Genomic DNA, 288,358 nt, shown 5'->3' with positions numbered 1-288,358 from the left:
CATGTATAAAATGGGACGCTGGTATTCATTTTAATGCAGTACATTGCATGGTACTACGACTGAGTTCATGGAGTATGATACTGTTCGGTCAAAATATCAAATAAGTCAAAACAAAAATAAATGTACCTTTTCGTAGTTAGTATATTTTCATTAAATATAAATGGTTTGGCCAAACAAAGAGAGATAACTTTGTATTTTGGGTTAAAATAGGTCATTTCATAATAGAAAATAGTGGAAAACATAAACGTGAAACAAAAATTCCTTTTAAGGGGTTTTATTTAAGCATTGAATCATTATTTTTTGAAAGATATAGTCTCATAACTGCAGCGATGTGTGCATACAAATTGAGTAACGCGCGCTAGTTTAATGATTTAATGCTTACATTTACATTTTTTCAACTTGTTGCCTCGTCTGCAAATGTGATTTATACGTCAATTTTTCTGTTTTATCCTATGGTTAAGTTCAAATTAATGGAAGAGTTCAACGTTTGTGACGTCATAATAAAAGTAGTCATTCTAACCTTTGAGTACCCTCTGTGTGCTACAGTCTTATAGCTGCAGTATCTTTTCACACACTTTACATGGAAAAAATATTTGGAATATATACTTATTTAGCATATTTATACCAAAAGGTTTGTTGTTTCACGGGATGGGGGGGGGGGGGGGTAGTAATGTCTACAGACCGAAATACATTCCAAAAAAAGAATACTGTTTTGTAAATTTTTCGAAAAGAATTTTAACAGCTATGAATTAAAATGATTTTTTTTCTTTGATATCTTACGTAAACATGTGATTATTATTAGATTTGATGCTCATTTCGGCCGCGTATAATAATTTCCTCACGCATAGAGTCCGATTTAAATGAATTATTTTAAAATTTGTGGTCAAATTATTAATCTTTTTTATTAAAAAGTTTTTTTTGGCGTAAACAAAACTTTTGTTTGAAAATTAAAAATTTGACCACAGATTTTATTTTGATTTAAATCAACTAGGATTTGATCATACTTTTTAATAGATAATTTTGTTTTTGAATATCAGACGACAATTCCGAAATATTTGGATATAAAATGTAGGCGGAAAATCGGCGTTAGCGTTTACAGTTCTTACATGTTTTATTTTGCAATGTTTGTTTTGCAATAATTTCCAATGGTAAAAAGTCAGAGGAATGAATTTAATAAAACATAGAGCATTAAGATTTTCCTAAAATCATTGTATAGGACTGAAAGGTTCAGTTATTGTCAAAATTGAACATCATATTTAGATAAAACAAACAACGTTAGTAATAATCCGAAAAACGGATATAAGAAGAACAGAAAACAAAATAATATATAAATCTAGATATATTTGCTCTTAAATTTCAAAACAATATGATAAAAAAGCATCTTTTAGTGTTAACAATGCACAATAAAGAGAAAACATTCTGAAGTGTTATATTAGACTCGCTTTACTACAGAATGTTGTTTTATAAAATGACAATGAATATTCACTCAATATTGTGGTTCACTGTATTAGAGAAATTTTTTGTTCTATTCGGCAAAAGGCAGTCAATCTAGTAATCATAAGGTCTATAATAATTGCCGTGCTAAAGTAATATGCTTTTATTTTGATCAATTAAAAGAGACCCATTACAAATTAAAATCTTGACTTTTTGATATCATCGACGCTTGTTTCGTCAATAAATACAAAACTCGGTAAAATACTTACCTTGTCATTGGAAATCTAAAATATTATTTTCTTGAAAAACATTTTGATTGCGCACACAAGTAATTTGAAGTTGACATTTAAAAGATGCATGAGTTTCTAAAAGAGAAAATATATGCAATTTTATTAAACCAAGTTTTCCAACAATCGTTTGTAATTCCCATGGATACCAATTGTGCTCCGTTATTAGCAAAGCTATTTTTGTATTCTTATGAAGCAGAATTTATTAAAAACCTGTACTTAAAAAAATATTCACTTGCTGTGGCGTTTACCTCAACATGCAGGTGTATCGAAGACATATTATGAATTAACAATATTTATCCCACTGAACTTGATAAATAAGATACCACCGAGTCTGCGTCATCCGTTTCATATTTGGATATTTTACTAGAAATGACCATTGGTGGTAACCTAACAACAAAACTTGATGATAAACGTGATGACTTTTTTCTGACAATTTTTCTATAGTCAACTTTCCTTACTTATGTAGCAATACACCTTCATCACCTGCATATGGTGTTTTTGTCTATCAGTTAATTCAATACACAAGGATATGATCTTCGTATGAACAGTTTCTAAGGCGAGGCAAGCTACTGATAAAAAAAAATGAAAAAACAGAACTATTAACCGTCTCGTTTGAAGTCATCTTTCGTATGTTCTATGGTCGAAAAAACGACCCTGTCAGCAAATACTATCTTCGCACGCCGACTGACGTTTTTCATACGTATTGATAGAATATAATTGATCACATAATTGTCTTAGGTCTTTTCGTTTTTTCCTGATTACGATAAAGAACACACGGCGGGTGTGACCGGTTGGCAGAGGATGTTCACGCTCCCTTGGCACCTGATCCTACCTCTATTTTTTAAAGGTCCCTGTTGCTCTGCTCGGAATTTGCATTTCGTTTTATTGGTTTTTGAAATCGTTGACAGTTTGTTATTTTCATTTTTCATTAAAAACATTTAGTATTTACTTAAATCTGCATACTATGTTATAAGTCTAATATTTAAAACCTTGGTCACAATTAGTAATGATGAAATAATTGATTTTGATTGATTTATTAGGTCCTATAAATATATAAAACAATACCAATATCAGATAGCATATACTTTTCCTCTGTACAAAAACCTTACCATTATTCATTTTTAATTTCAATTAAAAATATCAACGTATATATTTGTAACTTTCAGAAAAATTTAGAAGGCTATGGGTTTCCAGTATTTTCAACAGAATTCTGTCCAAGAAATCAGGCAGAATGGAACAAAAGGTCATCTGCTATCAACTGCAATGAGACTAATGGATATATGTGTGTACCTAACGAGAACCTAAACCAGCTGTTAGAATTTTGTTACGAATATCCCTTAATATGGATTGAAGAAGGTAATAGAGGTGTTGAGATTTAAAACGTGTACGGGTACGCGTACGTTTTGTATAACTACAAGTACACATACACGTTTAGGTCATTTATCAGTTGAGATTTCATAAGTTTTGGGGTATAAATAGGGTACGTATATTTCGACGCAGTTTTGTAACATGAATGAACTTAATTAACTCCATAAAAATGGAGAAATTGTCATCAATTTGCATTTAGATCTCGTTTGAAAATCTTTATAATTTATCACATTAATATATTCATTCAATAATTATATTAGTTTTGTTGTAAATGCTACAAGTTTGTTCTTATGTGTAGACGACATTCTGCAAGTTTATTGAACGCATAGAAATCTTGTCGCCACAAAACCTGATGACGAAACACGCAAAGAATTTTGGAGATTCCCCTAGAGCACTAAAACAAAGAAAGAGCACAATCTTTTATTTTTCATTATATATATACCTATATATTTCTAGTAGCGAAAATAATCTCCGTTTAGACTAAAAATGTTAGCATCTTATCAAAACACGTTGCATTAATCAACCATTACATAGTGATTGTACTGAAGTACTAACTTTATTATTATTGAAATCGCTTAATTTGCAATTCCGCTTTTTTTGAAATAGAAAATTAATCATCAGTTTTAGCCTCTCATATACTTTGCATTATATAAATGGTTATAATGAAATCGTCCATTATGCAATATCGCTTATATTGAAGTCACTGATATGTCCCCAGAAGTGATATTAAGTTGTTGTCATAACGGTTATATTGAAGTACACCCCTGGTCACGGATGGTCAGACAGAAATTATGCCTGATAAACATAGGTGTGAATTAGTAAGTTCTCAACGAATGTGTTTTTATACTTCTAAAATTTTTTTTCACTGTTAGATTCTTTGTTTTACGTATACGGGCGTGTTGTGGCCAGACATAAAACGACTCGTATATTTGGACACTAATTTTGAGTTATTAAGGCTATTGATAATACGACAAAGTCTAAATTCGAAATAGCTTAGGATTTTGAGATAAACTCGAGTACACTTACGATGATAAACAAACAATGTTTAGCAGAATTTCAAGTGCTTGAGTCTGGTGATTTTTTTAAAAAACGTATAAAAATGCGATTGGGCATTTTGATATTCAAATTAAACTTTGCAGGTCTAATATTCCATGTTATCTGTTCACTGTAATAGATAAACGATGACCAAATGATTAGTTCGGGTTTGTTTTTCCATATTTTAGACCGGGATTGAACATTTAAAAATGACAACCTCACGTCAGTCGATTTCGCTGATATTGAATTATAGATATATTGAAATACTTTGCATGGTCCCCTGAATTTCAATATATCCGGAGTAGGCCGTAGAATGTATAGAATTTCGCAGATGAGCAATTAGCTGTCTCACTTACTGAAGTCTATGTTTGATTTGATACGTAAAAATTCCAAAAGAGAGGCAATAATTCCCTTTAAATTGAAAAGCACAATGAAAATGAAACGAAAATCCAAACTAGCTAAAATCACCGTCACAAGTGAAAATGTCAACGCTTTGAAATATTTAACCTCAACTTACTTATTAAAATAGTCACACATATATTTTGCGCTTTTCAAATAATCCTTTTGCAGCACGTAGATTGTTTCACAACAAGCAAATTCATCTTTGTAAGAATGACCCGTTTAACGTGCATCCAACATGGCTGCTTCAAACAAAGAACCTGCATTTTGATATATGAAATACCGAACCCGAAGTTATAAATTGACTGACTTGCCTTTTTTTCGTACATTATTCAAATTTGAAATAGAATTACCCCATAACTTTTACAATTTATATTTTCCTTTCCATAAGGATAATTCATGCTTAATTATGTTGAAGTTCTTGAGAAAAAGTTTTGTTAAAATGCACCACCCGCTTTTTTGCATTTTCGAGCTTTGATTAAAGATAATCTTTTATTTCTGCAAATTTTATTTACCATACTAAAATGATTACTTGTGCCAAATTTGATTAAAATTGGCCAAGTGATTGTAGAAAGAAGTTTTAGATGTGAAACCTTTGCGGACGGACGGGTAGACAGACGGACAGACAGACGAACGACGAACAGAATTTGATCAGAAAAGCTCACTTGACATATTTCAGCTTAGGTGAACTAAAACTCTTAAGTATCATAAAAAACTTTGAGATCACAAAATCTCACCAAAATCAATAACATCAAAACCGACGATTTTGCAACGCTTTATACAACCATTCCCCATGATATATTAAAATCTAGGCTTTTTGATATAATCAACGCTTGTTTCTTTAAAAAAAATGGAACTCGTATAAATGCTTACCTTGTCTTAAAAATCCATAAAAATTATTTGGTAAAAAAACTATTCTGATTGCTCACAAAAATAGTTGACATTAAAGAGAATATTGAGATAGACAACAATTATGTTGTTTTTGGAAATCAAGTCTTCCAACAATTTGTTGGAATTCCCATGAGTACCAATTGTGCCCCATTGTTAGCGGACCTATTTTTTGGAACAGAATTTATTAAAAAAACTTGAAAAATAGATCACTCGCTTTGGCCTTCAACTTAACATTCAGATATATCGACGACGTAATTGTTATTTATACTTAAGTCGATAACCTAACAACAAAACTTTATGATAACGTGATAACTTCACTTTTTCTCTAGTCAACTTTCCTTACTTATGTAGCTTTTTCTAGTATTTTCAGTAGCTTTATGTAGATTTTTGAGATGGTTGACAGTTTGTTATTGTCATTTTCCATTGGTTATGTCATAGAGGGAAGTTGATTTAGATTTTTTACACAAAATGTTAACGTTTGCGCAATATAGTAATATGCACGTTTTTTTCACTTGACGCATATAAATTAAGCTAAAATGAATAGCAAATGACCGAAAATATTCTTGTAGTTAAATACAACGGCGTAGTTTTGCAATTTCAATTTTTCCTAAAAAAAATTTTTAATCTTTAAAATCTTTGGAATGAATTTGAAAATCATAAGTACAATAAAAAACGATTTTTTAAAATTGGTTTAACAATTCATAAAATCATAGATACATTTGGATTGTTTTAATTTGTTTAAAAATTGTTCAAACAAATTGCGGAATTGAAAAATTAAAATTCACTTATACGCCAACGTAGATTGTAAAAGGTAAATGAAAATCTCACGAGGTAGCACTGAGCACTTTCTGATAAAATAACTTTTATGGCATATTATCAATTTTATCAGAACTGGGAATCGATGTAAGTGAAGGCTAGTGATTGTTGCTTAAATTCATGAAATGGTTTTAGGTGATAGTTATAATGAAAATAGATGCCTCATGTCGAAAATAATGTACCTAATGTAGGATCATTAATTAAAATCTGACGTAAAATCATAAAATTACACTTTGACTATGGGGCTTGCTTTTCACAGTAAAATTACAATTTACGAACGTATGAAAACGAGGTTGATAAAAAAAAATAATAATGAACTATAGATCAGCAAGTTTTTGATCTGAAAAAATGCAACGATGCACATGATACGGATTTTCAATTTAAAGCAAGGAATTATCTTGAGGACGTCTAAAAAGCCAAAATATCTGAAAAGCACACCATAAGAATATGTTTTCTGTAACCCGATAGCTGCGCTGACACATTAAAGAGTACTACATAGTGTGTTGTATTAAAGGGGAAGGAAACTAAAAATATGTTGTACAATAAATCAATTAATTATTAAGGTCTTCCGTTTCTAACGGAAGACCTTATTGTTTTCGTTCGGTTTCTTTTTCCCTATTATTATTATTTTTCTTTTTTTTTCTTACAAATTTTGTGAACGCAATTTCTCAGAAACGGCTGAACAGATTTTCATGAAACTTTTAGATATGATAGATAGTGACCTGAACCTTATAGATTTTGTATTATATTGATGACGTCACTTCCGTTTTTGAGATATTGACGTTTTAGCGATTTTTAGAGGGGTGGCGTGTTACTCTAAATTCTCCTAAACAATAAAAGATATTGAGTTCAAACTTTCAGGGATAGTAGACAAAAGATTGTAGATGTGCAATTTTATTTTCATTTTGATCTGGCTTGAAAGGCGCCGAAGCTCGCCTGGACCCGAAAATTGAGTTTTAAAAAATGTCGTATTTTTTTCTGGTTTTCTTTGTTTATCTCTTTTCTGAAAAATATTTTGTGAAGACATGTAATGTAAAAAATGTTTATATTTGCAGGACCTTTCATTTAATATCAATAAAAAAGGGGCTGGTCCCTGAATTAAGGGGACCAAAGGGCTCTAAATTCTTTTATCTAAAACTCTTTACTGAAAAATATTTTGTGAAAAGTTATAGAAGCAAATATGTTTATCTTACAGTAATGTATCCAAACTATGTAATGATTTTATCATGTGTTACGTAATTAAGGGTTTTTAGGGGCTTAAAGTCCAAAACTTTGATCACCCATATCTCAGAGAGGAAAAATATTTTGTAATGCAGTACAGAAGGAAAAAATTTTAAAATAATGTTCTTAACAATATGCAACCTTCAAAAATTTTGTCAAACAGCTCCTATAAGGAGATAAGGGATCGGCCCCTAAAACCATCTTTCTCATATATCTCCAGAAGGGTAACGAATTTTTAAACACATGTTGAACAAAATTTGTTAAGAATTAAATGACCTTTCATTTGATATCAAGAAAAAGGGGCTGGCTCCTCAAATAAGGGGACCAAAGGGTCTAAAGTCTTCAATCTGTAGCCCTTTACTGAGAGATGTTTTGTAAGAGGTTATAGAAGCAAATGTGTTTATCTTACAGTTATGTATCCCAGGTATGTAATGATTTTATCATGTGTAAAGTAATTAAGGGTTTTAGGGGCCAAAAGTCCAAAATTTTGATCACCCATATCTCAGAAAGGCAAAATAATTTGTAATGCAGTACAGAAGAAAAGTTGTTCAAAATAATGTTCTTAACAAAATGCACCCTTCAAAATTTCGTTAAACGGTCTCTTTAGGGAGATAAGGGATCGGCCCCTAAAACCTTCTTTCTCATATATCTCCAGAACGGTAACGAATTTTTAAACACGTGTTGAAGAAAATTTCTTTAGAAAAAATGACCTTTCATTTGATATCAAGAAAAAGGGGCTGGCCCCTCAAATAAGGGGACCAAAGGGCTCTAAAATCTGTTATCTATAACTCTTTACTGAGAGATATTTTGTGAAAGGTTATAGAAGCAAATGTGTTTATCTTACAGTTATGTATTCAAGCAATGTTATGATTTTATCATGTGTTTTGTAATTAGGAGATTTTAGGGGCCAAAAGTCCAAAATTTTGATCACCCATATCTCAGACAAGAAAAATATTTTAAAATGCTGTACAGAAGAAAAGTTGTTCAAAATAATGTTCTTAACAATATGCAACCTTCAAAAATTTTGTCAAACAGCTCCTATAAGGAGATTAGGGATCGGCCCCTAAAACCATCTTTCTCATATATCTCCAGAACGGTAATGCATTTCTAAACACTTGTTGACAAAATGTGTTTAGAATTAAATGACCTTTTATTTGATATCAAGAAAAAGGGGTTGGCCCTTAAATTAGGGGATCAAAGATCTCAAAAATCTTTTATCTATAGCCCTTTAATGAGAGCCATTTTTTGAAAGGCTATTAAAGCTAAATTAGGTAAAATACGTTTATATATCCCGTTACCCAATTAGGGTTTTTAGGGACCAGAGGTAAACAAGATTAATCTTTTCAATCTTAATTAGAAGAAATACAAGTATTTAAAAAAGCAATGTCAGAGAACTTATAAACAGCGATACAATAAAGCAGTAGTACTTCACTCCTTTTTTTCCACAACAATGATTTGCTGTCGACAATCAAAGTCGATGATGTCATATTTTCTTCAAAAAATCGGACGGAAGACCTCCTCGTTGCTCGCAACGAGATCGTGTCTAGTTATCTACTATAATTGTAAATCGTTTTTATTTTCATTAAAAACCCCGGAACAATGAATAAATCAAGAAAATCGATCGCTTAACTTAAATTTCCCGCCGCCATGGGGGGCTGCCATTGAACTTTAATCTATGACGTCACACCATCTATTCCGGTTTATCTGATCAACATAACATCAGTATTAGTAAAACATGATATTCGCTCTAAATGACAAGTTCTGGAAAATTTGAAACAATATTGATTTGGGACCGTTCTTTTACCTTTGCAAACTACAAACTAACGTCAAATGGAGCATGTTCGTTGAAATCTAAAAGCGGATATTAGTGTCGGAGAAATCTCCGCGTAAATGTGGAAATTGTCAACAGATGCCAAGTATCATAGAAAATGTCTGCCGTCGTTATTTCGACATGGTAATTCCGACTTTAAAGAATGAATTTTAAACATCCCGATTACAATTATAACATGTATTCAGTTAGCGAAGAACTTGACTTGGAATAAACAAATTAATCGAGGTCGTTTTCAACTTTGAATGATAGCAGATTAACAGCTGTCATTTACTTATGAAAATGCATATATTCATGCATACAATGATACATGTATTTATTCTTTAGATTGACGTGTGAACTCAAACATTATCAATTTTGTTTAGTCGATTATTTGAGTAACAGAAAGGCATAAACCGGCGTTAATTATATTCAGAGCACTGTGTACATTCATTTGTATATGTAAACCAAACCGGAATAGATGGTGTGACGTCAAAATAATTAATTTTTTTGGTTTTTAATACAAAAGAGTTCTACATCATGTCAGCCTCCAGTAAATACAATTTCTCCAACTTCAAACGTTCATTTAAGCTTAATTACGTATTTTATTTTCAAAACAGCATAACCACATGTGATAATTTACACCACTTTATTAACAGAAATAAATTATGTTTTTGACTTTCCTTCCCCTTTAAACCTTTTTATTTACTTTTTGTTGGTTTGACAAATCTGTCGCCAATTTATAAATCAAAACAATGAGACTGGAATTCCCTCATTTGTGATCAAGTCATTGACAACCTTAATAAGTACAGTATTTAAAACTCTACATTTAATCAACGCAAGTAGAATTGCATGTCGAACAAATCAAAAATATATGCGGGATGTGAAGCTAGGGCAATCTTCATAAATGTAAGTACTTTTTTCAGTACAATCGTGATAAATTTGTTTAATCCAAAGTATATTAATTACATATCGCAAATGTGTGTAACCTATTGTCAATTGATTATATTGTTGTTTAGTTACTTGCAATGTATCGTACTGGTATATATAAATTGTATTATCTAACATCATTCCTGACGCTAAAATTCGGTCCCTCCCGATCATACTAGGTAGACAGAACAAGTCAAGTCTGTTGTTTGTTACCTTACTAATATAAACCCATATTTATATTGTGGTGGGAATTTTGGGTTTAATTTGTGATTCTGATTTAACAGTTTTGACTCGGGCTTCTATTGTTACATCTAAAGGATACTCATTGGAAATAATTGCAATATTAAATAAAATTAACTTAGTCATTTCTTTTAGCAGACTAGAAGAAATGAAATAATATGTTTTAATTCTTCTTATAAATCTAATAACAAATAATTTACGTACAAACGTTAGCAATACTACTTAAACGTTTAGCATAAAGAAATTATTACCCAAACTTGTTACGCTTATTACGCTTATTTTTAAAATATTTAAAACTATTTGCTTTTATTTTTTTTTTTATTTCAAAAGTATACACTGATAAAAATGTTAGAATCTCTCAACATTCTTATTAAAAAATGTAAAAAAAAAAAAAAAAAGTAGTTCAAATGAATCTTAATTCATTCACATTTAACCTCTTTTTGTATATACGTCGAGTGCATAAATTATTTAACAAATACTATTTAATTTCTTGGAATCCATAAAACAGCTACTTTTAAATGAAATGGGATATGGATCTGCCTAACTACCAAAACAGTATAGTTACCGTCTCAAAACTGTAACTGAACATTTTGTGGATGTATTTTTTTCGATCTTTTCAATATTCCTTTTTTTTATTTATGAAATGATTGTTTTACTTGATTTTGAAAGTTTTAGTAACATCTACAAAATTTAAGACAAAAACACTGGTAGAATTGTTTTATGAACTGTTTTGTTGATATTAATGATGACAAAATGCGCACAAAAGTACAAATCTTACATATATTTACATCAGCTAAATGAATAAATTCAGATGAAATAAAATCAAGCAATATAGTTTCTTTCAGTTAAATAGAACGAATTGACAATTAAAGTCTTTTAACAAATATTTTTCTTAATAAATAACCAAATGAATGATATTGAAGATTATCGATTATATTGATATTGATTTTTTAATTAAATGTTTGGTTTTATTCGTTGTTAATTGTTTTTATCAGAATTTTTAAACCTATTATGCAATATCATTTAAGGTATTTGCCTGTATCTGTGGAAGGGGATTTCCGCCGTTTTTGCAGCATACAACTGTTCCCATTTCATTAACGGATGTCCTACAATGAATCACGGATCATCTAGAAGTTTCGAATGTAAGTCCTATGTTCTTACACATTAACGGGGCAACAACTGTCCCAAGTTATTGCTTCCATCACTTTTTGATGGTTTTTAATCATTTAAACATACCTGTGAACGAAGCACAGTTGAAATCGATGAAATGGAAAATATCGAAGATATCTTCATTGACACACTATCCCTTTTCACTCATAAAAGTTTACAGGAACGAAAACAAATTTCTTACAGAGATTTATAATGGGTAAAGTTTACATCTTTCTCCATTCGGAAATACTCGGGACACATCGCGCAATTTATCAACCAGTGGCGTCAGAACCAAATTGAAAGTGGGGGGGGGGAGGGCTTGACTGATCCTCAGATATCTTGACAAGCAAAAAAAAAAAGGTCTTGAAAAGCAAAAAAAAAACAACACCTATTTCCCAAAATCTCCCTCAGCCCCCCAGGTTCCGACGCCTATGTCCACTTTATTACTTGGGCTTATAAATGGCTGCTGCAATGCAAAATCCCCTTAGACTTTCTATTTTAGGATATGTATTGAAACCTGAAGCGGTAGAGGGGATGTGTCAAAACAGGTAATCTGGACATTTTTCATATAAGTGGATTAACGTAGTTTGAGCTCAAAGTTATTTATTATGATCGAAATAACAAGCGAAGAGTGGTTGAATCAAAAACTCGGGACAGAGTATATTCAAGTATGTATATCACTTAACAGATATAAAAACTAGAGATGAGCTCGTTGCAAGCAACAATGAGGTCTTCCGTCGTAGCTGCGTCATACGTGTGACGCAATAGAAAAAATTGATACCTGACCATGGTACAATATTAGATGTATAAACACTGAGTAAAAAAACCCCCAACAAAGTACTATACTACAAGTATATAAGCATATAAAGATCTTTAAAAGTTGTCTATAGTTTGATTCGCCGAAAGTTGTGTTTTGCATGTGCAATTTATATTGAGAAACGTTTTAATCACACTAAATGAATTAACATAGACAGAATGTGGACAACGATTATATTCACAGAGTGGGTATGCCAGGTTTAAAGGTAAAAACACATTTTACACGCAATTTTTATCGAACGCAAGCGCCAATGAATCTTCTAGTATATATGCGGAGATCCTGAAAATTTCACAGGGGTGGGAGTTTGAAAAAAAAAAAAAGTTTTTCGAGGAGGGGGAGCATGCGCGGATCAGAAAACTTTTCGGAGTGGAGGTTGATGATCTGACGGTTATCAGAGTTTGCCAGGGATGTCCGAGGCTAGTTTTTGGTAATTTTATAATGTACATGTAATTGAAAGAATTTTTGATGGGTTGGGGGTGGGTGGGGTCTGGAACCCTCCCCCTTCCCTTCTAGATCCGCGCATGGGGAAGACCGATGCCGGTAATTTTACGGTAATATTAACCATTTTATTTGATTAATTATTTTCAAAATTATCGGAATGCCAATATTACCATTAAAAGCAGTTAAAACTTAAAATACGAACCATTAAGTTTCGGTGAGTATTTGGCCAACATGCCTCCGGGTACGAAAGAAATGGCAATATTCAAGAATTTCGTATGGACGATCTGGGTCCTAGGTCGTCCATCCGACTTAGAGCTACAGACCTGCAGTTAAAGATTGTCAAACTCTTATTGATTATGTCAATTTATTTTGTATCAAAGAATCAGGTTTTTTTAATCAATAAAGTTAACTAAAGTTGACTATTCGATGCATTTTAGCATTAACTTTCATTTGTAGAAAACAGAAAAAGAAATCCCTAGGGCAGAGGTTTTTAAAAAATGTAAAAACAAATTGTGCAAAATTGATACATTTCATGCAAACTATGTAGGGTCTTATGTTAAAAATTAACAAACTTTGAAATGACCCCCTAAACAAATAATGGGGAAAATGTCTTATTTTTTCATTTTAAAATAATGATTATATTAGTAAAATTAATTTTAAAAAAATCAGAAGAACAGATTTGTCTGATTCGGGTTCTTAATTCCTCTAAAAGTATGGGATGGGTGACTACTAGATCTCTTGGGGTAGCAATCAGAATCAGTGGGTTTAGTATGGAGACTTAATATCATTCTATGTAATTGATTCTTCCATTATATAATTCAAAAAGAGTCAAAAATGATATCGCACAGTATAAATAATCAGAACAAAAGAAATAGAAAATGAACAGTTCCAAAATTTCTATTCAAGTGAAAAGACACTCGGAACTGTTTATTCTATTATATAGGTGCTATTATTTTCCTAAATGTATCCATGTTGAACAATCAAATCAACAATGAGATTGCTTTCATAACAAAAGCGATTGAATAAAACCATCTCCACACGACGTTTAAACAAACTTGGAAACTTGTCCTTACGCTTCTTACAAAACTAAGATTGGTAAACCCAGACATAGAAAACAAAGAGTACTATAAAAACAAACATAAACAAATCTTAATGTCACAGGTGGTGAAAAGTCAAGTCTCAACCGGGACTCGAACCCAGGGCCTCTGGCGTACCGTGCCAGCGCTCTAACCACTGAGGTATTGAGACCCGATATATTGACTGACAGTCACACACCTGTGAACCCGGTGACATACTCCCCCTCTTAGAGAAATTCGTCCTCGAATTTACGAGTAGAACTCTACAAGTTAAGGATGTTCCTAGGGAGTGACCGTGGGTTTTGTACGTTTGGCGCCAAATGTCACAGGTGGTGAAAAGTCAAGTCATAACCGGGACTCGAACCCAGGGCCTCTGGCGTACTGTGCCAGCGCTCTAACCACTGAGCTATTGAGACCCGATTGATTGACAGTCATACACCTGTAAACCCGGTGACATTAATAAACATGAAACACAGATCGGCTGATTAGAAAGTATCGTACGTCTGGCACCATTCTGTAACGGCAACCGACTTCTGATTAATCAAAATCAAAATTTTTGGGTTTTTCTTTTTCACTATTTGTACTTGTATGTACAAACACTTGAAAATATATACATGAATACAATACAATAACATTTTCATTGCAAAATATAAACATTGTTCGTTTATTTGGAACCCAATTCCATCACACCACCACGTCACTGCATCGTTACGTGTACATGTGACTGCGTCACTAATCAATATGATTAACTCGTTTGTGTCGCATCCTCGTCCATTCCAATATATTAGAATTACAATTTTGAATTGAAACCTCATGCGTTTTCATCTAGCTCTGGCGAAAGAGAATGTTAAGACACTCGTCCCCGCGTTTGTTAAAAACCTTCACCATAAACCTTAAGATTACGAAGGACTAAAAAAATACGAAGACTTTCGCCAGGGTGTTAATGAAGTATATTGACAATTAAGCGTCTTTTTTACTGTTATATTCAAAATCGTGAGACTGAATAACTGTTTTGAATCATATCAAAAACGTAGTACTATCCTTTAAAATAGGTGCCAATGGAATAAAATCGAATAGTACATTAGTGACACATTAGAGCATTATCACGTAACAACTATCAATAGCTTACGTATATACCTTAACATAAAATGAGTTAAAGAACACTTCTTCGCGGATTTCAAAAAATAGTAAACATACTAAGTGAAAGGAAAACATCTCATTTTGATCAAAACCGCTGCTAGAATTCTATGTTTCGATTTTTGGTTAGCAAATGATAAACTAAGACATTTAGGGTCGCTTTAAAGTGCAAAAGAAAAAACCTTATGAAATTAAGTGCTACAAAAGTGGGGTAATTCAATAAACTCTAAATATTTCGTCATGACGTTATTAGCTCACCTGAGCTGAAAGCTCAAGTGAGCTATTCTGATCACATTTTGTCCGTCGTCCGTCTGTCCGTCCGTCTGTCCGTCTGTAAACATTTTACATTTTGAACTTCTTCTCTAAAACTGCTTATCCAATTTCAACCAAATTTGGCACAAAGCATCCTTATGGGAGGGCAAATATAAATTGCAGAAATAAAAGTCCGATCTGTATTCAAACCTTGAAACTGTAGAAAAAGGGGGATGCATTTTTAAAAATCTTCTTCTCAAGAACAACCGAGTCCAATTCAAAGTAGTTTAGCATTTATCCTTATGGGAAGGAAAATATAAGTTGCAAAAATTAAGTGCTAATTCTGTTTCAAATCTGAGTTATTACGAAAATAATAATAAAGGAAAGGCGTGTTTCAATCAGTTTAATAGCTTCGGGTTCGGCATACGGAAAAATGGGTAGGCAAGACTTGGCCTGAGCAAAACAAAAGATTGGCAGGTATTAATCTGCCAATCTCATTAAAATTTCAGGATATTTGATGTACCAGTATATTTGTATTCGCTGTAAAAATTGCTGCAAAACAATGCGTATTTCGAATTGACGATTGCCGATCTGCCCCGGCTTTTATTTTGCCACGGCCCGGGTTTGCATACCCATTTTACCAAGACTCGTATTCTATACTTCTAAAACGAGGTTCTTTGTTTAGCCATGACATTATACGAAAAAGGGTAGATCTGACTACGATGAATTTGCTTGCTATGCAACAGTTCGCGTATGAAGGGAAATTTTTTAAACATGCAAAATATATTGGTGCCGATTTTGTGAAGTAAATTGAGGCTAAATATTTCAATGCGTTGACAGTTTTCACACATGACGTTGGTGTTAGCTTGTTCTGATTTTCGTTTCGTTTTCATTATTGATGCTTTGTAACCTAGGAACTATCGTCTGTATTTCGTGATTTTTACGTATCAAATCAAACAGAGACTTCGGTAAATCAAACAGTTAACTGTTTACCTGCGCAAATTAAGCAAAATCTGATGTATCAAAAAAGTACTGAAATACAATTCATTCTATCGGTAGTTCGGCATTATCTTTTGCGTAATGGTAGATTAATGCAATAGGTTTTGTTGAGATGTTCGGCATTTTCTCGAGTTTATTCAGTTTAAATAGAGTTTGATATCGCTGACGGAAATATGTAGGTATATGCATGTATATATATGATTCATTTCGAAAAAATAAATTGTGTTCTTTATTTGTTATAGTGCATGTTTCTTGTGTTTAATTGTTTACAATTTCTATTTACTAACCATATTTGAGTGTTAAGCTTCGAATTATAAGCAAGATACAGAGATTTGCTCACAATTGTATGTTTGTACACAGATCTTAAAAACTAAAGATTAAAAAAGTAAAAAATTGGTCAACATTTATTAAGAAAATTTTCAAAGTCTGTTCTTCCAGAAACCAACTTTAACAACTTATTGTATTGTAAACTTAACCTTTTTTCGTCATTATTACTCCTACTGTACATGTGATCCTTGACTGTGTTTGTGTTCATTGGTATAAACTGATTTTGAACCTCAAATACCAGTGAAATGGTCTTGAGTGAATAAAAGAATTGAAAATCTTAGGCTATTCTTTTTTTCCATTTTAAATGCTGAATAGAAAATACCAAGTTAAAAATCTTAAGCTGAATGTAATAAACCAATGTGAACAAAATATGACTCATACCTAGGCGAACTGTGAGCTCTGTATCTTGCTTATAATTCTACGATTGGCGCTGAAATTTTGGTTGAACATTAGAAATTCTATATGAATTAGAGTATGTTAAATACTTGTACAAACAAAATAAAAGAATGATATTCTGTATATACCTACTCTCTGGGGCCCCCTCTTTATACAATAAATAATGTGAAATCTACATCAATTTTGATAGTTTTTCAGACACGAGTAAATAAAAACGACATCTTTAAAACAGTTTCCATAGTTCTGACACATTTCTGTTGCGGGGATAAAGTAATTATCGCTATTCCTAAGAAAATATCACAGCGAAAAATTATCCTGGTTTGTACGCAAAGTAAATAACAGTCATTTAATTATAATGGAGAAGACATAAATTTTTTGAATGTTTTTAATCTGAGGAATCCGAGGCAGAACGAAAATATAGGGAATTTGAAGTTAACAACTTAACAGTGTACCCCTACCAAATGTTTAGTTTTATATCTTGCATAGGATTTTCTTATTCTGGTAAAAAATAGTATTTCATGATGGTTCAATGTCAAAGATTACATGTATGCAAAAATAAGTGTAAAATTCGAATACTTTACAATATTTATTTTTTGTTATTCTACCGATGGACCATATGGCACAATATCTTTTGAACGCCCATTGTTGCTCAGGTGGGCGATGTGGCCCCATGGGCCTCTTGTATTTACCCGTAACCGTGCTCCGAGTAAAAAAAACACCATGCTTTTCCAAAAATACATTTTAAACAATTGTACATGCAATAACACTTTCATAGATTTATTATATAAATGACAGTGCATAAATAAATGTTTTAGTTGTGACTTTTATAAAAACAATATGACAGACACTGACATTGTTTTTCAACTGATAAAAAACAGAGTACAGAGAGTGGTAAAATGATATATAAACCATGTATGTTTGTTTTTACTTAAAAGACCCAAGCTGTACAGCTATCGGAAATGGATGTTTTTTTGCAGAACCATCTTGTACAAGGTAATCCGCTAAGAGTTCTTCTGTCATTTTGTTTATAAGAGGTAATCATTTGACATTATAAATATTTTATGATGTAAACATTTATAATAACCAGGAATATGAAATATTATGATCTCATTTAATTATATTAGTAAACTACAATTAATATAAAAATTAATTCCATATCATTGTTTTTTTTATTATTTGAAATAAATAGCAAAATGCTTTACATGTAACTGTCTACTTTAGCGACGGGTATGATTTTCCAGTCTACCGAACGGATTCTTGTCCTAGTAATCAAAATGAATGGAACAAGAGATCATCAGCTATCAACTGTAATGATAAAAATGGATACATGTGTATGCCAAACGAACACTTCACAGAGCTTTTAGAGTTCTGTTATACAGTTCCTTTCTTAACGATTGAAGAAGGTAAATATTCATGCATGAAAAGTAGACATTAGAAGACAAAATATATTTAAGGATGACATTTAATCAGAATGAAAAAAAAATACCACTGATAATAAAAAAGAACCCTTTATTACATGTTATAGACCTTAATTAGACTGAAGTGTTATTTTTCACTTTTAAACAAGTAGGTCAATGAAGTACTTTCTGAGTTAATGGCCATTGAATATTAAACCGGGAAAACATAAAGGTTAAAATAATTTGAGCTAGTACAACCATTTAAGACTCACAGGTCGCTTTTTTTAAGTCATCTTAAATTTGAAAGAAAATAGGCGGGTAGCATTCCTTTTAATCCTCCTTTGACTTAGGCACTTCCTAGATTTAGATTCAATAAAAGTTTGAATTGCTTTTTGACATTGTCTTCCGAATTTATGATCACTTTGATATAAAAATAATTTTATTTCTTTCCAATTCATCAATTCATAGTTCTTATCTTTGACAATATCTATATAAGATTGTATCGTTAATGAATTTTGTAATGTCTCAAATGCTCTTAATTTTTGCTATAGAATTTTTCCTTTTCATTTCAGGTATTTGTTTATATTTAAGCAAGCACGTTTCTGTAGTGTATGGATACCAGTGCAAAAACTTTAGATATGGATGTCCTACTGCTAGTTACTTGTCTTCAAATATGTTTAAACGTAAGTCTTGCATATCAATATGAAAAATCATCCAACAACATCAGCACAATATTTTCATTAGATTTTAGATAATGTTTTGCCATGTCACAAAAAGAGTGTTGAAGCCAATTATCTCAAGTAACACAAGTTAGGGCATCTCACAGCCGGGTTAGTTAGGGCTTGATAATTATTTTTTCATTCCAATAATCAATACCAAAACTTAGCATAAACGTCGTATAACCAGTCTACCTCACTTTAAAACCTAAAACAGTTTTAAATTAGAAAAAAATATTGACATAAAATGGTTTTCTTTCAATTTGCTCAGCCAGGATGCACTAATTATATTATTTACAAAATTCATCAACCCTTCTGGGGATGTGATACCGACGTTATTGAAAGGTCACGGCATTGGTATACGAAAATTAATTTATGAAATAATTGATTTTTCACAAAGTTTTTTCTTTGCATTGGCACACCTTATATCTTACAACTAATAATGTCAATGAAACATGTAACGCCATCTCATGATTTGGTGAAAATAAGAAGCTGCAACACAACAGCTGTGGCAGTATTGTAAACAATGTGAAATTATGCAAAATATTAAATACAATACAAATATAACGTTACAAGTCCCTCATCTTACAAATGGTTACGTTAGAAGTTTGCACATCTTACATATGGTTACGTTAGAAGTTTGCACAGAATTGCATAAATGAAATTATATTTCATCTCTCAACTGAAGACTATTTATAAGAGATAAAAGTATCAATGTATTTGATTCTTCCATGTAGACAAGAGCTGTACCTCTGTTAGAAAGGGGTGTTTTCTTGCAGAACCACATTGTGGAAGGTAAGACTGTTTGAATCAGTTAATCTTTAATGTTATTTATTTTAAGTCACAATGAAACTGAAAATAACATAGTATCATTATACTTTTCTTTCTTTTGTCATCTTCTAATATACTCTAGTAAGCAGCCATTCACAACACGTGGGCAGACAGAGAAACAAACAGGTGTTGACATTGGAAGAAACAATGTGGAAAAGGTATGTACAGGTAGTTACCATAGATGCACTGGAGAAGAAAGGGAATCGAAAAAAGATTCTAATAGGATTAGTTTTCGAAAAAAAAAGAAATTAAAACTGTTCAACTTCTGAAGAAAACATATTAATTCTTTTGACTTTTATTGTGAATATTTACTAAACGAGTTATATTGCATCTTTTAAAGTTGAAGAAAAGGTAATATTTCTCGTTAATGACTCTTTATCTATACCGTGTAGCATTTAAACATATACTATTTTGCGTGTTTTTATTTTAAATATTTACCTACATTTAAAAAAAAAAAAATTATTTTGATTCTACATAAAATAAAGCATTAATTCAATTAAAATTTAATAAGTAAATTTTATATAAGTTGGTTATCAACCGGATGTTTGTTTGTCTCTTGTAAGCGGGAAATAAACTTTTTTTTACCCGTTAAAGCTAACAGTTGGTGCAAAGCAGAACAAAGTGAAATTGTTTGTACAAATAATATTTGTTGCTTTTCTAGCCTCAACTAGGATGTCAGGAGTTCACGAAAATATATCTAAAAAAAAATTAAAAAAAAAATCAAAAGCATATTTTTCAATCTGTTAATACCAAAATGTCGAAATTGAGACCAACATCTATAAATCTATCTAATCTCTGTTCGTGTGTTCCAAAACAAAACCGTTTTCAATTTGATGGAGAACCCTGTGTAAAGTATTTGTTTTTAGATAATTTTGCAAATGCGTACTTTCAGAAGTTAGACGGATATAAGTTTCCAGTTTACTCAACAGACTTTTGTCCTAGAAATCAATTAGAATGGGAAAAAAGATCGACTTCTATCAATTGCAATGCGACAAATGGATACATGTGTGTACCAAATGAAAACTTCACAGAACTAATTGAGTTTTGCTATATACATCCCTTTTTACTGATTCAAAAAGGTAAATAAAAATTTTGTTTTTTTTTAAAGACAACTTTTCAATGAATTTTTGCATGTGCTTTTAGCTCGATAACCAACCCATTTTAATGATTGGCTTTTAGGATTACGTTTACTCCGGCTTTGAGATTTCAAAAAATATTTTCAATTCAATTCCTGAAGTCAAAAGTTCTATTATAAACATAGAATAACAATGATATAAACAACATTCAATATTTTTTTAAATTTTAAGATTTAATAGTTTTATTTATTTGAGGAAGATGTGCTACGATAAAGGTAGATAAAGACTGAAACAGAGAAAATTTGGACTAATTTTTTTCATTTTTCATATTTTCTCTTAAAAACTTTATGTAGCAATGTATTTGCAAAAGTTAAGTTTCCACGTGTTTTTTCATATAATTTACATATTTTATTGTCGTAGTATATTGTGTATTGTTTCTTATGACTGGCTGGCACAGGATTGGAAAAATCTATAAAATACTTCAAATTAATTTCAGATAGAATTATTATAGATTTGATCATGCCCCGACCTAAATTATCACCTCATAATATTCGGAGAATGATTCCTTATTAATCATATTCATATAATTTTTTGCCATTGTACGATAAAACATTAAGATATAAATAAGCAAACCCCGCTGGCGCCTCAATTTGGCGTCATTTGTATTATGGGTTATATAGTAGAATTGTAAAACTCGATCAAAAATGGGTAGAATTTTGAATATTTGATAGAGGGAATTCAATCGAAATTAAATCTAAGATATGAGCTTAAAATAATTAGTACGGCTATTCGTATTTCATCATTTTCTAACCAACAAATTGTTTATTTTTTAAAAATTGCAAAATAAAGAAACTCTTTGAAAGGGTTGACAATTTTGATAAATTTAAGTATAAAAAGTAGGTCATTGACCTATTTATTTAAAAGTGAAAAACAGCACCACAGTGGTAGGGCTACAATGCATAATAAGTAGTTTTTCGCTCCTATTAGTGGTATTTTTCGCCCCTAAGTAAATGTAATCCTTTATTCAATAAGAATTTTCGGTATGTTGCATCAAAACAATACAAGACATGGGATTTTAGCAGCCCTTAAAGCATTTATCAAACTATCTATCAGTGTAAAAATAGTGTCGACATATACGAGGTTATGTTGCTCTAGTCGGAATTTATATAGAAAAGAATGACAGAGGAAAGCCTGGCCGAAAAATAGGAGCAAATTTTCATACCTTTAAACAAATGATTGATAAAACTTACATCTCTTCTAGTATTCATATGTTCAGTTATCAATAAATCACACCAACCACTTTAATAGAGTCCTTATTTTGAATCTCTTTACAATGCTCTCCGATCAAATTTACACGACATTCAACGTTCAGTAATGACGTTATAAATGTGTATATCTACATCTCTTCGGGAAAAAATGTCTCCAGTATTTTTTATTTGTATTTGGTCTACGCTTCGTTGCTTAAATATTTGAATTATTAATATTTGATAAACTAAGATCTGTGATTTCACGGAATTACATGTAACTCAGATTGCATGTGCTTCCTTAACACCCCCGCGTTCTACTATCAAATAATATGCAGATATTGATTTTATTAGTTCCCTTACTTGCAGATCAAAACGTTTCCTTGATTTGTGAAATATATATTGCTAAAGAGGTTGTATAATCATAATCAATATATTGTTTTGTTAATTATATAAGTAAATTAGTATTATATTAGCAATATCCTTATTTTCCTCTTGTATAGCCAAAATTGAGTTAATATAAAAATGAAAATAATGATTTTCAAATTGGTAGGAATTTTCATGATATCTGGAAATTTAGTTAAGGCCCCATTTCATGACCGTATGGTTACTTGAAAATTAGGCTGGGCCTGGAATGACCAGGGTTCGTCGAGGTGCTCACTGCTTTACACTATGACATACACAGAACGTAGAAAAAATAATGAAAGTATATTAGTTGTGGATAACCCACAGTTTAAAAAACTCAAACACAAATAAATTAAATTCCTCATATCTAAATAGTTTTCTTAATTTGACTTATAAATTATTTAAGGAAAATTATGATTTACGTCCTTTCGAATATTATCACTATGTAGAATTTTCTTATTTTCATATGATCTCTGATATCAAGTCATGTTATTCTGTCAGAGTCTGATCAAATCGTCTTTTTTGTTCTCGCAGTAATGTTAACTTTAAACTGATTGGATTTCCTTACCTTTTTAAACTTTATCATTCTAAACTTTTGATATTTTTACAGTGATTGCTCGTACGGTATTTACAACATTGTATGATAATGTTTATTCATTGTAAATTTTGTTTAAGTCAACGAGAACGCATTCGACATTTTTGAATAAATTTTGCCGGCATTTATGTCATTAAAGAATAGCTGGTACTGCTTCCAAAGAAACGTTTCTTTTTTAACCCTTGGCCAGTCTTTTTCATAATAAGCATTAAATTCTCTCATTATCATTTCCAAAAAACTAATACGTTTTTCTCTTTTCGATGCAATCATGCAGTGTTAAAGTACAGATTTTTTTCCAATTTGATGTTCATATATTCAATTGCAAAGAAATGAAAAAACTACGAAATATTTGTGGTAGATAAAAAAGGGGATGATGTTCATAATTAAATTGAACCCTTAATTGCTATCAACACACCAGGTCTCGGTGTCCAACTGACTTGCATGGTCAAACCTGTCAATCAGGGCTATGGCTATTGTTTCTTGCTTGATTGACGTACGGTATGTTATTGATCTCAATTCAGTTTAAATTTAAGGGATTTGGCATAAAATTGGGTCTTTAAGACGCAAAAATAGATATGAAAAAAGTTTTCAAATTAACAATTCTTGACCACAGAATGAATAACAATAAAATGAATATTTGAACAAAATGGCTATAGTATGTGTCAAAGTTTCTAGGGTTGCATTCGAAAATCAAGTTTGACTTAATGGTCTTTCTCAAAGACTAACTCAAAGATGTCACTTACATTCATGTACACATTTGTGACATCTTAGATATATCTACAACAACGCTGAAAAAATACAAAATAGAAAAATACAAACAGTTTATATAACTAAAGGTTTAGACGATTCAGAAATATATCAATCTGAAACTTAGAACTCCATTTTTCATTCAAACCTTTAAACACAAAAATTATACGAAAGGTTTTTTGTTTTAAAGATACTGTTTGTTATTATTTCAGGGGTTTGCTTGTATTTGGACAAGCACTACTCAAGAATAATTTTATACAGCTGTCGCCATTTTATAGATGGATGCCCTACTTCAAAATATATGTCTTCAAAAAGTTATGAAAGTAAGTGGTAGCTATTTTCAAAGGGGAATAACTAACCAATCTAAGGACTACATGCGGTATCATGCATTTCTCGCCCACAAAACTAAAGTTCAAAAGAGTACTCTAAATATTAGATTTCAAGTAGCTAAAATCATATTGAAAGTAAGAATGTATCAACCCGATGACGTCAAAATAGAAACATGACGTCTTAGATTGTCTTAGGCTGATGAATTAATGTGTTTGAGCAAAATATGAAGGTTATTCGACGGTTTTTTGACTGGGAAGCATCGATCACAGGATTGCTTAAGTACCATTTTTAACTATGATGTGTATAATTACATGAATGAAAACTTTTGGTAAAAAAAGTATTTGAGAAATCCTGCGCTATGGGTATACATCAGGCTTGGGGTAATGCTAAATGTAATGGTAATGCATTGCAATGCATTACATGTTTTCAAAGTAATGCTAGTAATGTGTAATGCCACAAAATAAGCATTACAAGTAATGGTAATGTAATTCATTACTTTCCAAAATTTAGTGTAATGCTGGCATTACTTTGCATTACTATGCTTATTTATGCATGTTCACTTTAAAAAATGTGATAAATAAATGAATAGCTGAAATTGTTTTTGATTAAAATTATTTTAAAGAAGAAAGCAATAATTCTTGAGATGAAAATGTTCTTTAGATAAAAATATTTTAGTTGTATTATAAAAAAAGATTTTTAAAAAGTTCATTTTATTACTTGATATAACAACACAATTCCATAACATTTTTAAGAGTGTTGTTATTAAGAGTTTGAAATCATTTAAACAATTTTCTCCAATTAGTTTTCACTTGAATTAAGAAGGTGTCAACAACACACAATGCCCCCAGGATAATCAAAACAATCTATTGTTATTAGAAGCACTGAACACCCCAATCCCCTTCCCTTGGCTATGTTCCAATAGAAAAAAAGGACAGACATGCACATTTAAAAACAAAATGAATGCACTGGCCATCCATGATGGAAATCAAAATCACTTTCGATATTATAACCCATTTGAAAATATTTTCTATCATTGCTCTTAATATATATCCTAATATAAAAATTGCAAAAAGACGTTCAGTCCCAGCTTCCTCTGCTCCTGTAGAAGGTTTATTTTGTATACATGTAGCTGGGAAGATTTTCAAACCTAACAGAATGCAGTTAAGAGATGAACTCTTTCAATCTTTGGTGATCATAAATTGCAACAGCAATCTTTTGTCTTAAAGTGTCCTCAGTCTAAAGAAATCCGATTAAAATATATTAAAAATTACTGGGAAAACCCTCTGTTTATAAATTAATTAAGTTTCCAAAATTATAAAGATTTGTGTAATCTGGGGAAATAACCCCATTTAGCTTAAATAACCGCAACGTTATCCCATTATTTGTTTTTTGTTATGCATGTACTTCTGTGTCTCTAGTTCATACCTGACAATGAACCATGTTAAAAGTCTATGTTTATAAATATCAATTTACTTTATGTGATATATGTTATCCATAATGCCATAAGATGATTATATATTGAGCAAATACAAAATAAATCTTGTATAACTATAAGTCATTGAATTTGAACCTGATACTGAACATGAACCTGTAAATATGTTAAAGAGTGTATTTTATTTGAAACATTTGCAAAAACTCTTTATTTAGCTTCACTTTTTTTACAACAAAGTAATGGTAATGGTAATGCATTACTTCACTCATGTAATGGTAATGGTAATGCATTACTTCAAGAAAATCAAGTAATGGTAATGGTAATTTAATGCCCAAATTCACGAAGTAATGGTAATGTAATGCAATACTTTACAATGTAATTCGCCCCAAGCCTGGTATACACGTACTTCCAAAAGAAAAATATGAAGGAATAATGACAATATTTTCATTTGTTATACCTATGTAAAACAGTTACAATATAACTCTATACGAAATAAAGTTCAGCATTTTGACTGTTGGACTGGAACTGTTGGATTGGAACTGTTAAAATCGACTGTTAAAAAAGACTGATGACCGGTGACCTCACATTCCGCGAAAAAGAGTTAATAATTAGAAGGGGTATTACAAAACAGTTGTTGACTTGAGTCGAGGGCAACAGTTGATCTGTCAGACCTGCTCGTAAACTGTTGCCCGCGGCCTTTGGCCTTTTGCGAGCCGGTCCGACAGATCAACTGTTGCCCTCAACCCCAGTCAAAGACTGTATATTATTGCGGGAATTAGCCCGGGAATAATCTTACTGACGTCATAGACAAACGGCTATCGGACTAATGAGTAAAATAACAAGATTATGGTAGTTGACATTCTCTGTCTATTGTTTTATGGAAATATGATTTTAATACAATACGTTTTCAAAATGGGGAAACAATGTTTGACCATATCAAAACTGGTACAAATATAAAAAGAAAATCTTTGTTTTTATTTTGGTTTCTGACAGACCCAAGCTGTGCATCCATTGTAAATGGCTGTTTTCGTGCGGAACCGTTGTGTGAAAGGTATGGCATATATATCTATCAGATTTAGTAGACAACAAACGTAATGGAATATTGGTGATTAAAATTTTCTTTGAAATCTTTAAATTTTTTATGTTTTAAAAGTTTTATGTTTTTTTATATTCTACTTTTCTTATATTTACATATACCGAACAATGGTTTTTTTACGTATTAAAAATCGATTGTGATTAATAACTTACAGACAAGACTGAAATAAAACGGCCCAGTTCCAACCAGTTTATCGATCGATTAAAATCTATAGCAACCTAAGAAAAATTACGCACTGCCCAAAATAACCATTATGATAAGACGAGAATTCCCACTTTACTTGGTTATTAGGTCTTTCCACCTTTCAGGTGAAAGACCTCTTGTTCTTTTTATTTAACGTATTGTTGTACATTAACAACAATTTAGTTAAAGTGTATATTTGTATTTTTCTGCAATGTCACCACCTTCATATCCTGCTTGAATCATCAAAGAATGCCTTTTATTGTTTTAATATTTGTATTATCAATGTGCGTTAAATGCATCAATGGAAGTGAAAATACCTTAAAAGAAAAACATTGTTATGAACATTTAATTACAAATAATTCCTGAAAACGTTGTGTTCACAAACCAGTTTAAATTGCGGTCAGATTAAGCAATCTCAAAATGAAGTAGGAAGAACAGACTCTTGGCTATGAAATGATAATCCAAGAGTAATATATTAAACTGGTGAAAAAAATAAGTCGCTAAAAATGAAGAATTATGACTTAATAAGTGAGTATGATATTATCATGACCTGACTTGCAGGTAGCTTAAGAAAACAAATTCATTAGTAAAAAAAAAATTAAAATAACGTGTGTACAGATTTCATTTTTAAGCCTCCAAGCTCATCATAAACATAAACTTTTATTATCTGATCGATGCGAAACAGTAAAAGAACCTTCAGTTTAACTTTATTGCATATTTATATATAAAATATTCTACTAAAAAACTACACCAGTACATCCATTACTAAGCCAGAAAAGTGCTGACATTCCCACTGTCTACAGATAAATATATACCTTTAACGGACAATTGACTGATAATACTGATAAACTTTAACAATTTCTGGCGTTTCTACTGACAGTGATGAAAAAATGTAGACATTATTGATGAATTTAACATTTTCTGACACATTTTACTGGGAAACGTTGGAAAGTACGTACTGACAAGTACTGACTAGTGCTGATCCCAACGCTTTTACCGTAATTGTTCCATAAAACGTGTAGACTCAAATAAACTGTCTTTTTTAAATTCTATTAGTATCCGTCGTTATGTTTAAACGTGGCATATGTTGTTTACAAGGGAATAACACATGAGTCCTAAAAAAACTAGGTTACTAGATTGTTTAAATTTTGTCTTAAGTAAATGGGACTCTTTTTCGCGCTAAATGACCTTCATAGTTTGCTTTTAATCTTATGCGAAGACTTTTAGGTGGAAATGTCTATTGTGAACATAGATTTAAAATGTGTAAATAATAATAATTGGTCCGTGTTGCTCTGCTTTGAATTCAAAATTTGTTTAATGTAGGACCATTTTTTTAAATGAGTGAAATAATTGCTATATTTTTTGAGTTTCGATTTATTGATATTTTCATAAAAATATATTAATTTCAGTTTAAAATGGTTCTTCAAGTGTAACTTTTTTACCTCAATAAGAATATCCGTAAAACGCAGTTCAGTACAGTATTATTTATCAAACTCATTGAAACTAATTGTAAGTTTATAAAGTGTTTACCCAAAACGGAACCAGAGGATCAATTGCATTGCTTTTTATTCTTTCCTTGAGGGTTCGCATGTCTTTAGAAGGGGGGGGGGGGTGGTGGTGGTGGGTTGTGACGTTTCACATGACGTTTGAAAATTTGAACTTTGTAAGCGCCTACAATTATCGCCATAAAATTAGAATTATGTACACATGTAAAGTTTGAATAACATATGAACCTTTTGACACAAATCTGTGAGGATGGCCAAATATGTCAAAGATTTAGCTATTTCAAGCGTCATGTTTTGTTATATATATCATCTTCTGCAAACTTGAGTTTTTATGGTAGATTTCGTAATTTACATCACTTCACATTCATGAAATGTTTATTAGGTTCCAGCATATGACTGCCCATGTAAAATGGCTATTGCATTTAGAATCTATAACTAGAGAGTTGAGTACTCCAAAAATAAAAGTGTTTCACTGATCATATTCATTTTATTTAAACCCTTCTATATAAACTTTATTTGAGAGTGTTTATTTCATTTAGATAACTCAAATGTGAATTTTTAAAAAGATAAAAGCCACTGTATTCAACTGGTCGGTTTACCAACAGTAAGTAACGAAAAGGGGAGGAACTAAGTTGATAAAGATATAAAGCCCGGAGGGAAACACACTTTTCTGTGTGTATATGTATTTTCACAGGGGTGATAAAATACACTTAACATTTTTCCGAAGATCTGAAAGCTCATTTAAACATTAGATGCGATAAAAAAGCAAACTTTTCAATGATAAAAAAGTTAGTTGATTTTATTAAATTAAATTATTAAATATTCATTTCTACCGTTTCCCCACATTCCTTTTTCATTTTTCACTTTAATCAACAACTGCATTTCTCTGCTTCCGATGTAAGCGAAATCCTACTTATCATTAATAGAATACTAGAATGCTCTTGTTTTTCCCTTAAATTTCAAAATAACATAACAAAATGAAGGATATATAAATCTTTTAAATTTAAAAATATATTAAGTTAAACTGTTTTTATTAATGCAATAATCTATTTAAACATTTCTTATTTAGCCAATTGTGAGTGGATTTTATTGCGAAATGTTAAAAACGCTCAGGATGACATTATTGTCTAAGTTTGTCAGTACTTTTCTAAGTTCACTTAGTTCTAGAGTACTTTTGTTTAAATTTTTTTTATCAGTTTTGTAGTAAATATTTATTAAATGTTAAAGTTTTCAGTACAAATTGGAAATGTAAGCACATTTCTGGCGTAGTAGTGATCGGATCTGGGATTCAAAAATTTCACCTATATTTCATCTAGTAGTGTTTTATTTGTTCATTAATGAAATTAACTCAGAATGCTTGCTAGTGCCTAGAAGTAGAGAAGGAAATTTCTGAAAGAGTTTCTTCATGTTTATTCTTGTTCATTACATGATCTATTGAACCAGGGCGTTGGTCATGAATTTCACAATTGTTGTTCTATATACAATTTGCCTGCTATATTCCTAGAGTAATAGCAAAGCAATTTTGTAATGGAGAAGTTCCTATTCGCAAGTTGACTACAAGAGGCTCAACCTAACACAAGAGCCCCTTATACCGTCGGGGCGAATAAAACAAAATCAGAATTTTTGTTCGGGTTTCCTTGTTTATTAGTACCATGTGTTTTATTGGTATAGCGATTCCTCAATTGTTACGCTAATGAACCCTTAGGAGATAGGTAAAAAATTAATGATAAAAAGGTTCTCCTCCTTATATAATTCACATCAGAACGGGTCAAAATAATCCTTATAATAGAAGAAACTAAAAAGTTCAAAAGTTAATAAGTGACACGTGCATGACACAAATCGCACGACGCACAAATATAGACGGGATTAGATAGCAATAAGTCAAGTAATTGCTTAAGTTGACATTCAAATATGCATTATACATACAATCTTAGAAACAAAAGTAATATGATTATTTTAGCATTTATATTACTCTTTGTATCAGGGAGTGGTATGACCATAAAAGTAACAGTGGTTTAAGATGGATAATTTGCAATTTTTATTTACTTTGAAGCTACAAAATAAGGTTTTGACCACTAATATATGCAAGACATTATGCAACCTTTGTTATGTTCGCATTTTTTTTAATATATAGGAAAAATGGTTGAGAAATTATTTTTTTTAGATTATTACTATATTATATAGTATTTCGTATATCATAATTCGCGTTTTGAATTTCTTATTTTGTATATTGTATGTATAATAATGTTTGGTTAAGTTACCATTCTTTCTTTGAATCTGTCTCGCGAATTAAAACTGGTATGACAAGTTGGCAAACTTTTAACTAAGATATAGATCTTAGTTGTGTATAGTAAAACTGGGACCAATCCTTCCCACCTTGATCATTAATATAAGCTTACATCACGTGTACAAATCACAAATTGCTCTTGGTTTCATGTTCCATCCAGACGCACACATTTGCATCAAAATTGTACAGTTTATCTTAGTTGTATGTTTAAGAGAATCTTTTACATAATGAACCATATACAATTATATTCCATATGATACCCTTTCATGCATCAAAGATGATGGCAAATTAGTTTGCATCCCTTAAGGTGTTCTTAATTATGATATAATTAAAAAGATTTGGATATTTAAGATTTTAAAATAAAATACCATTTCTGTCAAGTTATTTAATTCTTTTTAAGGTTTTTGTAATCCTTTCTTCTAAGAAAGCAATGCATGGGATTGTAAAATAAGGTTTAAAATTATGTTTTCTTGGTATTTGGACGTCAAAATATTATTGTTGATATTTTTATCAGGTAACGTTAAGACTTTATAAATTAAAAATAACACCGACTTAAGGTAAAGATGTGGGCAACAATGGACAATGTTGTGGGATTAAATGATTTTTTTAAATGAATATATTGCTATTAGGGAAATTAATACAAAATACGCAATTGTTTTGAATAATCGGTATCGAAAATCTTAAAATATGCAATCACGTAGTGGAGACCATGTTCGAGGAGCAAAGAATATGCAGGATTTTGACGCTATCTGCATTGATTGCAAGCAATCAACATTTTAATCATTCTTATATATTTGAGTTCTGTAATAATAATTCAATTTGTTTTAATGTCTTTATGAAATAGCACAACTCGAATAGAAACAAGAACTCCATCATCAACAATTCAATTCACAACATTACCACCATTAACTACTGAATCAGAAACAACGCAGCCCTCAAAATCCAAACCCACTATCATGCAAACATCAATTTTTCAAATCACAACAATGGACTCAACACCGTCTGAACCCACAACCATGGAACAGTCAACTAAACTAACAACGATGGAACCAACAACATCTGAAACCACAACAATAGAACCATTAACATCTGAACCCCCAACGACACTAAAATCAACCTATCAACCGTTAGTTACATCCTCACCAACACATCATCAAACAACGACTTCACTTACAACTAACCTTCAAGATTCCGAGGAAGAAGATGTAAAATACCTCACTTTTGACATCACTGAACGTACAACGAAGTCCCCTGGAGGAACTTCAAAACATTCACAAACGATTACCCCCATAACAAAAGGTCTTTATGGCAATTTTTTTTTTAAATCGGAGTTATAATCTCAAATGTTTTTGAATAAGTTGATTATTAAACTATGGTTATCATCTGCTATTCGACCGAAGGATATTTGCAGGAATTACCATTATCGTAGAATAAATGATGTTTAACATTTTTTATCGCTTATAATAAACGTTCGTTTGTTTTGACAAGCAATTTAATTTAAATCGTGTTCGGTTCATATCCAATACCTCCATGACCGAGGATGAAAATTATGAACAATTATCGTTATCGTTCGTTGGCCTAAAATGTACTTATGCAGACCAGACAGTCTGGAGATTTAAAGGTATGCTGAAATTTTAATAGGTGAAAGATTAAAATTAAGCTTAAAGGAGTTTTAAAGTAAACTGTATTCTTCAAAGATTGCTTAAAAGTAGTATTTACGCCTTATAATTTAAAAATGAAACAAAAGAAAACGTTGATGTTTGACTATCTTAAACACAGTCGTTACATATCTTATCCTTTTATTACAGTTATATATTTACTTATTTTTACATGATTAAATTTTCAATCAGAATATTTCAATTCTATTATGAATTTTTTAAGAATGATAATATACGAAGTATTTCTATTCAGTAAAATATTTATGGTTAGATTGTGTTTAACAGGTCTCTGATTCAGCATCTTTCATTTACAGTACTCAGATTCGTCCAACCTTTAATGCAATTACCAACAGTCAATATAATTCAAAAGGGTGTTTCTAGTTTAAGATTAAGCAGCCGACCCAGATCCAGACCAGCCCCCCCCCCCCCTCCCTCCGCTACCATCCTCCTGGGACTGGCAAGGGGTCAACATCGGAGAGTGTTCCTTAACCACATCCAGCTACTTCTGACTCAAAATCAGGTGAGGGGGTTTATCTCCTAAACATGGTGTCATTCACCATGTTATAACCGTTGTTATAAACTATCATTTGGCTGTTCATTAGGTGGAGTGTATAATATTTATGCCCAACGTGATTCAAGATTCTTTTACCCTCTGATAATTAGTATAAATCTTGCTTGTTTACATGATTGTATAAAAGTACATGACAAAGTAAACTAAAACAAATTAAAAGAGGTCATTTTAACATTTCCTTAGCATTTAGAATGTTATTCCTGAAACCAAATTTGATTTGATGAATCTTGATAAATTTCATAAAGTTTTTATCTTGCATTGAAAAAAATGAGGATTATTTTCAGAATGATTAATTTTATTAGAATATGTATCATGATATTTAACATTATGTTCTCTCTCTATCTTTTTTCAATCTCTCTTTTAGAAGTTTCACCTGTTTTTTACGTTTCTGACAATTTTTCATGTAGTCCCCGTTTTAACTGCTACGACGCTTGCATCACGGACAAAACAAGTTCAACATCACCACCAACAATTACAGAACCAACCAGCTAACACTGTGCTGTAACGACTTCAAATCCAGATTGTATCTATGCAACCTCTTTGAAGATAAGTCATACATTTCATCTCTCCTGTGAAAAAAAAAATTATTTAATTGTAGCTACTATAACGCATGGTGTAATCAAACAGGTTTTTGCTATTATGCCAATGTCATCTTTGGGTTGATTTAGAGATCAGGTCAAAGGAAAGGTATTTCATTGCATCACACTATGAATTACTTTTAGTGAGATTATCTAAGTTGGGGCTTCTTTAGTATATAGGTATGTTCAGGTTTCAGGATGAGTATGCTTTTTTTGCTTATTTCTGATATAAGTCTCTGCTTCTTAACCAACTAAAATCCTTCAGAAAGTAACATCAATCAACGTTCAGAACACTATGACAAAGATATTCAACTAGTCTCAAATGTTTCTCCCCAACGCCTCTACCACGAGCATCGCTGTCAAATCATCGCCGGAAACAAAAGATAATTATTTCCAAAATGGGTACATTTATTCGAGTATATCATGATATGCAAGATATTATTAATATCTCTCTCTCTCTCTCTCTCTCTCTCTCTCTCTCTCTCTCTCTCTCTCTCTCTGAAAGTTTAAATGAACTTATTTTTATGTTTCCAATCTAATTAAAATTAGATCCTTCACGCTCTCGTAGCGACATATCAAATACGAGAGCGTGAAGGATCTAATTTTAATAAGATAATTATGTTTCTGACAATTTTTCAGGGAATCCCTGTTTTAACTGCTGCCACACTTGCATCACTAACACAACAAGTTCAGCAACAGCAGCAGCAACAACAGCAGCAGCAAGTACAGCAACAGCAACAACCAGCTGCCGCTGCTGTGCTGCAACAACTTCAGCAACTTCAAAACGCTTCTACACAGCCTTTTTAGTTGAGACATACATTACATCTCTCAAGTCATTGAAATTGTACCAATTATCAAACAGGATTTGCTGTTCAAAAAAATAGAAAAATTGAAGAAAATCCTCTATCTCTAAACATGGACATTCCTGATTCCTGATTTGGTTGATTTAGAGGTCAGGGTCAAAGGGAAAGATGTTAAATTGGGTCAGACTATGATTTACTTTTAGTGAGATTATCTAAGCTGGGATTTTTTCAGTTTATATGAATGTTCAGGTTTCATTTTAAGTATATGTTTTGTTTTACTTTTAGATACAAGTCTCTGCTTCTCAACCAAATCAAATCCCTCAGACAGTGACACCCATCAAAGTTCAGAACACTATGACCAAGATATCCAACTCGTCTCAAATTGTTCTCCCCAACGCCCCTACCACAAGCGTCGCTGTCAAGTCATCGCCGGAAGAGCTGTCCTCATCAGGAATCTTGGATGAAATTCCTCCGGTAAGTTTCAAACAAAGACGCCTTAACTATATCCTTTGTAGTAAATGTTTATGGTAATATTTTACATTATTTACATTGAATTAAAGACAGGGCTTACACATCTATTTTACATTCAGTTTTTATGGATGCTTATTTCTTGATTTGTAGGAAGAAAACATAGACCTTGAAGAACTTGAACAGTTTGCAAAAACTTTCAAAAGAAGGAGAATAGAACTAGGTACTCTTCTTTGAATATTTTTTCTTTGACCTGAATTAATTTAATATGTATACTTTGTACAAATACCATGGTATTTTTTCATCTTTTACCGCTTACTTTCAGGTTTTACCCAAGGAAATGTAGGATTAGTCATGGGAAAACTGTATGGCAATGATTTCAGTCAAACCACCATCTTAAGGTTTGAAGCTTTGAACCTGAGCTTTAAGAATATGTGCAAGCTCAAACCATTGCTCGGAAATGGCTGAAAGATGCCGACACAATGTGTGCCAATCTGAACACTCCGGTAGGGGGCAGCCCTGGGGGTAATGGAAACAGTTTGTCCCCAAAGTCCGTGGCCAGGAGAAGAAAGAAGAGGACCAGCATAGAGACCAATATCAGAGTCGCTCTAGAGAAAAGTTTCCAGCAAAACCCCAAATCTTCCTCGGAAGAAATTACTTCTGTGGCTGACCAGCTCAATATGGAGAAAGAGGTTGTGAGAGTCTGGTTTTGTAACCGCAGACAAAAATAGAAGAGGATCAACCCACTCTCGAACTATAACCATCAAATGTCTTCCCCTCTGTCACCCCCTATCACACCTGTGCAGGTGGTGGCCTCACCCACTAATCAGCTTACGGTGCCCTCGTCACAGGCCACAATGACCCTCCCCACCATCATCAGCTCATCCACGGGGGCCACCCTAGTGGCTGCCTCTATCCCCTCCTCCGTGGGGACCAATCAGAACTTTATAATGGCCAAGTTAGGGTCAGTGTCTACCTCGGGCTCCAATCAGCTGATCTTAACACAGGCTTCACCGACCTCGGTGTCCACCGCCCAGGGGCTTACCCTGCAAACAACCAAACAGATTATTCCACAGAAAATAGAATTCACCACTTCTTAGACACACTTTTTCCTGCAAAAATCAGATTTATATTTTGTGAGATTTGTTAAGAAAACATTCCAAAGGAAACAAACCATCTTATTTTGGATGAACTCAATACCAAAGCAGCATGAATTATCGTGTACTACCATACATACTGATGGTCTTCCAAATTCCAACTGCCGGACATTTTATCAATGTCTTTTTATTCTTCTGCAAATTGATTCATGAATAAACATATGTAGACATTTTGTAGATGTATTTTTCATTCATGGATATACCTCATGTCACCTTACCCGTTTTCATTGTTTAAATGTAATGGATTTTCCTTATTATTGTCTTTTTGTGAAAATTTATTAACCTTGCATACTTTTTTGATAAGAGAAAAATTAAGTTATGCCTTTGAAGCCGTTTCTGAAAGTTTACAAACCCACGGGAGTGAATGGAGAAGCATTTTTCGGAATTGTCAGAATTTCATTTATTCCTTACAGGTATACTTGGTGTTTATCCGTTTGAAAATCTTTTAAATAAGCCTAAAAAGGCCTTCTACTTAAGATTGTTCTAACACTTTTAGAAGTTTGGGCAAAGGAATCATAGTGAGTTTGATTCACTTAATGTATAACGATTGTCATTCATAGAAGTACGTGGGTGTTACAAACTTTGAATAACTATCAGAGGTCACTTTGAAATCTATCTGTGGATGGAAACTCACCCCAATAACACCTCAGAACGTAGTGGATATCAAAAGGCAGGTGGAAAGCTAAAAATAAAAATGACAAAGTAGGTACAAAATATTTGGTTCATTAAAATGTATTCTTGGAAGGACTGCTTCCGGTCGATTGTTCAATCACCACCACCCCATCCCCCATTCCCACCCCTGTACACGGATAACAACTTAACCTTTGAGCCTATGGCAGAAGTCTCGGATAGGATTAGCCAAGGAAAAGCGAAAAAAGTAAAATTTCCAGCTACAACAAAAACCGTTTCAATTATAAAATGATTACCACCCCCCCCCCCCAAAAAAAAAAACCCACAAAAACTTCCAAGCCCATCAAATCAGTTTTCTAGATATACGATTTAAATGTGTAAGAAAACGGCGAGTTCATGACGACATAATGTCATAAATGAGTATATTACAGCAATATCTACAAAACACCTTATGAAATTTCACAAAACTATCCCAAAGCTCTTTTAACACCATCATAAACATTCCAATTCCGGAAGAATTAAATTCAATTATCATTTTAAACACTCGATCTGGCTAAGAGTACCACAAAAAATGAATTATTTAAAAACGTGTCAAAGAATTTTTATTCGTCATCCGGCTTTTGTAAGTTTTATGAATTTTCAATTTATTTCATTTTTTTTCAATCTCAAACGCACTTGATTGCTCTGTTGGAGCGGAATTAAAGTTTTACACTAACTAAGGTTTCCATAAAGAAAACTATAGTATATGACCCCTTCATATGGTGTCCTTTCCAAAGAATGGGGACAACAATTTACTCAATTACAATTGGATTCCTTTTGACTCTTGATAAATACATGTACGTTTGTGAAGGTAAGATTATTTCATCATGTACACAACATAATACTTATTTTCATTTAATTTATTTAACAAAACAATAGTCCATCATTTCCAAAGTCAATAATGGTATCGGTTAGTAAATACCTGAGTTTAAAACCAACCGTAATGTGATAAGGTCCAATGAGATGCAAATGAAATGTTATAATTTCCTTGATAGTGTGTTAATGGATGCTGTCTTCTATCAGCCACGATTCCAACATTCCATCAACATGTTTTACTTTCATTAATGAATTGTACTGTTATAGTCCATAGACAGAAATATGGCACTCGTAATACGAATTTTATGAACGTAAAATCTAACCCTGTTTACAGTATTGTTACACAGTTTTTGACTATGGTACTTACGCGGGGGTGTTAAGGAAGCATATGGAATCTGAGTTACATGTAATTCCGTGAAATCACAAATCTTAGTTATTATGTACATATTCAAATATATAAGCAACGAAACGTAGACAAAAACAAATAAAAAATACTCAAAGACAATTTTTGCCAGAAATTAGTTTGTATTACGTAGATTTACACATTTATGACGTCATGACTAAAAGTTGAATGTCGTGTGAATTTGATCGGAACGCATTGTAAACATATTCAAAATATAACTAATCTAAGAACTCTAATTAAGTATTATAGTGTGATTTAGTGAGAATTGAACATATGGATGCTGGGGGAGATGTTAGTTTTATCAATCATTCGCTAAAAGGTATGTAAATTTGCTTTTATTTCTCGGCCAGGCTTTCCTCTGTCGTTGTTTACGATATAAAAATCCAACTAGAACAACACTACCCCGTGTATGTTGAACTTGAAATTTTACACGTATCGTTAGTTTGATCAATGCTTAAATTGAAAAGTGCTGCTAGAATCCCATGTTGTGTGTTGTTTAAATGCAATTTGCCTTTTTCCGTGCAAACTTTATAAAAGTTGGGAAGGTTTTACGAGAACCGGATGAATAACTTTTTAATAAGGAAAACCATAGGATTCTAGCAGCGGTTTTGATTAAATTGAGATGTTTTGCATTCACGTGGTATGTTTATTTTATTTTGGAAACCGCGGGGTAGTGTTGTTCTATCTCATTTTATGTTAAGGAATATACGTAAGCTATTTATAGTTGTCACGTGATAATGCACCAATGTGGCAGTGATGTACTACCCGATTTTATTGCACTGACATCTATTTTAAAGGATAATACTAAGTTTTTGATCTTATTCAAAATAATTATTTAATTTCACGATTTTGAATACAACAGTCAAAATAAGACGGCAAATTGCCCATATGCTTCCTTAACACCCCCGCGTATTCTGTTTACTATGTGAATGATGAACGAATCCTTATTTTATTTCAAAGGAATGTCGGAAGTACTCTCATTCATTTTAGTGTGGAACTTTATTTTTTATTTAGGAAAGTACACATTCACATAATTGTCATTGCGTTTGAGGAAAATATTATTTGAAATCAAATAATGGGCCATATTATTCATGCATATTTTTTATTCAGATTATACATTGTTCAGTAACTGTTGACGTTGCAGCGGGTTTGGTACATGTAGGCTGTTCACACTATACCACGTTTAGCGACATTTATATATTTGTTATATAGAAAATTCGACAAAATGACTGCTTACCCTAATTAAATTTAAGAAACATATCTACTCCAACTGCAACATGAGCTCGGAATTTGGGTTATGTTTTGGTCCTTTCAGTTGTGAAAGAAAAAGGGATCATATATGGAGTTTATGACCCGCCAGCTTTGTTCAACTTGGCTCAAATACCCCAGACCCAGACGGATTTGAAATATACAAGTTACCCTCTGAGTGGGTATGTGAATGTTCGAAGTTTAGCAGTGGACCGAAAGCAAGGCGTCGTCTTCGTGGCCTCCCAGTCCAACATCCATGCTGTCCACAACTACAGTCTACAGCAAACCGACTCGTCTGCTTCATCCATAGTGTTCCAGGGGAAATCGGACGATACAGGGGAAATAGCCTTTGATTACCTCTCCAACAACTTGTATTGGTGCGACTCACGTCTGAACTGGGTTGCCATGAAACCGGCTTACAGCGACAATTCGTCTCTCTACAGAGTACTGGTTCAGGACAACTTGAACAAACCGGAAGGACTCGCTTTGGATCCCGTGGATGGGTAAACTAGAAAAAAAGCTTTGAGTTTCATAACCTTTTGAATACTTGACGATAATTTTGAGATACTTGATATTGTGTAGTAAGAATCTGAATGAACCCTCATTCCGTGTAATGTAAATTAAACTGCAATATACAGTTTTTGAAAATGTTTGATTAATTCAAGTTTTCTACACTTTACAGACGATTATGTGAACTTATACGTGTATATTTATTTCTTTTTAAATATACGCGGAATCTCTGTTGAACCAGGTTTATAACTGTTATGCAGAGTACAGATAATAAACCTTAATTCACAACGATACAACTTTATGTCTTAAAACAATAATCTTTACACATTAAGTACATTAATTTTGATTGTGGATTATATTTACGAGCGAGATTTTAGAACTACCGATATAACCCGACTCGGAGAATCATAGATGTTTTCTGAAAATGCTAACTTTATCTGAATTTTTGAATTATTACACTTTTTGTACAAAAACAAATTTCAACTAATTATAAATGGGTTCTTAATTAATTTATTGTACATTTGTCTGCTTACAAATATCTTCACTTTTTGTAAAGATTTACCAAGACTCTTTATAGCATACTCCTTTTCATGTAACAGGTTCATGTTCTTTTCTGACAACAACCCAAATGGCCGCATAACCAGAGCTTTACTGGATGGAAGGAACGCCACAGTGATCGTATACCGAGGACTGGTTCGCGTCTCTTCTCTTACTGTTGACCCAGACAACGACCTCCTGCTGTGGGCAGACACAGTGCGGTTCACGGTGGAGATGTGCCAGTATGACGGGTCCCAGAGGAGGGTGGTCCGAAGGGCTAACCTGGTCTCATTTGCAGGGTTACAGTTCTACCAGGTAAGATCACGTGATGTAATAATACCCAGTACTCAGTAGGACGGGTCCCAGAGGAGGGTGGTCCAAAGGACTAACCTTGTCCCATTTGCAGGGTTACAGTTCTACCAGGTAAGATCACATAATGTAATAATACCCAGTACTCAGTAGGACGGGTCCCACAGGAGGGTGGTCCGAAAGTCTAATTTCGTCTCAATGGAAGGATAGAAGTTCTACCAGGTAAGACCACGTGGTGTGATTTTACCCAATGCTCAGTGTGATGGATACTACAAGAGGGTGGTCCGAAGGTCTAATTTCGGTAGAAGTTCTTCTAGGTAAGATCAGTGATGTAATAGGGCCCAATAGTTAGTATGACGATTCTATCAAGATAGTGGACCGGAGGACTAACCTTGCTACTAAAGAAGAATTACAGTTCTACCAGGTAAGACCACGTGATGTGATTATACCCAATGACCAGTATGACAGGTCCCAGAGGAGGGTGGTCCGAAGGATTAACTTGTCACAAAGGAAGGATCACAGTTCCGCTAGGTAAGACCACGTACTGTAATAATACTCAATAAATGATTAGATTATTTACCTTTACCTTGGCTATTCATGCCAAGTCAGATTATAATACCTATTTAATTAAAAAGCAATAGTAGTCAATTCGAACAAATAATTACAGTGTTTGTGTCATATATCACAGTGTTGTATGTTTCCTTTAAAGTTTATAGATCTGTTTATATTATGAAACAAAACACTGCAAATCTCACTTCAGGTACAATATTACAAACTTAGCCTTATAAATGTTTTCTACAACTTACAAGAAAAGGAATATTCATGATGGTTTTCACAGAAACTCATAGATACATATTTGATTTATAACCAACAGAATATTTATGAATAATAGAAGTAACACATTGACTGTTCTGATTTAATGGACGTATATTATAGTTAACCAAGATGGAAGTACCGGTGACATTAATGATAATTTCAATATTATTGACTGATAGGTAGTTTTAAAAAAGTGAGAATACGATTATTTGGCTATTCTGATATAATATAATACAGTATTGTTAAGTGAGATGAAACTAACATCATTTGTTTGTTTTGTTTTTGACTGTTTTGTGACGAATGCTTTCTGATATAATAAAATAAAGTAATGCAAACAGAGATGAAAGTTTGTTATATTTTTGACTAGTCTGTAATGAATGCCTTATTTTACAAAAAATTTACACATGAATAAGTTGATGTGGACAGAACATGGGTTAATATTTTGATAAACATTATCCACACATCTAACACATCAACAAGTTAAACAGATATATACACCTCTAACTTATCTTCCCAGAATGTTCTACACGTGGTTGATCCCGGAAATAGGTTTGTTCGTGGACTCGACATGCTGTCGGGGGTATTGGTATACGATTCTTACTTTACCATGGGAACTCCTACAACTCTTGCTGTTTATGACACAGAAAATGTCCCGAGCATCCTTGGTATGTCAAATAAACATGGTATTGTATAACATTCAAACTCTATAAAAAAAAATGTAAAATTGGATTTAACCTTTCGAAGTCCTTAGAGTCCATTAAATATATCTCATACCAAAGTCGTTTCTGATTTTGCGAACACAAAAAAAAGTTGTAATTCCATTTGATTTTATATCCAAAAGATCCCTGCTCCTCAGTACAGTGTGGACAAATCTGTGTGAACACTCCATCAGGTCCGACCTGTTTATGCTACGAAGGACACGACCTGGCCGAGGACGGAAGATCTTGTTTAGGTATTGTTAATTTTTTTCTTTGAAAATAAAAGTCCCTAAACTGCATTACCATCCCAGGTAGTAGTACATAGCAAATGGTTCTAATGAAATGCAAAGAAAATATATATACAGTATTGAATTCTTAAATTTTGAAACAGCAACCAGAATAATAAATTATTTTTTCTTTTGTAGAGAGGTCTTTGTTTTATAGTAAAGGTTTTATAATAAGCCATGAAAACACTTTTGAGATGATCGAAATTTCATCAGTCAATGGAATTGTGAAAAGTTCCCCACAGCTGAAAGACACAGAAGCAATTATCCATTCATTTGTAGTCAACGCAGACAAAGACCTTATTTACTACATTGACAGTAAGAACAATGTTTTGAAAGAACTGGATATAAAAACCCAGCAAATCCAAACCCTTACAGCTATTAGTAATGGAAAAAGTAAGTCTTTTTTTCAATCATTATGTGTGAGGTAACATTTGATTTTTTAAACACAATAACATGATTCTATAATAACCGTGTATAGCAAATGATTTTTTAAAAAGTTCATATATTTTTACTTATTTTGTGAATACATAGAAATTCTAAATTTTAGTCGTAAAAATTGAAACTGTGTTACCGTGAATTAAAACTGTGTTTTCTTGAATAGTGGATGAGTTAAAATTTGTCAAAATACCACAACAACCAAAAAAAGAACGGTTTTGTAATTGATGACAGGTTTAGTTTTGGACTGGTATCGGGGTATCCTGGGTTGGGTCGATGTTGAATCCTGGGAAATTATTGCATTCAGTCTGAATTTAGAAAACATGACAACAATTTATACGGGACTTCCACCAATAGAGTCTATGGCAGTGGATCCCCATGATGGGTTGGTAAATATAATGTAATCAAAATGATAAAATAAAGAGATATACATATATATTTTTATCAAATACTGTACTTGTCAAGATGTTGTTTTCAAAATAAAGATATTAAGATGTAACTATGCATTCTATTAGAACAATGTTGCTATACCTTACAAAGAAGTAAACCTTCTCAATACAGGAAGCTGTTTTGGATATCCGGTATGTCACCGTCTACAATTATGTGCGGACAGTGGGATGGTTCGTCACCAAAGTCGCTGTTGACTTCTGCTGAAGTTTTCTCTCCAAGAGGACTCAACTTTGATGTCACGAATGACAGGTTATATACTTTAGTTTGAAAGTTTGAAAATGAAATTCTGCTAGAAAACAAATTCTGGATGGTGCTTCTTATCTGTTTAAAGATATTGAAGTTGAGAAATGTCAGCAATTAGATCAAAATAAAATATGTAACAAACAGTTTACTGAATTTCTCAATGTAATCATATCAACAGTTTTTAAATATTTTTTCTTATTGTGGAGTGAACAACGTGGATTTACATGTATTTTAAAACAAGTTTGAGAGGTAACTGATTTGTGTACAAACGATAATTAAATTCCATTTCTAAAGCATATGTTTATCTTATTATTGCTTAAAATTCTTAAACTTTTTGATTTTCGTTTTCTTTTTTTTGTTAAATATCATGACTGGACAGTGTATATATGTATGTTGATATCTGAACATCAAGTGTTCTAGACGAACAGACTATCAGCTATCTTTACTACTATATTAAAATGATAGACTCGAATATTTTCTAGCTTTAATACCGATAAATCTTTTGTTTTATATATTTCATCATTGGTACTTGAAGATTACCAATTTGTTTTTATTTTTTCTCAATCAGGCTTCTTTTATTAATAATCAACGAAAATTCCTCAAAAAATTCCGGAAATCATCTGAATGTTTTGGATTTTATAAATTTGCGCATGCGCATAACTTTTCGAGGAAAGTTATTTACAGCTTCAAAATGGTTTTTGTGAACAATTTGACTGTTATATTCAATGCAACTTAATTTTCTCCAAAATCGTTTTGGAGCGATTCAGCAATTTTCTGCTACATTACGGGTATATGGGAGGCATTTCATCGTCGGAACCCACGGGCTTTCTATTCGTTACACTGCAGTGTAACGGATAGAAAACCCGTGGGTTCCCACGATGGAGGCATTTTGACTGTGATGAAGGCATTTCTCGAGACACAGTTAGATTATTCCAACTCAGCAGAGTGTAGTGAAATTAATAGCATTATTGTAGGCTTGAAGTTTCGTTATGCAAATGACAACAATATACGGTGTTTCGATGTATATATTTTGTAAATGCCCGATATCATATGCAATGTCAACCCGTGCACGCACGGATTAAAGTCTAGTCATCTATATAAGAAATATAGATAACCAACACGTAACATTTCTATGTAAACATTTGTTTTTCTCTACAACATAGGTTGTTCTGGATTGATGGATCTTTAATAATGAGTTGTAAAAACAACGGTTTGGATCTTCAGACGCACAGTTTGGCCATTGATGCCAAAGAAGTATTCTCCTACAAGGTTTGTTTTCTAAATATCACATCATATAAAAACAACAAAACTAAACTGTATTTCAATTTCATTTAAATGTTTGATTCAAAGCTGAAAGATCTTTATTTATACTTTTTCAAAACAAAATATTGGGAAGAGTCATTTTTCACTTTCAAAAATCTTCAAAAGTGTTTTTTCAACAGAATTTGTTTGTTTGGATGAACAACAACCAGCTATATTTTGGACTTCAAAGCACCAATAGATATTACAGCTATATCAATATTTTGGGGAAGGCTACACATTTTGCAATTTATGATTCTCTTCTGCAGAGAAACCTTACAGGTACTGTTTAAAATTTACGTTCATGTACATGTTTTTATCATGTTTTTCTTTTACACTTGTATAAAGAGCCAATTTGTTGTCGTTTTTCATAGCGTTTAATCTCAATAAAAGAAATGAAGAAATGTAATTATCGATTTACAAAATATTTTGATTTTCCAATTTTTATTAATTTAAAAACCCATCAACTAGAATTAATAGCTGATTATGCTGATTTTTTTGCTTAGTTTAAAAGTATGAGCAAACAGCATTCTTTCCCCCAAAAATATTTCTTATGATTTTATAATTTTTTTCTACCTTCATTATATGGACAAATTAATTGCAGGTTCTTGTCAAATTGCGAATGGGCAATGTGAGGATATATGTGTGCCAATGGCGGACGGACGCATGTGTGACTGCGATATTGGACTTCACCTACAGAACGACTCTCAAGCATGCAAAAACGGTAGTTCTTTTTATGTTATGTAAAAATCCATACCTACAAAATTATTTACGGTTGAAAGTGTATAAAAGAGAGCTCATATTAGCATCAACGATGAAACAAATTGAACCAACTTTGCTGTAATGTTACAAGTAGTAGTGACGTTTTCCGTTTTTGGAGGAAAAGTAAAGTGAACTCTAAAGTAAAAGGAAAAAGATGCATTGACAGATCTAGACCAATGGTTATTCATTCATTTTTCACATGTCACTTAAAAAACGACGATGTTTCAAAGAAGACCCTATAATTTTCAAAACTTTTGCAGTCATAATATAATACAGCTAGTGTTTAGGCTTTGAGAGATGCATTCTAAAATATCTTTATAAATACGTGAACAAGTCGCTTGCATCTACATTTGTTTATCAATAATAATCTATATTGTGCACTTTGTCATCATTCTATCAGTGCTTTATGACGACAATTTCATTCTTGCGGCCGACCGAATCCACGACCGAATAATTCAGGTTGACCTCGAGAGCGGTAATTTGGTAAAAATACCAGTTAAGGTGGTTGGTGTCACTGGAGTTGCTTATGAAAAATCCACCGGCACCATCTTTTACACAACTTCTAAGGATTTGTTTTCTGCCAGAGTTGGTTCGATTTCCCTGCGTGGAGACAGAGACCCCGTGACTTATGCCACAGGTAACACGTTGTCACGCCTAAACCTTTGTGAACCAATATAAGGGTTGTTCAATATGTAATATGTATTGTATGGTATTTTAGAAGCATTCGTCTTAAATAGTGAAATGAATTTTAGGTGGCAGGGGACAGTTTTTTTTTATACAATTCATTGTAGCCAAGGGATGCATGTCTTTGGAACCCTGTAACTAGAATTTTCTCAGTTCCCATTCAGCACAAATACCTTTAATTCACTCTTTATAAGGCCAATCACCAATTTCTGAAGAAAATTACTAGTCAAAACCTGTAAAATTCTCTACATACTGGTTTTGATGAGATTTTGACCCTTTCATATTTTGCTAATTTTTCATGATTTTTCAGCTTTTTAGACCTCCCCCAGCTAATTCCCTGCAGAGGGTTGACCTTCCGTACCGCGTGCATGTTGCACATGTCAGAAACTTACCGCTGTATAGTTTACAATGTCCCATCCACCTACTTTTCGTGTTATTTTACCTCCCGTCTGTAACTTGCAATTTCACTGTGTAAAGTCAGCACAACAGTCATAGCCGCAGGTTTCGCATTTTACTTCTGATTCTCATGTACCTAACATAAGGGGCCTACATATTGCATATCAATTTCAACAAGAGACACCCCTCTAACTAATGATAATCATTAAAAATCATTTCATGAATTTTAGCAACACTCATAAGCCTTCAAGTACAGCAATTCTCAATTTTACAGAAATATTGACGGGTACTTTATTCGAAACTGTCCCTTGCTACCTTTAACATACACTAACATTCTCCGAAAAGTCATCCTGTCTTAAAATTAAAAAGCTTATGCTATTCTGAAAAAAAGTACACCACATTTTGCCAATTCCATTGAGGTTTAAGAAAAATATGGCCATTTAAGTGAACCCACCATTTCCACTTTCCTCTATTTAACACAGATTCACAGGGCTCTCCACAAATAAAGCATCTTTACCTAATCTTTTAGAGGTCAACTGTTGTTCAACCTCCTAAAATAAGAAACCTTATTCAATACTACATACATCTGCTTGATATTATCATGATAAAAGCATCACATCACTTAGAAATACCCTTACATGTATACCCTCCCCCTATCTTTTGATTTTCACAAGAAGTATTAGTTTGAACACTTTAACCTAATATTATGAAACTTGTGGCAGTTTCCTTGAGTCATTTCTTACACATATTTGAAAACAACCATCACTGATATTTAAAATTGATCTTTTTTTGGTAAATGGATGATTTTTAGCATTTTTATTCACAAAAAGTCATGTCGCCCTACATGTGATTTCTTGTTTTCATGAAAAACTAAGCCTATAATCATATTTAGTGGATATCTTATATATTCTGGTTTCTAGTCTCCTTTTAACTTTGCTAAATTAGTAAGACCTATGAGTGTGATGTGTGCGTTTAATTAAAATGAAATTCAAACACACCCGTGTTCCTGGGGACGGATGAGAATTCCATGAAAAATCTTCAAATTTTTCATGTTTTTCGACATTTTTGATGCATTTATACCATAAAAGGGTAAAAATATGTTGTTTTTTGTTCATTTCAAGAGTAATTATCATAGCAGATGTTATTTCAAGGTCAAATGTACATTTACATATCCTACATGTAATGGTAATGGAGTCCATTGGAAAGAGGGGGTGGCTTTTTCAATTCTGTAAATACATCTAAAATACCCTTTTTTGATAGGAAGGAGCAAAAACTTGAGTTTTTTGACATATTGTATACTTTGATAACTGCATTTGTCTACATGTAAAGTTCATTTGAAATAAAAATATGCTGTTTTAAAAATATTGGGTGATATAAGTCAGGTGGCTTAATGTTATTTCATAAAATCAGACAGCAAAATGACTGCAAAATCATAAATTTAATGATTTAATTGATAAAAACTGTTTTAAAGTATTTATTCTTATCTCAGTAATTAACTTAAGCCTATTAATTGTCATCAGGATAGGAAATACCTATTCTCTTAGCCAATTTACTCTAGTGGTGGTCATTCTACACATTTAAGAGGGAGTTACTCCCCTTGAACATTTTAGCTAATAAATCATGTAATGACATCTATAGCAAAGAAAATCATCCATTTTCACAAAATGTATTATTTATGGTACAAAATCCACTCAAAATTACACTTAAAGGAGAAATATGAAAATACCATGTAGTCTTGAAGGTGGCAGGGGACAGTTTTTTTGATACAATTCATTGTAGCCAAGGGATGCATGTCTTTGGAACCCTGTAACTAGAATTTTCTCAGTTCCCATTCAGCACAAATACCTTTAATTCACTCTTTATAAGGCCAATCACCAATTTCTGAAGAAAATTACTAGTCAAAACCTGTAAAATTCTCTACATACTGGTTTTGATGAGATTTTGACCCTTTCATATTTTGCTAATTTTTCATGATTTTTCAGCTTTTTAGACCTCCCCCAGCTAATTCCCTGCAGAGGGTTGACCTTCCGTACCGCGTGCATGTTGCACATATCACATGTCAGAAACTTACCGCTGTATAGTTTACAATGTCCCATCCACCTACTTTTCGTGTTATTTTACCTCCCGTCTGTAACTTGCAATTTCACTGTGTAAAGTCAGCACAACAGTCATAGCCGCAGGTTTCGCATTTTACTTCTGATTCTCATGTACCTAACATAAGGGGCCTACATATTGCATATCAATTTCAACAAGAGACACCCCTCTAACTAATGATAATCATTAAAAATCATTTCATGAATTTTAGCAACACTCATAAGCCTTCAAGTACAGCAATTCTCAATTTTACAGAAATATTGACGGGTACTTTATTCGAAACTGTCCCTTGCTACCTTTACATCCCTTCAACGCACTCTCCGCGGTTTAAAATACACAGCAATATATTTCTGAAGTGAGTCACGGTACGCTGATTTAGATGCAATTCTGAAGCACTGACTGATGGCTGAGCCAACGGCTTATGGGAACGACGACCAGGGATGCGTTCAAGATCGTAGCTGCTACACAGTGCTACGTAGTTGAAAGGTAAGCTAGCCTAGCCGCTACGTAGATATTCGTAGCGTAAATATTTTATGCTCAGCATCAAATTCAAGATGACCAACTTAATTACCACTTCGAACAAACATGAAATTTATTTATTTAGTGATATTTTTTTCACCCCTTAAGTTATAATGAATTTTAACATGTGTATTTCTGCTTGAAATTAACTAATTTTGTCGATGTAATTCCTCTTTAGTTGAATATTTCCAACATCAAATCTGATACCTAGCGGCTATCCTAGCGGTCCGTTTGATAGACCTAGATATCTACGACATAGCGGCTAGGTGTTCGATCTTGAACGCAGCCCAGATGAGGACTTTTTTAGTTTTAGAAAAAGAAAAAGAAACCAGTTTAAAAGGTATCGAATAGGGGTATTCAAGAGTATCATCCATGACGTCCTGCGATGTTACGCTGTGGTACAAAACACATTACATATCTAACAACCCATATATTTTTTGTTCATGGTTTGCAAACAAAAAACATTGCAAAATGTATATACATGTATACCTATTTCGAATAAGAGCACCAAAATTTCCACTTGCAAAAACCCCTACTTAAACGGTATTATATCTCCATTTTTGAGCCAGTTACGCTATACTGCCAAACTTTAGTGACTTAGATACCATTTAAAGTATATATTGACTCAGAAAAATTCAGAATGAATTTGTATGCTGTCGCCCTTGATTTTTTTTCAATTGAAACAAACAAACAAACAACTAAAAGCAAAAATCCAAAACAAAACATTGAAAAATCTATTACCTTTTAAAATTAGGCTTCCAATATTCTGAAAGTTTGGCGCTCGATCACTCCACTGGAAACGTCGTCTTTGCGGCAGTGATGACAGCAGGCCAGGTAGCGTCAACAGGCCAGGATTTCATCAGAGTTATTCACCGAAAGTTGCTTCTTCAGAAAACTTTGTTGGAAAATCTTGATAGACCTAGAAGCATTGCTCTCTTTTCGTCCAAAGGGTTTGTTTGTAAACGTGTATTTAGTCATCTGCCAATGTAGGTCGTTTTGAAGTTCTTTTTTGAATAGCGAAAAATAGTTTTTAATTATTTTGAGGTGTGGTCCCTTGGCTGGCCAGTCTATTTGTTAATAATTTCTGCGAAGTCTTGGACAATTCCAGCCCTATGTACAGGTGCATTAGCATCCTGAATTATGTAGTAATCATTTCCTTTAAATTGCTTGTTGCGTGAAAGTACAATATATCTCGTTATAAGATAAGTCCGTTTATTTATCCAAAGTCTTCATACAATGCCTCCTTGTAGTCCTCGAAAATATCCTTATCTCTCTCATCCTAAATTTCTTTTGCCGTCTTGGTAAATGTTTGTATCTATTTCGCTGAGAATACCGCTAAAGAAAGCTGTAACGGTACTTTGCTTAAAGCCCGACATTCTGGCAATGTTGATCTTTTTGTCCCCCGCCGCAACGCGGAGCGGGGACATAGAAATGCCGGGCGTCCGTCCGTGTGTCCGTGTGTCCGTCCGTCACACTTTTTTGTAAGCGCTCTCATGCCTACAAATTTTGACGGATTTTTATTAAATTTATACCAAATGTTAATACCACTATTACCTTGGTCAAGTTCGAAAATCAGCCTTGGTCGATAGACTCGATACTAGTATACTGCTTGACCGGCGGGGGACCCAGGAATTCTATTCTTGTTTGACTGGCATCATTAAGTCATAAAGAGCGAGCAGATATGCTTGATTTCCGATCGTTTGTCAACTATTTCCCTTTCGACATATCTTTCTTAACGTGGTGGTTTTCTCAAAATTTACAGACGACAACGATATGACATAAAATGACGTATACATGTAGATTCACATGAAAATTGTGAAAGAACTTGGAGATTTCAGTTTTCAGAGAGCTGATAATAAATGTTCTTGTTTAAAACAATATTGTTTTTGTTTGTATATGGCGGACATTTTCATATTTTTACGAATACTTTTAGTGGATGACTGTACCATCTACACTATCATATTTCTATTAAAATTCCCGGTGCTTGCTTGTTCAATGCATACAAATACAAAAAAACTAGAATTCTTGTGTGTTTTATCTATTCTGTGCAATTGTTAATACTTCAATTACCTTCAGATTGATTTTCTGGACAGAAGTTGAAGTGGAACGTATTGGTAAAGCTTTCATGGATGGAACATCTAAGAAATATATTATCACAAATAAAATTCGCTGGCCAAATGGTGTAGCTATAGATTTTACTGGTAAATAATCAATTATTTTTATTTCAAACCTTGAATAATTTATGAACTCTAATTTTATTTAAGTCGAATATTTTTTTCTTAAGCGGAAAGGCTGTACTGGACTGACGGTTTTAACGAAATCGTAGAGTCCTCGGATTTAAACGGTGGGGATAGGAGAGTTGTATATAACGACAAGTATGCTCATCTTAGGAGTATCGCTATAGATGAACAGTTTATATATTACACAGGATATAATCGTCAGTAAGGTTTTTTTTTTTTTCTTATCACTGTGATATCAATGTGATCTTAAAACAACGAAATTCTGCAGACTACTATGTATGATTTCTGCAATTGGTTGTCAACATCAACCGTTTGTTAAGGTTTAAATGATTTTAGAAAAATAGCAATACCTTAAAGATCCTTTAAAAAGGATTTTTTCAATTTGTTTATTGGTCTATATTCTATATGAATGTATTGTGACCTCAAGGAAAAATGTTTTAAATACAATACACACCCCAAAACGTTTATATAAAACATATGTTTTATATCTTATATAACTTTTATGTAATGTATATGAGTTTGATATTGAGCGAAATCTACGGAAAATACAAGTCATAAGGATTAATTCAGTTGTCATGTGCATATCTTGAGAGTTAAATGTGTAAATTTTATTGAAACGATTTACTCATTAGGTTCATATAAAAGATGTAGGTTGTATGACTGCATAATTATGATAATACTTTGTCACCTTTTTATACATTATTATTTTACTTTCTTTTACAGACGAATAATGAAGGTAGATAAGACCTCAGAAAGAAGAACCAAATTCATGGATAGTTATCCCGAACTCAATGTCTTAGTTGGACTTCAAGTTTATTCAAACAATTACACTATTGACGGTAATATCCCTGTTAGAATGAGCACTTTTCATATCATTTGAGATTTTTGAAATACCAGGGTACTTGGAATAAATTTGAATGGCTAATTAGGTCTTGCTAAAGCATTTTAAAGATTTATGGTTCAAAATGCTCTATTTTTTTCATTTTGATGAGCCTTAACATAATTCATAAGTACATGTATGTCATCAACTAGTTATCAAAACTCAATTTTGTTAGTAATTATCTGCTTAGAGCCGGTATATAGCTAAAAATCATTGACACAGCTTTGATAATTGATGCTTACAAGCTGAAGTCAGCGAGTGTTTTTTGACCATGGAGACAGTTTTGATCATTGTTCCCTACAAGCCGTAGACAGCGAGTGTCATTTATCATGAACACAGCTTGAATCATTGCTGCTTACAAGTTGCAGACATCGAGTAATCAATGACCGTGGACTTTTAATCATTATTGCTTAAAATCTGTAGAAAGCGAGTTATAGTTGATCATGGACACAGTTTTGACCATTTTTATTTACTAGCTTTAGGCAGCGATTAATAATTGATCATGGACACGGATTCCATCACTACTGCTTACATCAACGTTCGTCAACTTCATTTAAACGAATTAAAATGGAATTAAAAATCTCATACATTTTATATGATTAAATATGTAAATATTAAATTAAAAGAAATCATATACATTACTCAAATGATTTATTTACAATTTTGTAGTAAATCCTCTGTGTTCGAGAAATAATGGACTTTGTAGCACGTTCTGTTTTCCAACACCCACCGGAAGAACGTGTGGTTGTCAAGACAACACAGAACTTCTTTCAGATCAGAAAACTTGCGAAGGGGGTAAACAAATGTTTTTGATGAACAAGAGGAAAGCCAGTTTGTATTTTTTTTATAAATGCATACAGAAGCATCATATAAATAATATAAATATTTAATTCTCAGTTTCCGTCTGTCCAACATCCCTGACAAATTTACAGTTACTGGACTGTGGGGCATATTCCGGACAAACATGTGAATTTGAATGCAAGAACGGCCTCCATAGAACAACATATCCTTGAAATGTAACGCTTTGGGTCTATGGGAACCAGACCCCGATTCACTTTGCATAGGTAAATATGTAAGAAATGATAAGTTAGAATTCCTCTGTGTTTATTCAACATTGGACTGCTATTATCAAATTTGAATATCCGAAAACTATTACTAGTTTATCGCGTTTAATTTCAGAGCTACTATGTCCGTCTATTGTGTCGAATGCTGTCTTGGACTTTGGCTGTACTCGAAGAATCGGGGAAGCTTGTAAATTTATCTGCAAGGAAAACTATATCCCATTATTTTCAGAAAATATTGTCTGCTCTGAAAAAGGAGTATGGAGACTTCAGAATTCGACAGAATTTTGTACAAGTAAGACCTTAAGACTATAATAGGTATGTTAAGAGATTCGTTGTTGTGTATTTTGAACTAAAGTGGGAAAATTGACCGTATTATCTTTTGAAATCAAAAAGTATATTTTAGAAAACGTCAAATAAGTCAGGATTTCTTTTTAATTTTTTTAGTGTAAAGGTTATTGAGTTATATCAGCTATAAGAAACGCTTGATTATATTTTTGTTTTGCCCTAAAACATTTGCTAGTTATTTAAGTCAAATAATGCAGGTTAAAATTATCCGAAGAAGACAAAACACACTGAGCTACGTATTTACACAATTGATGCGATTACGACATGGGATTTACAGCCAATGCTGATTCAATTATAAATTTGTGGTGAATCGTGAATTACAATTATTGTATGAAATAGATATGAATTATTCACTATTTGAATGCAGCGGTCTACAACTTGTTTAGTTCATTCTAGATAAACAATGATAAACTATGTATACTTGTAGCCAAGACTCCTACCACCCAGACCTCTAATAACTCTCTGATCGCTTGGTTGGGAACAGTTGCTAGTCTTACTCTGGTCGCAGTAATTATCATCATCGTGTCCTGCATGAAAAGGAAAAAGTAAGTATTGTATTGCATCTGAAACTGTCATTTATATTGGAGCAGTATTTCCATTTACCGTATCATATCGGCGACTATCAAAATAAGGAAATCTTCTTCAAGTCGTGTTCTTGATACAGTATGTATATTTACGTCTTAGATTTATGTAGCGTATTTTTCTGTATAGAATGTATCAAATAGTTTGATGCCATTTAGTTTATTTTTTGATTTACCTGAGGTACATGTAATCCGATTTCAAATTATATTTCTATTATCAAATGTTGTATCATACTTATGTAGTGTTCAATTATGTCGAACTGCAAAAGGTTGACTTTTAGACTGCGAAAACAAAACAAAAGGAATGTCATTACAGCAGTGATTCATATAATGGTGTCATTGGATTAACACACACACACACACACACACACACATATATATAAAGCACTTAATAGAATCAACAACACTAGGCGCATCTTTAAAGTGTCGGATCTAATAAAGATACTAAGCAAGTAAACTGAATATATATAAAGCACTAAAAATGGCCAACGACAGGAACATTAGATATTGTCAAATGTTTGGGACAACTAGTCCTTTCTTTAGGAAAAAAATAACATGGCTAAAACAAAGAGAACACAATCTAGCGCTACTGCTAAAACTTCTAAAGAAACTATAAAAAAAACAACATTTACTACATTATAAACAGTTTTCGTTCACATTCTTAACGACGGTGTTGAAATGCGGCCGATCGCTCTAAAAATAAAACTCGTTTGAACCATTGTTTCGCTGTAGTTTGAGTGGGGAAGAGTCCGAGCGTCGGTCTAGAGATACAGCTTCTATCCCATCTTCGACCTACCATCAACAAAACAATGTGTACATTACCAACTCCGGGAGGTCATCAAGTGAATATGACAATTTAGATGAAATGATGCTGAGATATTTTAGTTACATGGAATTTGACGGGGAGTATTATTCGGAAATCAACAACGTGTTCAACTTTGACAGTACAAGTACTTCTTGAATCATTACTGGGCCATAATGATATTTCAATGTTGTTCATAGCAGCCTGTGACAATATGTCAAGATACTTGTATCCTTCTTTTTTATATTTTCCCATAAACCATTGATATTGTTGATTTTTTGTTGACTTTTTTTTTATCCAATTTTGTGACAATAATCGTCAAATATATAAAATCATTGACAGGGATGGGGAAATGGTAATATGGAACGGTTGACTTTAATTAATTAAACCAATGATGTACTTAAAAGTAATGTGTAATTAGCAAAATTTCCAATTACATGTAATTGTAATTCCATTCATTATTTTTTAAAGGCCAATTCCCCATCCAAAGACTCATTTGAGACAAATAATTCTGATGATTTGCTTGATATCTTTCCAAAAATTTAGATATCCCCCCATGAAAATGAATGAAGTTTCATTGATTTATAGGTAAATTGTTTTGTTATATATTTAAAGGGGCATGGTCACGATTTTGGTCAAATTTTATTTTTCTGTATTTATTATTTACAATGCTTTAGGAATGCATTTCTAATGATCAAATGAAATATAGATGCCAGTCGATGAGTTTTAAGCAATATACAGGGCTCACAATTCTTCGTCATGTAAACAAGGCTCGTGCCCTGTTTTTGTTTACATAGATTCAATATACCATTAAAAAATCTTTTTCAAGCTGATTTGTCTATCTTTTTATTCATTTTAAGCATAAATGAACAGTTACTAACGATTAACATATTCATTTGAGGTCTAAAACTGGAATGTTTTACTTCAACATTCAAAATGTAAACAATCGCCTTGTTTACATAGAGAAGAAGTGTAAGCTTTGTAACTCGCTTATAACTCAACAAATGACAATCAAATTTTGGTTGCCTATTTAAAAAGCCCTACTGAAGCATTGTAAACATTAAAATCAAAAAAATAATTTTTGACCAAAATCGTGACCATGTCCCTTTAAAGCATCTCAATCTTCTCCTTTTGTTTTTATTGTGCACATGGTCATGATATTGAAGATGAGTGTGCTTTTATTTATTTAATCAGCACAGAAATATCACTATTTTATTTGTTCTCAACATTTATGAAAAAATTAATTCAGAATTCATAATGAAGGAAACTACTTTTTCGTGCCGAAGGCCCTTTTAAAAGAAAATGATGAACATTTCAATGTTATTTTTATTTGATTGGGCTTTATCCTTTAAAGATTTATTAGGTTTTGAACATATTTTGTAGGGTCCGTTAAACGATAATTCAGATTAAACAGTCAAAATAAAACTAAGAAGCAAAAAGTATTATTCATGGAAGTACTTCAAAGTGAGCAATTATTTCAGCACAACGTCACCTCTGATAATGTTCGCATATAAAACGGAATACTTTTTTGTTTATCAGAAATGTCTGGGTTTTTTTACATTGGGAATTTTCTTTTGTGAAATTGATTAATGGGTGGGATCTAGTTATAGAAGTAAACTTCTAGTTTTGGTATTGTTGAAGGAAATTGATCATTTAGCTACCGACACATACATTTACTTATTTGCAGTATATTTTTTAGACAATTAACTACAGTATCTGCAGGTGTCATAAAAAACGAAGAACTAGCACAAGCACACGATTTAAAAAAGGTTCCTAAAGGTCTTAACGGTCACCTGAGTAGCATATAACCCATACACAAACTTGTCGAGGAGTCTCAATTATTCATTTAATTGGGTTTCATTCTCGAGTAGAAAAATTATATTTGTAATGACGACCACCTCCCTGCTTGAAATCTTTCAAAAAGAACTATGAAACCTATAATTTTGGTGATAAACTTAAAGATCTGGTTTACAAAATCATGAATTTAGTTTTCCTTTCAGGTGTGTGGGAGTAAAGAAGATAATTTTTTAACATTATATGCATCAACACTTATACATCCATTTTGGCCCTGCCCTAGAGTCAAATCTATACTCAAGGGGACATGAAATTTATAATGTTAGTAGAGGACTTCCTGGTAAACATAATTATGAAGTCAGTTTTTCATTCAGATGTGTGATAATAGAGAATATGAAGAATTTAAAACATTATATGCATTAACACTATATTGCTATATCCCCCCATGTCCTGAACCCCTGACCAAGGGGCCATGAAATCAATTTAGGTAGAGGAGTTAGTGTACATTATAACAATGTATTCAGTTTTTTGACCACATGTTTGGAAGTAAAGAAGAAGATTTTTTAAGATTTCATACATTTTGACTATATGGCCACATTGGTCCCACCCTAGAGCCCGAGCCCCTGACACAGGGGTCATGAATTATGGTAGAGGGTTTCATGGGCATCATTATCATGCAATTAGTTTTTAACAAATGTATATGGGAGCAGAGAAGAAGATTTTCTAAGATTCATTACATTTAACTATATGGCCATATTGGTCCCACCCTAGAGCCTAAACCTCTGACACAGGGGTCATGAATTTCACAATTTTGGTAGAGGGCTTCATGGACATCATTATCATGCATTTAGTTTTTAACTAATGTATATCTGAGTAGAGAAGAAGATTTTCTAAGACTCAATACATTTTTACTAAAATGGCCATATTGGCCCCACCCCAGAGCCCGAACCCCTGACCAAGGGGCCATGAATTTCACAATTTTGGTAGAGGGCTTCATGGACATCATAACCATGCAACCAGTTTTTTCCTCACATGTGTGGGATTAGAGAAAAAGGTTTTTGAAAATTTGGCTTTTTTTAATATTTGGCCCCAGCTTTTGTGCCCAGGGGGTGGTAGAGCCATGTATTTCACAATTTAGATTCCTCTTACCATAGAGATGCCTCACATGAAAAATGGTAACAATTGAACTTGTAGATTTTAAGAAGAAGTTAAAAATTTAAAATTGTTAACACACGACGGACGACGCACGACAACGGACGAAAACGGATAACAATAGTTTACTCAGGTGACCTAAAAATTGATGAGAGCGTTCTGATATTCTAAACAGGGACGGCTATCTGAAGGTTGAAAATTTGGCCGAAACAATTCTTCATTTTTCAGAAGGTGGCGTGGGGTGTTGATGCTTATATGGGCTTGTTTTCCAATAGGAAACTCTTTGTGGGAGAAAAGTGTATGTCACAGAACTGGGTTCAAAAAATTGGTTAAAGATGTTGTTAAAAATGTACTTTAGCATTTTTATAAGAATGCGGTAAATCACAGAAACTTCCATTTAACTTAATGATTTTTATTTATTTTATGATGTCTAAGTGACGCATTTGTTAAGCTCCGATAGAGCAAACCAAAAAATAAATTTAAGATATACTTTCCATTTAAGTTTATATTCTGTAAAAATAATGTGTTAATCCTTTTTAAATCCTCTTTTGAAGCGGCGATAATGATAGCTTACATTTTCTTTGCCATTCTGGAATTGTTTTTATCATTGAAGTTTTGTGAAGGCAAGTTTGTTTTTATTATAAAGCATTTTTTCTAGTTTTAAAGTTTTGATCAATTAACTAGTGTACAGATTAGGAAAGCTGTTGTCAATATTGGTCTCATTACACGACTAGCATAGCCTAATTAATTTGGACAATTTCCGATTGCCTGTGTCAATTATTAGCACAAGGTAAAATGTAACAATAATATTCTATTTGAGATATATTCATTCAACGGCATATAATTTTTATATGACGTCATTCATATGCGAGTATTTAATCGAGTTGGTACTCGGGACAAAACGTTATACTAATTTACATGATAATTTTCAAAAAAATAAAATAAAATAAATAAAAACCAGAATGTTTTAATTTTTGTTCAAATAAAACTTTTTGTTGTAAAAGATGACCATGCATAAACCAATTGAGATATCTACTACATTAATCAAATGCATGGAAGTTTAAAACATGCCATGAAATTTTGATTTCATAGTATGTCTTATCAAATTCAAAATTATTTTTATACAGCTGTTACAAAAGAAAAGGGTATCATATATGGAGTTGATAGTCCTCCATCTTTGGTAACTCTTACCAAAATAACCCAATCAAGTGATGAAGCGCTAAATTACACAATATTTTCTACTGACTTTGGTGTTCGAAGCATAGCTGTTGACCCGAAATCAGGAGTTGTTTTTCAAGCGTCTGGCAATACCATCTCTTCAATTCACAACTACAGTCTTTCAAATAGTAACAATTATCTTACATCGATCGAGTTTAATGGAAAGTCGAATGATGTAGGAGAAATAGCATTCGATTTCCTTTCGAACAACCTATTTTGGTGTGACTCGCTTTTAAATTGGATTGCTATGAAACCCGCCTACACCCATGTGCCACATATGTATAAGGTCGTGGTGCAGGACAACATACGACGACCCGAGGGGCTTATTCTGGATCCTTTAGATGGGTAGGTACTAGCACTCTTTTTACTTGCGGTTCATATAGTAATGACTTTAATAGCAAGCTAGTTAATACAATTTTAGTATATATTATATTTCGCTATATAAATGTAATGTTAAAAAAATATGTAAACTGCTCAACACAAGTTTATGTGTCATAATTATAAACTCTTTAGCCACTAAATTAATTTTGTTTTAAAATAAATTTGGACGAGGTGTCCTCTAAAATAATAAGTTTTTTTTACAAGATTTATACATAACGTCAAGCAGATTTATGTGTTCTTTTGCACAATCTATTATAACAGTATCAAGAAAGATAGCATGATGAAGTTTGGGAATGAAATAGCGTGTTTCAAATGATTTTAAAATAGATATATTTTGAATATGTTTTTATTATGTAATCGTTTTTCTCTCATCCAGATATATGTTCTTTTCGGATAAAAACCCAAATTGTCGCATCACTAGAGCTTCACTTAACGGTGATAATACAACAGTAATTGTGTACAAAGGCTTGATATATGTACCTACCTTGTCTATTGACCCTGACAACAAGATGATTTACTTTGCCGACACAGTCCGAGACACCATCGAGGTCTGTGATTACGATGGATCCAACAGAAGAGTAATACGTAGAACGAACCTCGCTACCATCAACGCTATACAATATTACGAGGTACAGGGATACTGAATTTATATTTAAATTTTTTGGTTTTAACTTTTCTTGAAATTAATTTAAGATTCCTAATTGTTTTATACAGAGTGCTATATACACAGTTGGAATTCCCAAAAAACAAGTCCGAGGATTTAACTCGTCATCAGGAAAAATGATGTACAGTATGGATTTCACTCTTGGAACACCTTGGACAGTGACTGTCTATGATTCAGAAAATCTACAAAATTTTTCTAGTAGGTGGACATAGTTTAAAATATTACGCGTTATATTGTAAATGTAAAATTTCATAATGTTTGGCTTTTGTAAAAAAGCGAGTTATATTTCTAGAAGAAACACATTGTATACATTATTGATCAGGAAAACAACAATATTTATTTCAAGAGTTTATCTTGTTATTGTTAATATGATAATTCCTTATCATTGACCAATAGATTGTTGCGTTTTATATCGATTATTTATTTTTTACTTTAATAGATCCATGTTCTTCAAAACAATGTGAACAGATCTGTGTGAACACTCCCGCCGGTCCATCCTGTTTATGTTACGAGGAATTTGATCTGGCACTGGACGGCATCTCCTGCAATAGTAATGTTTTCATATGCATTAAATCAAATAAAGCATTACATTTTTCAATCAAAACCATTTCTGAAATATTAATATTATTTTGTTTTTAAAGTTTATGCCGTTTGACGGAACATAATTGTTTTCTTCTTCTAGCCTTTTCATATTCTTCCCTTATAATAACACTTAAATTGTATATTTGTAGGCAAATCTTTAGTCTACAGTAAAGGTTTTGTTATTAGCAGCCGAAGTGCCTTTGTAATGATAGATATCTTAAATTTGAATTCGAATGACTTGGACGTAACACAAAGACTTGATGACCCATCTGCTTATATTCAATCTTTCATCGTGGATGCCACGAATGAGCGTATATACTACATAGACAGCAAAAACAGAGTCCTGAAACAATTGGATATTAAGACGAAGAAAATTCATACTCTTACAAATATTGGCACTGGAAAGGGTAGCGTTTTTATTTGATGCAACACATTCAAAAACTTTTAAAATAGTTTATATAAGTAGTTTATTAAAGTTGCAAGAGCAAAATTGTTATATGTATTTTAGTTAATTTTATGATTACATCTCTATAAAGCAACCAGATTGTTATCAGGAAATTTTTTATACATTGGAGATTAATATAACAGTTTACCAATATATTCCTTATAGAGTCACATTTTCCTACTGAAGATCTATTTATACGTCTATTCAATCAATTTTTATATAGATTTGGTTTTGGACTGGCATTTGAATCTTCTGGGATGGATCGATGTTGAATCGTTTGAATTGGTCTCATTCAACCTTAGTTCAGGAAATCTTTCCACTATTTATTCAAGTCTTTTCTCTGAAGAATCGTTTACAGTTGACCCAAACACAGGGTATGTGAGCTAGAATATCATATAATTCATTTAAAAAAACCACATGTTTACTATTTCAAAGGAAATTTATTGTAACAAACTAATAAAATAATAGCTAAGTGTAGTCCTGTATAGCGATAAATGATTTTTACTCTCAAGAAAAAAAGCAGAAAAAGTGTAAAATGAAAAACACATGACTTCTGTTTTCTTTTTATAAAGTTACCTTTTCTAATATAAAATAATATTTTGCTATAGATGCATTTTTTTCTGTATGCTTTACTAAAATTTAAAATCTGTAAACGCTCAGTGTAAAATTTCAGGACACTTTTTTGGATTTCTGGAACACCACCATCTTTGATTAAAACCGGAAGCTGGAATAAATCGTCGCCGCGAACTTTAATTACATCAGCTGAATTGGCATTCCCTAAAGCCATTTATTATGACGTAACGGACAACAGGTAAATTAAAATATTTCAATCAACTGACCCATTGAACCTGAAGCATCTTTATTTGATGGGACATAATACAATGCGTACAGCTGTTTTTTAATTATCAGATGATCAAAATATATTAAATTTTGATCTTAGAAAAAAATATATAAAATTTGAAGGGTGTATATATTAACTTAAAATGCATTAAATAATAAATTAAAACCATAACAAAACCTTATAAAAAGTTGAATTTGAAGCATTTTGATGAATACCTGTATATTGTTGTACATTGCTGTTTTAATGGCATGTTGAATTATCTTTATTGTCAACAGGTTATATTGGTTGGATGGATCATTGATTAAAAGTTGTTTAAATAATGGGTCTGATATCGTGACACACAGTCTTGCTACAGATGCCCAGAAATTAATATCCTTTAAGGTAGGTTTACATTTATCATTTAATATGTACGCGGTTTTATTTTTCTATGCATGTCGATACACTTGCTTAAACACGACCTGCAATACATACTATGTATTTTCGTTGCATTAGGAATACTTTGTTTGGATAACTGCAAAGGAACTTTACTATGGATTGAAGAGTACGAACATATTCTATAAATCGTTAGACATGTCGGAGGTTCTACAAAATATGTCCAATTTAGTGGTGTATGATCCCTATTTACAAAACTCCAGAGCAGGTATTCTTTATAAAAATTTCTTTGTGAAGGCACGTTAAAACGAACAGAATTGCAATAGAATATAATGTGGAATCACAATTGTTCGTGGGGGACCATGTTCTTGATTTTCATGAGTAATCCTTGTCCATGAATTACATCCCCAGAACGTATATGCAATCATTTGTTTGATATTCAATAAGATTATCCTGATAAAACTACCAACGAAATTACGTCTCTAGGATTAAGACAATTTTTGCTCCCCACAAACATTGACCCCCACGAATAAAAATTGAATCCACACTATTGTTGTTTGCTATATTAAATCAAAGTACTGAAGAACTGACGGGAGTTGATTTTGTCGATGTTTATTTATTTTAAAATCAATGATATGTTATTTTGCATGCCAAGTACATGTATACGTAGTTTCTAATTTGAATTACGCATATTTTTATAATATGAATTTTAGAACTTTTTCGACTAGAATGTTGAGAAACCTCCATATGAATCATGTTAAATAATATTTAAAGATAAAATTAATTCAATCAAACTATGTATCAGTGGTAGAAATATTTCTCGAAAAATGTATGGATCCAAGCAATATTGAACTCTAGTCTCGTTCAACCAAACGCTCGGCTAACACCGTAAATCTCCGACAAGGGTTTACGGAGACAGCCGAGCGTCGAGTTGAACGAGACTATATTGAACTCTGGCGTAGGAATACATACGACTACAAAAATATTTAAATTGTTCGTATCATTTAAAATCTGCCTATAATTATAAGGTATTTGTAAATAAGTTTCCTTGAAAAACAATGCTTTAGCATACATTACATCGAATTCATCAATTAATTTCAAGAACTAAGTCTTGTCAGGAGCAATGATTTGTGCTGAGGTCCAAACACTGTTTCACTTTCGGTTTGTCCGAGTGACTGCATAGGAGAGTTGATTAAAAATCAACTCTCAAAAAAGATACTTGTTTCAATTTTATTATCTTTAATAAAAAAATCATTTGTCATGCCTAGTTTATAACACTGACAATGATATAATTTTATAAAGTATGGATAGAAAGGAACGAAATCATTTGTGGCAATTTTATTATCTATCAGATCAATATTTACACGTTTCTCTTTTTAAAAGGAAAAATGTAGTACATCATGTTTCTTCTTTTCTTCGCAAAACTGTAGAATCCTGCCACGTCTTGAATGGTCAGTGTGGAGATATATGTATACCCCAGCAAGATACACACACGTGCACCTGCGACTTAGGTCTTCAACTACAAAACGACTCGACATCGTGTGATATTAGTATGTTTTATATTTACTTTGAAAAGAATAAGGAAAAATACATCATAAACAGTTGGATCGAGGTATCTTCTGCACGTATACATAAACGTTGTAAATGATTTATTACAGCCAAAAATGCCAAACAAAGTTATTTCTACGTATGTCAGATGGATATCACTTTGACATTTTGATTGATCATGATACATGTATACATTAACCATACATTAACTCTTTTCAGCTATCGTTCGCCAAATGTCACATATTAATAACTTAAATCAATGCTTCAATGTAAATTAAAAGTATTAGCTCTTTACGTCATTTACGGCTTCTTTGTACAAAACAAAATTCATTATAAAAATAGATTTTGGAAGATCAGAGAATTTGTAAAAATATTTTTATATAAACATTCAGTTTACAAATTCTATTATTCGGCTAACAATGTTTCTTTATTTGATTTTAGCTGTCTTTGACTCCAATTTCATGCTTTTGACCGACTTATCTCACGATAGAATAATCCAAGTCGACATAGATACCGGTACATTGGTCAAACTGCCATTTGCTGCCATAGGAGCAACAGGAATCGCCTATGAAAAACAGTCCGATACAATTTTCTTCACATCGACTGTGAATACGTTTACTTCTAAAATGATGTCCGTTTCTCTTCACGGAAAAAAGGGCATTGTAACATATGCAACAGGTAAACAAGTATATATGAATAACTTTTTCCAAGGCACACTCAATCATAAAAATGAAGAATAATATTGTCGCAATCTATTCGACAAAGTACAGATCGTTTGAATGATATATGTTTGAAAAACATTTTGAAGTAAACCGTTAGAAGTTAATTGTTATTTACATTTCTGAAATATAGTATAAAGATTTGATTTCATATCTTGGATTAAAATGTCTTTTTTAAACAGATAATTAAAACAAAAACCCAACAAATAAACAATCTATAGCAAACGTATGCAAAGGAATAAAAAGCGCTAAGTGTGTTAGTCGCAGAGAATAGTTAAGTTTTTATGTTACAAATTACGTACTTTATCTGAATATAATTTTCTTGAAAAGTACTTTTTGAAAAATTTTAATCAATTGTATTTTAATCAAAATACTTTCAATTTAGGGTTTCACAGCTCAGAGAGCGTTGCAATTGATTACTCGACGAGTAACCTTTATTATGCTGTTAAAATCTCCTCAACTTCCTCCGGTCAGGACATGATCAGAGTTGTTCAACATGCAACATTTCTTGAAAAAACATTGCTAACCAATCTGAAACATCCAAGAGATATTGCGCTGTATCCTTCAAAAGGGTGTGTATTAAATTTTCATACTGGCATATTTGATTCTAAAGATCTTAGTTTTAATAAATAATACTTTTAAAAATATATGTTTTATACATATTATCTATAAACTTATATTCATTACTTTGTAATTTTCCCTTTGAAGAATTTTCAATAATTTTAATAATTGAAGGAAAAATATTTTAATGAAAATGGTCATCTTAGTATTGGAAAGTTGTGGAAAATGTTTCTGTTTATTTCTTAGATTGATGTTTTGGGTTGAAGTTGAAAATCCAAAAATTGGAAAAGCAGCCATGGATGGAACTTCTATGGAGTCTATCGTAACAAGCGATATTACATGGCCAAATGGCATTGCAATAGATTATACAAGTAAGTTATCTAGTTTGTATTGCTTTTATGAATTATCGTTTGATCGCAAGATTAAAGTTTTTGAAAAATATATAATCTATTTTTATTATTTAAACGCTTCTGCAAAGTTCTTTTATAAAAACCTGCAATATTATTTTTCGAGAAAAGGAGTGCTCTTAAATCTTAAAATGATTGTAATCTTAGATGTGAGCGGTTTTAAACATGATACTGTCACAGTGTTATTCCCCACAAATATCTTTTTGTGCAGGCGAAAGACTTTACTGGACAGAAGGTTATTTTGATTGGATAGAATCTTCAGACATAAATGGTGAAGATAGAAAAAAAGTGCTGTCGGACCCTGGCGCTCACCTAAGAAGCATTTTTGTGGACAGTCAGTTTATATACTACACTGGATACAATAGGCAGTAAGTATAGAATTTTATATCATATCTTATGCCTTCTCTGACTCATTTTTATTCTGAAAGAAAAAAAAAACCCTAGATAATTAATAGCTTAAATAAGCTTTTCATTATGCGTTTATTGTTTGTAAACCAAGTGCAATGCTGCGTACAATCTATTGATATTATATGAATATTGTATATCAGATTTATGACAAGACAGCGTGTTAATCTGCTTGAAACTTATACGTAAACAATTTTGTTAGGTAGACCTATGTTTTATCAATGCGAGACATATTATTCTAAAATAAATTCTACAACAGGAGAGTCGTAAGAATCAATAAAACGTCAGAAGCAGAGGCAAGAGTGATGAAGAACTACCCAGAGCTGGGGGTTATTGGCAGTGTTAAAGTTTATACAGACAACGATATCGTAGACGGTAACTCTAATGGACATGGTCACGATTGGAAATTAAAAATGTTCTGAAGAATATATCCTTTAACATACACTCTTGATGGCTCGAAACCATTGATCCCTGGAAGTCAAACTATAGTCCCATTTTTAGCTCACCTGAGCCAAAGGCTCAAGTGAGCTTTTCTGATCACAATTTGTCCGTTGTCTGTCGTTGTCGTCGTTGTCGTTGTCGTTGTTGTCGTTAACTTTTCACATTTTCATCTTCTTCTCAAGAACCACTGGGCAGATTTCAACCAAATTTGGCACAAAGCACCACTAGGTGAAGGGGATTCAAGCTTGTTCAAATGAAGGGCCACACCCTCTTTAAAGGGGAGATAATTGAGAATTATTGAAAATTTGTTGGTATTTTTCAAAAATCTTCTTCTCAATAACAATTTGGCCTGAAAAGCTAAAACTTGTGTGGAGGCATCCTCAGGTAGTGTAGATTCAAGTTTGTTCAAATCATGGTCCCCGGGGGTAGGGAGGGGCCACAATTGGGGGATCAAGTTTTACATAGGATTATATAGAGAAATTTTTTAAAAATCTTCTCCTCAAAAACTATTAGGCCAGGAAAGCTCAAATTTCAGTGGAAGCATCCTCAGATAGTGTAGATTCAAGTTCGTTCAAATCATGGTCCCCGGGGGTAGGGTGGGGCCACAATAGGGGGATGAATTTTTACATAGGAATATATAGAGAAAATCTTAAAAAATCTTCTTCTCAAAAAGTATTAAACGTGAAAAGCTCAAATTATAATGGAATCATCTTCAGGCTGTGTAGATTCAAGCTTGTACAAATCATGGTCCCCGGGGATAGGGTGGGGCCAAAATGGGGGGATCAAGTTTTACATAGGAATATTTAGAGAAAATCTATAAAAATCTTCTTCTCAAAAACTATTTGGCCAGAAAAGATCAAATTAAAATGGAAGCATCCTCAGGTAGTGTAGATTCAAGTTTGTTCAAATCATGGTCCCTGGGGGTAGGGCGGGGCCACAATGGGGGATACATTTTTATACATAGAGAAAATCTCTAAAAAATCTTCTTCTCAAAACTATTAGGCCAGGAAAGCCCAAATCTGAGTTTGATGAAACCATGATACCCTAGAAAAAAGTGGGGCCACAAAAGGGGGGGGGGTATATAGGAATAGAGAAAAATCTTCTTACAGGTACAACAACAAAAGGGGCTTGGTATTTACCACAAGAAAGAGGTGGATAAAAATTGGCAGATTTTCAATTTTTTTTTAGCAAGATCTACTGTACTTAGTTGTCAAGATATTTTGATACTGTAATGCTAATTTGATCAGAATTAAGGCAATTGTTGCTCAGGTGAGCGATGTGGCCCCTGGGCCTCTTGTTTTATAATATATTATTTTTTACTCTCGAAACCCCATTACGTAATTAACACCTGTTTTTTAAAAATTTGAATTGCCAAGGTGCTAGATGCATGATTCTTGTACCGAGTTGTTTATTCAGGCGACAATAGTCACAAAAATTTCACAAGTTAGCGATTAGTCGTTGAAAATACAATTGATATTACATTTATTCGCATATGGAAATGTTAATATATCAATAGTGCCTGTTTGGGAGGGTAACTGTTGAAATTGACACACCGAGAAAACCATTGTCAACTGACGCTAAGCGGAGGTTGACAATGCTTTTCGAGGGGTGTCATTTTCAACAGTTACCCTCACAAACAGGCACCATTTATTTTATTATACTGAATGTTTTAGTTTCAAATAAAATTTTACTGCTTTTATAAAGAAATGAATTGAATTCTACGGCGAACCGTACGCGCATAATTTACGCGCATGTAACAATTCGTTGTGTTACTCGTTACCAAGTATGTTGCTAAAGCTGAGGGTAGTAGAGCGGAATACGAACTGCGTCTAAACCAATCAGATTTAGTATTTAACATAAAAGTATGATGATGTATGATTGAGTTTAGGGTCGTATTTTACATGGTCCTTTTTTCATTTTTATGATAGCGATGCTTTATTGCGAATTTGCCAGTGGTCAACAAACATTTTTTTTAATGTTAGCCAGCCATCGGGTTTTAAGTATAAATAAAATATTAATTTGAAGGTTAACTCTAATCGTGAACAAATTTACAGTTCAAATCGTGACCAAGTGAAATATATCATAATTTGTAACTTGCGTAATTTGAGATACGGTCAGAGATGACTAAAGTACATCATTTTAATTCTTTTGTCCTAGTGAACCCACTCTGTGCTCAAAACAATGGACTTTGCAGTACCTTCTGTTTTCCTACTCCTTCTGGACGAACATGTGGTTGTCAAGACAATGTAAAGCTTTTATCAGACCAGAGAACTTGTGAAGGAGGTAAGTGGCAATCTCATTTTTACCGACAATAAATATGATAAAAACTTGTGAGTAGATATCAACTAAAATATTAACATGTTTTTGTGTACTTGCTAGTCCCTGTGTGCCCTACTTCTCTGCCTAGTTTACAGCTCTTGAATTGTGTTCCATATCCAGGAGAGTCATGCGAGTTCAAATGCATGGAAGGATTTAAACGAATTTTAGAAGTTAATGTTACTTGTGATTCACTGGGACTATGGAATCCAGAAACGGAAACACTATGTTCAGGTGAGGGTAATGTGTTTTCTTACCTATTAATTAGCTCCATACATTTGAATATTGTTGTATTAAGAACAAGAGACAGAATGAAGAATATATCTGAAAAGAGAGAATCAAGATAAAGAATGTCAAGAGAAAGCAAAGAAAGAAATTGAATGACAGATATATGATGAGGTCGTTGAATTATTGGTAGAAATTCTCTGCTCATCTTCATTGCCTAACGCCGCACTGACATCAGGCTGTTCACGTAGGATTGGTGAATCCTGTGGAATAACATGCAAGGAATACTATTCACCATTACTCAGCGATGACATAATTTGCTCTGAAAATGGAGAGTGGCAGGCAAAAAATATTTCAAACTCCACGGAATTTTGCGAACGTAAGCTGTAAAATTAATATTAAAAAATTTAACACACTAAATAGTGAGAGAGATAAACTTTGCGATGTCAACTTTGAATAATAGAATTATCACAATACGAAAAATGTATGTTTTAGTTAAAACAACAGTTTTGTTAAAAGCTTTGTTGTCTAAGCTTTGCTTTGTGTTTCATAAAGTTAAACATGAATAAAATATAGAGTTAATTGTAGCCAAGGAGTTTATTAACGAATCTGATGGAGACCAGTTGACCGTAGGATTGAGTACAGGTGTTGGCGGTTTGGTACTCATCATCATCATCATCGTCATTGTCATTTGTCTGAAAAGGATGAAGACTAGAAAAAGGTTAGTGTTGTCTAAATCTATACAATAATCGTTACATGGTGATTTATTTATTGCACATAACATTTTGTACATGTGCAATAAATACACTGAGCAGATGCAGGGTGCATGTGATACAACGATCTTTCTTCTTTCAAATTATTAATATGTTCCTACTAGAACGTTTTTATAAAATAATTCTTGAAATTGAATAATAAACAGTTCACAGTTTTTTTGTTATTTAAATAGGATGCAGAGAGAAGCGGAGGATACAATTAAAGCATACGGAAAAAACCAATACATTACCCACCAAGAAAATGCACCCGAAGAAGATACATATGCCACACTAGATGAAATGAACTTCAAAGATTTGGGTTATATGGAGTTCGATAAACATTATGATCCTGATGTGTATGGTGGATTTGTGTTGGACGCAGCAGATGAATATCTCAAGCCTTCTGTCGAGAGAAAAGTAGTGGATAATGACATTGATGAAGTGTCCGAAATCTAACTATTCTGCATGTCTAATAATTGATTATTAAAAACAATTTGTCAACAAAATATTAATCAATATAGTTCCTATTTTGTCTATATCTTTTCAAAAACTATTTTTTTTAATCTTGGGGTTTTTATATAGTACTTACGTAATAAGAAAATTTAAAAAAAGTCTTCTCAGAAAACATTTGGCAAGAAAAGTTGAAACTTGTATGAAAACAATCTCAGGTACGGTGAATTTATGTTTGTTTCAATCATGATCCCGGAAGTAGAGTTAAGCAACAATGGGGATGAGTGGGTCAAATTTTAACATTGGAAAATATAGAGAAAACATATTTAACTTTTCTTTACAAACCCATTTAATTTGTTTGTAAGCAGCTTTATGTAGTAGTGGATTTAATGTATTCAAATTACGATTGGATTTTTACATAGGAAATTATAGAGAAAAAATCTTGTAAACTGGGGTTAAGAACAATTTGCCTAAGCAGCTATATCTTTATTGAAAGCAACCTCAAATATGGTTGATTTAAGTTTGTCAAAATCATGGTCTACGTGGCTCATTGAACTGAAGACCAAAATCTGACCAGTTGAACCGACTCTAACTAGAAAATTCCCGACCAATTGACACTCTACGAATTGGACATTTAAATGTGTGTGGATGGACTAGTGGTAATCATGCAGAATCTTGTTATGCAATTTCATGGATGTTGTAATTTTATAAAGAAATCGTGAAACTTGATAGTAAAAGATGTTTAACATTTATCACATACCATTGGTTCTCGTGGGGAAAATATCAGCAAAAACACTTTTCTGAAAGCCGTGTTATAATGTTTGTTACACGTTTCAAGTTTAAAACAATATTCAGAGAGGTATTGTCTAGTACTTTGTAGAAAATGAATAAATTGTAAAAAGCACGATTTGAAATAATAAAGCTCATTTTCTGCAGGTATCTGTTAGACAATGGTTTGGTTAACTGTTGACCAACTGTTTAATGTTATAATATTCCAAAGAAAAACAGTTTTTAAAACTAAAAATTTCAGAAACTCAAACAGACTGTTTGTCTGTTAAGAAAAGTTTTTGATTTGATCCTGTACCACCTGATCACCGTCCTTTTTGGCATGAATCAAACGGAAAACCATTAGTAAACGTCGACATTTAAATAGTTCCATATTTCAAACCTTAGATGTCGTTTCAAAAATCTTTATTTCCGTGACAAACCACACCCATATCAGTTAATCAAAATGATTCTTCAAGTTGTACGTAACTCAGGAAAACACATAAATTGTCCTTTAATGAAACAGGACCCACTTATATTGTAATTGAAAGATCCATCGATAGAGCCTTCATCACGTCTTTGCAATCTGATATCCCCATTTTAAGTGATGTTGTTACCTAATCACATAACAAATCAAATGACAGAACTTGTTCATAACGTAAAATTAGAATAACGTACACGGAAAACATTTTTCTTCATTTTAACATGTATTTCCAACACTCGACTGCGTTTCTTGCTAAATGCACTGGTACATGTTTTTGCTGTATTCTAATCAGAGGAAAGGATTTTCATTTTGATATTCAACAATCACTCTGTGGGGCCCAATTGATGTAAATTCTTATTTTTTGTCATGGCTCTTTGATAGTCATACCCTCAGCACTACCCTACTGATTGTCTCTTTAGTTAACAATTTTGAAACTTTATCATCTTTTTTTTTTACCTCAGACATAGGATAGAAAATCGCTGATACAAAATCAAGGTTATTTGTCGTCAAATGTAGTTTCTAGCTATAGATAAACTGGATATTTACAATTCTAATGCTAGCATATTAACACACATTACGATTGGTGTTTGATAAATGACGCAACAATGAATTTGGAAATCGTTAAATTGTAATAAAATCTGAAATATCATTTCAGCATCGACCACAAAGAGGAAGGTTCAGTTTAATTCAATGTTTGTCCTGAAAAGGTTGCTTAAATCTCATAAAAATGCACATATACCATTTTGAATACGTGTGTATATAGAGTATCAGGTTATATACTTTTATCTTGTTTCAAAAAATAATTATGACTTCAACATTTTGGTTTATTTCTAAGATTTAATAAAAATAATGATTTAAAAAAACACATTTTGTTATAAATCTTTTTAAAGAAGGAAAAGGTGTCTGCAACTGTCGCCCACAACAAAATTAATATATTTTATTTGATATCACATGAAAACGTTTAAATGTGCGTTGCAGATCCATGCCACCATACTTTACAAAAAGCTTACCAATAATATGACCTTGACACAATTTTAGATGAACATTTTACATTAATTTTCTAATGGTTTTTTCTCGATTGGTTAAGTTGATTATTTCAAATGTTCGACCAAATGATAAAGCAATTAGCTGACTAACAAACGGAATATGAAAGAACACTCATTTTGTTGTGTAAGCAATGCTTGTATATTACAGAAATATTATCTTGAGAAAATTTCCATCCAAATCTTTTTTTATTAAAAAAAAAATATAAACACGATGAATAATATATTATATGTAGTAATTCCGTTATTTAACATTATCTGTAAACCGACTCGAGTTTTGTATAAATAACTTAGAATTTCATGTTCCTTATTCCGCTTAAAACTTGATAAATTACATTCAAATCTTGAAGACAAATGTTGTAGACGTTGCTGTGAGAAAATATAATTTAATAATTTTGCGATCAAATTCTACCATAGTCCCTTTAATTAATTCTTACTGGTACGCTGCTTCAAAGGTATTGTTTAATGTAAATATTTTGCTATTTTTATTATCAATTCCTTGTCATGTAGTTGGAGTAATTTGTAAATCAATCAAAATGATAGATATTTTCTCAAATGGTTGAACATTAATGGTATATGCATTCATCAAACAAGCGATAAATTTAGTAATCCCTCTAACGAGCCATACCCATCTATAAAGCCATCCAACCAGTTAGGTGGGTCAGTGATACGAAACGAGGAGCATGGTTGTTAAAAACGAAATGTTCTCTAAATAAAAGCATAATCTGGTTTAATCTTTTAAATCCATCCGGTTTATGAATAAGATGTACATTTTTGTTATCTTAATGTCATATTAACGGAAAAGTTAATGGAAAATGGATGAAAAAATATTGTCAATTTCACATCTTGCATTGTACATTTATGCAAGATTTTTAGATGCCAAACAGCCAAGAATAGTAATTGCTTTCACTTTATGTGCCAATGTTTTTTAATGCTTTGCTAAATCCATTATAAAAATTTGAAAACTCCTTAAAATGAAATATTTATCAAAGAAAGTGGCCATTCTTATTGAGTAAAATGAAGTTTGAAGTCCTAAGCACTGTTCTACATGTCGTATTGTTTTTTGACCAGATATTCGAAGGTATGTTTGCAATAGAATTGTTCCTTTTTTTCAATCATCGTTGTTTATTTTATAAAGTTTAGTATAAAACTAAGAATAATTATGTACACGTGTATTACATATATTATCAATGCAATCAACTTGCATCTAAGATAAGGGGCAAGACTATCCATGTGATGATAACAATTTTTACGATTGGTCTATTTTGGACAAATCATGTTTTGATAATTAGTAATCGGTACAAACTATATTCTTTTAATATACCCTTAATAATTAGCATAAACAGTAGAAGTTTATGCAATAATCTTTGGGATCGGAAAATGTTCAATTTGTTAGCTTAATCATATAGCACAATAGAGATTGGTTGTGTGTTTTCATGATTGTGTTTTAGGATATAACATATTACATTCAGAACAGTAAAACAATTTAGTATATATGTATTTTTGCCTTCCTTTAGCCTATACGTTTGAGAAAGGTATCATTTATGGGGTTCGGAACCCATCTTCATTGTCAAATCTTCCGAAAATACCCGAAAATGGTAACGGATTTAATTACCTGACATATTATCTAAATGGAAATATTCGAAGCATTGCGACTGATCCTAAGAGAAAAGTGGCCTTTATAGCTTCTTCGTTCCAAATCCAGGCTGTTCATAACTACAGTCTTCTCAAAAGCGACTCGTATGAGTTATCAACAGAGTTTTATGGAAAATCAGACGATACGGGGCAGATTGCATTTGATTACCTATCCAACAACTTGTATTGGTGCGACTCACGTTTGAACTGGGTTGCAATGAAGCCGGCATACAATGGAAATACATCAATTTATAAGGTCGTCGTACAGGACAACTTGAACAGACCCGAAGGACTTGCATTGGATCCCGTGAATGGGTAAATATATTTTAAAGCTAATCTTGATTTGTTTCTTATGATAATTTCTTATATACTATATGAACTTGGCTTTTTATTGTTGATAGACTTGACTGAACAATTATAACAGACTCTGTTTGTATAGAGATTATTTAAAGATTTAAATCAATTTCTACCTCATGTTCAACAAACTACTGTCCCCTCACTCTCTCTCTCTCTCTCTCTCTCTCTCTCTCTCTCTCTCTCTCTCTCTCTCTCTTCCAGTAAATAATTTTGTTTTAAAGTAAATGTACTTAAAGCTGTAGTAATCAATTTGTTGTATACAAATGATTGTTCAAATTCAAATAAAAAAGTTCTAATATACTACTTTTATTGACTTTTCTTTGTAGAATTATGTTCTTTTCTGATAACCACCCTAATGGTCGCATCAGGAAAGCGTCGCTGAACGGAGAGAATTCAACGGATATTGTGTTCAATGGCATAGTACACGTTCCATCCCTTGCTATTGACACAGAAAATAAGCAATTGTATTGGGTAGACATTGTAAAGGATACTGCCGAGGTCTGTGATTACGATGGTTCTAACAGAAGAGTGATAGTAAGATCTAATATGAACCCTATGAGTGGAATTCAATTCTACAAGGTAGTTTATTGTGTTCGTTTATTTTATTTTGTTTTTTTTTAATTAAAATAATAATTTCCCTTCTACAAATTCAAATTACAACGTAAAGGTAGGAAAGAAAATAGTTTTATTACGCCTTATGGTGGGTTACTTTAATTGTATCCTATCAATCTTCAAAATATATAACAATTATTAAACTATTTTATCTTTTATTCCTTGTATGCAGTTTGTGCATTTTTGAATATGACATGATATATATTTCAGGAAAACTAATACTATTTTATAGAATGTCCTACATTTAGTGAGCGAGGAGAAAGGTCTTGTAAGAGGAATCGATGCTTTTTCTGGTGTATACAGTTATAATGTAAATTTTAACCCAGGAATCCCGACTGCTCTAGCTATTTTTGACACAGAAAATCTTCCAAATCTTCCAGGTAAGAACTCTCTTAATCAAAGTACTGAAGTACTGACGGGAGTTGATTTTATAGATTATTATTTATCTTAAAATCAACGATATGTTATTTTGCTTGGCAAGTAGTTTATAATCTCTATTTGAATTACGCACCTTTTCATAATATGGAGTCTCTGACTTTTTCGAGAATCATTTCGAGAAAACCTCTGATGAATTATGTTGTGTATATATTGAAAAATAGAATTGATTTCATCAAACTATGTATCGGTATTCGAAATTTTTCAAAAAATGTATGGATCCAACCAATAATGAACTCCAGTCTCGTTCAACCAGATGCTCGGCTGTCTCCGTTAATCTCCGACAAGTAAAAGATACCACGTAATAGCTTGATGATGCGACCTCTAGATATAGACTGACTCTCTGCTTATCGGAGATGTACAGAGACATCCGATGGTTGAACGAGACTATATTGAACTCTGGCGAGGGAATACATACGACTGCAAAAAACTTCTAAATTGTTCGTACTATTTAAAATCTGACTATTTCTTAGGTATTTATAAATAAGTTTCCGTTAAAAAAATGCTTCAGCGTACATTACATCGAATTTATCGATTATTTTCAAGAACTAACTATTGTCAGCGGTGATGGTTTGTGCTTAGGTCCAAACACTGTATCAGTTTTGGTTTGCCAGAGTAACTGCATAGGAGAGTTGATTAAAATCATCTCCCAAAAATGACACTCAATTTGATAAACTTGTTTTTATTTCAGATGTAATATAATTGAAATACCATGTACAATTACTTTTTTAATATTATAATTATGATATTATATATATATATATATATATATATATATATATATATATATATATATATATATATATATATATATATATATATATATATATATATTATTTTTTGAAATATGTTTCCCGTTATTTGCATTGCTTAAGAGACTTTTTAAAGTACTTCATCTCGTTTTTATTGTCTGAATATTTATGTATATAGATCCCTGCTTCTCAAAACAGTGTGGACAAATCTGTGTGAACACTCCATCAGGTCCGACCTGTATATGCTACGAAGGATACGACCTGACAGAGGATGAAAGATCTTGCAAAGGTGTACCTAATGTTGCTTATGAAATTCACATGTTTCGTTATATTAATTATTTCTTGCTACTTTAAACCTAATCTTGTAACAGGGCATATCCTAAGATGTTTGAAATGTTGCACCGTTTGAGATATGTAGTGCCGGTTTAGTTATGGTGATGATATTTTTAACTAATCTAAGATGCCTATAAAATCGTCCTTTTTTATAGAAAAGCAAGGACCAACATAAGTCAGAAAATTTTAATCTGTATAAAATATTATTTAAAAAAAAAACACGAAATGGATAAAGAAGTTTATTAAAGTTAAATAGTGCTAATACTTAATATTTGAATGACAAAATTTCAATAGGTGTGGAATTTTTTTTTTGCATAGGAATTCTAAATCGATGTCAGTTTTTTTTTAAAGAAATAAAACATTATAAAAACACTCGACACTGTAAATTGAAGTCGTATCGAATGTTTAAAAAGTACCAACATGTCTATTAACAACTGTTACCCCAATGAAAAAAAAGTTAAAATAATACTATTGTTAACATATTTAAATTTAAGAAAAGTATGTATTCAAAATAAAAAACAAAGTGTCATAGTGTGTATAAACATAAATCTGTTCAGATGGTTGTTTTTAAGATAACAAAGATATAACATTAATTTTATTTTGTTTCTATAGAACGACCCCTGATGTACAGAAAAGGAATTTTGATTAGTACTCACAATGAGTTTGAATTTGTCAACATTGCCTCCATCAACAACATTTCCACCGCCTCACAAAGCTTCAAAGACTCAACAGCAAACATAACATCGTTTGCCGTTGATGCTGTCAAAGCAAAGATATACTATATTGACAAGAACAGCGGTGCGTTAAAACAAATAGACATGAGAACTCAGCAAAAAAGTGTGTTGACTAACATGCGGAGCGGAAAAGGTATATCTGCCTACCAAACAAAAAATGATGTATTTTTTTAACGAAAAACCAAATATGATTTTATAATGCATGTGTATTGATCACAACAATAAAAACCTAATGATTATTTTTGCAGATTTGATTATAGACTGGAACCAACATTTGTTGGGCTGGATAAATGATGGTTCCAGCGAGATTCTCTCATTTAGTCTTGAATTGGGAAATACGTCGTCTATATATTCAGAACTTGAGTATGCAGAGTCTTTAACAATTAATCCAGAAGAAGGGTTCGTTGCGGTACATTTTGAATATGTTTGAATTTTTTCCACTTCTTTCATTGTTTTGTAATTTTTATGAACAAAAATATTTTAGAAAGTTGTATTGGATATCTGGATCGCCTTATTTGATTATGAGCGGAAACTGGAATGGCGAATCACCGAAATCTTTGGAGACCTCAGAAGAGTTGACCTTTCCGAGAACTTTAAACTATGATGTCACGAGCAATAGGTCTTGTTTTTTTTTTAAACCACCAACATTAAATTATTTTATGTCAACTTACAATTATCAAGCAAACTTCAATGAAAACTACAATGAAATGGAGTATTTACTGATATAAGAATGTGATATTGGAATGCATACCTAAGATAACCTGTTTATGTGTATATATAAGGATATGACATAAGAACACATGCAATATCAATTCAAATATAAAGGCTGCTATTGTTTCTGAAAGTCATGATTATTGCTGCAGTGGGTTACATAGAATTTCAATAGGATGTTACAGTTTACATTCGCAAAATTACTCGGGAATCTTTTTTCACTGGTAGTTCATAATTGATATGTTATTGTCACTTAATAAATTTCATTATCTTTAGAATTTAAAACTTTGCAACACAGGTTATATTGGTCCGATGGTGTGTTAATAAAGAGTTGTTTGAGTGATGGATTGGATGTCCAAACACACAACTTAGTCATTGAGGCCGCCTATGGATTTTCATATAAGGTATCATAATTTACATGATATAAGAAATTGATTCGAGCAAAAAGTGCAATTTTGGAAAAAAATCTGTTTACTATCTTTAAAAGGATTTCTATGTATGGGTGTTAAAAGAACACCTATATTTTGGGCTGAAGGATATGAAGACTCATCAAACTTTGTTACCTATCCAAGAAAATACAACTGGCGTGGTAATATATGATCCTTACCTACAGAGGAATTTAACAGGTACACATGTAAATGTAAGTTATTGAATTTAAAACACTCAACAAAAAGAATACTTTTAAATTTACTCTATTCGATAATATTTAAAGGAACCTGTCAGCGCTTTAATGGTGGGTGCGAGGGGATATGTGTTCCTCAACAAGAAGGTTGTAGGTGCGAGTGTGACGTGGGTCTTCAATTACAAAATGATTCACGAACGTGTAACAGCAGTAAGTCTACTTTTTCATTCTGAAAAATAAGACCAAAAGTGAAGTTTGGTACACAAATCCTAATAATTCACTTATTTAGTCATTAAAATATCAAGAATACATAAAAAATATTCTTAAAACAACAATACAAAAATAACATTTTTAGAACATGTATATATAAAAGTGTATGTTAATCATTGATTTTCACGATTTAACCTTTCATATATATATTGTATTTTAGGCGTCTTTGAAAGCAATTTTGTACTTGTGACCGATAGCACACACGACAGAATCCTTCAAGTTAGCCTTGACACTGGGGAGCTAAACAAAATACCTATCAATGCAACTGGGGCCTCTGGAATAGCCTTTGACAAATCAACACAGACAGTCTTTTTCACATCCTCGAAATATCGATTTTCCTCAAAAGTGATGTCTGTTCCACTTCACGGAGAACGTAAAATAAAGACATATGCTGCAGGTAAAACAAATAAACTGATACATGATATATTCTTATTCATGATTGATTCGTAGCTATGTCTTAATTTCAATTTTTACAATATTTAAATTTGTGTGTTTTATAAAAATATTATTATTTTATTTACCTTTAAAAAGACAATTTAAAGTAGCAATTGATTGTTGCACCGGTGTGTTTTCGTACTATTTTCCCTCAACATATTTGCTGACCTATGTTTTTTTTTTATACATACTAGACTTTGACCCACGCATGTACGGGTTGACATATAACATATGATATCGAACATTTACGAAATAGATACATGTACATCGACACGCCGTATTGTTGACCATTACATAACCAAGCTTTAAGCCTACAATAATGCTAGTAATTTCACTACACTCTGCATAGAAAAATCTAACTGAAAAACCTTGGGACGGGCCTTCACCACAGTTAAAACGCCTCCGATATGTACACCCGTATTAACGCATCAAAAAGTTGCAGAATCGCTCCGAAACGATTTTGGGAAAATTAATGAAGCCGCATTTTAAATAATTAACAGTCAAATTATTCACCAAAAAACATTTTGAGACTGTAAATATTTTAATTCATACTAAAGAAGAATTCAACACTTTTCACCAACTTTTTTTCTCGCTTTGAATTTACACACAATGTTGACATTCGGAACTCTCGGGATTTTTCATATTAAATGCACTGAGTCAGGGTTATCTCCCGTATTTCCTTTGATGAATATAAAACAAATTTTCGGTTTCATTGAAAATTTATACGTATTTTTAATATCGTTTCTGAGTTTATCCATACAAATGTCATATTTTGGAAACATAAATTAAAGAGCCTTTCGTGATTTAACGTGAATGTAATGCGCATGCGCAAAATTGTAAAATCTAGTACTCTTTCGATTTCTCGGTATTAAAGCTCAAAGAATAGACTGTATTATTTTAATATAGTAGTATAGATTTTTCTAGAGATATAAAATGCTAATTCAGCTAAGTGTCAAAAAATGTAGCTATTCATTAAAGGATCCTCTTTTTGGCTACAGGGTTTCGATATTCGGAAAGTGTTGCTCTCGACCATTCAACAGGAAACATCTACTTTGCGGCAGTGACATCACCGGAACCAGATTCAATTAGAGTTTTAAATCAAGAGACGTTAGAACAGAAAACATTGCTCACCGGTGTCCAGGGCCCAAGAAGTATCGCGCTTTATTCTTCAAAAGGGTAAGTGATTGAAAAGTCAGATTATATGTTTAAACATATCGGAATATGTGAAAAGGTAACGAGAAAGAGGTATTGGGCGAAAGTTTTCTCCTTTGTTTCTGATATTTAAAGAATGAATAGTACATGTATGCGGTGTGTAATACGTCATCATCATATTTAAAAAACGATTATTTTTATTTATTATTTATTTTACTATTTAACGTTTATTGCTAGTAAAACGTTTCTGTGATTGCCATGTGATGCTGCCCGGGCAAATCATAAAATGTATAATAAAAACAAGTTTCTCATTAGTTGATTTTAATTAGAAATATGTACAATTGTTAGCTATTGATTCTCTGTAAAACAACTACTTTGAAGTAGTTATATGTCTTCGTTATTGTGGTACATAATCTTTTAATTTCTCTTGCCCCCTCCCCCTTACCAGAAATGTTGATAAAAGTATAGGAAAAAATCTATTAGTTGAACTATATGAGGTGCTTAACAAATAATGCTTTCTTTAGTGCTTTATGTAAGCATAAAGATAGCACGCAAAGTCAACAAAATGCATCAGGTGGTAATGTTTTTTCTGTGAGGATTGTTACCTTTTTGGTCTGTTTATAATACTTAAGAGAGTATTTTAATCTTTACCTATCTCCTAAATTCTACAAATAGTAATTCGAGAAAAAAATATGTTTAAATATATTCCTTAATTCTACAAAGTGTTCCGCGATAATAATTATTATATTCACATTCCATTATCGGGAATATGTTTTCATTAATTTCTTCGTAGAAAGTTTTTCAAGTAGCAAATGTAAATATGTTTCATTTTCAATATGATAATTTTGTTACTGCTTGATTACTGAAGCTGTTGATTCATTAAAACATTAATCAAAAATTCAGTAGGCATGGCATTATCAGTCACATGGTTAATAATTAACCTAAAATTGTAAATACGTGGTCAGTTAATTTCATATGGGGTGAAAGCAGAGCTCGAGCTTCGTATGGAATGTTCTGACCACGTATAAAATTTATCATGATAAATAATGAAAATTAGGTCTTTTATTATAACAATTTTATATTTTTTGATATGGGTAAAAAACCTGATGTCATATTACTTTAAGAATGACGAAATTATGGCAAAAAGTAGGTACATGTACATTTTGTTCTTGTGGTTTTAAATTATACATGGTCCCTGCGAAAATGCTGTTAAACAATAATTTTCATACAAATAAAAAGAAGACAAGCTACCATAATTATTTATACATATCTTGTTTCGATTGAACAGGTTTATCTTTTGGACGGAACTAGGAACTCAACGTATTGGCAGAGCTCATATGGACGGAACATCGATCCAATATATTGTTACAGTTCATGCATATTGGCCCAACGGCGTAGCCATAGATTTTACAGGTACTCCTATTAAAGCTGTCCTTATGTAATTGGTTTCCTTTGATGATCTCTGCTAAGTAATCGTCCATTATATTCATAAATTCTTTGTCCTACTAATTCTTTTTTTACTCATGATTTAGCCGAAAGATTATATTGGATTGAAGGTTTCCTTGACTACATAGAAACGTCCGATTTGAATGGTGGAGACCGGAAGAATATAGCAGTCGACTCGTTTTCTCACATGAGGAGTATTTTTGTGCACGGGGACTATGTTTATTACTCAGGTTTCAAACGTCAGTAAGTGTAACTATTTCCTTTTAAGTTAAAACAATAAAATCTAGAGAAAGGACATAGCAATATCCACACGGCATTTTGCTTCATGATGATCATAACAATATACAGTATTTTAAAGTGGCGCTTTAAAAAAAGTATATTTTGTAAATTTGTTTTTTTTAAATGTAAGATACTTGAAAAACTGAGAATACAGTTTTAACAACGGATGTATAAATTTAGTTAATAATATATAAGATTTATGTATCACATGCATTTGATCAATGATAAATCATGCCAATATTTAAGTAGTGCCTGTTTGGATGGGTAACAGTTGAAATTGACACCCCGAGAAACCATTGTCAACCGACGCTAAGCGACGGTTGACAATGGTTTCTCGGGGTGTCAATGTCAACTGTTACCCATCCCAACAGGCACTATTTATTTTTTTATACTCAATGTCTTAATTTTAAAGAGAACTTATTTGCTTTTATGTAGAAATGACTTGAATTCTTCGTCGCACCGTACGTGCATACTTTACGCACATATAACAATTCGTTGTGTTTCCCGTTGGAAAGTCTGTCGCTTTCGCTGGGGGTAATAGAACGGATTATCAATTGCGTCTAAACCAATCAGTTTTCAGTATTTAACATGACATTGTAACAATACTAATTGTCGTCTTTAAATTCAAAAGGCGAGTATTGAAGATCCATAAAACTACAGGAGCTAGAGTACCATTCATGGAGAACTATCCAGAGGTCGGAATACTAAGTGGCATATTTGTATCCATGGACAACGATACAACGGACGGTAACTCTAACATATTTTCTGAAAAAAAAATGACTCAAACCAAACGAATACAATAAAAGTATTGTGTCCCTTTCCTATTCAATAACATATTCCACATTAATAACAATGCTTTTAAACAGTTACCTTCTCATTCATTATTATCAAATCAATATCAAACACAAAATGAAAACAAAACAAAATTTTTAGTTCATTCACTCTGTGCGGAAAATAACGGATTATGCAGCACATTCTGCCTTCCAACACCAACAGGAAAAACTTGTGGCTGTCCAGACAACGTAGAACTTCTACCTGACCAGAAAACCTGCAAAGGAGGTAGATAAACGACCTTATTTATTTGGACAAATATGCCTTTTTTAACATACATAGCCATTTGCTTATCATCTTTTTTTTTCTTCAAATACTCCTTAACTTCTTAACTGCCCATCGTATTCGGGTTGATCCTTTAAATTGGATGTGACTAAGTATTACTGAATTCAATATGAATTTTCAGTTGAAATGTACCGTTTTTACGTTACATCAAGCTATATATTCTTTCAACAGTTCAGGTTTGTCCGTCCTCATTTTCCAAACTACATCTCCTTAACTGTCCACCATATTTGGGTGAATCTTGTGAATTTGAATGTAATCCCGGATTCAAGAAAGTGTCTAACTCATCTGTAAGGTGCAATGCACTTGGTCAGTGGGAACCAGACATCGAAACACTATGTATAGGTAAACGGATCATCACTTTTATACTTTTTTATAACAAATCCCAATGCACGTCCTGAATGGGCACAATTAGCAACGGTTCTTAATATTTAAAAAAAATAATAATCATATTATACATACAAATCATCTTGAAGATAAACTTCAAAAATGTTTCTGGTTTCAGATATTTTATGTCCAATTTTTGAGTCAAATGCTGTTTTAAAACCTGACTGCACTCGAAAAGTGGGTTTATCGTGTGGGTTTAATTGCAAAGAACACTACGTTAAATCCTACAATGGTGATATAGTTTGTGATGAGGATGGTACATGGAATCTACCAATGGAAAATCTGTGCACAAGTAAGAAAACAATTAATATTAGTATTTATTTTACAGTCGTCTTAAAGGACATATCGCATGTTTCTAAAGTATACGACATTTTACATTTTTTGGCTTCCTTGTGTATCTAATAATTACTCCTAACGGTTTGTTAACGGTATAAAAGCGGCCATAATATCAATTTAAATTATAGCCCCGATCGTTTAAAAACTCGTTAATTAGATAGCGTGTCACGTGGTACAGTGACGTCAAATGCCACCTTTTTCGAACGGCTGATTGTAAATAAATTGTAGGATTAGCATTATCTTCTTTAATTTTGACATTCATTCACCATGTAAGTTGTTTTTTTTTACATGCTGTCTAAATTAAAAGAATCTTATTATTCAGTCGTACATGTTTGAGCCACTAGTACGGATAAAAAAAGATGATATTGCCGAAAAAGCGACGATGAAGTCGGCAATTACGATCAAATTGATCGACGTGTAAACATTGTAAACACAACTTAGTAAGGATTTTAGCTCAAATAAATCTGTTAAAGGTGTTTATTTATTCGACTCAGAATGTTCATTATTGTAAAACTGTGGTGCACAAGAAGTTTGTTTCTTCGGCAGTAACTGATCACAACTTTCTAAGGTTGTTTACTCTATATTACACTAGATTATAAAAGCAGGCAAGAACGTTTTCCTTAATTATTGTTAATTTCTGTAAGATCCCATCTCCGTATTTTTTTTATCCATTTACGTATAAATGTATATCAACAAACTTTGTCTACTTCTCGCGTAAACAATTAATATCGACAACTCGATCCATGACTTCTCCCACAAAAAAATAAAACTCACAGAAATCTCACCTTCCGTACTAAAATTATGATTTCTGCAGAGGTGAGCTACATGTATGAATGAAGAAATCATGTATACAAAACCGATGCATAAATGAACGTATAGTTTAACAATAAGAAAAAGAAAACAGCTAATGAAGCAAGGCGGTATCCAAAATGGCGTCCCCTCTCGTTAATTTTTTCTCCGATGAACTTGCGTTTTGTACACAGGCCCCTGTGCATAAAACTTCTATTTTCTTCTTTGTGAGAAATGAATACGATTTATTTATGAAACTGTAATTACAAAAATGTACCATTTAGTTAATAATATATGAATTGAATGTTTATTTATAAATCCTCTCGTCGACAGATAGACCCCTATTGGTCACAAGATTTTCGCATACTTTCGTAAGGGAAACTTAAAAAAACAACAGTCCAAATCCCCATTTTCGGTGGCTAAATCACCCGCAGGAGGCACAGAACACCATCATGTCCCGTTATCGGCAATTTAATAGGTGATAATTAGTTTAATTGTCGTTTAAATCGAATCCAATTACAAAGATGGCTAACAGCATCTTCTCGCTCGAGGTCGCATATGACGTCACACATCATGGCGGGTAGATCGAAAGAGAAAATATGCATATCGCGACATTTGAATTTCATCGCTTTCAAACTCATGAATTAGGCAGAATATTTTATGAAAACGTTAATAAACTTCATTTTTAATGAGTATAGAATGGTTTTATTTAAAAAATTCCGAAAATTGAAAAACATGCGATATGTCCTTTAAGTGTTTTAAGTTTTATGTTCGTTTTACACAATCATGGGTAAATGATTTTTTTCTACTTTATTGTATGGCTAGAATAAAGATTCTATAATGGATTGAAACAAAATATTATGTTTCTTTTTTCACAATTAACAGGTAATAAGAATCATGAAGCTTTAGATATGTTGATTGTTGGTCTGAGCGCCGGTGTAGGAGTTGTTGTTTTGGTTACAACACTAAGCTGCGTTTTCTGCTTGTATTGGAGGAATAAAAAGAATCAGTAAGATATTTTTTTGAATAAAACTTTTTACCAACCTCAAACTTTAGGATTTTTTTTTATAAAAATATTTATATTTATATCAAGTTTTTGGTTCATTTATTTCCATTTCCAAAATCTATGACAACGATTTATTCATTGAACAGAAAAACACAAGAAATCCAGAAAATTCAACAAATAAATACAGTCAGACCTGCAAATATGGACACAGAAACTGATATTATTGCCGATCGAGAGGGGAAAAGACCGGTGTCAGAAGGATATTCCAGTTTGTACGAGGGATCGGATTACGGCTACACGTGGTTCGAAGACGTGTTCGATCCAGTAAACATAAGCAATGGCTCAATGGGCGGCGATGTGGTTTCAGGAGGATACATAGATCCCACTTCAAGGGGAGAAAATATGATGGAGTCTGGCGGCAATAATCATATTAGGGATAGAGTGACGAACACGTATACAAGTCAAGTATCACCGATACTCAAAACAGTTGATAGAAATTTAGAGATGTGAAAGGGAAAAGGAAACCAAAATGAAAACTCATCCAAGCAAAATCTACCGACTCAAGGGATAATTAAAGCGATATGATCAAAACAATAAGTTATCGAACAGATGTGATGATATATCATGGAAATAGAAACAGCGTATAGATACTCGTAGAATTGTTTATCATATGAATAGTGATGAATACTAGTATTTGTATTATTTACAATGCTATTTACAATGCTGGAGAGAAAGCAAAATAAAATTATGATAGCTTTTAGGATCGCTTTTTCACGGGTTTAAATTTCTTTGTATTATTCAAGGTTTTTCAAATTTTTCAATAAAAATGATTATAGTTTACGCCTACAATTTTGAAAATTGTTGTAAAATATACATTTTTTTAACCAAAGGTTGCCAGTGTGAAATATATGAAAATTGTACAGTTTATTTTTATAAATGGGGTAAAATGATAAACGATTTTAATACTCTATGAAGTTTCCATTCATTTTTTCAGGTAAATACAGTATGGAATACCAGTATTACACATAAAAAAATATAACGGATAAAACAGACATTATCTCAGCACTTTGATGTGCCTTTTTGTTTTTCATTTATTTTACAGAACCAGAGAGAAACCAGTTTTACTGTTAAACATAGTTAAATATAAACAGTTAAACATACTTTGTATGTTTAAGCAATATATTTTTACAGTGTGTACCAAGTTACTTTTTCGTAAATACCCTTTGGCGATTTTAAAAAAAATAAATACAAATACCTGTCATTAATTAGTTCAATTGAAATTGAACAATGGTAAAATCTCAAGATTGCTCTCAATACATATTAACTTTTGTACACCGACAAAAACAGAGGAAGTAAATCAGGTTTCTTAAGGAAATTATCAATAGGACACCCTTACATCTAAAAGTGGAAGGCTCAATCTTACTGGGCCGCATGCTGACTGACGTTTTTTTTATACTAATTGTTAGACCATTATTAATCACATAATCTTCTAGGGACTTTTCCGGGTTTTTTCCCGCGATTACTACAAAGAGCACACGGCGGGTAAGACCGGTCTGCAGAGGATCATCACTCCTCCTACCTTCAATTTAATGGAAGTCTGTGTTGGCGCAAGGTTTTTATTTTGACCTTCAAAAACAAACCATTTCATCAACGTTTTGTGTTTCCACAACAATGACATTTTCCCGATTTCGACATTTACCTCGATTATGACATGCCCAATTGTGACAAGGAGCACAGGGCGCGTACGGCCGGTCAGCAGAGGATACTCACTCCTCCTAGGCATCTGATTCTACCTCTATCTTTTTGGAGGTCCGTGTTGCTCTGCTTTGAATTTGTATTTCGTTTTATGGATGTTTGAGATGGTTGACGGTTTGTTATTGTCATGTTTTCATCGTCACAACATGCCTGACATCCGTTTGAAAGCCATTTTGTTCCTGATTGATAAAATTATGTCGTGGTACAAAATAGTTATACACCATTTAAATGAACTCCTCTAACGAGGGAGATGAGATAGGAATGAAGACACCAAAACCCTAAGAATTTTTTTTAAAGGACTATATATGATATGGGCCTAAAATGGCCCCCTAAAATGAACATCATCATTTTACTGTAATTCTTTGATTTTTAGATTCAAGTGCTCACAATATAGAAATATGACATCGTAAAAACAACCTTTTCCCGCCATGTTTGCATTTTAAGCATAAAACAGCTTATTTCAAGCAGTTTTTCTTTCAGAAAACATAGAGCGCATGCTTGAACAAACAAAATATTTTAATCAGAGATGTATCTAGCCAAAACTAATAAGTGACAAAAAAATTGATCTTGTTCAAGCATGCGCTCTATGTTTCCCAATCGTAAAAAGATAAGAAAAATGTCAATTTTTGACTGATTTTGATTGAATTCTAAAAATAGCGTCACTTCTGACGTCATATACTGCCAGTGAGTGCAAATAAATCAAATAAATATATGAAAAATATATTCTTTATCAACTCTTCTAAAAAATTAGTTAACTTTTTATTGTACCCGAAACACTTAAAAAATTATAGGGGCCAAATTTAACTCATATCATATATAGTTCTTTTCTTTGTGGTTAAATTTTTCAACTAACATTTATTATCAGCTGTTTTGTACTGAAAACGTGAAATCTAAATAATTTCTGTTTCTGTCTGCAACAGACGATCATACATATGTGACAGATTATCGATAAGGTAAGTACGATCTCTTGAATTGATCCTAACTTCCCAAATGGGAAACATTTGCAGTAAAAGTCTTGCATTAAAAGTTCGACATTAAACTAATGTATTTTAATTAAAATATATATAGCTAGGTAGCAATAACAGCAGCTGCAGGTCAGAAGGTCCCGGTCTGAAAAATTTTGGATGGACTACCTGGGAGCTACAGGGCCTTTTGTTTTAAAATCTGCAATTTACGGCGCAAAAAATGCGATAGTTTTTAATACGTGATTAAAGAAGAGACAAAAAATTATTGAAGAAATAAGCTGTATTTATCCATTAAGATGGTTTAAAAAATGATATGTAAAAAACAATATCAAGATTCATCAGTTTTTCAAACAATGGATGAACTTACCAGTCTGTGTATCTGGTCGACAACATTTTTAAAGTAAGCTAAATAGTGATAAGACCAGTGACAGGAAATATGATGTGTGAATAAATACCAGCCACTTAATATAAATATTAGCTTAATGCGTCATCTTTTAAACATGTCTGGAATATGAGCTACAGATAATATAATGACATATTTTAAAGAGTTGTGATGTTCAACAGATGATAAAATAAATCCTTTTCTAAGTTAGCTATGTACTTTGAATGTAGCATACTGAAGCCACCATGTTTTAAATATTGAAGGTTACTTTCTTGCTCCGTTAACTGAATAATTAAAATTTTAAATAATGTGAATGTTTCTTTTAAAAGACAAATCATCAAAGAAATCAGTCAGTATGCCAGTGAAAAATGAAGATGAAAGCCTTTATCACATTCATTCAAATCCTTTTGGTTTTTGTTCAGACCATTAAAGATATGCTTGTAAATGTTTGTCGACGTTTTACGACCACTATTATTTATTTTTTTTATAAATCATCACTAACACTAACAGGTGTCTTTAAAAATCTATAAGGTTCGTATTTTATGTAGATATACCATGTTTTTTCTAAATATATCATTTTTCTATTGACTATGGTTCAAACATCAACTACTGAATCGTTTGATCGACATGACATTAATTTAATAAAAAAATTAATGGGTATATTTACTGATGAGAGAAAAGAGAAAAAATGACTAAGATATTTATTTTTTTAGTACATGGACTCCTAACATAAGATTTAAATTGGCATGCTGTTCTAAAGTTTTAAATAATTGATCAATATAACATGTGCCATATTATAAACATTTTATGTCTGAAAGATATCATATTTTTTTCTGAATTATTTTGTTATGTAATCTGATAATTTCGGAGGAAAAAACCCTACTCGTTTTAGAAATAAAACTGCAACATTTCAGATTAAAAAGTTTGTTTTTGTGTTTTTGCGTTTCATTTTAAAACCAGACGTGTTTTGATACAACTAATATATTAATGAAAATAATAACGTTTCCTGGTAAACTGTTCAGTTAAAAATGAAAAATACAATGCAAAAAACAATTTAATGAATATGAATAATATTTTAGAGATCGGAAAATTCACTTAGTTATCGTTATTTCAGTTCATACTAAATAGAATATTTATTTTATACAGCTGTGGTATTGTTAAGATTTTTCTGTTTTTTTAGCTTCAACTATTGCAAAAGGTATCATTTAAATCCAAGCTATTCATAACTACAGTATCTTCAAAAATGACCCGTATGATATATCAACCGAGTTTATATCGAAAATCGGACGATACACGGAAGATAGTTTTTGATTACCTATCCAACAACTTGTATTGGTGCAACTTACGTTTCAATTGGGTTGCTATGAAACCCGCGTACTATGGAAACGCGTTATTTTATAGGGTCGTCGTACAGGACAACTTGAACAGATCCAACTGACTTGCATTGGATCCTGTGGTTGGATAATGTTTTTAAAGCTTAAGTAAGAAGTTGGATTTGTTTTTTTATGTTTAAGTTCTTCGATACTAAATTGATTAATTTTTCTTTGTAGAATCATGTTCTTTTCTGATAATAACCCAAATAGGTGCATCAGCAAGGTGTCAATAGACAGATATAATTTAGCAGTTATTTTGTTAAATGGCCTTATACATGTGCCTTCACTTTCTATTGACATAGAAAATGATAATTTGTATTTGACGGATGCAGTTTGAAGTACTTTTGAGGTTTGTGATTATAATGGATTCAACAGGAGGGTGATAGATAGAAGCAATATGAATCAAATTAGTGGACGTCAATTCTATAAGGTAAGTAAGGGTTGTTACACGGCTTGACAAGGGCGCGCTTTACGCGACCGAGGTAACCGTGTAACAACCATTTTGTCGCTTGGTCTTTGTTTCTAGATTGAATGATTAAAGTTATCAGGGTTTGATGGAAAGGACAAATTAGATAATTAGTCAAAAGAGTTTTGAGATATATTTATTCTGGTAAAATCTTAAAGTGGCAGATAAAATGGCAGAGGAAAGGTTTCGTTCTGTGGACAGACACAAAATAGATAATGTTTTAAATATTGAAACTCAAAAACGAAATACATCCTATAAAAAAGCTATCTTGTAGCTGATCTGAGTGATGGCTCCAATGATTAATCAATTAAGATTTTCTATTCAAATGACCCGTGAATGCATCAGTTATATACCACGGGCAATTAAATGGAAATTTGTGGTCATAAGAGTGGAACTATAAAACAATGCATTATGTTCTTAAACTTTTTTATGTGAAGAACCTCGGTCAATTTGCGTAGATACAACGATATTTCTTTCTATTACTTTAATTACAGTTTCAAAGCATAGTTAAATGGAACGTTGTATTACTCTTTTTAATATGAGTATCTAATGTGGCAAATAATATTACTAAACAAAAATTAGACTTTTTTTACAGAATGACCTTCATTTAGAAAGAAAAAGGAGTTGATGCTTTATCTGGGGTATATAGTTATGATGTTAATTTCTGGAATTCCGGAGGCTGTACCTATTCTTGATACAGAAATATAAATATTACATAATTTTGTTTAGTTCAAATGGTTATCTATCATTTAAACAATAAAATGCTTTCTTTGGTGATTCATTCGAGATAGAAACAGCCAAATCTCTCCAGTGATTCTGACATCATCATCGGGCAGTCCTTGAGTTTTCGAAGGTCGTTTTAGGTGTCGACCAATCGATAAACAGGGCGTGTCAATTTTAGTCCTGTTGGTTTCTTGTCAGTTTCAGCCGCCGCTGTAGATTTCGACCAATTGATAAATGTGGCGTGTAGATTTTTGTGGGGCTGTTTCTATTAAGCCATGAATTAACTATAACTTTCCGTAAGAAATAGAGGAAATAATTCTTGGTAGATGTAAATATATACTTTTTAGCAATCCCACAATCAAGATTTGATTACTTTTTTTATTGAATCTAGTATTCTATATTTTTCATATTCGTTTGGAAAGACCGCTGATGTACAAGAGAGGAATTGTAATCAGTACTCACAAGGAGTTCGCAATCGTCAACAATGCCTCCGTAAACAACATTTCCACCGCCTCACAAAGCTTCAAAGACCCTACAGCAAACATAAAATCGTTTGCCGTCGATGCTGTAAACGCAAAGATATACTATTTGACAAGAAAAACGATCTTTTAAAACAGACAATTACCTTGCCAGTTTTTGTGTTGACAAACATTCCGAATAGGAAAGGTACCAATGTTCAATTGACAAATTGTTCGTCTAAATTGATATAAACATAAAACAAATACAATGGAAAGAGATATCAGATGTATGAACTATCAATTTGTAACATTCAAAACATAATTAAAAACCTAAAAATGAAAAATTCCCAAATTTGTATTGGATTGGAAACAGCAGTGGTTGGGCTGGAAAGAAGATAATTGCACAGAGATTCCCTCGTTTAGACTTGAAATGCTACATCTAATTATTCTAAGCTTGACTTTGCAAAATCGATAACAATTTATTCAGAGGAAGGGTTCGTTTATATACATTAGGAAATGTGACTGCTTTCAAATGTATGATTCAACCTAAAGTTTTGAATTTTTCATGAATAAAAACAAATTCCAGAGACTTGTTTTGGATATCCGGATCGCCTCCTTTAATTAAGAGCGGAAATTGAAACAGTTCAAAAGGGTAAGTGACTGACAGATGAAAGAAACCCCAGAATATTTAGTCGAGATTCGAGGTTCAAAATTCGAGATTCGCTAGGATACAGGTTCCATATCCATGATTTAATATCTTACATACATGTACATTAAGTATAAGCAGGGAGGAAATAAAAAAACCCTTGTTTTTCTAGATGTCTGGAGTCGCCCATGTCGTACATATTGTAATTGTCATCTTAGAAACGTATATAATTATACAAACAGAAATTTATGTCATTACAATTTGACCAATCTGTAGTGTTTAACTAAGTATCACCGATGGGCTCGAGAGAAAGAATGTGTGATCAGGAAATTCTAACATTATGGTAAAAAGGTTGAGTATGGAACATGAATAATGCTTAAGCGTGTGCATATATTTACAATTCGTGTTGTGTTTTTACTCCATGGGAAAAATTTCCCTAAGATGACATCGTGATTGTTTACCAGTCAGTATTAAATTGAACCGGTTCATCTTCATGATCCTGTCCTCAACACTGTCTTATTCCTATGGTCGCGCGTCTGAATCGTATTTGCATTAAGAACAGGTTCAAACTGATACCCCTGGACAACAAATGGGTCCTCGTCCGAAAACGCCTCCATCATCAATTAATTTTTGTCGGTTTTCTATCTTCTGTTTTGATTCTGTGTTACACAAATTGAAACGTCACAAATTCGGAAAATCAAGAACGATAATCACAATGCGAGTTTCTCTAGCTGACAACTTTGGACTTTTATTTCGTTAAGTAAATGCTCAAAATAATTTTGTTCAATATATATATATATTTTTTTTTTTTTTTTTTTTTTTTACAAATACTCTTTGGTACATAGTTGACATTTACTGTAAAAATCCGTCTCCTATGACCTTTAAATATAATTGAAAATGTGTAGCAGTTCATAAAAAGGAAAACCACGCACTGGTTCAATAAAATCAAACGAAATTTGATCAAGTAAATTCGGGGATAAGGACTCAAATTACGACTGCTTAAATTGGCAGTTTGTAATTTCCTACCGCATCCAACATGTCATCAGACTTAAGGAACACCTATCAAAATATTAAATCGTAATTAGTTGTTTTTTTTATTTCGTAAGTTTTAATAAAAATCTAGTTTTTTATGTTCGTGTACATTCGTCGCCGATGAAAACAAGCCACCATTTTGTGACCGAATACGTGACGTTAGAGTTAACGTTGAAATTGTTTACGTCTTGTGTAGCCTGGCTAATTAAAAACTTCCACCAAGAACAATGCACTCTTTTAATAACCTTTTGAAGGCATATTGAAATATCTATTCCTTGGTTCTCAACGTTATTAAAAAGAGTAAGTTTTGGTTTGATTTTTACAAGTACATGATATGGAAGCTAATGCAATTTGCTGGAGTTTCGGGGCAAAAAATGACAAAACTTTTATCGGAGCATTGTGCAAACAATATTACGTTAATCGATTATAATTAGATTCTGGTTGTAACGCGCTTTCTGATTGGCTAAAAAATTATTTTATATCGATAAAGAATGTTGCATACGTCATAGTAAGACTAACGTCAAAACTGTATCAATACGTCTGATCGCTTCGCTGTTTATAAATCGTAAACTGACCAAACCATTTTATATCGTAATATGTTTTACGGTGCTACCGTTCTGGCGAGCGCAGCAAGAATTACACATACCTTGCATCATTGTCAACTTATAGTTTTATTTAGGTATCAATGAACATCAAAGAATTTTTGAGAGAGTATTGCTCTACAAAGTATACCAAAGGTACTAATTTTAAAGGTTATGATACATATAGCGCAACCCCCTTCCCAGAGAGAGAGAGAGAGAGAGAGAGAGAGAGAGAGAGAGAGAGAGAGAGAGAGAGAGAGAGAGAGAGAGAGAGAGCCCGGTACCTGATTGTAGGTGTGTAATTTCCCACCTTCAAATTTAATGGTCTGACTATATGCAATATCTACATAATTTTTTTAACTGTTTATTTTTTCATTTTATTCCTTTTTATTTATTTCAAAATGTCCTATTGTTTATTATTATTAGAACCATATTGACTTTACAGGGAAGTGTGTGTCTGATAAAATGACGCCATTGGATCGATGAGCACTGATCTAAATTTTCGCTTTGCACAGGTTTTGCGGGTAGAAGTCGCTTCTTTGCACTGATAAAACTTTGCTCATTATTACTCAAATATATATTATTTTTCACTGTTAAATAGCTATTTGAAAGTAAAGGAAAGCATACAAAAGTAGGTTAATGTTTCGAAACAATTAGATTACAATTTACACTTTATATTTTTATTGAATTTGTCGAATATTTCACCTCTGAATAAAGTCTTTAATTGCATATATGTATGTATACGATATGTAATTTTATAAGTTTAGGTTAATGAATACGAGGTTATCATGCAAAATATTTTAAAAAAATAAAAATATACAAATGAAAGCATAAAAACATTATTGCAAGAATGTTTCGAAACATTTTCTTTCGGCCTTAGATATACTATATCATCTCTTGTTCGACCTTTACACTAACCTGTACACAGCCAGTATTAAATATTTTACAATCTTTTATTCCTCTTCCTTTCAATACCAGCGCGATCAATTTTGACATATTTGTATGTCATATGTACATGACCCCATGTTAATTATCAAGATTCTCTAGTTTCGATGTTCAATAACCTGTTAATTTGGAAAGTAGAGTTTCATCAATTCACCCCTCAACCATAATTTAGTTGTATCGCTAATAAGTAATTGACTGTTCAATTGTTCATTATTTATGTTGTTCTGAGCCTAGTGGTACATGTAGTATTGGACATCAGTCGATATCAGTGTGGATAAAAGTACACCGGTTTTGAATTTTCAGATTTTACAATGTTCGACCAAAAACTATGTTTTAATTTTTTTTGAAAAGGTACAAATTAATATAGCCCTTGTGGGATTCACATTCATGACTTAGATTCGTAGTCAACTTTCTGATACATTGCGCTATGCTATTACGAAACAATATTGGGAAAGAAAACATTTTTATAACACCTGATTTATTATTCATTTCAGAAAAAATACGTTTCAAGATGGAGCTGTCCTAAAAATAAAAATAAAACAGTATTTAAAAAAAAAATATGATGTGCTGAGAAATAAAATAGTTGTAAACATTTTAAGTTTTTCATTAACATCAACCTTTAATTGATATAATCAGACATTAAACACTGTAGCTAACATTTACATACTCCGTAGTCTAATTTAAGTTTTAACTGTGCACATAAGAGAAAGCACATCCTGGCACAGGGATATTAAAATTGTATATCTGAACGAAAAACAAAACATACCACTTGAAATGCAATTTGAAATAATTAATGTACTTGTATATGATATCGCATAAACCTCATTAGTATAGAGAACAAAATCAATATTGGCAAAACGGAAGTACTATAACCACTAATTGATTATATGATTGTAACGGCCAAGTAGAGTCATATCCGCTTTATAATGATAATATCCATGATTTAACACTCAATGCTCACAAGTTATACATAAATAAAATGCTTTATTAACTTCAACAACTTAAATCAAAAACAGTACAGCATGAAGACGAGATATTAGAACCTCTTTACAAAAATATTTTGTTAAAAAGATGACGAAACTATACTCAATACCGTGTTTTATTTTTTTAGGGACATTGTTTTCCTGTTTTTATCTGTATCAATGTGTAAGTATAACGTTTTGTAAATTTAAGCAGCATACGCTTTTTCAGAAAATTGATTTTAAGATATACAATACATTCTGCATTTACAAAGTATTGTTCCTAATGTAATGAAAAATAATGCATACGCCAATTTTGATATTTATATATGGTCTTTTAGAATGTATTTTTTTTTCAAGTGATAAACCTGCAAATTGTTTTTGGATTTTTTTATAAAACGATACTGAAAAGTGAGAACTGAAAATGAAAAAAAAATCTTACCATTTAATTTTCTATATAAAGTTTCTATTATTCTTGTTTCCAATGGTACAATATTAACTGTATATGAGCATAATATAAAAATATGTCCCAAAAGATTGCAGAACAGATTTTTTTTCAGATATATTTAACTCAAAATCGCATATTTGTTCAATTTGAATTTGTTGGCTACAATTGAACTTAAAAGAGGTTGTTGATATCGTGTTACATTTAATAAAAATCAATAAAAAACCCCAATAATTTATATTTAGGTTATAATTTTAAAGAATTTACATACTAACCACAGCTTATTGTTGTATTTTATGGCTATCCATACACATTAGAATTTTTTTAAGAATAATTAAATATTGCAGAAACATTTGAAAAAAAAATCATCTTACTAAGCAAAGCAGTCTATATTTATATCTAATATCTAAATCTTTTTCTTTCTTTATCAAATTAAAGGTAGTCCTATACAAAATGGGACGCTGGTATTGATTTCTTTGCAGAACATCGCATGGTACTTCGACTGATTTCATGGAATATGATACTGTTCGGTCAAAATATCAAATAAGTCAATATAAAAATAAATGTTTCTTTTGTGGATCTTATTATGTAAAATTACATATGTTATCTTACAATGTTTGTTTTGTAATAATTGTCAATGTTAAAAATTCAGAGAAATTAATCTAATAAACATAGAGCATTAAAATTTTCCTAAAATCATTGTATATGGCTAAAAGGTTCAGTTGTCGTCTAAATTGATCATCATATCTTAGATAGAACAAACAACGTTTGCAATTCAGGGAAAACGTATAAAAGGTCACAAAAACAAAATGACTACATAAATCTAGAGACATTCGCTCTTAAATTTAAAAAGAATATGATAAAAAAGTATTTAACAGTTTCTACAAAACTCATTAACGAGAACACATATTGGAGTGTTCTATTAGACTCGCTGTACAATAGAATGTTTTTGTTAAAAAGACTATGAATCTTCTCTAAAAATTGTGGTTCATTGTATTAGAGACATTTTTTTCTTGTACTACTCGGCGCAAATCTGTAAATGTAGCAATCATAAAGTATATGATATATGCTTTGCTAAAGTAGTATACTTTTATTTTGATCAATTAAAAAATAACTAATTGGAAAGCTTTTAGTATTTACTAAAATCTGCATAGTATGTTTTATAAGCCTAGTAGTTAAAACCCTTGTCCCGCTTAGTATTTCTAAACTAATGGATATGGTTTGATCTATAAAACAAATACCAATATCAGATATTATATACTGTTCCCTTTTCCATAAACCTTAGCATTATCGATTCATTATTTCAATGAAAAATATCAACGTATATATTTTTAACTTTCAGAAAAAAATAGAAGGCTATAGGTTCCCAGTATATTCAACAGAATTCTGTCCAAGAAATCAGGTAGAATGGAACGGGAGGTCATCTTCTATCAACTGCAATGTGACTAATGGATATATGTGTGTACCTAACGAGAACCTAAACCAGCTGTTAGAATTGTGTTACGAAGGTCCTTCTATATGGTTTCCAGAAGGTAATTGAGGGGTTGAGATTTAATTAAAACGTGTACTTGTACTTGTATAACTACAAGTTTTCATTCCTTTGACAAATTGCGATTGTAATTTCAAGAACTCTTTGTTAAGATTTCGATCCATAAACATTATTCTGTTAACAGGCTTACGCGTAGCCTAATAAAATACATATACTTTTTTTATGCCTAGATTATGTTTTCCCTACGATGTTTAATAGGTGTGTTCTAGCCTAGCCTACCATAAGTTGGTTAGTTTAAGTACATAGAAGAAGTCGTGACCTATAGATCATGCGCTACTTTGACCTCTTGACCCATAATAATGTGAATTCATATGACTTTTCATTGAACGCCACACTTGTCTGATGAATAAACTAAACTGAAAAATATTGTAACATGATATGTTAAAGAGCTAAAATTCTAATAAATGTATTGACAGGCATAGCGCTCTATTGTATGAAGGCCAACTCTTATTTTCATCTTTATTAAAAACAAAAAATGGTTACAAACAAAGATAATTGTTCGCTGCAATAATTTTTAAAGAACAATGATATTGCTTTTATTATCATAAAATTATAATTTGTCAGAACTATGGAAATGGTTAAAAAGACATTTTTTTTTTTTTTTATAATTTATTGTTTTTGATTCATATATACTAATACTAATGTTGACATCAATAAATTCAGTTTTTATAAATTTTATACACATGCATACTCACTCACACACAAGTATATTTACATACATTTTTCAATATTAGTGGTAAATGGTTACTTTGCTTCACTAGTTGTTTTATAACAAATTTTAAAGACATCTTGCACTGATATTGTGTCTACTCCATATGGCATACGCTCTGCCTCCCATTTGTTGATTGAGGTTGGAATAGCCTCATTTTTATTCAAAAAATTATAAAAGATTTTTGAACATTTTTCAGAAGATATGAGAGGTTCAAAAAATAAAGGTACATATGGATTAGGAAGTCTTTTGAAAGAAGACCTATCTATTAACAATGATTTCAAATATTTTGAAATAGCTGTAACAATACTATTGTATTGCATCACACAACTGTCAGATAGGTTGTATGTGTTTTTAAGAACTCCAAAGTCTAAAAGATTACAATCATCATCAAAAAAATCTTTCACAACCTTTAGTCCCTTTTCATACGAGGATTTAAAAAATTGGTTTGTTGTTAACTTTTATATTAAAGTTATACCACACTGGAATAAAATGAAATTTGTTTTTAAAATGCGGAGAGTAAGTAAAAGATTTCATATAACAAAAAGACATTTTGTTCATTTACTTGTGTTTGGAAGCTATTAAAATTCGTGAAGATTTAATGTAATTCATAGTATGAAAAGAGGCACCAGAAAGTAGTTTACAATATATCATCCTTTTAATTTTTCTGTACTTAAGGAATGAAATCAATATTTATTAGTTTTATACGATATAAAATGGTTCGGGACCTTTGAATCGTAAAATGTTTCAAACCATTTTATATCGTATAAAACTAATAAATATTGAATTCATTGCTAATAATTTAATTTGTTTACTCTTCATTGTAAACAAAAACGGTCATTTGCTCTTTAAAATGACATAAAATTGAACAAAATTCAAACGTAACGTCGGGCGTATTGATACTTTTTTGACGTTAGTCTTACTATGACGTACATGTATGCGTCATTCTTTATACGATATAAACTAATTTTTTTTCAGAAAGCGCGTTGCAACCAGAATTAAATTATAACTATATAACGAGACATTTCTAATAATAATCAAACATTAAGCGTCTGACAATCGTATTTTTATAAACAGGATACAAACAGGATACAAAGCTTTATTTGCGTCATGTTTTTGTTCATATTTGTTCACACTTTCAGATTTTAAAACTTGGTTTTTTCTTTTCAGCATTTGAAATATAAGCAAACTAATGCATGACCTCAGCTCTATACACTGTACCTTGCTTTTAACTCGAAGCTTGACTCTCAGATACAGTTAGTAAATAGAACATTTTAAACGATTAAAACAAAAGAAAAATGCACTAAAACAAAGAAAGAGCACAATTTATTTTTCATCTTTTATGTACCTATGTATTTCTAGCAGCGAAAATAATCTCCGTTTAGACTGAAAATTCTGAGCATTTTAACAAAACACGTTGCATTATTCAAACATTACATAGAGATTGTACCGAATTACTAATATAGCTTACTCCATTTATATTTAAATCGCTTATTTTGAGATTCCGCGTTTTTTGAAATAGAAATAAATCAGCAGTTTTAGCCTCTTATATTCTTTGTATTATATTAATGGTTATAATGAAATCGTCCATTTTGAAATATCGCTTATATAAGTCACTGGTAGGTCCCGAGAAATGATACTGAGTTGTTTTCATAACGGTTATATTTAAGAACTCCCCTCGTCACGGATGGTCAGACAGTAAATATGCCTGACTGACCGGTTGATAAACATAGGTGTGAAATTAATCAGTTTTCACTGTATGTGTTTTTATACTTCTTTTAATTTTTTTTCACTGTTAAATTCTTTGTTTTTACGTATACGGGCCTGTTGTGGCTAGACGTAAAAAAACCGAATATTTAGACACTAATTTTGAGCTATAGTCTGTCCCATGATATTTTTGCCGCATATTTTCTTGAATTATTCGACATTTATAAATACCTCTTGGTTCAGACGATGTTCATTCAATAGTATGAACAAATCTTAAGATTTCCCCTTTGAAACGCTTCCTCTAGCTTGTCGGGTATCAATACACGGCTAAAAATAAAAAAAAGTCTACAGGGGTTTTCGATTGCCAAGTAGATGAAGACGCCCGAATGATAACGTTGAAAAATTGCGCGAGGTGTCCAAAGTACTTCCTAATAGAGAAAAGATGTCAACGTTCCCCATTATAAATCTCCGTAGAAAATCTGTTTTCGTCCCCGTGAATTTTTATGAGGCAAAATGATAATATGTGAATAAAGTTATCTTGGAAACTTTCCCTTTCATCGATTTCAATTGCACGTCTGTCACAAGTATGCGTATTTTTATCAAAAATTGTTTAAACATGCAGCATAAATATCTTGGGACAGACAATATGGAGGCTATTGATAATAAGTCAAAACCTAAATTCGAAATAGCTGAGGATTTTGAGATTTGATGATAAACAAGCAGTAATTCAGCAGTAATTCAAGTGTTTGCGATTGGGCATTTTGATGAGGTTCAATGAAACTCACAAAACTTCCCGATATTTATTTTAAACTTTTAAGGTCTAATATTTCATGTTATCTGTTCACTGTAATAGATAAACGGTGACCAAATAATTTGTTGGGGTTTGTTTTTTTATATTTTAGACCGGGTTTGAACTTTTAAAGTTTCACGTCAGTCGATTTCTTTTATACTGAGTTATGGATATATTGAAATAATTTGCTTGGTCCCCTGAATTTCAATATATCCGGAGAAGGTTGTAGAATGTATATCACTTTATAATATGTTATAAATGCATCATATTTTGCTATTTTGCGAAGGTGAGCAATCGGCTGTCTCATTTACGAAAGTCTATGTTTGATTTGATACGTAAAATTCCAAAATACAAGCAATAGTTCCCCTTAAGTTAAAAAGCAAAATGAAAATAAAACGAAAATGCAAACAAGCTAAACTCACCGTCACAAGTAAAAATGTCAACGCTTTGAAATATTTAACTTTAGCATACTTATCAAAATAGTCACAAATATATTTTGCACGCTTCAAATAATTCCTTTGCAGCACGTAAACTGTTTCACAACTAGCAAATTCACCTTTGTAAGATAGAACCATTTATCGTGGTGCGTCCAACATGGCTGCTTCAAACAAAGAACCTAGTTTTCCATATATGAAAAACCGAACCTGAAGTTATAAACTGATTGACTTCTCTTTTTTTTCCGTACATTATTCAAATTTGAAACAGAATTAGCCCATGGTTTTTGCAATTTATATTTTCCTTTCTATAAGGATAATTTTTGCTAAATTACGTTGTAGTTCTTGAGAAAAAGTTTTGTAAAAATGTACCGCCCCTTTTTTGCATTTTCGAGGTTTTCTCTGCTCTGATTAAAGATCGGTCTTTTATTTCTGCAAATTTTATTCACCATACCAAAAGGATGCCTTGTGGTAAATTTGATTAAAATTAGCAAAGTGATTTTAGAGAAGAAGTTCAAGATGTAAAAACTTTACGGACGGACGGACGGACGGACAGACGGACGACGGAACAAAATGTAATCAGAAAAGCTCAATTGAGCTTTAAGCTTAGTTGAGCGAAAAACTCTTTAGGATAATCAGAAACCTTAAGGATACAAAATTTTACCAAAATCAATAACATCAAAACCTAAGATTTTGAAACGCTTTATACAACCATTCCCCATGACAAATTAAAATATAGGCTTTTTGATATAATCGACGCTTGTTTCTTCAAGAAAAATGGAACTCATAAAAATGCTCATCTTGTCATTAAACACCTGAGAAATTATTTTTGTAAAACCATTCTGATTGCACACAAAAGTACTCTAAAGTTGACATTAAAAAGATGATTGAGTTTCTTATTGACAACAGTTATGTAGTTTTTGGAAATCAAGTCTCCAAAAAATCTATTGGAATTTCCATGGGTACCAATTCTTCCCCATTGTTAACGGAACTATTTTTAAGAAGCACAATTTATTAAAAACTTGTACATGAAAAAAAAAATCACTCGCTGTGGCCTTCAACTCAACATTCAGATATATCGACGACGTATTATCAATTAACAATTGTTATTTCCACACTTAAGTCGACAACCCAACAACAAAACTTTATGATAAAGTGATGACTTCAATTTTTCTCTGGTCAACTTTCCTTTCTTATGTAGCAATATACCTTCATCACCCGCATATGGTGTTTTTGTCTCTCAGTTAATTTGATACGCAAGGACATGCTCTTTGTATGAACAGTGTCTAAGGCGAGGGAAGCTACTGACAAACAAGTTGATAAAACAGGACTATCAACAGTCTCGCTTGAAGTCATGTTTTATACGTTCTATGCTCGATACAACGACCATGTCAGCAAATACAATCCTTCACTAGGTCGAATGATGACTGACGTTTTTCATACTAATTGTTAGACCATTATTAATCACATAATTGTCTCCAGACGTTTCCGGCTTTTTCTCGATTACGACAAAGAGCACACGGCGGGTGCGACCGGTCAGCAGAGGATGCTCACTCCTCCTAGGCACCTGATCCTACCTCTTTCTTTTTTGGGGTCCGTGTTGCACTGCTTTGAATTTGTATTTCGTCTATGGATTAGTGAGATGTTGACAGTTTGTCATTGTCATTTTTCATTGGGTCTGTCTTAAAAGAAGGTCGATTTTGATTTCTTTGCACACAATGTTAACGTTTGCGCAATATAGTAATATGCACGTTTTTTCACTTTACGCATATTTTAAAATATAATTTAAGCTTAAATGAATAGCAAATGACAGAAAAAAATCTTGTAGTTAAATACAATGGTGTAGAATTGCAATTTCAATTTTTCCTTTAAAAGATTCTAAATTTTTAAAAAAATTTGAATAAATTTGAAAATCATAACAATAAAAAAATTCGTTAAAACAATTTTTTAAATTGTTTTAACAATTCAGAAAATTATAGATACATTGGGATTATTTTAATTTGTTCAGAGTTTAAAAATTGTTCAAACAAATTGAGGAATTGAAAAACCAAAAGAGCACTTATACGCCAACGTAGATTATAAAATGTAAAAGAAAAAATCATGAGGTAGCACTCAGCACTTTTGGATAAAATAACTTTTATGGCATATTATCAATTTTATCAGAACTGGGAATTGATGTAAGTAAAGGCTAGTGTTTGTTGCTTAAATCCATGAAATGATTTTAGATAATAGTTAGAATAAAAAGAGATGTCTCAAGTTCAAAATAATGTACCTAATGTAGGATCATTAATTAAACTCGGACGTAAATCCTCAATTTACGACTTTGACTATGGAGCTTGCTTTACACAGTTAAATTACAAGTTACGGACGAATGAAAACTATGTTGATAAAAAACTAATAAGTTATAGATCAGCAAGTTTCTGATCTGAAAAGAAGCAATATGCACATGATACGAATTATCAATCTAAAGCAAGGAAATATCTTGAGGACGTCTTAAAAGCTGAAAAATCGTAAAAAAGACACAAATTAAAGGGCAAGATATTAGAAAAAGCACAACCTAAGGATATGTTTTCTATGACCAGATAGCTGCGCTGACACATTGAAGTGTACTATATAGTGTGCTGTATCAAACCTTTTCATTTACTTGTTGGTTTGACAAATCTGTCACCAATTTATAAATCAAAGCGATGAGACTGGAACTCTCTCACTTGTGATCAAGTCATTGACAACCTTAATAAGTACAGTATTTAAAACGTTATATTTAATCAACGCAAGTAGATTTGCATTTCTAACAGATCAAAAATATATGCGGGGTCTGATGCTAGGGCAATCTTTATAAATGTCAGTAATTTTTTCAGTACAATTGTGATGATTTTTTTTAATCCAAAGTATATTAATTACATATTGCATATGTGTGTAACCTATTTTCAATTGATGATATTGTTGTTTAGTAACTTGCAATGTATCGTACTTGTATATATAAACTGTATTATTTAACATCATTTTGGACGCTGGAATTCGGTTTCTTCCGATCTCCAGGTAGACAGAACAAATCAAAACTGTTTGTTTGTAACCTTAACGCATATAAACACATATTTATGTTGTGGTGGGACTTTAAGGTTTCATTTGTGATCATGGTTTAAAGTTTTGACTCGGACTTTTATCATTTCAACTAAAGAATACACGATGGAACTAATGTCATCATTAATGTCTTCCGTTTCCAACGGAAGACCTTATAGTGATTGTAATGTTTCTTATTATTATTTTTTTTTTCCTTTTTTTGTCCACAAGATTTCTCAAAGATGGCTGGATGGATTTTCTTGAAATTTTCAGGACTAATAGAAAATGATAATATCTCTAGGCTTTTTTTTTATTTTTTCAAAATTCACTTCCTGTCGTCCGTTTCCTGTCCCGCGACAAAAAACTACGGACAATGAGATCTCAGAAACGATCAAGACTTGAACATCCAAACTTTGAGGGATGATAGACCTATAGTTGTAGATATGTTTAAACTATTTTGTTTTGTTCGTCGTAACTTCCGGTCGTCACCGGAAGCACTTCAAAAATAACTACTTTTTTGCATAAAATTCCTTTTCCATAAAATAAATATAAACGTATAAATCTATGCAAAGGTTATCTATGCGATCTTAACTCAACAAAAAAATTCTACTTCCGGTGAGATATCTCAAATATCTCAGGTTGCTTTTTTGAAACACATTTTGTACAAACGAGATCTCAAAAACTATAAGAGATCAAAGCACAAAACTTTCATGGATGATAGACATAAGATTGAAGATGTGTTTAAACAGTTTCATTTTGTCTTCCGTCACTTCCGGTCAACACAGGAAGAGTTTAAACAAATCGAGCTTTTTATCAGTTTAACTGTTTTTCTTTGATATTTGTAGTGAGCTTGATGAACAATAATGTACAAAAGGGAAGTATACAAGAAATATTTAATATAATTTACATTGAGCTCTTCCGTTTGTCCGTTTCCTGTCCCGAGAAAAAAAATCTTATTTCGATGAGATCTCAAAAACGGTGATGACTTAAACAATAAAACTTTGTGGGATGATAGACCTATAGTTGTACATGTGTTTACACTATTCTGTTTTGTTCGGCAACACTTCCGGTCATCACCGGAAGCACTTAAAAAATAACTACTTTTACGCATTAAATTTTTATGCCATATAGTGGATAGATAAGTATAAATCTATACATAGGTTATCAATGCAATGTTATATCAACAAAAAAATTCTACTTCCGGTGAGATATCTCAAATATCTCAGGTAGCTTTTTTGAAACACAATTTGTACAAACGAGTTCTCAGAAACTATAAGTGATCAGAGCACAAAACGTTCATGGATGATAGACATTTAATTGAAGATATGTTTAACCGGTTTCATTTTGTTGTCCGTCACTTCCGGTCCACACAAGAAGAGTTCAAACAAATTGAACTTTTTATCAGTTTAACTGTTTTTCTTTGATATTTGTAGTGAGCTTGATGAACAATAATGTACAAAAGGGAAGTATACAAGAAATATTTAATATAATTTACATTGAGCTCTTCCGTTTGCCCGTTTCCTGTCCCGAGACAAAAAACCTTTTTTCGACGAGATCTCATAAACGGTGTCGACTTTAACAATCAAACTTTGTGGGATGATAGACCTATATATGTACATGTTTTTAAACTATTTTGTTTTTTTCGGCGTAACTTCCGATCGTCACCGGAAGTACTACAAAAATTACGTTTTTTCTTTATTTATTTCTTTTACATGGAATGAATATATCAGTAAACAATCTTAGATGTGTCATCTTTATAATGTTAAATTTTCAAATAAGTGTTACTTCCGGTGAGATATCTCAAATACCTCTATGTAGCTTTCCTTTTTACAAATTTGATGCCCGCAAGATTTTTGTCACTGTAAATGATTGAGACACAAAGCTTTCATGAGTGATAGACATTTGATTGATGATATGTTTAGCGGGTTTTTTATTTGTCAACTGTCACTTCCAGTTTTCACCGGAAGGATTCAAATAAATCATATTTTTAACAAGTTTAACTGAATTTCTTGGGTGTTTCATGTAGCCTGATAAACAGTGATATACGCTAAGCAAATGTACGAAAAATACCTGCTTTTTTATTAATCACTTCCGTTCGTCCGTTTCCCGTCTCCAGACAAAAACTATTGTTTCAAAGAGATTATAGACTTGGCAGAAATGTTAATAATCAAACTTTGAGGAAAGATTGACTTATGGTTGTAAACATTTTTGTTTAGTTCGGCATTACTTCCGGTCGTCACAGAGAGTGTTTCAAAAATTGATTTCTTTTTCAATCTCGTTGTTTTACATGGAAGTAACGTCTTGATATATCATTCACAATAATTATCATATCAACTATTTTCTCTATTTGAGAGAAGCAATGTCTACGGTTTAATTGATTCATGTATATCAAAACGGAAGACCTTTTTGTTGCTTTTGCAACAAGAGTCTAGTTAAAAAACTAATTTAAACTTAGCCATCTTTAAGCAGACTAGAAGAAATGAGATAATATGTTTACATTCTTCTTATAAATTTAAAAAATAATAATTTACGTACAAACGTTAACAATACTACTTAAACGTTTAACATTAAGAAATTAATACCACAAACTTGTTACGCTTATTACGCTTGTTTTAAAAATATTTGAACTATTTGCTTTTATTATTTTTATTTAAAAAGTATATACTGACAAAAATGTTAGAATAATAATTCCATTTTGAAGAAATGACAATTTTTTTCTCTACTGAATCTTTCAATATTCTTATCAAAAAATATAAAAAAGGGTTAATTTTCAATATGTTTAGCTTACTGCAATATATCTTTCTTGTCTCCATGTTCAATTTGGTTAATATTCACACATTTAACATTAAACAGAATTTTAATTCATTCACATAAAACCTCTTTTTATTTAAACGCCGAGTGCATAAATCATTTAACAAATAGTATTCAATTTTTTGGAATCCAGAAAACAGCTACTTTTAAATAAAATATGATAGGGACTCTGCCTAACTAGAAAAACAGTTACCAACACAAAACTGCAATTGAAAACTTTGTGGATGTATTTTATCGATCGTTTCAATGATCTTTTTTTTTGATTTATGAAATCGTTTTACTTTATTTTGAAAGTTTTAGTAGTATCTACAAAAATTTAAAACAAAACAGTGGTAGAATTGTTTTACAAACTGTTTTGTTGATATGAATCATTAAAAAATGCACACAAAAGTACAAATTTTACATATATTTACATCAGATAAATGGATAAATTCATATGAAATAAAATATAGCAATATTTTTTTTTTCAGTTAAATATAACGAAATGACAATTAAAGTATTTTCAACAAATATTTTTCCTAATCAATAATCAAATGAATGATATTGTTGTCTTTTTTATATTAAATGTTACCTTTTATTCGTTTTTTAATTGTTTAAACTATATAATATAATTTAAGGTTTTTGCCCGTTACTACTGAAGATCACCAGCCATATTTATGGATACAGCTGTTCCAGTTTCACTAACGGATGTCCTACGACGGTTTACCGGTCATCTAATAGTTTCGAATGTAAGTCCTATATTCTTACACATTAATGGGGCAAAAACTGTTATTGCTTCCATAACTTTTTGGTAATATTTAATAATTTACACATATCTGTAAAAGTAGCACAGTTGATACTTATCCCTTTTCACTCATAAAAGTTTACAGGAACGAAAACAAATTTCTTACAAAGATTTATAATGGGAAAAGTTAACATCTTTTCTTCATTCGGAAATACTCGGGACACCTCGTGCAATTTATCAACATTGTCAATCGGGCTTATAAACGGCTGATGCAATGCAAAATCCCCGTAGACTTTCTATTTTAGAATATGTATTGAAACCTGAAGCGGCAGGGAAGACGTTTCAAAACAGGTAATCTGGAACTTTTTATGTTAGTGGATGAACTTAGTTTGAGCTCAAAGTTATTTATTATTATAGAAATATCAAGTAGAAAGTGTTGGAAAGGGGACAAAACTCGGGACAGAGTATAATCAAGTATGTGTATTAATAAACGGATATAAAAAATAGATAACAAATACAAACATTTTAGGGATTGCAATCGGTTAAACAATTTATAATCGGTTAATCGCCGACCGATAAACCAGTGAATCGTATAAAAATTACTCTTCAGACATAAATATTTTTTCTATTTCATTCTCAAATAAACTTTATTAATACCTGCATCAAGACTCGACTCGAAAAAAAATTATTTGCATAGTCCAGTTTGAATAGAACACATCATTTAAAACAAGAGGCCCATAGGGCCATATCGCTCACCGGAGCAACAAAGACTTTAAATGGGCGTTTAAAGGATATTGTGCCATATGGCCCCTCCGTAAAATAACAAAAAATAGATATTGTAAAGTGTTCGAATTTTAATCTTTTTTGCATAGACGTAATCTTTGACATTGTACCTTTATGGAATGCTATTTTTACCGAGAATAAGAAAATCCTACGCAAGATATAAAACTAAACATTCGGTAGAGGTAAACTGTTAACTTCCAATTCCCTATATTTCCGTTCTGTCCTCTCTTTCCCCACCACTTTATACTTTAAAAAGCGATCATATTATACGAGAGCATATAGGTACATTTTCTTCCTCAACTACATACTAGTTGTTGTATTTTTTATACAAAAATATGTTATGATAGATATTGTATTTGATTAAAAAAATTTCAATTGATATGACGAAGAAAATTGTTCCTCAATACACCGAATTCCTCAAATTAAAAACATTCAAAATTTTAATTTTTTCCCCATTATAATTAAACGACTGACGTTTCCCTGGCGTACACTCGTCTGACTTTTATAACCTTACTCATACTTGATTGATGAATGCACTGGAATGGAAAATGTTGTCACGTGACATATTAAAGAGCTATAAAAATCAATGTGTTGACAGGCATATTACACTATTTTACTAAGGCCAATTTATTATTTTCATCTTTATTCAAAATTGCCAAATGGCTACAAACCAGGATAATATCCCGCTGTAATATTTTCTAAGAAACAGAGATAATGCCTTTATCCCTTAACCGAAATGTGTCAGAACTATGAAACTGTTTATAAAGTGTCGTTTTAATTAACTTGTGTCTGAAAATATATCAAAATTGATGTAGATTTTATTTAAATCGCTGTATAAAGAGCGGTCCCCAAAAAGTAGTAACAGCATATCATACTTTAAATTTTTGTACAAGTATTTAACGTTTAGCGAGACAATTCTAATGATCAACCAAAATTTCAGCGTCAAACGTATAATTATAAGCAAGCTACAGAGCTCACAATTCTGCTAGGTTTAGGTCATATTTTGTTCACACGATTTAATTACATTCAGCTTAAGATTTTTAACTTGGTATTTCCTATTCAGCATTTAAAATGGAAACAAAACATAAATGGCCTTAGATCTGTGTACAAACATAGAATTGTGAGCAAAGCTCTGTATCTTGCTTATAATTCTAGCTAAACACTCAGAAATGGTAAATAAATAGGAACTGTAAACGATTAAACAGAAAAAAACCCATTCATTATAACAAGTAAAGAGCACAATTTATTTTTCAAAATGAAACATATATATACCTTCATATTTCCGTCAGCGATTTTAAACTCTAATAAACTTGAAAAAATGCTGAGCATCTCAACAAAACACATTGCATTAATCAGTGGTCAACTGTCTGATTTACCGAAGTCTCTGTTTGATTTGATACGTAAAAATTACAAAATACAGGCGATAGTTTCCAGGTTACAAAGCATAAATAGTGAAAAAGAAACGAAAATCAAAACAAGCTAACACCACCGTCATATTGGAAAACTTTGAACGCATAGAATATTTAACCTCCATTTACTTCATAAAATCGGCATCAATGTATTTTGCATGTTTCAAAGATTCCCTTCGCACGCGAAATGTTGCACAACAAACAAATTCATCTTTGTCAGATCGACTCGTTCATCATACGTCATGGCTGCTTATTTTGCTTATTTTACCAACTTGGAAATCAACAATTGTCAATGAATTCCAAAATACGCATTGTTGTCCATCAATGTTTACAGCGAATACAAATATACTGGTCTGTAAAATATCCTGAAAATATGTCAATGTATGAAATCTAACATATGTACATGTACTATATATCTCACTGATATCTATCTGATATTCATGTTCTTATCTAATGTTTGCATATTTGATTAAACGGCCATGACAACTACGGCAAACAAACAAAAAGTCTATTTAGTTTTTTATATACATGAGGGTAAATATCTGAATTATAATTGTCAGTTGTTTTGATATCGGTACTAGATAGAAATATGAAAAGTACATTTATTTGGGCTAAGGTCATAAAATACATGTGTAACTCAGATTTGAAACAGAATTGGTTCAAAAATGATTATTTACGCTATGCTAAAATACGTTGAATTTGACTCTTGAGAAGAAAATTTTTAAAAATGCACACCCTTTGTTTTATATTTTCACGGTTTTCGCTGCTTTGAATAAAGATAGGTCTTTCATTTCTGCAATTTATATTTGCCTTCCCATAAGGATGTTTTGTGCCAAATTTGGTTGAAATTGGCCAAGCAGTTTTAGAGAAGATCAAAATGTAAAAAATTAGCAGGATGACAGATGGACAAACGGACGACGGACAAAATGTGATCAGAATAGCCCAATTGAGCTTTCAGCTCAGGTGAGATAAAAAACAAGAGAAACAAATTCTACACATAAAAAATGAGGTTACGTGAGTCGTGCAACATTGTCACCCTCACCATTATCATCACTTTCATTGCATTTTGTGTTCAAAAGTATTATCTGATTTATATCTATAGATGATACCAATGATACCTGCTGATGAGATTATCCTTTCAGATAGCGCTGAATACCTGGTAGAATGATGATTGTTGATTTTTCTGCGAAGGTCACTTGTTTCTCAATGTATTGCTTAAAGCAAACTTTGCAGTTGATACGATAGTCTGTGCGACAAGATAGGTAGTAAGCTGATAGGTAGTAACAAGTTAAACCCTGTTTTAGCCTGTTTACTCTTTGTATTGCAAGAGGGTTTTCCTGTTTCTTGTAACTATCCCTAACTGACTACTTATTTAAATATAATTTTCGCCATTAAACATGAAATTCTTCAACTAAGGAAAATGTTCAAGGAGCTTGAATAGGGATTCAGTTGATGCAAGCCTAATCGTTCTACTGTCCCAAAACTTCCAGCAGGTCTCAAAACCTTCATAGTGTAGGATATTCGTGTACAAGGAAGTGACAACCACAGTAACAAGATGTTATGTTCTGGAAGATGTCACAGTAATGCGTTGTATTGAAGTATTATGCAGTGACCTAGTAGAATGAAGGCAAATCTTCTACCTGTGGACAGAAGTGAAGGTTTATAGTTAAGTACTGATTCTGATGGTTGTTCTTCATTATTAGTGTATTCCGTTTTCAACGGAAGACCCTCTTGTTATTCTTCGGTTCCTTTTTTCATTAGGGTCTTCCGTTTCCAACGGAAGACCCTCTTGTTATTAGGGTCTTCCGTTTCCAACGGAAGACCCTCTTGCTATTCTACGGTTTCTTTTTCTTTATTAGGGTCTACTGTTTCCAACGGAAGACCCTCTTGTTATTCTACGGTTTCTTTTTATTATTATTAAGGTCTTCCGTTTTCCTCTTGTTTTTCTTCGGTTTCTTTTTATTATTATTTTATTTTTTATTTTTTTTCTGACTCCTTCTCGGCTTTATATCTCAAAAAGTTTTTATCCGATTTCAATGAAATTTTCAGAACTTTTGTGAAGTTACCTTGCCTAAAAGATGTTAAAGTTTCAGCATTTATGTCACTTCCGTTCAAATTTGGCGGCCATTTTTAAATTTAAAAAAAGTGATTTTGTCCGGAAGAAATCTCCGTGAACTTTAAAGATAACGCTTTGAAATTTTTCCTGATGATAGATGTATCAATTCTATAATGTACTGGGGGGTTAAAATTTTGTTCATCAATTTTGCTCAAAACCGGAAGCAGTTCCAATTTTTGGAAATTTTTATTTTTTTGAACAAAATAAGTGTTTGAAAATCGGACGATGCATTACAGAGATATCGGGGTTTAAAAAATGATTTTTCCGGAAATTTTGATTCCGCGTCCTTGGTTTAAAAAATAGCCAAAAATAATTGTTAAGTCGTACTTGAACACATTGGGATTTTTTTTGGTCAACTCGTTCTTGAAATCAGAAAGGTTTTTGTTAATTCGTACTTAAAATCATTCGGATTTTGTTAAGTCGTACCAGGAATAATTCGATTTTTTCATCTTTTTATTTTAGTTTCTCTTGTTGTTGGTTTAAGAGCTCTGCTTGTTACAGGAACTTCCGGCTTTACTTCCGACATTAACGGAAGACCCACTCGTTGCTTTGCAACGAGATTTGCTCTAGTTCCCTATTATTATTTTTTTTCTTACAAAATTTGTGCAGGCGATATCTCGGAAATGGCTGAACCGATTTTCGTGAAACTTTCAGATCTAATTGATATTATTTTGATGATGTCGTTTCTGTTCTTGAGAAAATGACGTTTTAGTGATTTTCAGAGGGTCGGCTTGTCCAGGGATCTCCTCCTAAACGGTAAAAGATATTGAGTTCAAACTTTCAGGGATTGTAGACAAGAGATTGTAGATTTGCAATTTGGCATTCAAATTTGTCATGCTCAGAAGGCGTTAAAGCTCGCCTGGTCCCGAAAATTGAGACTAAAACAACGTCGTAAGTTTTCATGGTTTTCTTGGTTTATCACTTTTCTGAAAAATGTTTTGTTAACACATGTAATGCAAAAAAATATGCATTTGATATCGAGAAAAAGTGGCTGGCCCCTAAACTTAGGGGTCCAAAGGGCTCTAAAGTCTTTCATCTGTAGTTCTTTACTGAGGGATATTTTGTAAACAGTTATAGAAGCAAATATGTTTATTTTACAGTTATGTATCCAAGCAATGTAATGATTTTATCGTGTTACGTAATTAGGGGTTTTTAGGGGCCAAAAGTCCAGAATTTTGATTACATATATCTCAGAAAGGAAAAATATTTTGAAGTGCAGTATAGAAGAAAAGATGCTCAGAATGATGTATTAAATCATATGCAATTTTCAAAATTTCGTTAAACAGCCCCTATTAGGAGTTTAGGGATCGGCCCCTAAAATGTTCTTTCCCATATATCTCAAGAACGGTAACGAATTTCAAAAAGTTGTTGAACAAAATGTGTTCAGATTTGAATGACCTTTTATTTGATATCAAGAAAAAGGGTCTGGCCCCTAAACTTTGGGTCCAAAAGGCTCTAAAGTCTTTTATTTGTAGCCCTTTACTGAGGGATATTTTGTGAACGGTTATAAAAGCAAATATGTTTATCTCACAGTTATGTATCCAAGCAATGTAATGATTTTATCATGTGTTACGTAATTAGGGTTTTTTAGGGGCCAAAAGTCCAGAATTTTGATCACATATATCTCAGAGAGGAAAAATATTTTTAAATGCAGTATAGAAGAAAAGATGTTCAGAATGATTATTAAATCATATACAATTTTCAAAATTTCGTTAAACGGTCCCTATAAGAGGTTAAGGGATCAGCCCCTAAAATGTTCTTTCCCACATATCTTAAGAACGGTAACGAATTTCTAAACAGTTATTGAACAAAATGTGTTTAGATTTAAATGACCTTTTATTTGATATCAAAAAGGGGGCTGGCCCCTCAAATTAGGGAACTTAAAGGCTCTAAAATCTTTCATTTGTAGCTCTTTACTGAGGGAAATTTAATGAAAGGCTATAAAAGCAAATATGTTTATTTTACAGTTCTGTATCCAAGTAATGTAATGATTTATTCAGATGTTATGTAATAATAATATTTAAGGGTCAAGAGTCCATAAACTATGACCAGCTATATCTCAAAAAGTAATTTTTTTTTAAATGCAGTATATAGAAGAAAAGTACTCAAAATGATGTACTTTATAAAATGCAACCTTCAAAATTTGGTTCAGCGGCTCCAATAAGATATAAGGTATTGGCCCCTAAAACTTTTTTTCAGATATCTGAAGAACGGTGACGAATTTCAAAACATTTGTTGAATAAAGCTCTTATCCCTGAAACAAAATAGTATCTGGCCCTTAGAATGTAGACCCTGGTTTTCTATTATAAATCATGTTTAGCTGTTAAATAGCAAAATCAAGATCGAACATATATCTCAAATTCTAAAGTCAGACGGAAGACCGCCTCGTTGCTCGCAACGAGATCGTGTCTAGTTTTATATTATTTTTCCTCTGACATTTTTCGAGAGCTATAATTCAAAAACTAATTGGTCGATTTTTACCAAATTTACAGGACTGAAAGAACATAAAACGTGCTAGCGATTGTAAAATTTTGAGCTGATGACGTCACTTCCGGTTTGAGATTTTGAAGATTTTGTGATTTTTTAAGGACCATTTTGTCCACGTAACTCCTCCGAAAGTAAAGGGTATAGAAACGTGAAACTTTCAGAAATATGTAGATGGATGTCTGTAGATGATCCTCTGTATTTGACATTGTGGAAAATGCGCAAGGCGCCGAAGCTCGCCCGAGGTCGAAAATTAGCATCAAAATTTTTGGCACAATTTTAAAACGTTTTGTAAAATATCGTTTAACCTGTAAATAATTTGGTAAATCATGTAATGCAAAAGTTGTTTAAATTGCCAAGGGCTTTCCTTTGATATCAAGAAAAAGGGGCTGGCCCCTCAAACTAGGGGCCAAGAGGGCTTTAATGTCTGTTTGCAATAACTCTTTATTGAACAATAATTTGTTATCATTATTAGAAGCAAAAATGTTTATTGTACAGCTGTTTATCTATACAGTACCACACCTTAATCATATGTTACGTAATAAGGGGTTTCAAGGGGCCAGAAGTCCAAAACTTTGATCATTAATATCTAGAAAAGGAAAATATTTTAAAAAGCATTGTAGAACAAAAAATGATTACAATAATGTTTTCAACAATATGCTGCCTAAAAAAAAATTGTTGGTGGCCCCAGTAAGGATTTTAAGGGTCAGCCCCAAAAACACATTAGTTCAGATATCTTTAAAACGGTTAACAATTCGTGAACAATTGTTGAACAAAGTGTGTTTTTATTACGAGACCTTTTATTTGATATCAAGAAAAAAGGCTGACCCCTTAAATTAGGGGCCAAGAGGGCTCTTAAGTCTATTTATAATAACTTTTTACTGAAAAATAATTTGTTATATATTATAGATGCAAAAATATTTTTTGTACAGCTATTTATCTATACAGTACCATACCTTGTTCATATGATACGTAATTAGGGGTTTCAAGGGCCAGAAGTCCAAAACTTTGATCATTAATATCTAGAAAAGGAGAACTATTTTAAAAAGTATTGTAGAACATAAGTTGCTCAAAATAATGTTCTTAACAATATGGTACCTAAAAAAAAATTGTTTGTGGCCCCGGTAAGGAGTTTAAGGGTCGGCCCCAAAAGCAGAGTTGTTCAGATATCTCTAGAACGGTTCACAATTCGTGAACACTTGTTGAACAAAATATGTTTATATGTTTATATTTGCAAGACCTTTCAGATTACAGACTTTACAGAGATATTTTGGTTCAAAAATTGATTTTTCCGGTAAATTTGATTCCACAATCTTGATGAAGAAAATAGTGTTATGTTCAAGGCGAAATTAACTCGTACCTAAAATTATTCGATAATTGTTAAATCATACTTAAACACATTCGGATTTGTTTAAGTAAAGTCGTTCTTAAAATCAATAAGGTTTTTATGAATTAGTACTAAGAATCATTCGGATTTTGTTAACTCGTACCAAGAATAATTCGATTTTTTTCTTATTGTGTTAGTTACTCATGTTTATTTGTTTAAGAACCCTGCTTCTTAGCGGAACTTCTAGCTTTACTATCGACATTAACGGAAGACACACTCGTTGCTTTGCAACGAGCTTTGCTCTAGTTAGGGTCTTCCGTTTCAAACGGAAGACCCTTTTGTTTTTCTTCGGATTCTTTTTCATTATTATTATTCTTCCTCTGACTTTTTTTGTGGCTTATATCTCAAAAACTATTCAACCGATTTCCACAAAATTTTCAGAACTTGTTTGGTATTGTAAATACTCGAGGTTATTAAAATTTGAACATATGACGTCACTTCCGCTTTCTGAAATTGACAATTTTGTAAATTTTTAAGGGTCATTTTGTCCACGCATCTCCTCCGAAGCTAATTAAGATCAAAGCTTGAAATTTTCAGGGATTGTAGATAAAAGTATGTAGATGTACCCTATTGCCTTCACTTATGAAAATTGTGCAAGGCTTTGAAGCTCGCCTGAACCTGAAAAAAAGCACCAAATTTTTCCACGAAATTTTTGAACATTTTCTTAAATATCTTTTAATCTATACATATTTTGTTAAATAATGTAATGCAAAAGATGTTTATTTTTGCAAGACCTTTAATGTGATATCAAGAAAAAGGGGATGACCCCTCAAATTAGGGGCCAAAAGGGCTCTAAAGTCTTCTTACAATAACCTTTTACAGAACAATAATTTGTTATTAATCATAGAAGCAAAAATGTTCATTGTACAACTGTTTATCTATTCAGTACCCTAGCTGAATAGTTAAACCCCATAGATGGCCCCATTAAGGAGTTTAAGGGTCGGCCCCTAAAACACATTTGTACAGATATCTCGAGAACGGTTAACACTTTGTGAACACTTGGTGAACAAAATATTTCTTTATTTGCAAAACTTAATTTGATATCAAGAAAAAGGGGCTAGTCCCTAAAATTAGGGGCCAAGAGGGCTCTAAAATCTTCTTACAATAACTCTTTACTGAACAAAAATTTGTTATTAATTAGTGAAGCAAAAATGTTCACTGTACAGCTGTTTATCTTTACAGTACCATACCTAAGTCATATATTACGTAATTAGGGGTTTCAAGGGGCCATGAGTTCAAAATTTTGATCATTAATATCTGAAAAAGGAGAAATATTTTGAAAAGCAATGTAGAACAAGAATAATGTTCTTAACAATATGGCCACTAAAGTTTTTTTGTTAGTGGCCCCGATAAGGAGTTAAATGGTCGGCCCCTAAAACACAGCTGTTCAGATATCTCGAAAACGTTTAACAATTCGTGAATACATGTGAACAAAATATGTTTACATTTGCGAGGCCTTTAAAAGTAAAAAGGGTGGCCTCTCAAATTAAGGGGGTAAAAGGGCTAGTAAGTCTTTTTATGATAACTTTTTTCTAGGCGATTACTTGATATTTTTCATTTAGCAAAAACAAAGAACTTTTTTAGCTTAATCTAACGCTGAAATTTGTTTTAAAATCGGACCATGCGCTATAGAGAAATTGGGGTTTAAAATTTGATTTTTCCGGAAATTTTGATTCCGTGTTGTTGGTTTAAAAAATAGCGTGAAGTTAAATGTAAAATTAATTCGTACCAAAAATAATCGTGTCAAGTCGTACATGAACACATTCGGGTTTATTTTGTTAAGGTATTCTTGAAATCGGAAAAGGTTTTTGTTAAGTCGTACTTAAAATCATTCGGATTTTGTTAAGTCGTACCAGGAATTATTCGTTTTTTTCTTATTGTTTTAGTTACTAGCTTAAGAACTCTTCTTACAGGTACTTCTAGCTTTTCTCTCGACATTAACGGAAGACCCACTCGTTGCTTTGCAACGAGCTTTGCTCTAGTTATTAGGGTCTTCCGTTTCCAACGGAAGACCCTCTTGTTATTCTTCGGTTTCTTTTTAGGGTCTTCCGTTTTCAACGGAAGACCCTCTTGTTATTCTTCGGTTTCTTTTTAGGGTCTTCCGTTTCCAACGGAAGACCCTCTTGTTATTCTACGGTTTCTTTTTCTTTATTAGGGTCTTCCGTTTTCAACGGAAGACCCTCTTGTTATTCTATTGTTTTTTTTTATTATTATTATTCTTCTTGTTTTTCCTTCTGACTTCTTTTTTGCTTTATATCTCAAAAACTATTCAACCAATTTGCAAGAAATTTTCAGGGATTATTTTAATTTCTTGTCCCTTGAAGCCTTCAAACTTTTAGTCATTAAGTCACTTCCAGTTTCTAGTTACGTCATTTTAAAAATTTTCAAAAAGTGATTTTGTCCAGCACTTTTCTCGTAAACGGTTGTTTATAAAGACTTGAAATTTTCTGTGATTGTAAATCTGCGTATTGACTTATGGCAAATGTACAGAAAAAATTATTTTGTCACTCCCGGTCGAAACCGGAAGTGAAATAAATTTTTCGAAAAAATAAATTTTCTGATCAAATCAAAAACGAATATGTGTTTTGTAGAGCTTATTAAGCTGAATCTAACACTGAAAGCCGTTTTAAAATCGGACGATGCATAACAGAGATATCGGGGTTTAAAAATTGATTTTTCCGGAAATTTTGATTCCGCTTCCTTGGTTTAAAAAATAGCGTAATATTCAAAGTAAAATTAACTCGTACCAAAAAATAATTGTTAAGTCGTACTTGAACACATTCGGATTTTTTTTGTTAAGTCGTTCTTGAAATCGGAAATGTTTTTGTTATGTCGTACTTAAAATCATTCGTATTTTGTTAAGTCGTACCAGGAATAATTCGATTTTTTCATCTTTTTCTTTTCGTTACTCTTGTTGTTGGTTTAAGAGCTCTGCTTATGACAGGAACTTCCAGCTTTACTTCTGACATTAACGGAAGACCCACTCGTTGCTTTGCAACGAGCTTTGCTCTAGTTATTCTTTTTTTTCTTTTTCTGACTTTTTTGAAGCGCTATTTCTCAAAAACTATCCAACCGATTCGCACAAAATTTTCAGGACAGATAGAACATGATCGGTGCTACATATTATAAAATTTTTAAATGATGACGTCACTTTCGGTTTCAGATATTGACGATTTTGTAAATTTTTAAGGGTCATTTTGTCCACGCATCTCCTCCGAAACTAATCAAGATAGAAGCTTGAAATTTTCAGGGATTTTAGATGACTGTATGTAGATGTACCCCCATGCTTCCAATGATGGAAATTGCTAAAGGCCTCAAAGCTCGCCTGAACCTGAAAATTGGCACCAAATTTTTTCACGAAATTTTTGCACATTTTCTGTGATATCTTTGAATGTATAAATATTTTGTTAAAACTTGTAACGCAAAAGTTGTTTCAAATTACACGGGCTTTCGTTTAATATCAAGAAAAAGGGGCTGGCCCCTCAAATTAGGGGCCAAGAGGGCTGTTCTTACAATAACTCTTTACTGAATAATAATTTGTTATTAATTATAGAAGCAAAAATGTTCATTGTTGGGCTGTTTATCTATACAGAACCATACTTAAGTCATATGTTACGTAATAAGGGGTTTCAAGGGGCCAGAATTTAAAATTTCGATCATTAATATATGAAAAAGGAGAAATATTTTTAAAAGCATTGTAGAACAAAAGTTGCTTGAAATAATGTTCTGTACAATATGCCACCTTTAATTTTTTTGTTCATGACCCCATTTTGGAGATAAAGGGCCGGCCCCTAAAACACATTTGTAAAGATATCCTAAGAACAGTTAACATTTTGTGAAGCCTTGTTGAACAAAATATGTTTATATTTGCAAGACCTTTCATTTGATATCAAGAAAAAGGGGCTGGCCCCTCCAATTAGGGGTCAAGAGGGGTCTTAAATCTTCTTACAAGAACTCTTAATTGAACTATAATTTGTTATTAATTATAGAAGCAAAAATGTCCATTGTACAGCTGTTTATCTATACAGTATCATACCTAAATCATATATTACGTAATTAGGGGTTTCAATGGGCCAGAATTTAAAACTTTGATCATTAATATCTGAAAAAGGAGAAATATTTTTAAAGGCAATGTAGAACAAAAGTTGTTCAAAATAATGTTCTGAACAATATGATACCATAAATTTTGTTGTTTGTGGCCCCGGTAAAGAGTTAAAAGGTCGGCCCCTAAAATACAGTTGTTTAGATATCTCGATAACGGTTAACCATTCGTGAACATTTGTAGAACAAAATATGTTTATATTAGCGAGACCTTTTATTTGATATCAAGAAAAAGGGGCTGACCCCTCAAACTAGGGGCCAGAAGGGCTATGAAGTCTTTTTATTTTAACTCTTTTCTGAGCAAAAATTTGATATAAATCATAAAACAGCAAAGGAGCTTTTATTAAGCTTAATTTAAAACTAAAATCCGTTTTAAAATCGGACGATGCATTTAAAAAATATTGGGATTTAAGAATTGAGTTTTCCGGAAATTTTGATTCCACGTTTATGGTTAAGAAAATAGTGTTATGTTAAAAGTTAAATTAACTCGTACCTAAAATAATTCGGAAAGTGTTAATTCGTACTTGAAGACATTCGGGACATTTTTTTATTAAGTCGTTCTAGAAATTGTAAGGGTTTTTATTAATTCGTTCTTGAAATCATTCAGACATTGTTAAGCCGTACTAAGAATTATTCGATTTTTAAAAAATATTTTGTTTATTTTCTTTGTGGTTGGTTTTAGAACTCTACTTTTTACAGTAACTTCTATCTTCACTCTCGACACCACCGGAAGACCCACTCGTTGCTTTGCAACGAGCTTTGCTCTAGTTATTAGGGTCTTCCGTTTTCAACGGAAGACCCTCTTGTTATTCTTCGGTTTCTTTTTATTATTATTATACTTTTTCTTTTTTTTCTGACTCCTTCTCGGCTTTATAACTCAAAAAGTTTCCAACCGATTTTAATGAAACTTTCAGAGATAATGTGAAACTAATATCCCTCAAAGATGTTAAAGTTTTATTGACAACGTCACTTCCGTTTTTACGTTACGTCATTTTTAAAATTTTCAAAAAGTCATTTTGTCCGCGGCGTTTCTCAAAAGCGCTTTAAGATATAGGCTTGAAATTTTCAATGGTTATGATTTAATCGATTTACCTCTGTAATAAGGCTCGAAATGAAAATATGTCACTTCCGCTCGAAACCGGAAGGGGATCAAATTTTTCAAAAAAATGAATTTTCTGATCAAATCAAAAATGAATATGTGTTTTATAGAGCTTTTTAAGCTGAATCTAACACTGAAAGCCGTTTTAAAATCGGACGATGCATTACAGAGATATACGAGTTCAAAAAATGATTTTTCCGGAAATTTTGATTCCGCGTTTTTGGTTAAGAAATTGGTATCAAGTTCTTGGTTAAATTAACTTGTACCTTAAAATTAAATGTTAAGTCGTACTGTAACACATTCGGATTTTTTTTTGTTAAGTCGTTCTTGAAATCGGAAAGGTTTTTGTTAAGTCGTACGTAAAATTATTCGGTTTTTGTTAAGTCGTACCAGGAATAATTCCATTTTTTCATCTTTTTATTTAAGGTATTCTTGTTATTGGTTTAAGAGCTCTGCTTCTTACAGGAACTTCCAGCTTTACATCCGACATTAACAGAAGACCCACTCGTTGCTGTGCAACGAGCTTTGCTCTCGTTATTATTATTTTTTTTCTTTTTCTTTATTTTTCTGACTTTTTCAAAGCTTAATATCTCAAAAAGTTTTCAACGTATTTACATGAAACTTTCAGGGATGATGTAGCATTATTGTGCCCCAAAGATGTTAAATTTACAACTACAACGTCACGTTCCTTTTTACGTTACGTCAATTTGTAAATTTTAAAAAAGTGATTTTGTCCAGGGCTTTTTTCAAAAACGCTTTAAGATACAGACTTGGAATTTTCTGTGTTGAAGCATTGATCGTTTTTATTTGGACATAAGACTGGATTTTAGTTTCCGTCACTTCCGGTCCAAACCGGAAGTGTTTTAAAATTTTCGATTTTTCGAATTTTTCGTTTCAATTTCAAATGTTTACGAAGTTTGTAGAGTTGGTCATGCTGAATACGAAACTGAAATCCGTTTGAAAATCGGACGATGCATTACAGAGATATCGGAGTTTAAAAATTGATTTTTCCGGAAACTTTGATTCCGCGTCCTTGGTTTAAGAAATAGCGTAATGTTCAAAGTAAAGTTAACTCGTATCAAAAATAATTGGTAAGTCGTACTTGAACACATTCGGATTTTTTTTGTTAAGTCGTTCTTAAAATCGAAAAGGTTTTTGTTAAGTCGTACCTAAAATCATTCGTATTTTGTTAAGTCGTACCAGGAATATTCGATTTTTTCATCTATTTATTTTAGTTACTCTTGTTAATGGTTTAAGAGCTCTGCTTCTTACAGGAACTTCCAGCTTTACTTCCGACATTAACGGAAGACCCACTCGTTGCTTTGCAACGAGCTTTGCTCTAGTTATTATTATACTTTTTCTTTTTTTTTCTGACTCCTTCTCGGCTTTATAACTCAAAAAGTTTCCAACCGATTTTAATGAAACTTTCAGAGATAATGTGAAACTATTATCCCTCAAAGATGTTAAAGTTTTCTTGACAACGTCAATTCCGTTTTGACGAAACGTCATTTTTAAAATTTTCAAAAAGTCATTTTGTCCGCGGCGTTTCTCAAAAACGTTTTGAGATAGAGGCTTGAAATTTTCAATGGTTATGATTTAATCGATTTACCTCTGTAATAAGGCTCAAAATAAAAATCTGTCACTTCCGCTCGAAACCGGAAGTGAAACAAATTTTTCGAAAAAATGAATTTTCTGATCAAATCAAAAACGAATATCTGTTTTGTAGAGCTTATTAAACTGAATCTAACACTGAAAGCCGTTTTTAAATCGGATGATGCATTACAGAGATATTGGGATTTAAAAATCGATTTTTCCGGAAATTTTGATTCCGCGTCCTTGGTTTAAAAAATAGCATAACGTTAATAGTAAAGTTAACTCGTACCAAAAATAATTGTTAATTCGTACTTAAACACATTCGGATTTTTTTTGGTTAAGTCGTTCTTAAAATCAAAAAGGTTTTTGTTAATTCGTACTTAAAATCATTCGGATTTTGTTAAGTCGTACCAGGAATAATTCGATTTTTTTTCATCTTTTTATTTTAGTTACTCTTGTTATTGGTTTAAGAGCTCTACTTCTTACAGGAGTTTCCAGCTTTACTTCCGGTATTAACGGAAGACCCACTCGTTGCTGTGCAACGAGCTTTGCTCTCGTTATTATTATTTTTTTTCTTTTTCTTTATTTTTCTGACTTTTTCAAAGCTTAATATCTCAAAAAGTTTTCAACGTATTTACATGAAACTTTCAGGGATGATGTAGCATTATTGTGCCCCAAAGATGTTAAATTTACAACTACAACGTCACGTTCCTTTTTACGTTACGTCAATTTGTAAATTTTTAAAAAGTGATTTTGTCCAGGGCTTTTTTCAAAAACGCTTTAAGATACAGACTTGGAATTTTCTGTGTTGAAGCATTGATCGTTTTTATTTGGACATAAGGCTGGATTTTAGTTTCCGTCACTTCCGGTCCAAACCGGAAGTGTTTTAAAATTTTCGATTTTTCGAATTTTTCGTTTCAATTTCAAATGTTTACGAAGTTTGTAGAGTTGGTCATGCTGAATACGAAACTGAAATCCGTTTGAAAATCGGACGATGCATTACAGAGATATCGGAGTTTAAAAATTGATTTTTCCGGAAACTTTGATTCCGCGTCCTTGGTTTAAGAAATAGCGTAATGTTCAAAGTAAAGTTAACTCGTATCAAAAATAATTGGTAAGTCGTACTTGAACACATTCGGATTTTTTTTGTTAAGTCGTTCTTAAAATCGAAAAGGTTTTTGTTAAGTCGTACCTAAAATCATTCGTATTTTGTTAAGTCGTACCAGGAATATTCGATTTTTTCATCTATTTATTTTAGTTACTCTTGTTAATGGTTTAAGAGCTCTGCTTCTTACAGGAACTTCCAGCTTTACTTCCGACATTAACGGAAGACCCACTCGTTGCTTTGCAACGAGCTTTGCTCTAGTTATTATTATACTTTTTCTTTTTTTTTCTGACTCCTTCTCGGCTTTATAACTCAAAAAGTTTCCAACCGATTTTAATGAAACTTTCAGAGATAATGTGAAACTATTATCCCTCAAAGATGTTAAAGTTTTCTTGACAACGTCAATTCCGTTTTGACGAAACGTCATTTTTAAAATTTTCAAAAAGTCATTTTGTCCGCGGCGTTTCTCAAAAACGTTTTGAGATAGAGGCTTGAAATTTTCAATGGTTATGATTTAATCGATTTACCTCTGTAATAAGGCTCGAAATAAAAATCTGTCACTTCCGCTCGAAACCGGAAGTGAAACAAATTTTTCGAAAAAATGAATTTTCTGATCAAATCAAAAACGAATATCTGTTTTGTAGAGCTTATTAAACTGAATCTAACACTGAAAGCCGTTTTTAAATCGGATGATGCATTACAGAGATATTGGGATTTAAAAATCGATTTTTCCGGAAATTTTGATTCCGCGTCCTTGGTTTAAAAAATAGCATAACGTTAATAGTAAAGTTAACTCGTACCAAAAATAATTGTTAATTCGTACTTAAACACATTCGGATTTTTTTTGGTTAAGTCGTTCTTAAAATCAAAAAGGTTTTTGTTAATTCGTACTTAAAATCATTCGGATTTTGTTAAGTCGTACCAGGAATAATTCGATTTTTTTTCATCTTTTTATTTTAGTTACTCTTGTTATTGGTTTAAGAGCTCTACTTCTTACAGGAGTTTCCAGCTTTACTTCCGGTATTAACGGAAGACCCACTCGTTGCTTTGCAACGAGCTTTGCTCTAGTTATTATTATTTTTTTTCTTTTTCTTTTTTTTCTGACTCCTTTTCGGCTTTCGGTTGATTTCAACCAGCTCTGTAGACCGACTAGTTGTAGCCTCATAAAAACAATTGCTCACAATTAAATGTTCAAAGAAAAATCAGTTCTCCTAATTAAAACACAAAGGAAAAAGGTACTCATAATTAAGATTGTATGATTCTTCACATCGCACGGGTTTTATTCAGTTTTAAACTAAGTGTTGCCCTGAAAGATACAGTGTATATACACGTATATTCTGTGATTTTCATAAAACAATGGCTAGGCGTTCTGGTGTGCGTGAAGATAGACATTTCTTTACAAGAAATGGAATGAGGTTGTTACATCACAAAACAATGGGAAGTTGTACATGGTATTAAATGCATACATCTCGAGTTACTTTTAAAAAAACTCAAATACCAACTATTTTTGTACACATTTCCTTCATTGTGTATATTAATTATAAGTCGCGATCATTTCCTGTGTATAGTGATTAACAAACCTAGGGTAGAAAGCCACATGCTCAAGGGGTTTTCACACCTATTCAAGACAAAAGAAAATCTCCAAATTGCGTACGGCTTCGTCTAACCGTACACCTATCTTACAGAGGAGGCTTCTTGATCATGTTGATTGAGTGTCGCCGATCTTGATTTTATCTACGATCTTTATGTGTGTGAGTGAGAGAGAGACTGAGACAGAGAGAGAGAGAGGGTAATGCTCTTTAGCCCCCCCCCCCCCACGACGCGACTGCATTAAATTGAAATATACTAATATAAAATTTTTCTAAGTTTGGTATTCATAAAAGACATTGTGATTGAATCCAATATGCAGTTTCAGTCTGAGTCCACGTGCTTCACCTGTCAATCAAATCAGCCCGCGAGCAGCACCACGTGCTTCTTCCTTGATAAAGGAAAACAGCTTCGTTCTATTAGTCTTCGGGGAAAAAAGAAGTTTGTCTTACAATAAAGTAGTTAACACTGTTTATGGTGTTTAGTTTAATGCTTGTCACTGTGTTTGTGAAGTTTAGTTCGTATACAACGTTATTTAAACACTGTTAAAAAGAAAACTAATTCTCTCTCTCTCTCTCTTTTCGGGGGAAGAGACATGTTAAACACCTTTTACAGTTTAAGAAGGCAGTAAAATGAAACAATTATTTATTGTCACTGTTAAATAAATTGTTTGATATACGGGTAGAATTCCTGGATGTCACTTGTTGCAAGGAATATCCACCTGCCTCATACCCGTGTATTCTGTGCGTTCAAGCGAAGAGTGATTTCCTGTCAGTGCGATGGTTTCACACCTTTGTGTAAAACAATTGAGACAAATACAGTTAACTTTGACAGTCATTAAACGTTGGAAAGGGGGTACAAAAAACGTTATAATTCGCTACAGATACGACATATGTGTAGTAGCTTCATATTCAACACACATCAAATGATATCAATATCTTTTTATATTTTAAAGGTAAAGTAAAATTTTTCATATTTTGCCGTTGATCGTATGGTATACGTACACCGCGTAGCGTGTGCTTGTCAAGGACTAGGTTAATTGTCTTGAGTATCGACAGCCTCTCTCTCTCTCTCTCTCTCTCTCTCTCTCTCTCTCTCTCTCTCTCTCTCTCTTGTTATTACTGTTAGTAAAATTGTTTGAAAAACAAATGAAATTCCTGATGGTCACTCGTTACACGGATTATCCACCTGTCTCATATGTACATGTACCAGTGTATTCTGTGCATATAAGCGTAGAGTGATTTCCCGTCAATGCGATGGTTTCACACCTTTATGTTAAACAATTGGGACTAAAGTCAAGTACAATTTACATGTACTTTCACAGTCATTAAAACGTTGAAGAGGTGGAGGGGCGGTTACGAAAAACGGTATTCGCAGCTGATACTACATGTACATTTGTGTTGTAGCTTCATATTGAACTCACATAAAATTATGTCAATATAATTTAGTATTTTTAGGGTTGAGTAAAATTTTCATATCATGCCGTTGACCGTAGGTAAACGTTCTCCGTGTAGCATGTGCCTGTCACGGACTAGATTAATTGTCTTGAGCATCGAGAGAGTGCCGTACAACGAGCTACAAACTGATATGGATTAAAACATTTTTGTAGTCGGAAATGTTTAAAATCATTAAAAAATCGAAAAATAATGTTTTATAGTTCTAACCCTCTCCGTCCTGTAGATTACATTATAAAAATGACTAAATATTTTTGAAATAATAGGTATATCAACAGTTACATGAAAATTATTACGGGTGCAGATGATTCTTTAATTAAATATCTCTAAAATAATCGATAAGGAGTTTTGAAAACGTGCATTTAAAATACGTAATCATTTTAATGTGTGAAATGAAAACAATACATCAGACATGGCTAGTATAGAATGACTCTCAGTGTTAGGTGGCCGTCTAATTGTCTAATAGCATACAGGTAAAAATCTCCGATCACCTTGTACAACGGTAGGCCACACCGCCGCGGTTTAAACATGGCTGCAGCGAGGACCGCGATGAATTAACCGCGATGGTGTAACGCGGAAAGGATTAAATAACCGCGGGGGGAGCGCGGTCAAATACGGGATCCGCGTTGACGGTACTGTAACTCAAAAAGTTTTCAACTTATTTAAAGGAAACTTTCAGGGATTATGTGCAATTATACTGCCTCAAAGATGTTAAAGTTTCCATAACAACGTCACTTCCGTTTTGACGTTACGTCATTTTTAAATTTTAAAAAAAGTCATTTTGTCCGCGACATTTCTCAAAAACGCTTCAAGATAGAATCTTGAAATTTTTTGAGGTTATGAATTTGGCAATTGACATGTGCAATAAGGCTGGAAATAAAAATCCGTCACTTCTGGTCGAAACCGGAAGTGAAACAAATTTTTCGAAAAAAATAATTTTCTGATCAAATCAAAAATGAATATGTGTTTTATAAAGCTTATCAAGCTGAATCTAACACTGAAATCCGTTTTTAAATCGGACATTGCATTAAAGAGATATCGGGGTTTAAAAATTGATTTTTTCGGAAATTTTGTTTCCGCGTCCTTGGTTTAAAAAATAGCGTAATGTTCAAAGTAAAGTTAACTCGTACCAAAAATAAATGTTAAGTCGTACTTGAACACATTCGGATTTTTTTTGTTTAGTCGTTCTTGAAATCAGGAAGGTTTTTGTTAAGTCGTGCTTAAAATCATTCGGATTTTGTTAAGTCGTACCAGGAATAATTCGATTTTTTTCATCTTTTTTGTTTTAGTTACTCTTGTTTTTGGTTCAAGAGCTCTGCTTCTTACAAGAACTTCCAGCTTTACTTCCGACATTAACGGAAGACCCACTCGTTGCTTTGCAACGAGCTTTGCTGTAGTTCTTTTTTTTCTTTTTCTGACTATTTTGGAGCGCTATTTCTCAAAAACTATCCAACCGATTCGCACAAAATTTTCAGGACGGATAAAGCATGATCGGTGCTACATATTGTTAAATTTTTTATTGATGACGTCACTTCTGGTTTCAGATATTGACGATTTTGTAAATTTTTAAGGGTCATTTTGTCCACGCATCTACTCCAAAACTAATTAAGATAGAAGCTTGAAATTTTCAGGGATTGTAGATGAATGTATGTAGATGTACCCCCATGCTTCCAATGATGAAAATTTGTAAAGGCCTCAAAGCTCGCCTGAACCTGAAAATTGGCATCAAATTTTTGCACGAAATTTTTGCACATTTTCTGTGAGATCTTTAGATGTATAAATATTTTGTTAAGACATGTAATGCAAAAGTTGTTTCAATTTGCACGGGCTTTCGTTTGATATCAGCAAAAATGGGCTGGCCCCTCTAATTAGGGGCCCAGAGGGCTGTAAAGTCTTCTTACAATAACTCTTTACTGAATAATACTTTGTTATCAATTATAATAGCAGAAATGTTCATTGTTGGGCTGTTTATCTATACAGTACCATACCTAAGTCATATGTTACGTAATTAGGGGTTTCTAGGGGCCAGAAGTTCAAAACTTTGATCATTAATATCTGAAAAAGGAGAAATATTTTTAAAAGCTATGTAGAACAAAACTTGCTCAAAATAATGTTTTGTACAGTATGCTACCTTAAATGTTTATGTTTTTGACCCCATTTAGGATTTAAAGGGTCGGCCCCTAAAACTCATTTGTACATATATCTCCAGAACGGTTAACATTTCGTGAATACTTGTAGAACAAAATATGTTTATATTTGTAAGACCTTTAATTTGATATCAATAAAAAAGGGTTGGCCCCTCAAATTAGGGGCAAAGAGGGCTCTAATGTTTTCTTACAATAACTCTTTACTGAACAATAATTTGTTAATAATAATAGAAGCAAAAATATTCATTGTACAGCTGTTCATCTATAAATTATCATACATAAGTCATATATTACGTAATTAGGGGTTTTAAGGGGCCAGAATTCAAAATTTTGATCATTAATATCTGAAAAAGGAGAAATATTTTGAAAAGCAATGTATAAAAGAAGTTGTAAAAAATAATGTTCTTAACAATATGATACCAAACATTTTGTTGTTAGTGGCCCCGGTAAGGGGTTAAAGGGTCAGCCCCTAAAACACAGTTGTAAAGATATCTCGAGAAAGGTTTACGATTCGTGAACACTTGTACAACAAAATTTGTTTATTTTAGCAGTACCTTTTATTTGATAACAAGAAAAAGGGGCTGACCCCTCAAATTAGGGGCCAGAAGGGCTACTAAGTGTTTTTATAATAACTCTTTTCTGACCAATAATTTGATATTAATCATAAAGCTACAAAGGAGCTTTTATTAAGCTTAATTTAAAACTGAAATCCGTTTTAAGATCGGACGATGCATTATAGAGATATCGGGGTTTAAAAATTGATTTTTCCGGAAATTTCGTTTCCGTGTCCCTGGTTTGAACATTACGCTATTTTTTAAACCAAGGACACGGAATTTTGTTTCCGTGTCCTTGGTTTAAAAAATAGCGTAATGTTCAAAGTAAAATTAACTCGTACCAAAAAGTCGTACTTGAACACATTCCAATTTTTTTTGTTAAGTCGTTCTTGAAATCTAAAAGGTTTTTGTTAATTCGTACTTAAAATCATTCGGATTTTGTTAAGTCGTACCAGGAATAATTCGATTTTTTCATCTTTTTATTTTAGTTACTGTGTTAATGGTTTAAGAGCTCTGCTTCTTACAGGACCCCCAGCTTTACTTCCGACATTAATGGAAGACCCACTCGTTACTTTGCAACGAGCTTTGCTCTAGTTATTATTCTTCTTTTTCTTTTTCTTTTTCTGACTCCTTCTCGGCTCTATAACTCAAAAGGTGTCCAACCGATTTTAATGAAACTTTCAGAGATAATGAAAACTATTATCCCTCAAAGAAGATAAAGTTTTATTGACAACGTCACATCTATTTTGACGTAATGTCATTTTTAAAAATTTAAAAAAGTCATTTTATCCGCGGCGTTTCTCAAAAACGTTTTAAGATAGAGGCTTGAAATGTTCAAGGGTTTTGATTTGGTCGATTTACCTCTGTAATAAGGCTCGAAATGAAAATCTGTCACTTCCGGTCGAAACCGGAAGTGAAACAAATTTTTCTAAAAAATGAATTTTCTGATCAAATTTTGTAGAACTTATTCAACTGAATCTTACACTGAAATCCGTTTTAAAATCAGACGATGCATTACAGAGATATCGGGGTTTAAAAATTGATTTTTCCGGAAATATTGATTCCGCGTCCTTGGTTTAAAAAATAGCGTAATGTTCAAAGTAAAATTAACTCGTACCGAAAACAATTGTTGAGTCGTACCGGAACACATTCGGATCTGTTTTGTTAAGTCGTTCTTGAAATCGGAAAGATTTTTGTTAATTCGTACATTAAGTCATTCGGATTTTGTTAAGTCGTACCAGGAATAATTCGATTTTTTTTTCATCTTTTCATTTTAGCTACTCTTGTTATTGGTTTAAGAGCTCTGCTTCTTACAGGAACTTCCAGCTTTACTTCTGACGTTAACGGAAGACCCACTCGTTGCTTTGCAACGAGCTTTGCTCTAGTTATTATTATATACTTTTTATTTATGACTCTTTTTTTGCTTCATAACTCAAAAAGTTTATAACCGAATTTGATGAAATCTTCAGATATTTTAGCACGTTAGCGTCCCTCAAAGATGTTAAAGTCTTAAATAGAAAGTCAACTCTGTTTTCACGTAAAGTCATTTTTAAAAATTTAGTCCGGGACTTTTCTCAAAAATGCTTTAAGATACGGGTTTGAAATTTCAAACGGCAGTAATTTTGTCATTTTACCTCTGTAATAAGGCTGGAAATGAAAAATCCGTTTCTTCCGGTCGAAACCCGCAGTGATTCAAATTTTTCGAAAAATTATATTTTTTGATCAAATTAAAAACGCATATGTAATTTATATAGCTTAATAAGCTGAACCTATCGCCGAAAACCGTTTGAAAATCAGACGATGCATTACAGAGTTATTAGGGTTTAAAAATTAATTTTTCCATAATATTGATTAATATTGATTCCGCGTCCTTGGTTTAAAAAATAGCGTAATGTTCAAAGTAAAATTAACTCGTACCAAAAATGATTGTTAAGTCGTACTTGAACATATTCGGATTTTTTTTTGTTAAGTCGTTCTTGAAATCGGAAAGGTTATTGTTAAGTCGTACTTAAAATCTTTCGGATTTTGTTAAGTCGTACCAGGAATGATTTGATTTTTTCATCTTTTTATTTTAGTTACTCTTGTTGTTGCTTTAAGAGCTCTGCGTCTTACGGGAACTTCCAGCTTTACTTCCGACATTAACGAAAGACCCACTCGTTGCTTTGCAACGAGCTTTGCTCTAGTTTTAGCTACTGTTGTTATTGGTTTAAGAGATCTGCTTCTTACAGGAACTTCCAGCTTTACTTCCGACATAAACGGAAGACCCACTCGTTGCTTTGCAATGAGCTTTGCTCTAGTTATTTTTTGTTTTTTGTTTTTCTTTTTTTCTGACTCCTTTTCGGCTTCATAACTCAAAAAAAAAATTAACCGATTTTAATGAAACTTTCAGAGATTATGTGCAACTATTTTCCCTCAAAGATGTTATAGTTTTGATGACAACGTCATTTCCGTTTTTACGTAACGTCGTTTTTACAATTTTAAAAAAGTCATTTTCTCCGCTACATTTCTGAAAACCGCTCTCAGATAGAGGCTTAAAATTTTCCGTGGATATGTTTAATCTTTTAATCTGAATCTAATGCTGAAAACCGTTTGAAAATCGGAGGATGCATTACGGAGATATCGGGGTTTAAAAACTGGTTTTTCCGGAAATTTTGATTTCGTGTTTTTGGTTTTAAAAAAAGTGCAAAATCACACTGAAAGTAATTTCTACTGAAACAATTCGTACTGATCATAAATCTATATAAAAAACACAAAATTATATGCGTGTTGTAGAGTTTGCAAAGCTAAATACAAAACTGAAACTCGTTTTAAAATCGAATGATGCATTGCAAAGATATCGGGGTTTAAATATTGATTTTTCCGGAAATTTTGATTCCGTGTTCTTGGTTTAAAAAAAGTGCAAAATTCACACTGAAAGTAACTCCTGCTGAAAACAATTCGTGCAGATCATAAAACCGAACTCTGTTTTGTTTAACAGTTAATTAGAGTGTTTATTGAAACGATTTCGTTAATTCGATTGATAATTACGCTGAATGTTTAAACTTTATTTGGAAAAAGAGAAAATGTTATCAATAGGAGTCAGCTGGAATTGAATACACAGATCCCGATTCTATTAGCGAAAAGCGATCGAAAGTCTTCTGAAATTTGGTAAACCGCAATATTTAAGCCTAGTCTAATTGTCGCAGATCTTTCAGTTGTTGAATAATAGAACAACACGTACAGTCTAGATTGGATAACTGAATATAGAGTTCGTAAATATTTCAAATATGAATATATATTTATTGTGATTCTTTACTTGAAAATAAATGCATTAATGTAATGCATGTTAATCTGTGCTCTACATATTAAAACACAAACTTATTAGTTTTAATCGAAATAATTATCGTACGATTCACCATGTCAACTCGCCATGTTTTGACTCCAAACAACAGCTGATAGCGGTGTGTAAACATTTTTAAAAGAAGCATGGCCTGCAAGACGTCGATAGTGGAAAATTCAGCTCAACTAACGTATGACAGATTATAAAGGTATGTTTCAATACAGGATATGTCGTGTTGACTTTTTCTTTTCAAAGTATATGCACTTTTCAATCTAATCCGAAATTCCTCTGGCTCTAACTTCTGCTTTTGACGTGCGCCACAATATGAAAGCGGGCGTTCAAAAGTCAGAGAAATCTCGGAGTATAATATCTGTCCAGTGTATTTTCACGTGTATGTTTTGCACATCACTCTTTTGAATTTCTATTTTAATATTATGTATATGTATGTATTATTGTGTATTAAACATGTAGAACAACACACCACACACTGTAAAACAGTGCTATTAAAAGGGGTGGGGGTCCCAAGGTACACAAGAGTAGAATGTTGTAATTAGAGTGCATGTTTGCATGATGATAACTTAACCCTAAATATTTCAATATAGCAAATCTTTTCCATATCGCCCTTCACTTATTTATAGTTAAAAAACTCAGACGGGCTTGTGCCTAATTAAATGAATATATTTGACATGGTAAATATTCAATCTAATTAAAATTAGACCTTTCGCCTGGCTCTCTGTTATATGTGGTTATCGCTCGTGAAAGAGCATGTAAAACAGAGTGCAAGATGAAAAGAACTTCATATTATATCAAGATTTTAGGTGTTCCCTGATATCTATTAAACATTCTTCTCAAGATTTAATTATTTCACAGAACCATTGTAATTTTTTTTAGATTCGTTTATCTTTTATATATATTGATCCATTTTAGGTAAATTGTATATGCTCTCTCTCTCTCTCTCTCTCTCTCTCTCTCTCTCTCTCTCTCTCTCTCTCACATATGCTTCTAATCTTGGCAAATCGTCACAGAGCAACGTCATTATCTAAATATCTCTTTCTAGTAAAAGAAATCAACAATGCGTTAAATTTCAAAATGAGCATGTATTATCAATCCGTCATTTGTTCAATGTGCAACCAAAAGCTTTGTAAATTTGTTCATGGAATTTTATGCGCACTATACATAGTATTGTTTGAAAACATGTAATTTATAAGAAAAGAAAGAAAAAAAAACCTCGCTAAATTTATTTGCCAAAAAACCCCAGTAGAATTCATTTGATAAGAAATGGTATAGCAACAGATTATACTTTGACACTGTTTGGATGGCTGATATATTCTCATTCTCTCTCTCTCTCTCTCTCTCTCTCTCTCTCTCTCTCTCTCTCTCTCTCTCTCTCTCTCTCTCTCTCCTTACTTTATTATGTGTCTATGCCAAAGACAATTTTGAAATGCTATATTATGACTTGATATGCAATATTTCTTTTGTACTGCCTAAATGTTAATGTCATGTATTGGGATATGTCATACTAATTACACTGCATGGTCAGTGCATTTTTCCTGAAATACTATGCATATGTTAATGTAAACATAGCTATTATTAGTACATGTATGTTTACACAGCTAATTAATTTTTTTTTTATTTTAGCTATTGGCGGCCACATGGTTTTTACCTGTTGATTCTTGTGGTTTCAGCTTTTGAAGTTAATCTGTCATCTCTACCCACATGCAAATATATTCCTTGTGTTCTACAGACTATTTACCGGTAATTCAAATTAAATTGGATAATTCATGAACAGTTACTGTGATGGAACTTTAAGAAAGCATCATGCCTTGATCGGGTTTGTGTTTGATAAGAAATTATGACAAACAAAATTAAGGCTGTTTAAAGAAATTTACAATTGTTAGCCGTGAAAATTTGTTTTTCAATAAAAGTATGCTATTATGTTTCCTTTATTTTGTATTTTATAATTTTATATTAAGATGTGTTTACATAATTGAAAAATCGCTCCAATTGTCACCATTAAGATTACATGTAGGATATGTAAATGTACTTTTGAAAAACATCTGCTATCATGATATTTACTCTTGAAATGAACAAGTAACGACATATTTTTTACCTTTTAATGTATATATGTACAAAAATGTAAAAAAAAAAACGTGTAAAATTTGAACATTTGTCATGGAATTTTCCTTTGTCTCCAGCTACCCAGGTTTGTTTGAATATAATTTTAATTTAAGGCAAATGTCAAACATGTAGGTCTTACTGTTTTAGCATGGTTAAAAGGAGACAAGAAACCAGAATGGATAATTAAGATATTCACTAAATATGATATTAGCTTCCTTTTTTCATAAAAAAAGAAATCACATGCTGGAATACTTGTCTATTTGTTAATTAAAATGCTACAAATTATTCAATAAACAATAAAAAATTAAAATCTAGTAATTGATTTCAAATATGTGTGAAAAATGACTCTAAGAAATTGCCACAAGTTTCATAAAATTAGGTAAAAGATTTCAAACCATTACTTTTTATGAAAATTAAAAGATTTGGTGTGTGTGTATGGGGGAGGGGGGGGGTATACAATGTACATGTAGGGGTATTTCTAAGCGATGTGATGCTTTTATCATGGTAATATCATGTAGATGTATGTTGTATTGAAAAAGGTTTCTTACTGAAGGAGGTTGAACAACAACTGACCTCTAGAAGGTTAGGTAAAGATGTTTTGCTATGGAGAACCTAAAGCTGTGTTGAATAGAGGAAAGTTGAAATGGTGGGTTCACTTAAGTGGCCATATTTTTCTTAAACCTTGATGGAATTGGCGATATATGGTATACTTTTTCTCAGAATTGCATTAGCTTTCTAAGTCAAAGACAAAACTTCTTTTCATAAGATGTTAGTGTACTAATTTAAAGGTAGCATGGGACATTTTCGAATAAAGTACCTGCTAATATTTTTGTAAAATTGAGAGTTGCTGTACTTGAAGGCTTCTAAATGTTGTAATGATTCATGAAATGAATTTTAATGATTATCTTTAGTTAGAGTGATGTCTTTTGTTTGAATTGGTATGCAATATGAAAGCTTTTTTTACTTCTTCTTCCAATGCACTTATCATTAGGAGCTTTCATATTGCAAAACTCTTGAAACTTGCAGCTATGACTGTTGTGTTGATCAAACGGAGACAATGGGAGGTTATATAACTCTGAATGTAGGTGAATGGGACATTATATACCTTTTTACTGGCTATGAAGATGTAGCAAGTTTATTTTCCACCGAGACAGCAACTAGCAGTATATCATGAGGCGCAGCTGAGGAAAATAGTTGCTGTCGAGTCAGTAAATATGCATAATATTATCCGAAAAAAATTTTATTTGTTGGCAATGCAGAAGTTTTCTATGATAAACAAATCAGAGTTATCAGACTTAGAATCTAATGTAGTGATCGGATTATATAAAAGGTTTTCCGAGTTTGAAAAGGAGGGAAATCGAATGCTGCTGGTGAATGGTTTTGATGACTATTCATCATGGACAGACAGCATGGAAACTATTATCCAGTCAGATAGAAAAGCATATTTATGCAGTGCCCGATAATGATTAGTTTGTCCGCTATTTCTCAATCAAGTACCGAAGAACTGACGGGAGTTGATTTTATCGATGCATATAGTTATCACTAGTGAAATGACTTCCATTTCACTTTTGATAACTTTTAGCATATATTTTCATAGTCTACATTATTTTTACTTAATTCTTATCTTATATGTTCCCATACTTAGCAATTCCTTATTGACATCTAAAGCATTCCTCATTATTTATTTCTAAAGGTTGTCCAAGCTGTTGTTTACTTCTTAATCCCCTAGAATATTTAGTGATTTCACAGTAATTGTTAATCTTTATTGTCAGTGACACTGCTCATGACACTGGGCACTCATAGGTGTTAGTTAGGGTAAACAAAACCACTTTGACTTCTTCTCATCAAAGGGATGACACTGATAACTTAATTATTTGACAACTTTACCTTAGGCAATTCATAGAGAAAATAATTCTTGTACATCAGTTCTTTTAGAGAGAGAGAGTTAGCTTTGAGACTTCGGACTGAAAGGATGTAAGGCGAAGCTAGGAAATCATGTAGAGTGTTAGGAGACAACTTTCTAATTCATCTGTTTTGGCCCCTTTCTCTAAATTACAGTTAGGAACAAGACTTGCTCATTAATGTTGTTACCTGCGTGTGTAGATTGGATTATTTAACATTCAATCTTTAATAAACATTTCTCATATCCTGTCATTTGGACTTTGTGCATTCTTGATGTACTTATTCCCCTTGAGCTTAATTCCCCAAATGAACGTGCACCAGCGCCTAGTTATGTACCAGACATCCGGGCGTGGTCACATGGTTATTCATTTCAAAATCAATTTGATATGCTATTTTGCATGACAAGTATAGGTAGTTTCTAATCTGTATTTGAATTACGCACATTTTTAAAATATGAATTTTCGGACTTTTTCGACACCAGAATGTTGATAAAACCCTATATGAATCATGTTAAGTAATGTTTAAAGATAGAATAAATTCAATCAAACTATGTATCAGTGGTAGACATATTTCTGGAAAATTTCTGGATCCAAGCAATATTGAACTCTCGTCTCGTTTAACCAAACGCTCGGCTCTCGCCGTTAATCTCTGACAAGCAAGAGAGACTCTCTGCTTGTCGGAGATTACTTAGACAGCCGAGCGTCGAGTTGAACGTACGAGACTATATTGAACTCTGGCGTAAGAATACATACAACCACAAAAAAAAAAAATACAAATTGTTCGTAGCATTTAAAATCTGACTATTTTCAAGGTATTTATAATATGTTTCCTTGAAAAACAATGCTTTAGCCTAAAATATTTCGGTTTAATCAATTATTCTCAAGAACTTATTCTTGTCAGCGGCAATGATTTGTGCTTTGGTCCAAACACTGTTTCACTTTCAGTTTGTCAGAGTAACTGCATAGGTGAGTTGATTAAAATCAACTCCCAAAAACTATCTAACGGATTCGCATAAAATATTTAGTACTGATAAAGTATGATCGGCGCTACATATTATAAACTTTTTAGATGAAGACGTCATTTCCGGTTTCAGATATTGACGATTTTGTACATTTTTAAGGGTCATTTTGTCTACGCATCTCCTCCAAAACTAATTGAGATAGAAGCTTAAATTGTTCAGTGATTGTAGATGAATGTATGTAGATGTACACCCATGCTTCCAATGATGAAAATTGCTAAAGGCCTCGAAGCTCGCCTGAATCTGAACATTGGCACCAAATTTTTTCATGAAATTTTCGCACATTTTCTGTAATATCTTTTGATGTATGAATATTTTGTTCAAACATGTACTGCAAAAGTTGTTTCAAATTTCACGTGCTTTCGTTTGATATCAAGAAAAAGGGCATGACCCCTCAAATTAGGGGCCAAGAGGGCTCTAAAGTTTTTTTTACAATAACTCTTTACTGAACAATAATTTGTTATCAATTATAGAAGCAAAGGTGTTTATTGTAGAGCTGTTTATCTATAAAGTACCATACTTAAGTTAATATTCCGTAATTAGGGGTTTCAAGGGGCCAGAAGTTAAAAAATTTGATCATTTATATCTGAAAAAGGAGAAATATTTTGAAAAGCAATATAGAGCAGAAGTTGCTCAAAATAATGTTCTGTACAATATGTTTTTTTTTTTTAAAATTTTGATGGCCCCATTAAGGATTTGAAGGGTCGGCCCCTAAAACACATTTGTTCAGATATCCCGAGAACGGTTCACAATTCGTGAACACTGTTGAACAAAATGTGTTTATATTAGCAAGACCTTTAATTTGATATCAAGAAAAAGGGGCTGGTCCCTCAAATTAGGGGCCAAGAAGGCTCTAAAGTCTTTCTATAAAAACTCTTTGCTGAAAAATAATTTGTTATCAAGTATAGAAGCAAAAGTGTTCATTGTATATCTGTTTATCTATATTGTACCATACCTAAGTCATATGTTACGTAATTAGGGATTTCAAGGGGCCAGATGTACAAAACTCTGATCATTAATATCTAGAAAAGGAGAAATATTTTGAAAGCATTGCAGAAGAAAAGTTGCTCAAAATAATGTTCTTAACAACATGTGATTTAAAAATATTTTGTTGGTGGCCACGGTAAGAAGTTTAAGGGTAGGCCCCTTAAACACAGTTGCACATATATCTCTAGAACGGTTAACAATTCGTGAATACATGTTGAACAAAATATGTTTATTTTTTGATATCAAGAAAAAGTGGCTGACCCCTCAAATTAGGGGCCGGGAGGGCTACACAGTCTTTTAATAATACCTTAATTTTTAGCGATAATTTGTTATTAATCATAAAGGTAACAAATAAGAGCTTATTATTCATAATTTAAAATTGAAATCAGTTTTAAAATCAGATAATGCATAATAGAAATAAAGGGGTTTAAAAATAGATTTTTTTGGAAATTTTGATTCCACATTCTTGGTTAAGAAAATAATTTTACGCTTAAAGTTAAATTCACTCGTACCTAAAATTATTTGATAATTGTTAAGTCGTAGTTTTACGCATTCGGATTTGTATTTGATAAGTCGTTCTTGAAATTGATAAGGCTTCTTTCTTAATTCGTACTAAGAATCATTCGGATTTTGTTCACTCGTACCAAGAATAAATCGATTTTTTTCTTTTTGTCCTAGTTACTCATGTTTATTGGTTGAAGAACTCTGCTTCTTACAGGAACTTCTAGCTTTACTGTCGTCGACATTAACGGAAGACCCACTTGTTTCTTTGCAACGAGCTTTGCTCTAGTTATTATTCTTCTTCTATACGTTTTTAAATCCTCAATAACTTCTTTGTTTGTCATCCGATTTCGTTCAAACTTTCACGGTATATTGTAAATTGAATTAGGTTTCTAAAGCACAAAAAGAATTGAAATCACAACTTCCAGTTTTGAGTTATTTCCCTTTTTCTAAAATTTAAGGGGCATTAGTTTCCAGACAAAGGCTCTGAAATGGTCCGTAGCAAATAATTTATACAGTAAAACACGGTTATAGCGAACACGCTTATGAAGAATTGACGCTTACAGCGAAGTGATTTTCATTCCCGGTGACTATATTACATGTTGTGAACTTGACGGATATAACGAATTACGCTTTTAACGAAGCAATATTGCCCATCCCTGGCGCTTCGTTATAACCGTGTTTTACTGTAGTTAAAAATCTTTATTATTGACACTTTGAATATTGTCCTCTGATTTTTGGATTTTAGTTTTTTCCAATTATTCCACTCGAATTAATCAACCAAAATCTATGTTCTAAAAATAGCAAAATTTTTCTCATGTTTTAGCTTCGTAACTTTTTACTTTGAAATATTTCATAAATACATATAGAACAAAAGTTGTGCATAATGTTAAGGGCTTTCATTTGACACCAATAAAAAAGGGCTGGATCTTTAAATGAAGGGCAAGTAGCCCTTAAAAGATTTTGCTTAATAACTCAAAAACGGTTAGGATTTCGATATGGCTGTTGCTGGAATAGTTGTTTGTTGGGATCTCATAAAGGTCGTTACAATGTTATTTTGTAAGTAATTTGTGTAGTATGAATGTAAAAAGCTTTACATCTTAACATGTACCTGTTTTCATTTGGCAAGTTAACGAAAGTCTTTGTGCGTAAAACTGGCATAAAGTGACCACAGAAAGTATGATGGTTTATACAGGAGGCTTTATTTCATGAGAAAAAAAATTAGAACACATGCTTCTTATTTTAAAGAAGTTTATGTCATTGTTGTTTAGTTCTTATAGTGCACAGTCCTTAACGATGAGACTCGGAAAACAAAATATTTTTTTTCTTTTCTAGTAAAACACAAAATACGTATTGGAAAAAAAATTATATGCATTACATTTCAGTTATTATACTGCATGTATTTAAAATCCACCTTGAATCGGGGCTGTTATATTCAAAATTGTGAAAATGAATAACTGTTTTAAATCAGATCGAAAACTTAGTATTATCATTTAAAATAGGTGTCAATAGATTTAAATCGAGTAGTACATTAGTGCCACATCACATGACAGCTATAGATAGCTTATGTATATATATCTTAACATAAAATGAGTTAAAAAAAAATTCTCGCCGATTTCAAAATACAATAAACATACTAAGTAAAAGCAAAACATCTCAGATTGATCAAAACTGCTGCTAGAATTCTATGTTCTTCTTAATTAGATATTTGTTCATCTGGTTCTTTAAAAACCTTTTCAACTTTTATAGAGTAAGCACGGAAAACCGTATGTTACATTAAAACAACACAAACCATAGAATTCCAGCAGCATTTTCAACTTAAGCATTGAAGTGTAAAACTTAAAGTTCATTATCTACGGGGCAGTATTGTTTTAGTCGGATTTTTTTTTATCTTAAACAACGACAGAGACATAAAAAGCAAATTTGCATACCTTTAAGCGAATGATTGATTAAACAAATAGCTTTTCCAGTATGTTCAGTATAGCTTTTTAACTTAACTTTATATTATCATAAAACGTGGTAAACATAATAAGGGAATACTTTTCAATTAATTGAGCTACGAAAATTAAAAAGACCCCTTCATATCTAAGTTCATTTCAACATTCAACACTGCCAAAATAATAAGCTATAAAAATTCGAAAGTCTTATCTCAAAAATTGGACCTAAAACAAAATAATATTTAAATATGAAATTGAATGTTGTAATGATATGCTATGTACCGAATAATGTGAGGATATATTGTAAACTTAAACATATTTTTTTTTTAATTGAAGACAGGTAGTCCTCACTAAATTTGACTTAAAAGATGACGTCGCCGGTGTAATGAAGTATAATGACCCCCGTAGAATAATGACCGGGGGTCACTATACCTGAAGAATAGTTGGATTTTTCTGAAGAAAAAAGACCCAGGGGTTATTTTTCTTCATGTTAAACATGAAGAAAAATGACCCCCATAAAAAAATGCCCCCCCCCCCTAAACATGAATATAAATTTGTTACCCCGTATCCAAGATATGTCTTTGAAATTACTTTATTTTTCACTCTTTTCAACTGATTTTGAAGTTATAAACACCGAACTTGTAAATAAATCGCTGTATATAGTTTTTCCTATCCGTAGCAAGCACACGCAAAACACTCTTACATTGCCACAAATTGATTGTTAATAGTTACGTTACTTCTCTCGTCGACAAACGGCGGGAAATGACGCATATAAAGAAAAAAATCATACACGATGAGGATATTGTGTGATAATTAACGAAAAATAATCATGAAAGAATAATTGTTGTAATAATATAAGCAATATTCAATGGTGAATGAATTGTCAATCGAAGAATGATACATGTATATATCTTTATGGAAAAAGACTAAGGGGGCAGGTAACGTAGGAATATGAATACTTCTTATTTACATTTCTTGGGGAAAGTGATTTTTAAAAAAAAACATTCTGCGTTAGTTTTGTTTTCTTCTACGTAATAAATGAACATTAATATTCTAAACATTTGTTGTAATGTTGTATTTGTGATCATGAATATACTTTATTCTTTTAGAGCAAATTTGTGAAGAGTACCCGACTATAGTAAATCTTAATAGATAATAAACACTGATCGATTATAATAAGAAAAGATTGTTTCTAAAAGCGTTGATAAGAGGTTAGGGCCCATGTTAGGGGTTTATATCCCGCTTGATTTTGATCACACGATCTTTATTGTATCCAAAGTTACCAATGCTCATACAAACTATTGATGCATAAATCATCTTGATATTAAGTAAACTTACTACAGTATGCCGAGGATAAAGTAAAATATATTCTCTGTACGAGTACTCTCAGTACTCTGACGATTTTCCTTAATGGCCGTTAACCTCTACTGGCGTAATGGCTCTAACTTCAGCTTGGTTATAATGCCTAACAGTGGAGTAAATTTTTTATAATTGTGGTTTCATCATTAATTCTGGGTGATACACTTGTATACCCAGCAGTTTGTATTGTGGAAATCCTCAATGCAAGTATAATTCATGAACAATATGAAGAATATAGAAGATGCGACGGCAAAGCGCGAAGATGGGAAGACGAAAGTGATAAGTTGCGAAGGTTAAGGTTTTTGGAGCTGGTTAAAGTTTTTTTTCAGGTGCCCTCTAATGATAATATCTTAGTTACTACTGGTCCTAACTTCATTAAACTTGTATGGATGGTGCGTCTTATTATACTGTACTGATGCACCTGACAGGTTTAAATGCTGAATCTGAGCCACAGGTTTCGGATGCTGGAGGAGGTTAAGATTTTAAGAGCTGGTTAAAGTTTTTGAAACAGGTGCCATCTGATGACGATATCTTAGTTATAACTGGTCCTAACTTCACCAATCTTGCATGGATGGTGCGTCTTATGATACTGATGCACATGACAGGCTTGAATCAGAGCCATATGTTTATGATTCTTGATGAGGTTTAGTTTTTTGGAACAGGTCACATGTTTTATAGATGATAGCTTGCATAGTTGATTTAACTATATTATAATTGAAAGGCAGAGGTTGCTTCAGATGCAGAGCCTGATCTCCATAATCAAATATGCTAAAGAAATCTCCTACCTCACTACCTCACTCAAACCTGCTTGATAGATAGATGTAGTTGTTGCTGAATGGTGTAACATGATCCCTATGTTATAGTATTGTATGATATGAAACACCATTGTTTAATAGGATACAATATAATACCATACGTTATATTGTAAAACGTTATATGATACAATAAAAAATTGTATAATTTTTTTTATATTTCATGATATGATATTGTATCATGATATTGTTATGTATAGTATTGTATATTATGATACAATATTGTATAATATTATATTAGTATTATTTAATCACATGATACTATTACATATGATATTGCAATTTATTACATACTTAGTAATAAATACAGGTTTTTTGCACATGTGATACAGATGACATCACAAAATCCGTATCGGCCTCCGGGGCTGATACAGGTTATCAGCCCTCCAGGGCTGATACGGATCCTTGCGGAACTCCTCTGCCTTTTTTCGCTTCGGCATTTTTGCATGTTTACAGACGAAAAATAAAACATTTTCAGTTACAGTCGACATTTTTAAGTGCAGTTGAAAACTTTAAATGCTAGCAAAACTTTTAAAACCTGATGAAATTCCGTTCTGTAGCTTCATGTTTGTTAAAACAAGAAGAACTCATATTTTAATAAATACATGTACATGTCCAGACTTTTTTCAAATGATATGAATAATCAATTTGTTCAAGTTGATGGGTTTTCTTTTTAAATTTATTACTAAGTATGTAAGAAATATAATAATAGATACCCTTTTCCATATCACAGATTGTATCAGCCCTCGACCAATATCAACCCTCGGGCTGATATTGGAGTCTCGGGCTGATACAAGCTGTGATATGGAAAAGGGTATGTATTATTCTCTATATATAATATTGCATCCTATGATATAATATTGAATATTCTATGATATTGTATCATACAGTATGGTACAATATGATATTGGTTCTGTAATATAGAATTATATAACATAAAATTGTATATATGATATTGTAATATAATAAAATATCATATCATACGATATTGTAAAATATGATTTTGGTTTATATGATATATTATCATATCACTTGAAATTGTATTTAAGATGTTTTAATATATATTATTGTATCATATAATACAATGTGTATAGTATGATTGTATTATATAATATTTTACTGTATCCCATGATATTGTATCATTTGATATGATACAATGTTTATTAAATAATATTGTATTATATGATACAATATCATATTTATATAATAGTGTTGTGTTGTGCATGTACTATGCCGAAATAGTAGTCAGGTTTTGATACATAGTGCACGAGCCGGAGGCGAGTGCACTATGTATCAAACCCTGACTACTATTTAGGCATAGTACATGCTCAACACAACACTATTGTTATTATTATGCCGACTGTTGAATATACTGACGTGCTTTGCTAGTAGCTGTGACGTTCGAGTGTTGACAAGTCCCTAAAAAAAATCATCGGGAAAAGCAAGCGTTTGTTTTTTTTTGTCAAATTAATCAATTGATTTGATTGTTTATTTAATCAACAAGCTGTTGTACAATGAAAAGTCAACAAAGGTTTTTGTTATACTTTCATGTTAAATACTGAAATCTGATTGGTTAAGACGCAGTTAATAATATTTACTATTACCCTCAGCGTTAGCAACGCACTTGGCAACGGGTAACATTAAAAAATGTTACATGCGCGAAAATTATGCGCGTACGGTTCGCTGTAGAATTCACGTTATTCCTATATAAAAGCAGTAAAATTTTCTTAAAAATTTTAAAAAAGACATTCAGTATAACAAAATAAATAGTGCCTGTTTGGGAGGATAACAGCTGAAATTGACACCCCCTCGAAAACCATTGTCAACCTCCGCTTCGCATCGGTTGACAATGGTTTTCTCGGGGTGTCAATTTCAACTGTTACCCTCCCAAACAGGCACTATTTATATAATGTTCTTTTCAAGAAATGAGAGACGTTTTACGAATTTACCTTACCGAGAAAACTCGAAATGTTTAGCAGACGAAATCTCATTGAATTTTTTTCTTGTACATTCTTTATCAAGCGTCATTTAAAAAAGCGTTTTTGTGATTCTCATGTAGAATTTCTTTGTAAAATGTTCAATTAATTTGTTCAAAAGTTTATAAAAAAACTGTTAACTTTAAAATCACCGTCAAAAATGAATAATTTTAATTGCTTGATGTCAGTCGTACATATCTACGTTTTATATATATAAATACCATTATTTGTAATGACGGCTACTTTAGCGTAGCGGTAACGCGTTGGGCTGGTATGATTTTAGCGTCGTGAGTTCGAATCCCGCTGTCGGCGCTTGAAAGATATTCGTCGAAAACATTTGCCGTGTTCTATTTCGGCATAGTATGCTTACGCTATATAAATCCTTTGATACTATGCGAAATTAGAAGAGTATTGAATATATAGTGACAAACTGACAGAAGGCATAATAATATGTATCAACTATGATACAGCATCATACAATACAATATCATACTATAATATTTATATTCACTTTTTTTCCCTCTATTAAATTGCATTAGTTAATTTGTGTGATATTTACACACAACACAGAAGACCCAATCATCAAATCTGGTGCGTATGAATACATTTAGTATTTCTTCAGTATTTCTCGAAGGACAAGATCTGACTCTTCTCGCGACTTCAAACCGGATAACGACCTGATATTATACTTATGCTGATAAATATTGTATTGATGTAAATATATATTGACAGTTAAATGAATTCAATTGATTAATTTCTTAGTATACCAAGAGTAAATTCATTAAATTACAGAAAGAAACATAAAATTGTGTTATTAGAATTGAAAACGCTGCGTACTATTTTTGTCAGCATATTTCGGCTGTTCCAGTGGCCATTCCGTTAATTTCGCATTACTCGTTGAATAAGACAGAGCCTTTTAAAAACATCATATTTGCGGGGAGGAAATACATGTTTGAAAAAAACGTAAATATAAGCATTGAATCATTATTTTTTTTTTAAATGTGGTCTCATAACTGCAACAATGAGTGCAAACAAATTTTCATAACGCGCTAGCGCGCTTATACAATTTCTATGCACACATCGTTGCAGTTATGAGACCACATCTTTCAAAATATAATGATTCAATGCTTAATTATACAATATAATATCATATGCTTCAATGTTATGATGTTTTATTGCAGTATGATATTGTTTCATATAATACTATTATATAAAACAATATCATACTGCAATAATACATCATTACATTGAAACATATGATATTATATTGTATAATTAATTATTAATTATAATAATACTATATTGTAATATGTTTTATGATATTGTATTGTTTGATCAAATACAATAATGTATAACACAATACAATGTCATCTCATACGTTACAATATCATATCTCACAAATATTTACGGTATTTTATGGTATTATATGATATATATTGTAAATATGATAGGATGCAATTTTAATTTTATATTCTTGTATTGATTAACATATGAACATATGATTATTATACAATTTTTTAACAGATGATATACGATATTGTTTCAAAACAGAATCCATTAATATCCAAGATCATAAAGGATGGTTTTCATATAATATGATAAAGGTGGTCTCATTAAAGTGATGCCTCATAAAGGTGATGCCTCGTCTCGGTGAGCTTTTTAATCTGTGATTACCTGTGTTTTATAATTGTGGAGCTTTCCATCGTTTAAAGGGTTCCGAGGCATATTTTGGAAATTTTAATTCTTTTAAATTAATAAATATAAAATTATCCGGGGGGATGGGGTCCGGACTCCCTATCCCCTTTTACTGCGTGAACTGATTAAAATTGAATTTTCCGTTGGGGGGGGGGGGGGCGGACCCCCTCTCCCCCTCTAGATCCTTGCATGAGCAAGGAGTGTCGCATGATGAAATTAGATTGTTACTGTGTTTGGTCTACGGTAAACAGACGGCTGGTAAGTGACAGGAGTCTAGAAGTGCATATGTGCACATTATGGCGGACATTAAATTTTGTGTGAAGTATATAATGATTAGGCATAGCCAACACTGGTAAACATATATGTTACATGTACACATTAAAATATTTACAAACATTCATAGTAAGCGCGATGGCCTAGCGCATGCGTACCAATAATAGCATGGATTAATTGGAAAACCTTGGCGAGTACGGTGCCTGTATTAAATTATATGTAATCGACCGAGACTTGCTGAATGCAATCAAAAAGGCGAAGGCGAAAGTGCGAAGATGCGAAGGCCAGAGTGCAAAATTTGGAAGCTTAAGGCATTACATCTTCGCGCTTCGTCGTGGCATCTTCGCACTTTTGCTCCTTCGCCTTCGCACTATCGCCTTTGCAATTTCGCATCTTCACCCTAAGGTCAAAGTGGCCCTATCGGAACACCATAGATATATGTAAATGTAATTGTTAAGATGACAACCATACCCCGATGCAATACGTCAATATTTTGTTATAACGGAAGGATTTTTATTTTCTAAGATATACCCCTTCTTTCACTTTAAGTTTATTTGAATATGAATTATAATTTCCGTTACTTTCTGTTAACTGCAGCAGTAAACATTACAATAGTGTAAAGACTGTTTCACAAATAATAAAAAAATATACTGAAAAACTTTAATCTACAAGGGGGTCATTATTCTTCAGGGGACACTTTTCTTCATGTGGAGTGTGCTCATTTTTATGAAAATGACACTTATTCTTCAGGCAAAGGGGTCATTTTTCTACGTAGAATAATGACCGGGGGGGGGGGGGGCATTTTTCTGCGTAGAATAATGACTGGGGGGTCATTATTCTACGTAGAAAAATGACCCCCGGTCATTATTCTACGGGGGTCATTATTCTTCATTACACCGGACGTCACGGAGCAGCCAAAAGTAATCAAAGTATGGAAAACCTCCAATGCGAGCTACAGCTGTATAAGACTGCATGTTGATGCAAACGATATATCAAAACTTATTTGCGCATTTGTGCGTTTGTTTTTTTTAATGTTATACAATTAAATGGGTGGAAACTGTGATTGCGAAGTCACAGGAGCTCGAAAGAAATTAGATTATCAGTAAATATTTTGTCAAATATTTAATTACGTCATCTTACGTTCAAGGTTTTCCTCCACTGTTAACGAAAAAAAAAACACAGCCAAAAGTAAACAAAGTATGGAAAAACACCAATGGGAGTAATTGCTATATAAGAATGCATTTTGATGCAAACAATATATCAAAAGTTATTTGTGCATTTGTTTTTTTAATGTTATACAATTAAATTGATGGATACTGTAATTTGAAGTCCCAGGAGCTCGAAAGAAATTAGATTATCAGTAAATATTTTGTCAAATATTTAATTACGTCATCCTACCTCCAAGGTTTTCCTCTACTGTGAACGAAAAAAAGAAAAACACAGTTACAAAAATAAAAACATCAGAAAAATGACTTCTGATTCTCAAATTTGTGTAAGCAAATGATAAACTAAGTCGTATAGAGTCGCTTTAAAACGCAATAGGAAAGACCTTAGAAATTAGGTGGGACAAAAATGGGGTAATTCAATAAACTCATACTATTTAGTCACGACGGCATGTTTACCCGTAACTGTGCTCCAAGTGAAAAAAAAACACCATGCCTTTAAATTAGGTAACAAAAATACATTTCAAACATATGTACATGTAATAAAACTTTTATATATTATTTAAATAAATGTCAATTCATAATAAAATGTGTTAGTTGTGACTTTTATAAAACTATATGACAGACACCGACATTGTTTTCAAACTGATAATAAACAGAGTACAGAGAGTGATAAAATGATATAAAACCACGTATGTTTGTTTCTACTTAAAAGACCCAAGCTGTACAGCTATCGGAAATGGATGTTTTCTTGCAGACCCAACTTGTAAAAGGTACTCCGCTGATCATTTTGTTTATGAGAGGTAATTATTTGATATTATAAATATGTTATAATGTAAACATTTATAATAACCAGGAACATGAAATAAGATAATTATGATCTCATTTAGAATATTGGTAAACTACAATTAAAATGAAAATTAATTACCTATCATTGTTCGGATTTTATTTGAAATAAATAGCACTATATTTTTACATGTAACTGTGTACTTTAGAGACGGGTATGATTTTCCAGTCTACCTAACGGATTCTTGTCCTAGTAATCAAGCTGAATGGAACAAGAGATCATTTGCTATGAACTGTAATGATAAAAATGGATACATGTGTATGCCAAACCAACACTTCACAGAGCTTATAGAGTTCTGTTATACATTTCCTCCCTTATTGATTCAAAAAGGTAAATATAAATACATAAAAAATAGACATTAGAAGACAAAATATATTTAAGGATGACGTTTATTCAGAATGATAAAACATTCCATTGATGATAGAAAAGATCCCTTTTTTGCATGTTATAGACCTTATTTGACTGGAGTGTTATTTTTCACTTTTAAACAAGTAGGTCAATGACTTACTTTCTGAGTTAATGGCCATTGAGTATTGAACCGGGAAAAAACACAAAGGTTAAAATAATTTGAGCTAGTACAACCATTTAAGACTCATAGGTCGTTCGTTTTTTTTTTAAGTCATCTTATATTTGAAACAAAATAGACGGGTAGCATTCCTTTTAATCCGCCTTAGACTTAGGCACTCTCCTAGATTTAGATTCAATAAAATTTTGAATTGCTATTCGACATTGTCTTCCTAATTCATGTTCACTTTGATATAAAAATAATTTTATTTCTTTTAAATTCATAGTTCTTATCTTTAACTATATCTATATAAGATTGTATCGTTAATGGATTTGGTAATGTCTCAAATGCTCTTTATCTTTGCTATAGATTTTTTCTTTTTCATTTCAGGTCATTGTTTATATTTGGCCAAGCACGTTTCTTTAGTGATTGTATACCAGTGCAAGAACTTTAGAAATGGATGTCCAACTTCTCATTACTTGTCTTCACGTATGTTTAAACGTAAGTCTTACATATCAATATGAAAAATAATACAACAACATCAGCACAATATTTTCTTTAGATTTCAGATAACGTTTTAGCCAGTTATCTCAAGTAACACAAGTTAGGGCATCTCACAGCCGGGTTAGTTAGGGCTTGATAATGAATTTTTCATTCCAATAATAAATGCCAAAACTTAGCATAAACGTCGTCTAGCCAGTCTACCTTATCATAAAACCTAATACAGTTTCAAATAAGAAATTATATTGACAAAAAATGGTTTTCTTTCAATTTGCTAAGCCAAGATGCACTGGTAATATTATTTACTAAATTCATCAACCCTTCATCAACCGTTATTGAAAGGTCACGGCAATGGTATACGAAAATTCAAAGGTCCCGAACCTTCCTGCAGGCCTCGATACCTTCATCGTGTAGATATTCGTGTACAAGGAAGTGACAACCATAGTAACGAGAAGGTTATGGCCTGGAAGAGGTCAAAGGAAGGCGTTTTATTGAAACAATATGCAATGTCCTTAAAGTATGATGGCAAATCGCCTACCTCTGGACAAAAGTGTAGGTTTATAAATTAAGATATTTTTCCGTTAGATGTCCAATGACACTAACTATAGTACGTCCTGGCATTGTTTTCTTCAGAATTTTGGGGAACAGATAAAATTGACCTGGTTTAAAATTGATAAAGCAGAAATTAGTGTCAATAAAGAATGAAACTAATTTCATCATTATTATATATTTTGTCTAAAGTGTCGGTGATTAGAGCTGGAAGCTTTTTGGTGGAATCAGATTCCATTTTTGTCTGGTCGTCTATCAGTTGTCAAGTGGCTTTAGCGATATACGCTTGTTTGTTTGTCTTAAAGAACCACTGTAGATCCTGTAGGAGGAGATTTGCACCGATAAAATATGCTAGTGAATATAAAAATACAGTTTATCAAGGATAGTAAAAAGAACACTTATTAAAATCAACAACACTAGGCATCTTAAAAGTGTCGGATATCTATCTATCTATCTATCTATCTATCTATCTATCTATCTATCTATCTATCTATCTATCTATCTATCTATCTATCTATCTATCTATATATAGATACTAAGCCAGTAAACTGAATATATAAAGCATTGAAAATTGCTAACGACACTGTTTTGTCAAATTGTCAGAACAGCCAGTCCCTTCGTTAGGACATAAAATATATCACATAGAATAAAAAAGCAAGGAAAACAATATCAAGCACTACAACTAATACTACCAATTATAGGAATTATAAAGAAATAGGAACTATAGTTTGTACAGTTTTGTATTTCAGTGATAAAGGACGAAAGCCAATTTGAGCTCTCTTTTGTTTGTAAAAACAATAATTCTTTCGCGAATAAACGCATAACTTTTGCAAAGGAACGCAGAACTTTTTGCGAATAAGCGCAAAACATTCATGCGAATAAACGCGTCACTTTCACGATATAACGCAAAAGCTTTTTGAAAAAAATGCGTTACTTTTGCGAATAAAGGCGGAACTTTAATATAAATAATGTTTTTCGTACAAACTAGAACCCTAATTAAAAATAATGATTGAAAACTAACACATTTTTTAAAAAATAAATGCTAAGTAAGATGGAATGTTTTATGTTGATATCAAAATATTACTTTTTATACTCATTTTTATGTATACAAATTATATATTATGTCAAATTAATTTATTTATATCACGTAAAAATGTTCAAAGGGAACAAGGATGTAAGGCAAAATTTTTCATTTGTTCGCCGACCTTGTGTTCGAGCAGGCTTTCAATATGCTTTTAATACAAATTCAAGCGAGGGAAATCTCCAAAACTTTACTCCTGATTTTTGAACGACATAATTATGCGATTTATCTAAAGGACGAAATTCCGTTATCCAAATTTGAACAATAGCTAGAAACTATTTTTGTTTGTTTATGTACAATAATGTTCTATTATTTTTACAATCATATCTGATAAAACTATTAATTCGAATTAAATTGTTATATGCAAATTTTGATGCCCCATTTTCTATGATAGATAGCTCATGAGAATATGAGAAGAGCAATGCATTATGTGAAATTATTTACTTCTAGATCACAGATTTAGTTTGATATTCTTGTGAAATTATAATTTACATGTATATAAATTACAGCTAGTATAATCATTGCTGTCCGAAAACACAGTCAAAATTTGTTTTGTTATATGAAGAAACAAACCAAAATTCAAGAAAGTATTTGAAAACAGATCGCTGTAATAATCTCAGCTCAACATAGAATTCACGAATTGAAATTTGCGCAAAGACCATTTCCAAAATATCGTCGGCATCAAACGTTCACTGGTGATATTCCACCGCCCGTAGGAATTAAGTGACAGATGTTCAACCTGACTTTACCTCATAGTAATTCACGAATCCTTATATCCGTTTTGATAGCAAAATGTCGCATTGCGCGTCAGTTGTTTACTTGCCTTGACTGATTGCCTATTATGACGTCATCTTTTTTATGTAGCGAAGTCACTGTCGTGTATCCGCGCCGGTAGTGACGTGTTTGGATAAAGTGAAAATGGCGGCTCCGTTTGTTCCTTGATAAGTTTTCGTGTTATTTAAGGCTTACATTGTTTATTTTTACATTAGAAAGATCGTCAAATCTATTTAAAAGCATATTAAATCTTTAAATTTCTACGAAGTTTATGTTAAAATTATGTGAATAAGCAGTTTATGTCAATTAATTGTGAACAACGGAACACGTTTGGATGACCTTGTTTTTCAAAATAGGAACGGTTTGGATGTGGTTAATATATGAGTTTATACAGTTCTTTTAATTATCCCCTCGCGAAAGCGATATAGCATCGATACTGTGCGACGTACATGCCCTCACTGCAAAGCATGCTTTCAATATTATAAGGATCGTCATGTGATAGACACTTGAAGTCATATTGTTTAGATAAACGTACACGTTGAAAGACTTGTGAATCTAAGTCAACAAAATTTTATATACCGTAATTTGAATTTCAATACACAATACAAGCTACAAATAACTTGGCTTATAAAAATTGCATACAGAGTGTTTCACAGATATGTTAAATCTGTTGTATAATAATTCCATCGATATTAATTTAGAAAGATTCAGTCTTACCAACATTTTTACCGACACAAAAATAAACGTGTTTACGACAGTTTCAATTAAGTTATGATTGCATAACGTTATCGGCTTTAAACGATGTCGGTGAAAAAAAAAGTCAAAAGAGATCGTTCAAATACAAAATTATACCAACTTTTAAAAGTTTAAAGTCTGTAAATTCATCTAATGGTACAACTATTTTTTTCTCTGTTAAAATTAAAACGGTATTAATAATAATAGATACATTTAGATACACTGCACAGAACAAACCGTGATAACGTGGGTATTTTTATTGGTATCCTGGTATGGGTTTTATGAACATGAAAAAAAAATATTCACCTTTGATACAGATTATTTAAAACTTTCCAAACGTCATACTTGTCTAATTTTCTAAATTAAAAATTGAAACGTTCCCAAACAACTTTTTAGATTTGCAACAGCAACCGCGCTTTGGCAAATTTTTAACTATGAAGTTTATATTATACTTTCATGTTAAATACTAACGCGGGTTTGTACTTTTTCTGCGTGTCGCCACCTTCTTTTCCCGCATGAGTCAGCAAAACTTCTTGATATACATAGATACATAATATTTCTGGTGAGAATAATGATTGAATAAATGTACATATTAAATAGCGACGTTTACTCAGGGATCGTCATCACTTGAATTTTTTTTACCGACTATTTCTAACAACAGAGTAAATATGACTTAGCAGACATCTATGGTACTTTGTATTATATCATTGGGAATGAAATATATTGTATTCGTAAAATTTTCTTTGTTTAGCGATGTGCAGGCTTTGTATTAAATGTAAACAAGGCTCACTTTCATAATATTATTACCAAGCACATTCGCCGTTCAACTTACTTCACGATTATATCATTTCAGAATAGCTAAAACAACCCACATCACATAGTTGCTACGTATCAATTTTGTACTATATTCAGTCCAATAAATGCAAATGACGTATAATTGGGGTGCAAGTGGGGTTTGCTTATTAATATTCAAATATTTGATCGTACAATTGCTGAAAATTAAATTAATTTAAGTAATAAGGAATCTTTGGATATTGTGAGGCTATAATATAACTTCGGGCTTTATTGGATTTGACCACGCCCCGACCAAAATTATATCATCTCAAAATACTCAAAGAACGATTCCTTATTCGTTAAATAATCAATTTCTTATCAATTATATACTACATGTAAATATACCATTTTATCAGAGAAAAAAAAACATGCTTGTCTACAGAAATGAACTTAGTCATCAAGTTATAGTCCCCTTCGAACATGTGGAAGTATTTTGGTTTCATCACGTTTATGAAACTGTCGGACAGGAAAGAAAAATTCACCGTCTGTATATTAAGGTCTTTTGATCTGACTTCAAATACATCCTTTGCATGCTGTGTAATTGAATGGTCCACTATTTTTAAAAAAAAAAGATGTATCTTCGGTTGCACACCGATAAAATGCAAACTGCTCCATTTATGTCTAAAATATCAAAAATGCAATATCTAATGCAATATCTTTATATCATTGAAACCGTACCATTTGCACAATTTATATTTTAGCATCCAAACCGGAATAAATTATTCATCCAAACCATACTACTTATTAAGCAGGTGCAAGAAGTTACTGCTATTTTACTACATATTAATGTAGTAAAAAGATATTGAAATGATTTCATTTTGTTAGTGTAATGTTTCAAATTAATTTTGGCTGCTTCAGATTTATAGTATGTGTTTTATTATCTACGTAATCTCGAAATAGTTCTTGGTATTTGCGTTTAAATGACACGTTAACGATTGATATTCTTACAAATAAGTCGTTTTTATTTACGATGAACAAAAATAACACTATTTTTTTTCAACTGCAAAATCTTTAGAAAAGTATGAATGACTATTCGGATATTTTAATTAATATTTTCCGCATTGTCGATAGAAAAAAAGGACACAACACTCATTGTTTTTGCAATGGATAAGCCATTTTCACGTTATCCAAACATGTCACTACCGGCGCGGATACACGACAGTGGAAGTCTTTATACGTCACCGTTACGAATCAACAGATCAGAAACGATTATTTTAAATAGAGGGAGTATTCTCTGGATATTATACCTGGCTGGTCAATATTTTTCGGACGAACCGATGTTACAATTATTGACTATTCGTCTATATAGTGCTATATAGTGAGAACATACTACTGAATAGAACAAACATATATGTATGCAGAAGATATCATATTATTATTAGATAATTTGCAATGTTAGGATACGACGGTCACGTGACAACTAAAAACATACGACGTCAGAAAAATGCACCAAAAGTAATGTTGACATTGCTGTCAATATATGTTATTAAGATTATAAGAAATACCCCGGTCAAGGTATTTTTGTTGATTAGATAAATATCGTTTCTCAGTCGTTTTTTTGCTACGGGACACCTTAAAGGGACTCAGACACGATTTGACTTAAAATTTTCAAAATTTATTTTTCCGTTTTCAATGTTTATAATGATAAATATAGAAGTTTATAATGCTATGCCAAAATTTGGAAGTAAAACATCAAGTTATGAGCAAGATACAGCGTTCATAATTCTTTGTTTTGTAAACAAAGCTCGAATATTGTCATTTTTACATATGTATAGTATTGGTGCAAGTTTCAATTAAATGTATCTTTCTTTTGTTGATAATAGTACTTAAGAAAATGCTGAATTTGTTTATATTGTCTTTTATGTGTCATTTTGTCTAAAAAATGGTAATTCTCTACATTACATTTTTTGTAAACAACTATAAAACTCGAGCTTTGTTTACATAACAATCGATTTTTACCTCTGTATCTCGCTTGTAACTTGACTTAAACATCATATATTTTGGTCAATCATTTAAAATGCACCAGTTAGCCATATTATACATAAAAAATAAAAAGATATTTTTTTTAATCTCAAATTGTGTCCAAGTCCCTTTAATATTGCTGGTTGTTTAATCTCGCTATGACTACCAAGTCTTTTGATGAAGCCAAGTACAGTTCGTGTACGAACGCTTTCGCGCAGCGTTTCATATGCATTGTGACGTCATCTTTTTGCTTGTTTTACGCTATTGCGTATCGATTTAAAATGAAGATATTCATCGAAATTTGTCAAATCAGCTCTTTTGATGGGTAAAATTAATATTAAATTTTAGAATAAACATAAATGTCCTGAAATGTAACTATTTTTGGGCTTGGATGGGTTTCGCAAGCCTAGTCCTCTATCACGTTTTCCTAACCCGCCTAAATTAAACTTGATACAGGTGTTTCAAGACAGTAACCACGTATTTAATGTCCCTTAATATGTGATGTTATATATATAGGATCTCTCATGATTTGCGATGGTATATAATTTGTATCCAACGAGTTGTGTGTTTTCAGGCGAGGGGATAGAAAAGACACAACGAGTTGGATAAAAATCATATACCATCGCAAATCATGAAAGATTCATTTTATCACATGTTTACCACAAGTCAAACCTCAATCGTTCTTTAATCATTATAAATTCTGCAAATATTATAATTCTGAGCCACACAACACATTCACCACAAGACGTCAACAACTTTACGTATGGAAGAAGTTCCTTGGAGATTAACAAACAAACATTTCACTTTCTGGATTATTTTTATCAATTAAAAAAAAACTGAGACAGCATTAAATGCTGCACATTTATAACTCTACGCTTTTCAACTGAATTATTTTGTTACATTTTCATTCTACGTCAATAATTTGCCCAAAGCTACGTAATGTTTAATTATGAAGTCACGTGGCGTACGAATATAAAAAATTATCCCATGAGTGATATCCACCGTGTATTGAGATAAACATGTGGTAAATGTATATATATATATATATATATATATATATATATATATATATATATATATATATATATATATATATATATATATATATATATATATATATATATATATATATATATATATATATATATATATATATATATATATATATATATAAATAACATTTTTGAATAAGTTTTTTCTCGTTATGTCACAAATGAGATAATTTTATTACTTTGCCCTGTAAATTGCTGAATCACACCAGAAATAGTTAGATTGCCCTACCGGAAAAAAGTTATATTTCACAGGAAATGGTTATATCGCCCTCCCGAAACTGTTATATCACCCTCGCGTGCAATAATTCTGCATATTAATAACGTCGCGTTCGAAATTTAGCTAAGCAAACGTAAACAGTTCCCGAACGATAAAAATGGCATAACAGTGTCTGCTGTTCAGAGAAACTTCCTTTAATTTGAAAAATGATCTTCTTTTTGAAAGCATCGATCGGTATTTTACAAGAAAATTGATTCGTAAGATATGAAGATGCATTAATAATTAAAATACACCTGTTAATAAGGTAAATATATTCTTAAACAGATTTTTATTTTTATAAATGTTATATAACATATATTACATGTCTTCTCGGGCGACAATACCAGAATATTTGTCCCTCGGTGACAGGAAAGCCCTATTGTGTTATGTCGCCCTCTGCCTTCGGGGCAAATATTCTGGTATGTCGCCCTCGAAGTCATCTAATATATGTATATTATTACTTAATTATGTCTTAATTTTTTGATAATACTATAACGATCACCATTTCCGCCTATGTCAAAAAAAATAGCCAATATCTGACGAATATGGGAAATCGGGCATTCAAAAAGCAACTTTGATTAGACACCTAGATAAAACCTGGAGGTAAAATGTTTTTTTATTTGACCATTTGATGCATTTTTATATTAACTTTCATATTAAGAACAGGAAAAGAAATCCCTAGGGCAGAAGTTTTTAAAAAAAGTATAAAAAAAAAAAAAAATGTGCAAAATTAATGCATTTCAAGCAAAATCCCGTAGGGTCTTATGTTAAAAATTAACAAACTTTGAGATGACCCAATAAACAAATGATGGGGTAAATGTCTGATTTTTTTTTTAAATTTTGAAATAATGATTATATAATTAAGTAGGAATTTATTTGAAAAAATTCATTAAGAAATCTGGGGCAGAAAAAATTAGACCCAGCCTCGTTAATTTCCTCGGGGGTTTAAATGCAATAATTGGCAGATTCCTGAAAGCTCGAAATTCATTCATTAGTGTAAAGAATGAGCATATTTTTTCTAAGGATGCTAAGTTAAGTTTATTAGGATGGAGTGATAGGTAAGAACAAGTGGATAAGATAATGTTAAGACACTCGTCCCCGCGTTCGTTAAAAGCCATCACAATGGACCTTAAGTAATACAGTTTACGAGGGACTAAAAAAAATACGAAGACTTTCGCGGGGGTGTTAAGGAAGCATATTGACAATTAAGCGTCTTTTTTACTGTTATATTCAAAATCGTGAGAATGAATAACTGTTTATGAATCAGATCAAAAAATTACTATTATCCTTTAAAATAGGTGCCAATGCAATAAAATCGGGTAGTACAGTAGTGCCACATTGGTGTATTATCACGTAACAATTATAAAAAGCTTATGTATATATATCTTAACATAAAATGAGATAAAAAAACACTTCCTCGCAGATTTCAAAAAACAGTAAACATACTAAGTGAAAGCAAAACATCTCAGTTTGATCAAAACCACTGCCAGAATTCTATGTTCTTCTAGATTAAATGTTTATTCATCCGGTTCTCAAAAAACCTTCTCAGCTTTTATAGAGTTTGTGCGGAAAACATTATGTTGCATCAAAACAACAAAAAACATAGGATCCCAGCAGCATTTTCAACATTAGCATTGATCAAACTAACGATAAGTGTAAAACGTAAAGTTTATTATCTACGGGGTAGTGTTGTTTTAGTCGGATTTGTATATCGTAAACAACGACAGAGAAATAAAAGCAAATTTTCATACCTTTTAGCGGATGATTGATAAAACAAACAGCATATCCAGTATTCTTATGTTCAGTATATCTTTTTTACCTGCCGTTATATTATCGCAAAACGTGGTAAACATAATAAGGCAATAATCTGCAATTATCTGAGCTACAAAAATAAAAAAAATACTCGTTTATATCTAAGTTTACTTTTTAAACTGCCAAAATAATAAGCGATAAAATGTTGAAAGTCATTTCTCAAAAATTGGACCTAAAACAAAATAAAATATCAAATTGAATATTGTGATGATATGCTATGTACCAAATTATGAGAGGATATTCTACTTAAACAGAATTTTTTAAATTGAAGACAGGTAGTCCTCACTAAATTTGACTTAAAAGATGACGTCGCCGGACGTCACGGAGCAGCCAAAAGTAATCAAAGTATGGAAAAACACTAATGCAACAACAGCTGTATAAGACTGCATGTTGATGCAAACAATATATCAAAACTTATTTGTGCATTTGTTTTTTATGTTATACAATTATCAGGTGGTGGAAACTGTGATTTTTAAGTCATAGGAGCTCAAAAGAAATTGGATTATCAGTAAATATTTTGACGAATATTTAATTACGTCATCTTACGTTCAAGGATTTTCTCTACTATGACCGAAAAAAAACCCCACAGTTGCCAAAATAAAAACATCAAAAAAATGACTTCTGATTCTCGATTTGTTGTTAGCAAATGATAAACTAAGTCGTTTAGAGTCGCTTTAAAGTGCAATAGGAAATACCTTATGAAATTAAGTGGGACAAAACTAAGTCGTTTAGAGTCGCGTTAAAGTGCAATAGGAAATACCTTTATATGAAATTAAGTGGGACAAAAATGGGGTAAATTAATAAACTCTAAATATTTCGTCATGACCTCATGTTTACCCGTGCTCCGAGTAAAAAAAACAACATGCTTTTAAAATCAGGTAACAAAAATACATTTTAAACAATTGCACATGTAATAAAGCTTTCATAGAATAACTAAATAAATGTAAGTGCATAAATAAGTGCATAAATAAATGTGTTAGTTGTGACTTTTTTAAAACTGTATGACAGCCACCGACATTGTTTTCCAACTGATAATAAACAGAGTACAGAGAGTGATAAAATGATATAAAAACCAGGTATGTTTGTTTCTACTTAAAAGACCCAAGCTGTACAGCTATCGGAAATGGATGTTTTCTTGCAGAACCATCTTGTACAAGGTAATCATTAAGAGTTCTTATGTCATTTTGTTTATAAGAGGTAATCATTTGACATTATAAATATTTTATGATGTAAACATTTATAATAACCAGGAACATGAAATATTATGATCTCATTTAATTATATTAGTAAACTACAATTAATATAAAAATTAATTCCATATCATTGTTTTTTTTTTATTATTTGAAATAAATAGCAAAATGCTTTACATGTAACTGTCTACTTTAGCGACGGGTATGATTTTCCAGTCTACCGAACGGATTCTTGTCCTAGTAATCAAAATGAATGGAACAAGAGATCATCAGCTATCAACTGTAATGATAAAAATGGATACATGTGTATGCCAAACGAACACTTCACAGAGCTTTTAGAGTTTTGTTATACAGTTCCTTTCTTAACGATTGAAGAAGGTAAATATTCATGCATGAAAAGTAGACATTAGAAGACAAAATATATTTAAGGATGACGTTTACTCAGAATGAAAAAAAAATACCACTGATAATAAAAAAGAACCCTTTATTACATGTTATAGACCTTAATTAGACTGAAGTGTTATTTTTCACTTTTAAACAAGTAGGTCAATGAAGTACTTTCTGCGTTAATGGCCATTGAATATTTAACCGGGAAAACATAAAGGTTAAAATAATTTGAGCTAGTACAACCATTTAAGACTCACAGGTCGCTTTTTTTAAATCATCTTAAATTTGAAAGAAAATAGGCGGGTAGCATTCCTTTTAATCCGCCTTTGACTTAGGCACTTCCTAGAATTTAGATTCAATAAAAGTTTGAATTGCTTTTCGACATTGTCTTCCGAATTTATGATCACTTTGATATAAAAATAATTTTATTTCTTTCCAATTCATCAATTCATAGTTCTTATCTTTGACAATATCTATATAAGATTGTATCGTTAATGAATTTTGTAATGTCTCAAATGCTCTTTATCTTTGCTATAGAATTTTTCCTTTTCATTTCAGGTATTTGTTTATATTTAAGCAAGCACGTTTCTGTAGTGTATGGATACCAGTGCAAAAACTTTAGATATGGATGTCCTACTGCTAGTTACTTGTCTTCAAATATGTTTAAACGTAAGTCTTGCATATCAATATGAAAAATCATCCATCAGCACAATATTTTCATTAGATTTTAGATAATGTTTTGCCATGTCACAAAAAGAGTGTTGAAGCCAATTATCTCAAGTAACACAAGTTAGGGCATCTCACAGCCGGGTTAGTTAGGGCTTGATAATTATTTTTTTATTCCAATCATCAATACCAAAACTTAACATAAACGTCGTATAACCAGTCTACCTCACCTTAAAACCTTACACAGTTTTAAATTAGAAAAAAATATTGACAAAAAATGGTTTTCTTTCAATTTGCTCAGCCAGGATGCACTAATAATATTATTTACAAAATTCAACAACCCTTCTGGGGATGTGATACCGACGTTATTGAAAGGTGACGGCATTGGTATACGAAAATTACGCGGTTATGTTAAGGCTGTCCGAAGCTAAATATATATCGAAAAATGATACTATTTTAATTATCGAAAAATACTTTAACCGAGCGAGTTTCTTTAAACTTTTATTACATAAATTAACAGTGACATCCAACACTAAATTAGATGTATTTTTGTGACGTCATATATTTTTTTAAGCACGTGACGGGTGTATTCTAACACGGTAAATAATCAATAAAAATCGCTTCGGCACAAGTGAATAATGTCATTAAATCAAAAATATTTTTATGAAAAATCCTTCGATAAGTAATGTATTTTGCAGTTCTTGCTGGGGGTTCATATAAATATTTCGTTTATTTGAAATATTGTCAAAACATTTCGCACCGCCATCGAAATTAGGCACATTTTTACCTTTAAGGCTCGATTTACACAAAATCAAGTCAATTGGTAGGTTTCCCCCAGCAAGATTCACATTGGTACTTATTTTCTCTCCCGATTTCACTGAAAATATACTAAGATTGTTTTTATCTTTCACTTGTGCCAAGCCGTTTTTTATATGCATATACATATCACCATTCATTAGATTACACGTAGCAGGGGGAGTCTCAAAACCATTAGTTTATGAATAGTTATTTACCTATTACGAAGCTTAAAAACTGTTGATTTTTTTAATACTCCATATCGGTGATATTGAATTTAGTATCACTAGTATTTATAACAGTGTCTATGTAAAGGAATGAAGCGGTTTTATATTATGCACAATGAATATCACTTATTACGTTACGATACATTCCCTAAGAACGATCGAAAGGAATGCAGATCGTGACGTCAAAGTTAACTATGACGTCATATCTTATGAAGTACAGACAAGTGACTTTCTACATATCGCTGTGAAATTAATCGGGCAGCCCTAACATAGCCGCGTAATTTATGAAATAATTGATTTTTCACAAAGTTTTTTCTTTGCATTGGCACACCTTATATCTTACAACTAATAATGTCAATGAAACATGTAACGCCATATCATGATTTGGTGAAAATAAGAAGCTGCAACACAACGGCTGTGGCAGTATTGTAAACAATGTGAAATTATGCAAAATATTAAATACAATACAAATATAACGTTACAAGTCCCTCATCTTACAAATGGTTACGTTAGAAGTTTGCACATCTTACATATGGTTACGTTAGAAGTTTGCACAGAATTGCATAAATGAAATTATATTTCATCTCTCAACTGAAGACTATTTATAAGAGATAAAAGTATCAATGTATTTGATTCTTCCATGTAGACAAGAGCTGTACCTCTGTTAGAAAAGGGTGTTTTCTTGCAGAACCACATTGTGGAAGGTAAGACTGTTTGAATCAGTTAATCTTTAATGTTATTTATTTTAAGTCACAATGAGACTGAAAATAACATAGTATCATTATACTTTTCTTTCTTTTGTCATCTTCTAATATACTCTAGTAAGCAGCCATTCACAACACGTGGGCAGACAGAGAAACAAACAGGTGTTGACATTGGAAGAAACAATGTGGAAAAGGTATGTACAGGTAGTTACCATAGATGCACTGGAGAAGAAAGGGAATCGAAGGAAGATTCTAATAGGATTAGTTTTCGAAAAAAAAAGAAATTAAAACTGTTCAACTTCTGAAGAAAACATATTAATTCTTATGCCTTTTATTGCGAATATTTACTAAACGAGTTAAATTGCATCTTTTAAAGTTGAAGAAAAGGTAATATTTCTCGTAAATGACTCTTTATCTATACCGTGTAGCATTTAAACATATACTATTTTGCGTGTTTTTATTTTAAATATTTACCTACATTTAAAAAAAAAATTTATTTTGATTCTACGTAAAATAAAGCATTAATTCAATTCAAATTTAATAAGTAAATTTTATATAAGTTGGTTATCAACCGGATGTTTGTTTGTCTCCTGTAAGCGGGAAATAAACTTTTTTTTACCCGTTAAAGCTAACAGTTGGTGCAAAGTAGAACAAAGTGAAATTGTTTGTACAAATTATATTTGTTGCTTTTCTAGCCTCAACTAGGATGTCAGGAGTTCACGAAAATATATATAAAAAAAAAAATCAAAAGCATATTTTTCAATCTGTTAATACCAAAATGTCGAAATTGAGACCAACATCTATAAATCTATCTAATCTCTGTTCGTGTGTTCCAAAACAAAACCGTTTTCAATTTGATGGAGAACCCTGTGTAAAGTATTTGTTTTTAGATAATTTTGCAAATGCGTACTTTCAGAAGTTAGACGGATATAAGTTTCCAGTTTACTCAACAGACTTTTGTCCTAGAAATCAATTAGAATGGGAAAAAAGATCGACTTCTATCAATTGCAATGCGACAAATGGATACATGTGTGTACCAAATGAAAACTTCACAGAACTAATTGAGTTTTGCTATATACATCCCTTTTTACTGATTCAAAAAGGTAAATAAAAATTTTGTTTTTTTTTAAAGACAACTTTTCAATAAATTTTTGCATGTGCTTTTAGCTCGATAACCAACCCATTTTAATGATTGGCTTTAAGGATTACGTTTACTCCGGCTTTGAGATTTCAAAAAATATTTTCAATTCAATTCCTGAAGTCAAAAGTTCTATTATAAACATAGAATAACAATGATATAAACAACATTTAATATTTTTTAAATTTTAAAATTTAATAGTTTTATTTATTTGAGGAATATGTGCTACGATAAAGGTAGATAAAGACTGAAACAGAGAAAATTCGGACTAATTTTTTTCATTTTTCATATTTTCTCTTAAAAACTTTATGTAGCAATGTATTTGCAAAAGTTAAGTTTTCACGTGTTTTTTCATATAATTTACATATTTTATTGTCGCAGTATATTGTGTATTGTTTCTTATGACTGGCTGGCACAGGATTGGAAAAATCTATAGAATACTTAAAATTAATTTCAGATAGAATTATTATAGATTTGATCATGCCCCGACCTAAATTATCACCTCATAATATTTGGAGAATGATTCCTTATTAATCATATTCATATAACTTTTTGCCATCGTACGATAAAACATTAAGATATAAATAAGCAAACCCCGCTGGCGCCTCAATTTGGCGTCATTTGTATTATGGGTTAAATAGTAAAATTGTAAAACTCGATCAAAAATGGGTAGAATTTTGAATATTTGATAGAGGGAATTCAATCGAAATTAAATCTAAGATATGAGCTTTAAATAATTAGTACGGCTATTCGTATTTCATCATTTTCTAACCAACAAATTGTTTAAATATTTTTAAAAATTGCAAAATAAAGAAACTCTTGGAAAGGGTTGACAATTTTGATAAATTTAAATATAAAAAGTAGGTCATTGACCTATTTATTTAAAAGTGAAAAACAGCACCACAGTGGTAGGGCTACAATGCATAATAAGTAGTTTTTCGCTCCTATTAGTGGTATTTTTCGCCCCTAAGTAAATGTAATCCTTAATTCAATAAGAATTTTCGGTATGTTGCATCAAAACAATACAAGACATGGGATTCTAGCAGCCCTTAAATCATTGATCAAACTATCTATCAGTGTAAAAATAGTGTCGAAATATACGAGGTTATGTTGCTCTAGTCGGAATTTATATAGAAAAGAATGACAGAGGAAAGCCTGGCCGAAAAATAGGAGCAAATTTTCATACCTTTCAACAAATGATTGATAAAACTTACATCTCTTCTAGTATTCATATGTTCAGTTATCAATAAATCACACCAACCACTTTAATAGAGTCCTTATTTTGAATCTCTTTACAATGCTCTCCGATCAAATTTACACGACATTCAACGTTCAGTAATGACGTTATCAATGTGTATATCTACATCTCTTCGGGGAAAAATGTCTCCAGTATTTTTATTTGTATTTGGTCTACGCTTCGTTGCTTAAATATTTGAATTATAAATATTTGATAAACTAAGATCTGTGATTTCACGGAATTACATGTAACTCAGATTGCATGTGCTTCCTTAACACCCCCGCGTTCTACTATCAAATAATATGCAGATATTGATTTTATTAGTTCCCTTACTTGCAGATCAAAAAGTTTCCTTGATTTGTGAAATATATATTGCTAAAGAGGTTGTATAATCATAATCAATATATTGTTTTGTTAATTATATAAATAAATTAGTATTATATTAGCAATATCCTTATTTTCCTCTTGTATAGCCAAAATTGAGTTAATATAAAAATGAAAATAATGATTTTCAAATTGATAGGAATTTTCATGATATCTGGAAATTTAGTTAAGGCCCCATTTCATGACCGTATGGTTACTTGAAAATTAGGCTGGGCCTGGAATGACCAGGGTTCGTCGAGGTGCTAACTGCTTTACACTATGACATACACAGAACGTAGAAAAAATAATGAAAGTGTATTAGTTGTGGATAACCCACAGTTTAAAAAACTCAAACACAAATAAATTAAATTCCTCATATCTAAATAGTTTTCTTAATTTGACTTATCAATTATTTAAGGAAAATTATGATTTACGTCCTTTCGATTATTATCTCTATGTAGAATTTTCTTATTTTCATATGATCTCTGATATCAAGTCATGTTATTCTGTCAGAGTCTGATCAAATCGTCTTTTTTGTTCTCGCAGTAATGGTAACTTTAAACTGATTGGATTTCCTTACCTTTTTAAACTTTACCATTCTAAACTTTTGATATTTTTACAGTGATTGCTCGTACGGTATTTACAACATTGTATGATAATGTTTATTCATTGTACATTTTGTTTAAGTCAACGAGAACGCATTCGACATTTTTGAATAAATTTTGCCGGCATTAATGTCATTAAAGAATAGCTGGTACTGCTTCCAAAGAAACGTTTCTTTTTTAACCCTGGGCCAGTCTTTTTCATAATAAGCATTAAATTCTCTCATTATCATTTCCAAAAACTAATACGTTTTTCTCTTTTCGATGCAATCATGCAGTGTTAAAGTACAGATTTTTTTCCAATTTGATGTTCATATATTCAATTGCAAAGAAATAAAAAAACTACGAAATATTTGTGGTAGATAAAAAAGAGGATGATGTTCATAATTAAATTGAACCCTTAATTGCTATCAACACACCAGGTCTCGGTGTCCAACTGACTTGCATAATCAAACCTGTCAATTAGGGCTATGGTTATTGTTTCTTGCTTGATTGACATACGGTATGTTATTGATCTCAATTCAGTTTAAATTTAAGGGATTTGGCATAAAATTGGGTTTTTAAGACGCAAAAATAGATATGAAAAAAGTTTTCAAATTAACAATTCTTGACCACAGAATGAATAACAATAAAATGAATATTTGAACAAAATGGCTATAGTGTGTGTCAAAGTTTCTAGGGTTGCATTCGACTAACTCAAAGATGTCACTTACATTCATGTACACATTTGTGACATCTTAGATATATCTACAACAACGCTGAAAAAATACAAAATAGAAAAATACAAACAGTTCATATAACTAAAGGTTTAGACGATTCAGAAATATATCAATCTGAAACTTAGAACTCCATTTTTCATTCAAACCTTTAAACACAAAAATTATACGAAAGGTTTTTTGTTTTAAAGATACTGTGTGTTATTATTTCAGGGGTTTGCTTGTATTTGGACAAGCACTACTCAAGAATAATTTTATACAGCTGTCGCCATTTTATAGATGGATGCCCTACTTCAAAATATATGTCTTCAAAAAGTTATGAAAGTAAGTGGTAGCTATTTTCAAAGGGGAATAACTAACCAACCTAAGGACTACATGCGGTATCATGCATTTCTCGCCCACAAAACTAAAGTTCAAAAGAGTACTCTAAATATTAGATTTCAAGTAGCTAAAATCATATTGAAAGTAAGAATGTATCAACCTAAATAGAAACATGACGTCTTAGATTGTCTTAGGCTGATGAATTATTGTGTTTTAGCAAAATATGAAGGTTATTCGACGGTTTTTGGACTGGGAAGCATCGAACACAGGATTGCTTAAGTACCATTAATAACTATGATGTGTATAATTACATGAATGAAAACTTGTGGTAAAAAAAGTATTTGAGAAATCCTGCGCTATGGGTATACATCAGGCTTGGGGTAATGCTAAATGTAATGGTAATGCATTGCAATGCATTACATGTTTTCAAAGTAATGCTAGTAATGTGTAATGCCACAAAATTAGCATTACAAGTAATGGTAATGTAATTCATTACTTTCCAAAATTTAGTGTAATGCTGGCATTACTTTGCATAACTATGCTTATTTATGCATGTTCACTTTAAAAATGTGATAAATAAATGAATAGCTGAAATTGTATTTGATTAAAATTATTTTAAAGAAGAAAGCAATAATTCTTGAGATAAAAATGTTCTTTAGATTAAAATATTTTAGTTGTATTATAAAAAAAGATTTTTAAAAAGTTCATTTTATTACTTGATATAACAACACAATTCCATAACATTTTTAAGAGTGTTGTTATTAAGAGTTTGAAATCATTTAAACAATTTTCACTTCAATTAAGAAGGTGTCAACAACACACAATGCCCCCAGGATAATCTAAGTATCAAAACAAGCTATTGTTATTAGAAGCACTGAACACCCCAATCCCCTTCCCTTGGCTATGTTCCAATAGAAAAAAAGGACAGACATGCACCTTTAAAAACAAACTGAATGCACTGGCCATCCATGATGGAAATCAAAATCACTTTCGATATTATAACCCATTTGGAAATATTCTCTCTCTCTTTCTCTCTCTCTCTCTCTCTCTCTCTCTCTCTCTCTCTCTCTCTCTCTCTCTCTCTTGTATATTAAGAACATTAGTTTACACTGATAGAAAATACAAGATTCATGTAAATTTTCTATCATTGCTCTTAATATATATCCTAATATAAAAATTGCAAAAAAGACGTTCAGTCCCAGCTTCCACTGCTCTTGTAGAAGGTTTATTTAGTATACATGTAGCTGGGAAGATTTTCAAACCTAACAGGATGCAGTTAAGAGATGAACTCTTTCAAACTTTGGTGATCATAAATTGCAACAGCAATCTTTTGTCTTAAAGTGTCCTCAATCTAAAGAAATCCGATTAAAATATATTAAAAATTACTGGGAAAACCCTCTGTTTATAAATTAATTAAGTTTCCAAAATTATAAAGGTTTGTGTAATCTGGGGAAATAACCCCATTTAGCTTAAATAACCGCAACGTTATCCCACAATTTGTTTTCTGTTATGCATGTACTTCTGTGTCTCTAGTTCATACCTGACAATGAACCATGTTAAAAGTCTATGTTTATAAATATCAATTTACTTTATGTGATATATGTTATTCATAATGCCATAAGATGATTATATATTGAGCAAATACAAAATAAATCTTGTATAACTATAAGTCATTGAATTTGAACCTGATACTTAACATGAACCTGTAAATATGTTAAAGAGTGTTTTTTATTTGAAACATTTGCAAAAACTCTTTATTTAGCTTTACTTTTTTACAACAAAGAAATGGTAATGGTAATGCATTACTTCATTCATGTAATGGTAATGGTAATGCATTACTTCAAGAAAATCAAGTAATGGTAATGGTAATTTAATGCCCAAATTCATGAAGTAATGGTAATGTAATGCAATACTTTACAATGTAATTCGCCCCAAGCCTGGTATACACGTATAAGAAAAATATGAAGGAATAATGACAATATTTTCATTTGTTATACCTATGTAAAACAGTTACAATATAACTCTATACGAAATAAAGTTCATCATTTTGACTGTTGGACTGGAACTGTTGGATTTGAACTGTTAAAATCGACTGTTAAAAAAGACTGATGACCGGCGACCTCACATTCCGCGAAAAAGAGTTAATAATTAGAAGGGGTATTACAAAACAGTTGTTGACTTGAGTCGAGGGCAACAGTTGATCTGTCAGACTTGCTCGTAAACTGTTGCCCGCGGCCTTTGGCCTTGGTCAACAGTTTGCGAGCCGGTCCGACAGATCAACTGTTGCCCTCAACCCCAGTCAAAAACTGTATATCATTGCGGGAATTAGCCCGGGAATAATCTTACTGACGTCATAGACAAACGGCTATCGAACTAATGAGTTAAATAACAAGATTATTGTGGTTGACATTCTCTGTCTATTGTTTTATGGAAATATGATTTTAATACAATACGTTTTAAAAATGGGGAAGCAATGTTTGACCATATCAAAACTGGTACAAATATAAAAAAAAATTCTTTGTTTTTATTTTGGTTTCTGACAGACCCAAGCTGTGCATCCATTGTAAATGGCTGTTTTCGCGCGGAACCGTTGTGTGAAAGGTATGGCATATATATCTATCAGATTTAGTAAACAACAAACGTAATGGAATATTGGTGATTAAAATTTTCTTTGAAATCTTGAATTTTTTTATGTTTTAAAAGTTTTATGTTTTTTTATATCGTACTTTTCTTATATTTACATATACCGAACAATGGTTTTTTTACGTATTAAAAATCGATTGTGATTAATAACTAACAGACAAGACTGAAATAAAACGGCCCAGTTCCAACCAGTTTATCGATCGATTAAAATATATAGCAACCTAAGAAAAATTACGCACTGCCCAAAATAACCATTATGATAAGACGAGAATTCCCACTTTACTTGGTTATTCTTTTTATTTAACGTATTGTTGTACATTAACAACAATTTAGTTAAAGTGTATATTTGTATTTTTCTGCAATGTCACCAACTTCATATCCTGCTTGAATCATCAAAGAATGCCTTTTATTGTTTTAATATTTGTATTATCAATGTGCGTTAAATGCATCAATGGAAGTGAAAATACCTTAAAAGATAAAACATTGTTATGAACATTTAATTACAAATAATTCCTTAAAACGTTGTGTTCACAAAACAGTTTAAATTGCGGTCAGATTAAGCAATCTCAAAATGAAGTAGGAAGAACAGACCCTTGACTATGAAATGATAATCCAAGAGTAATATATTAAACTGGTGAAAAAAGTAAGTCGCTAAAAATGAAGAATTATGACTTGATAAGTGAGTATGATATTATCATGACCTGACTTGCAGGTAGCTTAAGAAAACAAATTCATTAGTAAAAAAAAAATTAAAATAACGTGTGTACAGATTTCATTTTTAAGCCTCCAAGCTCATCATAAACATAAACTTTTATTATCGGATCGATGCGAAACAGTAAAAGAACCTTCAGTTTAACTTTATTGCATATTTATATATAGAATATTCTACTCAAAAACAACACCAGTACATCCATTACTAAGCCAGAAAAGTGCTGACATTCCCACTGTCTACAGATAAATATATACCTTTAACGGACAATTGACTGATAATACTGATAAACTTTAACAATTTCTGGCGTTTCTACTGACAGTGATGAAAAAATGTAGACATTATTGATGAATTTAAAATTTTCTGACACATTTTACTGAAGATACTGGGAAACGTTGGAAAGTACGTTCTGACAAGTACTGACTAGTGCTGATCCCAACGCTTTTACCGTAATTGTTCCATAAAACGTGTAGACTCAAATAAACTGTCTTTTTTAAATTCTATTAGTATCCGTCGTTATGTTTAAACGTGGCATATGTTGTTTACAAGGGAATGACACATGAGTCCTAAAAAAACTAGGTTACTAGATTGTTTAAATTTTGTCTTAAGTAAATGGGACTCTTTTTCGCGCTAAAAGACCTTCATAGTTTGCTTTTAATCTTATGCGAAGACTTTTAGGTGGAAATGTCTATTGTGAACATAGATTTAAAATGTGTAAATAATGATAATTGGTCCGTGTTGCTCTGCTTTGAATTCAAAGTTTGTTTAATGTAGGACCATATTTTTAAATGAGTGAAATAATTGCTATATTTTTTGAGTTTCGAGTTATTGATATTTTCATAAAAATATATTAATTTCAGTTTAAAATGGTTCTTCAAGTGTAACTTTTTTACCTCAATAAGAATATCCGTAAAACGCAGTTCAGTACAGTATTATTTATCAAACTCATTGAAACTAATTGTAAGTTTTGTAAGGATTAATTGCATTGCTTTTTATTCTTTCCTTGAGGGTTCGCATGTCTTTAGAAGGGGGGATGGTGGTGGGTTGCGACGTTTCACATGACGTTTGAAGATTTGAACTTTGTAAGCGCCTACAATTATCGCCATTATCGGGGGTGGTGGTGGGTTGTGACGTTTCACATGACGTTTGAATATTTGAACTTTGTAAGCGCCTACAATTATCGCCATAAAATTAGAATTATGTACACATGTAAAGTTTGAATAACATATGAACCTTATGACACAAATCTGTGAGGATGACCAAATATGTCAAAGATTTAGCTATCTCAAGCGTCATGTTTTGTTATATATTTCATCTTCTGCAAACTTGAGTTTTTATGGTAGATTTCGTAATTTACATCACTTCACATTCATGAAATGTTTATTAGGTTCCAGCATATGACTGCCCATGTAAAATGGCTATTGCATTTAGAATCTATAACTAGGGAGTTGAGTACTCCAAAAATAAAAGTGTTTCACTGATCATATTCATGTTATTTAAACCCTTCTATATAAACTTTATTTGAGAGTGTCAATTTTATTTAGATAACTCAAATGTGAATTTTTAAAAAGATAAAAGCCACTGTATTCAACTGGTCGGTTTACCTACAGTAAGTACCCAAAAGGGGAGAAACTAAATTGATAAAGATATAAAGCCCGGAGGGAAACACACTTTTCTGTGTGTATATGTATTTTCACAGGGGTGATAAAATACACTTAACATTTTTCCGAAGATCTGAAAGCTCATTTAAACATTAGATGCGATAAAAAAGCAAACCTTTAAATGATAAGAAAATTAATTGATTTTATTAAATTAAATTATTAAATATTCATTTCTACCGTTTCCCCACATTCCTTTTTCATTTTTCACTTTAATCAACAACTGCATTTCTCTGCTTCCGATGTAAGCGAAATCCTACTTATCATAAATAGAATACTAGAATGCTCTTGTTTTTCCCTTAAATTTCAAAATAACATAACAAAATGGAGGATATATAAATCTTTTAAATTTAAAAATATATTAAGTTAAACTGTTTTTATTAATGCAATAATCTATTTAAACATTTCTTATTTCACCAATTGTGAGTGGATTTTATTGCGAAATGTTAAAAACGCTCAGGATGACATTATTGTCTAAGTTTGTCAGTACTTTTCTAAGTTCACTTAGTTCTAGAGTACTTTTGTTTAAATTTTTTTTATCAGTTATGTAGTAAATATTTATTAAATGTTAAAGTTTTCAGTACAAATTGGAAATGTAAGCACATTTCTGGCGTAGTAGTGATCGGATCTGGGATTAAAAAATTTCACCTATATTTCATCTAGTAGTGTTTTATTTGTTCATTAATGAAATTAACTCAGAAGTAGAGAGGGAAATTTCTGAAAGAGTTTCTTCATGTTTATTCTTGTTCATTACATGATCTATTGAACCAGGGCGTTGGTCATGAATTTCACAATTGTTGTTCTATATACAATTTGCCTGCTAGATTCCTAGGGTAATAGCAAAGCAATTTTGTAATGGAGAAGTTCCTATTCGCTAGTTGACTACAAGAGGCTAAACCTAACACAAGAGCCCCTTATACCGTCGGGGCGAATAAAACAAAATCAGAATTTTTGTTCGGGTTTCCTTGTTTATTAGTACCATGTGTTTTATTGGTATAGCGATTCCTCAATTGTTACGCTTTTCTACCGAAATAATGAACCCTTAGGAGATAAGTCAAAAATTAATGATAAAAAGGTTCTCCTCCTTATATAATTCACATCAGAACGGGTCAAAATAATCCTTATAATAGAAGAAACTAAAAGGTTCAAAAGTTAATAAGTGACACGTGCATGACACAAATCGCACGACGCACAAATATGGACGGGAATAGATAGCAATAAGTCAACTAGGTGACTAAGTTGACATTCAAATATGCATTATACATACAATCTTAGAAACAAAAGTAATATGATTTTTTAGCATTTATATTACTCTTTGTATCAGGGAGTGGTATGACCATGAAAGTAACAGTGGTTTAAAATGGATAATTTGCAATTTTTATCTACTTTGAAGCTACAAAATAAGGTTTTGACCATTAATATATGCAAGACATTATGCAACCTTTGTTATGTTCACATTTTTTTTAATATATAGGAAAAATGGTTGAAAAATTATTATTTTTAGATTATTACTATATTATATATTATTTTGTATATTATAATTCGCGTTTTGAATTTTTTAATTTGTATATTGTATGTATAATAATGTTTGATTAAGTTACCATTCTTTCTTTGAATCTGTCTCGCGAATTAAAACTGGTATGACAAGTTGGCAAACTTTTAACCAAGATATATATCTTACTTGTGTATAGTAAAACTGGGACCAATCCTTCCCACCTTGATCATTAATATACGTTTACACCACGTGTACAAATCACAAATTACTCTTGGTTATATGTTCCATCCAGACGCACACATTTGCATCAAAACTGTACAGTTTATCTTAGTTGTATGTTTAAGAGAATCTTTTACATAATGAACCATCACCGAAGACTATACAATTATATTCCATATGATACCCTTTCATGCATCAAAGATGATGGCAAATTAGTTCGCATCCCTTAAGGTGTTCTTAATTATGATATAATCAAAAAGATTTGGATATTTAAGATTTTAAAATAAAATACCATTTATGTCAAGTTATTTAATTCTTTTTAAGGTTTTTGTTATCCTTTCTTGTAAGAAAGCAATGCATTGGATTGTAAAATAAGGTTTAAAATTATGTTTTCTTGGTATTTGGACGTCAAAATATTATTGTTGATTTTTTTTATCAGGTAACGTTAAGACTTTATAAATTAAAAATAACACCGACTTAAGGTAAAGATGTAGGCAACAATGGACAATGCTGTGGGATTAAATGATTTTTTAAATGAATATATGGCTATTAGGGAAATTAATACAAAATACACAATTGTTTTGAATTATCGAAATCTTAAAATATGCAATCACGTAGTGGAGACCATGTTCAAGAAGCAAAGAATATGCAGGATTTTGACGCTATCTGCATTGATTGCAAGCAATCAACATTTTAATTATTCTTATATATTTGAGTTCTATATTTTAAATTTGTAATAATAATTCAATTTGTTTTAATGTCTTTATTAAATAGCACAACTCGAATAGAAACAAGAACACCATCAACTCCATCATCAACAATTCAATTCACAACATTACCACCATTAACTACTGAATCAGAAACAACGCTCCCCTCAAAATCCAAACCCACTATCATGCAAACATCAATTTTTCAAATCACAACAATGGACTCAACACCGTCTGAACCCACAACCATGGAACAGTCAACTAAACTAACAACGATGGAACCATCAACATCTGAAACCACAACAATAGAACCATTAACATCTGAAACCCCAACGACACTAAAATCAACCTATCAACCGTCAGTTACACCCTCACCAACACATCATCAAACAACGACTTCACTTACAACTAACCTTCAAGATTCCGAGGAAGAAGATGTAAAATACCTAACTTTTGACATCACTGAACGTACAACGAAGTCCCCTGGGGGAACTACAAAACATTCACAAACGATTACCCCCATAACAAAAGGTCTTTATGGCATTTTTTTTTAAATCGGAGTTATATCAAATGTTTTTGAATAAGTTGATTATTAAACTATGGTTATCATCTGCTATTCGACCGACCGATATTTGCAGCAATTACCATTATCGTAGAATAAATGATGTTTAACATTTTTTATCGCTTTTAATAAACGTTCGTTTGTTTTGACAAGCAATTTAATTTAAATCGTGTTCGGTTCATATCCAATACCACCATGACCGAGGATGAAAATTATGAACGATTATTGTTATCGTTCGTTGGCCTAAAATGTACTTATGCAAACCAGACAGTCTGGAGATTTAAAGGTATGCTAAAATTTTAATAGGTGAAAGATTAAAATTAAGCTAAAAAGAGTTTTAAAGTAAACTGTATTCTTCAAAGATTGCTTAAAAGTAGTATTTACGCCTTATAATCTCAAAAAAGAAAGAAAAGAAAACGTTGATATTTGACAATCTTAAACACAGTCGTTACATATCTTATCATTTTATTACAGTTATATATTTATTTATTTTTACATGCTTAAATTTTCAATCAGAATATTTGAATTCTATTATAAATTTTTCAAGAATGATAATATAAGAAGTATTTCTATTCAGTAAAATATTTATGGTTAGATTGTGTTTAACAGGTCTCTGATTCAGTATCTTTCATTTACAGTACTCAGATTCGTCCAACCTTTAATGCAATTACCAACAGTCAATATAATTCAAAAGGATGTTTCTAGTTTAAGATTAAGCAGCCGACCCAGATCCAGACCAGCCCTCCCCCCTCCGCTACCATCCTCCTGGGACTGGCAAGGGGTCAACATCGGACACATCGGAGAGTGTTCCTCAACCACATCCAGCTACTTCTGACTCAAATCAGGTGAGGGGGTTTTTCTCCTAAACATGGTGTCATTCACCATTTTTATAACCGTTGTTATAAACTATCATTTGGCTGTTCATTAGATGGAGTGTATAATATTTATGCCCAACGTGATTCAAGACTCTTTTACCCTCTGATAATTAGTATAAATCTTGCTTGTTTACTTGATTGTATAAAAGTACATGACAAAGTAAACTTAAACAAAGTAAAAGAGGTCATTTTAACATTTCCTTAGCATTTAGAATGTTATTCCTGAAACCAAATTTGATTTGATGAATCTTGATAAATTTCATAAAGTTTTTATCTTGCATTAAAAAAAATGAGGATTATTTTCAGAATGATTAATTTTATTAGAATATATCATGATATTTAACATAATGTTCTCTCTCTATCTTTTTTCAATCTCTCTTTTAGAAGTTTCACCTGTTTTTTACGTTTCTGACAATTTTTCATGTAGTCCCCGTTTTAACTGCTACGACGCTTGCATCACGGAAAAAACAAGTTCAACATCACCACCAACAATTACAGAACCAACCAGCTAACACTGTGCTGTAACGACTTCAAATCCAGATTGTATCTATGCAACCTCTTTGAAGTTAAGTCATACATTTCATCTCTCCTGTGAAAAAAAAAATAATTGTAGCTACTATCACGCATGGTTTTAATCAAATAGGTTTTTGCTATTATGCCAATGTCATCTTTGGGTTGATTTAGAGATCAAGGTCAAATGAAAGGTATTGCATTGCATCACACTATGAATTACTTTTAGTGAGATTATCTAAGTTGGGGCTTCTTTAGTATATATGTATGTTCAAGTTTCAGGATGAGTATGCTTTTTTGTTTATTTCTGATACAAGTCTCTGCCTCTCAACCAACTCAAATCCTTCAGAAAGTAACATCAATCAACGTTCAGAACACTATGACCAAGATATTCAACTAGTCTCAAATGTTTCTCCCCAACGCCTCTACCACAAGCATCGCTGTCAAATCATCGCCGGAAACAAAAGAGGTTTATTTCCAAAATGGGTACATTTATTCGAGTATATCATGATATGCAAGATATTATTTGTATATATATATCTGAAAGTTTAAATGAATTTATTTTTATGTTTCCCATCTAATTAAAATTAGATCCCTCACGCTCTCGTAGCGACATGTCAAATACGAGAGCGTGAAGGATCTAATTTTAATTAGATTGTTATGTTTCTGACAATTTTTCAGGTAATCCCTGTTTTAACTGCTGCCACACTTGCATCACTAACACAACAAGTTCAGCAACAACAGCAACAACAACAACAACAGCAGCAAGTACAGCAACAGCAACAACCAGCTGCCGCTGCTGTGCTGCAACAACTTCAGCAACTTCAAAACGCTTCTACACAGCCTTTTTAGGTGAGACATACATTACATCTCTCAAGTCATTGAAATTGTACCAATTATCAAACAGGATTTGCTGTTCAAAATAATAGAAAAATTGAAGAAAATCCTCTATCTCTAAACATGGACATTCCTGATTCCTGATTTGGTTGATTTAGAGGTCAGGGTCAAAGGGAAAGATGTTAAATTGGGTCAGACTATGATTAACTTTTAGTGAGATTATCTAAGCTGGGATTTTTTCAGTTTATATGAATGTTCAGGTTTCATTTTAAGTATATGTTTTGTTTTACTTTTAGATACAAGTCTCTGCTTCTCAACCAAATCAAATCCCTCAGACAGTGACACCCATCAAAGTTCAGAACACTATGACCAAGATATCCAACTCGTCTCAAATTGTTCTCCCCAACGCCCCTACCACAAGCGTCGCTGTCAAGTCATCGCCGGAAGAGCTGTCCTCATCAGGAATCGTGGATGAAATTCCTCCGGTAAGTTTCAAACAAAGACGCCTTAACTATATCCTTTGTAGTAAATGTTTATAGTAATATTTTACATTATTTACATTGAATTAAAGACAGGGCTTACACAACTATTTTACATTCAGTTTTTATGGATGCTTATTTCTTGATTTGTAGGAAGAAAACATAGACCTTGAAGAACTTGAACAGTTTGCAAAAACTTTCAAAAGAAGGAGAATAGAACTAGGTACTCTTCTTTGAATATTTTTTCTTTGACCTGAATAAATTTAATATGTATACTTTGTACAAATACCATGGTATTTTTTCATCTTTTACCGCTTACTTTCAGGTTTTACCCAAGGAAATGTAGGATTAGCCATGGGAAAACTGTATGGCAATGATTTCAGTCAAACCACCATCTTAAGGTTTGAAGCTTTGAACCTGAGCTTTAAGAATATGTGCAAGCTCAAACCATTGCTCGGAAATGGCTGAAAGATGCCGACACAATGTGTGCCAATCTGAACACTCCGGTAGGGGGCAGCCCTGGGGGTAATGGAAACAGTTTGTCCCCAAAGTCCGTGGCCAGGAGAAGAAAGAAGAGGACCAGCATAGAGACCAATATCAGAGTCGCTCTAGAGAAAAGTTTCCAGCAAAACCCCAAATCTTCCTCGGAAGAAATTACTTCTGTGGCTGACCAGCTCAATATGGAGAAAGAGGTTGTGAGGGTTTGGTTTTGTAACCGCAGACAAAAATAGAAGAGGATCAACCCACTCTCGAACTATAACCATCAAATGTCTTCCCCTCTGTCACCCCCTATCACACCTGTGCAGGTGGTGGCCTCACCCACTAATCAGCTTACGGTGCCCTCGTCACAGGCCACAGTGACCCTCCCCACCATCATCAGCTCATCCACGGGGGCCACCCTAGTGGCTGCCTCTATCCCCTCCTCCATGGGGACCAATCTGAACTTTATAATGGCCAAGTTATGGTCAGTGTCTACATCGGGCTCCAATCAGCTGATCTTAACACAGGCTTCACCGACCTCTGTGTCCACCGCCCAGGGACTTACCCTGCAAACAACCAAACAGATTATTCCACAGAAAATAGAATTCACCACTTCTTAGACACACTTTTTCCTGCAAAAATCAGATTTATATTTTGTGAGATTTGTTAAGAAAGCATTCCAAAGGAAACAAACCATCTTATTTTGGATGAACTCAATACCAAAGCAGCATGAATTATCGTGTACTACCATACATACTGATGGTCTTCCAAATTCCAACTGCCGGACATTTTATAAATGTCTTTTTATTCTTCTGCAAATTGATTCATGAATAGACATATGTAGACATTTTGTAGATGTATTTTTCATTCATGGCTATACCTCATGTCACCTTACCCGTTTTCATTGCTTAAATGTAATGGATTTTCTTTATTATTGTCTTTTTGTGAAAATTTATTAACTTTGCATACTTTTTTGATAAGAGAAAAATTAAGTAATGCCTTTGAAGCCGTTTCGGAAAATTTACAAAGCCACGGGAGTGAAAGGAGAAGCATTTTTCGGAATTGTCAGAATTTCATTTATTCCTTACACATATACTTGGTGTTTATCCGTTTGAAAATGTTTTAAATAAGCCTAAAAAGGCCTTCTACTTAAGATTGTTCTAACATTTTTAGAAGTTTGGGCAAAGGAATCATACTGAGTTTGATTCACTTAATGTATAACGATTGTCATTCATAGAAGTACGTGGGTGTTACAAACTTTGAATAACTGTCAGAGGTCACTTTGAAATCTATCTGTGGATGGAAACTCACTCCAATAACACCTCAGATCGTAGTGGATATCAAAAGGCAGGTGGAAAGCTAAAAATAAAAATGACAAAGTAGGTACAAAATATTTAGTTCATTAAAATGTATTCTTGGAAGGACTGCTTCCGGTCGATTGTTCAATCACCACCACCCCATCCCCCATTCCCACCCTTGTACACGGATAACAACTTAACCTTTGAGCCTATGGCAGAAGTCTCGGATAGGATTAGCCAAGGAAAAGCGAAAAAAGTAAAATTTCCAGCTACAACAAAAGCCGTTTCAATTATAAAATGACTATCCCCCCCCCCAAAAAAAAACCCACAAAAACTTCCAAGCCCATCAAATCAATTTTTTAGATATACGATTTAAATGTGTAAGAAAACGGCGAGTTCATGACGACATAATGTCATAAATGAGTATATTACAGCAATATCTACAAAACACCTTATGAAATTTCACAAAACTATCCCAAAGCTCTTTTAACACCATCATAAACATTCCAATTCCGGAAGAATTAAATTCAATTATCATTTTAAACACTCGATCTGGCTAAGAGTACCACAAAAAATGAATTATTTAAAAACGTGTCAAAGAATTTTTATTCGTCATCCGGCTTTTGTAAGTTTTATGAATTTTCAATTTATTTCATTTTTTTTCAATCTCAAACGCACTTGATTGCTCTGTTGGAGCGGAATTAAAGTTTTACACTAACTAAGGTTTCCATAAAGAAAACTATAGTATATGACCCCTTCATATGGTGTCCTTTCCAAGGAATGGGGACAACAATTTACTCAATTACAATTGGATTCCTTTTGACTCTTGATAAATACATGTACTTTTGTGAAGGTAAGATTATTTCATCATGTACACAACATAATACTTATTTTCATTTAATTTATTTAACAAAACAATAGTCCATCATTTCCAAAGTCAATAATGGTATCGGTTAGTAAATACCTGAGTTTAAAACCAACCGTAATGTGATAAGGTCCAATGAGATAATGGTGTAATGTTATAATTTCCTTGATAGTGTGTTAATGGATGCTGTCTTCTATCAGCCACGATTCCAGCATTCCATTAACATGTTTTACTTTCATTTAATGAATTGTACTTTTATAGTCCAAAGACAGAAATAAGGCACTCGTAATACGAATTTTATGAAAGTGAAATCTTACCCTGCTTACAGTAATGATATACAGTTCTTGACTTTGTTACATATTCTGTTTACTATGTGAATGAATTCCTTTTTTTAATTTTAAAGGAATGCCCGAAGTACTCCCATTCATTTTAGTGTTGAACTTAATTGTTTATTTACGAAAGTACGCATTCACGTAATTGTCATTGCTTTTGTGGAAAACATTGTACACATTGAGGATTAAAAAAGTTTGATTTGAAATCAAATGATTCATACATATTTTTTATTCAGATTATACATTGTTCAATAACTGTTGACGTTGCAACGGGTTTGGTACATATAGGTGTTCACACTATACCACGTTGAGCGACATTCGTATATTTGTTATCAGAAAATTAGGTAAATTAATGACTGCATACCCTAATTAAATTATAAGAAACATTTCTACTCCAACTGCAGTATGGGCTAGGAATTTAGGTTATGTTTTGGTCCATTCAGTTGTAAAAGAAAAAGGAATCATATATGGAGTTAATGACCCGCCAGCTTTGTTCCACTTGGCTCCAATACCCCAGACCCAGACGGATTTGAAATATACAAGTTACCCTCTGAGTGGGTATGTGAATGTTCGAAGTTTAGCAGTGGACCCAAAGCAAGGCGTCGTCTTCGTGGCCTCCCAGTCCAACATTCACGCTGTCCACAACTACAGCATACAGCAAACCGACTCGTCTGCTTCATCCACCGTGTTCCAGGGGAAATCGGACGATCCAGGGGAAATAGTCTTTGATAACCTCTCCAACAACTTGCTCTGGTGCGACTCACGTCTGAACTGGGTTGCCATGAAACCGGCTTACAGCGGCAATTCGTCTCTCTACAGAGTACTGATTCAGGACAACTTGAACAAACCGGAGGGACTCGCTTTGGATCCCGTGGATGGGTAAACTAGAAAAAAAAAGCTTTGAGTTTCAGAACTTTTTGGATACTTGACGATAATTTTTAGATACTTGATAATGTGTAGTAAGAATCTGAATGAACCCCATCCCGTGTAATGTAAATTAGACTGCCATATGCAGTTTTTTTTTTAAAAATGTTTGATTAATTCAAGTTTTCTACACTTTACAGTTGTTCAAGTGAAGCTAATATTTTTTTCTTTTTAAATATACGTGGAATCTCTGTTGAACCAGGTTTATAACTGTTATGCAGGGTGCAGATAATTCATAAATCTAGGTGTAATTGATATCAGATTCTAGTTTTTGGTTCTCAAAAAATTAAAAGAGTAGTTTGAAAATGTTACGTATAAATGTCTACCACAGAATTTTAGTTGCAAGTACCTTGATCGCTTTGTTATTACAGATAATTGACGAATTTTATGTGTGCAAAATCAAGCAATGATATAATTAAACCGTAATTAACAACGATACAACTTTATGTCTTAAAATAGAAATCTTTACACATTAAGTACTTTAATTTTGATTGTGGCGATTGTGGCGATGTGAACGAGATTTTAGATCCACAGATACAAACTCAAAGAATCATCGATGTTTTTTGAAAATGCTCACTTTTAATTATCTGAATTTCTAAATTATTAGACTTTTTGTGCAAAAACAAATTTCAACTAATTATAAATGGGTTTTTAATTAATTTAATGTACATTCTTCTGCTTACAAATATGTTTACTTACTGTAAAGATGTACCAAGACTCTTTATAGCATTCATTTTTTCATATAACAGGTTCATGTTCTTTTCTGACAACAACCCAAATGGCCGCATCACCAGAGCTTCACTGGATGGAGAGAACGCCACAGTGATCGTATACCGAGGACTGGTTCGCGTCTCTTCTCTTACTGTTGACCCAGACAACAACCTCCTGCTGTGGGCAGACACAGTGCGGTACACGGTGGAGATGTGCCAGTATGACGGGTCCCAGAGGAGGGTGGTCCAAAGGACTAACCTTGTCTCATTTGCAGGGTTACAGTTCTACCAGGTAAGATCACGTGATGTAATAATACCCAGTACTCAGTATGACGGGTCCCAAAGGAGGGTGGTCCGAAGGTTTAATTTCGTCTCAATGGAAGGGTAGAAGTTCTCCCAGGTAAGACCACATGATGTGATTATACCCAATGATCAGTGTGACGGGTTCAACAAGAGGGTGGCTTGAAGGACTAACTTCGTCTCAGTGGCAGGATAGACGTTTGAAGGTAAGATCATGTGATGAAATAATACCTTGTATGACGGGTCCAACAGAAGAGTGGTCCAAAAGACTAACCTCGTCACAATGGAAGGGAAGAAATTTTAGTATGTAAGATAAGTGATGTAATAGTGCCCAATAGTTAGTATGACGATTCTATCAAGAGAATGGTCGGAAGGACTAACCTTGCTACAACAGAGGAATTATAGTTCTATCAGGTAAGACCACGTGATGTGATTATACCCAATGGCCAGTATGGCGGGTCCAACAAGAGGGTGGTCCGAAGGATTAACGTGTCACAATGGAATGGTCACAGTTCTGCTAGGTAAGACAACGTATTGTAATGATACCCAGTAAATGATTAGATTATTTACCTTGGCTATTAATGCCAAGTCAGATTACAATACCCATTTAATTAAAAAGCAATAGTTGTCAATTCAAACAAATAATTACAGTGTTTGCGTCATATATCACAGTGTTGTATGTTTCCTTTAAAGTTTATAGATCTGTTTATATTATGAAACAAAACACTGCAAATCTCACTTCAGGTACAATATTACAAACGTTGCCTAATACATGCTTATTTTACAAAATATTTACACATGAATAAGTTAATGTCGACAGAACATGGGTTAATATTTTGATAAACATTATCCACACGTCTAACATATCAACAAGTTAAACAGATAGATACACCTCTAACTTATCTTCACAGAATGTTCTACAAGTGGTTGATCCCGGAAATAGGTTTGTTCGTGGACTCGACATGCTGTCGGGGGTATTGGTATACGATTCTCCTTTTACCATGGGAACTCCTACAACTCTTGCTGTTTATGACACAGAAAATGTCCCGAGCATCCTTGGTATGTCAAATAAACATGGTATTGTATAACATTCAAAATCTATAAAAAAAAAATGTAAAATTGGATTTAAACTTTCGAAGTCCTTAGAGTCCATTAAATATATCTCATAACAAAGTCGTTTCTGATTTTGCGAACACAAGAATAACATTAAACCACTTAACTGTGTGAAGTTGTAATTCCATTTGATTTTATATCCAAAAGACCCCTGCTCCTCAGTACAGTGTGGACAAATCTGTGTGAACACTCCATCAGGTCCGGTTTTAGCTACGAAGGACACGACCTGGCCGAGGACGGAAGATCTTGTTTAGGTATTGTTAATTTTTTTCTTTGAAAATAAAAGACATACATAGTCCCTAAATTGCATAATTAACCCAGGTAGTAGTACATAGCAAATGGTTAGGATGAAATGCAAAAAAAATATATATACAATATTGAATTCTAAAATTTTGAAACAGCAACCTGAATAATAAATTAAATTTTCTTTTGTAGAGAGGTCTTTGTTTTATAGTAAAGGTTATATAATAAGCCATGAAAACACTTTTGAGATGATCGAAATTTCATCAGTCAATGGAATTGTGAAAAGCTCCCCACAGCTGAAAGAAACAGAAGCAATTATCCATTCATTTGTGGTCAACGCAGACCTTATTTACTACATTGACAGCAAGAACAATGTTTTGAAAGAACTGGATATAAAAACCCAGCAAATCCAAACCCTTACAGCTCTTAGTAATGGAAAAAGTAAGTTTTTTTTCCAATCAATATGTGTGAGGTAACATTTGATTTTTTAAACACAATAATATGATTCTATAATAACCGTGTAGCAAATGATTTTTTAAAAAGTTCGTATATGTTTATAATTATGTGAATACATAGAAAGTTTTAATTTTAGTCGTCAAAATTGAAACTGTGTTATCTTGAATAGTGGATAAATTAAAATTTGCCAAAATAACTAGCACTATCTATATACTTTTACCTAATATCTGAAAATCTCCAAATACAAAAACAACCAAAACAAAAGAACGGTTTTGTAATTGATGACAGGTTTAGTTTTGGACTGGTATCGGGGTATCTTGGGTTGGATCGATGTTGAATCCTGGGAAATTATTGCATTCAGTCTGAATTCAAAAAACATGACAACAATTTATACGGGATTTCCACCATTAGAATCTATGGCAGTGGATCCCCATGATGGGTTGGTAAATATAATGTAATCAAAATGATAAAATCAATAGATATACAAATATTTTTACCAAATACTGTACTTGTCAAGATGTTGTATTCAAAATAAAGATATTAAGATGTAACCTTACATTCTATAAGAACAATGTTGTTTTTATCTCACAAAGAAGTAAACCTTCTCAATACAGGAAGCTATTTTGGATATCTGGTATGTCACCGTCGACCATTATGTGCGGACAGTGGAATGGTTCGTCACCAAAGTCGCTATTGACTTCTGCTGAAGTTTTCTCTCAAAGAGGACTCAACTTTGATGTTACGAATGACAGGTTATGTACTTTAGTTGAAAGTTTGAAAATGAAATTCTGCTAGAGAACAAATTCTGAATGGTGCTTCTTATCTTTTTAAAGATATTGAAATTGAGAGATGTCAGCAATAAGATCATAATTAAAAAAAATAACCTAACAGTTTACTGGATTTCTCTATGTAAACATATCAACAAAGTTTTTAAATCTTTTTTGTTCTTATTATGGAGTTAACAACGTGGATTTACATGTATTTTAATACAAGTTTGAAGAGGTAACTAAATTATGTACCAACTATGATTAAATTCCATTTCTAAAGCATATGTTTAGCTTCTTGGTTATTGCTTAAATTCTCAAACTTTTTGATTTTCAATTTTCATTTTTTGTTAAGTATCATGACTGGACTGTGCATTTATGTATATGACGGTTAATATCTGAGTGTTCTAGACGGACATACCATCAACTATTATATTTTAAAGATATGAATAATTTTATCTAAAACCGTATAATTTAATTCTGGTTGTAACACGCTTTCTGATTGGTTGAACAATTTATTTTATATCGTATAAAGAATGTTGCCTACATCATAGTAAGACTTACGTCAAAAACGTATCAATCCGCCTGACGTTACGTTTGAATTTTGTACAATTTGATGTCATTAATATATCAAATGACTGTTTTTATCAACAATTAACAGCAAATAAATTAAATTATAAGGAATGAATTCAATATTTATTAGTTTTATACGATATAAAATGGTTTGGAACAGTTTACGCTTTTTTATAAACCGCTTGGCGGTTTATAAAGCGTAAACTGCCCCAAACCATTTTATATCGTATAAAACTAATAAATATTGAATTCATTCCTTAGATATAAGAAATACAGATAACCAACACGTAATATTTTTATAAAAACATTTTTTTCTACAACATAGGTTGTTCTGGATTGATGGATCTTTGATAATGAGTTGTAAAAACAATGGTTTGGATCTTCAAACGCACAGTTTAGCAACTGATGCCAAAGAATTATTCTCCTACAAGGTTTGTTGTCTAAATATCACATCATATAAAAACAACAGAACTAAACTGTACTTCAATTTCATTTAAATGTTTGATTCAAAGCTGAAAGATCTTTATTTATACTATTTCAAAACAAAATATGATGAAGAATCATAATTCTCTTTCAAAAATCTTCAAAAATGTTTTTTGAACAGAATTTGTTTGTTTGGATGAACGACAACCAGCTATATTTTGGACTTCAAAGCACCAATAGATATTACGGCTATATCAATATTTTGGGGAAGGCTACACATGTTGCAATTTATGATTCTCTTCAGCAAAGAAACCTTACAGGTACTGTTTAAATTTTACGTTCATGTACATATAATTATGATGTTTTTCTTTCACAATTGTATAAAGCGCCAATTTGTTATCGTTTTCCATAGCGTAATATCTCAATAAAAGAAATGCACTTAGTAATGACCGATTTTCAAAAAATTTTAATTTTTTATTTTTGTAATAATTTATAAAACCATCAACTAGAATTAATAGCTGATTATGCAGATTTTTTTGCTTATTTTAAAAGTATGAGCAAACAGCATTCTTTCCCCAAAATTATTGCTTATGATTCAAGAATTTTTTTCTCTCTTCATTATATGGACATATTAATTGCAGGTTCTTGTCAAATTGCAAACGGACGATGTGAGGATATATGTGTACCATTGGTGGACGGACGCATGTGTGACTGCGATATTGGACTTCACCTGCAGAACGACTTTCAAACATGCAAAAACGGTAGCTCTTTTTATGTTATGTATAATTTGATACCTACAAAATTATTTACGGTTGAAAGAGTATAAAAGATAACTTATATTAGCATCAAAGATGAAACAAATTGAAACAACTTTGCTGTAATGTTACTGTTAGAAGTTACGTTTTCCTTTTTTGGAAGAAAAGTAAAGTGAACTCTAAAGTGAAGGTTAAAAGATGCATTGACAGATCTAGACCAATGTTTATTCATTTATTTTTCACCTGTCACTTAAAAAACGATGATGTTTCAATGAAGACCCTATAATTTTCAAACTTTTGCATTCATAATATTATACAGCTAGTGTTTAGGCTTTGAGAGATGCATTCTAAAATATCTTTATAAATACGTGAACAAGTCGCTTGAGTCTACATTTGTTTATCAATAATAATCTATATTGTGCACTTTGTCATCATTCTATCAGTGCTTTATGACGACAATTTCATTCTTGCGGCCGACCGAATCCACGACCGAATAATTCAAGTTGACATCGAGAGTGGTAATTTGGTAAAAATACCAGTTAAGGTGGTTGGTGTCACTGGAGTTGCATATGAAAAATCCACCGGCACAATCTTTTACACAACTTCTAAGGATTTGTTTTCTGCCAGAGTCGGTTCGATTTCCCTGCGTGGAGACAGAGACCCCGTGACTTATGCCACAGGTAACACATTGTCACGCCTAAACTTTTGTGAACCAATATAAGGGTTGTTCGATATGTAATATGTACTGTACGGTATCTTAAAAACATTCGTCTTTAATATTGAAATGAATTTTACATCCCTTCAAAGCACTATCCCCGGTTTAAAATACACAGCAATCTATTTCTGAAATGAGTCACGGTACGCTGATTTAGATGTAATTCTGAAGCACTGACTGATGGCTGAGCCAACGGCTTATCGGAACGACGACCAGGGCTACGTTCAAGATCGTAGCTGCTACGCAGGGCTATGTAGTTGAAAGGTAAGCTAGCCTAGCCGCTACGTAGATATTCGTAGCGTAAATATTTTATGCTAAGCATCAAATTCAAGATGGCCAACTTAGTTACCACTTCGAACAAACATGAAATTTATTTAATTAGTGATATTTTTTTCACCCCTGAAGTTATAATGAATTTTAACATGTATATTTCTGCTTGAAATTAACTAATTTTGTCGATGTAATTCCTCTTTAGTTGAATATTTCCAACCTCAAATCTGATACCTAGCGGCTATCTTAGCTGTCCGTTTGATAGACCTAGATATCTACGACATAGCGGCTAGGCTAGCTGCTACGATCTTGAATGCAGACCACATGAGGACTTTTTTAGTTTTAGAAAAAGAAAAAAACCCGTTTAAAAGGTATTGAATAGGGATATTCAAGAGTATCATCATCCATGAAGTCCTGCGATGTTACGCTGTGGTACAAAACATATTACATATCTAACAACCCATATAGTTTTTGTTCATGGTTTGTAAACAAAAAAACCGATGCAAAATGTATATATACCTTTTTCGAATAAGAGCACCAAAATTTCCACTTGCAACCCCCCCCCCCCCTTAAACGGTATTATATCTCTATTTTTGAGCCAGTAACGCTATACTGCCAAAGTTTAGTGAATTAGATACCATTTAAAGTATATATTGACTCAGAAAAACTCAGAATAAATTCGTATGCTGTCGCCCTTGATTTTTTTCAATTGAAACAAACAAACTAACAATCAACTAAAAGCAAACATCCAAAACAAAACAATGAAAAATCTATTACCTTTTAAAACTAGGCTTCCAATATTCTGAAAGTTTGGCGCTCGATCACTCCACTGGAAACGTCTTCTTTGCGGCAGTGATGACACCAGGCCAGGTGACGTCAACAGGCCAGGATTTCATCAGAGTTATTCACCGAAAGTTGCTTCTTCAGAAAACTTTGTTGGAAAATCTTGATAGGCCTAGAAGCATTGCTCTCTTTTCGTCCAAAGGGTTTGTTTGTTAACGTTTATATAGTCATCTGCCAATGTAAGTCGTTTTGAAGTTCATTTTTAAATAGCGAGAAATAGTTTTTAATTATTTTGAGGTGTGGTCCCTTGGCTGGCCAGTTTATTTGTTAATTATTTCTGCGGAAGTCTTGGACAATTCCAGCCCTATGTACAGGTGCATTATCATCCTGAATTATGTAGTAATCATTTCCTTTAAACTGATGGTTGCGTGAAAGTACAATATCTCTCGTTATAAGATAATTTATCCAAAGTCTTCATACAATGCCTCCTTGTAGTCCTCGAAATATATTCTTACCTCTCTCATCCTAAATTTCTTTTGCCGTCTTGGTAAATTTTTGTATCTATTTCGCTGAGAATACCGCTAAAGAAAGCTGTAACGGTACTTTGCTTTAAGCCAGACATTCTGGCAATGTTAATCTTTTTTGACTGGCATCATTAAGTCATAAAGAGCGAGCAGATATGCTTGCTTTCCGATCGTTTGTCAACTATTTCCCTTTCGACATATCTTTCTTAACGTGGTGGTTTTCTCAAAATTAACAGACGACAACGATATGACATAAAAATGACGTATACATGTAGATTCACATGAAAATTGTTAAAGAACTTGGGGATTTCAGTTTTCAGAGAGCTGATGATAAATTTTTTTGTTAAAAACAATATTGTTTTTGTTTGTATTTGGCGGACATTTTCATATTTTTACGAATACTTTTGGTGGATGACTGTACCATCTACACTATCAAATTTCTATTAAAATTACCGGTGCTTGCTTGTTCAATGCATACAAATACAAAAAACTAGAATTCTTGTGTGTTTTATCTATTCTTTGCAATTGTTAATACTTCAATTACCTTCAGATTGATTTTCTGGACAGAAGTGGAAGTGGAACGTATTGGTAAAGCTTTCATGGATGGAACATCTAAGAAATATATTATCACAAATAAAATTCGCTGGCCAAATGGTGTAGCTATAGATTTTACTGGTAAATAATCAATTATTTTTATTTCAAACCTTGAATAATTTATGAACTCTAATTTTATTTAAGTCGAATATTTTTTTCTTAAGCGGAAAGGCTGTACTGGACTGACGGTTTTAACGAAATCGTAGAGTCCTCGGATTTAAACGGTGGGGATAGGAGAGTTGTATATAACGACAAGTATGCTCATCTTAGGAGTATCGCCATAGATGAACAGTTTATATACTACACAGGATATAATCGTCAGTAAGGTGTTTTTTTTTAAATTTCTTATCACTGTGATATCAATGTGATCTTAAAATAACGAAAATCTGCAGACTACTATGTATGATTTCTGCAATTGGTTGTCAACATCAACCGTTTGTTTAGGTTTAAATGATTTTAGAAAAATAGCAATACATTAAAGATCCTTTTTAAGAGGAATTTTTCAATTAGTTTATTGGTCTATATTCTATATGAATGTATTGTGACCCCAAAACCAATGACATCATTTTAACATATGTTTAATATCTTATGTAATGTATATGTAAAAACTTTTATGTAATGTATATGAGATTGATATTGAGCGAAATCTATGGAAAAAAACCAGTCCTAAGGATTAATTCAGTTGTCATGTGCATATCTTGAGAGTTAAATGTGTAACTTTTATTGATAACATTTACTCATTAGGTTCATATAAAAGATGAAGGTTGTATGACTGCATAATTATGATAATACTTTGTCACCTGTTTATACATTATTATTTTACTTTCTTTTACAGACGAATAATGAAGGTAGATAAGACCTCAGAAAGAAGAACCAAATTCATGGATAGTTATCCCGAACTCAATGTCCTAGTTGGACTTCAAGTTTATTCAAACAATTACACTATTGACGGTAATATCCCTGTTAGAACGAACACTTTTCATTCATATCATTTGAGATTTTTGAAATACCAGGGTACTTGGAATAAATTTGAATGGCTAATTAGGTCTTGCTAAAGCATTTTAAAGATTTACGGTTCAAAATACTCTATTTTTTCATTTTGATGAGCCTTAACATAATTCATAAGTACATGTATGTCATCAACTAGTTATCAAAACTCAATTTTGTTAGTAATTCTCTGCTTAGGTATATAGCTAAAAATCATTGACACAGCTTTGATAATTGATGCTTACAAGCTGAAATCAGCGAGTGATTTTTGATCTTGGACACAGTTTTGATCATTGTTCCCTACAAGCCGTAGACAGCGAGTGTCATTTATCATGAACACAGCTTGAATCATTGCTGCTTACAAGTTGTAGACAGCGAGTAATCATTAAGAAATCATTGACCGTGGACTTTTAATCATTATTGCTTAAAATCTGTAGAAACCGAGTTATAGTTGATCATGGACACAGTTTTGACCATTTTTATTTACAAGCTTTAGGCAGCGATTGATAATTGATCATGGACACGGCTTCCATCACTGCTGCTTACTAAAAATCTCATACATTTTATATGATTAAACATGTAAATATTGAAATCATATACATTACTCAAATGATTTACTTACGATTTTGTAGTAAATCCTCTATGTTCGAGAAATAATGGACTTTGTAGCACGTTCTGTTTTCCAACACCCACCGGAAGAACGTGTGGTTGTCAAGACAACACAGAACTTCTTTCAGATCAGAAAACTTGCGAAGGGGGTAAACAAATGTTTATGATCAACAAGAGGAAAGCCAGTTTGTATTTTTTTTATAAATGCATACAAAAGCATCATATAAATAATATAAATATTTAATTCTCAGTTTCCGTCTGTCCAACATCCCTGACAAATTTACAGTTACTGGACTGTGGGGCATATTCCGGACAAACATGTGAATTTGAATGCAAGAACGGCCTCCATAGAACAAACAACATATCCTTGAAATGTAACGCTTTGGGTCTATGGGAACCAGACCCCGATTCAATTTGCATAGGTAATTATTTAATAAATGATACTTTAGAATTCCTCTGTGTTTATTCAACATTGGACTGCTATTATCAATTCTAAATATCCGAAAACTATTACTAGTTTATCGCGTTTAATTTCAGAGTTACTATGTCCGTCTATTCTGTTGAATGCTGTCTTGGACTTTGGCTGTACTCGAAGAATCGGGGAAGCTTGTAAATTTATCTGCATGGAAAACTATATCCCACTATTTTCAGAAAATATTGTCTGCTCTGAAAAAGGAGTATGGAGACTTCAGAATTCGACAGAATTTTGTACAAGTAAGACCCTAAGACTATAAGAGGTATGTTAAGAGATTCGTTGTTGTATATTCTGAACTAAAGTGGGAAATTTGATGGTATTATCTTTTGAAATCAAAAAGTATATTTTAGATAACGCCAAATTTCTTGTTAATCTTTTTAGTGTAAAGGTTATTGAGTTATACCAGCTATAAGAAACGCTCGATTATATTTTTGTTTTGCCCTAAAATGTTTGCTAGTTATTTTAGTTAAATAATGCAGGTTAAAATTATCTGAAGAAGACAAAACACACTGAGCTACGTATTTACACAATTGATGCGGTTACGACATGGGATTTACAGCCAATGCTGATTCAATTAGTAATTTGTGGTGAATCGTGAATAACAATTATTGCATGAAATAGATATAAATTATTCACTTTTTGATTTCAGCGGTCTACAACTTGTTTAGTTCATTCTAGATAAACAATGCTAAAATATGTATACTTGTAGCCAATACCCCCACTTCCCAGACCTCTAATGACTCTCTGATCGCTTGGTTGGGAACAGTTGCTAGTCTTACTCTGGTCGCAGTAATTATTATCATCGTGTCCTGCAGGAAAAGGAAAAAGTAAGTCTTGTACTGCATCTGTAATTGTCATTTATATTGGAGCAGTATGTCCATTTACCGAATTATATCGGCGACTATCAAAATTAGCAACTCTTCCTTAAGGATTACGTTTACTCAGGGTTTGAGATTTCAAAAAATATTTTTATAAAGTTCAATATCTGAAGTCCAAAGTTGTTTTAAAAACACAAAATAACAACGTTATTAACAAATATCGATATTGATATCCATGATTTGTTTATTTGAGGAAGATATGGAAGATATTGAGGAAGATATATAGCTAGCACTAATTAAAATCAATAACACTAGGTGCATCTTTAAAGTGTCGGATCTAATATTTAGATACTAAGCAGGTAAACTGAATAAATAAAGCACTAAAAATAGCTAACGACACGCACAATATATATTGTCAAATTTTCGGGACACTCAGTCCCTTCTTCAGGGGGAAAAATAACATGGTGTTTTTATAAAGTTTCTTTAGAAGTTTTTACAGTAGCTCTAGATTTTATTCTCTTTGTTTTTACCCATGTTATTTTTTAATGTGTAGGTATATCGAGCATCACATTGCTGTTTTTTTTAGACGTTACGTGACAAAAATATGATTAGACATACATGTATATAATACCCATGAACAGACCAACTATAGCACAAGAGAGACAGAGAGAGAGAGAGAGAGAGAGAGAGAGAGAGAGAGAGAGAGAGAGAGAGAGAGAGAGAGAGAGAGAGGGTTTTTTCACTACATTATAAACAGTTTTCGTTCACATTCTTAACGACGGTGTCAAAATGCAACCGATCGATCTAAAAATTAAATCTCGTTTGAACCATTGTTTCGCTGTAGTTTGAGTGGGGAAGAGTCCGAGCGTCGGTCTAGAGATACAGCTTCTATCCCATCTTCGACCTACCATCAACAAAACAATGTGTACATTACCAACTCGGGGAGGTCATCAAGTGAATATGACAATTTAGATGAAATGATGCTCAGATATTTTAGTTACATGGAATTTGACGGGGAGTATTATTCGGAAATCAACAACGTGTTCAACTTTGACAGTACAAGTACTTCTTGAATCATTACTGGGCCATAATGATATTTCAATGTTGTTCATAGCAGCCTGTGACAATATGTCAAGATACTTGTATCCTTCTTTTTTATATTTTCCAATAAACCATTGACATTGTTGAATTTTTGTGGACCTTTTTTTATCCAATTTTGTGACAATATTCGTCAAATATATGAAATCATTGACAGGGATGGGGAAATGGTAATATGGAACGGTTGACTTTAATTAATTAAGCAATTGATTTACTTAAAAGTAATGTGTAATTGGCAACATTTCCAATTACATGTAATTGTAATTCCATTCATTATTTTTTGAAGGCCAATTCCCCATCCAAAGACTCATTTGAGACAAATAATTCTGATGATTTGCTTGATATCTTTCCAAAAATTTAGATATCCCCCCATGAAAATGAATGAAGTTTCATTGGTTTATAGGTAAATTGTTTTTGTTATATATTTAAGCATCTCATTCTTCTCCTTTTGTTTTTATTGTATTTTTATTGTGCACATGGTCATGAGATTGAAGATGAGTGTAATCAGCACAGAAACATCACTATTTCATTTGTTCTCAACATTTATGAAAAAAATTAATTCAGAATTCATAATGAAGGAAACTACTTTTTCGTGCCGAAGGCCCTTTTAAAAGTATATGATGAACATTTCAATGTTATTTTTATTTGATTGGGCTTTATCTTTTAAAAAGTTTTAAAGATTTATTAGGTTTTGAACATATTTTGTAGGGTCCGTTAAACGATAATTCAGATTAAACAAAGTCAAAATAAAACTAAGAAGCCAAAAGTATTATTCATAGAAGTACTTCAAAGTGAGCAATTATTTCAACACACCGTTACCTCTGATAATGTTTGCATGTAAAACAGAATACTTTTTGTTTATCAGAAATGTCTGTTTTTTTTTTTACATTGGGAATTTTCTTTTGTGAAATTGGTTAATAGGTGGGATCTAGTTATAGGAGTAAACTTCTAGTTTTGGTATTATTGAAGGAAATTGATCATTTAGCTATTGACACATATATTTACTTATTTGCAGTATATTTTCCAGACAATTAACTACAGTATCTCCAGGTGTCATTAAAAATGATGAACTAGCACAAGCACAAGATTTAAAAAAGTTTCCTAAAGGCCTTAACGGTCACCTGAGTAGCATATAACCCATACACAAACTTGTCGAGTAGTCTCAAATATTCTTTTAATTGGGTTTCATTTTGGAGTAGAAAAATTATAAATTTGTAATGACGACCACCTTCCTGCTTGAAATCTTTCAAAAAGAACTATGAAACCTATAATTTTGGTGTTAAGCTTAAATATCTGGTCTACAAAATCATGAATTCAGTTTTCCTTTCATGTGTGGGGGAGTAAAGAAGATACTTTTTTAACATTATATGCATCAACACTTATACATCCATATTGGCCCTGCCCTAGACTCAAATCCATACTCAAGGGGACATGAAATTTATAATGTTAGTAGAGGACTTCCTGGTAAACATAATTATTAAGTCAGTTTTTCATTCAAATGTGTGTTAATGGAGAAGAAGAATTTAAAACATTATATGCATTAACACTATATTGCTATATTGCCGCCCCCCTGATGTCCTGAACCCCTGACCCAGGGGCCATGAATTTCACAATTTAGGTAGAGGAGTTAGTGGACATCATAACAATGTATTCAGTTTTTTGCCCACATGTTTGGGAGAAAAGAAGATTTTTTAAGATTTCATACATTTTGAATATATGGCCACATTGGCCCCACCCTAGAGCCTGATCCCCTGACACAGGGGTCATGAATTTCACAATTATGGTAGAGGGCTTCATGGGCAACATAATCATGCATTTAGTTTTTAACAAATGTATATGGGAGTAGAAAAGAAGATTTTCTAAGATTCAATACATTTTTCCTAAATGGCCATATTGGCCCCACTCCAGAGCCCGAACCCCTGATCAAGGGGCCATGAATTTCACAATTTTGGTAGAGGGCTTCATGGACATCATAACCATGCAACCAGTTTTTTCCTCACATGTGTGGGATTAGAGAATAAGGTTTTTGAAAATTTGGCTTTTTTTAATATTTGGCCCCAGCTTTTGTGCCCCGGGGGTGGTAGAGCCATGTATTTCACAATTTAAATTTCTCTTACCATAGAGATGCCTCACATGAAAAATGGTAACAATTGAACTTGTAGATTTTAAGAAGAAGTTAATAATGTAAAATTGTTAACACACGACGGACGACGTACGACGACGGGCGAAAACGGATAACAATAGTTTACTCAGGTGACATAAAAATTGCTGAGAGCGTTCTGATATTTAAAACAGGGACGACTATTTGAAGGTGGAAAATTTGGCCGGAACAATTTTTCATTTTTCAGAAGGTGGCGTGGGGTGTTGATGCTTATATGGGCTTGTTTTCCAATAGGAAACTCTTTGTGGGAGAAAAGTCTATGTCACAGAACTGGGTGTCAAAAAATTGGTTAAAGATGTTGTAAATGTACTTTAGCATTTTGATAAGAATGCGGTAAATCACAGAAACCTCCATTTAACTTAATGATTTTTATTTATTTTATGATGTCTAAGTGACGCATTTGTTAAGCTCCGATAGAGCAAACCAAAAAATAAATTTAAGATATACTTTCCATTTAAGTTTATATTCTGTAAAAATAATGTGTTAATCCTTTTTAAATCCTCTTTTGAAGCGGCGATAATGATAGCTTACATTTTCTTCGCCATTCTGGAATTGTTTTTATCATTGAAGTTTTGTGAAGGCAAGTTTGTTTTTATTATAAAGCATTTTTTTTTATAGTTTTAAAGTTTTGATTAATAAACTAGTGTACAGATTAGGAAAGCTGTTGTCAATTTTGGTCTCATTTCACGACTAGCATAGAAAGCAAAATTGTGTATGTGATTCAGAAAACATGCTTACAGTAAGGAATTTTCACTTTTCTCATTTTCCATTCCTCTAATTAATTTGGACAATATCCGATTGCCTGTGTCAATTATTAGCACAAGGTAAAATGTAACAATAATATTTTATTTGAGATATATTAATTCAACGGCATATAATTTCTATATGACGTCATTCATATGCGAGTATTTAATCGAGTTGGTACTCGGGACAAAACGTTATACTAATTTACATGATAATTTAAAAAAAAAAAATAAAATAATAAAAAAAAAATAAAAAACAGATTTTTTTTTAACTTTTGTTCCAATTAAACTTTTTGTTGTACAAGATGACTATGCATAAACCAATTGAGATATGCACTACATTAATCAAATGCATGGAAGTTGAAAACATGCCATGAAATTTTGATTTCATAGTATGTCTTTTTAAATTCAAAATTATTTTTATACAGCTGTTACAAAAGAAAAGGGTATCATATATGGAGTTGATAGTCCTCCATCTTTGGTAACTCTTACCAAAATAACCCAATCAAGTGATGAAGCGCTAAATTACACAATATATTCTACTGACTTTGGTGTTCGAAGCATAGCTGTTGACCCGAAATCGGGAGTTGTTTTTCAAGCATCTGGCAATACCATTTCTTCAATTCATAACTACAGTCTTTCAAATAGTAACAATTATCTTACATCGATCGAGTTTAATGGAAAGTCGAATGATGTAGGAGAAATAGCATTCGATTACCTTTCGAACAACCTATTTTGGTGTGACTCGCTTTTAAATTGGATTGCTATGAAACCCGCCTACACCCATGTGCCACATATGTATAAGGTCGTGGTGCAGGACACCATACGACGACCAGAGGGGCTTATTCTGGATCCTTTAGATGGGTAGGTACTAGCACTCTTTTTACTTGCGGTTCATATAGTAATAACTTTAATAGCAAGCTAATTAATACAATTCTAGTATATATTATATTTCGCTATATAAATTGTAAAATTGCTTAGTAGAAAGATAACACTTGTGGTGGGTTCGGATGCTACATTTATTCTAACTAAACTTTCACACAGATTAATGCTTTCCCATGCATTCTAACATTTATAATGTAAACAATTGTTGGTCTCACATAAACACACAGCAAGCGCTAATGGCTAGCTGGCTGAAGGATTAAGATAAACTCTTTCTAATGGACATTACATCCCTCCTTTCCTTTGAATTTTAATTGTTGTCATTTATTGTTTGTTTATGAAAGTCACTTATGAAATTATCACTGATATTAACATTGTCCAAATTATATAGAAACGTTCATTTTGTTTATAAAATGTTATCAGTCACTCACAACATTTATACATAACTAATTAATACAAGATTGATTATAAAACTGAACTACACTGAACAAGCCAGAGGATTATTATGCCTCTCAACACGACTTGTTATGTTTTACTTAGAAACATAATCATCTAGATATTTTGGACGATTTGTTTTCTGCCTTAAATTATAGCGCGGAGTCATTGGTATCGCATCTGGAGACTTCGTTGTTTCTGTGTTGGTTTCTGGGTTGTTTACATCTCCGTTATCGCATTCATCAGACTGGTCAATAATAACTTCTGCTGGTTTTATTTCTTTGAATTCACTGGAGTTTCTTGTAACGGTTTTGTTTTCGTTTGATGCTGTTATCATGGATCCCTTTTTCCCTATGACTTCCAATGGCTCGATTTCGTACGGAGTAGATAGTTTATTGCGTTTCTTTTGTTGAACAATAACTCTGTCTCCCTTTCTTAAAGATGAATGCTTCGCATTGTTTTTCTTGTCTGCATAATGTTTCATCTTTTGTTTCTGATTTTCATCCCGTCTCCGCATTTCCGTTTTTCTGAATTTCGTTGTTTTAGGGTTTTCCGGAAGACGAACTTTTATATTTCTTCCAAATAAAGCTTCCGCCGGTGGAACTTTTGTTGTAGAATGGGGCGTTGCTCGGTAATTTCTCAGAAATTGGAAAATATCTTGTTTCCAATTGCGGCTCTCTGCATGCGATGTTTTGACAACTTTTCCTATGGTCCGCATAAACCGTTCAACTTCTCCATTAGCTCTTGGCCATAATGGTGTAATTTTACGGTGCGTAAATCCCATATATTTCGTAAATTCGTTAAATTCATGGCTTCGAAATGGAGGTCCGTTGTCTGTCTTGACAATATTCGGAATTCCATGTGTAGAAAAAATCTTATCCAATTTCGTCATTGTTGATCTTGCTGAAGTTGAATATACAATTTCTATCTCCGGATATCTCGAATAGTCGTCAATTACCACTAGTAAGTATTCTCCGGATGGGAAAGGACCGCAAAAATCTACGCTTACTTCCAACCACGGTTTGTTTGGTAGCTTTGACATCCTCAACGGTTCTATCTTGTTGGCAGGAACAGATGATAGACATGGGATGCAAGATTTGCATAGGTTTTCTACCATTGAGTCGATTCCAGGGAACCAAATTTTTTCCCTAAGCAATTGTTTCGTTTTAACAATGCCTTGATGTCCTTCATGTGCTATGTCGACTATTTTCCTCTGTAGTGATGAAGGAATCACTAGTCTTGATCCTCTTAAAAGAATTTCCATCTCTTCATGTTTTCCAATACACAGCTCGTTCCTTAGTTTGTAAAACGACTGCATTGACATATTGTCAGACTTAGTTTTCCATTTTCCAGTCCTCAGATTTTGAATAACCATTTGTAGATTTGCATCATTTGCTGTGCATTCTGCTACTTCCAATAAAGTAACAGTTTTGGGGACAGCATGTTGTGCAACAAAGTTGACAAATTCTTCCCCTATTTTCTCTTCTTTTGATCCATTCTCATCGGTTCGTATATCCGGGTGTCTGGACATATAGTCGGCTGGGTTGTCAACTCCTTTCTTATATTTGACATGAAAATCATATGCTTGCAAACGCAAACGCCATCTTTCAATCCTTGCAGGGGGTTTTGATTTCGGATTGTTGAATATACTTTCTAGCGGTTTATGGTCAGTAACCAATGTAAACCTGGATCCGTATATGTACAAGTGAAAATGTTCGCAGCTCCAAACGATGGCTAAAGCTTCTCTTTCTGTTTGTGAATAACGTTGTTCTACTTGGGTCAATGATCTGCTGGCATACGCAACAATTTTTCCTTCCTGGAAAAGGATAGCTCCAAGTCCAACTGGGCTTGCATCAACAACTACTTCCGCTGATTTGTTCTGGTCATAGTATGACATAACAGTATCACTTGTAAGTGAATTCTTTAGCTTTTCAAACGCCAACTGTTGTTTCGTTTCCCACTTCCACGCCATATTCTTCTGTGTGAGAATCCTTATCGGTTGCGTAATTGTTGAGTAATCTTGAATAAATCTAGATACATAATTTGTCATTCCAAGAAAACTTTTAACTTCACTTGTGTTTGTTGGACTTTTCGCTGACTTGATAGCTTGTATTTTAGCAGGATCAGCTGAAATGCCATCTGCGGAAAATACATAGCCAAAAAAAGATAGCTTTTGTTTGTTAAACTCACATTTTGGTCGGTTTAGTGTTATGTTGCGCTCCCGTAGCCGTTCCATGACTTTTCTTAAACGCGTATCATGTTGTTCTTGTGTTTCCCCATACACTATGATGTCGTCACTCATATTCTTTACCCCTTGTAAGCCTTGGAGTGATTCATGAACAGTCTCTTGAAAAATTTCAGCAGCTGATGAAATGCCAAAGTTGAGACGTTTATATCGGCGCAATCCTACGTGAGTTGTGAACGTCGTTATGTATCTTGATTGCTCTTCCAATTCAATTTGGTGATACCCTGCATTCATATCCAATTTTGAGAAGATTTTGGCTCCATTTAAATCATGAATTATGTCATCAACTGTAGGTGTGATATGTCTTGTTCTTTGAATTGCCTTATTAGGTAAACGCATATCCACGCACATCCTAATTTCATCTGGTTTTTTCGGTTTGGGTGCAACGACAATTGGTGAAACCCAAGGTGTAGGGCCTTCTACTTTCTCGATGATGTCAAGATCCTCAAGCCTTCTTAACTCTGCTTCTACTTTCTTTCGTAAATGGAAAGGTATCCGTCGGTGAGGCTGAACAGTAGGTTTGATGCTTTTGTCGACGTGAATTTTCACTTTTACATCTTTTATTTTTCCAATTCCTTGAAACAGGTCAGCAAACTCTTCACATATTTCATTCACATCTGTTGACAACCGATTGATCACTGGTATGATACCAAGATCTACGGCACTTTGGTATCCTAGGAGTGTACCACAATTTCCTTCGACTACATAGAATTTTTCAACAGCTATTTTGGACTTTGTTTCAATGGTCGCAGTGAAATATCCAAACGTTTTTATGTCGTTTTTACAACCATATGCGAAAATTCTTGTACTTGATTTGCTCAGTTTAGGTTTTGGATGCAGTTTGGAAAACGTGACCTCGTCTAAAATATTAACACTGGAGCCTGTGTCAATCAACATGTGAAAGCGTTGCCCATTAAGCGTAATATTAAACTTTGGTTGTTTTGTTGTAGAGTTGTTCCTGACGCTGAATACGTATCCATCATCTTCATCACAGTCCTGGATTTGTTTAACATGTTTTTTCTTAAACTGGGGTTTTGATTTACAATAAGCAGCGAAATGATTTTCTCGTCCACAGTTACTACAGATTTGTTTGAATGCTGGACACTTTGTCTTGTGGGGGTAATGGCCGCCACAGTTATAACATTTAGAACTCTGTCTATATGTACCTTTTGTTCTCGGCTCTGGATTTCGCCTTGGTTTCCAATGATGAGTTCTTTGTCCTGATTCCTTTTGGTGTATTTTGTTTACACTGGAATTGTTATTTTCGATTCCCGATGCCTGCTTCTCTGCCAGTTCTAATGTTCTTGCCGTTTCTAGTAGCTTGTTGAGTGTCATCTCCTCACTAAGTGCTTTTCTTCTTAATTTTGATGATGTGCAGCTCTGTATGATCTGAGACTTGATCTCACTATCATTGTCTGCAAATTCACATTTTGTAACGAGTTGTCTCAATCGGGTGTGGTATGTGTCCACCGTTTCCCCTTCCGATTGCTCCGTTTGTCGGAAAACGTACCGCTCGTATTCCTTGTTTACTTTTGGTTCAAAGTAATTTTTCAACGCATCTTTGGCCTGGTCATAATTCTCGTCATTCCCTGTATCGGCAAAAGTGTCGAAAATGTTATAGACTTCCTCGCCAGCGTAATGAAGGAGTAGCGCACGTTTCCTCTTGTTATCTGTGATTTTCATTCCAACGAATAAGTTTTCCAGTCTCTGTACCCATTTCCTCCATCGGGTACCTATTGCTCCCTCAGCATGGACAGGAAATTTAGGAAAAACCGGTAGTCCAGATTCTGCCATTGTGTTTTCCTTCAAAGTTGAATAAAAATCCTCGTCGCCATTGTAAAATTGCTTAGTAGAAAGATAACACTTGTGGTGGGTTCGGATGCTACATTTATTCTAACTAAACTTTCACACAGATTAATGCTTTCCCATGCATTCTAACATTTATAATGTAAACAATTGTTGGTCTCACATAAACACACAGCAAGCGCTAATGGCTAGCTGGCTGAAGGATTAAGATAAACTCTTTCTAATGGACATTACATAAATGTATTGTTAAAATATATGTAAACTGCTCAACTCAAGTTTATGTGTCATAATTATAAACTCTTTAGCCACCGAATTAATTTTGTTTTAAAATAAATTTGGACGTGTTGTCTTCTAAAATAATAGTTTTTTTTTACAATATTTATACATAACGTCAAGCAGACTAATGTGTTCTTTTGCACAATCCATTATAACAGTAGCAAGAAAGATAGCATGATGAAGTTGGAAAATGAAATAGCGTGTTTCAAATGGTTTTAAAATAGATGTATTTTGAATATGTTTTTATTATGTAATCGTTTTTCTCTCATCCAGATATATGTTCTTTTCGGATAAAAACCCAAATTGTCGCATCACTAGAGCTTCACTTAATGGTGATAATACAACAGTAATTGTGTACAAAGGCTTGATATCTGTACCTACCTTGTCTGTTGACCCTGACAACAAGATGATTTACTTTGCCGACACAGTCCGAGACACCATCGAGGTCTGTGATTACGATGGATCCAACAGAAGAGTAATACGTAGAACGAACCTCGCTACCATCAACGCTATACACTATTACGAGGTACAGGGATATTGAATTTATATTTAAATTTTTTGGTTTGTAACTTTTCTTGAAATTAATTTAAGATTCTTAATTGTTTTATACAGAGTGCTATATACACAGTTGGAATTCCCAAAAAACAAGTCCGAGGATTTAACTCGTCTTCAGGAAAAATGATGTACAATGTGGATTTCACTCTTGGAACACCTTGGACAGTGACTGTCTATGATTCAGAAAATCTACAAAATTTCTCTAGTAGGTGAACATAGTTTAAAATATTACGCGTTATATTATATATGTACAATTCCATAATTTTTGGCTGTTGTAAAAAAGTGATTTATATTTCTAGAAGAAACACATTGTATACATTATTGATCAGGAAAACAAACAATATTTATTTTAAGAGTTTATCTTGTTATTGTTAATATGATAATTCCTTATCATTGACCAATAGATTGTTGCGTTTTATATCGATAATTTGTCTTTTATAATAGATCCATGTTCTTCAAAACAATGTGAACAGATCTGTGTGAATACTCCCGCCGGTCCCGCCTGTTTATGTTACGAGACATTTGATCTGGCACTAGACGGCATCTCCTGCAATAGTAATGTTTTTATATGCATTAAATCAAATAAAGCGTTACATTTTTTCAATCAAAACCATTTCTGAAATATTGATATTATTTTGTTTTTAAAGTTTATGCCGTTTGACGGAACATATTTTTGTTCTTCTTCTGGCCTTTTCATATTTCTCCCTTATAATAACACATAAATTGTATATTTGTAGGCAAATCTTTAGTCTACAGTAAAGGTTTTGTTATTAGCAGCCCAACTGCCTTTGTAATGATAGATATCTTGAATTTGAATACGAATGACTTGGACGTAACACAAAGACTTGATGACCCATCCGCTTATATTCAATCTTTCACCGTGGATGCCACGAATGAGCTTATATACTACATAGACAGCAAAAACAGAGTCCTGAAACAATTGGATATTAAGACGAAGAAAATTCATACTCTTACAAATATTGGCACTGGAAATGGTAGCTTTTTTATGTGATGCAACACATGCAAAAACTTTTTAAGTAGTTTATATAAGTAGTTTATTAAAGTTGCCAGAGCAAAATTGTTATATGTATTTTAGTTAATTTTATGATTACATCTCTATTGAGCAACCAGATTGTTATCAGGAAAATGTTTATACATTGGAGATTAATATAACAATTTTCCAATATAATCCTTATAGAGTCACATTTTTCCTACTGAAGATCTATTTAAACGTCTATTCAATCAATTTGTTTTTATATAGATTTGGTTTTGGACTGGCATTTGAATCTTCTGGGATGGATCGATGTTGAATCGTTTGAATTGGTCTCATTCAACCTTAGCTCAGGACATCTTTCCACTGTTTATTCAAGTCTTTTCTCTGAAGAATCGTTTACAGTTGACCCAAACACAGGGTATGTGAGCTAGAATATCATATAATTCATTTAAAAAAAACACATGTTTACTATTTTAAAGGAGATTTATTGTAATAAACTAATACAATAATAGCTAAATGCAGTCCTGTATCGCGATAAATGATTTTTACTCTCAAGAAAAAAGCAGAAAAAGTGTAAAATGAAAAACACATGACTTCTGTTTTCTTTTTATAAAGCTACCTTTTCTAATATGAAATAATTTTTTGCGATAGATGCACCTTTTTCTGTATGCTTTACTAAAATTTGAAATCTGTAAACGCTCAGTGTAAAATTTCAGGACACTTTTTTGGATTTCTGGAACACCACCATCTTTGATTAAAACCGGAAGCTGGAATAAATCGTCGCCGCGAACTTTAATTACATCAGCTGAATTGACAGTCCCTAAAGCCATTTATTATGACGTAACGGACAACAGGTAAATTAAAATATTTCAATCAACTGACCAATTGAACCTGAAGCATCTTTATTTGATGGGACATAATACAATGCGTACAGCTGTTTTTTAATTATCAGATGATCAAAATATGATAAATTTTGATCTTATAAAAAAATATATAAAATTTGAAGGGTGTATATATTAACTTAAAATGCATTAAATAATAAATTAAAACCATAACAAAACCTTAAAAAAAAGTTGAATTTGAAGCATTTGATGAATACCTGTATATTGTTGTACATTGCTGTTTTAATGGCATGTTGAATTATCTTTATTGTCAACAGGTTATATTGGTTGGATGGATCATTGATTAAAAGTTGTTTAAATAATGGGTCTGATATCGTGACACACAGTCTTGCTACAGATGCCCAGAAATTAATATCCTTTAAGGTAGGTTTACATTTATCATTTAATATGTACGCGGTTTTATTTTTCTATGCATGTCGATACACTTGCTTAAACACGACCTGCAATACATACTATGTATTTTCGTTGCATTAGGAATACTTTGTTTGGATGACTGCAAAGGAACTTTACTATGGATTGAAGAGTACGAACATATTCTATAAATCGTTAGACATGTCGGAGGTTCTACAAAATATGTCCAATTTAGTGGTGTATGATCCCTATTTACAAAACTCCAGAGCAGGTATTCTTTATAAAAATTTCTTTGTGAAGGCACGTTAAAACGAACAGAATTGCAATAGAATATAATGTGGAATCACAATTGTTCGTAGGGGACCATGTTCGTGATTTTCATGAGTAATCCTTGTCCATGAATTTACATCCCCAGAACGTATATGCAATCATTTGTTTGATATTCAATAAGATTATCCTGATAAAACTTCCAACGAAATTACGTCTCTAGGATTAAGACAATTTTTGCTCCCCACAAACATTGACCCCCACGAATAAAAATTGAATCCACACTATTGTTGTTTGCTATATTAAATCAAAGTACTGAAGAACTGACGGGAGTTGATTTTGTCGATGTTTATTTATTTTAAAATCAATGATATGTTATTTTGCATGACAAGTACATGTATACGTAGTTTCTAATTTGAATTACGCATATTTTTATAATATGAATTTTTGAACTTTTTCGACTAGAATGTTGAGAAACCTCCATATGAATCATGTTAAATAATATTTAAAGATAAAATTAATTCAATCAAACTATGTATCAGTGGTAGAAATATTTCTCGAAAAATGTATGGATCCAAGCAATATTGAACTCTAGTCTCGTTCAACCAAACGCTCGGCTAACACCGTAAATCTCCGACAAGGGTTTACGGAGACAGCCGAGCGTCGAGTTGAACGAGACTATATTGAACTCTGGCGTAGGAATACATACGACTACAAAAATATTTAAATTGTTCGTATCATTTAAAATCTGCCTATTTTTAAGGTATTTGTAAATAAGTTTCCTTGAAAAACAATGCTTTAGCATACATTACATCGAATTCATCAATTAATTTCAAGAACTAAGTCTTGTCAGGAGCAATGATTTGTGCTGAGGTCCAAACACTGTTTCACTTTCGGTTTGTCCGAGTGACTGCATAGGAGAGTTGATTAAAAATCAACTCTCAAAAAAGATACTTGTTTCAATTTCATTATCTTTAATAAAAAAATCATTTGTCATGCCTAGTTTATATAATTTTATGAAGTATGGATAGAAAGGAACGAAATCATTTGTGGCAATTTTATTATCTATCAGATCAATATTTACACGTTTCTCTTTTTAAAAGGAAAAATGTAGTACATCATGTTTCTTCTTTTCTTCGCAAAACTGTAGAATCCTGCCACGTCTTGAATGGTCAGTGTGAAGATATATGTATACCCCAGCAAGATACACACACGTGCACCTGCGACTTAGGTCTTCAACTACAAAACGACTCGACATCGTGTGATAGTAGTATGTTTTATATTTACTTTGAAAAGAATAAGGAAAAATACATCATAAACAGTTGGATCGAGGTATCTTCTGCACGTATACATAAACGTTGTAAATGATTTATTACAGCCAAAAATGCCAAACAAAGTTATTTCTACGTATGTCAGATGGATATCACTTTGACATTTTGATTGATCATGATACATGTATACATTAACCATACATTAACTCTTTTCAGCTATCGTTCGCCAAATGTCACCTATTAATAACTTAAATCAATGCTTTAATGTAAATTAAAAGTATTAGCTCTTTACGTCATTTACGGCTTCTTTGTACAAAACAAAATTCATTATAAAAATAGATTTTGGAAGATCAGAGAATTTGTAAAAATATTTTTATATAAACATTCAATTTACAAATTCTTTTATTCGGCTAACAATGTTTCTGTATTTGATTTCAGCTGTCGTTGACTCCAATTTCATTCTTTTGACCGACTTATCTCACGATAGAATAATCCAAGTCGACATTGATACCGGTACATTGGTCAAACTGCCATTTGCTGCCATAGGAGCAACAGGAATCGCCTATGAAAAACAGTCCGATACAATTTTCTTCACATCGACTGTGAATACGTTTACTTCTAAAATGATGTCCGTTTCCCTTCACGGAAAAAAAGGCATTGTAACATATGCAACAGGTAAACAAGTATATATGAATAACTTTTTCCAAGGCACACTCAATCATAAAAATGGGGAATAATATTGTCGCAATCTTTTCGACAAAGTACAGATCGTTTGAATGATATATGTTTGAAAAACATTTTGAAGTAAACCGTTAGAAGTTAATTGTTATTCACATTTCTGAAATAAAGTATAAAGATTTGATTTCATATCTTGGATTAAAATTTCTTTTTTAAACAGATAATTAAAACGAAAAACCAACAAATAAACAATCTATAGCAAACGTATGCAAAGGAATAAAAAGCGCTAAGTGTGTTAGTCGCAGAGAATAGTTAAGTTTTTATGTTACAAATTACGTACTATATCTGAATATAATTTTCTTGAAAAGTACTTTTTGAAAAATTTTAATCAATTGTATTTTAATCAAAATACTTTCAATTTAGGGTTTCACAGCTCAGAGAGCGTTGCAATTGATTACTCGACGAGTAACCTTTATTATGCTGTTAAAATCTCCTCAACTTCCTCCGGTCAGGACATGATCAGAGTTGTCCAACATGCAACATTTCTTGAAAAAACATTGCTAACCAATCTGAAACATCCAAGAGATATTGCGCTGTATCCTTCAAAAGGGTGTGTATTAAAGTTTCATACTGGCATATTTGATTCTTAAGATCTAAGTTTAATAAAAATTAATACTATTAAAAAATATGTTTTATACATATTATCTAAATACTAGAATTCATTACTTTGTAATTTTCCCTTTGAAGAATTTTCAATAATTTTATGGTGTAACAAAAAATAAATGAATACAAAAAAGATAATTGAAGGAAAAATATTAAAATGAAAATGGTCATCTTAGTATTGGAAAGTTGTTGAAAATGTTTCTGTTTATTTCTTAGATTGATGTTTTGGGTTGAAGTTGAAAATCCAAAAATTGGAAAAGCAGCCATGGATGGAACTTCTAAGGAGTCTATCGTAACAAGCGATATTACATGGCCAAATGGCATTGCAATAGATTATACAAGTAAGTTATCTAGTTTGTATTGCTTTTATGAATTATCGTTTGATCGCAAGATTAAAGTTTTTGAAAAATATATAATCTAGTTTTATAATTTAAACGCTTCTACAAAGTTCTTTTATAAAAACCTGCAATATTATTTTTCGAGAAAAGGAGTGCTATTAAATCTTAAAATGATTGTAATCTTAGATGTGAGCGGTTTCAAACATGATACTGTCACAGTGTTATTCCCCACACTTATCTTTTTGTGCAGGCGAAAGACTTTACTGGACAGAAGGTTATTTTGATTGGATAGAATCTTCAGACATAAATGGTGAAGATAGAAAAAAAGTGCTGTCGGATCCTGGCGCTCACCTAAGAAGCATTTTTGTGGACAGTCAGTTTATATACTACACTGGATACAATAGGCAGTAAGTATAGAATTTTATATCATATCTTAACCCTAACCCTAACCCTAACCCATATCATATCATATCTTATGCCTTCTCTGACTCATTTTTATTCTGAAAGAAAAAAAACCCCTAGATAATTGATAACTTAAATAAGCTTTTCATTATGCGTTTATTGTTTGTAAACCAAGTGCAATGCTGCGTAAAATCTATTGATATTATATGAATATTGTATATCAGATTTATGACAAGACAGCGTGTAAATCGGCTTGAAACTTATACGTAAACAATTTTGTAAGTTAGACTTATGTTTTGTCAATGCGAGACATATTATTCTAAAATAAATTCTACAACAGGAGAGTCGTAAGAATCAATAAAACGTCAGAAGCAGAGGCAAGAGTGATGAAGAACTACCCAGAACTGGGGGTTATTGGCAGTGTTAAAGTTTATACAGACAATGATATCGTAGACGGTAACTCTAACGGACATGGTCACGATTGGAAATTAAAAATGTTCTGAAGAATATATCCTTTAACATATACTCTTGATGGCTCGAAACCCTTGATCCCTGGAAGTCAAACTATAGTCCCATTTTTTATAATCTATTATTTTTTTCCTCTCGAAACCCCGGTACGTAATTAACACCTGTTTTTTTAAATTTGAATTGCCAAGGTGTTAATTTGAATTGCCAAGGTGTTAGATGCATGATTCTTGTACCGAGTTGTTTATTCAGGCGACAATAGTTACAAAAATTTCACAAGTTAGCAATTAGTCGTTGAAAATACAATTGACATTACATTTATTCGCATATGGAAATGTTAATATATCAATAGTGCCTGTTTGGGAGGATAACTGTTGAAATTGACACACCGAGAAAACCATTGTCAACCGACGCTAAGCGGAGGTTGACAATGCTTTTTGAGGGGTGTCATTTTCAACAGTTACCCTCACAAACAGGCACCATTTATTTTATTATACTGAATGTTTTAGTTTCAAATAAAATTTTATTGCTTTTATAAAGAAATGAATTGAATTCTACGGCGAACCGTACACGCATAATTTACGCGCATGTAACAATTCGTTGTGTTACCCGTTACCAAGTATGTTGCTAAAGCTGAGGGTAGTAGAGCGGATTACCAACTGCGTCTAAACCAATCAGACTTTAGTATTTAACATAAAAGTATGATGATAATATATATTATGGCAATAAACATTCTTATCGCATAGTGCAGACACATACCACTCTAAAAAGATAATTGAGTTCACACAGGGTTCAATTGAGTTTAGGGTCGTATTTTACATGATCCTTTTTTCATTTTTATGATAGCGATACTTTATTGCGAATTTGCCAGAGGTCAACAAACATTTTTTTAATGTTAGCCAGCCATCGGGTTTTAAGTATATATAAAATATAAATTTGAAGGTTAACTCTAATCGTGAACAAATTTACAGTTCAAATCGTGACCAAGTGAAATATATCATAATTTGTAACTTGCGTAATTTGAGATACGGTCAGAGATGACTAAAGTACATCATTTTAATTCTGTTGTCCTAGTGAACCCACTCTGTGCTCAAAACAATGGACTTTGCAGTACCTTCTGTTTTCCAACTCCTTCTGGACGAACATGTGGTTGTCAAGACAATGTAAAGCTTTTATCAGACGAGAGAACTTGTGAAGGAGGTAAGTGGCAATCTCATTTTTACCGACAATAAATATGACAAAAACTTGTGAGTAGATAGCAACTAAAATATTCACATGTTTTGTGTACTTGCTAGTCCCTGTGTGTCCCACTTCTCTGCCTAGTTTAGAGATCTTGAATTGTGTTCCATATTCTGGAGAGTCATGCGAGTTCAAATGCATGGAAGGATTTAAACGAATTTTAGAAGTAAATGTCACGTGTGATTCACTGGGACAATGGAATCCCGAAACGGAAACACTCTGTTCAGGTGAGGGTAATGTGTTTTCCTACTTGTTAATTATCTCAGTACATTTGAATATTGTTCATTTTAAAACAAAAGACAGAATGAAGAATATATCGGAATAGAGATAAACCAAGATAAATAATGTTAGAGAAAGCAAAGAAACAAATTGAATGAGAGAGATATGATGAGGTCGTTGAATTATTTGTAGAAATTCTCTGCTCATCATCATTGCCTAACGCCGCACTGACACCAGGCTGTTCACGTAGGATTGGTGAATCCTGTGGAATAACATGCAAGGAATACTATTCACCATTACTCAGCGATGATATAATTTGCTCTGAAAATGGAGAGTGGCAGGCAAAAAATATTTCAAACTCCACGGAATTTTGCGAACGTAAGCTGTGAAATTAATATTAAAAAATTTAACACACTAAATAGTGAGAGTGATAGACTTTGCGATGTCAACTTTGAATAATAGAATTATCACAATACGAAAAATGTATGTTTTAGTTAAAACAACAGTTTTGTTAAAAGCTTTGTTGTCTAAGCTTTGCTTTGTGTTTCATAAAGTTAAACATGAATAAAATATAGAGTTAATTGTAGCCAAGGAGTTTACTAACGAATCTGATGGAGACCAGTTGACCATAGGATTGAGTACAGGTGTTGGCGGTTTGGTACTCATCATCATCATCATCATCGTCATTGTCATTTGTCTGAAAAGGATGAAGACCAGAAAAAGGTTAGTGTTGTCTAAATCTATACAATAATCGTTACATGATGATTTATTTGTTGCACATAACATTTTGTACATGTGCAATAAATACACTGAGCAGATGCAGGGTGCATGTGATACAACGATCTTTCTTCTTTCAAATTATCAATATGTTCCTACTAGAACGTTTTTGTAAAATAATTCTTGAAATTGAATAATATACAGTTTACAGTTTTTTTTGTTATTTAAATAGGATGCAGAGAGAAGCGGAGGATACAATTAAAGCATACGGAAAAAACCAATACATTACCCACCAAGAAAATGCACCTGAAGAAGATACATATGCCACACTAGATGAAATGAACTTCAAAGATTTGGGTTATATGGAGTTCGATAAACATTATGATCCTGATGTGTATGGTGGATTTGTGTTGGATGCAGCAGACGAATATCTCAGGCCTTCTGCCGAGAGAAAAGAAGTGGATAATGACATTGATGAAGTGTCCGTAATCTAACTATTCTGCATGTCCAATAATTGATTATTAAAAACAATTTGTCAACTAAAATATTAATCAAAATAGTTCTTATTTTGTCTATATCTTCTCAAAAACTTTTTTTTTTTAATCTTAGGGTTAAGTAATTAAGTAGTAAGAAAAAAAAGGCTTCTCAGAAAATATTTGGCAAGAAAAGTTGAAACTTGTATGAAAGCAATCTCAGGTAGGGTGAATTTATGTTTGTTTCAATCATGATCCCGGAGATAGAGTTATGCAACAATGGGGATGAGTGGGTCAAATTTTAACATTGGAAAATATAGAGAAAACATATTTAACTTTTCTTTACAAAACCATTTAATTTGTTTGTAAGCAGCTTTATGTAGTAATGGATTTAATGCATTCAAATCACGATTGGATTTTTACATGGGAAATTATAGAGAAAAAATCTTGTAAACTGGGGTTAAGAACTTTTTGCCTAAGCAGCTATATCTTTATTGAAAGCAACCTCAAATATGGTTGATTTAAGTTTGTCAAAATCATGGTCTACGTGGCACATTGATCTGAAGACCAAAATTTGACCAATTGAACCGACTCTAATTAGAAAATTCCCGACCAATTGACACTCAACGGATTGGACATTTAAATGTGTGTGGATGGACTAGTGGTAATCAGCAGAATCTTCTTGTGATGCAATTTCATGGATGTTGTAATTTTTTTAAAGAAATCGTGAAACTTGATAGTAAAATATGTTTAACATTTATTACATACCATTGGTTCTCGTGGGAAAAATATCAGCAAAAACACTTTTCTGAAAGCCGTGTTATAATGTTTTTTACACGGATTGTCGAATTTCTGAACTTGTCCATGAACTGAAAGGGTTTCAAGTTTAAAACAAAATTCAGAGAGGTATTGTCTAGTACTTTGTAGAAAATGAATAAATTGTAAAAAGCACGATTTGAAATAATAAAGCTCATTTGTTGCAGGTATCTGTTAGACAATGGTTTGGTTAACTGTTGACCAACTGTTTAATGTTATAATATTCCAAAGAAAAACAGTTTTTAAAATTAAAAATTTCAGAAACTCAAACAGACTGTTTGTCTGTTAAGAAAAGTTTTTGATTAGATACTGTACCACCTGATCACCGTCCTTTTTGGCATAACTCAAACGGAAAACCATTAGTAAACGTCGACAATAAAATAGTTCCATATTTCAAACCTTAGATGTCGTTTCAAAAATCTTTATTCCGTGACAAACCACACCCATATCAGTTAATCAAAATGATTCTTCAAGTTGTACGTAACTCAGGAAAACACATAAATTGTCCTTTAATGAAACAGGACCCACTTATATTGTAATTGAAAGATCCATCGATAGAGCCTTCATCACGTCTTTGCAATCTGATATCCCCATTTTAAGTGATGTTGTTACCTAATCACATAACAAATCAAATGACAGAACTTGTTCATAACGTAAAATTAGAATAACGTACACGGAAAACATTTTTCTTCATTTTAACATGTATTTCCAACACTCGACTGCGTTTCTTGCTAAATGCACTCGTACATGTTTTTGCTGTATTCTAATCAGAGGAAAGGATTTTCATTTTGATATTCAACAATCACTCTGTAGGGCCCAATTGATGTAAATTCTTATTTTTTGTCATGGCTCTTTGATAGTCATACCCTCAGCACTACCCTACTGATTGTCTCTTTAGTTAACAATTTTGAAACTTTATCATCTTTGTTTTTTTTACCTCAGACATAGGATAGAAAATCGCTGATACAAAATCAAGGTTATTTGTCGTCAAATGTAGTTTCTAGCTATAGATAAACTGGATATTTACAATTCTAATGCTAGCATATTAACACATATTACGATTGGTGTTTGATAAATAACGCAACAATGAATTTGGAAATCGTTAAATTGTAATAAAATCTGAAATATCATTTCAGCATCGACCACAAAGAGGAAGGTTCAGTTTAATTCAATGTTTGTCCTGAAAAGGTTGCTTAAATCTCATAAAAATGCACATATACCATTTTGAATACGTGTGTATATAGAGTATCAGTTTATATACTTTTATCTTGTTTCAAAAAATAATTATGACTTCAACATTTTGGTTTATTTCTAAGATTTAATAAAAATAATGATTTAAAAAAACACATTTTGTTATAAATCTTTTTAAAGAAGGAAAAGGTGTCTGCAACTGTCGCCCACAACAAAATTAATATATTTTATTTGATATCACATGAAAACGTTTAAATGTGCGTTGCAGATCCATGCCACCATACTTTACAAAAAGCTTACCGATAATATGACCTTGACACAATTTTAGATGAACATTTTACATTAATTTTCTAATGGTTTTTTCTCGATTGGTTAAGTTGATTATTTCAAATGTTCGACCAAATGATAAAGCAATTAGCTGACTAACAAACGGAATATGAAAGAACACTCATTTTGTTGTGTAAGCAATGCTTGTATATTACAGAAATATTATCTTGAGAAAAGTTCCATCCAAATCTTTTTTTATTAAAAAAAAAATTATAAACACGATGAATAATATATTATATGTAGTAATTCCGTTATTTAACATTATCTGTAAACCGACTCGAGTTTTGTATAAATAACTTAGAATTTCATGTTCCTTATTCCGCTTAAAACTTGATAAATTACATTCAAATCTTGAAGACAAATGTTGTAGACGTTGCTGTGAGAAAATATAATTTAATAATTTTGCGATCAAATCCTACCACAGTCCCTTTAATTAATTCTTACTGGTACGCTGCTTCAAAGGTATTGTTTAATGTAAATATTTTGCTATTTTTATTATCAATTCCTTGTCATGTAGTTGGAGTAATTTGTAAATCAATCAAAATGATAGATATTTTCTCAAATGGTTGAACTTTAATGGTATATGCATTCATCAAACAAGCGATAAATTTAGTAATCCCTTTAACGAGCCATACCCATCTATAAAGCCATCCAACCAGTTAGGTGGGTCAGTGATTCGAAACGAGGAGCATGGTTGTTAAAAACGAAATGTTCTCTAAATAAAAGCATAATCTGGTTTAATCTTTTAAATCCATCCGGTTTATGAATAAGATGTACATTTTTTGTATCTTAATGTCATATTAACGGAAAAGTTAATGGAAAATGGATGAAAAAATATTGTCAATTTCACATCTTGCATTGTACATTTATGCAAGATTTTTAGATGCCAAACAGCCAAGAATAGTAATTGCTTTCACTTTATGTGCCAATGTTTTTTAATGCTTTGCTAAATCCATTATAAAAATTTGAAAACTCCTTAAAATGAAATATTTATCAAAGAAAGTGGCCATTCTTATTGAGTAAAATGAAGTTTGAAGTCCTAAGCACTGTTCTACATGTCGTATTGTTTTTTGACCAGATATTCGAAGGTATGTTTGCAATAGAATTGTTCCTTTTTTTCAATCATCGTTGTTTATTTTATAAAGTTTAGTATAAAACTAAGAATAATTATGTACACGTGTATTACATATATTATCAATGCAATCAACTTGCATCTAAGATAAGGGGCAAGACTATCCATGTGATGATAACAATTTTTACGATTGGTCTATTTTGGACAAATCATGTTTTGATAATTAGTAATCGGTACAAACTATATTCTTTTAATATACCCTTAATAATTAGCATAAACAGTAGAAGTTTATGCAATAATCTTTGGGATCGGAAAATGTTCAATTTGTTAGCTTAATCATTTAGCACAATAGATATTGGTTGTGTGTTTTCATGATTGTGTTTTAGGAAATAACATATTACATTCAGAACAGTAAAACAATTTAGTATATGTGTATTTTTGCTTTCCTTTAGCCTATACGTTTGAGAAAGGTATCATTTATGGTGTTCGGAACCCATCTTCATTGTCAAATCTTCCAAAAATACCCGAAAATGGTAACGGATTTAATTACCTGACATATTACTTAATTGGAAAAATTAGAAGCATTGCGACTGATCCTAAAAGAAAAGTGGCCTTTATTGCTTCCTCTCTCCAAATCCAAGCTGTTCATAACTACAGTCTTCTCAAAAGCGACTCGTACGAGTTATCAACAGAGTTTTATGGAAAATCAGACGATACGGGGCAGATTGCATTTGATTACCTATCCAAGAACTTGTATTGGTGTGACTCACGTTTGAACTGGGTTGCAATGAAGCCGGCATACAATGGAAATGCATCAATTTATAAGGTCGTCGTACAGGACAACTTGAACAGACCCGAAGGACTTGCATTGGATCCTGTTGATGGGTAAATATTTTTTAAAGCTAAGTTTAATTTGTTTCTTATATTCTATATAAACTTGGCTTTTTATTGTTAATAGACTTGACTGAACAATTATAGCAAACTCTGTTTGTATAGATATTATTTAAAGCTTTAAATCAATTTCTAACTCATGTTCAACAAACTACTGTCCTCTCTCTCTCTCTCTCTCTCTCTCTCTCTCTCTCTCTCTCTCTCTCTCTCTCTCTCCTCCAGTAAATAATTTTGTTTTAAAGTAAATGTACTTAAAGCTGTTGTAATCAATTTGTTGTATACAAATGATTGTTCAAATTCAAATAAAAAAGTTCTAATATACTACTTTTATTGACTTTTCTTTGTAGAATTATGTTCTTTTCTGATAACCACCCTAATGGTCGCATCAGGAAAGCGTCGCTGAACGGAGAGAATTCAACGGTTATTGTGTTCAATGGCATAGTACACGTTCCATCCCTTGCTATTGACACAGAAAATAAACAATTGTATTGGGTAGACATTGTAAAGGATACTGCCGAGGTCTGTGATTACGATGGTTCTAACAGAAGAGTGATAGTAAGATCTAATATGAACCCTATGAGTGGAATTCAATTCTACAAGGTAGTATATTGTGTTCGTTTATTTTATTTTGTTTTGTTTTTTTTAATTAAAAGAATATTTACCCTTCTACAAATTCAAATTACAATGTAAAGGTAAGAAAGAAAATAGTTTTATTACGCCTTATGGTGGGTTACTTTAATTGTATCCTATCAATCTTCAAAATATATAACAATTATTAAACTATTTTATCTTTCATTCCTTGTATGCAGTTTGTGCATTTTTGAATATGACATGATATATATTTCAGGAAAACTAATACTATTTTACAGAATGTCCTACATTTAGTGAGCGAGGAGAAAGGTCTTGTAAGAGGAATCGATGCTTTTTCTGGTGTATACAGTTATAATGTAAATTTTAACCCAGGAATCCCGACTGCTCTAGCTATTTTTGACACAGAAAATCTTCCAAATCTTCCAGGTAAGAACTCTCTTAATCAAAGTACTGAAGTACTGACGGGAGTTGATTTTATAGATTATTATTTATCTTAAAATCAACGATATGTTATTTTGCTTGGCAAGTAGTTAATAATCTCTATTTGAATTACGCACATTTTCATAATATGGATTCTCTGACGTTTTCGAGAATCATTTCGAGAAAACCTCTGATGAATTATGTTGTGTATATATTGAAAAATAGAATTGATTTCATCAAACTATGTATCGGTATTCGAAATTTTTCAAAAAATGTATGGATCCAACCAATAATGAACTCCAGTCTCGTTCAACCAGATGCTCGGCTGTCTCCGTTAATCTCCGACAAGTAAAAGATACCACGTGATAGCTTGATGATGCGACCTCTAGATATAGACTGACTCTCTGCTTATCGGAGATGTACAGAGACAGCCGATGGTTGAACGAGACTATATTGAACTCTGGCGTAGGAATACATACGACTGCAAAAAACTTCTAAATTGGTCGTACTATTTAAAATCTGACTATTTCTTGGGTATTTATAGATAAGTTTCCTTTTTAAAAAAAGCTTCAGCGTACATTACATCGAATTTATCGATTATTTTCAAGAACTAACTATTGTCAGCGGTGATGATTTTTGCTTAGGTCCAAACACTGTATCAGTTTTGGTTTGCCAGAGTAACTGCATAGGAGAGTTGATTAAAATCATCTCCCAAAAATGACACTCAATTTGATAAACTTGTTTTTATTTCAGATGTAATATAATTGAAATACCATGTACACTTACTTTTTTAATATTATAATTATGATTTTATATATATATATATATATATATATATATATATATATATATATATATATATATATATATATATATATATATATATATATATATATATATATATATATATAATTTTTTGAAATATGTTTCCCGTTATTTGCATTGCTTAAGAGACTTTTTAAAGTACTTCATCTCGTTTTTATTGTCTGAATATTTATGTATATAGATCCCTGCTTCTCAAAACAGTGTGGACAAATCTGTGTGAACACTCCATCAGGTCCGACCTGTATATGCTACGAAGGATACGACCTGACAGAGGATGAAAGATCTTGCAAAGGTATACCTAATGTTGCTTATGAAATTCACATGTTTCGTTATATTAATTATTTCTTGCTACTTTTAACCTAATCTTGTAACAGGGCATATCCTAAGATGTTTGAAATGTTGCACCGTTTGAGATGTGTAGTGCCGGTTTAGTTATGATGATGATGTTTTTAACTAATCTAAGATGCCTATAAAATCGTCCTTTTTTATAGAAAAGCAAGGACCAACATAAGTCAGAAAATTTTAATCTGTATAAAATATTATTTTAAAAAAAACACGAAATGGATAAAGAAGTTTATTAAAGTTAAATAGTGCTAATACTTAATATTTGAAAGACAAAATTTCAATAGATGTGGAATTTTTTTTTTGCATAGGAATTCTAAATCGATGTCAGTTTTTTTTTTTAAAGAAATAAAACATTATAAAAACACTCGACACTGTAAATTGAAGTCGTATCGAATGTTTAAAAAGTACCAACATGTCTATTAACAACTGTTACCCCAATGAAAAAAAAGTTAAAATAATACTATTGTTAACATATTTAAATTTAAGAAAAGTATGTATTCAAAATAAAAAACTCAGTGTCATAGTGTGTATAAACATAAATCTGTTCAGATGGTTGTTTTTAAGATAACAAAGATATAACATTAATTTTATTTTGTTTCTATAGAACGACCCCTGATGTACAGAAAAGGAATTTTGATTAGTACTCACAATGAGTTTGAATTTGTCAACATTGCCTCCATCAACAACATTTCCACCGCCTCACAAAGCTTTAAAGACTCAACAGCAAACATAACATCGTTTGCCGTTGATGCTGTCAAAGCAAAGATATACTATATTGACAAGAACAGCGGTGCGTTAAAACAAATAGACATGAGAACTCAGCAAAAAAGTGTGTTGACTAACATGCGGAGCGGAAAAGGTATATCTGCCTACCAAACAAAAAATGATATATTTTATTAACGAAAAACCAAATCTGATTTTATAATGGCTGTGTATTGATCACAACAATAAAAACCTAATGATTGTTTTTGCAGATTTGATTATAGACTGGAACCAACATTTGTTGGGCTGGATAAATGATGGTTCCAGCGAGATTCTCTCATTTAGTCTTGAATTGGGAAATACGTCGTCTATATATTCAGAACTTGAGTATGCAGAGTCTTTAACAATTAATCCAGAAGAAGGGTTCGTTGCGGTACATTTTGAATATGTTTGAATTTTTCCCACTTCTTTCATTGTTTTGTAATTTTTATGAACAAAAATATTTTAGAAAGTTGTATTGGATATCTGGATCGCCTTCTTTGATTATGAGCGGAAACTGGAATGGCGAATCACCGAAATCTTTGGAGACCTCAGAAGAGTTGACCTTTCCGAGAACTTTAAACTATGATGTCACGAGCAATAGGTTTTGTTTTTTTTAAACCACCAACATTAAATTATTTTATGTCAACTTACAATTATTAAGCAAACTTCAATGAAAACTACAATGAAATGGAGTATTTACTGATATAAGAATGTGATATTGGAATGCATACCTAAGATAACCTGTTTATGTGTATATATAGGGACATGACATAAGAACACATGCAATATCAATTCAAATATAAAGGCTGCTATTGTTTCTTAAAGTCATGATTATTGCTGCAGTGGGTTACATAGAATTTCAATAGGATGTTACAGTTTACATTCGCAAAATTACTCGGGAATCTTTTTTCATTGGTAGTTCTTAATTGATATGTTATTGTCACTTAATAAATTTCATTATCTTTAGAATTTAAAACTTTGCAACACAGGTTATATTGGTCCGATGGTGTGTTAATAAAGAGTTGTTTGAGTGATGGATTGGATGTCCAAACACACAACTTAGTCATTGAGGCCGCCTATGGATTTTCATATAAGGTATCATAATTTACATGATAAAGAAATTGATTCGAGCAAAAAGTGCAATTTTGAAAAAAAATCTGTTTACTATCTTTAAAAGGATTTCTATGTATGGGTGTTAAAAGAACACCTATATTTTGGGCTGAAGGATATGAAGACACATCAAACTTTGTTACCTATCCAAGAAAATACAACTGGCGTGGTAATATATGATCCTTACTTACAGAGGAATTTAACAGGTACACATGTAAATGTAAGTTATTGAATTTAAAACACTCAACAAAAAGAATACTTTTAAATTTACTCTATTCGATAATATCTAAAGGAACATGTCAGCGCTTTAATGGTGGGTGCGAGGGGATATGTGTTCCTCAACAAGAAGGTTGTAGGTGCGAGTGTGACGTGGGTCTTCAATTACAAAATGATTCACGAACGTGTAACAGCAGTAAGTCTACTTTTACATTCTGAAAAATAAGACCAAAGGTAAAGTGTGGTACACAAACCCTAATAATTCACTTATTTAGTCATTATAATATCAAGAATACATAAAAAAATATTCTTAAAATAATAATACATAAAATAACATTTTTAGAACATGTCTGTATAAAAGTGTATGTTAATTATTGATTTTCACGATTTAACCTGTCATATATGCGTTGTATTTTAGGCGTCTTTAAAAGCAATTTCGTACTTGTGACCGATAGCACACACGACAGAATCCTTCAAGTTAGCCTTGACACTGGGGAGCTAAACAAAATACCTATCAATGCAACTGGGGCCTCTGGAATAGCCTTTGATAAATCAACACAGACAGTCTTTTTCACATCCTCAAAATATCGATTTTCCTCAAAAGTGATGTCTGTTCCACTTCACGGAGAACGTAAAATAAAAACATATGCTGCAGGTAAAACAAATAAATTGATACATGATATATTCGTATTTATGATTGATTCGTAGCTATGTCTTACTTTTCAATTTTTACAATATATAAGTTTGTGTGTTTTATAAAATATTATGATTTTATTTATCTTTTAAAAAGCCATTTAAAGTAGCAATTTGATTGTTGCACCGGTGTGTCCTCTTACTATTTTTCCCTCAAATAATTGCTGACCTATGGTTTTTTTTTATACATACTAAACTTTGACCCATGCGTGTACGGGTTGACACATAACATATGATATCGGACATTTACGAAATAGATACATGTACATCGACACGCCGTATTGTTGACATTTACATAACCAAGCTTTAAGCCTACAATAATGCTAGTAATTTCACTACACTCTGCATAGAAAAATCTAACTGAAAAACCTTGGGACGGGCCTTCACCACAGTTAAAACGCCACCGATATGTACACCCGTATTAAGGTATCAAAAAGTTGCAGAATCGCTCCGGAACGATTTTTGGAAAATTAATGAAGCCGCATTGTAAATAATTAACAGTCAAATTATTCACCAAAAACATTTTGAGGCTGTAAATATCTTTCATCTAAAAATATAATCATACTAAAGAAGAATTCAACACTTTTCACCAACTGTTTTTCTCGCTTTAAATAAACACACAATGTTGACATTCGGAACTCTCGGGATTTTTCATATTAAATGCACTGAGTTAGAGTTATCTCCCGTATTTCCTTTGATGAATATAAAACAAATTTTCGGTTTCATTGAAAATTTACACGTATTTTTAATATCGTTTCTGAGTTTATCCATACAAATGTCATATTTTGGAAACATAAATTAAAGAGCCTTCCGTGATTTAACGTGAATGTAATGCGCATGCGCAAAATTGTACAATCCAAAATATTCAGATTATTTTCGGATTTTTTAAAGGAATTTTCTTTGAATACTAATTAGCGAAGCTTGATTGAAAAAAGAATAAAAAAACAAATTGGTAATATTCAAGTACCAATGATGTTTAAGATATATAAAACAAAAGACAGTATTCATCCGATTTCTCGGTATTAAAGCTCAAAGAATAGAGTCTATTATTTTAATAAAGTAGTATAGATTTTTTTAGAGATACTAATGCTAATTCAGCTAAGTGTCAAAAAATGAAAATGTAGCTATTCATTAAAGGATCCTCATTTTGGCTACAGGGTTTCGATATTCGGAAAGTGTTGCTCTCGACCATTCAACAGGAAACATCTACTTTGCGGCGGTGACATTACCGGAACCAGATTCAATTAGAGTTTTAAATCAAGAGACGTTAGAACAGAAAACATTGCTCACCGGTGTCCAGGGCCCAAGAAGTATCGCGCTTTATTCTTCAAAAGGGTAAGTGATCGAAAAGTCAGATTATATGTTTAAACATATCGGAATGTGTGAAACGGTAACGGGAAAGAGGTATCGGGCGAAAGTTTTCTCCTTGGTTTCTGATATTTAAAGAATGAATAGTACATGTATGCGGTATGTAATACGTCATCATTATATTTAAAAAAAACAATTATTTTTATTTATTATTTATTTTATTATTTAACGTTTATTGCTAATAAAACGTTTCTGGGATTGCCATGTGATGCTGACCGGGCAAGTCATACAATGTATAATAAAAACAAGTTTCTCATTCGTTGATTTTAATTAGAAATATGCACAATTGCTAGCTATCGATTTTCTGTAAAACAACTACTTTTAAGTAGTTATATGTCTTCGTTATTATGGTACATAATCTTTTAATTTCTTTAGCCCCCTCCCCCCTTACCAGAAATGTTGATAAAAGTATAGAAAATCAAAGTACTGAAGAACTGACGCGAGTTGATTTTATCGAATATTATTTATTTTAAAATCAACGATATATTATTTTGCATGGCAAGTAGTTTCCTATATGTATTTGAATTATGCACATTTTTCAAAAAATGAATTGTTCTCCGACAAGAATTTCGCGAAAACCCCCCTTATGAATAATAATGTGTAATATTCAAAGAATTAATTCCATCAAACTACATATCAGTAATCGATATTTCAACGAAATAGTATAGATCCAAGCAATAATGAACTCTAGTCTCGTTCGACCAGACGCTCGGCTGTCTCCGTTAATCTACGATAAGCAAGAGAGATTCTCTGCTTGTCTGAGATTTACTGATATATTGAACTCTGGCGTAGGAATACATACAATGTACGACTTCAAACAATATCTAAATTGTTCGTACCATTTAAAATTTGACTATTTACAAGGCATCTATAAATAGGTTTCTTGAATGTTTTAGAATACTATAGCATTGAATGATTTATTTTTGACGTCGTCGTGTCAATAACTGCCGTCAGGTGAGCAGACAAATTGAATAACGCGCGTTAGCGCGTTATGATAATTTGTCTGCTCACCTGACGGAAGTTATTGACACGACGACGTCAAAAATAAATCATTCAATGCTTATATTTACATTCCCTTACTGAAGAAATCAATTGTTTACTTAAATAAATCGATATAAAGTGCAGATCACGGAGGGAGTGAATAAGTAACAGCAAGAACAGCTGTTTTGTAAAACTGGTTTAAACTGGTTTTCACATAGACTGTTGAGATGAGATCGACGAGCATGAAAATATAATCCATGATAAATAACTCTTGAAATGTTGCTTTTAACAATAAAGTCAACTTTTTTGTTGAATAATTATAAAACATGGTGTTTTGACAACATTCATGAAATACATTTTTTAACTGATAACATAGAAATCTCTGTTTGAGAACTACTTATGCAAATTACTCGTTAATTCATACGCAGTGAATAGGTGTTGCATTTAGAGGCATTTAAACATCACGGAATTTAATGGGAAAACACAGTAGAATGTAAATATATTTCATTGAATTTATCGATTATTTTCAAGGACTAAATGTTATCAGCGGTGTTAGTTTGTGCTTAGGTCCAAACACTGTTTCACTTTCGGTTTGCCTGAGTAACTGCATAGGAGAGTTGATTTAAAATCAACTCCCAAAAAATCTATTAGTTGAACTATATGAGGTGCTTAACAAATAATGCTTTCTTTAGTATAAGGATAGCACGCGAAGTCAACAAAATGCATCAGGTAGTAATGTTTATTTTCTGTGACGATTGTTACCTTTTTGGTCTGTTTATAATACTTAAAGATTGTTTTAATCTTACCTAGCTATCTCCTTAATTCTACAAATAGTAATTCGAGAAAAAAATATATTTAAATATATTCCTTGTTTCCAGTGTTTCGAGAAAATAATTGTTATATTCTCATTCCATTATCGGGAATATTTTTTCATTAATTTCTTCGTAGAAAGTTTTTCAAGTAGCAAATATAAATATATTTCATTTTAAATATCATAATTTTGTTAATGCTTGATTACTGAAGCTGTTGATTCATTAAAACATTAATCAAAAAGTCAGTAGGCATGGCATTATCAGTCACATTGTTAATAGTTAACCTAAAATTGTAAATACGTGGTCAGTTAATTTCATATGGGGTGAGAGCAGAGCTCGAGCCTCGTATGGAATGTTCTGACCACGTATCAAATTAATCATAATAAATAATGAAAATTAGGCCTTTTATTATAACAATTTTATATTTTTTTTGATATGGGTGAAAAACCTGATGTCATATTACTTTAAGAATGACAAAATAATGGCAAAAAGTAGGTACATGTACATTTTGTTCTTGTGGTTTTAAATTATACATGGTCCCTGCGAAAATGCTGTTAAACAATAATTTTCATACAAATAAAAAGAAGGCAAGCTACCATAATTAATTATACATATCTTGTTTCGGTCGAAAAGGTTTATCTTTTGGACGGAACTAGGAACTCAACGTATTGGTAGAGCTCATATGGACGGAACATCGATCCAATATATTGTTACAGTTCATGCATATTGGCCCAACGGCGTAGCCATAGATTTTACAGGTACTCGTATTAAAGCTGTCCTTATGTTATTTGTTTCCTTTGATGATCTCTGCTAAGTAGTCGTCCATTTTATTCATAAATTCTTTGTCCTACTAATTATTTTTTTACTCATGATTTAGCCGAAAGATTATATTGGATTGAAGGTTTCCTTGACTACATAGAAACGTCCGATTTGAATGGTGGAGACCGGAAGGTTATAGCAGTCGACTCATTTTCTCACATGAGGAGTATTTTTGTGCACGGGGACTATGTTTATTACTCAGGTTTTAAACGTCAGTAAGTGTAACTATTTCCTTTTAAGTTAAAACAATAAAATCAACGAGAAAGGACATAAAAATATCCACACGGCATTTTGCTTCATGATGATCATAACAATATACAGTATTTTAAAGTGTCGCTTTAAAAAAAAGTTTATTTTGTAAATTTGTTTTTTTTTAAATGTAAGATAATTGAAAAACTGAGAATACAGTTTTAACAACGGATGAATACATTTAGTAAATAAAAATATCCACACGGCATTTTGCTTCATGATGATCATAACAATATACAGTATTTTAAAGTGTCGCTTTAAAAAAAAGTTTATTTTGTAAATTTGTTTTTTTTTAAATGTAAGATAATTGAAAAACTGAGAATACAGTTTTAACAACGGATGAATACATTTAGTAAATAATATATAAGATTTATGTATCACATTTGATTAATAGTAAACCATGCCGATATTTAAATAGTGCCTGTTTGGATGGGTAACAGTTGAAATTGACACCCCGAGAAACCATTGTCAACCGACGCTAAGCGGAGGTTGACAATGATTTTCGAGGGGTGTCAAATTCAACTGTTACCCATCCAAACAGGCACTATTTATTTTTTTATACTGAATGTCTTAATTTTAAAGAGAACTTATTTGCTTTTATGTAGAAATGACTTGAATTCTTCGACGCACCGTACGCGCATAATTTACGCACATATAACAATTCGTTGTGTTGCCCGTTGGCAAGTCTGTCGCTTTCGCTGGGGGTAATTGCGTCCAAACCAATCAGATTTCAGTATTTAACATGCCATTATAACAATACTAATTGTCGTCTTTCAATTCAAAAGGCGAGTATTGAAGATCCATAAAACTACAGGAGCTAGAGTACCATTCATGGAGAACAATCCAGTGCTCGGAATACTAAGTGGCATATTTGTATCCATGGAAAACGATACAACGGACGGTAACTCTAACATATTTCTGAAAAAATAAATGACTCAAACCAAACAAATACAATAAAAGTATTTTGTCCTTTTCCTATTCAATAACATATTCCACATGAATAAAAAAATGTTTTTAAACAGTTACCTTCTCATTCATTATTATCAAATCAATATCAAACACTAAATGAAAACAATATAAACATTTTAGTTCATTCACTCTGTGCGGAAAATAACGGATTATGCAGCACCTTTTGCCTTCCGACACCAACAGGAAGAACTTGTGGCTGTCCAGACAACGTAGAACTTCTACCTGACCAGAAAACCTGCAAAGGAGGTAGATAAATGACCTTTTTTATTTGGACAAATATGTCTTTTTTAACATACGTAGCCATATGCCTGTCATCTTTTTTTCCCTCAAATACTCCTTTCAACTTCTTAACTGCCATTCGTATCCGGGTTGATCCTTTAAAATTGGGTGTGATTAAGTATTTTTGAATACAATATCAATTTTCAGTTGAAATGTATCATTACTAAATTGCATCAAGCTGCTTTATATTCTTTCAACAGTTAACGTTTGTCCGTCCTCATTTTCCAAACTACATCTCCTTAACTGTCCACCATATTTGGGTGAATCATGTGACTTTGAGTGTAATCCCGGATTCAAGAAAGTGTCTAACTCATCTGTAAGGTGCAGTGCACTTGGTCAGTGGAAACCAGACATAGAAACACTATGTATAGGTAAATGGATTTCATCACTTATTATTTTTAATCCCATTGCACGTCCTGTATGGACACAATTAGCAATGGTACTTAATATTTAAAAAATAGTAATCATTTTATATATACAAATCATCTTTAAGATAAACTTCAAAAATGGTTCTGGTTTCAGATATTTTATGTCCATTTTTTGAGTCAAATGCTGTTTTAAAATCTGACTGCACTCGAGAAGTGGGTTTATCGTGTGGGTTTAATTGCAAAGAACACTACGTTAAATCCTACTATGGTGATATAGTTTGTGAAGAGGATGGTACATGGAATCTACCAATGGAAAATCTGTGCACAAGTAAGAAAACAATTAATATGAGTATTTATTTTACAGACGTCTTAAGTATTCCAAGTTTTGTGTTCGTTTAACACCATTATGCTTAAATGATTTTGTTTCTAATTTATTGTCTGGCTAGAATAAAGATTCTATGATAAATTGAAACCAAATATTATATGACTTTTTCTCAATTAACAGGTAATAAGAACCATGAAGCTTCGGATATGTTGATTGTTGGTCTGACCTCCGGTGTAGGAGTTGTTATTTTGATTACAACACTAAGCTGCGTTTTCTGCTTGTATTGGAGGAATAAAAAGAATCAGTAAGATATTTTTCTGAATTAAACTTACCATAATTTTACCAACCTCATACTTAAAAGGGTTTTTATTAAAAATATTTTTATTTATATCAATTTCTAGTTCTTATATTTTTAAAGTCTATGATAACAATTTATTAATTGAACAGAAAAAAACAAGAAATCCTGAAAAATCAACAAATAAATACAGTCAGACCTGCAAATATGGATACAGAGACCGATATTACTCCCGATGGAGAGGGAAAACGACCGGTGTCAGAGGGATATTCCAGTTTGTACGAGGGATCGGATTACGGCTACACGTGGTTCGAAGACGTGTTCGATCCGGTTAACATAAGCAATGGCTCAATGGGCGGCGATGTGGTTTCAGGAGGATACATAGATCCCACTTCAAGGGGAGAAAATATGATGGAGTCTGGAGGCAATAATCATATTAGGGATAGAGTGACGAACACGTATACAAGTCAAGTATCACCAATAATCAAAACAGTTGATAGAAATTTAGAGATGTGAAAGGGAAAAGGAAACCAAAATGAAAACTCATCCAAGCAAAATCTACCGACTCAAGGGATAATTAAAGCGATATGATCAAAACAATAAGTTATCGAACAGATGTGATGATATATCATGGAAATAGAAAAAGAGTATAGATATCGTAGAATTGTTTATCATATGAATAGTGATGAATATTTGTATTATTTACAATGCTATTTAAAATGCTGGAAAGATAGCAAAATAAAATTATGATAGCTTTTAGAATCGCTTTTTCACGGGTTTAAATATCTTTGTATTACTCAAGGTTTTTCAAATTTTTCAATAAAAATGATTATAGTTTACGCCTACAATTTTGAAAATAGTTGTAAAATATACATTTTTTTAACCAAAGGTTGCCAGTGTGAAATATATGAAAATTGTACAGTTAATTTTTATAAATGGGGTAAAATGATTAACGATTTTAATACTCTATGAAGTTTCCATTCATTTTTTCAGGTAAATACAGTATAGAATGTCATAATCAGACATATTAAAATATAACGGATAAAACAACAGACATTATCTCAACACTTTGATGTGCTTGTACGTTTTTCATTTATTTTACAGAGCAAGAGAGAAACCAGTTTTACTTTTTGTATGTTTAAACAATATATTTTTACAGTGTGTCCCAAGCTACTATTTCGTAATACCGTTTGGCGATTTAAAAAAAAAAACCAAATACCTGTCATTAATAAGTTCAATTGAAACTGAACAATGGTAAAATTTCAAGATTGCTGTCATTACACATACACTTTTTGTACACCGACAAAAACGTAGGAAGTAAATCGGGTTTCGTAAGGAGATTATCAATAGGACACTCTAACATCTGAGAGTGGAAGGCTAAATCTTCCACTGTGTCGCATGGTTTTTTTTCGCGATTACGACAAAGAGCAAACGGTGGTTGTGACCGTTCAGCGGAGGATGCGCAATCCTCCTACCTCAAATGAAATGGAGGTCCGTGTTGGCTAACTTTTTTTATTTTGACCATCACAAGCAAACAAATTTATTAATGTTCATGTTTCCCCTACAATGTCATTTTCTCAATTTTGACATAATTTTACCTCGATTTTGACATGCCCGACTGTGACACGTAGCACACCACGGGTACAACCGTTAAGCAGAGGATGCTCATTCCTCCTGGGCACCTGATCCTACCTCTATCTTTTTGGAGGTCCATGTTGCTCTTCTTTGAATTTGTATTTCGTTTTATGGATGTTTGAGATGATTGATGGTTTGTTATCGTCATTTTGCATCGTTACAACATGTCTGACATCCGTTTGAAAAGCTATTTTGCTCCTGATTGATAACATTATGTCCTGGTACAAAAAAGCTATACACCGTTTAAATGAACTCTTCAATCGAGGGATATGAAATAGGAATGAAGTCACCAAAACGCTCAGAAAATTTTTCAATTTTCTTCATGGTTAAAGCTTTCAACTAACATTGATTATCAGCTGTTTTGTAGTGAAAACTTGAAATCTAAATAATTTCTGTTTCTCTGCTACTGGCAATACATTTTTGTTATGTCATCTGCAACAGACGATCATGAATACATACATGTATGTGATTGTGAGGATGTGTGATTATGCATCCTGATGAACTTACATAAATCAACAGAACAAGTATGAACTTGACGTTTGTTCCTCGGTTGGTTCTTCCCACTGCTCCTTTAATATGTCCAGGGGGCCTCTGACATGTCTGGCATAAAGAAGTTCAAATGGAGTAAAACCTGTTGTTTCGTTCGGGACCTCTCTATAGGCAAAAAGTACATATGGTAAATGAACATCCCATTTTAATGGCTCTACAACTGCATATGCTTTCAACATCTGTTTAAGAGTCCCATTAAATCTTTCTACTAGCCCGTTTGCTTGGGGATGATAAGGGGTAGTTGACAGCTTACGGACCTTAAGCATTTTGCACAGTTCTGATATGAGAGATGACATAAAATTTGTCCCCTGATCTGATAAAATTTCTTTAGGAAAACCTACCCTTGAGAACATTTCTATCAGCGCATTTGCCACACTTTCTGCGTCTTGGTTTTTCATCGGAAAAGCCTCTGGAAATCGAGTGGCATAATCCATACATACCAGAATATACCTGTTTTTCTTTTCTGTCATCGGTAATGGGCCCACAAAATCAATCGCTACTCTGGAAAATGGAACATCGATCTTTGGAATTGGCACCAATTTCGCTTTTGGCGTTCTCCCTCTTTGCGTCCCCTTTTGACAAATAGAGCATGACTTACAATACCGAGATATATCTATATACATACCTGGCCAAAAGAAGTTTCTCATAATTCTTTCTCTTGTTTTCTTGTTTCCAAGATGTCCAGCCAGTGGCGTGTCGTGAGCTAATGACATAATACTACTGCGCAGATTCTTTGGAGCAACAATCTGGAATACCTTTTCGCCAGAGTCTGAGTCAAAAACTCTATACAGTAAATCATTTTTCAGGATGAAATAAGACTTTCCTTCATGTGGACCATTTTGGGCCATCTCTAACACCGATTTCAAGCTGTCGTCAGTTTTCTGATGCTCGATCAATTTCTCTCTATTACACCACATACCTTCATGTTCTGTGTCCACTTCTTTCAAATCATCCAGCTTTGGTTTCTTTGCATCCTCCTGTTTCCTTGTCTCTGATCTAGTTTGAACAACTCCACATTCTTTTTCATCCACTGTTTCTGCAGTCTCAATCATGGTCAAAGGTGCTGCCTCTTTCGGTACTACAATGCTTACATTGTTGCCAATAATTACATCAGCAAAAGGTGAGTCAAGACATAGCGCGTGCACCTTACCTGAAATGTATGGCGTTTTCACACTTACTATCGCCTCACTGCAAGTTCTCTGAAACCCATCATCTGAAACCAACTTACTATTAACAAACACAGTGGAACATCCAGTGTCCCTCAAAACTGAGACAACTTTTTCACCAACTTCCCCACTTACCAAATCTAGACCCGATTCACAACATGTTTCAAGACTAGACTCATCAGTAGCTGATACGCCAGACAACTTAACAACCATCTTATTCTCATGAACACCATCACCCTGATCAGAAACTTTCATATTTTCATCAAGACACAAACCAAACCGCTCTTTCGACTTTTGATTACCTGGGTGGTTTTGATTAAAAGGAGGTTTCGACTGATATGTACTACGCAAAGGACAATTTGGCGCAATATGTCCTACCCGGTTACACTTGTAACATGTTTTACTTTGCTCTGATGGCGAGACATGCTTACCCCTTTGGAACTGACCTGAACCAAACTTATTGGGTCTGGGACCCGGCTTTTCCCCTGCGTTACCTCGTCCACCACCTGCATTACTGCCTTTATGTGCAACCTGAAATGACTCCGACAAAGTTATAACATCTTTGATAGACTTTGGAGTATGCTCACGAACCCACAATTGCAAATCATTTGAACAACTTCCTATCACCTGTTCTCTCAAAATCAAATCAAACAACAATTCAAAGTCTGACCCAATATCCTCCCTATCACACCAATGGTGAAAGAACCTTTCTGCACGAACAACAAAATCTTTAAATGACTCATCACTGAACTGTCTACACTTCCTAAACTTATCCCGATAAGCCTCTGAAGTCAATTCATACCTTTTCAGAATAGCAGTTTTGATAGCATCGTAATTATCACTCTCCTCATCTGACAATCTAGAATAGGCCTCAAGAGCTTTACCCGATAGCATGGGGACTAAACGAACCGCCCATTGAGATTTATCCCACTTTTGTAAGCCCGCTATTTTCTCAAATGATTTTAGAAAAACATCAGGGTCTTGACCTTCTTCAAATTTGGGCAACTTTACACTAGGAGTTTGAACACTCTGAGGGGAGGGACCAGTTTCTAACTCTCTTTCTTTAAGAGCTAACTCTTTCAACTTAATCTCTTTCTCAGCCTCCCACTTATCTCTGTCTCTCTTAGCTTGACGCTCCTCTCTTTCATGAGCTAACCTTACTTTCTCAAGTTCTCGCTCAGCTTCTTTCTCTGCCCTCACTGCCTCTCTTTCAGCCCTAGCAGACTCTCTCTCAGCTCTCATTGCCTCCTGCTCCTGACGCCACACCTCTAAACAGTCCTTGACGCTTGACCCTTTCGCGATAAGCTCGGTCATCCATTTCGGCATATGTGACATTGTGAAAGTTTATGCGCTGAAACATACAAAAATAAGAAATATCAAAGTCAAAATTTCTAACATGCAAACACAAGAACATCTTTTGATTTATGCAAGCTCAGATGCATCCCACCGCTGCCACCATTTGTGAGGATGTGTGATTATGCATCCTGATGAACTTACATAAATCAACAGAACAAGTATGAACTTTTTAACAAAATATTTAATAACAAAATAAAATAAAATTAAACAGAAAATTCAACGAGAAAAAACCAAACAAACAAAAATATACAAATTAAATAATGAAATGAAGGAAAAGTCTATATAGTCAGCCCGGTTCCGGTGCACGTGGTATTTAAGAACCCTCAGGTGAACACGTGGTTACAGTCAGGTTTAGGTATATCGGCAACCACCAGAACTAAGTTGAAGTACATGTAGAAAGTTCACATGCTGCACGGGTCTATCGAGGCTTCATTAGACGAAAGTTTTCCTTGGAAATGTAAATAACCCATGGCCTCGTCCACGCTGATTGGAGGTTTCTTTCAATAAACTCAATAAACAGAATATAAGTTTTCAAATGACACAAATTATATAAATATCAAACTTTCACAATGTTAAGTTAAAGCACGTATCTGCATTGACGATTATAAATTGGTAAAACTGCGAGGATCACCCTCAGGTATAAATTCATAAGTAGTTTTAGAGATGTGTCGAAAGGGCCGCCGTAGTTCACTCACTCACTGTAGAACAGCGGTCTCTATAAATTATCCCATGAAAATGGAAACGGCTACTTATAAATACAGGAGCCGGAAATATTTCAGCACCCAAGAACCCTCCTTCCCTGACAGGAATTGACGTTCTGTAGGGACGGGGAAATTTACAGCAAAACAAGGCAGAAAAGACCCTGACAAAATAAACAAAAAGAAAAACATACTACCGAAAACCTATTCAAACACGTGTGGTTAAAACGTACAAAAATGGGTTGTTTAAATACCTGATGTTTTTCTAAAACAGGCCCCTGAGCACTAGACGGGATGACGACCACGTCTATCGGCTGATGTTCCCGGGTACTGCCCGTGCATACTTTTAACAACTATTTAAGGTATCAACGAGGGGCTCCCCACAGGATTGATATGTTACCACGGTAACCAAGGGTCAAAGTATTAAAACAAGGGGCTCTCCAAAGGATAAACCGAAAAGGTGAACCAAGGGGAATTATAATTATACACAACGAATTTTAGTTTGTTACAGTGATGAATTATCGATTAAGTAAGCAGATATAGTTTCAGTTAAACTATATATGTGTGATGAATATAGAACTAAAGTACCGTAGTACGATCTCTTGAATTAATCCTAACTTTCCAAAAGGGAAACATTTGCAGTAAAAGACTTGCTTTGAAATTTAGACATCAAACTAATGTATTTCAATTAAAATATATATAGCTAGGTAGTAGCAGTAGCTACATGTCTGTAGCTCCCGGTCTGAAAAAAATCTACAATTTACGGCGCATAATAAATGCGATAGTTTTTAATACGTGATTAAAGAAGAGATAAAACATTATTGAATGAATAACGTCAAAACAATGTAAGCTGTATTTATACATTAAGAAGTTAAACAAAATGATATATAATAAACAATATCAAGATTCGTCAGTTTTTCCAACAATCGATGAATTTACCAATTTGTGTATCTGGTTGACAACATTTTTAAAGTGAGCTAACAAGTCATTAGACCAGTGATGCATTTAAAGAAATATGATGTGTGATCCACTAAATATAAACATTACCTTAATGCATCATCTTTCAAACGTGTCTTGATTATGAGCTAGAGGTAATATAATGACATATTTAAAAGAGTCGTGATGTACAACGGATGATAAAATACAACCTTATCAAAATTAGCAATGTACTTTGAATGAAGCATATTGAAACTACTTGTTTTAAATATTAAAGGTTTTTTCGTTGCATGAGGATTGCTTTTAAGCTCTGTTAACCGAATAATTGAAATTTTAAATAAAAGTGAATGTTTCTTTAAACGACAAATCATTGAGGAAATCGGTCAGTCTGCCCGTGAAAAATGAAGATAAAAGCCTTTATTCCCTTCCTTCAAATCGTTTTGGTTTTTTGTGTAAACCATCAAATGTATGCTTGTTAAAGTTTTTCGACTTTTTACGAGCGCAATTAATTCATTTTTTCCACTGAAACTGACTAAACTTAAGGTATAGAGATGTCTTCTTTTTTAAAGACAAAGTATAAGTTTTGTTTTTTTTATGTAGATAAGCCATGTTTTTTCTAAATATGTCATTTTCTATTGACTATAATTCAAACCACTAAACTACTAAACATTTGATTGACAATAAAATATTTCAATAAAATTATGACATATCAAATTGATAGAAGGAATATTTACTACATCATTTTAAAAAGAGAGAAAAGAGAAATAAAAGACAAATCATTTTCTCTTTTTCAGTACATGGAATCCAAAGATAAAAAATACAGTTGGCATGTTGCGTTAAAGTTTTAAATAAATGATCAATAAGACAAGTGCCATATTACTTTGATTTTATGTTTAAAACCAATTATATTTTTAGGAATGTGTTTGCATATGTAATCGAATAATATTTCTGAGGAAAATAGCAACACGTTTTTAAGATAAATTACAGATTATATACAGTTTATTTTTTTGGCGTTGAATTTTATTGTAAAACCTTTATGCATTTTGATACAACAAATATAATAATTAAAAATGAAAAATAGAATAAAAGCAAAAATTGTTATAAATATTTATTATATTTTAGAGATCGGAAAATTCACCCTTCGCAACGTAGTTAAGTGTGTCTTTTGTCATTGTGATTTTAGTTCGTAATAAATATATTCATTTAAAAAGGCATGGTCACAATTTTGGACAAAATCTATTTTTGTGTTATTATTATGTGCAATGCTTTTGAGATGCATTTTTAAAGTCAGTTGTAAAGTTATAAGCAAGATGCAGGGCTCACAATGTTTTTGTAATGTAAATAAGGCTCGTGTCCTGTTTTGTTTACAAAGATTCAATATACCAGTAAAACATCTTTTTCAAGCTGATTTGTCTAACTTCTTCTTCGTTTTAAGCATAAATAAACAGTTCCTAACGATAAACACATTAAAATCTCATTTTAGGTCTAAAAGTGGAGTTTTTACATCAACATTCAAAATGTAAACAAAAGTTTAAAATGTTTTACTCAAGCATTGTAAACATTTGAAATTGGATTTTCTTTTACCAATATTGTGACCATGCCCTTTTAAACAGATGTGATATTGCAAGATTTATCCTATATCTTTTTTAGCTTCAACGGTTGAAAAAGGTATAATTTATGGAGTTCAGGAGCCAACTTCTCTTTAAAATGTATCTAAAACACCACAAAATGAGAATGAGTTCAACTATCTTACTAGTTATTTTAATGGGGAAATAGAGAGCATTGCACCAGATTATGAGAGAAAAGTAGTATTCGTAGCCACGTCGTTTTCAATCCAAGCTATTCATAACTACAGTCTTCTAAAAGGTGACCCGAATGATATATCAACAGAGTTTTATGGAAAATCAGGCGATATGGGGGAGATTATATTTGATTACCTATCCAACAACTTGTACTGGTGTCACTCGCATTTAAACTGGGTTGTAATGAGCCGGCATATAATGGAAATGCATCATTTTATAGGGTCCTTGAACATGACAATCTGAACAGACCCGAAGGACTTGCATTGGATCCTGTTGATGGGTAATTTTTTTAAAGCTTAAAGTTGCTTTAAAACAAATGGACTTTGAAACCCTGCAAATTAGTGTGTTGACAAACATTCAGAATGGGAAAGGAACCGATGTTCAACTGACAAATTGTTCGTTTTAATCGATAAAAACATAGACATATGATGAATAGAAATATTACAAGTCCGGATTATTAAATGGTAGAATTAAAAACTTAATACAAATCTAAAAAAAAAAATAACAACATTTTACAGATTTGATATGGGATTAGAAAAAGTTAGCTGATAGGCTGGATAAATAAGGATAATACCAAATTTCTCTCGTTTGGGCTTGAATCAGGAAAAACTACATCTATATATTCAAATCTTGGATATGCAAAATCGATAATAATCAATCCGGTGGAAGGGTTTGTTGATGTACATTACAGAATGAGATGGACAGTTCACAACTATATCTTTATAACTTAACGTTTTGCTTTCCATTTTTCATGAATAAAAACATTTCAGAAACTTTTATTGAATATCCAGATCGCCTTCTTTAATTATGAACGGAAACTGGAACGACAAGTATTCGCGTGATCTTAGAAGAGTCTACTTTTCCTAAAGCTTTGAACTATGATGTCACGAATGACAAGTTGAATTTGTCCATTTAAAAAACCCCCCAGAAAGCTATGTCTAATAAAATTAACATTTCGTAGGTATAGAGCGATAAACGCGAAATCTATTACCCTGACAATAAAATGTATTAAAATATGATAGTTATTAATTTACATGCTTGAAATCAACTTTCGTGAACTATCAACACATACCAAATTTAAATTTTCTAAAAGAAAAAAAAATATTCACAAAATATACTTTTGATTCAGCTATTGTTTTTTTGGGGTCATGGAATGTTCCCTCAAGTTCATTATTAAGCATGTCACAGAACTGAATTTGCTTAAGTCACATATTATAAACCTATTTACTGGCGATGAGTACGATGTCAAGTTCATTGTCTCTAGAGACAGAAACTATTTTACTAGGCAAAGCCAAGGGAAATAATTGCTCTCAAGGAGGAAAATAAACTTGCTTACGTCCGAATAGTCAGTATATAGATATATTAGGTGTGACGTTAGCAATTTCAGTTCCGTGACATGTGTATTTAAACTGCAATTATCAACTTTCCACCTTTCAGGTGAAAGACCTTTCGTTTTCTTAATGTTTTTTCTTCTTCTTTTTTTCTATTCATAACGGGGTGACTTTTTTATTACAAGGATAAGGGTAATCCAAATAATTTAAATTTAATTTAATTGTAAATGTAAAGTATAGTAAAATGACCCTGTGTCTAAAATCTTCCAGAACTTATAGAGTTATTGCCCTTTGAGTATGAACTGCTTGTTATCGCTACTTCTCTTTAACCGTAAGAAATAAAGACCTGGAACTTTTACTAATGTTGTCAGTACACTTAGAGAATTTTTCAATCTTTTCATTCCGAAGGATCTGAGGCCCCCTTCTAGTAGTTATTGCCTCTGAAAAGAATTAAAATTTCCATAAAATCACTTCAAACTTTTTAATTATTTATCATAGATACTTCGGACTACTAGGGATAGAAGCGTCTACCTTGGTCAAACAAATGACATAAAAGTCAAATGTCAAGATCAATTGATTATCTAATAACTAATGAGTTTTTAGATCTCTTTTGCTAAGGCTGATAGAGAAAAACTTTTTCATGGATGTAGTAGGACATTTTAGGACATTTTGAAATATAACCCCTTGGCTCATACCTTTGATTACAGAGTTATTGTCCTTGATTACAGAGTTATTGTCCTTATTGTACGAAATGTTAGTTATCGCTACTCCTCTAAAACCTTAAGAGATAGAGACTTGGGACTTTTACCAATGTCTTCAGTACACTTAGAGAGTTCTTCAATCTATTCATACCGAAAGGATCTGATGCCCCCTTCGAGCAGTTATTGCCTCTGAAAGTATTAATATTTCGATAAAATCAATTTCAACGTTTTTACTATCTATCATATAGACCACTTGGAATGGGTGCGTCTACCTAGGCCAAACATACTGACATTTTAGTCAGTATGGTAATAGTCATTTGGAAATCTGTTAATTAATGAATTTTCATATCTTATATAATATAGAATTTTAGTAAGTAATTCAAAGCAGAGCAACACAGACCTCTAAAAAAAACGGAGGTAGGATCAGGTGCATAGGAGAAGTGAGCATCCTCTGCTGACCGGTTGCACTCGCTTTGTGGTCTTTGTCGTAATCGGAAAAAAACGAACGGAAAAGTCCGTAGACAATTAAGTCATTATCTATGGTCTCACAATAAGTATGAAAAACGTCAGTCAGCATGCGACCCTGTGGAAGATTGTATTTGCTGACAGGGTCGTTGAATCGGCCATAGAACTTACGAAGAGATAACTTCAAACGAGACTGTTGATGGTCCTGTTTTATCATCTTGTTTGCCAGTAGCTTGCCTCGCCCAACAAACTGTTCAACTGTTGACGATAACTTTAATTAATTTTCTGATTATGTATAATTTACTATATTTTTACCGTGTTTTGTCTACTTTTCTAGTTTTACTCCATCTGACCACATCTTAAGATTAAAATATAAAAAGGATCTTTTAACTTGCCAAGTATTGATGCAATTAAATCTATTTATCTAATTTCAAAGCATAAAAAAGTATTTTTAATTTCAGGACATCTGCTCTGTGTGAAAAATAACGGAATATGCATCACATTTTGCCCCAAAACCCCGCAGGAAGAACTTGTGGTTGTCCTCACAACGTAACACTCCTATCAGACTAGAAAACCTTTGAATGAAGTAGCGTAGAGACAGGATTAATTAATAAAATATTTGATGTTAAAATGTTTAGTTAAAATGTAAACACGCTATATATTCTTTCAACAGTTCCACTTTGTCCGTCCTCATTTCCTACAGCTCCTTAACTGTCCACCATATTTGGGTGAATCATGTGAATTTGAGTGCAATCCTTGGTTCAGGAGAGTGTCGAACTCATCTAAGGTGCAATGCCATTGGTCAGTGGGAACCAGACATTGACACAAAATGTGTAGGTAAACGGATTTCATCACTTTTATTTATTATATGTTATAGCACAAATTCTTTTACTTTTACAAATTAGATTCTTTTACACTTTTTGTGAGCAATCAAAAGCAATATTATATGATCTCAAGATGATATATTTGTTAAAAATCTTATTACATGATTATTTGAAATAATTGTAAGGTAAACTACGATTAATTTTATTTGATTTAGATATGGTATATCCAGTCTTTGAAACAAATACTGTTTTGAAATCAGACTGCGCTAGAAAAGTCAGTATGTCGTGTGGGTTTATCTTCAAGCAAAACTACGTTGCTTCGTATACTGGTGACATAGTTTGCGGTAAATATGGAACATGAGATCAGCCTGTAGATATTCCTTGTACAGGTTAGGAATTATAAGAAACAATTTTACTACAATTATAAGTAAACAGAAAATTATGCAAAAGTTTGAACAAAATCGTATATTTTACAACAGTCTTTTTATTCCCCTGAGTTTGAATATCAGGTACATGCTCAGATTCAGATAGTATACTATCAATTATCAAGGCAAATGATTAAACAATTCTGATAACAAGTCAATGGTTACTCAAACTAGGCGTTGTTTGGACTCAGAGTGTTTCAAATTTCCCGTAATCAAATTGTCCATTAAAGTCGCCTTTTTCTGAGAAAGTTTTTCCAATGTAGATGATCGCCGAAACTTTTTACAGAGATAAAAGCTGATGAAAACTAAGTTCAACAGGAGTGAGAGACCCAGTAAGGCTATTAGAATCACGTGGTGTCTATGATGATAAGCCGAGTGGAGGTACTTCCGGGAGATGGTCCCGCTCTCTCGTGATGAGGACGGGTCAGATGGTTTGTCTGATAAGATAAAATCAACAGTATCTATTCGTGAACTCTCTCTCCATGAAACAAATTATGTTGCTGAACAGAAATTCTCACATCGTGAAGGGTTTAGAAGAACACTCTTTTCAGTTCTTAAATAAGAGTTATGCTTGGATAGTCAATTTTTGGCAATAAAAAATATTAAAATTTTACAAGAATGATTTTATGAACATCTTTTAACAGCACAAGTCCACTGAAACTTATATTACACATTTGCCAGTTGGTTTACAACACAAAAGTTGTCTATTCGTTATTGCATATTAGAATACATATAAAACATTCAAGTTAGATAAAACAAAGTAATTCTAAATTCAGTTGCCTTTGCTGACTGAATTCAACGTATGAACCAAAGCAAACACAACTCAGATTTAACTATCAATTTGATAAATAAAAAATGTTCAATAAAGTTCAAGAGATAATATCTGCTATGATTCATCAAAATCTCTCTCTAGGACTAGTAGTAGGTAATTTTCTGAATTTACATAGCCAATCAGTTTATAATTTACCTTTATTTACTCTTTTTAACTCGAACATAATTTAACTGTATTTATCAAAGACTACCGGAATATAATCCGCAACTAATAAGTAACATACCTGCATTTATCACTTACCTGTATTTACTTATGACCACGTGCACCCGTGAGTAACTGTCCTGTATATTCCTTTATCTCACGGCACGTAATCCACCTGTTTTTTACCTAACACTATAAATAAGTAATCCACCTGTATTTGCCATTGACTACAGTCACGCAATCCACCTAGCTTTATTTACCTATAACAACAGGTATGTAATCCACTACATGATAATCCACCTCTTCCACCAGGACGTCGCTGGGTCTCGTCTGCTTTTTCTCCCTTTTCCTGGCACCCTCTGGGGTCAGATACTGCTTGAACTCCTTTTCTGACATCTGGAAGCTCCCACAGGTGGGGAAACCCTCTGGAACTGGTTCCATGTCTGAGGTGTCCCCCTCCTGTAGCAGCACTGCCATGCCTGCTATTTGGTGGATCTCAATGTGGCAGTGCATAAACCAATATCCTGGATATGTTTATTGCCATTTAAAATCAAACATTTGTAAAAATTCAAAAATTGGGTACTTTGATATTTCGTGAAGTTCATTTTAATTTTTTTAAAGAAAGGATCAAATAACCTGGATTGTCAGCTTTCAGTCGGACGACGACGTATCCGTTTCTTGGAACAGCTATCGTGTCCTTTTGTGGGGGGTTTTCCAGATTCAGTCCGGGAACATTTCCAAAGTTCCAATCCTCATTTCTCCAGGAAGCGCCATTGCAACTCTTAGTGCTGCATTTAATGTCTCTGTTTCTATCTAGTATTTCCCCTGTCGTAGAATTATAGTGAGGGAATCCTGTCTTGAGAACGTGGAAATGATGACCGTGCATGTGTATTGGATGAGGCATTCCGAACGGAGCATCGTCTATATCATTAACAAATAGACATGTTCTTTAAAAACCCAAATTTATGATTATTAAGAACCAACATTATTGTTCAGCAGAATAAACACAATGCATGTGTAAGTGACCAGTGCTTGGGATAGCAATAAACCTCAAATCAGTCCTACCTTGGTTAATATACTGATTTATATCCATACGAAGGTAATAGTTTTAATATTATTTTGTTTTTAAAGCTTTTATTACTTACTCTTTCAATTCTTAGTCAGAATCAACAAAGCTTATAGAATTGTAACTCCTGATGGAACACAGCTGGTGAAGCATTAAACCTCGCAGTACTATGGCAATTTTTATGTATATGCCTCTATAGGTGATCATCAAAGACTTAACTTTAATCAATTAACATCATGAACAGGCAATGTCATGAACAGTTTTTGATCCATGTAAAATAATTTTTTTTTCAAATTTCGTTTTATATAAAAATTTTACTGCTAGCCATGTCTAAATCATTTTTTTTACTTTCACATTCGGAATATTGCTTTCATAAAAATTTAATTAAAAACTAAATCAATTCATATCATCGAATAGTATATTAGAAATAGCAAAGCGCTTTGCATGGTATGTCATTGACTTTTTCTTACCCATGTTCAGAAACACAATCTGCACGGTTTTATCTTTTTCCAGTTTGACAATGTACGTGCACTTGCAGTGGTCCGTGCAGTTTAAAGACTCACAGGAGGTTGTCGTATTTTCTTGCTTTGGATAAATCTTTAAAATAGGGATATAACAATACAAGAACGTATGTATTTCCGTCTGTCTGACCGTATGTCTGTCTGTGTGTCTCTTTACGAACCTGAGGTGGTGAGGTGGGTGGAACAAAGACGTGACCGTTCACTGCAGTGGTAAAAGGAACCTTTGCTGTTGCTGAAAACAAGAACGACGCTACCTATTTTTTGTCAACTGTTTAAACTATATTTATAAAGATATACGAGCATTGAAATACAGACTTCCCTTTGGACTGAAAAAAGGCTGCTTATTTGATAATGACAATTCTTTTTAATCAAATGCGAAACAATATTAATCGTACATGAGAAGTGGAAATTCAAAAATATTTCCTGGAACTCCGTAGGTGACGAAGCTACTGGAACCGGATGTGCCTTTATCTGCGCAGAGGTAGATTTAAGGTCCGAGGCGGCGACGCAGGTAATACTGTAGCTGTCCGGATATTGGCTGTATAATAAACACCGTCTTAAAACTTTGTTATTAATTTCAAAACTTCTTTTCTTTGTCCATTCTTATATCACCACTTACCCAAAAGGACAGTTGACTACTCTGCATGGATCTTTGGGCCGACACTCGTACCTGTGTGTTTTTGGTTGAACTTCGCGTGAACCATTATACCTTAACACAGCCAGAGCTGTGTCTTGAACAACCGGCTTCGAAAGAAAAAAAAAGAAAATAAAAGTACAGATGTTTAAGTAAAGAAAGGCAATTTAAATGCACAGCAATATTAAAACTGATATTTTACCCCTTCGCTATTGGTATCCTCTATGCTTTGCGCGCGCACCCAGTAGTTGCCAATGTCTTCTGACGCCAAGATGATGAAATCTACTCTCTCGCCACCATGTACGATGACGGATTCAGCACTGGTCATAACGACGTCGTTACCGTCGACAGAGATGATTTGAATATCATGCTTGTTTAAAAGCATTCATTGATTAAACAATTCCTAAGATATAATCAGCTATGATCGTGTTATAACGTTATTGTTTGAAAAATTCAAGATAGAAAGAAAATAAAGATAAAAGAGCTACCTTATCAACAGAAATTCGGAAGGCAAACAGCATACCGGTATTGATGACTCTAAATCTGTAGTAACCGTAACGGCTGACGACGAATGTTTCCGTCGGAAGTTCGGGTATATCTGGTTGTTCCGGGTTGTCTTTGTTCAGGTAGTGATTGCCTGGATAGATAAGGTGAGACTCGTAAAACGATGACAAGAGTGTATAAATAATAAAAAGATAGATATATAGATAGATAGATAGATAGATAGATAGATAGATAGATAGATAGATAGATAGATAGATAGATAGATAGATAGATAGATAGATAGATAGATAGATAGATAAATCTGTTGAAGATTACGTAAAGAAACAAAAAAAAAACATATTTGATTTTTTTCGTTTCGTTTTTTGATTGTACCCCTTCCGTTTATAAGTGCAGACTCAAATGGAAAGAGACCAACAGCTCCACCCGTTGCGTCTAACGTGATCGAGTAGCATTTAGTTTCGTTGAATCCGTATGAGAATCTGAATAATGAACATAATGCTCCATGAAATTTAGTGATTTTGTGAAGTAAGTATCGTCACAAAGGGGGCTGATACGTACGGATTAAGACCCCAGTCTGCCTCGCTTTTGGTCTCGATGGAAGCATCTAGCTTCCAGTCCGTGACGACCATCACAAAATCCCCGGATAATTCAGGCAAATCATCTCTTAAGTTCTTACATGAAAACAAAATTCAGGTATAGTGAATCTGTACACAAATTAAAGACAACTAGACTCCATACATAAGAACAAAGATTTTACCTCCAATTTTTCTGGTTTGGGAAGAACAATTAGGGCCCCAGACAGGCCGTCTGTACGCTCCGTGCCTAGGTGTGAGTGGTACCAGTGAGTACCCGGAGGGTCGGCCAAAAACCTTTAAAACAAAAAGAAACTAGTGAGTACCTAGGGGTGAGCTAAAACCTTTAAAGACAAACATATCAGTAAGTACCTGGGGGTCAGCAAAAAAACATAAAGAAACGAGTGAGCACCCGGGGTCAGCTTAAACCTTAAAACACAAACAAATCAGTAAGCAACGGGTGGGGGGGGGGTGTCACAAAAAAATCAACCTAAAAGAACACGGAGAAACTGGTAAACACCTGGGGTCAGTAAAAAAAACCCCAATAAAATAGTGAGCATCTAGGGTGATCAGAAAACCCCCATAGAAATCATAACTAAATTATAATGAGGGTTAGCCAAAAACCTAAAACCACAAACAAACCAGTGGTTGCCCATGGATCAGCAAACTTTAAAATCGGCAAAGACATTTCAATCATTGCTGTCTTGATTAGAAATCATTATGCATGTAAATTTTAAATCCACCCAACCTTCTTACGATGGCTACATTGTCGTGACTTTTTTAAATGCTGTTTAAATATCTTTCTCCAAAAAAGCGCTTTCTATAAGGCTACAGCAAAACATTGAATTTTATAGGTTAGAATATGTAATTTTTTACTTTGCTAAAAGATAATTTATTTCTAAAAAAAATATAAATATCTGATGGTTGATTTGTTGACTTCTAAGCTTCTTCAAAATAGAATAAAGTAAATATTGTAAGTTGTATTTTAACCTGTATTGGAAGGTTTCCCCGGGGTTTATTGGACAGTGGGACACAGTTCCCACCCCGTCCATCCAGGGGGTATGCCATTGTACCATGCCGTGCCAGTGTATGGTCAGTCCCTCCATCAGTAGGTTGTTCTTCAGATTCACCACCACCTGAACAGGTAAAAGTAAACATGTTTGATCCGACGCAAAATACTAGATTTTACAATATGTAAAAAAGTGTAAGTATAATTAAAATATGTATGATAGTTCGATAAAAAATATAGACAATGACTATTTTACATGTTTATTGGTAAAATGCAGTGTCAGACAAATTTGATTAACGTTTAAATCTAGTTTAAAGGTTTGCTTTTTGGTGTATTGATCGATTAACAAACAATTACCTGTTGACCTTCATAAACAACAACAGAAGGGCCCGGATAGTGTCCGTTTATTCCATAAATCAGTTTATAAGACCCATCTGCGAATATTGCTTTTTCAGAATCTGTAAGTTGTAAAACTATAAACCACAACAAACTCAAATCAACTAAATTAGGCGGTGATTAAATACTGTATGTATCTCTTTAAACATAACGATACATGTTGGTCTTCTCACCTTTACTGATGTCAATTGGAATATAAGTATTGCAGCTGGATCGTTGGTACAGGGAACCGTTCCGGACAACAATAGGGTGTCCAGCACCCCTGTCCTCGTAATAGATCATCGTTTCCACATAATCAACCACCCAATCAAACTCACAGACTTCTTTATCAGGGGGACAGTGAGGCTTGACATTATGTTCAAAGCCAAAGGCGGGGGAATAGGTGAAGAGAAAGGAAATATAAAGAAAAGGGAGAAAGTATTGGAGGGGCATGTTCAAGGTAAGGACTGATGAAAATCACAGGTAAACAAAGGTATTTATGGGGACTGATATCAAACGTAACACACGGGTGAACCCGCACGTAGTATCGTAGGTACGGCATCTTATCTGCAACATCCAGGTGTGTAAAGTATATTTACAGGCATGACAGCAAACACAAGCTTTGTTTTAATTATCGCTTGATATGTTGTAAAATAAACGATAAAAAAGTATTTACAAATACCTGAAACGCGTTCGTTAACTTAAGCAGTCAATGATTTATCATGATAAAAACATAACAGAGAAGAGTGATATGTAATAATTTAAATTCAAACTTTATCCATATTTTCATTAAAATGTTTATTGCACTATCGTTTCTTCTTTTTTCATATTTTGTTAAAATGAAATGGTCTGATTATGATTATTAAAATAATAAAGATGATAAAAATTGAAAAAAAAAATGTGATCTTAAACAATTTTTTCATGAAGTTATATAATTTTAAACTCAAAACAGTTTTTGCATCACAAACTTTACACCTTTGTTGTTTTTGTTAAGTCAGAACAAATACTCAAATAATAAGAAAAAAATAATTTCAGCTTTAAATACAAAGGTAGAGTGAGTTTTTGGCATAATCTATTTTAAATTAATTTGATAGCTTATCTTTTACATATACAAGTAGCTTTTAAAGTATCTGATCCATATTATTCCCATATGCCATGAATCTTGATGCTATGTATAAAGATAATACTCATTATTCTAAGGCATAATTTTTATGTTTAAGTATCAGTATGTAAGAGCGGAATGTGTCCTAATAAATGACCGTTACCTGTTCTTGAAGTGTTGTCCCTCTTTGCTTTTAATCTATAAACGTTAATCCTAAAATGTATATCCGGTATAAAAAAAATTGTAATAATATATTTTTTTTTATTTCTAATGATTAAATACAAAGTTCCATCAAAGCATTTATTGATATTCTAAGTATTTACTTTTTCATTTTCAAAAATTTGCTTGTCGCCATAGACCTTAATGCATTCTTTATTAATTAATTACCACTTTCGCAGGTAATAACATTTTTTTGTCTTGGCGAATCATTTTCTTACTCTAAAATGCTTTGAATTAATATCAGAGTATCTAATACATGATGGATATTCAAGGTTAGACAATTGAGGCCTAATATTGATCGGATAACTTAAAGGGGCATGGTCACGATGGTCAAATTCTATTTTTATGTTTTTATCATTTACAAAGCTTTATAAATGATTTCTAATCATCAAATAAAATTTGAGGGTCATTCGTAGAGTAATATGCAAGATACAGAGCTCACAATTCTTTGTCATGTAAACAAGGCTCGTGCCCTGTTTTTGTTTACATAAGTTCAATACACCAGAAAAAAAATTTTTCCAGCTTATTTGCAAGTTTATAAAAAAAGATTGTTTTCTAATGCAAAAAAAACTCCCAAAACTCCAAAAAACAACCCACATTTTTATAAACAGTGACCTCTACCAACGTCAATGTGGGATACCCATGGTGTCAAGGTTAGCTGAAATATATCTAACCTTCATCTATTTTATTTTACGAAAAAATATAAAATTCTTGTTTGATTTCTACAACCAAAAGGAGTAACAACTGAAATTCTAAGATAAAAGTATTTGTGTTCTTCCGAAAAAAACAATTAGGTAAGGAATACCATTTTTGACCACCTACAACTGACGTAAAGGGGATCACAAACTAGTAAAAAATAAATGTACAACTGACGCAAAAGGGGATCACAAACTAGTCAAAAAGTTAATGTACAAACAATTTAATGAAAACAAATACCGTTCATTTTAATGGTAATCTTAAGCTTGTTCAAATCATGACCGATGGAAATGATCTCTGAGATAAATATGCAATTAGAAGTTTCATGCAATTAACAATATATGAATGACACTTAAACCAGAACACTGCTGTTCAGGCAAGCGATGTGACACAAAAACCTATCTTGCTTCTCCGAACAATGTTTAATTGCGCAGAACAAACATTATCATACCTGGTATTTCACAGTCGTTCACCTCAAAGTACTCGTGCTATTTTACTCAGGGTCATGAGTAGTATACAGTCAATAAGCAGAATGTTTATAAACCAAGGTCGCATTTGTTTAAAGTACAGTGATACTGCGATGTGTACTGGGAGTTCTAAAAATATCCCGAACGACCAATAGCATGGTACTAAGGTACCTACAAAAAACTGAGAGAACCTTAGAATGGCGTTAAAATATAATTTTGAGTTTTTTAATACCGGAAGAAACCCGGTCTATTATCAAACAAGTTTATTGAATACCCCGTGGCCTTAAATATTTTCATAAAAGAGTAATGATAATTTCCTATCAGTAAACTTTTAATGTGAGGAATATGAAATAATATGTCTTTCCTTAGAGTGGACTTCTTCAGGAGATATATACTTCTGTGTTGTGAGATCTATGAGAGTTATCAATAGAAACGAAACAAAGAGAACTAGAAATGTGAATAGAAAGAAGAACAAAGAAACAGGTAGGATTCAAAACCAACGGCAAATAAATCAGAGAATCGAGATGAAGAAAAGTGCTTGGTGTAGTAAATTTGAAGATGGTCGAGAGAGCAAATGTTTATTTTTTCTATAAAGGATCAAGGTATATACGGTGAAATAATAAAGCCCAACTCGTAATCTTTTTCCATTTATCACTGTGCTATCTACCTTCATACACGCATGAATCATCAAAACAAGCACTGTTGTTTTATTGAAACGTCCAAATCAAGCTAACCAGACTTCACATTAGACAGTCGGTTTCGCTTCTCAAACTTTATATGCATTCATGATTACATATTGATATTAAATGTCAAATCGTAGATTTTTTTTTAATTCTTGCTATATAATGTCAGGACTTTATCTACAGTTTTAGTTTTTTCATAAGATTACGATTACAGGTTAATCGTAAGTTTTACCCTGTTTTAATGCACCGCAAACAAAAGAAATCTAGGGAGAGAAAATCACAGAAAAGAATTATGCCCTACTGACATAGATATATCATTATTTTATTATTTTTTATTTCAACTTCTTGCAAAAAGCTCATCAGTATTGAACACAATTATAAACATATGCGAGGTACGCAAATTGCGAAGCCAGTAGGCTTCAGAGTCTCTGCAGAGCGTGCATTCTCGCAATAAAGAACATGATACATCTTTTATATGTGATTACATCATGCTTATATTTATCGTACATTTGCCCAACATTGCTATGTTATTTGAATATCTTGGGGCAAAAAGATTATGGTTTCAAATAAAACAAAAGTTTAGACCCAAATCAAAGAGGATGAAGAAACGGATTCTAAACGTATTGTTTTTTCATTGCTGGTCGGGTTGGTACTTTAAAAAAATATATATTTAACAGATTTTTCTCTAAAAGTTTTGAGCACGTCAAACGAAATTGTTTTAAACTCAGTGGTGCCTGTAAGAGACTTGTATTGATGCATTGCTTGTGCGATACTCTAAGAATGTTTTTTTTTTTCAGATGTATAACAAAACCATTGTATGGTGTTTGACTCAATCCCGAGCTCAATTTAGACTCCTTTGCCGAATGCACTGTTTTTACAAAGCGTTGTTTTGTAAAAAAAAAAATATATAAATTGATATAGGAAAATGGTAAAAATAGTAAAATAAAATTACACAGGTTTGCAATTGTGTTTATACAAACATGTATCATTGAATCGAGTGATTTTTCGCTATAAATATAAACATGTATTACAAGCAGAATTATTAAAAGATTGAACCCTAAAAGAAGTAAACATGTTTTTAACGACAAGTGACATTATTTCGTGGAAGCAATAGTAAGGGTTAAAATGAGATTCCTGTCCCAACAGTGCATCTGTATAGTCATCCAAGAGTGTAGTATCATATCCGGGGGGACTATTTAGCGTATTGCCGTAGTAAAATAAACACTGTCAACAGGAGTGAACATAAAAGTGACAAAAAATATTACCCAGTCATTATACATTGTGTAAAAATAAAATAAAATAGTTGTCATTGAAATATCGTTTAAAGAACATCTTTGGCACTTTTTTAGTGGTTTTGGTACACTGAACGTACCATGACCTCACTTTTTTAGTGGTTTTGGTACACTAAACGTACCATGACCTCACTTTTTTAGTGGTTTTGGTACACTGAACGTACCATGACCTCACTTGTTTAGTGGTTTTGGTACACTGAACGTACCATGACCTCACTTTTTTAGTGGTTTTGGTACACTAAACGTACCATGACCTCACTTGTTTAGTGGTTTTGGTACACTGAACGTACCATGACCTCACTTGTTTAGTGGTTTTGGTACACTGAACGTACCATGACCTCACTTGTTTAGTGGTTTTGGTACACTAAACGTACCATGACCTCACTTTTTTAGTGGTTTTGGTACACTGAACGTACCATGACCTCACTTGTTTAGTGGTTTTGGTACACTGAACGTACCATGACCTCACTTGTTTAGTGGTTTTGGTACACTGAACGTACCATGACCTCACTTGTTTAGTGGTTTTGGTACACTGAACGTACCATGACCTCACTTGTTTAGTGGTTTTGGTACACTGAACGTACCATGACCTCACTTGTTTAGTGGTTTTGGTACACTGAATGTACCATGACCTCACTTGTTTAGTGGTTTTGGTACACTGAACGTACCATGACCTCACTTGGCTCTCTAATTTTGTTTCGTGAATAGCTGCGTATCACATTGCAGTTTTCTTTTGCTTGCTTTTTCTGATGTAATAAATTGTGTTGAGTTTTAAGTTCCGAAACTGCCCGGGTATAACAACACACAAGCCCTTTAAAAGCGCTGTACTTCTTATAACAGTGGACTGTATACTATTAGGAACGCCACGTCAGTTTGTTTTAAACTATTTAATTATTGGCACATACATGCACCTTCTATTATTTATCGGTTTATAACAACGAACTTTTCGGAATTTCCCTATGTTTCAATTAATGTAACTGTATCTCAACGGATAAACGTCTGTATTCAATGATGCTTCTGCTTATTGGAACGCTATTTTTATTGGAGCATTTTTGCTATGGTAAGTGCACAATTCATGCAATGTTTATTAAACATGCCAATGCTTCATCGCATGGTCAAGTTTTAGAACAGAAACAAAAAGAAAATGCAATTCTCCTTACCTATGAAAATGTTTTGATCACATGGTTTTGGCAACATAAAAGAGATCATTATGATGCCGATAAATATTTTGAATAAAATTTATTAAATAATTGTTTTCTTTAATGCATATACATGTATGTCATAATTTTTATACCTTGAATAAAACAGCATTAGTAATTGTTAAATAAAATTATCAGTTTTTAAAACCATGATCTATTAAGTTGAACTCATAATTTATTATCTTTTGTCTGTTTATTCACGCTTTTTTGGGTTTGATTACTCAAGGTTATGTGAGTATTTGTGTCAGTATTTACAGGTATAATATGTATATTATAGGTACATGTACATGTCTTTGTATGCACCTGTATGTATTCTTATTTTACATGTCCTCTTTATCTGCATTTGCACTGAGCTTATTCGGAGCTGTCTCATTGAGTCGGAGACAATGGAATTCGATATCATGATCAGAATATCTACATATGAATAGACCACACGTTTTATTAGAACGTTTGTATTTTGATTTAAAAGATATATACAATGTTCTATTGTTTGTAAAACTGCCTTCTGTGCGTTTTAAACCGTGCAGCCCATCATATCTTAAAAATAGTCCATGGTAGAGGTTTCGCTTTCTATTTTGCCCACTCGCGCGACTGGAATTATCCGTAGTTTCAGTTACGTTTACTAAAGAAAAGTTACTGTCCTTTAAAAAAGACTAAAATGCATAGACCGTATGTATGTTTCGAAACATGACAGACTTAAAGGGTTATTCAAGATTCCTCTGACTCTACCCCCACCCCTTCACACTCATATATTATGATCTATGCTGCGGAGACCTCAGAGTTAAAAGGGTTCATATTTCTCACATAAATTATGACTTATATTAGTAGAGATAACGTGTATACATGTAGTTTAAAAGTCAGTGATGACCGTTTTTCTGTTTGCTTCATCCTGCAAATTTATGAGGGCATAGATTTACCATTTTGTCCTTTACATTTCCATACCTTCATTAAGTATATAAGTTTGTATACAGTACTACGTTGTACCAAAATCTTGTAAATTATAGCGAACGCAGCTCGCCGGTGTATCATACAATAATGAACCCGGAGAATAATGACCGGGGGTCATTTTTCTACGTAGAATAATGACCCCCGGTCATTATTCTACGTAGAAAAATTACCCTTTTGCCTGAAGAATAAGTGTCATTTTCATAAAAATGAGCACACTCTACATGAAGAAAACTGCCCCCTGTTGAATAATGACCTACTTACAGATTTTTTTTCAGTATAATTTTTTCATTATTTGTGAAAAAGTCTTTACAGAAAGTTATAGAATAGTTATTATAGAATACAAACGGAAAGTTATAGTATACAAATGAAAAATATTATCAAATACAAATGAAAAGTATACAATGCAACTTGAAAATTATATAATACAAACGAAAATTATAGAATATACAAATTGAAAATTATAGAATACAAAAAGAAAGTCATACAATACAAATGAATAGTTATACAATACAATTAAAAATCATAGAATGCAAATGGAAAATTATAGAATACAAATGAAAATCATACAATGCAGATGGAACATTATACAATACAAATGGAAAATTCTAGAATACAAATTGAAAATTATAGAATACAGATTGAAAATTATACAATACAAATGAATATTTATACAATACAAATGGAAAAAAAAATAATATTGCAACGTTTGACATGTCATAGATATAGTACCAAATCTGTTGAAGTTATAGACGGTTTGAAATTTGAAAACAAAGCGATTAAGAGTTGAGTTATGGTCTACTTAAGCATTTTCAGGGGAAACTATCAGATTGAAAGGCATTATGATTTTCATCCGACATTAAAAAGGGAAACAATTTTAACATCTAAGTCTTTTACGGAACAAAACGGACAGAGAAGCACAATGAGTTGAATTTGACCGTGATCCGTGAATGGACTGTGATATTGGGTTTGCGACTTTGATCGAGGCTTGTAATAAAATCAGAAATGAATTTTAACTGAATTATCTCCATAAGCAAATTGTGATAGTAATTTTCAAGAACGCCTCGTTGTACGATGTCGATCCATAAACATTATTCTGTTTACAGGCATATCTTAAACGAATCATTTATACCCCGCAATTAATGTAATATTTTATAAGAAAATGAACGAATAAAACTTCGTAAAACAAAATACAGATTTAACACAAAAAAGGGTTATGGGGAAGTCTTTGTATTTTGTACGAAATTTTTTAAACTTTAGAATGTTATATAATTCTCTCTCTCTCTCTCTCTCTCTCTCTCTCTCTCTCTCTCTCTCTCTCTCTCTCTCTCTCTCTCTTAATTCTTTGATGATATCGATATCTGTCAAAATATCAAGTTGACAATGATGCAAGGTATGTGTAAAATTTTCTTGCCGAGCTCGCCACAACGGTAGTACCGTAAAACATATAATTTTGATATAATTATACTTTTCCTTAAATCGAGTTTGGAATTCAAGAAATTTTAATTAGTTATTGACATGTTTGAATTTATTGATTAAAGGAAAAAAATATGGCATTACTTTATATAGTTAAACTAGATATTTATGTTTAGGTGTTCTAAGTGAACAAGGACTTATTGTTGGAAAATTCAACCCTGCATCAATAACATCAATATCAGAAATTCCAGAGGACTCAACAAGCTCCTTCAACATTGTTGACTTATTTGTGTGGCCATCAGACGCACTGATCACCAGCCTGGCATCCGATCCAAAGAAAACAGTTGTTTTTGCAGCACTACAGAGTGGCATTTTTATTGTGCATAACTATTCTGTCTGGCAAAATGAGTCTCAAACGTTTTCAGCTTCATACAATGGAAGATATGCAGGTATTGAACAAATTGCCTTTGACTACATCACGAATAACTTGTATTGGTGCGATTCTCTGCATGACTGGATTGCTGTGAAACCAGCATACGACACCAAAAAGAACATTTATAAAGTGGTCATTCGAAAAGATTTGAATAAACCTGAAGGACTCGCTTTGGATCCCGAGGATGGGTAAATGATTTTGAAGTTGATATAACGTTCGTTTAACGTTTTTTATGTCCATTTTTGCAATTACATGTAATATACCGTAGAAGTTGTAGGGCTTGTAGGCATTTCACGCTGGCGACCTACTCTCTCTCTAATGAAATAATTCTATAAATTTTACAAGTGGAACATATTTTTATGCAAGTAGTTGTGGATAGGTGAGTTGTTTTTATATTAAGAGAATAAAATTTATCGGAATTGTCAGTAAGAACATGTGTATATGACTATAGAATTAAATGACAAATCAAGTTTGATTTTTATTGGCTTGAAGGGGCATGAATACGATTTTGGTCAAACATTATTTTTTCCGATTTTGATGTATACAATTCTTCAGTAAGTCATTTTTTGTATGCAACCAATACTTGGAGTGCCATTCGTTTAGCTTAAAGCGAATTATAGAGTTTACAATTCTCTGCTATGTAAAGTGGAAATTCCAGTTTAAGACCTACAACGAATATGCTGAACGTTAGAAACTGTTTATCTATGTTTAAATGAATAGGAACAAAGTCAAATGAGCTTGAAAAAGATTTTTCTGGTATATTGAACCTATGTAAACAAAAACACGACACGGGCCTTGTTTTCATGACAAAGAATTGAGATTGCTGTATCTTACTTTTCACTCAACGAATGACTCTCAAATTTGATTTGTTGTTTAGCAATTCATTCCTAAGGCGTCGTAAATAATAAAAGCAGAAAAATAGAATTTGACCAAAAATATCGTGACCATGTCCCTTTAAGTTATGTCTTATCACCTCCTGGACCGAGTCTTTAATACAATGTTGACCGAATAAAGGTTTATTACTTGTGATTTTCTAATGCATGCAATTCGTAGAAGACAAACTATATTTAACTTTCTTTATGAATAGATTGATGTTTTTCTCTGATAATGGCCACAATCCACGAATTGAGAGGGCCTCCTTGGACGGACAGGACAGAGTGGTTATTGTCTATAGAGGCATATTAAGGGTTGTCTCCCTTACCGTGGATACAGACAACGACAAGCTGTACTGGGCAGATCACGACAGACAGACGTTGGAGGGATGTGATTACGACGGGTCCAACAGGAGAGTCATCAGACGTATGAACGAAGTGTCACCCACAGGCCTTGTCTACCATGAGGTAAAATCTATCCAAACTCAATTGATTACAATATTTCTTTTCTCTTAACAATGTTTTCTCTTTCAATACTACGACTGTTGCTACGCACTTTGAATTTTATTTTCAAAGTGCGTTAATTTTGGGACCAAATCAACGCACTTTGAATTTTTTTTTCAAAGTGTTGATATCGTCGATATTAACGCACTTTGAAAATAAAAGGGTCCGGGTTTAGTAAAACTAATTTATCATTTTATATACAATTAATGATTGTTTTATCCTTGTTAAGCTCAATGTGATCTATTTGAAAAATGAACCCGTTGCATTCTCAGCTTAATGAACAGCTTCGAGATGAGAATTTGTTTTCTTTTCTGAAAATTAACTACAGTAATCAACAACGTCGTTAATAGATCATTTTTTTTAAAATTGTAAACTTGAAAAATATCTGGTTTTTTAAAATAGTTTACAATAGGTAGTGTGATGAATTATTGGGCATATTTCAACTAGCAAAAACAGACAAGAAAGAACTCTATACATTGCGTTTCAATATTCAGTTTTTTTCTTTCATTATGGAACACTTTAAAAAGGCTAGATTTGTTTAAAACGTATCAGATGTAACCAAAAACCAAACAAACAGGATCTTGCTGCTATTGCAGTGTATCAAAATTGTTTAAGCCTTCGTTACAACTGGACGGACTTGTCGAGGGACCGTGCGCGTGATACGGGTTTGCTATATCTGGCTGTCGTGGCTGATCATTGGACAAGAAAATAGTATTGGAGTAACTCCAAGTGCCGCGTTTTTTGGACAAAGAAACGTTTGACATGGCAGCCGTTAGTGACAGATATGATATATAAATTTCTAACGCCCTCCTTTAATTTTTTTTATTATTTACAAAAATTTAACATCAATTTTTTTAGTCGTTGCAACTATCGACTGCTGTTTAAAATGCTCAACTGTTCATATCGAAAATTTGTAATCGAGTAATAATTCGACCATGACCGTTTTTTGTTGAAAAGCGTGGAATGCGTGTTCGATATGTTTCTCGGATACTTTTTTCAAAAAGACTCAATTCGATCGATTCCCTATCTTTAATTAATTGTTAAAAACATAAAAACAACTAGATTCGATCTCGTTGCGAGCAACGAGTGGGTCTTCCGTCCGATTTTTGAATAGATTAGATTAAACTAATCAATTTAAAGATAATATCGTAGACCTAAGCGAAAAAAAGAGAAAAAATAATTGCGGCACTCGGGGCTTGAACCCATGTCCACGACTCTATCGACTGAGCTACTCGGACTCTCGCTTCAGAACGTTGACGCCTAATTTCTCGAGTATGCCTTGATCGATTTTAAAACAAATTACATATTCTGAATCTGTAAAAGGGTCACTGTCATCTAATTTAAAAAAATATATCAAAACGAAAATTTGAAAATTTTCATTTTTTAAATCTGCTTCCGGTGACGACCGGAAGTGACGGCCAACATTCTCTTGACCGAGGTGCACGAGGATATTGCTAGATCTATCATCTCTGAAAATTTCAGTTCTCTATCTTTACTCGTTTTTGAGAAAAATCGCCAACAAAATTGACTTTTAAAAATCGTAAAACGACGATAACTTCCGACCGGAAGTTAATTTAAAAAAATTGTTCCGGTGGTATAAAATTCGTTTAAATAGGCATGAGCCCTGAAAATTTGAAGGAAATCGAACGAGTCATCTCCGAGAAATCGGCTGCCCAAAATTTGTAAGACAAAAAAAATAATAATAATAACAAGATTCGATCTCGTTGCGAGCAACGAGTGGGTCTTCCGTCCGATTTTTGAATAGATAAGATCAAACTTATCAATTCAAAGATAAAACCGTAGATCTAAGCGAAAAAGAGGGGGAAAAAATTGCGGCAATCGAGGCTTGAACCCGGGTCGCCTTGGCCATGTCCATTTCTCTATCTTTACTCATTTTTGAGAAACCCAACCGACAAAATTGCCTTTGTAAAAATCGTAAACGGACGATAACTTCCGATCGGAAGTAGATTTTTAAAAATCGCGGCGGTACAAACTTCAGATGACGTGGCATCATCCCTGAAAATTTAACTTAAATCGAGCGAGCCATCTCCGAGAAATCGCCTGCACAAAATTTGTAAGAAAAAAAAAAGAACTAGACACGATCTCGTTGCGAGCAACGAGGAGGTCTTCCATCTGATTTTTAGAAGGAAATATGACATCATCGACTTTGATTTTTTACAACAAAACATGATATGGAAAAAGAAGTGAAGTACTTTTGCTTTATTGTATCGCTTTTTATAAGTTCTCTTGCTTTTTTAAATACTTGCATTTCTTTTAATTAAAATGAAAAAGATTTATCTTGTTTACCTCTGGTCCCTTAAAACCCTTATTGGGAAGCACAAGAGGAAATAATTATATTGTTAGGATATATAAACGTATTATACCTAATCTAGCTTTAATAACCATTCACAAAATGGCTCTCATTAAAGGGCCATACATAAAAGATTTTAGAGCCCTTTGATCCCATAATTTAAAGGGCCAGCCCCTTTTTCTTGATATCAAATGAAAGGTCATTTAATTCTGAACGCATTTTGTCAACAAATGTTTAAAAATTTATCACCGTTCTGGAGATATATGAGAAAGAAGGTTTTAGGGGCCGATCCCTTATCTCCTTATAGGGGCCGTTTGACGAAATTTTGAAGGTTGCATATTGTTAAAATCATCATTTTGTACAACTTATCATCTGTAATGCATTTCAAAATATTTTTCCTCTCTGAGGTATGGGTAATTAAATTTTTGGACTTTTGGCCCCTAAAATCATTACATTGCGTGGATACCTAACTGTGAGATAAACATATTTTCTTTTATAATCTTTCACAAAATATCTCTCAGTAAAGGGCTACAGATTAAAGACTTTAGAGCCCTATGGTCTCCTAATTTAAGGGGCCAGCCCCTTGTTTTTGATATTAAATGAAAGGTCATTTAATTCTTTACAAATTTTGTTAAACAAGTGTTTAGAAATTCTTTACCGTTCCGGAGATATATTAGAAAGAAGGTTTTAAGAGCCGATCCCTTATCTCCTTATATAGGGCCGTTTAACGAAATTTTGAAGGTTGCATATTGTTAACAACATTAATTTGAACAACTTTTCTTCTGTATTGCAAATCAAAATATTTTTCCTTTCTGATATTTTGGGTGATCGAAATTTTGGACTTTTGACCCCTAAAAACCCTTAATTACGTAACACATAATAAAATCATTACATTGCTTGGATACATAACTGTGACATAAACTTATTTGAGAGGCCAGCCCCTTTTTCTTGATATCAAATGAAAGTTCATTTAATTCTAAACAAATTATGTTCAACAAGTGTTTAGAAATTCGTTACCATTCTGGGGATATATGATAAAGAATGTTTTAGGGGCCGATCCCTTATCTCCTTATATAGGGCCGTTTGACGAAATTTTGAAGGTTGCATATTGTTAAGAACATAATTTTAAACAACTTTTCTTCTGTACTGCATTTCAAAATATTTTTTCTTTCTGAGATATAGGTGATCGAAATTTTGGACTTTTGGCCCCCAAAAACCCCTAATTACAAAACACATGATAAAATCATTACATTGCTTGAATACATAACTCTAAGATAAACACATTTGCTTCTATAACCTTTCACAAAATATCTCTCAGTAAAGGGCTACAGATTAAAGATTTTAGAGCCCTTTAATCCCCTTATTTGAGAGGCCAGCCCCTTTTTCTTGATATCAAATGAAAGGTCATTTAATTCTAAACAAATTTTGTTCAACAAGTGTTAAGAATCTCGTTACCATTCTGGGGATATATGATAAAGAATGTTTTAGGGGCCGATCCCTTATCTCCTTATATAGGGCCGTTTTACGAAATTTTGAAGGTGGCGTATTGTTAGCATAATTTTAAACAACTTTTCTTCTGTACTGCATTTCAAAATATTTTTTCTTTCTGAGATATAGGTGATCGAAATTTTGGACTTTTGGCCCCTAAAAACCCCTAATTACAAAACACATGATAAAATCATTACATTGCTTGAATATATAACTGTAAGATAAACACATTTGCTTCTATAACATTTCACACAATATATCTCGGTAAAGGTCTACAGATTAAAGACTTTGGAGCCCTTTGGTCCCCTTTTTTGAGGGTCCAGCCCCTTTTTCTTGATATCAAATGAAAGGTCATTTAATTCTAAACAACGTTTGTTCAACAAGTGTTTAGAAATTTGTTACCGTTCTGGAGATATATGAGAAAGAAGGTTTAAGGGGATGATTCCTTATCTCCTTAAAGGGGCCGTTTGACGAAATTTTGAAGGTCGCATATTGTTAAAAACATAATTTTAAACAACTTTTCTTCTGTATTGCATTACAAAATATTTTTCCTTTCTGAGATATGGGTGATCAAAATTTTGGAGGTTTGGCCCCTATAAACCCTGAATTACGTAACACATAATAAAATAATTACATTGCTTGGTTATATAACTGTGATATAAACATATTTGCTTCTATAACATTTCACAAAATATCTCTCAGTAAACGGCTACAGATGAAAAACTTTAGGGCCCTTGTGTCCCCTAATTTGAGAAAACAGCCCCTTTTTCTTTATATCAAATGAAAGGTCTTGTAAATATAAAAAAATTTTACACTACATTTTTTAACAAAATATTTTTCAGACGAGATATAAACAAAGAAAATCATTAAAAATTTTGACTTTTTTTAGTCTCAATTTTCGGGACTAGGCGAGCTTTTACGCCTTTTGAGCATGACAAATATGAATGCCAAATGGCACATCTACAATCTATTGTCTACAATCCCTGAAAGTTTGAACACAACATCTTTTACCGTTTAGGAGGAGGTCCCTGGACAAGCCGACCTTCTGAAAATCGCTAAAACGTCACTATCTTAAGAACGGAAATGACGTCATCAAAATAAAAAAATGTATATTAAGTTTAGATCAATATCTATTAGATCTGAAAGTTTCATGAAAATCGGCCGAGCCGTTTTTGAGAAATCGCGGGCACAAAATTTGTAAGAAAAAAAAAAAATAACTTGACACGATCTCGTTGCGAGCAACGAGGAGGTCTTCCGTCTGATTTTAGAATTTGAGATACATGTTCGATCTTGATTTTGCTATTGAACAGCTAAACATGATTTTAGAATAGAAAAACGGGGTCTACATTCTAAGGGCCAGATACTATTTTGTTTCAGGGATAAGAGCTTTGTTCAACAAGTGTTTAGAAGGTCGTCACCGAAAAAAAAAGTTTTAGGGGCAAGTCCCTTACCTCCTTTTTGAAGCCGCTGAACCAAATTTTGAAGGTTGCATTTTGTAAAGTACATCATTTTGAGCATCTTTTCTTCTACACTGCATTTCAAAATATTTTCCTATTTGAGATATTGCTGGTCATAGTTTATGGACTCATGACCCCTAAAAAATCCTTATTCCATAACACATGAAGAAATCATTACATTACTTGGATACAGAACTGTAAGATAAACATATTTGCTTCTATATCCTTTCATAAAATTTTCCTCAGTAAAGAGCTACAGTTGAAAATTTTTAGAGCCCTTAAGTTCCCTAATTCTAGGGGCCAGCCCCTTTTTTTTTACATTAAATAAAAGGTCGTTTAAATCTCAACACATTTTGTGCAACAACTGTTTAGAAATTCGTTACCGTTTTTGAGAGATATGGGAAAGAATGTTTAAGGGGCTGATCCCTTAAATCGTTATAGGGGCCGTTTAACAAAATTTTGAAAATTGCATATTATTTAGTACATCATTCTGAGCATCTTTTCTTCTTTACTCCATTTCAAAATATTTTTCTTTTCTGAGATATTGGTGATCAAAATTCTATACTTTTTGCCCCTAAAACCCCCTAATTACGTAACACATGATAAAATCATTACATTGCTTGGATACATAATGGTAAGATAAACATATTTGCTTCTATAACCGTTCACAAAATATCCCTCAGTAAAGGGCTACAAATGAAAGACTTTAGAGCCCTTTTGTCTCTGAATGTTAGGGGTCAGCCCCTTTTTCTCGATATCAAATAAAAGGTCATTTAAATCTCAACACATTTTGTACAACAACTGTTTAGAAATTCGTAACCGTTCTTGAGATATATGGGAAAGAACATTTTAGGGGCTGATCCCTGAACTCCTTATAGGGACCCTTTAACAAAATTTTGAAAATGGCATATGATTGAATACATCATTTTGAGCATCTTTTCTTCTATACTGCATTTCAAAATATTTTTCCTTTCTGAGATATATGTGATCAAAATTCTAGACTTTTGGCCCCTAAAAACCCCTAATTACGTAACACATGATAAAATCATTACATTGTTTGGATACATAACTGTGAGATAATCATATTTGCTTCTATAACTGTTCACAAAATATCCCTCAGTAAAGGGCTACAGATGAAAGACTTTAGAGCCCTTTGGTCCCCTAATGTTAGGGACCAGCCTCTTTTTCACGATATCAAATGAAAGGTCTTGTAAATATAAACTTTTTTTGCAGTACATGTGTTAACAAATTATTTTTCAGAAAAGAGATAAACTAAGAAAACCATGAAAAATTACGACGTTTTTTTAGTCTCAATTTTCGGGACCAGGCGAGCTTTAACGCGTTTTGAGCATGACAAATATGAATGCCAAATTGCCTATCTACAATCTCTTGTCTACAATCCCTGAAAGTTTGAACTCAATATCTTTTACCGTTTAGGAGGAGATCCCTGGACAAGCCGACCCTCTGAAAATCTCTAAAACGTCATTTTCTCAAGAATGGAAATGACGTCATCAAAATAAAAAAATATATATTAAGTTCGAACTAATATCTATTTGATCTAAAGGTTTCACGAAAATCGGTTCAGCCTTTTCCGAGAAATCGCCTGCACAAATTTTGTAAGAAAAAAAAAATAAAAATAGGGAAAAAGAAACCGAACGAAAACAATAAGGTCTTCCGTTGGAAAACGGAAGACCTTAATAATAATAGGGAAAAAGAAACCGTACGAAAACAATAAGGTCTTCCGTTGGAAAACGGAAGACCTTAATAATAAGAAAAGTGAAAAAGAAGCAATAGAATAATAGAAGGGTCTTCCGCTGAAGACGGAAGACCCTAATAAGAAAAGTGAAAAAGAAACAATAGAATAATAGAAGGGTCTTCCGCTGAAGACGGAAGACCCTAATAAGGAAAAATACGGTGCGTGTCTGCCCAAGAACATTCAATGTCAGGTGGTGTGGTCCAAGCAAAGCTCGGTTCTCAATTGGTTTGTTTCCTTTCACAATATTTGCTATAATTACTTTTAACCTTTAAAAAGGAGGTCCTAAACAATAAAACAGCTTTTCCTAATTCATTATTTTAATCACAGATCGCTAGATTTTTTAAACACCACTCAATCATTAAAAGGCTTGACCGGAAGTTGAAAACAATCGGAAGTGTTGAAGACAAACCATGAAGGCCAAAACGTCATGTAACAACAGGTCAACATTACCGCTACATTGGAGTAACTCACCTTTCCGATAGACACCCTACAGCACGCGCAAATGCTAAGAACATTTTAGACCAAATTAATGGCCTTTGTGGGCGGAACGGTAAAAATCCAAGAGTGAAATAGGTCCTCAGCATCCAAATTTCGCAAAAGTAGACCACATAAACATATGGAATAACCTTCCACAAAGGTTTTTATCCAATCATGGGATCTTTATGAGATGATATTATTAATGCAAATCGGGAACGTATGAGGTGTTAATGTTGCGATTTTGATATCTTAGGGTACCTGTACCTTCTTGATTTTTTTCATAAAGCCCTTGAATAAATTTTGATTGAGCTTTAAATAAATTGCTTTAATATTCTTTATTTTTCTTTATTCTATATTTAATAGCCAATCGTAACCTTAACCTACATTTTCGACAGATTGCCGGGTAGCCATGGCAATTGGTGTGTGTCACCATGTATTTAAACGGAAAACGTAGGTCTTTCAAAAATCGTAAGATGTTTTTGCGTGTATCGATATGCTTTCCTCAACATTCACCCGCAGACCACCCGTATAAGCACATACGAAGCACATTAACTAATCCAGATCGATTGTTTTATCATCTAAAAGTATCATCAACCGTATTAGATGATAACTTATTTGAATTGTATATATTATCCAAATATTATCAGTTTACGCACGAAGCATGGTTTTTGAAAAAAGGGTTAAGGAAACTTATACGCAATCATGGGGAGGAGAATTTTAAAGTACTTAACTTTAATGTTAATACCGTTATTTTCCTGTAATTCTTTATGCTTCAAAATAGTCAGGGGCGCGCGCAGGTCACTTAAGATCAAATTTTTGTTTATTTTTAGAAAAATAAGTTTTGTCATATGCCGGTAGGTAATTAATATAAATGAATCAAAATAAGCGAATTCATTAAAAAAACAAACAATATACATGCGATTTATTCTGTTTCCAATTTTTCGAATACAGTTGAAAAGTCTCACTAATTATCAACAACACCTAGAACACGTTGCAAAATATCTATACCAGTGCCAATGTGGCATTTTTTTTATGCTTTTTTGTAAAAATCCATATATACCAAATAATTGACAATTGTCTAGAGTTTATATAACCACTTTTTTCAGTGTGTCTCACATGACAGGTGAATATTTACCTTTAAATATTGATATCTTATATGAAAATGATAATTTTCATAGGAGATAAAAGTTTCCTACAGGAAATATTAAAAATTCTATTGGATTTTCTAAAAATCCTATAGGAAAAATATTCTTGAATAAGATTAGTATTTCCAACAGGAATTTGATTCAGACAAGCAGTTTCCAGTAGAAAATTAAGAGTTTTTAATCGTATTTTAAAAAAAAAAATGGTTTTGTTCAAATCATCGAAATTCTTATAAAATGTTTTCTTATTCCGGAAGGAAATTCCAAAAATCCTACCGGAAATTAGTTTTTACCAAATTGGATATTTTTACAGTCGTAAAAATTGCTATGGTTAGTAAAAATAAATAATGGGCGCTTTATGCTTGTTCCTGCGTGTGTATGTGGGCGTGCGTACGTGCATTTCAAACATTTCCATTGGCAACAAAACAACACATCAAGAAACTATGTTTAAAACTTTTTTTTCAGGGGATGTTGCATGTCGTCAGCTTTAATACAATTCAACTTTACAAAATTGATATAACGTCCGACTCATTGCTCTACGCTAGAAAGTTTCTTTCAGGACAACCATATACAATTAATGTGTATGATACAGAGTCCACAGCATCATTTAAAGGTAAACAATATATATATATATATATATATATATATATATATATATATATATATATATATATATATATATATATATATATATAATATAATATATATATATATATATATATATATATATATATATATATATATATATATATATATATATATATATATATATATATATATATATATATATATATTTATAAGGCAATATATGTTTTTTTTTAATGTAAACAAAAAACCATAGACATCAAATGTAACCTGAATACCACAGTCCTGTCGAGTCCAATGTTTGCATTTTGATTTCGTTTTTGAGTTTAAAGCTAATACGAGTCACATCGGACTGTGATTCTTGACTGCAGTTTGGAAACATTAATTCTAGAAGGAGGTAAGAGTCAGAGGAATCTCGGATTATCTAAACCCTAGCTCTATGGGACAAAAATTATTGTAGTAGTTTGGTAAAATTAGACCTGCAGACTTTCGATTGACACTCTTTTATAATACTCACAGTTTCATTTATAACGCACATATCATGCATAAAGTTTTTGCTGCATACAATGCACAGGAAAAAGTTTTAGAGATGAATTTAAAAATTTCAAACTTTTGAAGGATGGCACAATAACTACAATGAAAAGTTATCGATAGATCCAGTTTGTTTTAACAAATACATGTTCATTCCATGTAAGAATCAAATTTTTGGGTTGTTCAAAAATAATATAATAATTAATAATGATAAATTGCATTTTCAACATTTTTTTTTCGAAACATCATAATTTTGACTTTTAAGAGTAGAACAACAACCATTGATCCAACGCAAGAACCGAGAAGGAGTCCAATGTTTTACAGAAGGAATGTAAAATGATAAAAAATAATCTTACAAAGCAACGCATACTTTTTCTAATATTTATTTGAATTCATAATGTTGGTAATACCATTTGGTTCAAAACTCTATGTTGAAAAATACTTTAAAAGGCAACAGTATGGTTAATCAAAAGAGATTAAATAAACAAGATCAGCATCTTAATACCCACTACCTTTAGGAAACTTCTAAAATAAAAACAACGGATGATACATGTTTATACTATAATTCCAGAAAATATTGCTATAATGTACAATTTTTAAGACGTCTAAACTGAAAGTTTAACAAATTTTTCACTGCTAAAAATAACTTCGATAAAGCAGTGTAAACAAGAAGAATATTTTATATATGTTAAGGAACTAACAGTACTCAACTATCCAAAACATAGGGCATGTCTCAGTCGGGTAAAAACTTCTAAATGTATGTCTACTCTGTGAACTTTCAGTATTTGGAACGTTTAAAAACTTAAGGTGTTTTATCACCATATGTCGCCGAGTATAGGAAATCTGTTTGATGATAAAAACAAATCATGAAAGGGGTTTTACCTATTCATTGTTTTATAAGAGAAGTCGAAATGGAAAATAAATAAACACATATAAGGTACATTTATTTACGGTAAAGTTTCAGGTTGGGCAATATATCTAACTGTTTCACCTCTGCAGTTTGTTACCGAGAGGCGCCATTTTACACCTCGTTCATGTATACAGGACAATGCTTTCCAGACACAATACATCCAAAGCTATTAAATTGCAAGCTTATTTGAGTTTACATGTATCATTTTATTATTATTGTGGTATCGCTTTTGGAAAATTAACTTAGAACAAAAATTGTCTGTCCATGAACCCGTGCAGATGGTATACATATTTCATGTTTTCTGTAAATAAATTAGACCACTGTCATTGTTAATATAAACAATGATTTTTATTATACCATTGACAGATCCGTGTTTAACCCTCCATTGTGATCATATATGTATCAACACGAGAGCAGGACCTACGTGTGTTTGCTCCGACGGTTTTGAACTTAATCACGACGGTAAAAGCTGCACAGGTAATGCACTAATCTACGTAGATTCTGTTAACATGATGTGCCGTAATTATAACGTTAAATGCAAAAATAGTACTTTTCTTTATTCTTAATTTTTTAAATGATAATTTTGATACAATGATGTAAACAAATGGTTGGTACAAGTGAAAAAAATTAAAACACGAAGCGAATTTTTACATCAGATAAATCATATGTTGTGGATGGGATGTTCATTGTAAGCAACGCCTCCATGTTTGCGATGCACAGATTACACTTTGAGGAGGGTCAGAGAAGTTTTTTACACTCTGTCCAGCTTCCAATTGCTAACATTGAAACCTTTGATGTGGATGCAAAGACAAAAACCATCTACTTTGTGGACGGTGGGAGCAGATCCTTAAAGAAACACGACATTGTATCATTAAGAACTAATACTTTAACTTCAGTTTCATCAGCTACAGTGACAGGTATATATTTCAACTATTAATCTAAAAATAATATCATGAACAATATGTCAGAGCTGGAATATGATTGGCCAATTTTTATTGTTTATCTCATGAATTTTCGTTTACTTGTACAATCGGTTTGCTTCTTATTTTAAATGATTATGTAATTTCAGTTCCTGCAAAATTAAGTTATTATTTCTTTGGAGAGGATAAAAAGTAAAGCAGAATCTAAATAGTTGAAAAACACTGATATGCATTTAATTAATTAATTAATTTTACTCTAAACATTTATAGTATTTATGGTGTGTATGCTGTCTTAATTTGTCCTTTAATCCGTTTTGTTCATAAAAAAACGACTAAACATAATAACTGCAGTAAACTTTATATACATTATATACAATAAAATATCCTTATACTGTAAATAACATAATGGGACCAACTGTAAATAACATAATGGGACCAACTTGAATGTGTTTTACTTAAAATTTTAAAAGATAGTATAAACCCGTTTATTGTAAAATTATGAACAAAACCATATCTGTTTAGTGTTAGGATTACAAGTATTGGAAAGTTACAAAATACAGTTACACTAACAAAGAGTACTAATAAAATACTGTAGATTCCTAATTAAACGCAAGAAATTAGTATCCGTGTAAAATTGCAAGAAGCACCTTTCGCGAATTTCAAATATCGGCATTATTTTCTGAGAGATGAGAACTATAAGAAACAAGAAGAAAAGTTCCAATTTCGCGATTTTACATTCTTGCGATTTTATACAAACAAGCTAGATTGTGGAATTAAGTACTCGCGTTATATAACGAATTTACAGTAAATGCAAGCGTCAACAGAACAATCGAAAACCTTTTTTTTTCATACAAAACATATTTTAAAATGAAATTCTATTGACCTTTGCAGTATTTGAAAAATCAGAGTTAAGTACACCAGCCTGTTGTATTTTAAAGTATCAAAATTCAATCAAAGTACTGAAGAACTGACGGGAGTTGATTTTGTTGATGTTTATTTATTTCAAAATCAATGATATGTTATTTTGCATGACAAGTACATGTATACGTAGTTTCTAATTTGAATTACGCATATTTTTATAATATGAATTTTTTAACTTTTTCGACTGGAATGTCGAGAATCCTCCATATGAATAATGTTAAATAATATTCAAAGATAAAATTAATTCAATCATACTATGTATCAGTGGTAGAAATATTTCTTGAAAATTGTATGGATCCAAGCAATTATTTTATATTGAACTCTAGTCTCGTTAAACCAAACGCTCAGCTGACACCGTAAATCTCCGATAAAGGTTTACGGAGACAGCCGAGCGTCGAGTTGAACGAGACTATATTGAACTCTGGCGTAGGAATACATACGACTACAAAAACTTTTTAAATTGTTCGTACCATTTAAAATCTGACTATTTTTAAGGTATTTGTAAATAAGCTTCCTTGAAAAACAATGCTTTAGCATGCATCACATCGAATTCATCAATTATTTTCAAGAACTAAGTCTTGCCAGGAGCAATGATTTGTGCTGAGGTCCAAACACTGTTTCACTTTCGGTTTGTCCGAGTGACTGCATAGGAGAGTTGATTAAAAATCAACTCCCAAAAATTGTTTTCTACATATCTTCACAATAGAAATCAGGGACCCTTTCTTAATAGTTGACTTCTAGTAATGTTATTTTTCGCTTGGCATCAAATAAGCCTAGTTCAACTAAACAAGTAAAGCAAAGTAAATATTTGAATAGTAGCATGTCAGCCAAAAGTCGACAAACTGTTCTACTTTTCAACAAATCTTAAATCGTCTATTAAATTATTGGAATTTCTAATTCATGGTTGTACCATCTTTCACCAACCAAACAAAAAGAAAAGAAAAAAAAAGATGATTAATTTCCTAAGCAATTGCATATGAATAATATCTAAACCCTAAATACAAGATGTTTAATGTAAGTGTTTTTGCCTATATTATGCATTGATGATACAAGTAATGGTTACCTTAAAAGATTGTTACTTATTGTCACCTTAAACAAATGAAATCAACAGAAGACATATGCATATCTATACCTATAAATTAAGACATTTTGTTAATAAACTCAAACATGCCTCCACAAGAGTAACTGCTTACACATATGGTATGTTAACACAAGACCTATGATGTTCGTAAGCTATGATTTAATTTTACCTGATAAGTAGTTGGTACAAGTTGCTGTCCTTTAAAAAAGGACTACACTACGTGGACCATTTGTATGTGTTTCCAACGAAAAAGTGAAAGCCTTAAGATTATCAGAGATTCCACCGACTCTAGCCCTCTGCTTTAAACCACTAAATTTGTACGTTGCATTACGTATACATGTATGTATAGCCCTGACTTTTTATCTCAGAATTTAAAGGATTCATACTTCTAAAATAATTATGATCTATCTATGAATGAAGTTTGCATGTACAGTATCAAGCATTCGGTGAATTCTACTATTTGCGAACACATTACGATTCGCACTACTTTGTTTACTATGCAGTGACAGCTTTGTGTAAATTAAAAATTTCATATTCATATAAAATTTTTCTTGAGATTTAAACTTTTATACAGTGACATAATTATTGAATCATTCTTAAATGCTTAAAATATTTAATCGGGAAGTTACTATAAAAGTACAGCAAAACATTGCAAATTATGCTATTTGATGCATGTTGTAGTTTCGGCATAACATTAACTTATTTCATAATACTGATAGTTCATATCACATGCCAATCATTTTTTTTTTAAAAGGAATACTTTGTTTCTGTACTGTTTACCGACAACTTTACAATTACAGCGCTTTAAACTTATGTGTGCATATGGCACGGAATCCCGATCCCGATTCAGATAAACATGTGCTAGCCTGGTTCCCTGAGCTACCCATTACGCACAGGAACCAGGCTAGCTCGTGCGCAGGCTGAATTTTCCCCCATAGCATCCGGTTTAACTTCGCTTATATATTTTCTGCGTGGACCTCAGGGTCCACGCAATAAAATTAATCAAATCTCTACTTTCATTTCAATCAAACCCGACATAGCAAGCAATAAGAGTAAGGTGGTGGACACGCATAGGCGAATCCAAGTCAATAGAAATTTGTATTTAAATATATGATTGGAAGGAATGATATTGAATGATCATGCAAAGAGTAAATATATTTACTTTGAACTTATTTAGACTATGTACATTGAATTTGAGATAAGACGAATGTGTAATAAATAAAATATGGCAGTTTGTGTCTTGAATGCGCAATTGTAGTTTGATGGATAGAGCGAAGCACAGCCTCTGGTGAAAGACGGGGTAACCAAACACGCGGGTTGAGTAATTTATAAAATACCAAGGCGAATGCTCAGTATAGGAAGATTCGTCAAGCATTACTGGCAGATACCTTGGATTTGACATCTTTGGTTTATATAAAAATTAATAAATATAATGTATAATATTAATAAATAAAAATGTGCATAGGTTACCGTTTTTTTAAGTTCATATATTTGTATAGCACGCCAGATGGGTTTGTAGTAAACCTTATATACAGTCAAACTATCTCGAACTAGATGGGACTGTTTAAAAATTTCGAGATATCCGAGTATTCGAAATATCGAGAGTAAAATACTTTAAAAAATAGTAGTTGAGACTTACAAATCACTTCGACATATCCATGGTATTCGAGATATCAGAGATATCAGTGTTAGAGATATCTAAGTTCAACTGTATTTATTTATAAGTCATGAACAGTCTTTATGAATAAATGCAGAAAATGGGAATTTTGAATAAGACGGCTGTGGTTGACCCCATCCCCAGTTGTTTTTTTATCCAACAGTTTTCTTTTCTGAAAATCTGTTTTGGGACAGTGGTGAAAATAACAGAAATTTGACTTACAGAATAAAATTAAGAGACTGATACGGCGCAGTAAATACCCACTCACGTATATGAAATACGATTAGAAAGCTTTTTATTTTTCAGTTAGCTGCAAAACTCCTCTTAATATTCAGCCATGTAGCTGTGTTTTATATCAATTCAAAAGAATATGCTAAATAAGCAAATGAGAAAAAATTCGTACAAATTATGCACAAAAAATGAACAAAAAATAAACAGGATTCATCATTTTAAGCATTGTATCATGTTAATGTGTAACGTGTTAATTCCTGCAGTTGCACAGGGCATCAATAAGATTAATTGAAAAAAATGTTGATATACTTTGCGTGTTAGTCAATGTTGTCATAAGTAAGCAATAATTGAAATTGTTATTATGTCTTCAATGTCATAAACGACATGTTCGATATTAATTGTATTTGTTATGAAATAACTTATTTCAGACTTATCGTTTGACTGGATTTCAAAGCGTCTTGGATGGATAGAGCCGACTCTGTCCAGTATACGGTCCTTCTCAATCAATGCTCAAGCCAGTGCTACCGTATACACCAACCTGCAAGAACCTACGTCTCTTACAATAGATCCCCACAACGGGTAGGGAAAGCATTGGTAACGTTATTTAATAATAGTTCTTTTGTTATGCATATTTGTGTCATTTCCGGAAAGGAATGTTCTGCGTCACCAAAAACCCACCAGTTTGTTAACAAACTGCGAATAAAATGCGGTTAGGCTATTTATGCAGTGGATCTAATTGCTTTTGGTTCCTTATGTAATTCGGATAAATCTATATAAATCTCATTTTATTTGTTATCAATATTATTTTACAAAATAAAACAACCCTTATTCTATCTAATGGCAAAAACGACGAAAACCATATCATTTTGATTTGAACTTATGTTTGCTTGGTCCTCCGATATAAATTCATAAATAATCACTGAAAAATACATTTGTAAATAAGCATGAATAACGGATTCATATATTACCATCAAAGCTAATCAAAACATTACAAGTCATTAACATTACCATCTATATGTTTTACGACTTATTTTCTGCAAGCGTCCTATACTGGATTTCGAGGACATCAGTACGAACAATAGTCCAGGGATCCTGGACAAGAGATATACCACAAGTTTTAATAACAGCTGCAAACCTACATAATCCAACTTCTCTACAGTTTGACGTTAAAACTAACAGGTAAACTGTATTTTCGTTCGGTGTTCAAAGTATAGAAAAAATATTTTGTCACTTAACGGTTATAAATGGACTCTTTAAATTGTTGCAATTAGGTATATGCTTGACAAAAGCAGCATTTCAAAGCATTAATGAAATTAATCTACTTTAGGAAATACTATTCCGATTACAAATATATAAATAAGTTAAACAATGTTACTTTATACTTAGCTTTTTCAGGGTCCTTTTTTTGTCCATTTGTGTACATACTTGATTTGATGCATTTTATTTTGTTAATTCTAGATTATACTGGCTAGATCGGTCGGTAATAAAAAGTTCGATGACAAATGGAAGAGATATCAAAAGTCATATCAACACAAAAGGCGCCATAAAAACTATTGCATACAAGGTTATTTTAAATAGATTTTAGATATTTAAATAAGATATGGTTTACGTAACACTTGCAGAGTTCATTCTATTTTAATTGGTTGTAGGACTTCTTTGGTTGGATAAACAAAAAGGAAATTTATTTTGCACGGAGCATCTCTAAAAACGCAGATATTACATTTAATACTGTGCAAAATGCAAAGGATATCGCTGTGTTTGATTCAACTTTGCAAGAGGATAGACGAGGTAGTAAAGACTTTTTGGTGTGAAATTAGATTAAAGAAAAAAGCATAACAATATAAATAATTATAAAATCGTAATGTTTTTAAAGTCAGTGACATCATATTTTATATATATTTTCACAGTATGTTATAACGAATACTATAGATATTTAATGTTTGCATCAATTTTCTCTAATACGGTGATATTCTAAAGGAATAAATACTTAGATCGTGTGTTTTACAAAGTGCTTGTCTAAGTTACTTTTTCTAAATTTAGGTACCTGTCATATACAAAACGGAAATTGCGGAGGACTATGTGTTCGAGAGGAAAATGGTCGCAGATGTGAATGCGATATTGGTCTTCACCTTCAAAAAGACCAGAGTTGTGATAACGGTTAACATTCCATTTTGATTTATTAAAACAATGAACATAATACTTTCTTTACAAATTCGTACATGTTTACGGATCGCCGACATTGTAGAAAAAAAATGATTAGGCTCGTTGTTAGGTTTACAATTAATTTATTTCTTGAAATCAATCAAAATTTTGGTTATTACTGTCTTTTTTTTTATCTTTAAACTGCTTATGAATTGTTCATTAAGAGTGAAGCAAGGAACTTGTTTGTTATAACTGAGTATTTCATTTGATAAATTCCCGTAGAAAAAAATTATTCCAATAATTAACGTTACGGTACTAATAACGTTAAACTGGCTTGCGTCATTTCGTGATTTCCGTGATTTAACTACTTGTTAAGCGTAATAAAATGGCACAGAATATTCATTTAAAACATAAGATAATAACATGTTTTAACAAAATAAATATATCTATATGTAAAATTGTTGAAAAACAAACCAATAATTGTAAACCCATAAAAAGCAAGCAAGAAACGTGTATATTTATCAAGTAAAAAAAATGAATAGAAATATTAGATTTGACCGTGTGGGTTAATGATTAGCTTTATAAAGAGATTTCAAATGCTGTTGTGTTGGGCTGTGTAAATTGTTATCGATTATGCTAGACTAATACCTAAATCTTAATTGTAGATGTTCTTTTGTCGAATTTTATTGTGGTCACTGATTTTACGCATGGAAGAATACTCCAGGTTGATTTTCAGACTGGGACTGTGATAAAATTACCAATAACAGCAAACAGATCCCCGGGACTAGTGTTGGAAAAATCAACAACGACTCTTTTCTACTGCGAAACCTTTACGAAAAGTATAAAATATACAACGTTAAAAGGAGACAACACAACCTATTTCTACACAACAGGTATTCAATTTAAACCGTTCATATTACGCAAATGTATTTGCCAGGATGTTCTAGTATGACAACTGGTTTTATATCCTTACTGGTGTCTGTTTTTTTATATTACAATCTTTGTATATTATCGATTCCTTTCTTGTGAAGCTGTTTCGGGTACTCTAAAAGTGGTTATTTTCGTGTGGGAGAAATTTACACTGGCTAGGCGGAAAGCTTAAAACCACGTAATAAACTCCTGCGTTTTTGTTTTTTGATCTTTAGTACCATTCTAATATTTATCGTTTTTCTATTTTTATTAAATCACTGTTTTCAGGGTCTTCATATGCAGACCGTCTGGCCATCGACTACTCCACGGGTAATCTGTACTATACAGGTGTAGGTCCGACGACATCTCAGAGTTATATTGGAGTAGTCCACAGGGCCACATCTCTTCACAAAACGCTGATATCAGATCTCCATAGTCCAAGAGACATCGCTCTCTATCCCTCCAAAGGGTAATTTGATTAGTTAAATTATTTATATATAATATTTGGATGTAATGATGAGCACATTCTATTGATTTTACGGAACTGATCATAATTTGTGATTGCTATGCATAGAAACTGAATATAAAAAAACATTGAGTCTCTTTTTTGCCTACGTTATCGTTTAAGTCAGTAATTGTGCAACAATACTTTTCATTAAAAATGCAAATTTATTTTAATTTCAATGGAACAGGTTTACGCGTTTATTAAAATGAAAGTCATGAAAGGGGATATAAAGTTACATACAGTAATTGTATTCTATGTATCGTATGATTTTGAAAGTTTTAAATGTATTCGAGCAACTTTGTATCTGATAATGTTTTTCTTTAGGTATGTGTTTTGGACAGAGTTTGGAAACACAGCTCAAATTGTTAGAGCAAATATGGATGGAACATCAAAAAGCTTCATAGCAAAAAAACAGATAGGATGGCCTAATGGGCTAACTTTGGATTTTAAAAGTAAAGTTTGCACACATTTTCATTTGAAATTTACATCATTGATGTTCTTTTTTGTATCTAACTTAAATCATTTCTTATATAGCAAACCGATTGTATTGGACGGATGGGTATTATAACCGCATCGAATCATCTGACCTCAATGGTGGAAATCGTCAGGTTCTGGCGACTGATAATGATGCTCATTTAATGAGTATTGTGATCCATGGGCAGTATCTATACTACACAGCTTGGAATCGACAGTTTGTTTTTTCATACTCTTAGTATAATTTGTTTTACTTTAATTTAAAAAATTAAACGAAACATACGCCTAACTGTTTCTATGTTTACAAGAAGAATGTTTGGTGTCTATATTGCAGGCGAATAACAAAAATCAACAAAATAACGGGTTTAAAAGTGCCTTTTATGTTGGATTATCCCGAAATTGGGCGACTAGATAGTTTAGATATCTACACTGATGATATTCGAGACGGTAGGTGTTATAAATAGCTGCGTAGTCGGTTTTTTGGGCAGATCACAACTTCGGAAGACTCTTACAGACAAGGTTTATCATTAATTGCATGGATGAATACTATTTTCACTTTAAATGAATACTATTTCCTTCATTAAAACTCTAGTATCATTTGATTTTAAACAGCTGAAAATTAAATGTACTTTAGGAAAAATCCTAAGTCTCCCTAACTAAGCTGAAACATTTGATTCCAATCTTGGCTTCACATACTTCAATATTTTTAAAAGAAATAACTAAATGAAACTTCATATATGCTAAAAAATAAGAAACCTGGTTAAAAATCAAATTTAAATTCTTTGTTAATTAAAAAACCATTTCTAAGACAATTTTGAGCACCGCAGTTGATAATGAATCGCTTGTTTCCTAAAACAACACAAGCTAAAGCTCTGTCACTGAGGTTAAGTACAAACCTGAAGTGCATATGTAAAATGATGTTTTAAACATTTCATTTCTTATTTATTTTATTGTTTGCCTTTTAGACGGGGTCACCTGACCCCGTCTATTGGTTTACTGTCAGCCGAAGTCTCAAACCGGAAGGCACGCGTAGAACACATGAATTGAGTCTACGCGTAAGAAAATAGTGCAGAAAGTTTTCATGCATTTCAGAAATATTTATTATAAAAACACGGATTAAATCTTTTTAAGTCCTTTGTGTATAAACAAAATTCTATTAAGAAAATAAACAAATAGTTTTATTGATCAAAACATTCTTGCTCGGGTTCAAATGTGGAATGAGTTACGTAACTGAATGTACAGCGCCGTTGACGATTCAGTTGGTGTACGAGCTCATTAATCAATAGAAGAGGTTGATGGTAGAATCGAAATTAAAGTTCCCAAACGTAATGTGCCATTTTTGAAAAGTTGTGAATTTTATTTTGACAATCTTTAACCTTAATACTACCAAACTTCATGCGCAAGCCGAAGTTAAAGTCGGAATGGGTTATACAAAGATGTTTTACAAATTAAATAGGTGTACAAAGAAAATAAAAACAAGTCTGAATTTGCCTTTTCGTTCGTTGGCTCTTTAGTTGATTAAACTGAATTTAAATTTTAAACAATGCATTGTAAGCAAAATCTATAATAGATTAGACATTTTGGAAGACTTTTACATTATATAATATATACAATCTTACCGATTAAAGAACCAGGTTAAATGTTAATGTTAATGTTTTCCGCCTTAGTTGGAATCAGGCTTGGGGTGAATTACAGTGTAAAATAATGCATTACATTACCATTACTTCATGAATTAGGGCATTAAATTACCATTACCATTACTTAATTTTCTTTAAGTAATGCATTACATTACCATTACATGAGTAAAGTAATACATTACCATTACTTTGTCAAAAGTCAATAGGTTTTAAAAAAGTAATTTAAAAACTGAATAAAGAGTTTTTGTAAATATTTCATAAATAAAACCTGCTTAAAATATTTACAGGTTCGTGTTCATGTTTACTATCAGGTTCAAATGTAATGACTTATACAAGATTGCTGTTGCACTTGTAGTTCTCAAAGTAAGGTTGGTCCTGTAACATTTACACGCTAATGGCGGAGTTGACAATCTCTGTTGTTTTATGTCTCTGATTTTCGGAGTATGATCTGAATTTTAATGAAAGGAACGGTTGTAACGTAATTAGTGTAGGTGATGCACGAGTTTACACAAAATAATAGTAAGTGGCAAACGGATTTATTTTTACCTATTAATTTTGCATGAATCGCAAATGAAGAAAATCGTGTCAGATAAGTCGGTCTTAAAAATCAAAATGGCGACCGTGACATTTTTAGCTCACCTGAGCTGAAAGCTCAAGTGAGCTATTCTGATCACATTTTGTCCGTCGTCCGTCTGTCCGTCCGTCTGTCCGTCTGTAAACTTTTTACATTTTGAACTTCTTCTCTAAAACCGCTTATCCAATTTCAACCAAATTTGGCACAAATCATCCTTATGGGAGGGCAAATATAAATTGCAGAAATAAAAGTTTGATCTGTATTCAAAGCGGAGAAAACCTTGAAACTGTAGAAAAAGGGGGGGGGTGCATTTTTAAAAATCTTCTTCTCAAGAACTACCGAGGCAAATTCAACATAGTTTAGCATAAATTATCCTTATGGGAAGGAAAAAATAAATTGCAAAAATTAAGTGGAAATTTTGTTTCAAATCTGAGTTATTACGAAAATAATAATAAAGGAAATGCGTGTTTCAATCAGTTTAATAGCTTCGGGTTCGGCATCCGGTAAAATGATTCCATACTTCTAAAACGAGGTTCTTTGTTTAAAGCAGCCATGACATTATACGAAAAAGGTCGATCTGACTATGATGAATTTGCTTGTTGTGCAACAGTTCGCGTATGAAGGGAAATTTTGAAACATACAAAATATATTGGTGCCGATTTTGTGAAGTAAATTGAGGCTAAATATTTCAATGCGTTGACAGTTTTCACACATGACGTTGGTGTTAGCTTGTTCTGATTTTCGTTTCGTTCTCATTATGCTTTGTAACCTGGAAACTATCGTCTGTATTTCGTGATTTTTACGTATCAAATCAAACAGAGACTTCGGTAAATCAAACAGTTAACTGTTTACCTGCGCAAATTAAGCAAAATCGGATGTAGGGGACGGGCACTGAAATACAATTCATTATATCGGTAATTCGGCATTATCTTTTGCGTAATGGTACATGTAGTTTAATGCAATAGGTTTTGTTGAGATGCTCGGCATTTTTTCGAGTTTATTCAGTTTAAATAGAGTTTGATATCGCTGACGGAAATATGTAGGTATATACATGTATATATATATATGATTCATTTCGAAAAAATAAATTGTGTTCTTTATTTGTTATACATGTAGTGCATGTTTCTTGTGTTTAATTGTTTACAATTTCTATTTACTAACCATTTTTGAGTGTTAAGCTTCGAATTATAAGCAAGATACAGCGATTTGCTCACAATTCTATGTTTGTACACAGATCTTAAAAACTAAAGCTTAAAGAAGTAAAATATTTGTCAATATTTATTAAGAAAATTTTCAAAGTCTGTTCTTCCAGAAACCAACTTTAACAACTTATTGTATTGTAAACTTAACCTTTTTAGCTCACCTGAGGGTGGGGCCACAATGGGGGGTCGAAGTTTAACAAATGAATATATAGAGTAAATCTTTAAAAATCTTCTCCTCAGAAACTAATCAGCCAGGAAAGCTGAAACTTGTGTGAAAGCATCATCAGGTAATGTAGATACAAATTTGTGAAAATCATGATCCCCGGAGGTAGGGTTGGGCCACAATGAAGGATCGAAGTTTTACATAGGAATATATAGAATAAATCTTTAAAAATATTCTTCTCAGAAACTAATCGGCCAGGAAAGCTGACACTTGTGTGGAAGGATCCTCAGGTAGTGTAGATTCAAAGTTGTGAAAATCATGACCCCCGGGGTACGGTGAGGCCACAATGGGGGATCGAAGTTTAAAATAGGAATATATAGAGTAAATCTTTAAAAATCTTCTTCTCAGAAACTAATTAGCCAGAAAAGCTGAAACTTGTGTGGAAGCATCCTCAGGTAGTGTAGATTCAAATTTGTGAAAATCATAACCCTGGGGGTAGGTTTGGGCCACAATGGGAGGTCGATGTTTTAGATAGGAATAAACAGAGTAAATCTTTAAAAATCTTCTTCTCAGAAACTAATCAGCCAGGAAAGCTGAAACGTGTGTGAAAGCATCCTCAGGTAGTGTAGATTCATGGTTGTGAAAATCATGATCCCCAGGGGTAGGGTGGGGCCACAATGGGGGGGGGGTCAAAATTTAACAAAGGAATATATAGGGTAAATCTTTAAAAATCTTCTCAGAAACTAATCAGCCAGATGTTTCTTTATAATTGTTAAGACTTTGGCCCCAGGACAATTCTTTGGCCTCCCGAGAAGGTTCATAGTTTGATATACGTTTATATCTAATATATAAACTATTGTTAAGGATCATTTTGAGAACTGCAATACTCAACATATGATAAGACTATAAAATCATCTTGTTAGAAAAGGGACTAATGATTATAAACATAAGAATATCCAGGGGAAAATGGATTTTATTTATACAGGATCTACATGTATTATTGTACATTGTCCAGATAGTTTGTATTATGACTCCATTAAGCTGATTTTATCATACCTATTGTTCCTCAGGTGAGCGATGTGGCCCATGGGCCTCTTGTTTTTTAATGCCAAAGTTCTTGGAAATTTATTTTAAAAAAATATTTCTAACGTCAGGTGCCTGTGTTTGTTATCGGTATACAAATGTTCACTTTGTTTGTTAATTCAGCAGTTTTAGAGTTTCCGCGGTTTTCATAAAACTTTTATTACAGATACCGTCCGACTTTGAATAAATCTAATGATTAAAATTATCTACTTTGATATAGTTGTTTGATTTTCCCGGTTAGTAGTAATTTAAAAAAAATTTCCTTAGGGTCTTATTTTACAAAATATACCGTTGTGTCAATTTTCTACAATTATGAAGGATGAGATAAAGTAAAATTTAGATAAAGTATCAGACAATTGCAAAAAAGCTGAATTAACATAGATTGTAACAAATAATTCAAACTCATAAATTTTGGAAGCATTATCGAGGAAATTAAGGACAATTATAAATTCAAATTTTCAATAACCCGTCTTTCACTACTCTCAGTACTTTGATTATTGACATTGGTGTTAATTATGAGTAAACTTACTTTTTTTAAATGTAACAGTGTATGTATGTAACAATCTTTTTTATCATATTGAAGTATAAAAAATATTCCCAAAATCTATGCATAAATTTCAACAATATCTACATAGACGAATGTACATTTCGTAATTTTAATTTTGGTGAATCTTTAAAAATCGCCAAAATAGGCCAAATTATATTTCAGCTACTAAAACAGCTATAAATATAGCTTGAAACAATAGTACAAACTTGTGCTTAAAATTTTAATATTATGCATTTTGTTATAGTTAGTTCCAGTTGCTCGAACCTAAATGGTTTGTGTAGTACGTTTTGTTTTCCAACTCCAAACGGGAGGACATGTGGATGCCAAGACAACGTTAAGCTTCAATCAGACCAATTAACCTGTGAAGGAGGTTAGTAGATTCCATTTGTGTTCTTAAACTATAGAAATTTAGCTTGAAGAACTAAAACATGAAATGAATGTGCATACCACAAGGTCGTAGCATTAACTCTCTCAATTCGTTAGTTTCTAGATGTCAGACGTTGCATCATTCTGTGAATTTCATCGACTGCCGACCGTATCCAGGTTTGACTTGCAATTTTGAATGCAAAGCAGGCTATCAAAATGCTAGCACTGCCACAGCTACTTGCAGTACTACTGGAATATGGGTTCCATCAATAGATGAATTGTGCAAAGGTTTGTTTTTCTAAGATATTTGAAAAATGCTAACAATGAAACATTAAGAACATGAAGAACATTGATCAACTACAGTATATTTTGCTTTAAGCAGTACAAAGGATTTCAAAAATTATTCTGTTATACGTATAATAAAATCGGTTTTTTTTCTTCTTACTCTAACAATATTAGAAATGAAGCTAGAAAAGCAAATTTGGATAATTGCTAATTGATTACAAGAACTGAATGTTCCTCAACGACGGTTACCTATTTAAATGGTTCTTTTACATGTTAAACCAAACATGTTTTCTTTCAAATTTGTGGCAATAAAATATTAAATATACACTGCACAATTACATATCATTTTTAGAGACATTGTGTCCAATGTATCTGGACAATGCTGTATTGTCACCAAGCTGTAGTAGAAAAATTGGGGATCTATGTACCTTCTACTGCATGAAAGGCTATCTCCCGACTTCATCAACCATGGTGTGCACATCTGAAGGAAAGTGGAACGTTGATACAGATACACTATGTTTACGTAAGATTTAGCTTTAATGTCTTAAATCAAATGCTATATTTGTTAAAATTTTCGCAAATATATCAATGATTTTTATTCTGTAGCAATATTGTGTCCACTGTCACTGGGTACTGCTGTTTTATCATCAAGCTGTAGTAGAAGGACTGGAGACTCGTGTACTTTTTATTGCGTTGATGGTTTCATTCCTACAACATCTGATAGATTGATGTGTACATCTGATGGGACGTGGAACCTTCACACTGATACTTTATGTACACGTAAGAAGTGATTCTCGCTATTTTATTACATCAACTAACATTTGTAAGGAAACATTGGTAATCAAAATTTACGAGAAATAAAAAGAAGTCTAGAGTATAAGATATTTTTTCAATGCATCTTAGCTTGACTAAGCTTGGAATGATACTTACTAAAATAATTTATCATGTTGCGAAACAAGAAAGTAAAATTTTAAAAAAATATATGTTATTCATAGCAAAGTTATGTCCAGCAACAATAGAAAATGGCCATCTAGCTGAAAATTGTGAAAGACGAATTGGAAATATATGTTCGTTTACTTGTAATGAAAAATATATATCGGCCATTGATCCTAAAAACATAATATGTACTACCGGAGGAGTATGGAGCTCAGACACTCAGCGACTGTGCAGTCGTAAATTGTTTATTAACATAAAAAGAAATAAATTGCACTCTGAACACTGTATTTTTGCTTCAATTTAAGCTTGTCATAGAAATGCTAAATACATGTTCTTATTTTCAGCTATGAAATGTCCCTTGGACGTAACCAACGGATATGTGTCGTCGACCTGCCGGGGTATGGTCGGGGAGAAATGTGACGTATTCTGTAAGGGTGACGCCTCAATGAACACTGCTCACATCATATGTCTGTCTTCGGGTGCCTGGGACAAAGATACTGCTGATATATGTCGACTGCGTCGTGAATATGGTAACTTTTACGTTATTGTCGTTTATAATGACCTTGTCTGTTAGCTCAATTGGTTTACATAGCATTTTGTGCAATGTTTTTCTTAAGTTGTACCTCTGTGGTTATTTATGATATAGTAAAGTAAAGGTTTGCATTGAAATTTTAAATCAAAAGGATTGCGATTAAGTTAACGCGGCAAATATGTTCATGTTCTTGTGATATATGAGTTATTATATCAAATTATATTAATTATTTTTTTGTTGCAAAAAATGATTACAAGTAAGATATTTCATAATTACTTTCGTGCAATATTTTTTGTATAGCATTATATCGGAAAGGAAAGTTATAACAATCACCATTCAAAATTATAATAAAAAAACATGTTATACATTTCTAAACCATTGTATTCTTTTGTCAACATATACATTATACATCTAGTAATATATATATATATATATAGAAAAATGTTTTCAGTAGACGATAACACAATAATCCATTTCTTTCAAATTTAATCCAGAGCGCTTTCGCCTGATCGGCTCTTCAGTGGATTTCAAATTATAACAGAAATAACAAACGTTGACGTCGTTATTATGACGTCATAAAGTAGACAACGTCACGAACAGTGTAAACAATATTTGGAGATGGCGGCAAATATTTTTTACAAACACATGTAAACGTAATAAAATATGTACAAATGATATTGTTTTAAAATAAGAGGTTATTGAAATGAAAGCTAAATAAAGTCAATGCAGAATAAATAATGCAATTATCGATTAAGTTTAGGTTTAAATTTTTTTATGAAATATTGTTCTTTTGCAAGTCGCAGCTGATCACTTTCCTCGCGGACTTTGTAAAATGGAAAAAATTCAAACCGGCCTCTCCCGCACATATCAAAATGTTCACTACACGGAGTGTTACGAACAGAAGGATCCCTTATCTGCTGCTTATGTACCCTCACACGGTCGGCTAGTATATATATATATATATATATATATATATATATATATATATATATATATATATATATATATATATATATATATATATATATATATTTTATTAGAGAAGTTTCTGTTAATCGCGTATTTTCCCCCATTTTTTATTAGCAGTTACATAAATTGATTTGTGAGGAGATCGTTTTTGTTTTGTTAGACATCACTCATGCAGCACTTTGTGTAAAGAGCGAATCCGTCAAACTTTACTCATGCAGTAACCAAAATGTCAGATATTTCATACTATAATGTCTTTAATATTTTAGGTAAAATAGTGAAAATTGAACAAAGTGTTCACATATTCATACACGTGTTATCCTAATATAAATCGACCCTTTTTGCTTTTCAAATGAAAATACATATATTATGATATAAATTATAAGTTAGCAAAAAGCGGACTAACTGCCAAACTTAACATTGAAGGATAAATTTGCTATTGTTACATTCAAATATGGTTAACCATGATTTTTTAGTTACCATCATACTGCATTTGTGAAATTAAAAACATGTGTCTTTTTCAGAGAAAAGCTTGACCTATGGAGAAGTTGGATTGCGTGTATTATGTGTCATGGTCCTTATTGTTGTTGTAACCACGCCGGTCGCCTGCTATTATTTAAGGAAAGACAACGCGAAGAAAAATGATTAATATAAAAATATATTTGTTTTAAAGAAATTCCCATCTTATTTTGTCAGACTTCATTTTTATCTCATTTTGAGAAAATTATTGAATCTTTTTTTTTTTAAATTAAAAGCTTTTTGGAAAAGCGATTTTAATAGGTTTGAATCACAATAACAACAATTTTGATATCATTATTTGTCAACCAACGTATTTACAGGGTATTGAAAAACGTTTGGACAATGGTAATACATATATCTTAACGTCACATCGGTATATGAATAAATAAATAACTCAAGGTTAATTTTTAACCAGTTCTGTTCTATCAAATCTGCAAAACAAGAACTATGTTTTATCTGTGTACGAATTTCTGCAGAAATGTATTTATCGTGATACAATTGTAAATATTTTGATGTTTGGTGTTGGATGTCATAAATATTTATTTAAGGAACATCTTTATATTGATATTGACGTTTGTAGCTTCCTAGATATTCAACATATCAACATATAATTCAGTATTGAAAATATTGCGTCCAAAATGTATGCAGAGGCAGTCTACTTTTAATTAAGGAAATAAATTAATTACATATGTGTCTGAACATACACTCTTGGGTGTTAAAACGATGCAAAGAAAAAAAGGTAGAATCATTTCAGCTGTAAACAACAACAAAGAGGTAAGCATAACACAAATAAAAAAAAATAAACAAGATGTTATAAAAAAAAGTAGGCAGTTAACTAAGACTATTATGTTTTATGTGAAATCTTAAAAAGAAAAAAATAATAACTCGCTTTTTCCTCCATAAACATATGTTATCATGAGGCACTATAAAGAGAAAATATACTTAGACGTTTAAAGAACCGATCATACAGAAAAAAGTTCTTCCATGGTTAATTTGATCATCAGTTTTTTAATTCACCAAATTCTGTCATGTTAACAAATGTTTTCATAAACATGATTGGTACTTGAAGATTACCAATTTGTTTTTATTTTTTCTCAATCAGGCTTCTTTAATTAATAATCAACGAAAATTCCCCGATAAATTCCGGAAATCATCTGAATTTTTTGGATTTTATGATCTTGCGCATGCGCATTACATTCACGCTAAATCACTAGAGGCTCTTTATTTTATGTTTCCACAATATCATATTAGCATGGATAAACTTGGAAACGATAAAACAAATGTGTGTTAATTTTCATTGGAAATTGTTTTATGTTCATCAAAGAAAATACGGGAGATAACTTTAAGACAGTGCATTTACTAGAAAAAATCCCGAGAGTTTTGAATGTTAACAAGATGTGTAAAAAACGTTGTTGAAATATGTTGGATTCTGCAATTATAGATTTAAACTTTTCGAGGAAATGTATTTACAGCTTCAAAATGGTTTTTGTGAACAATTTGACTGTTATATTCAATGCAACTTAATTTTCTCCAAAATCGTTTTGGAGCAATTCAGCAATTTTCTGCGACATTATGGGTATATGGGAGGCATTTTATCGTCGGAACCCACGGGTTTTCTATCCGTTACACTGCAGTGTAACGGATAGAAAACCCGTGGGTTCCGACGCTGGAGGCATTTTGACTGTGATGAAGGCAATTCCCGAGACACAGTTAGATTATTCCAACTCAACAGAGTGTAGTGAAATTAATAGCATTATTGTAGGCGTGAAGTTTCGTTATACAAATGTCAACAATATACGGTGTTTCGATGTATATATTTTGTAAATGCCCGATATCACATGCAATGTCAACCCGTGCACGCACGGGTAAAAGTCTAGTGTGTAAAGAAAATAAAGTACTTATGAGAGAGAGAGAGAGAGAGAGAGAGAGAGAGAGAGAGAGGTGTTGTTATTGTCTTTAGTGGTACATGTATGTACGGGGAATAAAGGTATGAATCGCTACGTTAGAAAAATATAATACGTTAGCTTAAGCAATGCATTTGTTACTTTATTACCCTTGTGGTCCTCAAAAGGGAAATTTGTGACATTCATTTTCGTTCTTGTATTTTCAAAGCTTGGTTGTTAATATGCAAACACATGCAAATACATAAAGAAACATGACATGTGGTTATAACTGTTTTGATAATAAACATGAAATTAAACCTGTTATTTTCTGTTGATCTATGTCCACACCAACAAGGCTATTTTGTAAAAACAGCAAGGAGTTCCCTTAAACCTTTTATTTGCAAATATTTGACAGATCCTTAGAACTTATAGGTCGACTTTTATCCCACACTAGATACTAAGGTTTAATGTCATGACACAATTTAACAAATTCATTACATTAACTGATAAAATAATTTCACCATCTAGATAAATTTAAACGTTTGAAAACCAATAAATTCTAGCATAAGCTATTAATTCTGCAGAACTCTACGACGCGAGGGCTTTAGAAATCACGAAAAAGTGTGTAGTCAACACCGTGGTCAAAATTGCTTTATGGCGTAAAAGGTTAATTATAGATGTAATACTTTTATGTTGGGGTAAAAAAGAAATTGATCAATATATATATATATATATATATATATATATATATATATATATATATATATATATATATATATATATATATATAAAGTTACGATTCAAATCACAACAGTAATCTTAGAATGGCTTCGTTTATTATTCGTATTTTAGTGACAGTTAATACTTAAACTGGTCTTCTTTTCATATCAATTTATTGTATTCTATTCATAGTATTATAAAATTAAACAGCATGTCAATTGACAATGGCAATGACCCAACATTAATTTTTATCCAAGACGTTTGAAGTGTCTAAGTAGTTGTTATGGAAAATGTGGAAACAGTCCTAAATTCTCATTTGTTTTGCCTCGGACTAGAATGTCTCGACTTCATTGGATGAATCGTGTCACGTGATTGCCTTATAAATCTCTTTACACGGCAAGCGTCAAAATTTATACGGCAACATGGCGGACGTAACGTTATTTGAGCTGAATTTTTACACAAACGTTCAACCATACATTGAATTTAAACCCCAAAATATTTTAGAGTGATATCCCTTTGCCCGTGACGTAATAAAACGATTCTATATACAATGGCATTCAGGTTTGCTCAGACAACTGACGAGAAAGGTAAAAAATTAGAGAATAAGCCTATGAATTTAATTCTTATATATTATCTTTTGTTGTTTACATATCAAACTTTAGGTCCTCGACAAAACAAAA

General features: G+C 32.4%; 7 protein-coding genes, 2 non-coding genes and 1 pseudogene across 9 annotated transcripts; 6 read left to right on the top strand and 4 right to left on the bottom strand.

The window, feature by feature from the left end:
* Nucleotides 1–14,013: 14,013 nt before the first annotated feature.
* Nucleotides 14,014–14,086, bottom strand: Trnat-ggu (transfer RNA threonine (anticodon GGU)). Its single transcript has one exon. It is a non-coding gene; the product is annotated as a tRNA-Thr (tRNA).
* Nucleotides 14,087–14,257: 171 nt separating this feature from the next.
* Nucleotides 14,258–14,330, bottom strand: Trnat-agu (transfer RNA threonine (anticodon AGU)). Its single transcript has one exon. It is a non-coding gene; the product is annotated as a tRNA-Thr (tRNA).
* Nucleotides 14,331–18,252: 3,922 nt separating this feature from the next.
* Nucleotides 18,253–34,483, top strand: LOC128155456 (uncharacterized). Its single transcript, XM_052817161.1, has 9 exons — nt 18,253–18,428; nt 18,995–19,105; nt 19,876–19,933; nt 20,052–20,127; nt 20,862–21,048; nt 24,249–24,359; nt 26,792–26,849; nt 31,714–32,074; nt 34,316–34,483. The coding sequence occupies exons 1-9, from the start codon at nt 18,353–18,355 to the stop codon at nt 34,481–34,483; spliced, it is 1,206 nt and encodes a 401-aa protein (XP_052673121.1). The 5' UTR covers nt 18,253–18,352.
* An 86-nt stretch (nt 34,484–34,569) lies between these two features.
* LOC128192559 (POU domain, class 2, transcription factor 1-like) lies at nt 34,570–36,279 on the top strand (annotated as a pseudogene).
* Nucleotides 36,280–39,323: 3,044 nt separating this feature from the next.
* Nucleotides 39,324–86,670, top strand: LOC128155451 (low-density lipoprotein receptor-related protein 2-like). Its single transcript, XM_052817154.1, is given in 45 exon segments — nt 39,324–39,743; nt 40,350–40,602; nt 41,930–42,077; nt 42,254–42,364; nt 42,536–42,790; nt 43,067–43,217; nt 43,394–43,531; nt 44,689–44,794; nt 44,968–45,106; nt 45,429–45,548; nt 45,987–46,223; nt 50,034–50,229; nt 51,356–51,480; nt 51,564–51,720; nt 52,243–52,358; nt 53,069–53,194; nt 53,297–53,392; nt 53,395–53,463; nt 54,236–54,353; nt 55,122–55,339; nt 59,265–59,700; nt 60,113–60,365; nt 60,451–60,598; nt 60,840–60,950; nt 61,651–61,801; nt 62,544–62,649; nt 62,761–62,908; nt 64,071–64,190; nt 64,630–64,866; nt 65,293–65,479; nt 65,715–65,839; nt 66,087–66,243; nt 66,540–66,655; nt 69,851–69,884; nt 70,209–70,457; nt 75,075–75,282; nt 75,593–75,740; nt 76,726–76,836; nt 77,493–77,747; nt 79,038–79,157; nt 79,378–79,614; nt 80,651–80,828; nt 82,093–82,217; nt 82,337–82,493; nt 86,307–86,670. Coding segments are annotated over 45 exon segments (7,458 nt in total). The 5' UTR covers nt 39,324–39,645.
* Nucleotides 86,671–164,378: 77,708 nt separating this feature from the next.
* On the top strand, nt 164,379–179,037 carry LOC128155442 (serine/threonine-protein kinase phg2-like). Its single transcript, XM_052817143.1, has 8 exons — nt 164,379–164,430; nt 164,549–164,624; nt 165,347–165,533; nt 168,700–168,810; nt 171,351–171,408; nt 176,306–176,706; nt 177,518–177,645; nt 178,867–179,037. Exons 3-8 carry the CDS (start codon nt 165,458–165,460, stop codon nt 179,035–179,037), a joined length of 945 nt encoding a protein of 314 aa, XP_052673103.1. The 5' UTR covers nt 164,379–164,430; nt 164,549–164,624; nt 165,347–165,457.
* A 253-nt stretch (nt 179,038–179,290) lies between these two features.
* On the top strand, nt 179,291–229,411 carry LOC128192554 (low-density lipoprotein receptor-related protein 2-like). Its single transcript, XM_052865333.1, is given in 51 exon segments — nt 179,291–179,507; nt 179,655–179,724; nt 179,827–179,955; nt 179,958–180,196; nt 180,308–180,465; nt 183,053–183,355; nt 184,150–184,303; nt 185,322–185,469; nt 185,671–185,727; nt 185,730–185,777; nt 185,959–186,207; nt 186,517–186,665; nt 186,790–186,974; nt 187,885–187,990; nt 188,164–188,302; nt 188,624–188,743; nt 189,181–189,417; nt 190,513–190,708; nt 191,580–191,704; nt 191,788–191,944; nt 192,459–192,574; nt 193,243–193,368; nt 193,471–193,641; nt 194,404–194,521; nt 195,357–195,574; nt 198,943–199,378; nt 204,432–204,684; nt 204,771–204,918; nt 205,158–205,268; nt 205,975–206,125; nt 206,867–206,972; nt 207,084–207,231; nt 208,378–208,497; nt 208,937–209,173; nt 209,600–209,786; nt 210,056–210,180; nt 210,428–210,584; nt 210,920–211,035; nt 213,090–213,123; nt 213,452–213,700; nt 218,337–218,544; nt 218,859–219,006; nt 220,007–220,117; nt 220,775–221,029; nt 222,317–222,436; nt 222,659–222,895; nt 224,091–224,268; nt 227,948–228,063; nt 228,252–228,377; nt 228,611–228,781; nt 229,284–229,411. Coding segments are annotated over 51 exon segments (8,214 nt in total). The 5' UTR covers nt 179,291–179,387.
* A 2,134-nt stretch (nt 229,412–231,545) lies between these two features.
* Nucleotides 231,546–235,306, bottom strand: LOC128155428 (uncharacterized). The gene is made up of 2 exons (XM_052817128.1): nt 235,057–235,306; nt 231,546–234,966 (listed from the first exon to the last, which is right to left on the bottom strand). The coding sequence occupies exon 2, from the start codon at nt 234,081–234,083 to the stop codon at nt 231,546–231,548; it is 2,538 nt and encodes an 845-aa protein (XP_052673088.1). The 5' UTR covers nt 234,084–234,966; nt 235,057–235,306.
* Nucleotides 235,307–241,325: 6,019 nt separating this feature from the next.
* LOC128192557 (uncharacterized) lies at nt 241,326–247,424 on the bottom strand. Its single transcript, XM_052865342.1, has 15 exons — nt 247,135–247,424; nt 246,923–247,023; nt 246,547–246,692; nt 245,742–245,853; nt 245,543–245,655; nt 245,357–245,463; nt 244,969–245,117; nt 244,683–244,850; nt 244,466–244,590; nt 244,242–244,384; nt 244,008–244,078; nt 243,796–243,922; nt 242,896–243,180; nt 242,520–242,783; nt 241,326–241,723 (listed from the first exon to the last, which is right to left on the bottom strand). The coding sequence occupies exons 1-15, from the start codon at nt 247,391–247,393 to the stop codon at nt 241,452–241,454; spliced, it is 2,442 nt and encodes an 813-aa protein (XP_052721302.1). The 5' UTR covers nt 247,394–247,424; the 3' UTR covers nt 241,326–241,451.
* Nucleotides 247,425–252,261: 4,837 nt separating this feature from the next.
* On the top strand, nt 252,262–287,248 carry LOC128192564 (low-density lipoprotein receptor-related protein 1-like). Its single transcript, XM_052865347.1, has 23 exons — nt 252,262–252,459; nt 255,136–255,580; nt 256,480–256,732; nt 265,865–266,012; nt 267,792–267,902; nt 268,082–268,342; nt 272,664–272,814; nt 273,277–273,414; nt 273,694–273,799; nt 273,885–274,023; nt 274,276–274,392; nt 275,043–275,270; nt 275,575–275,755; nt 276,116–276,243; nt 276,326–276,482; nt 276,600–276,712; nt 281,716–281,841; nt 281,955–282,125; nt 282,475–282,645; nt 282,729–282,902; nt 283,118–283,294; nt 283,403–283,588; nt 285,081–287,248. Exons 1-23 carry the CDS (start codon nt 252,408–252,410, stop codon nt 285,203–285,205), a joined length of 3,858 nt encoding a protein of 1,285 aa, XP_052721307.1. The 5' UTR covers nt 252,262–252,407; the 3' UTR covers nt 285,206–287,248.
* The last annotated feature ends 1,110 nt before the right edge of the window (nt 287,249–288,358 follow it).

This window comes from Crassostrea angulata, chromosome 7 (genome assembly GCF_025612915.1).
Source record: "Crassostrea angulata isolate pt1a10 chromosome 7, ASM2561291v2, whole genome shotgun sequence".
NCBI lineage: Eukaryota > Metazoa > Mollusca > Bivalvia > Ostreida > Ostreidae > Magallana > Magallana angulata.
The sequence above is the reverse complement of the archived record's forward strand: the minus strand, read 5'-3'. Positions and strand labels throughout refer to the sequence as shown.

What these genes read in the sequence shown, in the direction of transcription:
- LOC128155456 (XM_052817161.1), top strand. Translation starts at nt 18,353, where the DNA reads ATGTGTATGCCAAACGAACACTTCACAGAGCTTTTAGAGTTCTGTTAT. An exon ending in GCAGAACCACATTGTGGAAG is followed by an intron (nt 19,934 to 20,051) that starts GTAAGACTGTTT and finishes AATATACTCTAG; the next exon opens with TAAGCAGCCATTCACAACAC. An exon ending in AAGATTCCGAGGAAGAAGAT is followed by an intron (nt 32,075 to 34,315) that starts GTAAAATACCTC and finishes ACAATTTTTCAG; the next exon opens with GGAATCCCTGTTTTAACTGC.
- LOC128155428 (XM_052817128.1), bottom strand. Translation starts at nt 234,083, where the DNA reads ATGTCACATATGCCGAAATGGATGACCGAGCTTATCGCGAAAGGGTCA.
- LOC128192564 (XM_052865347.1), top strand. Translation starts at nt 252,408, where the DNA reads ATGATGCTTCTGCTTATTGGAACGCTATTTTTATTGGAGCATTTTTGC. An exon ending in TTTGCAAGAGGATAGACGAG is followed by an intron (nt 274,024 to 274,275) that starts GTAGTAAAGACT and finishes TTCTAAATTTAG; the next exon opens with GTACCTGTCATATACAAAAC. An exon ending in TACAGATACACTATGTTTAC is followed by an intron (nt 282,646 to 282,728) that starts GTAAGATTTAGC and finishes TTTATTCTGTAG; the next exon opens with CAATATTGTGTCCACTGTCA.
- LOC128155442 (XM_052817143.1), top strand. Translation starts at nt 165,458, where the DNA reads ATGTGTGTACCAAATGAAAACTTCACAGAACTAATTGAGTTTTGCTAT. An exon ending in GTCTTCAAAAAGTTATGAAA is followed by an intron (nt 168,811 to 171,350) that starts GTAAGTGGTAGC and finishes GGTTTCTGACAG; the next exon opens with ACCCAAGCTGTGCATCCATT. An exon ending in GCGGAACCGTTGTGTGAAAG is followed by an intron (nt 171,409 to 176,305) that starts GTATGGCATATA and finishes TTTATTAAATAG; the next exon opens with CACAACTCGAATAGAAACAA.
- LOC128192557 (XM_052865342.1), bottom strand. Translation starts at nt 247,393, where the DNA reads ATGCCCCTCCAATACTTTCTCCCTTTTCTTTATATTTCCTTTCTCTTC. An exon ending in TTGTTTATGAAGGTCAACAG is followed by an intron (nt 246,693 to 246,922) that starts GTAATTGTTTGT and finishes TTACCTGTTCAG; the next exon opens with GTGGTGGTGAATCTGAAGAA. An exon ending in TGCACTTATAAACGGAAGGG is followed by an intron (nt 245,118 to 245,356) that starts GTACAATCAAAA and finishes TTATCTATCCAG; the next exon opens with GCAATCACTACCTGAACAAA.